Here is a 283,000-nt window from a genome sequence, read left to right as displayed (position 1 = left end):
AAGTCCACTGAACTTTTTAAATACTGTCAGTAGGCTGTTCTGGGCAGAGGGAAAAAGGCATGTCCACAGTTCCCCCTGTACCAGGGAATGTTGTGGTAATCTCTTCATTAAGTCATCTGGTTGGCAGTTTATTTTGGTGAGTGTCCTCACATGTTGAGGATGCTTTGGTTGATTTTTAGATATGGTCAGTAACAGCTATTCTCCTTGGCTTGACTGCAAATGTGTAAAGATATGATGTAGGAAAGATTAAGTCATGTAATCAGGCTTTGGGAAATGAGATGGTAAAGAGAATTTGCCACAAAAGACAACTGGAATTGGCCAAAGCGAAAGGAGAGACGATGATTTATTTCTAAAGGAACCTTACCGCTGTGTGCTCATCAGGATTCAAGTGTAGCATCGATGGTAGGAAGTGCTCAAGAAAACTGTGGGTTAAATCATGTACATCTATTTCTTTCTTATTCCATCTTCAAAGGATGAGGCAAACCTATTCCTTTTACTCTTTCATGGTAGATTATACCATTATGAAGCCTTTGGGCTACTTTTAACCTCCTTTTTATTTAAAACAGGCTACTTCCTTGGGGTATCATTTTCTTTTTGGCTTTACCTTCTCCTTCTGATTAGCGTAGCAGAGTATTCTCAGATACGTTCCTGATGCTAGTAATTCCGTCTGTATCATCTGTACCTGTGATTTTTAATTCTTAATGTTATATTTAGTATTTAGACTTAGGTCTAAAACAATAAGTATGTCACAAGAGTATAAGTATGCCTCTCCAGTTACACTGAACTGGCTTCTGAAACTCCAGAAAAAACAACTGGTTTCTGCAAATGTGATTAAAGAAAGTAAATCAGAAAAGGCACCTCTGTCATTTACAGATAACAGGCTAAATCTTGCACTCCTTCCTTAAGACTTACTCATATGATATTCCTGCTATAATTTGACTTTGCAGCTAGTTTTGCCTGGGGCAAGACTGGATGAATGCTGAGTAATGACATCAAGATTATTTCTTGAGAAGCTAATGATATGCCATGTTATGGGTATTCAATTTGAGGGCCAAGTACAGTTCCATTATCTAATACTTCCCAGTGCTGAAGTTCCTGTGTTCCCATATTCTTTGTGTACAACTAAGCATAATGAAAATGAAACATTAAAGATGTTACTGTGGGTACCTACTGGCCTCAGCTAAGTCCATCCTGTAACTGCCTGGGGCACTGTTGCTCCCATTGCTATGGCACTGCGTGGCACAGGCACTGGTGATCTCCCGTGTTTCCTAAGGCTGAGTAAGCTGTTGTGGAGAGTGCTTCCTGCTGCCATAGCTTGGTTTGGAGAGAAGGAGCCCACACTGCATGTTGCCTGGACACCTTGGGCCAAGAGTAGGTGGATACATCGATAAAACCAGTCATGCCTACAGCACAGCCAGGTGTCATATCTATGATTCTCCTCCGCTGTGGCAGCTAAGGGGTAGCTAGAGATGACTAATGTTACCATCAGAGTGAGACTGGCATTAACTGGATGACATGAGAACCATGCAGGGAAGGGAAGTCACTGCCTTAGAGAGCTTGACAGTGCAGACAGACAAGGCAGAGAAGGCAGGAGGTTTTTTCTGTATTTTTGTAGCTGATGAAATGATGCTGAATCTGGTCAGATCAATCTGACCTAGGTAACAAAGGCTTGTTAAAAGGTTGTCCAGATCCCATTACGGCATCTCGATCCAGTTTGATGTACACACAGGGAGTTTGTGCACTTGGGACAGGACCTGCAATGGACTTGTGGTGCAGCTGTGTCCCTTCTCTTCACTGGGAAACATGCTGGGCCGAAAAGCAGGAGCACTGCAAGCCACCAGCTGTCCTTGGGAACCTTCCTGCCTGTTACATAGTGCCTGTGGGAGTACTGCTGCTGTGGTATTCCCAGGTAGATGGCTGCCACATGTAAAAACACTTTTAATAGCACTGAAACCACAGCAGCCTTATGGAGGAGGGCTGTGTCTGAAGAGCTGTTATTCCTAATGCACTCAGGCCCTGGGCACAGAGAGGGTGTTGTGTAGCTATGGAGCCTAGGAGGGAGAGAATTAAAGCTGTATTCAGGACCAGAAAGACTGACAACAAAATAAAGCCATGTTACATCTATGGCATTAGAGACAAAAATGAGCTTCGGGGCAAGACTTGAAGCACTGGATTTTGAGGAGTTCGTGGTCCTCAGACACTACCCCATCTCATGGGTCAGAGGGGGATGGTGACAGTACTTCCTACCATAGTACAGTAATGGGTCTGGTTGTGCCTACCTGGAAAAGAAAACTTAAATTCGTCACTTTTGAGCTAGTTAATTTTCACTCTACTTCTGGTTTCGTTTTTAAACTTGGAAATTCAAAATATGTAAATGCTTGAAGGCACACTGATTTCAAATCAGGCGTGCATATATACAAAATGTGTTGTCTTTGTGTGGACTAAGTGTGGACTAAGCTAGTTTATTCCAGGCAATGGAATGACTTAGGATGTATATTCCTGTAGTTCATAGTGAGATTAATCCAGCACAACATGAAAATAGCCTAAGGAAATGATTGCAGGTATAACTCAGGGCACATTTTGGAACTGTTCACTTGATCTTTTGACAGAGCACAGAAATAAAAATGTAGGTTATTTTCTTAAATCGTGAAATATATTGTCCACTGCTACTGCTATTTTTTTTTTTTTTTGAATAACATTTAGCATAGTGAATTTCAGTAGGTTTTTTTTTTCCTACATTAGTACCAGCAGAAATTGTCATGAATAAAAATGAAATCTGAAAGAGTATTTTTCTTAATTTTGCATGTGTTATCTTCAAGGGCAATATTTGCCCTCTATGAGCATAAGTCTGGAGATTTCTGAGGCTTTTCTCATCTTGAACTCAGCAGACAGGGACACTCATGAGCATTCTATATAGAGACCAAGGACAAACATTTCACCTAGGTCTTTTCTGCATAGCATTTCATGTGTTATATCTTGATAACTTGTTGAGATTGAATGGAATAAAATCTCTTAGATTATGACTTTTTGTACAGTTGAGCAGATGTGGCCTCAGGGCTGTATTGGTTGACTCATTTTCATTTAAAATACACAATTTTGCCAGCTGGAAACTGCCAGCTGTTTTACACATATATGAGTTCAGGGATTTTGTGCTATGCATTGTTGAGTTTGGTGCAGCAGCATTTCTTTTTGAAATGTTTTCATAGTCACAGGACTTAACAGCCTTATATAGCCCTATTCACCTCAGAGATTTTATTGTTAAAAGTTTAAAAAGTGCTCCCCAGCCAATGTTTCTTTGAGTTTAGAAATGTTCAAGTTTGGACTGTGCACTTTAGATTGCTTCATACTGCCTTCATTTAAAATTTTGATGACCTGTAGAATCATTGGAACAACTCCTAAGGATATTGTAGATGCTCTCATCACCTGGGGGTCTGTTTTAATCACTTCCAGATTTTTCAAAAATATATGCTGTAATCCAAAGAGAACTCATGGGTCTCATAAAATTGGTAGATCAGGTTCTACAACCTGTGTTATGAAAGGGTTCAAGCCAGCTGGTTGTCACAGCATGTGTCTCACTGTCTTAAAAAAGACACAAATCTGAGAGTTGACCCAGTTTTTCTTTCCGTGAATCTCCTGTGCAATAGAAAGCTTGTAGTGTTTACTGTTGCCAGAGTACCAGAAATCTGAATTGTGTTAGGCAGTGAGAAGCATAAAAGTAGTTCTGCTGCAGTAGGTACTTTTAAAAGTATTACCAGACTCCCCTAAACAGATGACAGGGGAATAACTTTTGCTATTCCAATATGCAGCAGAATAGCTGAACTTGGCTGTTGCAAAACAGAGATTCATTGGCATGAGTAAATATTAAAACTGATGGACTGCCTCTGATGCTTCCAGACTTTATTCTCATGATAAAATCAAGTGACTTTTGCCTGTGTGACTGTAGAGAGCAGTGTTTCCAACATTACTGAATGGCTTGTAGCCTGAATGATTAAGGTGAGAAACGGGAAGAGAGCTGGTCTGGGACTAGACTAGCTGTTCAGCTACTGCAGTGTAGTCTGCACTAGATTTCTGGGCTAGAATTTCCCTACTGGATCCCTCTTTATTAATCCCTAAGCCTTTTAATTAGGTCTTGTATGGAAAGGAGGAAAAACTGGATAGAGAAGTCATTTAACTTTCTCTTGATCCATGCCACTCTTAGCAGAATATTTTCATTTTCAGCAGGAAGCTCTTTGAACCAGGCTATTATTCCATCATAACCTGTCTATAGTGCTTCCACATGTACAATGCTTTCTCCACACATTTCAATGCAATTGTCTCTAGGAAGTCTGTTGTCCTTTTTCACCCCAAACCACTGAAGTCAGTAGCCACCTTTGCAGTGGGCTTTGAATGTTAACCTTAGATAGACAAATAGGAAAGTATTTGCATTACCAGAAGTAATGACACCTTACCTTATTACATTTTTGTGTTATTAAATTTAATGCCTTACTCCTGTTATATAAATGTTAATGTTATTGTGCTAGCAAGTTTATTAGCTTGTAACAGACATGCAGTATCCTCTGAAGTTTTTCCGTAGAGCTTAATGGGACCATTAGATCTCAGAAGGACTGAGGGAAACTACTTTTCAGTGGGTTACCTATCATCTGGGTAAGGGTAACTGGGAAAGTAAGAAGGAAAAATTCTATTATCAAGTCCTAGAACTTTCTTTTGTAAAATATATAATCGAATCTCATGATTTACAGCCTTTTTATACTTTTCCTATCATGGGCTAATATAATATTCTTTACTCCATGTTTTGTGATGCAGGTCTTTCAGTCCTGGGTCAGTGGTCATATTAGCTGAATCAGCTGCTGGCTATGGGAATAGCTGCTTCACTTTCATGGGCACTATGCACTACATTTTGCATTAGTTGGGGTTTTGGACCATTATTTTTAAATTTTAAAACCGGGAGTCAAGATAGGTTTGCAGGTATAACTTCTGTAATTTACTGATCACACAGACAACATGCAGGGTGTGTTTCTCCAAGTAGTGCATAAGAATCCACACTGTGGGTTGGTTGCCTTTCACCTGGAGAAGCAGGAATTAACATGTTCACCCCTCGTCTTAGCTGCATGCAGGGATAAGCAAAGGCCTTCATCCTTACCCTGAAAGTACACAAGAGGAGTAAATTCAGCTTGTGAAGTCACGCCCATTTCCAGTGAAATATTCAGCAAATATTAATTCTAGGCTTTTATTTTCCTTGAATGTGCGTAAATTCAGGCTGCCCAACTGCACTTAACAAGCCTGGGAAAATATGTGCCTTCACCCAGGTTAATCACACAGAGTTAACTACTTGGGTTACAGAAGAAAGTGACTCATCTACAGATGACAAAGGATTAAAAAAAAAAGGGGGGGGGGGGGAAATACCCTAAATTTCATTCCCCCTTCCTCTATACTGAGGAGAAACTTAAGGGAGTAATGCAAACACAGAGCTGGAAGAGAAGCTGTGTGTCAGAGTCCAGGTCTGCTATGGTGAGGAATGAAGGTCATGTAATCCCTTCCAGAATCTGCTGAATCTCGAGTTGAAACTAGATTGATGTCCGAGGGAGGGAGCTGCTTGGTCCCTTTATTTCTTTTGGGAAAAATACTTCTGCTAATTTACCTTATGTCAATGTGATCTCCTCTCTCTTTAGAGTTTCCACATTGACAAGAGCAATCCTATCCACATATGGATTTTATTTTGCTATTTGAAGGCAGATAATTCTAAAATTGCTCCTATGCTCAGTTTGGAATTTACTGGATAATTATGGATAATTATGCTGCCAATGATTCACCAGCAGGGTCTTCCACAAATCTGTAATCAAGCACAAGAAATTGTGGATATGTAGGGAAAATTACCTTAGTAATAGCACTCCTGTGGTAAAGTGCTTTCGACTGAACAATACTAGACAGTGACACTTAAAACATTTGAAAACATCACTAAATTGAAAAAAATACTGAGAAAAAATGACAAATGTGGGTGTGTTTGCATTTTTCCTGGGACAAACATAGGGCAGGTGATTTTGAATCATAGTTCCAGCCTGGCAAAGGAAGCTGATGCAGTAACAATGGGCACCAATGACAAAGGAAAAAGACTATTATCTTTGTCCCCATGAGATGGCACCCTGAACCAGCAGTGCACACAGGGATGGGTTCAATGTTGGGGGTTTTTTCATGTAAGGAATGTATCACAGGTGTTTTGGTGAGAAGTTATTAATCCAAAGCATTGCCTCTCTGCTTTTGTTTCACAGAAGGTGATCTTTGTACAGTTTCAGAGTAACATGTCAGAGTTTTTAGTATGGTTTACGTATATCAATTTCCCCTTGTATTTTAAATTCCTAGTTATACTGCGAGGCTATTCCAAGTAGTCAGCCAAATCTATGTCTTTATTAAGCTGATTTACACTAAGCATTATGCCTAGTGCTAAGTGTTGGGAGCAACACCTTTAGGGAAAATAGTCAAATCTTCAACAACCTGATCCCATCACATGGAAAGATTAAAGGCTTTGTTCTCACTGAAATCTGTCAGCTGTTTGGTTGCCTATTTCAATTTTTTTTTTCCCCGATAAAACATATACCTGAGTCCAGAAGAGCCTCACAAAAAAAACCTCAAACCAAAAAACCCAGCACAAAAGTGAGCACATTAAAGTATGAGAAATTAATTTCCTGTCTGTTATTAGAAGTAATAACTGGTGAGTAATAGTTCTACGTCAGCAGAGATGTCTGAAGAAAACTATTTTGCTGCCATACGTGTTGGTTCAGTGTGTTGCTATGTTACTATATGCACGTATTGGTGCAGATGCCTTGGGAGGGGGAAAAAAAGGCAGTTTGTTGCTGTTCAGTTTATGCCTCTCTCAGTGGAACCACAGAGTAATGCTTTGTTTTTGTAAGTGTTATTTTAATTTCAAATTAGCTTGTGGTCGATGTGATCTTTACTAGCATTTCTTATGAAATGAAAAATACTTTGACTATGGTTTATTCCTGTTATTAAATAGTAATATAGACCCATGCTATGTGAAAACTATGAAAAGCTCTGCTGTGTATACCTGTTTACAGACACTGCAGTCTTTCTTACCCTTTGAATATTTCTAATTGTGTTAAAGTTGTAGGCCACTAAAACAAAACAGAAGTGTACAAATAACCTATCACTGGTTTCCTTGCAAGATTCAAAGCTTATTGTGAAAGCTGTAACTCTGTGTGATGATCTTTCATGACTGACAGTGTAGAAAGAGTGCACCAGTTTTGTTCTATTCGTTGTTCAGTCCCACTTGTAGATGATTTCCTATGTGGCCATCTGAATATGCCAGCATTAATTGCAATCAGACATACACCAAGAGTTAGTGATTAGGGGGAAGGAAAAATAAGGACTAGAGTGGGTACTTTGAGCCTCTGAAATAACGGAAATAGTTCTTCATGCTCTGTTGAGCAGCAAGAGTATTCCCTCCCCACAAACAAGCTTGCTTGAAGAGTGGGGAAAAGGCAGCTGGTGATTTTTCCTTTCCAGCAGCATGTAGGAACAGCCTTCCTAGGAGGGAGTGGCAGGGAGAGCCAGGGGAATAAGGACTGAGAGCAGGCTGAGTAACAGGAGAGTCACCTGGTGTGTTGCATCCCTTCTGCAATGAAGTGTGTCTGGCATGCCAGTTCAGAGATGCAGACACACAAATGTAACTGCTGGATCCTATCATCCAGCAATGTCTTTGGATTTTCCCTTGAGACCTGGAAGAGTGAGGACAGTAGCTCATTTATTACTTTGCCAGTAGACTGTAACTTGTCTGTGTTAAAAGGCTGCACACTTTAAGATTCAAAGTGTCACATTCCATGTCACATCCCCATTGTTTCTACCTTATCCTTTTACCTTATTCTTTTACCTATTTTTTGATAATATCATGGTAGGAGGTGTCCAATTCACAGGGGGCTTAAAAATAGTTTGGTTTTTTCATAAGGAAAAATTGTTATTGGTTCTGGTTTTTTTTAATGTGGTGACAGAAAGCCAGGTCATAATAGGTGTGAGTTGAAAATAGTTTGAGATTAAACTGAACAGAACTAACTTAGTGAAAGGTAAATGAGGGACACGGAGATGCTGATGCAAGTAGTTGTTATTCAGTCAGACTGAGGAAGAGTGTTCCTGGACACAGGGACAACTGCATCACTTCTTGTCCTGTGCAAACTTCAACTATAAACATCTTCTTACTTTTCAAGTCAGCATCTTCTGCTTTTACACATCTTCCTTGTTGGGCTGTAAGCAAGATCCAGTTATATGCCAGCAATTCCCATAAATCTGAATAAGTTGCTAGCAGGAAGTCACAGTTATTTTAACACTGCCTCCAAGAGCAAGTGAGACCAAACTGTCCATTCTTAGGGGAAGCAAGACTGCCCCGTGAGTCGCTCAGTTACCAGAGCCAGTGTGGACTTCTTCACTTGAAGCATAACATTTACAGCAGTAATTACTAGTTTCGTGGCACCATGATCAGAATTAATTAATTTTTGAGCACTAACTAGGTCAGACTGAAGGATTCTGTACTGCTACATAGTGCCAGATCTCAGCCATTGCAGAGTGGTTACCCAGTGAAGTGTAAGTGATGTTTACACACCTCCATCCTTCCATCAAGGGAAAGGCAGAGCCCTTTCCCTTTCCCACTGTTCAGCCTTTTGAGGCATATACTTCTATCTGTATTTCCCACCTATGAGTGGGAAGGAAATGGATCTGGTGAGTAGTGCTGTCTCTATGAAGGCAGTCTGCCTGTTGTCCACCTCTCTGCAGCTTATCCAGAAGCTCCTGAGCCACTTCACAGTGACCATACTTGTTAGACCTGGGTCTGAAAAAAGGTTTGCTTCTGCAGAGTTGGCAACACTTGGCTTTAGATTACCTGCAGACATCTGAGAAGAGTCTGGCAGCCAACATTACTGTGTATTTTCATAAACATTTATCTTACAGAAGGCTTAATTAGATACATAACAATGATGTCCCAGATGGCACAGTTTAGCTAGGTGGCCTGTATCTTATTTTAATTGCCTAAACATATCCACACCCTGTCTTTGTTATGAATTCAGTTATGAAAAAGGATATGAATTTTAAATTTGCTGTCTGGCAGTGATGGAAGGTGAACTCCATCTGCCTCACAGAAAAAAAAAAAAAAATCATTTGGGTAATAAGAGCTTAGGAGCCTTTTGGAAGGAAACATAGGTAGGACCTGATCTGGATGCTGTGGTGTGGCCTGAGTTATGCTCAAAGCAACACAGAAACATGTCGTTCCAGAAGGAGATACCATCTCCCCAATTCCCACTGTCACCAAGGAAGTACTGTGTTGGTGAAAATGTGTCCTTTGGTGTTCTACCCCTTTCATTTGTGCAGCTGGGCACACCAGCACTTCAAAACTAAAAGCAAATTCAATTATCTTGCTTATGCCTTTGGTAGTCTAAAAATATGCAGGGCCACCTGGGGTTACTCAGGTGTGAACCTGAGCTGTTCCTGTGGTGTGGGGCAGTTCCCTCATGAGGACTGAGGGGCAGCCGTGGCCTCCCAGGGGGTGCTTGCTGGTGTTGTCTGCTGTGGGCAGTTCGGCTGCCCAGCCAGGGAATTGTGTGGAGCAGGGGTAGGGCACCTCTTTCTTGGTAAGGACTGCATACTTCTTTCAAATTATAGAAAATAGACCTGGTGGGCTGCACCGGAACCTCTCCCTCTCCCTTTCTTTTCCCACCCTGTTATGTTCATCGGTACTAACGTGGGCTGTATTACATGAACCCAGTGGTGCCCATTCTGGAAGTGAAGGGATGGGATTTTCTGTTCCCCTACCACTTCTGGGGACAGCTGGCAGCAGGGAAGGCTGCTCCCCTGCAGAGGACCTGGCTGTTTATGGGAGGGAGCTTTGCTTTACAGCAACAAGATGTTTTCCTTTGAGCATTAACTCCAGTTTGACCTTGGGCTTTTTAGGCAGCCAAACACATACATATGCCTCTTAGGCAGAGTTAAGATACTGTCTTAATGCATATACAGATGCAAAGTGCCCAGCCACACACTTCTACATGTTTTGGTTGTCTTCTGGGTCTCCTTTTCACTATTACAATTTTTCTGCAAATACCGGTAATACCAACTGCAGTTTCTTGAAGTGCTGATTTTGCTGAGAAGGTCTTTTAATTGCTCGTCAACTCCTGCATTCTCTCCTTCATAGCCTTCGTTCATTCTTGTCTGGTGCCTTTTGTACTGTGCTTGCTGAAGGCAACAAACAGGGCTGCTCTTTCCTGCCAGAGCTTGTTGTTGTCTTCAGTGGCTGGGCAGGCAAAGACAACTCTGGTGTGAATCATTTTGCTCCTCCAATGTAGGAGTTGCCGCGAAGAGTGATTAAGGGACGGGAAAAAAAAGCGAGAGTGAGAGGGAGTGTGTGTGTGTGCGCACAAATTGAAGTTGGGAAAGTGGGAGTGGTGTCAATGAGTAGTCAAGTAACAGAGTCTTCTGCTCAGCAAGGTTTCAGCACGGGCAGCTGGTTCTTCGTGCTGTGCTCAGGTCATTGATTCGTTTACCAGGATTATAGCCTTGCAAAGTAAGTACAGCTTTTCTTCATTCTCTGATAATTTATGCCGAGCTAATAGTTAACAAATCTTGGCTGTGAAACATAATTGCATGGAGGGAGTGGGATAAGGAAATTTGAACAGAAAATGTACATATGGAATTGAAGAAGCTTTTTTTGCCTTTCCAAATGACAGTGTTTTGGTTTCACTTCAAAACTGCTGCAATTGCTATGCTAGATTTCTTTCTCCCTGGAAAGATTCATTGGAAGCAGTGAATAAGATCTGGCAGGTGAGACATCATGGGCATTAGGAATTATTAAAATATTGTGGTTTATTGAAAATGGCTATTCCCATATCAGAAAAAGCAGTTGTGTATGATGCCATGAAAATCACCCATGTGCCAAAGTATGATTTAGGTTGGTTTTTAAGCCTCTGCTAGAGAGGAATATTCCTCTCCTTTTCTGCAAAGGTGTGTGCGCTCTGCTCTATTTGCTCCAAGTTATTAACCAAATGACTAATCTGCACTCATTTAAAGTGAAGGACAGGAACTTAGGCCTAGTAATTACAAATTTATTTTCAGTGCGACCATTTAGTTTGAACAGTTCATTGGCTACTGAAGTACAACAAAGCCTATTGCAGTGGCTTGTTTCTCTTTCCTTCCTGGAGTGACTTTCCCTGCTCTTTTGCTGACAGTGCTTTTTCCTCAACCATATGGGGTGCTCTGGTCCCGCATCAGTCTGATATCTTGCATTTCTCAATGTCTGTTCCGAGGAAATTATGTCCTTGTTTTTTTATCCAGGTAGTTTGCCAGGTGAAGAGTTGTCATTTCTGTAGAAGAAGAAAAGGCTCACAGAAATCTTTTATTTCCTTTGTTTCTTGTGTTTGCTGAGTAAGAGTTGAAGTGGGGTCATGTTAAACACTTGATCTAGTTTCATATTAATGCCTCACTTGTGAAATTTGCATGTGGGTTGTTTCATATAATTCGTCCTTTTGGAATTTTGTTTGGACTGGAGAGACTACAGTGCTGGCACTCACAGTTCCTGAGATATAGACCCAATATACCCCCCAGCACTGGATGGCCAGCATTGTTGGTGCTTTATCTGCCACAGGTATCTTCTCCTGGAAGGACTGTTAACTGAGACAAGAATAAAATAAATACTTGTTCTGCTTTATCGGATTTTTCCGGCCATACAGCTAGCTTGACTTGTCAGACATTTATACTCAGATGTTGCTATTCTTTTGATTATAATTTTAAATATAAGTTATATTTAGATTTACCCATAGTAAGCAGATAGTAAACAAAGCTTTCCTGTTTTTTTTTTTTGGGGGGGGGGGGGGGCGCGGTTGTTGTAGTTGTTTCATCCACGAGTGACTAAGCAAAAATGCTGTCTTATACCAATAAAAAAGTTTAAATCAGGTTTTTCTGAACTGGTTCAGTAGCCTTTCAGCTCCCTTCTGTATTTGAAAATGTTTCTTTCATGCTATGACAGTTTTAAATAAAGCTGGGCGGATTGCAAGCTCCAAGTGCTTAGAAGATGCCCCACTGCTGCGGGCCTTTCTGTAAATGCTGACATCCTGCTTTCCTGGGAAAGGAGGGACCCAACAAGAATCCATGCAGCAGGCCTTTTTAAAATTTCATTTTCAGTTTTTTGACTCCTCCCTGTTTGAGGGTTCCCTGTGATTACTGACTCAGGAGCTACATCTGATTTCTGAGACTGTTAATGGGCAGCTAATGGGCTTTCCTCTCACTGGGAGTCTCAACCCTTCTCAGTTGTCTGGAACTGGCTTTACTGGACTTGCAAGGCTTGGGGTGCTCAAGGCTTTAAAGAGATTTAAGATTTTTTACTGTAAGTTCTTTACAGTAACATGAATGTTGTGAGCTCTTAAATATAATAATAATAAAGATAAAAAAGAATATGGTTAGAATAGAATAGAATGGAATATAGTAGTCATTAATAAATGGAGAATAAAAAACTGACTGACCGGTTGAAAAAGATGGTGGAATAGACATTATTATTTACTATCCAGCCAATCATTCAAGGTTAAGGGTGCAACTGACCTTTTTTCCCCAACAAAATGCCCTGAATGGTCCTTATTTCAATAGTAGCATTAAAAGAAAGAAATTAGAATGGAGAACTTTGCCACTACCAGAAAGAGTTTCACTCTGCATGAAAGAAGCTTTGAGAGTATCAGCAGTTAGTGGATGAACAAAGGTAAATAAATGGTTCACCATGAAATACGTCCTGTTTTTCTCACTGAAAAGAAACATTGAAACTTTATAAAAAAGGATCGAACATTAATACTATCAGAGTTACTAATGAGGTCAGAGGAGTTTTTAAGCCATGGTACAGCTTTTAACTGGCATAAGAAGAAGAGTTTAATTAAATTATGTAAAATTTCCTATTTTATTTTCTTACTCTGAATGCCTTGCAACCCAAGGAAGTGAAACACAGCGCATCTACATCTCAAAGTCAACATTAGGCTGGAAAGGAACAAGGGGTATTTTTAATTGGTTATGATTTCATGTTGATTTTTAGCTTGTAAGGAAGATCCAGAGGCCTAAATAGAATAATATCATGCCAGCCAATACTGAATAAAATACTTTACTTCATTAACAAATTAAGTTTTTTTCAGGTGTACGGCATGACTCGTGAGATTCTTTGTATTATTTGTCTTTTTGAGGGTGGTAGATGTTTATTGAATGACGCATTCTTGGTTCACTGGGTAATTTTCCACCAGTTGCTCAGTAAGAAATACCTGTGAAGTTAGTACTTGCCCCAGATGTTCAATTTTGGGGGGTGTTGGTGGTGTGGGGTGGGGCAGAGAGAAAGGGACTGAGAAGCAGACACAGTATACGTGTGTTCATGAGAGAATGTTGAGTTAATGGCAAAGATAAGGTTGGTAGCCTATGTAGAGGAATTTATTTAAGACATGCACAGGCACAAAAGAGCACATTTGTGATGAGAAATTGCAGGGAGGCATTTTAAGGAATGATTTTATGTTTGCTTCTTTGCCCCTGTTGTTGCAAGTTACTCCCTCAACAGCAGTCTCAGTCCTTCAAACTTGTTCTGTCTTTTGCCACTGTCCTGCCTAAAGCTCTCCTCCTTTAAGGTGTGTGCTGAGCCCATGATTGCTGGCAAGCTCGACTTTTCTGGTAATTAGTTGCATTCATGCCTGAGAAATTGTGTCTACATAAATGAGGTGGATGGTTGCAGTGCTAGGCTGGCACTTGGTCCTCTCTTTGCACCCATAAGATCTCTGAGAGGTTTCCTGAACCTCATTATGACATCAGCTCGATGCCTGCTGATGCTGCAAAATGGAATCTCTCATGGAAAATTTCTCTTTACCAAGCAGCTGCCAGAGACTGCCAGAGTGGATTGTTGATTGGAAGGTGGACAAGTCCAGCCAGACCCATTCTGAATTCAGAGTCTGGCAAAACCTCTGGATGTTGCGAAGCATGCTCCTCTGTATTTTTATGTGGAGATAAATTTCTCCAGGGAAATATGTTTATTGTTTGCTGTCTTTAAGACAAATTCTTTTTCTTTTTTTTTTCCTTCCCCCAGTGGGAGGGGATTTGTTAGCAAACAGTTTGTTGCTAATACCAACAGTCAGAATATTTTTGCAGGAGTGCAGGGCTGGTTAGGTGTGCTTTTCAAATGCTGACTTAAAAAGCCTTGGTTTAATGCCAGTATATCTTTTTTTTTTTTTAACTTGATTAAATGCAGTGAATTTCACAAACCTTTTATACTGCATCTTTTAGCCTAAAACAAATTAGCTGTCACATAAAACAATTGCCTTACCTAATAGATCCAAGAACATGTATAAATTAATTAAAATAAAAATAAAGACATTTATTTTGTAAAAGGCCTTCTGTAGTCAAACAGGTCTTATGAGTAAATCAAAGTGTTTTCTCTACTGTGTTGCAGGCAAATTACATGCCTGTTCTGTTACTCCCACAAAAAAATAGTTATAAAAATTTATAACTACCACAAATTATTTGGAAGTCATTACTGCTGTCAAATACCACAGCTGCTCTAGAGTGTCTCTGTACAATGGTGTCAGATGTTCAGCTACATTTGGGAAGTAGAACACATGCAAAAATTTCCATTTCCTTTCTGTCTCTGTCAATAGCTTTGATGGAGATGTTTAGCACCAATTTTAACAGCTTCCTCTTTTTTAGGGATACATGGTATTGGGGGCATAGTAGTGTCAAATTCACTATGCCAAAGGGGTCATCTTCTGTGTGATTGCTGGTCTAAAGCCAGACTTGTGCTATTGACTGAAATTCTGTGGTTGACCCTTGTTGGCTTGAATCTACACAAATGTGCTTATACTGAAGTGCAGCTTCAGGTATGGGAAAGCAACTTGGAAGATGGGAATAGTCTCTGGCTTTCCCAGAGCATGGACAGCAGCAACTGTGCCTTGCCATTCCTGACTGCATGGGTCGTGTAACAGTCTTGTGGCAACTGCAGTTACTGAGAGTGGCTAGGAAAACCTTTGAATTAAAACAGTGTAAATGATGGGTGGGCACACAGCAGTATTTTTTAGAAGGCCTCCTTTAAGTTTCTAAAACAATCTCAACCTTCAGGACCAGACGGCTTTCTGGAGACTTGTAGCAAGGCCAGGGATAATGGGCAATCAACCCTAAGAGGAAGGACATGTACCAAAGCTAAAGATTTAATGAACACTTAGCCATGAAGCAAGAGATAGAGAAGTTATGAGAACGTTAAAGACCTGTCAGAGCCAGGAGAGCCCAGAGCATAGGTGAAGTACCTTCTGAGTTGGCACATTTTAAGAGTATCAATTAAAAACAGATTAAATTAATATATTATCCAATCTGACTCAGTGTGTGTGGGTCACCCTGACCTACACAGATTTTCTCAAGTGCTTCTGATAATACTGGCTCTACATAACGTGGCATTGCCCGCTGTCACTTGACAATGGTGGCTATTACTGAATCTCTCCTCTCCTCTCCTCTCCTCTCCTCTCCTCTCCTCTCCTCTCCTCTCCTCTCCTCTCCTCTCCTCTCCTCTCCTCTCCTCTCCTCTCCTCTCCTCTCCTCTCCTCTCCTCTCCTCTCCTCTCCTCTCCTCTCCTCTCCTCTCCTCTCCTCTCCTCTCCTCTCCTCTCCTCTCCTCTCCTCTCCTCTCCTCTCCTCGATACCCAGTCCAGATACTGGTGCCAGCCTCTTTCAGTGCTCTAACCCAGCCCCAGCACAGCAGGAACTAGAATTACAACCTGAGTCACCTCTCTTTTCCCTTTTTCATTTCAGGATGACAATGGACGCTCTGCAACTAGCGAACACTGCCTTTGCAGTTGATATGTTCAAAAAGCTATGTGAGAAGGACAAAACAGCCAATATTATTTTTTCCCCACTGTGTACCTCAACGTCTCTGGCCCTGGCATATAAAGCTACAAAAGGTGATACTGCAGACCAAATTAAACAGGTAAGCTGTCAGCAATCTGTTCTGTGGCTGCAAAATTATATGGCTGTTGTAGGTGTCTTTCTTACTGACTCTTGTTAACGTTCTCCTGGATGTCTGGTTCTCGTGTAAGACAAACTTCAAACCATCCCTCCAAATTTCCTCAATGGTTCCACACTCCATGGCCCTGCACAGCAAAAGGTTGAAACTCTGTCTTAAAGAAAAATCTTTTCAAGCATGTACAAGGTGGAAGTGGACATGGCAGAGTCCTTACAGATGTATTAAAGCCTTGTCTCCTTTTAGCGTAGTGTTTCTGGCTACAAGTCACGGTGCAGATCACTGCATTTTCTGGGTAACTGTTTTTTTATTATTCAAGAATGCTTAAGCTTTACAGAATTGAAAATGATTTTGCCATTGCTGTCAGCAGCAAGTATGTGTAGCAGCCCTGTCACTGACTTTTCCCCTTTCTCCAGCAGTACTGTGAAGAGGAGGTGGGTGCAGTGGAAGGGGCACAATTTCATCCATGTTTCTCCTTACAAGCAGCTCATGATGTTCGAAGGGTTTCCAGCTCCATGATCCAGCATGGCAGTCATGATTCAATCAGTTTATGGAGCTCACACTGTGGTGCAGGGAGTCAGCCCTGCAGCCTTGTCTGCTGCCTCTGTGCAAGCAGACATTGAGCTGGATCCTTTTTATTCCAGTGAGGGTCCCCATGGTTTCTGCAGTTACCTAAAGGTGCATGAAATGCAAATTAAGTATGCAGTTGTATGCTGATTATCACCTGGCTCAAAAAGACTCTCTACATATTTGAATGTATTTTTCCTCCCTTGGGAATTCCTCCATGTACTTTCTCATTCACTGAAAGCACCCATGAGCACAGCCTTCTGTGCCCTTACTTATGCCACGGATTACAGGGAGTCTTGTGCTGTTCACAGAATATGTCCATGAAAATCATAGAATCATAGAATGGTTTCTGTGGGAAGGGACCTTAAACCCCCTTGCCATAGGCAGGGACATCTTCCACTAGACCAGGTTGCTCTGGACCCTACCCAACCTGGCTTTGAAGACTTTCAGGGATGGATCTTGTAAGCACTGCAAATTTTTCCAAACAGCATTTTAAAAAAATAATTAAAATTAAAATGGTACCCTGAAGCTCCCTCACCATTTCAAAATTCAAGCATTGTCGTTCTGATGGGAAAGTTAAAAATATTACCCTGCCCTTATTTTGTTTTCACTTGTGTCTGCAATTTGCTTTGAGCCATTCCATAATAACAAGTTAACCTGCACATCCACAAATGGAGCTCTGTTACACAAGCGCACTTACGTTTCATATTTCTCTAGTGGTATTTAAAAAGTGCTGACTACAGATGCTAAGGAGAGCTTGGTATGCTTTTAAGTGTAATATCTTCTATTTTCCATGTCTATTCTAGCTTCTGCCTGCCCCTGAGTTTGTACTTGGGTTTTAAATACTAGATTCAAAAGGCGCCGGATTGGCAGCTGTACTCTGGAACATCAGTCAACAAACTTATGCCAAAAATTCTCCAAGGCAGAGAAGCTGCAGTAGTTTTCTCCTCCAGCCTAGTTCCCAGGCACAGAAGCCTTCTGCATTTAATATGCAAAGAGATAAAACTGTTGGAGAAAAAGGAAATAAGTTGAGAACATTGTTTCTAAGGAAATGAACTTGGAGTTTGGCTATGAGAGCTCTACTGCTGCTGTGTTGGGAGTTTATTTCTTTCTTCTCCCACTGAGCAAGGAGAGGGGAGGACATGGAGGGGTGACTAAGGCAGAGCAGCAATTTTGTATGTGAAGGTGTGTTGTGTTCTGGGCGAAAGAGCAGGAGTGATGTACAAAGGGAAAAGAAGGTTACAAGTGCCTGCTGTGCCTCATGAGGGAATTTGAGGCAGGTGAGGAGGGTTGGACAGGCTTCCTGTAATGAAACAGCCACCATCAAAGATCCTGTAATAAGTAGGCATTAAAACTGTAATTCATATTTATAGGGTTATTTTCGAACAAAGGCATAATTACCCCAGTATTTCCTAGAACTGGACTTGTCATTCCCAGGAGTTGGGAGGTGGCCATGTGTGGGTCAGCAGCCCTACCCACAGTTGTACCGTGTCTACAAAACCAGACACAGTTATCTTTATCTGATCAGTTTTTGCTGAGATATCATGTGATGTCATGTATTAGTCACAGCAGTCAGAAAACTTGATGGTCTGTCAAGCAGTTTTAAAGGTGTAGCCCACTTCTAGAAAGGAGATTATCTGGGACTCTCACGTATCTGGCATTAAAACTTCAGGATTTTGGGTGGGAATGTGAGTTTGGCAAAAACATTATGACTCTGTACTATGGATTTTTAGTTGACTAAGTCACATCACCATCATGAACAGCTCTACTGGCTTCCTTGGATTGCTCATAGGAAAGAAATGCATTTGGAAAAAGTTCTAGTAGGATCAGGTTTTTTAGATTTATGTAAGCATGCCAAATACATAAATGATTTTTGAGTAACAACAGTGAGAAGCTCTGTCATTAGCTTAAATACAAAAAGCCACATCTCTGGTCACAAACTAGCATTATTTTTTGCTAAGCTAGGAATGTTTAGACAATAATAATAATAATAAAAGATGCTTAGTGTTTTATCATGTTCATTTAACAGGTGCTCCATTTACAAGATGTCAAAGATGTTTCTTTCGGGTTTCAAACAATAACTTCAGATGTTTCCAAACTCAGCTCTTTCTTTGCACTGAAAATGGTCAAACGGCTCTTTGTAGACAAGTCTCTCAATCCTACCACAGTAAGTACTGCAGGAAAACCCTGGTGCTATGAATTGCTTGGCCATCATGTTGATGGATTATGGTGTCAGACTGCAATGTTTTTTAAAATAAATTCTCTTACTTTTGGCTGTTGGTTCACTGGACTCAAATGATAAACAGCATAATATTGTCTGCTGCCATAAAGGTTTGTAGGAGGATGGATGAGTCTGCTGCTTGACCCCAAGCTGTGCAACTCTTACAACACTTTTAGTTCTTTCATTAATATGGTTTAGGTCACTAGTGAGTTTGGTTTTGAGTGCAGCATAACTTCTATGCCACATCAAAGTCTTTGCATTGCAAGTATGAGTGAAAATGAGTATAAAAAAATTGGTGGTGCAAGTGTGTGTCCAGTTCACACACCCAAGTAATTACTGCTTTAGTTTTAAGCTTTAGTTTTCTTAATGTGCCTGAGAAGGCAGAAGCCTGACTATTGAAGCAACACAAGTGAAGAAGGTGGTGTTTCGCCTTTTAACTTATGAACCTTGCAAAAAACTGAGAAAAATGCTGTGTGTGTTGGGGTTTTTTTTGCCAAAGTTGTCTTTGAGTAGAGTTCCAAGCAAGGATAACATTAGCCTAAAAGTGATATTTCAGAAAGCTCAATATGCTGCAGTGATGCTGTGATTGGATCACCTGCTGTTCAGCCTCTGCTACAGCAAAGGCTGGCACCCATCCAGAGCAATAAATGTCTCCCCTGGTGAGGACAGACACGATGGGAGCAGACTGTGGCCTCTAGCTCAGTCTTGCTCAGGCCTGGACTGAGGGTTGTTTTATCCTGTCAAACTCTGGCAACATGGTCACTCCTGCAATGTCCAAGTCACTTCAGCTGCTGATGTAACACCATCGGACTGAAGATGACCTTGGGAGTGATGTGCTGGATGCAGGCGTGCGTCCTTGTTGTCTCCTGTAGTTACGTAACAGCTTTCCTCGACTAATAATTGACTCCTCAGCTACCCAATGGCATTTAACCACGCATGACTTTGGTTACTTGTGTCTTTCAGGACTTCGTCAACTCCACAAAGAGGCCTTTTCCATCTGAACTGGAATTAGTGGAGTTCAAAGAAAAAACTGAGGAAACCCGACAAAAGATCAACAAATCCCTTTCAGAGCTAACTGACGGTGGGTACAGCTTAACCTTGGGGATGCTGTTTGCCTCTTCAGAGAAAGATCTTTTTAGCCTGGTGACACGTCTTTAGGAGTAAATACATAGTGAAAGCAGACTAGGCCTACTATTTGCATTAATGAGGATTAGCAGCATCAGCCTGTTTTGAAATCACTGACTTCACTGCTGCAGCACTTCTGAAGGCAGAAATGTGAGATTGACCTTGTATTAGCCTTGGGGAAAGCTGCTCACATTTGACTGCAGCAGGATGGTTTGGGAGAATGACAGGTCCTGGCTGTGGAGCATCACAACATGTAAAACCAAAACATGGAACCCTCTAATTCCTTTAAAAGCTTCATTGTACTGGGAAGTTCTTGTTGGACTCTGAATTCCAGGCTGTTAATTAATATCTCAGCTGCTCTTGCCAGCAAGGGTGCCACAAGCAGATGTGGGTCTCTCATTTGCTGTCCTGTGGAAGCCCCAGCAGAGGTGGCCCTGGGGTTGGTTGCCACCTGTTGCCCTCGTGTGGTGCAAATATGGAAACACCGTGCACGAATCCGGTCCTTCCCAGGCTGGCACAGGTGCCCGTGGGGGGAGGCACCTCGCCCTGCCTGTGCCGCTCGAAGAGAGGACTTGCCTCCCCAGTGCTCTGAATTCAGGGTCATTTATGGCAGTGCTCGAGCAGATCTAAAACAGAGAGAGTGGGACATGACGTTCACCTACTCTTTTGAGGTCTGTAGCGGTATTTGGTTATTGACTGTAATCCGAGCAGCACTTTTTGTTATCCCGGTTATTTTATTCTCATGTGTCAGTCTAGAAAAGAGTAGCTGCTAATTTGAAACTTCCCTTCAAGTCTCGCTCTCCAAATGACAAATGTTTTTTCACTTAAACCTGTTGAATTGTGCTGAAAACTCAGCACCTTCTTTAAGGTACTGAACAAAAGCAGGAGATGTAGTTTTGATTGCATGCAATATAAACCAATGAAACATGTCATTTGGAAGATCTGCCTCTATCCCAAACCCCATATCAAGAATTAAGCTGCGCTTCTAAGTAAGTGCTCCTTTTTGAAATTTTCTGTTAGAAATAAAATCTTTTATCTGTGAGATGCAGGACACAAATGTGTTTAGTTCAGTGAAATGTTACCATATTTGCTTAAAGCATTTGATATACTGTTAATGTATTGTTGTATTAACAACCATCTTAAACCTGTTCACAGGAAAAATGGAGAATGTTTTGAATGAGGATAGTGTAAGTGACCAGACTCAGATCCTTCTACTTAATGCAGCTTATTTTGTCACAAACTGGATGAAGAAGTTCCCAGAGGCAGAGATCAAAGAATGTCCTTTTAAAGTCAACAAGGTATGTTCTGGGAAAAAAAAAAAAAAAAAAAAAAGAAAGGTGCTGTTTCCTCTCATGAAAATGCAAACTTTGAGCTAACAAGAGAAAATGAGAAATGTTTATTACCATGGCATTCTTAGACTCTATCTACACAGTGTTGCAAGGGTTCCAGACTGTCCTGGGAGTATGTTTAGACAACATGAGCTGAGTATAACTGGTCAGAAGCATCCATTGTATACAAGGAGATGAGCATTCATGTGCATGGGTGGCTTTTTCCAAGAGATTGGAAGGTTGCAGGTACAAGAGGCTGCATCCCAAACCCTGCAGAGGTGAAGCACATTGCATTTCTTGAGCTAGTGAAATGTGTGCAGTTGTGTCACCTCTTTGAGTACATCCCTTAGGTGCCTGGCCCTGTGTTTTCCTCTTCAGAGATGTTATCCCATCAATCTTCCTCATTCTAGTCAAGCTCAGGATTGCAGCTCTCTGCATATTGGTCCTGCTTAGCCATGAGGCTCAAGTGGGAACAGCACCTGTGGCTGGTGCATTCAGGAATCTGTGACTAGCGATGAACATTGTAATCAGACAACTTTAAGCCAAGATACAAAGCTGCACAACATTTGTGAGATAAAGAGATTATATTCCAAATACACACACACATACATCTAGAGAGAGATGCAGAAACAAAGTCAGAGTTTCATGTTCACTGAAAATATTCATAAATTATTTCATAAGCCAATAGTTCCAGCTAAAAAAGTTTTAAAATCATACAATCAACACTAAGATTTTTAAGTGAAACATCTCAAGGTTGTTTTTTCCCCTAAAGTAACATTTTTCTACTGAATTTGAATTTTCAACGTTTTCATGTGGACAGAACAGTTTTTAAATCTTCCCTATGAACTAAAGTGTTTTGTTTTGTTCAAAAGCAAAGACTTAGGGCTTTAGGTAAGCCTGAAATTTCTTCTGATTCTGTTTCAACTCCTGAACCAAAATATCAATTATTGGTCTGAACAGCGTGACCTTCACTGTTGAACTGTGCTCAGTGCTTGACACTTGCTAGCATTACAATGCCACATAGACAGTGTAGTTGGTAGCACTCTGTGAAAAGGCGTGAAGGGCCACCAATACTAGCTAAATTGCTCTTTAAGGCACATCCCCAATATGTTGCTATTGTATTAATTAGAATTCTCTTCCACTTTTCTTTGCAAAGCTGCCTACTGTAAAAAGCCAACAGAGTCTCTCACTGCTGCTTTCATTACCTATGAAAGCCAACAAATTCTCTGGTGGTAACTCAATCTACCACTTCCATGCAAGCTTGCAGACTTTCTTCTGCCACCATTGTATCTGTGAATTAAAAGGAATGATAGATTTTTTCCTCTGTGTTTTGCAGACTGAAACTAAACCAGTGCAGATGATGAATCTGGAAGCTACTTTTTGCCTGGGCTATGTAAAAGATTTAAATGTTGCCATTCTTGAGCTCCCATGCCTTAACAAACATATAAGCATGCTCATTCTCCTTCCCAAAGAGATTGAAGATGAGACCACTGGCTTGGAGAAGGTGAGAGAAAAAAACAGAATTGCTATGATACTTCCTTTGGAAACAGCCCATATAATGCCATATGTTTATGGAAGATTTTTGTTGTTTAGAAGCAATGCATAAGGAAACAAAAAATAACTTTCCTGTGAATTTACCTTCTCATTCTGCTTCTCTTTTCCTAGTCTTTGTGGCATCATCATTTTCACCATGTCCACGTGTGAGGCTGTAAATGAGGCTTTGTTCTAGATAAGGAGTGCACAGAAAGCAGTATAAAGTGTAGAAGGTGCCCTTATTTCTGGTGTCCTTATTTTTTTTTCAATTGACATGTATCCATGATTTATTTTACTAAGGTCTTACACTTCTCCAAGTTTTAATTTTAAGCAGAGGTGCCTGAAAACGAGACATTTTTAATTACAATTGCACATAAATGTGAAAATTAATATGGCATTTCCTACAGAACAACAATTTCTTATGTAATTTCTCTGTGAAAATTTTAGAACATATTTTCACCCCTCTTCAAAGTTTATTAATGACTAATTAATAATATTAATTAATATTAAAATTATTTAAGGATTAAAATACTGATGATCACGCAAGTCTCCTTTTTAATTTGCTGCAACTAGCCACAAATTTTAAAGGCAGGCAGAATCTGTCTTTGCAGCTGTAAGATACTTTTATATGTTGGAGTAAATTATGGAACACACCTATCATAAAATGCAAGCGAGGCCTTTCCTCATACCAGCTTGTTGTGGACCCACATTCTGCTTCCTCCCTTTCCAGTTTTAAAAAAAATTGCGTGGACGGCTGCATGTTTGTTTAAGATCAGGCTCTGTATTTGGATTTTCTGTCCCAAATACCAGCAATTTCACTACTCTGTAGGGTCAGGAATAAAGACTTTTGGATCTCTGCCAGTTGGCCAGGTGTAACTTGGGTAGGGACTGTCTTCCTCAGGTTCCTTCATTTGGCTGTTGAGGTGATTGGTTATCTAAAGCTTGCCACAAGACCGCATGCAGAAATGCTGCTCCAGAGGTGTGTCCCATGGATTCAATCATACTTTCATCAATGTAACTGAGAGTGTGTTAAGCCTGAATGCTACGGTTGTGAATTAATTAATTAATTAATTTTTTTTTTTGGAGTCTTGATAGGAGTGACAAGTTCAGGAATGGTCTTTTTTCCCCCCTCTCTCTCTCTTTCCTTGGACTGCTCATTAATTTCCTTTGTTCCCTTATTCTTCCAGCTGGAAAAGGCACTGACCCCTGAGACATTATTACAGTGGACCAATCCCAGCATGATGGCCAACACCAAAGTGAATGTATTTCTTCCAAAGTTTAGCGTGGAAGGTGACTATGACCTGAAGCCACTTCTGGAAAGCCTGGGAATGACAAATATCTTCAATGAAAGTGCATCAGATTTCTCTGAGATGTGTGAGACGAAAGGTGTGGTTGTGTCAAAGATCATCCATAAAGTCTCCTTGGAAGTAAATGAACAAGGTGGTGACTCCCGAGAGGTACCAGGATATCGGATTCTGCAACACAAAGATGAATTTAAAGCTGACCATCCATTTATCTTTTTGTTTAGACACAACAAAACCCGCAATGTGATTCTTTCGGGCCGATTCTGTTCTCCTTAGGTGGGGCATGTTCATTATGAAAAAGCACAATTACATTTGTGATGGTGCACACTCCTGTAAAGCTTTTCTTCCTCACTATCACCTTTGAAAGGAAATCTAAGAGGTTCATATATTGGCTGAGTAATACAATGTACTCTACATATGCAGCAGAACTAGTTTCTCTCCTTTTGTTTTCTCCCCTGTAGCAGAATAATTTCCACTGTGAAGAACGCACCATATTTTATTGAGAAGTATCCCAGTTTCAGCAACAAGAACATTTGGTTCGTCTGTGACACTTTTTTCCTGAAATGAAGTGAACTGAGAGCCTCATTTAAGATAGACCAGGTGCTGGAAAGGGCTCTAGGAGGAAGAGCTGCATTCCTGCTGCCTAGTTAAACCTCTCTCCCTCGTGACTCACACTCTCTGGATTCCTAATGCCTAAAAGGGGAAATGTGGACATGTGGTATGATAGCTCTCCCCCTGTACCTGGCCACACTCTGGTGGTCCAAGGTGTCCTACCAGACTCTGCCAACACCCAGTGAAGCAGTGCACAAGTTCTGCAGCATAGTTACAACAGTTCAGGCTGGCATCAGAATTTGCACCTGTGAAACAGCAGCCACACTGAGGCCTGTGGACACCAGAGGCAAAAATAATGGGGACAATATGTGTCTCCAGAAGACTCTTCACCATGAGCTACATCAGTTCCCAGACTGGGGAGGTTGGACTCTGCTGTGTGGCCTTTTTTGACTCATTCCCTTCAGACATGGAAGATGGGACAAGTTCACTGCAGCCACGAGGAACCCTGTTTTATATATCCTAAGGAAAAGAACATTATGCAATTCAAGGCTAGAACACAGTTGGATTAATACTGGAAGTGCCACACTTTTCATGCACAGATTATCTGCCATTTCTAGCTCTGGATTCAGCATTAAGGAAACTCCTTACAGTTACTTAATGACTGAAGCATGAGAAAAATAAGGACTTCAACTTGAGTGAAATTAACATTGTAATTGCTAGTCTTCAAATTCCACGTGAGATTATGGTAATCAGATTTCATTTCTATCTAAAGACTTCCTGCTGCATATGTTCAGTACTCGTTTACCTAATTACTGTTCAGAATAAAGCACTGTAAAACCTGTGTCAAATGTACAATACCTCTAGTCTCAGTCTGTGTGTTCACTGACAGTGTCAGTGTTCACACCTGACTTCCAATAAATTATAGGAATAGAAATAAAAATATTCACTTAGGCCACAAAGTCAAATTAAAATAAAACCCCAACTAAGTGAATGTCTGGGTTGCCCTTCTGAGCCACATGATGATAGTTCCCAGTAAGGACTGTGTTACTAGGTGGTCAGGATACATGCAGAATTCAGTTACGTATCCTCAAAAGAGGAGCATTTTACTTGGGAAATCCTCTTGGTACCTCAGGTCTGAAAGAAACTGGAAAGGGATCTCTAAATGAGAACATGCAACAACCCCTAATATGCATCATTTCAACCTCACAGCACTGGTTATTGTGAGGAGTTCTGTTTCGATTCTTGAACTTAACAACCCCTGAGAAGCCTTTAGTCACAATGATTCAGTAGCTCCCTCGGTGGAACTACTTTAATAGTCTCTAATGGCTTTTAATGCCAGAGGGTTAACTGGGGTCTTTGGCCCATATATTTGAGGGTACTGAGGAGAATAACTTGCACCAAAAGCAATGGGAGGTGAGACCCTGCAGACCTCTGGGGGTCTTTGCTGATATGCATCCGATGTTCTGTACAGGGGTAGTGGTCAGAAGAATGAAAAATACAACAATTACTGTGAGCCCATCCTGTCTGAGAAGGGCTTAGCTGCAAAGATCTTTACTGGCTCAAATTCAGTGATACCGGAATGCCTGGACATGATTGACACACCCCATCATTGTCTGATCTGCTCTGAAGGCTGGGGTCAGATGTATCCAGGGCTGTTATCACTGTGGCTTCTACTGGCTCTCCTGCAGGACTGACTGTGGGTCAGGACATCGTGCTTGGAGTTGGTGACTAAGCAGCTGCACAGGCAGTCCATGCATAGAGAAGGTGGACTTGCTGCCTCTGCTCTGTACAGTTTGTGTTTGGACACTGACTCTTTGTCAGGTAGTTCCAGTTGTCCATCGGGCCATTTCATGCTTACTGCTACATCTCTGCTGGTCTGCTAGGCTGATGAAAACCTCTGGCAGATTATCCCATCCCTTTTTTCCTTCCTGGATGAGATTTCCTAAAGGAGAAAAGCTCAGACATTGCTTTCTCAACTTTTTCAGGTTCTGAAAACATTCCAGCTCAGGAGCCAGTCTTCATTTAATGGAGGCTGTAGTCTGTTTAAATGTTGATCAGAGCATTTGGCATATCCCCACAAATTTATGGAAGCATTCTCCTTGTGATAGCTTGGCCAGGAAGGGTTATCCCATGAAAGAAGAGAGAAACACTGCTTCAGGGTGGGGCCCGTCTTTCTCCACCTCCTGACTAATTCCAAGACATCCCAGCCTGTGCAAGGCAAGCAGATGTTAGAGATAGCTGTCTTGGCCCACATGTGGCAAACCCACTTTATTGGTCATTTACGAACAGGGTGGCTTGCCCATGAAAATCTCAGGTTCATTTTTCACTTCTGCCCCTTTTCTCTGCCAGTCCCAGTGTGTAGCCTTTCCACCTTGCAGCACGTGAGGGAGAAGGATCCACGGGGCTCTTGCTGGTGTGAGAAACCATGTTACAGTCTACTGGTTTTGTTCTACTCATTGGTGGCTTCTGAGCCTTGGGCAAGAAATTGCATGGGAGGACATGGGAAAACTTGTGTGGGAGTTCACGTGTAGGAACTCTTACATGCTAGAAGGTGTTGGTTACAGTGGAGAGAGGGAGCATAGCTGAGGACTTGCTCAGATTGACAGGGTGCTCCACCTCACCTTTCAACAGGGCATTACTATCCAGTGATGAAAAACAGCAAGCTGTGGCTGGCTTTGGCAGGCAGCTGCAAACTGCAGGGCTGTGTGCCTGCTCACCTCGTCACTTGCTCATCTGCACAGTCACTGCCTGCTCCTTGCTCCCAGCATTTGGTTGAGGAGAAGGGACACATCCCAATGTCTTGTGGGAGCAAAAGTTGTTTGTGGGGAAGTTCTGAAAGTTGAAAAATGCACCTCAGGGCAAATTGGCCCCACTGGAAAAGCAGTACATTTCTGTGACTATACTGTCCTAAGGGCCTAGAAAAGACAGAATTTGCACCTACATTGAAATTTCCTGAGGCAAAGCAGTTAAGTTGATGTCAGGGAAGTTCTGAGGGAATATATGCCAGAGCAAGCAAAATAAATCAGTGGAGGAATTATGTCAATATAGGAGGGAGGGAGAAAGCACGGAAACTGGAAGAAGGAAAGTCTTGCTAGATACTCAAAAATACTTAGGCTGTCACTGAAAAGAAGCTTGGACTAGAAAAGCATCAGAAGATACATGGTAAGGCAATGTTCATAAATAAATAAATTTTAAAAATAGAGGAAGAAAAAATTGAGGAGGAAGACTAAGGAACACTACAGGAACATGCAGGAAGAAAAAACAGAAACAAGAAAGTGAATGGAAAATGGAAGCAAAAAAGCAAGGAAAAGAACAGAGGTAATGAGAATGGTCATTTTATCCTTTTATCTTGCATTGCTTATGAATTCCCTTTTGCAGATGGGTACTGGAGCACTGGTGCTTGGCCAGCTAGGCTGAGACCTTGGCAGAGGAGCAGGGAACAGCAAAGCTGGACAGTGCTGTGCCTGAAGAGGGTGATCCAGCTTCCGCACTAGAAGGAAAGAGTGGGAAGGGAAGGACGGTGCTGGGGGGCCTTCTTTCTCTTCCCTGCTTACCATGTTTGATCCCATAAGTATCCTATGAATCCAAAGCCAGTTTTACGCTTTGTAGGAAGAAAGAAGAGGTGAGAAAGGAAAGACATAAAATTTTCAGTGTTGCAAAGCCACATAGAGCCCTTGTTTAGCTTTGATCTCTGAGTTCAGCTGCCATAACCCAGTGTTGCACCTGAGCTCAGTGGTACTGATTAGGAGAGATCAAGCACTGTGCTAGCACAGCTCTGTGCTTCCCATCTCTTTACTTCCTTCTCACTTTATGCTGGAGACTTAACCTCTGTAATCAACCACTCCTGGCCTTCTTTTATTCTTAACTCCAGCGATTTAAAAGAATACCCCCTGTCTGGGGATTCCTCTTACAGTTCAAGGAAATACTTCTTCCCTTCTCTAATTAAGCTCCTTCCATGCACATAAAGCCAACTCCTTACCTGAGAGGGAGAGATGGCTGTAGGCAACATAAAGCTCATGCATTTCCCATTCATTTGCTCTATCTCTTCAAGCAAGCTCAGCTCCAAACAATCTTGGCATGAACCCTGCACACACCTGTGTCCAGGCCAGACCCCATCAAAATCTGAAAGGGACTAAGCACAGCAGTGTAGCCATGGGTCTCCAGGGTTAATGACCAGTTTTCCAGCTGAGAGTGACTTGGCATTGCAATCAGGAGATGTTGCCAGCAGATATTGCCTGCCAGACTCGTTGGGCAGCTTGAGAGAAATGCTAATAGCATATTGCTAGATACAGGTTTCCCAGTCTTCTGCGGGGAAACTCATGTTGATGGCATTTGCATTAAACAGCAAGATGCTGCTATCAGCAATTATTGGTTAGAGGCTGAACTTTCCCACAAGAGAGGGGGAGATTATTTTTTTTAATACAGTATTGACAGGAACGTGCTCCAGAACTCAGCTGTCGTCTTCATTTAACCTCTTCGGGCAGGAAGGTAAAGATTCTATGTTGTTTTCTTTTTTTTTTTTTTTCCAAAATAACTGTGCTTTTTTTTTTTTTTTTCTCCTGATCCAAAGTACTCTACAGGCTGGTAAAGTAAACATCCCTTTTATATATTGGGCAGAGAGAGAGATACCTTTACAGGCTGCAAGCAGCAAAACACACTGCTAAAATTCAGGTGGCTCAAGAGCTCACACAAAGGGAGCTGGTCTTCAGTGGGACATGAATGAGTATTTTAGGGACACATTTAAAGATTCTTGCCTAAATTTCACAGGCTGTTGAATTTGATGTTTCCCCAGAACCTCTCTGTCCACCCAGCAAAGTCTAATTGCCACACGACTGATGAGCTCAGTGGCTTGTATGAGAAAGTAGATGCTTTTCTGTCTATGTCTCCAGAAGGGCTGAAGGAGAGGCTCTTTCAGAGCACCTCTACTCACTCTGGTAGAAATGGGCTTCCTATAAAGTGATGGTGCTGGTGACCTGGACAACCTGACCCACAGGATGAGAGATACAGGTTAATTTTCCTTCTTTACTCATGTTTGCATGGCACAAGAAAAAGCCTTGAAATGTTCACTAGACAAGAGAGAGGGCATGCAATTCTTTGACTGGGTTCTTAGGCATTTCCCCTTTACACTGATTCTCGCTGCCAGGGAAGTTGTTTATGTTCTTAAACAATGATGCTGTAAAAGAGAAAGGGTGGAGTGGTATTCAGATTTTGTTTTGCTAGTGGGGGTGCCAGTCTTTGATATTAAAATAAGAGCTCCTGGGTATGGCAATGATGTTTAGAGGCTTGCAGAGATGCCTGTGCAGCTGCACACAGGCACAGCAAATAACTTGTCACTGTACAGCCTGTAAGAGGCCAATGCACCTCCATGCCTGTTTATGCAGAAATAACTGGCCTAGAAAGAGGTATGTAAGGTACCAGAGGGACTGATGCAAACTAACAAAAGCTTTCAGGCATAAAAGTAGCATCCTGAGAGGCCAGGTTGTTTGGAAAATCAACTTGGCACCATTTCACTTGAAAAGCTGCTTTGTACTGAAATGTATTGGTTCTTAATTTAAAGCATGTGTCATGTCACTTAGGGATGATCAGAATTGCTGTGTTGTAGGAAATTTAATTTTTCTTATGTGATGTTTGTTCCTTTCACTCCAAATCAGCACAGAAACACTTGGAATCACATTTTTGTATGAATGGTCATGAAAAATAAGAAAGTCACTTCTACCAATTTTCATGTGAGGAGACAGCACTGTCTGTCATGTTGTCTTTTTCTAGGATAGACCATGTAATTTCTGCCAATTCTATTTTCCTCTGTGTATGAGAAATGAATATATTGGGACACAGATTGAATAAGTAAAACATGCAATGGGAATTATCATGTGGCATCAGGCAAAACAGGTTCCTTCTTACTTAACTTGTATGAAATACAGAATTACCTTAACAGCAAGGCTACAGCTTCCTTACCTTCTCCACCCTATTTACTGCCTCCTCCTGTTGACTGAATAATATAGTCTAATACAACCACTAATTATGACAGTTTTCAGCACAGAATTTTTTTATCCCTTGACAGTTTTTATTTTGATTTCATCTACCCTTCGCCAAAAACAAACTATAAAGAGCGAACAGATCATGAATAGTTGTAGAAAAGGAGTGTTCATCATTTCACATAGCCGTGGAGGAAGTTTGTAATTTTTACGAGGTCTGTGGTATGCAGTGGTTTCTTCTGAAGGAAGCTACTTTCCTGGGTAGCTTCTTGCTCACATACTGCAGGGCCAGTAATTTCATTTGCCAGACTATGTTACAAGCTGCTGAACCATCATGAAAAGGATCTCCTGTCATCAGGGGCTCTGCACTATTAATAATACTCAGTGCAATTGCTGTGGCTAGTGCGGAACAGTTGCTAGGAACTTCCTGGAACACTTTTTTTGATCCTGGATCATCCCTCCTTACCACTCCAAGATTATTTGAAAGTGACATTACCATTTGCTGTCCACCCTGTGGATGTTCTACAAACGCTGTGGTCCTTGCAGTAGCTCCAGGAGTCTGATTATTACACAGATTACACAGAAGTCTTTGTGGTGTGGAATCATTAATATGCTTCTTCCCCCCCGTTCCCTCCCCCTCCCCCCCATTTTAGATTAGGAAAGTTCACTAAATCCTTTCACTGTACAGTAAGAAAGTTTCTCCACAAGCCCATACCTACCCTCCCTTCCTCTGGATTTCTAGGGCAGCTCTCTAAGTAGTTCCCACTCACAAAGCTATGGAGTTGGCTGTAGTGTTTGCACCTGGATGTCTCTCTGGTGACAGCCTGCTGGTTTTGCTAAAGGAGTGGCCACATCAGTGTGTCAGACACTCACTTTAAAACCTGTTCACAGATCCTGGGCTCTCCCTCCTTTCTTGGCACTCAGCCCTTTCCCTGCAGGGTGGGGTGGAGGTGCCTTCTTCCCACTGAGTAAGTTCATTAACTCTTTTTTTCCTCCTTGACTCGTTCTGAAGTTGGGACACACCTACAAAATGCCTCATGCCCTACATTTACCGTGACTGAATTCACAGCTCCATTTCAGATCTTTCAAGACATGTGGGAGTATAGCACTACAAACTTCAGCACTGAAGATGCACGGAGTTTTGTTTTCAGAAGGTTGTGGATAGTAGGATACGAAGGTGGAAGAAAAGAGAAATTATTTAGTGCAATGTCTTGTGCTCAGATGACTGCATTACTAAAAGGAAAATGAAAACCATGTTACATGAAACTAACACATTACATATTACTATCACCAGAGCTGAAACAGCTGTGTTCAGAATTAATGAGATAAAACTCATCTTTAATTTGTCTGTGCAGAGAACCCTTTGGATATTTCTCATCTGTTTTGTCCATTTGTATTAGGTCCTTATGTGAAGTACTTCTGGACTCCAGGGTAAAACAGAAGTCTCAGTATGAAACATCTATGAACTTTTCTTTCAGCATCACAGGTTCTTTCCACAGAGCATCACTCAGAAACAGGATGAAGCATTGATTGTTGCTGTACTTTTTGAGTTAGTCAAATGGCAAGAATGTCTGCATTTGCCACATGTTGTACCTTCATATATTCAGAAACTTTACTTTTCCACCTCTTCCAAGACTCTGCAGCAATCTGTTTTAGGCTCACTCTGTTTTCCTGTGGTCTGAGTTCATTCCTGTTGTCTGGCACTTGCTGCAGGCTAAGATGGTTTCACAGACAAATGCTGCATCTTGGCTCAGCCATATCAACTCTAAATGCCCTGGTAACTTCTGGCACCCGAGTCCCAGCTTTCCACGCAAAGTCATGCCTGGCTCATGGCTGAGCTGGAGGTAGCATGCATGCTGCATCTTGAGAACAGTGCAAGGCATTTTGAATAGCTCTTTGAATAAAGAAAACTCTGTGAAGGTCAGGCTCTCTGTGAAGGGAGGGAGCGATGGCTGTGGTAGAAGAACTGGGGCCACAGTGGGAGAGCAGGGTGACAGGAGAGTTTTGGCTGGAATAGGTTGCAGGTCCCCAGCACCAGGAAACCCCTTCCCCAGAGGGCTCAAAACAACTCTCAAAGGGGCACCAACAGCCCAGGACAGGCTGCACAACTGCCCTGCCGATAAAAGGTCCTGAAGTTCAGCTTTGCACCAGCCTCTTTCCACCTTTAACCTCTGGTGACACAGACTGGAGCTCCTCGTGTAACTTCAACTTGCAGGCTGCAGCTTCACAGCAGACAGGGCTGAGGAAGAGTAGTGCCTGCTGTGCTGTGGCCATCTGTGGGCACTGGGGAGAGCCACTTGGCTGTGCACTCACTCCTTTTTTCAACAGAGGAGCTCTGGCAGCTTTCTCTGGACCTGACCCATGCAGGCCCCAGTGTGGGCTGAAAGGTAGAGACAGCCAGATCTGTGCCACGGGACACATGAAGGACTTGTCTCCATACTGTGGCTGTGTATTTTCCCCTAAGTAAATAATCTTTCTGGAACACAGACCAGTGCTATTTGTTCAAAATATTTGTTTGATACTGAAAGTGATGTGGTTTTGGTTTTTTTTTTGTTTGTTTGTTTTTTTGGTTTTTTTTTTTTGGTATAATAATTCCAGAAAATTTTGTGTGATCCCACTGGTATCTACACAACACCTTTACAATTCTCCTAAGATTTGGGAAAGGAGATTCTATCCCCCTTTTTTCAAATGGCCTCCTCCTTGCAAGGACCAAGCTGAACTTGGTTCTAACTTGTCCTTAGTGGAGTGGGTTGAACATAAATGACCCATGGGAGAGGTATCAGACTGTAATGTTTCTAGTACAAAGGTACAGAGTGACAGATATCATATCACTGAGCAGGAACTTACAGGCTTCTTTTCAGGTCTCTTGAGCTATTACTTTGTTCGGAATTTTTAATTGTGCATCCTTCCTCAGGCTGTGGCTCCTGGAAAACTCTTAAGAAGCTAAAAGTGTATTTCAAACTGTTAGTGTTTCCATATGTAGTTCAGTCTCCATAGCTGTTAATGACCCTTTTTCATGTATGAAGACATTTAATGGACAGTGATTTTATTTTTAGAAGCCTGCTGTTTGAAACCCCCTCACCACAGCTCTGGTTACCACACATGGTTATATGCAGGCTTAGTTTCTGTCACCAGGTTTGTCACTAATGTATGTTGTTAAAAGAGGAGAGTTCATGCACCTCTATGCATCAAACCATTTTGGAGAAGGAAAGTGTTAATCCATACCTGTCTAATTTCAATACCATGAGTTGAAATAAGACACAGCATGGGATAAGGCAGAAAAAGGGTCCTTTCTGAGGAATTTACGTATGTTCTGAGCATGGGTCCATTTTGCAGACCCTCTGTGTCTTTGCTCCTGCTGTGCCTCATAGACTGATCTGTGCAAGGCTGATTAAAACTCTCAGGATTTCGAAGGTGTTTATTATGGTCAGCAACCAGCTATGGGACAATTTCAGGGCAGACAGATGCTTCACAGTGTGGTCTAGCTAAGCCAGATACATTAAATTTCTTCGTTCTTTTGTGCTCCCACTCAGCAGCCACTTCATGATGGACTCTGTATCTAGACCAGTTACTGAATTTTGCCTTGATCTCTACAAAAAGCTCAACAGAAGTGCAGAGGACACAAATATTGTCTTCTCTCCAATGAGCATCTCTGTTGCCCTGGCCCTGATCCATCTTGGTGCAAAAAACAACACTGCTGCTCAGATAGAAAAAGTGAGTATGAATGAACCATGGTGAGGTGCTTCCACACTGCTTGCTGTTCCTTTAATAGAAATGTGGCCATCCCAGCACGACAGATGTGTGAGTGTCTCACAGGAAGCCTGCACAAGGGCAGGCACAGACGCTGCCAAAGTCGTGCTTGGAGCACTATGATCCCTGCCATCTGCTGGTGTGAGTCTCATCGTGCCCCCCTGCAAGAGCACGGAGCAAGGGCTGACTGAGGGGAGGTCATACAGCACAGTGGGGCACTCTGGCTTTCCCCCAGCCTGCTGGCAGAATATCAGGCTTTGTTTCAGAATTATGGGCAGGCGTTTCCTTTTGTGGTTGCTATAAGAATCCCGAAAGTGGGAGTCTGGGTGGGCAGTGGGGAGAGCTGCAGACACCTGAAGAGGTTGCGCCTGGGGGGCTGGAAGCATTAGCTCACTTGTCCCTTATGACATTCAAGAGTCAAAATGTCTCACCCCACAGAGACCCAGGTGGGCAAGGAGGAGGTGAAGAAGACCAGACACTTTGTCTTTATTCCCTGCAGTGCAAGTTCTGCTTTCTACAACCTTTCTTCTCCTTTCTTACATGAGCCCATGAATGGTAAAAGACCAGCAATCCTAAGGGAGAGGTTCTCGCCAGGGTGTGGTGGGTTGACCTTTGTTGTGCCCACCCAGACACTCTCTCAGAGTCTGTTCTCTTTGCACAGAAAATATCCCTGCAGCCCCCTGGCTACCATAACCATGCCACATCAATCCTTTAGACAGGGACTCCTGCTTATTTTAGGAAAGTAATGGGAATTGCCCAATATCAGTATCCTCTATAAAAAGAGAGTAAATCCATATATGATGCAACATTATTATAATGGAGACGCTGCTGAAAATTTTTCATTGAGATATTTGTGCATTAGAAACAAGGACTGGCTTCCATTAAGAGCACTGCGGTTTTGATCTGTTTCCTAAGTTGATGCAAATGTTAAGAATGGTTGCAAGAAGCCAGTTTTGAAGTTTTCAAAGAAAATTTATTTTTATCTCTTTGCTTGGGGAAACTTTTTGTTTTGAAATTTAAGGTAACTGTAGCAATGAAAAGACAAATCAAATAAAAAATATCAAATATTTTGAGGTAGTGAAGGGTAACATTTTGAGGGATTAAGTGCAAGTTCTTCTTGGTCTGTTAATACAGAAATGTGAGTCTGAACATGAATGTATGAACAAGTTCAAGTCTGTCATTTCAGCTGATGGGTGCAACTGAGAAAATGTCTTTTGTGAATCTACACATGTATCCAATACAGCGCAGCAAAGCTTTTAAACAAGGAATACGGTTTTATCCCAGTTACAATTGCTGTAACTCGGTATCTTCAACTGCAGGTGCTCCATGTCAGGAAAGCTGCAGGAAGAATGAGCCTTGGGTATGATCACGAGAGTGCAGCCCCAGAAACGGAGCCAGAAGGAAGCCTGGAGGATCAGCCTTCCTTCTCAGAGGTGTGTTCTTGCGTGGGGAGCCCTGCCTTCACTGCGTGGTGGGTTAGTGCAGGTGAAGCACTAGGGTTTGCCACTGGAGGGAGTCAGGATCACATGCTCGGAGTCTGCCTAATCTTCTAGGAAATGCCGTATACAAGGTGTTATTTTCTTAAGGGCCAGTAAGTCTGTATCAAAGCCTTCAGTGATCTCATCTGAAGGAGGATCAGGCTAGAAATTTTGGACTAGTTGGATTTAAAAATCAGTACAGTAGGAGTTAGCCTTATAGTGTTATCTAATTAAGATGCAAATTAGCAACCAAAGCTATACAGAGGAATAATTTTAATTGTTGTTCTTGTGCTACTCCCAGTGTAACAAGGAGGGAGACCTTAACCATAAAGCGTTCCAGGTGCTGCTTTTACAACTACGAAACCTTGGTGAAAAATACGTTTTAACCTTGGCCAACAATCTCTTTATACAACAAGGATTTGAACTCCAGCAGGTAAGCCACCTGCGTTCTACTAACTGCTGTGGCCATGACCTCAAGCTTCCCCGTACCTGTGAGCCTCACTGTTGCCCCCTTGTGTGTATTTTGGAGCACCCGATGTACTTCTTGGATCCGTAGCTCTTGAGCTGGTGGGAAAGAGACAAAACTGTCAACTTTCAGTTATTTTATTTAAAAAAACCCAACAAGCCACCCTATGTTTATCAATGGCTGTAGAGCAAAAATAAGGCAGGGATCTGTTCACTTTTGGCATGTGCGTACACTCAGCCAGAGGAGAACCTACAGCCAAAAATGGCCTATTCAAGCTGTCTGAAAACTGCCTACTTCAGGCCTTGCAAGTGGGACAGCTGGGGCAGCAGTAAGCTTGGAGAGGGTTTATCTCCTGGGGTGTTTTACAGGTTCATACACAGGGCTGCTGTTCTGAACTTCTCGCTCCTTTCCTACTGAATGACTGAGTGGTCTTGAGACTACTTGGTATGGCTAACTTGCTAGTCACGTCTTTGCTTTTCTGTCAATTATTTCTGTCAATTATTTGGATACTTAAGCATCAAAGAACTCATCTTGCATATTTTTCTGTTTCTTTAATTTTTTATCTGGACCTCAGTTATGCAGTTCTCCATGAGAAGACACTTTCTTCTGGTTTTCTTTTTACTTATTTACTTTTTTAACCTATGCAATAGAATAATTATCTCTTCTTCAAAGAACCTCTGAATAAACTTCAGACACTTGACAGTTCCAAAATGAAATTTTGCCTTATGGATTCAACAGGTCCCTCCCCATTTCTAAAATACTACTGAACTATTGATTTCCTTCAAAAGGCAATAAATGCTTAATAGATTTGACTAATTCATAATCTTTATTTTGCTTTACAGCAATTTCTAACGTGTACCAAGGAACTGTATGGAGCAGTGCTGCAAACAGTGGACTTCCATGGTGCTGTTGAAGCTGCCAGAAGGAAAATGAATGCTTGGGTTGAAAGTGAGACACAAGGTAAAACAAAGCAAAACCATAGCCATTCTATCACTGCCTTCCTACATGGGTTCAACAAATGAAATTCCAGAATAGGAAAAGCAGAGACCTGTTCACATTTCTGTGTGTTCACTTGTTCACTCTTACGCTGTTTAAAGGTTGTTTGTCTTCCCATCCTCTCTTGAAATATTAGGGTAAATTACCAGCTAAATTATTTCTGAGTTAAAGATGTGTTTGCTGCCAAATACTTTTGTATTCTCACCCTTATGCCTGGCCTGAAAATTGCAGTAGTATCTATAAGGCTTGACCAGACAAACTGCTCCTGCAAACAGCCATAAATGCAGATTCAGAACACCAGGGTGTTCGGTGACCCCCAGTTCCCCCGTCCTCCCTGGCTGGTAACAGGGCAGAGGAATCTGCCATTTGTTTACCTATATTGTTTTTGTCCTTTGAATAAACCAAGAACTGTGTTTTTAAGCTAAATATCTGTTTTTAAGTTTTTCCAAAACTAAGTTCACAGACCAGTAATTAAATCTCAGTCCAGAGTCTTATTGACAACTGACAATTACTTCTGTGCTTCAAAATTGCCTTTAGGTAAAATCAAGGAACTCTTTGCCCCTGGTGTGATTGATGGACATGCATTGCTGGTGCTCGTGAATGTACTCTACTTCAAAGCATCCTGGGAACACAAGTTTGAGGAAGAAAAAACAGTTCAGAGAGATTTTAAACTGAATCAGGTACATCTGCATTCTGTAAATCTTAACATTATTCACCTTAGATTCTGCGAGAACTGCAGAAAGCTTAACAATGTCCAGGGCTGAGCTGCCCTGTGAGTCTGTTGGGTCTGTTGGGAACTGAACTTGCCTCCCCTGCTGGGTAGCGGTGTTGGTAAGAGCTGTATTGCCTAACAGACTGTGTAATTTTCTTTTCAATAGAACAGAAAGAAACCTGTGCAGATGATGTATCAGAAAGCCAAATTTAAACTGGGCTACATTGAGGAGGTGGGTGCTCAGATCCTTGAACTCCCTTATGCTCAGCAGTCACTGAGCATGATCATCCTGCTGCCAGGTGATGTGGCTGATGGATCTGTCAGTGGACTGGAGCAGGTAAGGCAGTACATGTCACAGACGAGGCCTGGAAGTCAGTTGTCTGAATTAACACTGGGTAAAGATCTAAATTTTTCAAAGCTTCCCGCCTATTTTAATCTCCTTTCCCCCCCCCCCCCCATCTTATAGATTGAAAGCACAATTTCCTATGAAAATTTAATACTGTGGGCCTCTTCAGAGAAGATGTTTGAGACAACAGTGGAGGTTTACCTCCCCCGATTCAAACTGGAAGGCACCTTTAACCTCAACGAGGCTTTACAAGAGATGGGGATGACCGACATCTTCACTGAACCAAAAGTTGACCTTTCTGCAATGACATTTGCAAAATCTCTGGTGCTGTCAAACGTTGTCCATAAGGCATATGTGGAAGTCAATGAGGAAGGCACGGTGGCGGCAGCTGGCACGGGAGCTTCCATTGTGAGCAGGTCTCTGCCTCTCACAGAGGTGTTCATGGCTGATCACCCTTTCTTATTCTTTATTAGACACAATCCTACCAATACTATTGTTTTCTTTGGCAAACTCTGCTCACCTTAAAATCAGGGCCATTTTCTAACACTGTGTGGAACACCTGGATGAAAAGCAGAAATTGTATTTTTCTCCCAAATGCTTTCTTAATCCTTTGACAGCTAGTTTGTGCTTAAAAATAAACTGCAGCCAGTTTTGTTTAGGACCTATGAATCAGATGCTCTGCCCCTAGGCTCCTTGAATGGTAAATATTGATCTCAATCCAGAAAAGGAGTAAATTTTACCTTAAGCTCACTGGATATGAATAACATTTTGTTTTCTTGATGTGCACATATGCTCCTGTACTCCTGCATCCATATGCATTCCCATGTAATAATGATGCTGACAAGAGGGTTGAGGTGGGATGGAACCTCTGGAGATCAGCTGGTCCACCTCCCCTGCATGAGCAGGGCCGTCTACAGCTGGTTGCCCAAGACAAGTCTAAATGCCTTTTGTGTAATTCCAAAGATGGAGACTCCATCACCCCTCTGGATGACCTCTCCTAAGTCCGTCCTAAGTTCTCAAATAACTCCAAAGAGAATTTTGTTTTCATGGTGTCTGCAGGAACCGTGTATTCCTAAAGATGGTTAATTATTTATATAGTAAAGTAGGCTGCCTTTTATATGGGGAAAAATCAAACTATTTGTCTCAAGGTTTCAAAGAACAGGAAGAAAATGGTCTAAAGCATCCCACTGAAGTTACCGATGTGGAACACTGTAGCAACGGACTTTGAAGGAATGTGTTTTCCTTTTCCCATGCTGCTGTGTGGTGAATTTGAAAGTTCTGAGATGCAAATCTGAGAGACAGAGCTCTCTCTATGCTTTGAAAAATGAGGAAAGGTTTTGTAAAGTGCAGAATAATTTGTGGAAATCACAGCTAAACATTACCTGAGAATGTTTGTGGGAAAAAAAATAAAACTTCTTGCTGGCTGATAGGGAGACATTACTGATAATTTGCTGGTTTAACATGATGTCTTCCTCAGAGGGATGAGGTTTAGCACATTAACATTTGAAATGTGCTTTTAAAAAATATACATATAATGGAGAATCAGTGAATAACATGTTTACTGCACAGAATTATACATGGCTTCAGAAAGGAAAAGACACACTGAAATAATGAGGTGTCTCTCCTAACTAGAGCATAGGCTGGCTTTAAACTTGTACATCCAGAAGCCAATATTTCTTTTCTGAAAGAAAAATTCCCACATCCAAAATTTCTAGGTGTTTTATTTTCCTCTTGTCTAAATTTTCTAGCAGCTAGCATTTCCCTTTGCTTGCTCTTAACTGTCTTGATGTGAGCAATCAGATGCTTTGCCCAGCTGAAATTCCAGAGCAAGGTAGGATGAGGTGTAAATTCCTGGAGAACATCTAGTGAATGGATTCAAAGCAGGCCTTGTGCAAGCTGTTCAAATAGGGCTCCTGAAAAATGCCATTACAATGACTTTTTTTTTTTAAATTGAAAATAGTACTTAACTTCTGTAGTGGAGAAATTCACGTGGCTCAGGAGGTGAAGGGCCTGTATCCCATATCCTTGCTGGAATTCAAGCCTGCAGCTCTCAAGACAATGAACCAAGTGCTCTCAGGCACTAGGCTTTAGCATAGGCTGCAAGGCAGAACTGCCCACCTTCCATCTGAAGCCCTTACATGAAGGAGTGCAGCTTAAAGGCACAGGAAGAGAACTCCGGGACTGATAACTCTGCTATTCAATACCTTCATTATAGATGAGTTCTGGTTTCCAGGGTCTGGTGCCATTCCTGTTTTAGTCCAGTAACACAGAAAAAAGGATCTGTATGTGGGTGCCTATCCTAACAAAAATGCTGTGGAAGAATTTAAAAAACATTTTTCTGATAGCATGATTTTTCCCTCACTTTCTTAATATCTGCCAAGAAAAGAACATAGTGAATGAAATAGGTAATTTGTGAGCTTCCTCTCAGCTCTTCAGAGAGTGCTGCTGTGCAGCTTTTTCATCTGAATCCTTGGGCATGAAATTAGATGTTCTTAGTTGTGGGATGGCGAGTCACAGCTTTTGTGTAAGAGCACTGCCACCTACACATCTCCAAGATTATTTTGCATTCCTCCCTCACTTGAGTGCCACAGTTTGGAAACAGACTCCATCTTTTCCATACACTTACTGACAGTTTTAAACATGCTGGAAAAGCACTCCCAAAGGACCTCTGTCACAAATCCTGACAGATACCTTATTTTCTGATGCAATGCCTCATGAACCAGGTAGCTTTTGGCACAGCCTTAGTTGCAGCCTGCAACCTCACAGCACCAGCTGCTGCTCTGCCTCCACTCACACCCTGACAGCTCTTTTCCCAGGAGATCCCCACTGCAGCCCACTCTGCTGCCTGTCCCTTCTCTCCCCTGCAGTCTGCCAGCATGAAGCAGTCCCAAGCATGGGCCAGCAACGACCAGTCCTGCCTTTCCCACAGCCCTCAGCTTGCCAAGTGAGGAATCATCTTGCTAAAATGTAGTGGGATGACCACTGTGGGGAAAGGCTTTCTCAAACTAGAGTTTCATGACAGGAAATTTCCCTCAGTCGGATTTTCAGATTATTCATGCAATCATTGCATGTTATCTAGTGGGGACTTAGGTGCATTTTGCTCGATGGGTTCAGCTGCTGGTCTTCTGTGAGAAATGTGTTATTCTGCTCAGAGCAGTGCTGAGCACAGCAGCTGTTGGCCAAAAATATGGGCATTGCTCAGCCCACAGCCACCCTCTAGACACCAGGAGGAAACACTGTGAGAAAACTGACTGCTGCAGAGCAGCCTCCATGGTCAAAGGATGAGTGCTTTGTCAGCATGGAGCCCATTTCATTGCTCATGAGTGGTGATAAATATGAAGGATCCCGGAAGACATGCCCAGGGGCCTTTGGTGTATCTCTTGTACCCCAGACTGGAGCAACTCCACCTTGCTGCCTTATTTGCTTGTTGCTTTGTGCAAACCTTCCAGAGGTGCAGACAGACAGTGACTGTGGAGCTCAACAAAAGCCTCAGGAGCCCCACATACATTTCAAGCCATAACCATTGATGCCTCAAGCTCCCCACACTATTCTGCTGAAACATGTGGGCTAGGCCTAAGGCATAGGAAATCAGATCCCTAGCTGGAGTACAGCAGCAAATACCCAGCACTGAGGACCTCAGCTATGCTCCCATACCAGTGTCTAACTTCCTGCGGTGTTGTGAGAAAAATCCACCTCCGGTACTAGGTACTTCAGTGAACCACAGTGTCTGAAGGTTGGTCAGTGCTTCTAAACCATGTAGCAGTTCTTGCAAAAAACCCAGGATGTTGACTACATGACCGTGTTTACACAGAGTACAGCACTTAGAAAAAAAATTGAGGAGATGAAAGTGAGTGTGGAGCTAGCTGGAGCAGACAGGGGAAGAATCTTCTTTGTAAAAGTTAATGAAGAAGGAACTGATGCAGCTGCTGCTACAGGGTTGACCAAAAGAGTGTTTTACCTCCACATTCCTTACAAGTTCAGAGCTGACCACCTGTTCCTCTTGTTGATCAAACACAATCAAAGCAAGAACATTCTCTTCTTTGGCCGATATTTCCCCTAAGGGTAGAGCGGGTTCTGCTTCTTTCTGCCCAAAGAGAGCACAATACTGTGGTAGAAAGGAGTAAGGCATAAATAAAATGTTGCTATCCAGTGCCATGGACATTTCCTGATATCCGTATTCTTGACCCCAAGAGAAAACACCAAGTTGCTTTGGCAAGACAACTGGAAAAATTATAATGGGCCTTTCCTGTCTAGAGCTCTTCTCAAACAAGTGAACACCCTTAATGGAGCTTATTTCATTCTTATTTCATTCTTAGCCATGAAAACTCCCATTGCAGTGGGGTTGTTTAAACAGTTGGATGATGCACTGCATAAATCAGAAGTCCAGCATGACGCCTCCCCTCTTCAGCCACATGACAAGGCTGATGGGTGGGGCCACTCTCCAGGTGTTGCAGGCCTCTGTCCCCAGCCACCAGGTCCCAAGCCAGAGACAGCTCAGTGCTGAACCCCGCTGCTTTCCCCCCACATGTCTCCAGTAACCCCATCTCCAGTGCCTAAACACCACCATGGGGGAAGGATCTTGGCTGCCATGAACACAGATCATGTCCTGAGTGAGTCTTCATACAGATGTTGGGCATGGAGATATGTAGAGGCTTGTCCCACACTCTTCTCCTCAGGTACTCTTTCCAGGCCCTCTCTTTGTAAGTAGAAAAGTATGGCAGCAATAAAAGTATTCAAAGCATTTAATTGGTATGGCTTTTTTGAACCTTGATTTGAAAGTTGCCTCAGGCACTCAGTGCTTTTGAGCATCTGCCACGTCTTGTCTCTTGCCTGTTGTATTTAATCTGTGAACTAAAAGCACAGCGAGGTGTAATTTGCCACCACCAGGAACCTGAATGTCTTTTGCCTTCATTTCTCTGACCTGTCATTCTGAAAATAATAATGAGTGCAAAAGGTAGAGGTTTTTTAGTATCACTGTGAAACTTTCTAAGAAAATTCTTCTCCAGTGCTCTGATGTTTGACATGTGCCTGAAAAACCATGCTCCTTGGAGACCACAAGGTGTTTGGCCTTGGAGGAAGATTGTTCTAAGTCTATAATTTCTCACCCTGCCAGTTCTATGACCCTCTGCCTGATGAGTGGGAAATTATTTTACTAAAGAATACAGGGGAGACCACTGAGAGGAAAGTATTTCCTGATCCAGAATTCCATAATGGTTGAAAATCCCTCTGAAGTACCATATTATTTTCAGAATATATTAATGCAATTGTCTTGTGTCTGCACTGAGGTGCACTGAGTGTGACTGGGATGGAGCTGACTGTGTTCACAGCAGCTTGCACGATGGTCTTTTGGGATTTCTGGCTAAAACAGTGTTGATATATTTTGGCCGTTGCTGAACTGTACTGCAAAAGCAAATATGGTCTAATTCTGGTCTCTTCTGCCTATACAATTTTCTGCAATTACACGACATTTGTTTATAAGCTATTAAATTGTCAGTGAACAGGTATTGGTGGAGTTATGATAGATTTACACTCATGTTTGAGAACAGAATTCAGTCCCAGTTCTCCAGCTGAGCAGGAAGAAAAAAGGGCTGTCTTGAGGTCTCAATTTAGAAATGAACACACAGAGTTTTGTTTCTCTGTGTAGCACAAAAGCAGACAAAGGGAGAATATATTTATGGGTACATCCTGTTTCTGGTTTACAAATACAGGAGGAAAAAATTAACCACATCTTAAATATACAGTAAACTGCAGCTCTGCGAATGAAGACGTAGTGGAACACTTTCCTCACTCTCAAATGAGAGGGCTTGCTGGCAGGGTCAGTGCTTTGAAGTCACCCCACAGGCATTTGATGGTGTTCCAGATCCTGTTTACCTCCCATGGCTTACTGGTAGTGTTTACTTTGTACAAGAAGGAGGTTTAGGGAAATGGCCAAATGGGACTTTCCCCCTGCATCAGCACTGTGTGTGCTTCTGTACCATGGGGACTCTGTTCCACTGGCACGCAGAGAGCTACAAGGGAAGTGTTGTGTCATGATTTCCCACACACCCTTAAATGTCCCTTCATCAGCATGTTGCAGTCAGATACCTGCCTTCATCTGGAGCAACGCGAGGCACTTCTGTGTATGGATTTCACTCGGGTGTCCCAGGCCAAATACTGAAGCTATTGGACATCATGTTCTGTCAAGACATTCTTGTTTGCATCCAGTGATTACTCAAGAACACAATTGCAGGGACTACTTTACATGTTCTGCATGAAATAGTGGTTCTTGGAAGCAGAATGTGTTAAAGTCAAGTTTTCTTTTCTTATTCTGTGTAGTAAAAGTATCTTGTTTTAGGAAGGTTGTTGGTAAGTGACGCTGGTCACAGGTTCCCTGTTAGATTATACACAAAGGTTTACAACCAGCTGGGATACAAGTATCTGGGATTCACAAGGTGATGTGTCTGGGTTACAGCCAGGCCAGAAAAGAAAGGGTTGTCAAATTTTATCCAGGATAATATGAGAGCAAAATCTTTATCAATGGTAAAAATCAGTGGAACTGATGGAAAGCAGAAATGTGAAGAGATGTAGAGAACTTATTTTCAGGACAGTTCAGTAGTCCTTGGTTACCCCAGGAAAGTAGGAATTTGAATTGCAGAATGATGAAATGATTTATTGTACAAATTCCATGGCAGTATGTGGAAACATACCATTTACACACCAATATTATTCTGTGGCCTGAAGAAGAACCTTTTTCCATGGGAACAAATTCTGTTTTCTCACCTCATCTGGAGCTGAATCAGTTTACATTGGCTGAAAATTTGACCCTGCGTTTTCAAGTTATCCACCTGCCAGTTCCTCACAGTGCTTGGCTGCTTAGGAAGGATATTTTCAAATCTCACTTTGTTTTCAAAACTTGGTCACTAACAATATGTGCACAATATTGGCAAATACTCATGCTCCATTTCTGGACCTATGATACATCTGATTTCACTAGCTGTAAGGACTGGCAAGAATATCCACACTAACATTTATACAAATAACGTATAGGACTACTAAGCCACTGCACAATTTGACTAGCTATGGAAATCATACCACAAGGGCTGTTGCAGGAACAAGGAAGAGCAATTATTTTTAACATCCAGACTGATGGCCAAAAGCAGTACCTTTCTCCTCAGAGTGGTGAAAATTACACAATGTGCTACAGGGCTGAGCAGCCCTGAAGGGTATTTCAAGTTTCCAAGTCCATAATTTGTTAAAGTAGCTCAGTAGCTACCAATACCCACAGGTTTTGGGTAGTGTGATTAGCGCAGTGTTAATGTCCTGGCTAAGAGTACATCTACAATAATTACATTTTATGACCAGGGATACACTCCCAAATGCTACGTCTTGTACAAAGGATAAACTGACTAATAAGTACTTGAACAACTTGGCCATCAGCACATACCAAGTTTAAAGATAACTGGATGTAACAGTTTTAATTTACAGTCAGGACAACTTAGGACAAAGTTGAGTTAAAACTTCAGGAATAAGGAAGAACAGAAATGGAACAGAGGTTTGGAAACTCTTTGTCTAGAAGCTTCAAAAACAGGTTCAACAAACACCTATCAGCTGTAATCTAGATTTCTCATCCTACCTTAGGGCAGCAGATGCACCAGGAATCTCAAGGCTCCTTCCAGCCACAGTTCTGTCATTTCTAACCAAAGTTAACAACAACAGCTCCATTGCATGAAAATATTTATTATCTTTTTCACTGGCTAAGCAATATAGAGAAACAGACTCATTCTTAAAATGCAAAGGAAATTTCCTATTTTCTACTGCATCCCACAGTGATGACTGACAAGAAAAGTCATGCACTGAGGCAGAACCAGGAGAGGAATACATATGGACATTCTGTATCACACAGCTTTAAAAAATGCACTTGCTCTTAAGGTAAAGAAATATGGCTTATAAAATGTTTTAAATTGCCACAAAGAAATGATATCCAGACATACTATAAATGAGATCACTCACAAAGCCTGAATCAGCATTATAAAACAGGGTCATCATGCAGAAATATTTATCTGTGTAGTCATAACACCTTACACTATGGAAGTCCGTTAAGAAGACACATGCAGACATCCCTGCCTACAAATGTAATTTCCTGTTAGTCAAAGCTCATGAACAAGCGAGAAAGGGTGTGAGCAGAGAAGGTACAACAGGCAGAATTGGCTGTATTGCTAGAGCTGGTTTTGGATGCTGATAAGTGAACCAAAGATGAAGAATATTTTCATGTTATTTTGTGTCGTGTCTAAATTTCCCTGGAATGTAAATGGGGTTTACTGTAATCATGGAAATGCTTCTGGTGCACAAAGAAGTTCAAGTGGAAAAACAACAGCTCTGGGCTCCCCTTTTCCCTGGTGAGTTGAATGGCCAGCATGAGGTACCCCAGGTCTCTGCAAAGTTCACACTCATCAATTCCCGCACCTTGTTGCCAGTAAATCCAGTATTGGAGAGTCAGCAGACAGAAGTGCTATTTATAAGCTGATACTTGGTTTTCAATAGGTTCCTGACTCATACAACCTGAAGATCACAGAAATGAATATCAGACTCTGTTCATGCGGTGCTTCCCAGATGAGCTGAGACCATCAGTAACATCTGAAATCTCTCCAACTTTCTCAAATTCAAGAGGTATTTTTCTGTCATGCTAAAGTTTCTGTGGATCACCACAGATACTTTATCACCCTAATTGCTCTGCTGTATAAGACTGTATAAGACTCATTATTTGTTGTAGCAGTTGTCTGACAAACAGGGAGGGGGCCCTCCTGGGCAGTGAAAATCAAAGGAGTCCTTGTTTTGTTCTTGTTATTCAGCAACTCCACTTTTCTAATGATACCTTTACTCACAGGCAACCTCAGACAAATCAGGTACTCTGTAATTACCACCTGAGCAGGGTGGTAGCAGAACGTTCATTTTGTAAGATGAAAGGGACAAGAAAAGCCTTTGGTGTTAAACTTGAGATCAGCCTCTGGTTCCTCGACAAGGATCTGCTTCCCTACTACGTCCTGCAGACACCGACAGCAAGGGAAGTGTATGGCTGCAAACAGCGAGAAAAAAGCCAAGGGAGAACTGTAGACATCCAAGTTTCCTGCATTCTCTTGAAGCAAAGAATAATCACAAGGGGTACGCTGGTGGTCTGTTCTGCTACAGAGTGAGCCATTGCTTCTCGATGTGAGGTTGTGTTCTGCTGATTGACATCAGCAGCTGGATCTTTGTTCCTTGCTTTGGCCTTCCTGTGCTTATCTCATCCATGTCATCAGAGCTCTTTGTGGTTTAAAGATCATATAGAGAAGTCTTCATTACCTTGGTCCTGGCTCCAAGACCATCAGAAACATTAAAAAAATGTTGCTGGGAAATGAAGGAAAGATTTGAGAATTTCAGCCCAAATAACTGCAAACAGGTAGAGTGCTGGACAAAACTTATCCCTAAGGACGTAGTGCTACTTACAGTCTTATCTAAATGTGTGGAATTTTAGGTGTAGAAAGCAGGTCAGTCTGCAATCTATTCCTCTGTGCCTGAAAGCAACTTTACTATGACAAGCATCTGACCACCAGCTAAAAGGGCTGTCTTTGAAATCTGCATTCTTGACAGAGTAGTCTAACTACCTGAAACAAAATCTGTCACTTCCTTTGTACTTGCAGTGCTTTTACATCTCCATCTTCCTTTCCACACAATGCATCTCAGCAACTACTACTCTGTAACCATTAGAAAAAGTCCTCCTGCTATTTATCCTTCCCTGTTAGGAGGCTTATCCATGGAAAGGAATAAAGAGAGTCTCCTGTTTCTGAGACTACTGCGACCATCTTCAATCCTCTTCATTTTTCTCTGACCTGCAATGAACCTCTGCATTATTTAAAGAGCAAGAAGGGAGTCAGAGATCTGGAAAATCCAGTGCAGGTCTTAGTCCAGCCCTCTGTTCAGCAGGATGATATGTAGCTTTGCCTTTCCCAGCAAGCACTTGCACAGTGAGTCTCCTAAAACCCTACAATTCAGAAGATCCTTCAATCTAGTTGAAAAAAAACTCCTGGGTTTCTCAGACATTCCCATTAAAAAACTATCTGTGACTAAGCCACGCTCTAACCTACACTAAACTAACCTAGAAGAGAATAGGAAAGCAGGGGACTAGAAGAACAGCAGAGAATGTTCCTTTCTGGGAATGAATGCCTGTCCAGCTCCATTATCTATAATTTGACCACTGACAGAAAATGATTCATGTGAAGCAAATCTCCACCAAATGGAACAATGGAGCCACAGTTAATCTTCAGATTAACTCAAAATGAATTAAGAACAGGAGTGCCTACAAAACCAGAGGAATAAAAAACAATGATGAACAAACCTGGAGAAACCTGTTCACTTGAGACAGTTAAGACAAGAGCTCAAAAGTGTCAGAAAACTAAGCAGTGGCTAAGAGTGTAGTGTTTCACTCTGAGAACATATTAGGTAACTTGAACTTTGCCTTAAAAGATTCCTACATAGAAGAATGTATTTTAAGGGTGCTTGTGGCATTAGCACATACCCCTGTACCCAAAGGGCATTATTTATCATGCTTCAGGATTGCAATTTTCCATTCACAATATTAATTTGGTTTAAAAATTGCCAGTATCCAACCAAATACTTGGTTGTGTCTTGCTGCTTGAAAATAATTTCCTTTCTGTTCTGGGAGACACCTGGATGCTACCCTGACTTAAAACTGTTACATCTTGCAGCTCCTACCTGTGTATTTTACCCCTCTTATATTTCACAACATTTTTTCTCCAAGTGTGCTATGCCTAGTGCCCAAAGTCAGAATGCAGAGAACAGCCCATCACCACAAGAAAAGGAACAGCATCTGCCCAGTTCTGCTCTGCAGTTCCCCTTTGGTGACAATGTGAGTTTTGGGGCATCCATTCAGTGCAGGTAGCTTGGGGTGCAGCTGCAGGCTGAGGTCTGGGCAGGAGCCCCAGGCAAAGGGCCATGAAGTGCCCACCCTCTGCAGATCAAAGGGCACAGGCACCTATGGCCTGGCTTCGAAGACACAGCAGGAGCCAAGGACCTTGGACTTCTCCACACAGATTGGGAGGGTGTAAAAGTGCAGAGTTTCCTTTGTTTGGGGTCCCTCCTTGGAGGCACCAGCTTGAGCTGGTATTTTGTTATTGCACCATGATTAAATTATTTCAAGGATTGAGATGTCTGAGGCTCTGTGATGGTAAGGAAATCTGGTGTGACTGTGTGAGTGTGGGGGATGCAGCTGCGAAGTGGCCTCCATCCAGCTTGGGTGGTGCAGCTGTGACTGCCAGAGTGGCTCCTGGATGGTCAGACAGGGAAATTTCCTTAGCACTGAGGAACAGGCTCAGCAGGTGGATTTTTAAGTGACTATGTGGAGTCCAGCCAGAAGCCAGGAAAGCAAGCCAGATGCTTCTTTGGGAAATTTTCTTGCCCCAGTGTTGAGCAAGTTAAACCAGACTTCATGGCTTTCATTCCTTCGGGCAAAATCTGTGCAGGTCTGACTCTTGTTTTCAGGGCTTGAATGAACACTGTGTTTTTAATTTCTATTTCCTCCCAAGAAAAAGCTCTGAGAAAATTCAAACCGAAAGAGAATTAAACCCATGAGTACTTTATGACTGATAGGAAACTGCCTTCAGAGCTTCCTAAATACCAGATAAGCCTAGTATCTGGTTGGGTTGATATGTAAATATATGTTAGCAGTGATAACTAAGTACTTGTAACAAACCAGCGTTGTAAGTGTTAGTGCTTGCATATACTCGTGCAGATACTTGCCCACCCACACACTATATCAACCTAAATGTGAAGAAAGATTGTTTTTCAGAAAATAACACCAGAATTATACTACTTCTTATAAGTAGGTTGCTCTGTCCCTGCTGCCTATGCCTTGCTGAAGCAACATAAGACAATGATCAGACTTTCTCAAAGACACAGACAAAAATGAGGAGTAATGAGAAGTCCTGGACTAAACTTAGGATACAGTTTAGCCCAGAACTAAATCAGTGGGCTGGTTATATCAGTATAATTGTTTCTACTACAAAAACTATATATTGCATTCATTGGTGCCACTTCTGATGTCAAAACACATCAAAATTTGAAAAATTTACTTTTTACAGGTAAAACCCCCTCTGAAATCACCTTTGTTTCTAGGAGTTTGCTTTTTTTTTTTGTAACTACTTAGAATTTTTTTACATCTTAGTATCCATTTAAAATTGTGACTACTTTCTGAACTCCTAGGGATATGGAAAAATTCAAGATTCCACAACAGGTCTCCTAATTATGCTAACTGGTTGCAACAGACAGGAATATGATTCATCATGAGTGAAATTTATGCTGCCACTGGGAGTGGCAATGGTTTTATATCCCATTGCTCCAGAGGCCCCATCAACAAGCTCGACTGTCAAGTTGACACCGTCAGTCCTGAGGAGAAGGTAAATATCTCCATGATCTTTAATTCTAAATGACAGAACTAGGAAATGTCTAAGGATTGATATGTCCATTAGTAATATACATGCATGCTTGGCACATCTATATGGCATGTGACATATTTTGAGAAAGTGAGAATATTTCCAAGTTGCATACATTAAAATTTATGGGCTGTGTGATGAATCTGTGCTTAATTCGCACAATGGAACTTCTAAACTTTCCAAGTGTGTGTCTAAAGATTAAAACCATTTGCCACTTCTTCTGTATGACCCAGACTAGTAATTTATAAGAGCATAATCTTTCTAAAATGCTCCATCTTTCAAATGTTTATATGGATAATTTAATTCTTCTTGTGTATTGGGGAAATATGTTTACTACATGTGTGGAGGAAATTATTCAGACGCAGTTAGAATCAAATCAAAGGTGACTTAGAATAGTGCAACTTCTAAAATACTGAACTGACTTTCTTATAATCAGATGCTTCTACAACACTTTACTGGATGAAGACACTGGGAAAAGTCTGTCACAAGGAAGGAACTCTGTTCTAGGTCTAAGATATGAAGAGTTTTGCAGAACACTCAAGATGATCTTGTAATTATTGTGATTGTAACTGAAGGGTGCTTGGAAAAAAGAGTTTCAGCTGCAGATGAAATAAAAAAATATGACTGAAATTTTCTACAACTGCACAATGTGTCTTAGTTGAAAATCTTACTAAATGAGCCTGTCTGTAGCTCCATTTTCTGTTGAATATTTGTTAAGCAACCAGTTTTAGAAGGATACAGTATGTGAGGCACAGCTGACTAATACAAAGTTTTTAGAGAGACAAAGAATAAGATATGATCAAGGGTGTAATTAATAAGTGCTATGCCTGGACGACTCAAGGCAAAACGATCAGGATATAAACTGAGCTGGCAGTGTGGTTAGGACAAAGTTAAGTCTGAGTGGCAAAGCCATAGCTTTTGAGTGAGCTGGAGAAGCAGCTCAACTCAGAATACTGTTTCTGCAAATGTGTTTCTTCTGCTATTCAGGGTGCTGGTTTCCAGATTCACTGTGAAATCCCAAATCTAATGAAAAGGGAATTTCCATGAAATACAGAATAATATAGCCAATATTGCAAAAAACTTACCAGGGCATCTAAACATAGCAGGTGTAAGGATGAGAAGCCTAAATTATTTTTTCCCATGTTTCAGGTGACCACAGTGCCACGATGTGCTCTCTCAGTGCTGCCAATGCCAGGTTCTGTCTTGACTTTTTCAGAGAGCTGAGAAAAAGAAAAAGAAATGAAAACATCTTCTTCTCCCCGCTAAGTCTGTCAGCTGCCTTTGGAATGGTTGTCCTTGGAGCCAGGGGCAGCACACTAGAACAGATTGAGGAGGTAGGTCTTCTCTGCTTTGAAAAGGGAACAATGGCAAGATATGAGCCAAGAGGCTGGTTTTACCATCTGATACAATTCCTAACATCCAAAGGATTGATGCACACAGAGAGCCCTTTAAAAATACATTATGCTGTTCCTAATACCAAACTTCTTCAGACTAAGCATTATTATTGAATTGACTGTTCAATGAATACACCAGTGCTAAAGAAAGTGTTTTGGAGGTATCCCTGCACTCTCCAGGGCTCGGAAGAGTTCCTTCCCTTTAATGTGGTTTTCTGCCTTCTCTGGACACCCAAAGCCTTTCTCATGTAGAAAGATTTGAAAGATTTCATGCACTCACCATCTGCTAAAGCTACTTGTTCACTTGCAAGGATCTTATGGTAAAGAACAAAGGGGCCTTTCCCCAGGGACTGTGTCTGGCTGTGTTTTGGGACAGGCTTGCAACACTGCTTTAGCTTTGGAGTACCGCCACTCAGCTGCATTCACCTAACATTTACATTGCAGGTCTTTCATTTCAGAGAAGTTTTGAGCAGTACAAGACAGGAAAACAGATACCCTTCTGAGGAGGTAAGACACAATTGCAGCTCTGAGCTGAAGCAACAGGAACCAGTTTGTCAACCTTTTTCCTTGAAGGCAATCACTTAATCAAAAAGCACAGCAGGGCTGATAAGTCTCTCCATCTAGATTTGCAGACCTACTTATTACTGGTCCTTTATTAGTTATTTAAGGGGCCTTGTGAGATCACACATTTCAACAGCTTAGCCTTCTCATTACAGGTTTCTAACCAAAACAGCAGTGCCAATCTAAAATGTGATAAGTTCTTCAATTGCCACCTGCAAAAGTTTGACTACAGAGCATGCTAAAGGCACCTGGGAGCTTGCTTCTCCCAGTCTCTAGACCAGCAGCCCTTTGCTTAGAGTGCACAGAGACATCACTGTAGGATACAATGTAGTTTGGAGGTGAATTGGTGTGGGCCTGAAGGGGAACTGTTTTGTCATTCTGTACATCTGGCACGGGGGGATAGGTGGTGGTGTCCTGGTGCATTTATTCCAATGCCTCTATCAGCTGGGTGGAGTAGGGTTTCTCAAGCAGAGAGAGGCTGCAATTCACCCTCAGGTCCAACTTTGCATAGGAGAGCTCAAGCCTACCACGAAACATCTGTTTTCCTGTTTGAAGTGTGAAGAAGATGAAGGAGTCCATTCCCAGTTCCAGGCTCTGTTGGCTGAAGTCAGTGAACCTGGACCAGGCTGTTGTCTCACCATTGCCAACAGGCTCTTTGGAGAAATTACTTATCCATTCTTCCAGGTAAGTGACTGTGGTGTCCCTTGTAACAGCTCCTAGGAGTGGGGAGCTCAGCAGAATGTCTTCTGTCATAAAGCACAAAGGGACATAGGCCTTTTTCACTCATTTCTTTCTTGCTGGTTTACTACATGGAATTATCCTGAAGCCATGAAATCATCTATCTTATAAACTCATTGCATTGCAATAAACTTCTGCAATTTGTACTTTCCAGCAATATTTGGATTCCACAAAGAAATTCTATCGAGCAGAACTGGAGCCAGTAAATTTTAAATACACTGAAGAAGAGGTCAGAGACAAAATTAACTTCTGGGTTGAAAATGAGACACAAGGTAAAGAAAAAATGTGCAGGTTGGCTTGCAGTTGAACCACTTAAGGATATCACTCTCCACTTTTTTTCCAAAGATAGCAAGATTTTTATGTATTAAACACCTGCACTGGTTTTTTTTCTCAATAGGAAATAAATGTAGTAAGAGGAACAAAAATACTTTGAGTTCCTTGTTTTCAAGGCTGTACCTAAATTTCTTGTCATTTGTCTGACAGAATTATACCACTTTTCAATTTTAAAGAAATTGCTATTAATAGCCAAAGTCTGCTGATTGCCAGAACAAAGTAATAATTCTTCTTAATTCATAATTTTTAAAGGTAAAATCAAAGACCTATTTGCTGCTGGTTTTATTGATCCCTCTACTGTACTTGTCCTGGTCAACGCTATCTATTTTAAAGGAAAGTGGGCTGTAGAATTTAAGAAAGAAGACACAAAGGAAACATATTTCCACCTGAACAAGGTACAGTATGGGCAGGAACTGAAGCAGCTGGGGGATGGAGGTGAGATGTCTGTCTCCTGTACCAACAGATGAGGGCTTTTCTCCTTTCTGTTATCCCAAGACAAAACAGTGGTCTTCTGTCAGAACAGAAGGCTGTATTTCTGTCCATTTTCCTAACCAAATATGTAAATGTTTTTACCAATTCATATCAGAAGTTGTTCTTTTGCAGCTGAGATCCTTGTTGGACCAAATCCACTGAGTACATGCACTAACTTTGTTGGGGATTTTGCAGCTAAGTGTGCTGTTTCAAAAACAGTCTGCTCTCGAGATTGAAACTGAGGATTCTGTTTCTCTGCTACTATTTACGAAGAGAACAGTACATGCTTTCGGGAAAAAATATACTAAAGGCAAATTATCTCAGGGGAATGTATGCATTATTCATGACGAATTTAATTTATGGTTGCATCAGATGTATCAGTTTCCTCATCTGACGCGCCAAAAAAAAGAAGGGTGTAATGATGAAGTTGTGAGTAAAGTAATTTGGCACCATTAGAAAGGGAAATGTAGTTTTTATGCTTCTAAAATGGATAACTTCATTGGGACTACAGCTGAGAGGAACACATCAATGTTACAAGTACATTAAACCCATGACCAGTTTAAATAATGCTTTTGAACTGAACTCTAACCTCAATACTGAAACCAGTTAAAACCAAGGTGATAAGTTTTGTATTTTCTGATTAATATGTTTCATGTGTTTCAGAATGAGAGAAAGACAGTGCAGATGATGTTTCAAGAAGGGTATTTTAACATGGCCATCATAAAGGAACTGAAAACAAAAGTCATAGAGCTCCAATACTTCAATAATGAACTAAGCATGTTCATTCTTCTTCCTGAAGATGACTGTGAGGACTTCACTGGCCTAGAACAGGTAACACTTTGTTTTCTATCTAGTAATGTACATAGAGAGCACTGCTGCAGTGTGGTCAGAAAACAAGTGGGAAAAACTGGACTTCCTTTCCTTGCATTCATTGTGGTGCCAATCATTACTATCAATACCCCCTTACAGCTTGAATGTGCCCTCACCTATGAAAAACTTGCAGAATGGACCAGCTCGGCTACGATGCAACCGCTGAGAGTGAAGGTGCACCTGCCCCAGTTCAAGATGGAGGAAAGTTATGTTCTCAACAACACTCTCAAGGAGATGGGAGTAATGAATGTTTTTGACTGGGGAAAAGCTGATTTGTCAGGAATCTCTATGAAAGATGGCTTGGTTGTGTCCAAGGCCATCCAGAAGACAATCGTGGAAGTCAATGAAGAGGGCACTGAAGCAGGTTGTGCCATGGGGCTTCTTGCAATGCCTCTGTGTTGCCCAGTGACTTACGAGTTCAAAGCTGACCATCCATTCCTCTTCTTCATCAGACACAACCAAACCAACACCATTCTCTTCTTTGGAAGATATTCCTCTCCTTAAGTGGAGGTTATATTGGAAATTAGATCTTTCTCCCCACTTACATCCTAACTGGCATGCAGTAAGGACAAAAGAGAAAACAAAAGACATTTCTCTAGATTTTATCCCGAAGTCTGGTTTGCTGTAAATAAAAAGACTTTCTGAGAAGACCCAAATTAAAACCCTAAACCCTGTGAACCTTAGGGATGTTTTACTTTTAGGAGCTTAGGGATGTTTTACTTTTAGGAGGCTTTACGAAAATGACACCTACCTTAAAATACACTATGTGGTATTTGCCAAAAAGCTGTAGTCCTCTAGAGACATCTGCAAAGAAAATTTTACTTTGAGTCTTTCCTAATGCAGTATGGATCCAATAAACCCATGACTTTAGTGCCCTAAAGATAAGTGACACATTCTCTCACATGAAGTAGACAGGAGGATAGAGATCTGCACTAAAAGCATAACCTCAGGTACTTGGTCTCTTTTAGCCTTACCTAGCTAAGGTCTCAAAGAAAATACCACTTTATAGGGGAGTAGCAAAGTATTCCTTCAGGCCTCCTATTAAATATTGATTGGAGGCATTATTTCAAGCTGGAGCTGTCAGGGTTTGTTCTCAGAGAGCAGAGAAGACAGAATATTTTTTGGTGTAATTTTGCTTGTTCTGAAGAAGGGAAGACCCATTGCTTATTTTTTTTCTGTGAAAAACCCTATATGTGTAAGAAAATTCTCCAACTTCTTTATAAACTTCCCCATAACAAAGACAGAGTTTCAGAGTAATGGGACAATTTTCTGACAAAGCCTGCTGTGTGATGACTGGGAATGATACACATAATTCCCACATCCGCCATTCTCACTCTAAAAGCCAGCTCTGTTTTTCCCTCAGGTAGTGTGAGTTTCTTGTCCCAGCTGTTTTATTCATTATTAACATAAAAAAATTTAAAAATCTATGGGGATGGTATTTATATGGGTAACCTGTGTTTGTTTTATTATTTATTATTATTATTTATCATGATAAACCCACTGCAAGCTAAATATTAAATGTAGTAGTCTGCAGAATTAAGTGGACAGAGGAATAGTCTAATATAGCAAGTACAAATAGTGATAATCCTTTTCAAAAATGTAGATGACACTGAAGTCTACCTTCCACTTTTAAATAGTCATCATGCTGAGTTTAGGCACTGGACAATTCATTAGGGTGCATAAACCCTGCGTCTGTTCCCTCTGTTACGTGACCACTATTAGTTGCCTGACTTGGGGATGAGCAGTTCTCTGGGATGCAAACCAAGAGGAAAATTTCTGGTAAAGCTAATTTGCTTGCTGATGATCTAGTTCCCTAAACCACCTCCTGGATGTTGTGCAGTAGGTGGTAGGAAGGAATAGCACAGGGTCACAAGAAGGGAGCAGCCTGCCCAGTTTGGCAGTAGGCAATGTCCAAAATCCACAGGTACGTGAAGAATACTTGCTTTTACAGGAAAAATATTCCACTCTTTGATGACTCACTTCTCCTTTTCCTGTTATTCACTGATGGGGAGAAGGTAAACACTGCAAGCATACTGGTGCCATTGTAGAACTTATGATTCAAAGGGCTCTTCCAAATGCTGAGATAGGCAGGAAAAATTACAGTAAATTACAGTACTCAACACAAATTGAATTGCTAAATAAAGCAGGCCCATTATAGTCTGTGGAGATACCTCATATGGCTGCAACTGCAGTATGAAATACAGCCTGAAATAGTAAAATTACCTGTAGAGACACAGTTTTCATATCAATTAGCTGGTAAGACAACACAAAACACAGGCTGTTAGCTCTGATAAATAAAGTATGCAAAAAACAGCTATACATGTTTTTCAACAACTGCCATTGGAATTTTATGTAGATCTGGTTTGTCTTCACTATAAATTACTTAGGTTAAAATTAAAAAAGAGTATGAACCGGATTAGAATTTATTAGCTTGCACAATCAGGCCTATGTATTTTCAGATAAAATGTAAAAGAAAAAATTAATGTGATAAAGGCAAGTGCTTTAAGATATTATCCCCAAAAGCATGAGTCTCACAACAGGAATTCTGTATTTTAATTGTAATTTTGTTTTACAATTTTTATTAAAAAAACTTGCTCTAGGGATATCTAGATAATTCAGAACCAGCAACAAAATATAGTGTAAATTATAATAAAAAAATCTATCTTCTCCTTGTGCCATCATTTTTTCTTATTGCCATTTTAATCTACAAGACATCTAAAAAATGTGGTGGCAAAACACCAGAAGCTGGAAAGTAGTCCCCTGCTGCTATTGTAGTGGTAGCAGTTCCTAGTGGGGAGGGCAGTGCTCCCACAAAATCAGGGATGTTTACTTAAAAATATAAGCTAAGCCCTCTACTCTAGCAGCAAATGCTTCTTCTGTGGGAAACTGTAGCTTGTGAAAGTGCAATGCCAAATGATAGAGCTTGCAGAGCAGAGAAAAGTTGGAAACTCCAAATGCTGTCTGGAGCAGATATATCCCTGAAGGGTCTTTCCCTGCCTCCTCCCCAGGGACAGGCTCGATGCCAAGTGTTGAACCACGCCAGCACACATAACAGCCTACAAATGTGTAGACTGGCAAAAAGCAAAGCAAAAGATATCAAATACTATTTGCATAATGAACCATGGAAAGGTACACATTTGTCCCACACTAGAAAGATCTGTGTCTTTCACAGTCTGATTACTGAGTGACTCTTGATTTACATATTCACATTTCCACTGAACTCTATTCTCTCCGATGGTTGCAGTTCTCCCGCGTTTTCTCTGAAATTGTGCTTTTCTTTAAACAGTTTCTTAGTACCTATGTATAACGTAATTTTTATTATATCTTCAAAAGCTTTGCAATGGATAGACAAGAAGAGTAAAGGGAGATTTTTGGATTGCCACTGAAAAAGCCAAAGAGGGCAGCTTTGAGTCACACTTCACCTCCACCCCCATATGAATAAGACTAGTGTTTATTTCCCTCAAAATCTAACTGGCAGAAGGTTTTATGGTAGGAAGTCCTGGTTCCTTATGACACCAGTAAGAAAGACACTCAGGTGCAGTAAAGTGCACAGTCTGTGTGATGCAGATGGACAGGCCACCCAAAGCACAAGCAAACATTACTCTCAAACACTGCCCAGCAGTGCCTGAGCCACCAGAAGAAATTAAATGTGAAAATGAGAACAGAGAAATGCTGGAAAGAGCTGTTTTCCCAGCTCCTTGGTGTCTCCTTTTTTATGCCAACATCAGGGAAGAGGGGCAAACACCACGTATTGGTTTAGGCACAAAGGGCAGCAGAGTCCTTGCTCAGCCCTTTTTTGGGACAAACATGGATATGAAACAGATTTTAACTCGTTTGTCTTGCTTTGTTTGCAGTACTACACTTGTAGCTTTTGAATTTCAGGAGAAGCATCTGTTTTTCCCAGGCAAAGTTACGAAAAAGCAGTTGTTTGTTGGTGACTGCATACAGATAGCCAGTGGTGATCAAAATTTGCATCTACTCCTGGGCTGATTCAACCACTTTTGCACTAGCAGTTGATGTATTAAAAACGCCCAAAATTAACCCAAGGTTTTGCAGTTACAGACTGTTTTCTGGAGAAGTTGTACTGCCCCAGCCATGATTACTGGCAGAACCAGACTTTCTTTCTTCCATGAGCTTCTCTACTTTGGATGTTTTAAACCATCTTGCCTGTCTTGGCAAAGTAGTTTTTCACATTAGGGTAGATTACATAATTCAGTAACTGGGCAGTTTTCTGATGTTCAACCACTGTACCTGTGCACAGAGATTGTTGTGGTGAGCGTGTTCCATAGGTAGACATATGAAATGTAGAGTGTACAAAGAAGGCAAATATATTACATGGGACAGCAAACCAGAAAGACCTACATGCCCCCTCCCAGAAGAGTTGGTGTAACAAAATGTTTTTTGAGAAAATCTTGGACATTATGCAAAGAGATGGCCATTTTAGCAGTGTTGGTTGGGTCCTTCCTGGACAATCTCCACAGAGGTCCACACAAACAAATTGAACCATAGCCTGCAAAGGAATGTGGGTACCCAGGAAAATTCTTCATGGAAGCCCCAAAGATGTGCTTGAGCTGCTGCTGAGCAATAGCTGGAACTCTAATGTGAATATGTGAAAATGGGATAATAAGAAAAGACACATGACAGCTCTTTGCACACAAAACCTGTGCCCTCAGGCAGTAATGGTTTGATAAGTATGGATAAAGTAAAAGCTACAGCAGCCCAGGTCACAGAATAAGGAGCATTGAACAAGGTGAGAGGAAAGCTCCTTCTTATCTTCAGCTTTTCCCATCCTTATTGCTGCTACAACATCCTCATTCTGAATTGGGAAACTAAAAGCCACCCCAATTATCAGGCTCTGCACACTCATCCCTGCATTTCAGCAAAACAAACAGCACTGTTAAGGATAAAGTAGCTCCCATTCCCTTTCACAGAGGGTGCACCTACTGTTGTATGCTCTGTGACTTAATATGTACAAATTTGTATTTCTCTTATCCCCATCGCCTTTACAGATGCCAGATTTGTTTTTTTACTGTTCATCAAGTCTATTATTCAATAAAGAGTAATAGCTTTTTACAATTGAATTATATTTTATATTGTGCATTATGATTGTCTAACAGACCATGAATGTTCCTGCAGACAGATTCTGTAGCTTATTCACCTGCCATAGTTACAAGGTATGGAAGATCTATGAGAATGGCCTGTGCAACTACCATGGGCCTTGTTGCCATGACCTGCACAGAATGAAAATTAAAAGCTGACTCTCAGTCATCCTTTAAATCCCACTGGCTGGTTTACACAAATTTCTGAATACCTGAATACTCTGGGGTCAGGCTTACAGCCCAGGAAATAAGTAATTCCTGACCGTTCCTCAAATCTCTTCCTCTTCCATGCCCATCTTAAGGCCTCTAAGTCATCTCAACACTGTTGTTCTAAATGTTTTCATCAAAATGAGGTTTTAGCAAAATGTGCTCTCTCCTCAGAGCCCTTCTCCCTTCCTCCTGCACACCTATGCTATAGACCCTCATAGTTAGACCTCAGGTAACATACTGTAGTCTCACCTAGGCAAAGAAATAGATGTGGCTGTACTTTTAACAAGTACAAGCTATACACCACACCAGTCTCTGGACTCCAGGAACATAATTCTGCATTTTGTCAGACCAAAGCACCTTTCAGTGCTACTTCAGTCTCGAAAAATAAACAGAAAGTTTTGGGTTCTAACATGGAAAAAAAATCCATTTCAAAGCCTTCTCAATAGAATGACCATCCTGCAGCTGGCTTTGCTCGGAATTACATTATTTTGGCAAGGTCAGATGGCCACTATTCCTGAGGAACTTCCCTCTGTCCCACTGCACAGATGCTGCAGTGGGTCATTGCATATCTACCAGACTTCCAGCAGTTAGCCCAGCATCCACCTTTCCCTTCATGATTTGTGGGAGTACTGTGTTAGACTGATTTCAGCACTGACAGTGCCTCACAGCTGAGGAGAAGAGATAGTTACAGCAAAAGCTTAAATAATTCTTTTTTAAATCCAGTTTTACTTCAGTAAATAAAGGTTGGCTTGCTGAAGACAGAGTACCAGCTTGAAACTGCTCTGCTCAATGTTTCAAAATGCAATGAATCAAGAGGTTGTGACAAAAGGCAGTGAGTGAAAAGATGACTTCTTGAAGGCAACAGTGGGAGTGTCTCAAATCGTGCAGTATATATCACCAACAGCTCAGGGAGCTGTTTAGGTTCAGCTGGATTATTACATGCCTCTTTGAAGTCTGTGGGGTAAGTATTTCTCCAAGAAAATGTCATTTCTAATTTGTATTCTTTAAGATGTAGAAAAAAGTGATATTATGTTTAAGAACTTTAAGGTAAATATAAGACAGGTATGTAAAAAGACAGCATATACAGTAATTTTGCCTTGCCTTATCAATATATCTTGCACTGTTTGACTGTCAAATACTTTTAAGTGTGCAAAATATGTGGCTTGTGCACCACAGCATTGAGTAGAAAGAGTTCTTTTTCACTGAAAATCTGTTGTCACATTAAAACTATCCTTCTATAATTTTTATCATTGGGAATAAAGGCATTTCTCTTTTCTCAATCTCGCTCCCTCCCAAAACCCATATATTCTATATATATTTATATATGTGTGTGTATACATATATATGTAAATATATGCATGCTTGTGCTAAAAACCATCAACAGAGATTAAATATCTGAAACAGGACTACAGGACAGAACCCCCCTTAATTTATATGTCAACATCTAAGCAACTGGCTGGGTTTACAGAGCAACTTACTCCTATTATTCCTATAAATTAGGGGAAAGTAACCTCCAAATTTGTGGCTGGTTGTACTAAGCAACAGTAAGAAGTGTATAAAGAGTATAGTGAGTTGACCACATTTGATTTAAAGTTCAAGAGCAGCCACAGAAGAAATGAAATATTAAGTTTGCATTGTCTCAAACACCATTCAGAACCCTCTGGATGGCCACAGGGAAACTCATCCGTTCAATGTTATATTTATCCTATCGAAGGGTGGATGAAACTTTCTATTTCCTAAAAGGCAGGTATAAGGTACTATCTTGCTAATGAGATAGTATCTCGCCAAAAGAAAGCAAACACATGCTCAGATATAAATGGGTCAGGAGTTGCAATATTTCTAATGATCACAGAATTTGTAGGCTTCACCTCATTCACTGGTTCAGCATCACAAAACCAGCAATGAACTGGCAGTTTCTGGGCTATTGGCAGTACTTTTCAAAACAAGCACCTCATATCATGACCATAAAGTCATATTTCTCTTTGCTCTAGGTAACACTGATTTCACAATGGGTTCCATCAATGCAGCAAATGCAGAATTTTGTTTTGATGTATTCAAAGAGGTGAAATTTCACCGTCCCAACGACAACATCTTTTATTGCCCCCTGAGCATGATTGCAGCCTTGGCCATGGTCTATCTGGGAGCAAGAAATAACACTGAGTATCAGATGGAGAAGGTAAGCTACATAAAGGGGTACAAACTCTCTTTGATCCCATTCAAAGAGGCAGCAGATTATCCATTTATATCTCCCAAACCTGCCTAGAAAAAGAATGGCTTTCCAAACTGTGAGGTTTGGTTCTGGAGCTACTTTTCACTTACTGCATTTCCCCATGAAGGGCAAGAACAGCCTTTGGTTTTCATTAAGAAAGAGCAGTTTTGGAGAATGGTTAAGGCAGGTCTCTTGCTTCAGCTTATATTATCTCACAGACCTGATTCCTTCCAGGTGGAAAGGACAACCTGAAACATACGAAAGATGAAATGTTCAGAAAACAAGAGTCAGAGTTATAAATACAATGCAGTAAGGCTGTAGCTGATTTATAGATCGAATGCCATTAACTGGTAAAGAAGGGATTTAAGCTGAAGATCACCGTCACAAATTTTCAGTGTGGCACCTGGTTTAAAGCTCACATGAAATTTCTCAGTTCATCTATGTGCTAATCAGACTTGGTTAGTGAAAACCTACAGTTTTAACACAAACATCAGTGACTGTCAGTGGACTTCACATACCCAATTTCTACTTTCAATTGCAGGTTCTTCACTTTGACAAAATTGCAGGACTTGGAAGTATGCAGACCAAGGTACAGAAATCTAAGGTAGATTGATTTCTCTTTCACATTTTTCCTGAGAATAGACTGTTTTGATTGTGCTTCTAGTAGGTTCAACACCTTCCCAAACCTTTGCTAATTCTCTTAATTTAAGAGATGTAAGTTAAAAAAAAATACAATAAACTACCAAATCCCAAAGAAAAACAGCAACAAAACAAACACCAAGCAAAAATCCAACAACAAAACCAAACAAACAAAAACCCCAAAACACCACCAGAAAAAGAAGGCTGCACATATTGTAAGTGACAGGATGCTTTGGGCACCAGGATACACTTTTATGTAAATGAACTCCACACCTGCAGATGCTGGTGGGGTACTTGAAAGGGTCTCAGTACCTGAAGCCAGGGTACAGTAGGCAGACTTGCAGCTGAGACCCCAAAGTGGGACAGGAAGATGCTTCAGTAGAAAAGAGCCCAGAATCCTCAAAGGATGGAAAGTAACCACACTCTTACAAAGCCACAGGGACTTTTCCAGACTCCAATTCCCACCTCTACCCCAAGAGAACCATGAGGGGTCCCAAGGTACTGGGATACCACCTGTATGCTTTTGCCCATCTGCTGCCTCTGTAAAGGTAACAAAAGCCCTGGAGCCTGGTCTGTCCCCATTCACTTGGGATCCAAAACACAAGGAGGGACTTAAAAAAAGATGAGACTTTTTTTTTTTATAAAGGTAGTATCTAAAGCTAAAGCATTTAGGGACTCATTAAGCATTTAGAAAGGAGCAGTTCAACACAATTATTCTCAAAAAATAAAGTCCCAGCTTATTTTTGTTTATCATTGTGCAATTTCCTTACATGCTTTTAGCCTGTGTCACCTGGAATACCGTTCTTGGGACTTGAGACAGGTGATTCATTTTTTCACTGTGTTTCAAGACACTTCCTGACTCCCTTGCCATCTAGCTCTCTTCTTCCATCTGCAGCTTCTGCAAAAAACTGTCATGGAAATGCAAGCAGCAGCTGGGAATTAGAGGCTGTGTATCTATGACAAGTCACCAGTTGCACTAATTAACACCTGCATTTTTCTTTTTTCCACCTCATTCCTGAGCTACGTGATTTCAGATTCATCAGTGAAGTTTTTTGCTTGTTGCCACTAGAATGAGTGGCATCATAGCCTGTGAATGAATTCTACATCATTAGTTGCTTATGCTGAACATCCCCCCCACGGAACTCTCAGACTGTATTACATGTTCATTTACAAATGTTCAAACACTGTGTGTTTTCCCATGTTATTTGTACCTGATTAAAAAATCCTCTTATAAAATAACCTAAGAGCTGTGCTTTTCTGTCTTCTTATCAACAACTCAGTGTGGCAAGTCTGTCAATATCCACCTACTGTTTAAAGAAATCCTCTCTGATATCACTGCACCCAAAGCCAATTATTCACTCCACATTGCCAACAGACTTTATGCTGAAAGGACGAGTCAAATCCTACCGGTAAGTGATCTTTTGCTAAACCCTGTATAATTCGGTAATCCAGGAGGACTGGCCAGAGCAGGTGATCAGTTAATCCAATGGTCCCTACTGGTGTGGATTTGCATAGCTTTTGCCTTTGCCATGGCCCTGGCAACAGTCTAAATGGAAAGCAATTTGAGGCAAAAATATGGCCCTATTAAAAAATGAATGGAGTAATAAACAGAATTATTAGTAATGTAATTCCGCATTCCCCACTTGCTCCCCCAATGCATTTCATTTTAATTGGTTGCTTGGTTTTTTTCCAGAAAATAATTTTACTTTGGCATTTTCTTTGCTTGAAAACTCACCTCAAAAACAAATTTTGAAAGTGTCAGAATCTTTCTTTCACATTTCCAAAACAAAAGATACAAATATTCTAATCGAAGGAACTTCTTACCTTTAAAAATAAGGAAAAATGCTTCAAAAAAAGGAAGTGGACTTAAAGATAATAAGACAGTCTGAAATGAACCTGAAAACAGTGGGTTTGGATTAGGCTTTCTTCCTGAAAATACTTAAACTTCTGTAATATATGCTCTTAGCTGGTCACGTAGTAAAGACGTCAGTTCTGAAATTGTCATAAAACACAATAATTTTTCTGGCTCAGTTTTTGCAAATTCATTCAGGAAATAAGCAATGAGAACACCTTAACCATGACATCACTATAAAAATCCTATTAGCCATATTTTATTTCACTTTCATACTGTTTTTAAAAAATTACTAGTTTGGTGGCTACAATTGGTGTCTTTACAGATCTACTTAAAATGTGTGAAGAAACTGTACAAATCTGGTCTAGAAATGGTCAACTTCAAAACAGCATCTAATCAAGCCAGACAGCGCATTAATTCCTGGGTGAAAAATCAGACAAATGGTAAGTCAGACAAGATTATGAAATATACTTCCCTCTGACAACTGTATTTTAGCAATCTCCGAGAAGACTAAACATTAGTGGAGAAATTTCCTCCTCCTGTCCTCATTAGTGGATATTTTCTGTGGAAAGGTATAACTCTATTGCACCTGTGTGGCAGTGACAGAGTGCTTTAAATCCATCTGGCAAGGAAGGGCAGAGGTGCCACAATATGCACACATAATATGCACACTTTATATGCACAATTTTTGTGTCTGGAGAGCTTAACTCATGCAAGGTTAGTCCCAGCTTCTCTAGAATATTGGCATAATTTACAAGGATGTGCTGGAAGATAAGAAGTGGACTTCCAGGGGAGAAAGTAATGCACACTAAGCTGATGGTGGGAAATAAATGTTTCAGAATCTGGTGTGTATTTATTGTGTTGGGGGGGGGGGGCTAGGGGGGGAAACGAGAGTGAACTGTGAGAAAGAAACACAGTGAGATAGAGAAAATCTGTGTTGGTCCTTCCCTCTCCCTTTCCTTCTTATCTGTATAAATCTTTTTTTTTTTCCAAGCACTGGTTAGAAATGTTCCTAGGGATCTATAAAACTCTTGAACCTCCCTGTCCTCTTGCAGAAATGTCTGGCCAGATGACAGTCTTTCCGTGTATTATTAAATCATCCTCATGAACCTTAATTCCATGTGCAGACTTTTGGAGAAGGAAAAACCAAGTGAAGGAGCAGTATATTGATTGACTTCTAAAACACAAGACTACTGCTATGAAACGTACCACTCTGTGCCCTGCTTCTCTCTTACAGGACAGATCCAGGATTTCCTTGAACCAAGCTCTGTTAATCTCCACACTGCGCTGGTCCTTGTGAATGCCATTTACTTCAAAGGGATATGGAAAACTGCATTTAAGGAAGAAGACACTCGAGAAGTGCACTTCAATGTGACGGAGGTAGGAGGGCACAGACACACTTCTGGCCAGCTGTGTATTTGTGGTATTTACAATTCTGTTGTCATCGGCTGGGTGATTTACCTGGGTCCCTCGCTGTCAGATTTACAAAAGCTGTGTCTGACAGAGCACACCAGCAGATGAGACAAAAATGGAGTCACAGGTCTTCTCCAAAGGCAGCGTGATTGAAGATTGAGTCCTGTCCTTTCACAGGCCTTGTACATTTGTCTGACCAAAGGAAAGAATTGCTCCCCCATGACATCATCTCACATTTCTGATTTTGCAGCAAGAGAGCAGACCCGTGCAAATGATGTGTCAGAACAGCACCTTCAAAGTGGCAAGAGTGGCTGAAGAGAAAATTAAGATCCTGGAGCTTCCATATGCCAGTGGAGAGCTGAGCCTGTTGGTGCTGCTGCCTGATGACATCTCTGGCCTGGAGCAGGTATGGCCCTGGCAGGGCAAGCAGAAGATGTATGACTTCAGTGGAGCTTGGCTGCTGTCAGACCTTTTGCTGACCATTGACATCCCAGCTGCCCACACCATGGCTGTGCTGGGCAGGCAGGGGAGCACAAAATCTGCCCAGGCGCTTCCAGGTGCTCAGGCAGAGCCTCTTAGGAGAGTCCTGAACTCAGTTTTATAAGATGAAGGTAAAGCAGTGTAGGGCTGCTGCAGCCCTGCAGAAGAGGATGGGTGTATGGGCAGTGTTACAAAACTATCTATCCGTACTCAAGTAAGGGAAAAGTTAATGCAGTCTACAATATATGAACAATTACTCTTATTTCAGCAATATTTTTAAATTATAAAGTAGAGTTATTAAATATGTAGAAGAGTTTGCATTTGTTAGGTACTATAAACTGTAGGTAAATTTTCATGTCCTTTTTTTTGCAATCTCTTAAACAAGCTGACTAATTTACTAGGCTGTGAAACTGTTGGGTTGTACCTCATGAGACACAAGATTAGTTGGACAAAAGGGGATGTATCAAGTTGGTAAAGAACTGAATAAAAGGACAGTGACAGGCAGTACTAGAGAGGCAATTAATAAACTGCAAGAAGGATGTCAATAGGAAGCGCTTCAGGAACCATTCTGGTTGGGGTTTTACTTTTATCATAGCCTTTATAGAAAGGAATGGTACGAAGAAGTTGGATTTGCATCCCAGGCATTTAATTCCCTGCCTCTCTTTGCAGCTTGAGAACAAAATCAGCTTTGAAAAACTTACAGAGTGGACCAGTTCCAAGGTGATGGAAAAGAAGAGAGTGGAAGTGTACCTCCCACGCATGAAGATTGGAGAAAAATATAACCTCACATCTGTCTTAACATCCTTGGGTATGACCGACCTGTTCAGCCCCTCGGCCAATCTCTCTGGCATCTCTTCAGCAGAGAGCCTGAGGATATCTGAGGCCATCCATGAGGCGTATCTGGAAGTCACTGAAGAGGGCACTGAGGAGGCTGCGTCAGCAGATGACACAGAAGACATCCAACACTCTTCTGAGTTTGAAGAGTTTAGGGCTGACCACCCATTCCTTTTCTTGATCAAACACAATCCAAGCAACATGATCCTCTTCTTCGGTAGATATTGTTCTCCGTAAAGAGAAAAGGGCTGGAAATAATGGTTGCCTACCCCCTTTAGTATTCTAGTATAATCTCATATCCTCACTATTTTCTCCAAGTGGAAATGCTACTCTAAGTCATGACCTTTCCTGAAGCTTCCATAGCAAAGACACACCTGGAGGTGAGGAAACAGCAGCGTGTTTGCTCCTTTCTCTTCTCAGGCTGGTTTCAGTGTTGATTGAGCCCAGCAAAGACGGAGCCCACAGAGAATAGAGGCACTCACAAGCCAGGCAGGGGTCAAATGAATGGGTTTCACTTGAAGAACTAGTTGCAGACATGCCTCCAAGTCTTTGGTATTCCATTACATGGAAAGCCATGGGCTATGCTCAACCCACTCCCTGGTTCTATCCTGCTAGCAAACCCATGTTGCTCCTGAAACACCAGCTTTTAGATCCCCAGTCTGGGGGAGATGCTTGTGGACAAGATTCTGCTACGCAGGGTATTAATTGGTGCCCACATAAATTTTTTTTTTACTTAACTATTGGGAAATGGTGCACATATCCACTATCACCACAGCTGTCCTCTCACCTGAATACTGAATTTCTTTCAGTGGTTCTCCAAAGTCATGGAGAGTTTCCCTTCCACTGTGGAATGTGCAAGGACATCTAACTTTGTCTGGGTACAGTTGTGCCTTGTCACAGAGCATAGATTCAAAACCTGAAACATGGATATCTGGGTGATCCAGATGATCCAAGACTCAGAACTGCCAGGCAAAAGAGTTGTCTGAATTCTTGTTTAGAACACTGTAAGTCACTTCAAATTTGAGAGCATTTTGGTTTTTGTGAAAAATCCTGTAAGTGGTGTTAAAGAATCTGATCTCCATGTGAGTTTTGTGAAAAAACACAGCTTTTGAAATAATTCCTGTCTCTGTTGATCTTGCTTAGCAAGTAAATTTCAGTTTGTTCCTGGAAAGCTCTCAGATGTTAAAAACTCAAATACATTATTATTCCATGAATGTAGCTGGGCTTCTCTATTCCCATGATAGTCAAGAATACATCTCCTGTTTTCAAGAAATACACGAGAATCCTAATATTCTCTTTTTTTCCTCTGTGTCCACTAGCATCTCCAAATATGGATCTTTGGCACAATATTATGACCTGTTTTCATTCTAATCACATATTACTTATTTTGATGTATATAATTGATTTTTTTCTTAAAATAATAAAGGAAAGTTACAAATGCTTGTCATGAAATTATGTGAATTTTCCCAATTTTCTGGATGACAAACACTTAAAAATATTGTTACATTGGTAACTGTTGTGAGCAAAATGGGATTTAGTACCAAATCCTCCTGTTTTTAGAATGAATGAAGTATGTAGATATGAAGTTTCCTACACATTTATGAAATAAATGAATGCACATATCTAGAGTTTGATTCCTTTCTGTAGTACAGATTACCAAGAAATAGCCCAATGGAATATTAACTTGTTCTTACATTTTTTTTCAATACAGTTCCAGTGGGCATTAAAGATGAACTGACGATTAGTCAGATAAATATTTTGAGCAAAAATTATTCCAGCAACTCTGCCATTTAAGATGATGAAGTCGTCTGAAAAATCGTATGGCTCCAAGGGCTTAAGAAAGAATAAGTAGATGGACGACTCTTAGGCCAAGCATTTCCCCACTGAGAGCTTTGAGAGTTCTGTTGTTAATATCAGCTATTCCAATTATAAGGGACAGGGAAACCCTGGATATATGTATAAACTGGGGAACAAGACACTACAGAGAAGCCCCACAGGAAAGGACCTGCATGTCCTGGTTGATGGCAAGCTGAACATGGGTCAGCAGTGCCCTGGCAGCCAGGAGGGCCAGCCCTGTCCTGGGGGTGCATCAGGCACAGCATCACCAGCCAGGCAAGGCAGGGGATTGTCCCACTCTGCTCTGCACTGGGGCGGCCTCACCTCGAGTGCTGGGGGCAGTTTTGGGTGCCACAATATAAAAAAGACAATAGGCTATTGGGGAACATCCAAAGGGGGGCTGTGAGGATGCTAAAGGGCCTTGAGGGGAAGAAATACAAGGAGCAGCTGAGATCTTGGTTTGTTCAGCCTGGAGAAGAAGAGATTGAGGGGAGATCTCATTGCAGTCTACAGCTTCCTCACATGGGGAAGCAAAGGACCAGGAACTCATCTCCTCTCTGGTGGCTAGTAACAGGACCTGAGGGAATATCAGGAATTTGTATCAGGGTAGGCTTAGGGTAGATGCTAGGCAAAGGTTCTTCACACAGAGCATGTTTGAGCACTGGAACAGGCTTCCCAGGGAAGTGGTCATAGCACCACCCTGACAGAGTTCAAGAAGTGTTTGGACAATGATTTCGGGTACATGGTGTGATTCTTGGGGCTGTTGTGTGCAGGACCAGAAGATGAACTCCAATGATCCTGTTGGATCCCTTCCAACTCAGGACATTCCATGATTCCATGATTCTATTTCCATATTAATATATATAGTGTGGCATGATAAAAGCAGATCTGTAGAGGAAAGAGGCTGGTGTTACCTGTCTGACATCCACATTATTTGAATATCATCAGGGTGTTTGTGATACAGACGCAGTTGTTTTTCAGTGGTAAAGACAGCTATTTCACCAAGTACTCTATAATTCTTTTTCTTTAGGAATTAAAGCAGTGGTCTAAACTGTTCCAAGAGATGCAAAATTTCAACATCTCAAGGCTTGCCATAAGCAGTTTAATCACTTTCTGCATCTCTTGTAGCCAGAAGCAGTTGATCCATTCTGTTAAATTTAAAAGCCTGTACACTTAAACAATAAGAAGACTTCAAAATGGTTATATTTGCAAACCTTCCTTTCTATAATTATTAAACTGCAAAGTGCTTAAAGTACAAAGATATGCCTCGGTGACCAGTGTCATTTCCTGAACAACAGCAATGGTCAAAATGAAGGAATGGGAAAAAGCAAAGGGGCCATGAGACTCAGAGGCAAGTACAAAGCTTCCCCTTTCCCAAAAGAAAAGACAGGAGGCAGGAAAAAATGCAAATTCAGAAATACTGTATGAAACCTGTAATTTGCTTTAATACTTGCTTTTAATAATATTGAAATGCTCCACAATTTTTGCATGAAAAGAGGAAAAAATAAATAAGCCTTGAAAACCTCCTTTTGCTACTGGCATTTTTGTCAGTCTTCCAATGTGTTTTCTGAAGAACTGAGACCCTTTTTCTCTTACAGACTGCTGAGCAGTACCAGAAATAAGGCTTAGCAGGTAACAAGACAAAATCTGAAATCTTCTGCATCTCGTGGTACAAATTGCACCCCTCCAGAAAGCACAAAGAGATAATCCAAGGGTCTGCCACTGTGCGGCAACATTTCTCTTCATACAGCATGGAAACAGTAGCCGCCTGTGAAATGTGCCATACACTCCCATCCCAAGTGCCTCATCCACACCACAGTACTTTCTTTGCACATTAATGTGCAATAACCCTGCTCTCTCCATCTCCCTTGAGACCTTCCTCTGGATATAACATACAAGCACAGAACAGCTGAGATTGGAAGCGACCTCTGCTGATTTTCTATTCCAAGCTACCCCTTTCAATCAATGCACAGCAGCAACAGAAGATTGCTTGGGACCATATCCTCCTTGAATATTTTCAAGGATGGAGACTCCACAGCCTTTTTGGGCAACCTAGATTTACCTCCCTATCCATAAGAAAATGTATTTTCTTATGTTTAAATGTAATTTCTTCTATTTCAGGTTGTGTCCCTTCCCTCTCGCCTGTTCGCAGGAGAAAGTCTAGCTCCATCTTCTTTTTACCCTCCCATCAAGAAGGTTATGCACATGGATAAGATCCCCCTGCACTTTCTCCTCTCCATGGTAACAAGTGCCATTCTCTGAGCTTCTCCTCTCGTGACAGATACCTCAATCCCTTCATTATCTTTGTGGTTCTTCTCTGGCCCTGCTCCAGTACATCCGCATCTTTTTAGTACTGGAAAGCCCAGAGCTAGACAGAGCATTCCACCTGCGGTCCTACCAGTGTTCAGCAGACAGGCAGGAAAACCTCCCTTTACTGGCTGGCAATGCTTTTCTATGGCATCCCCTTGTGCTCTTGACTTTCTTTGCTACAAGGACACATTGCTGACTCACGGTCAACTTGGTGTCTGCCAGGACTCCCAGTTCTTTTTTGCAAAGCCAGCATGATGGCATGGACCCTTGTGCAGTGACATTTCTCCTTTTCTGCAGCAGTCTTTCCCTGCAGGAATAATGTCAAGAATCTCAGTAAGCTACTATTCAGAGGAGAGGAAGGCTTTGTGGAAGGATGTCTGTGTTGGAACAAACCAAGAGATTTATCCTATTTATCCTATTTTGTGCAAAAGAAAAATGCTATTTTTCCCAGGATCATGTGCTGAGATAAAGGACATGCTGGGCAGACTTCCAGGGAGTGACGGGAGGTAAAATAACAGGCATGGTGACATGGGCAATGTTAGTCACAGGCTGCCACAAGCAGGCTTCTCTGTGGGGAGGGATGCTGGTAACCAAGCTCCCACACAGCACAGCCAGTCAGCTGTTGTGCCAGTGCCAGTGGCCGCCCGTCCTGCCCTGTGTGTATGCTGGGTGGAAGGACCTGGTTACTCTGCTGCCCCCTTAGGAGCCAGTGAGTAAGGCCATCCACAGCCTCACCCTGGCTGCTGGCTGATTCCATAGACTTGAGGGATGAATAAGGGACTTCACGTGAGTTGTGGTGACTGATAAAGGGACAGCTCTGTGTGCTGGTCCAGAACCTGTATAGCTGCAGACCCTGGTTGTTGTGTGCACTGCTAAGCAGATGCAGTAAGGGTGATCCACTTGTGATCAAATCCCTCACAGGATCCTTCTGAAGATGCCTTCACTGGAGAAATTTACTCTGCCAACACTGAGGTATGCACAGCCCTGTCACAGCCTGTGAGTGACCAAGGCAGCACTGCAAGCAAAGATGCCCAACACTTCAGGATGGCATGGGGCTGCCAGTGAAAGACATCAGGTGGGCTAAGAGCTCCGGTCTGAAGGAGCTTGCACAAGACCACTAAATTTTCTTCAGACTGAGGGAAGAACACAGTCCTACAGGACAGCTGAGAGAGGAACCATCATTGATAGCTGCAGCACCAAGGTCTGCAATGGCAGCTACCTGAACAATCACTGGCACTCACTCTGAGCAAGACAAACATGAAACAATCAACATGCTCCTTCCCACTGACAAAAGAACAGCAGCATGGATGCGAACGGAATCTTGAGCTCCGCATGGGATGTTGTGATTGGATGAGAAGCTTTGGTCTGTGAGCTGACCTGGACTTCGTATCCTTTTGTAAATGTTCAAGTGTCCAAGAGTCTGTTGGTTTAGGGACAGCACCACAATGAAATGCCTGGCAGAGGAAAGGGCAGCAGAGCCTTAGCTGACCTCTTTCTTGGGACAAGCATTGTCAAACGAGGGTATGTGGATAAACACATCCTTTTGTGTTTGTGCTGCATTACACAGCTGTGCTGGACAGGGCATTCCATTATCTTTTATCCAAGGAAGCATTTCAACTGCAGGAAGGTTTGCTTAACCTCACTAGACTCCATGACAGGTCCACAGTGACCCAGTTGTCTAGGCACCACCTCTTATATTCTTACAATTCTGTGCTGATAGCTGATCATAATCAAGATTTTTACTTGTGGAATGATTTAGTTGCTTCTGCAACTTGCTTTACATTAATCATACATTTGACCAATAAATAATAAAAATGCTAACAAAACCGGTAACCTGGGTTGCGCATTGACATGCTACTCGAGCAGTGGACTGCCTCTTCTCTCCTGTAGAACCAAAATATTTCTTTCGTTAATGAATATATTCAACTCAGAAATATTTTACTAACAACATTAATGCTGTGAGTTGGCTGTGACAAAACAACTGTACCAACTCATGGGACATCTTTGTAGCTACCAATTTACAGGCTGTTTATGATGATAGAAATGTGATTCAGGTAGATGGTGCACTAGTGCTAAGGTGGCTCACATATGGTGAGTTGAAGCACACCACCAGACAGTTTGGTTGTCAAGGGAAAAGATTCAAGGCGTATTTGAATGTTACAAGTGGCAGGGTAAAACATACTGGCTTCTCCTTTGCCTTCTGAGCTGTCAAGTATACTGCAATGGACCATGGCCATGAGTGTAGGAGCCTGTTTCAACAGAAACAAGGCAGTCTTCAGATGGAAAGGCAGAAGGAGCAGCAGCTGCAGGAACAGATTGCAGTATAAGGAGCACTCCAGCTGTGTGGTTAAAGGTTCACCATACACCGGCACACACACCCATTTGACCTGTTGTCCTCCAGCAAGGTGGGACCTTTTTCAGCTAAATGGGATTCACAACAGTGGTGACCAGTTTACACACTGCTCCTGTGAGAGAATAGCTCATTCTCTTTGCAGTGATTCTCTCTGCAGTGATGAACCACCCAAGCAGGTCAAAGTCTAAAAGATCATTCCTCAAAAGCACAGTTCCAGCCTAATAAAAGTTGTGTCAGACTGGCCTGGACCACACACTGTGCCATGTGAAGTACCAGTGTGATTTAAGTGCACCAGTCCAGACCGAGCTCTTCACAGTTCCTATTGCATGAGCAACTTCAGCTGAATGGGACTGTGAAGGACTGTATTAGGGAGAAAAGTAGGGACGATTCAGAGGCTTTCCTCTTACACAGACAACTAAAAGGGTTAAAAAGCCCACCCCTACTCTCCTGAGGCATAGTTTGTTCTAGACAATTTCAGAGCCATTTTGTGTATTAACTTTGGATTTCTGTTTTTAAATTACATGGCATTTAAGAGGTCAAAGCAGTTTCTTTTATTGTCTGTCCATTCTTTTATTTCAAATGAATTATGCAACTGGTTTCTGCTTGCTATTGTATATTATGACTGTCTTGCAGACCATGAATGTTTCTTCAGCTGGTTTGTTCAGCTGATGTGCCATGAAGTTGCCTGTGGAAAAATGTAAGAATAGTAAGAATGGTCTTGTAAGAATGGTCTCTGTATGTACAAAAGGCACATTTTGAACTTAGCATGTGGTGCTGTGACCTGTAGAAAAGAACAGCACACCTTAAACTACCCTTCAAAATTAAAGTGGCGACTTCAAATCCTTTCCTGGTAGCATCTGACTGGGATCTAAATATCCTGATGCCTGAATTAAAAATTGTCTTTTTTATTTTCTCAACCTCTCTTCCCCCAACACATTTTTATTTAGCTCTGTAATTCTTCTCTATATAGATGCTCTGAAATTGCTTTTGAAATTAATTTGTATTCCCAAAATATGCTCACTGAGGGTTTTGTTCCACTGATGTGCTGCACAGATTGTGACTATGTCTGAAAGACACAGATTGCTCTGTAGATTACTCTGGAATGAAAAACTGCTTTGTGAAACACCGTGCCTGAGGTCTCTTACAAAACAGCAAAGGATACCAGGCAAATACATATAATTTCTTGCAGAAAAATCAACTTCGATTTTATTAAATTTGCCAACAAAGATTGAAAGGATATGCTTTTTCATACGTTCCTTGGTAGCAAATTTTCTCCATTTCTTAGGAAGAGCTAGGGATTCTGGTGGGAAGAAAGACAACGGGACTACTGGTAGTCTAGCCAACAATGGGAGAAAAGTTGCAATAAATACAGTCCAGCATATGCTGATCTTACCAAAATTTGCGAGTTCACAGAATGATGGCTTTGAGATGGACCTGGCCTGTCACTACTCAAGACAGAAGAGCATTAAGGAAAATAGCACAAAATTCCTTACAGATATTCTGCAATACTGAATTCCTCACCATTTTTTAAAATTTTGTTTTCACAAGTTATGTTACAATATTTGCTGCCATAACCAAATGGTACTTACTATTCAAGTTCCAATGAATAGATTTTATCATTATTTTTGCTTCAGTCATTTCAATGTGCTCTTGTCTTTTCTGCAAGGTGTCATGTGCTGTGATGAATAAATCTTCCTTGTAGGAAACTTTAGGCTAAAAACCTTCCATTCAGGCTTTTTTTTTTGTTTCAAAGAATGGACTCTTTCCAAGTAAAAGTGCATGTCTGACATTGGGCTCCATCCATCACTTTATTGGATAAACACAGAACAAGCAGCACGGGGCGTGTCACAAAATAACACAAGATATATTTCAAGGGGTTCGTCAAGTCTGCCCCAAGTACAGCTGAGAAGCTGTGCTATACCTTCCCAGGTGAATCTGATAAGGTAAGAATTTATTTCAATTAAGATTTAAGTTCTAATCTGAAAGGTAAAAAACAATTATCTTTTACGTTACTTGAAATTGTATTGATGTAACCTCATGTTTATGGCCTTCAATATCAGTTGAAGAAACCAATTATCAAAGGAATCCTTCTGCAGAAACCTTACCTCGACAAGGTAGAGGCCTTGTCAAGTCTCTAAGGGGGGGAATGATGCCTTAGGTTTTAACCTTTTATATTTTTCAAATCCTGTACTGCCTAGTGTGTAACTCTGAAGTTTCTTGTGGCCTGTTAGCTGCTGTTCTCTCATGCTAGTTAGACATAACAAGCCACTCTAGGTTTGCTCTCCAAGGACACCCAGATTGTCCTAGGCCCAAAATGTGTAAACTAAGAGGAGGGCAAACTTCGGGTAGCTACATCATTAACTGACGTTTTAATTGGAGAATTAACCCTGATATGCAAATGAACCAAACTTATAAAAGTGTGAAGAACTCGTGACTCGGGGTCCATCTTGGCAGTAGCCTCTGGACTCTCCAGGGTGTATGTTTGAAGGCCCTTCAAAGAAATACCTACCTTTATTCCCTTATTCTTGTCTAGTCTCTGTTTTTAGGTGGCTACTTCAGGCATCATACCTTTGCATGTGTCTTCTGTATTATTTTACTATTTCACAGTCTGCCATGCATAAAGTCAAAGTATTTGTCTTTATGAACTATAGTTTTGTTTACTAACTCCTCCACACTGAACAGCTGCTGATAAGTTACAACAGACTTTCTTCCTTCTTCCTCTATCGCTTTAATTTTTCATTTAGTATTAAAAGACAAAATTGAATTTGTTTAAATTCCAGGGGTTATGTAAGATATTCTCTGAATGAAATCAAGGAGTGCAGAATGTTCAGATAACCTCATCATTCTACAGCTCTGTGTTATCTTTAATAGTTACGTCTTCAAAAATAAACAACAACAACAAAACTCCCAAGCATTTGCTTCATGAATCTGTTTCTTCACCAAGAACATAAATGGAGCTTAAAGCCTAAAGTATAGTAGTAAGCAGAATAGGTTAATAAGAAAAAATCTACCTCATATTACCTATATAAGCAGTTCAATTTAGAGAGAGAATGAGCATCCATTCTATCAGGGGAACAGTTAGATGCATTGTTGTTCAAATTATCCCACATTAAGAGATGATTGTCACATTAATATGTCGATTCCATAGGTACTATGATACATATGACAGAGTACCCTGGATTTTGTTCCCTAACAGCTACAGAGGGAAACAAATTGCTTGAAAATCCTCAAGACCTTAAATTATAAGTGGTATAAACACTATACTGTTTCATTAGACTTTGAAGTACTGTATTTTATAGCATGTGTTTTCTTTCACCAGCCTAAGCACAGATGGCAGATGTCCAGCACTTTGATTGCTCATGAATCCAAAAGCATGTCCGCCTTTTAAATCCACACCACTGGATTCTGTTTGCTGAAAATACCCTGTGCACTAAGTTTAGGGTCTATGTGCACTGACTTTTTTGCATTACAATTGACCTATTTCATCACAGTAAGTCAGACTCTTTCTTTTTCCTTCAGACACCAGGGATTTCACGATGGGCTCCATCAGTGCAGCAAATGCAGAATTTTGTTTTGATGTATTTAAAGAGGTGAAATTTCACCGCAGCAATGACAATGTGCTCTTTTCCTCCCTGAGCATGCTTTCAACCCTGGCCCTGGTGTATATGGGAGCAAGGGGTAAGACTCAATCCCAGATGGAGAAGGTAAGTAATTTACGTGGGTGTAAAGTGACCTCTATTTGTGCTACTTGTTCCTTCTAAGTAAAATCCCTGAAAAATATTATCCATTGACGAGGTTCTTACCTGTTTTAATGCACAAGAACTAAGCCAAAGTCACAAAATGGAGAACTGAATCCAGAGTTATATATAGAAAATAATAATAAAAAATATGTATCTTTTCAATATAACAGGCAGTTGACTTAAACATAAAAAAAAAATCTCAGGGACCATAGCAAAATAGATTACCAGTCAGGCAATTTTATTTTATGATTTTTAAATTCTGACAGATTCCAAATAATGTAAGCAGATTTTCTTTTTTTAATATATAAAGAAGATAAATCCCAGAAACACAGGAAGACAGAGTATTTTTAGCAATACATAAAATGTAATTCAATTAATTTCTAGACATTCACTGGAAAAAAAGTCATCTAAGCAGAGTGGTATTTACAGTTTCCAAGCAGATCACAGAGGGCATAGACCAGTTGCAAGCTCACCTGTATCTATTTCCTCAGTTAGCATAATTTTTTTTTCCTGAGCCAGCAATTTTATCTCAAGCAATGTGTGTAAATCTTGAATTCACATTATTTTTGGTCATACTTCTCATTTCTACCACTGGTATTGTCTCTTGCAGGTTCTTCACTTTGATAATGTTACAGGAGATGGAGACATTACTGACTCCCAGGTAGAGAAATAACTTAATCTTCCTTTCTGTCTTATTTTCTCCTCAGAGCAAAAGTAGAACTGTTCTGCCTCTCCTTCTGGCAGTTTCAGACCCTGACAAAAGCTATGGTAATGACTTCAAACCGAGAGGATCTGTGGAGAGAGGGAAGGAGGGTGTAATTCACCTGTTTTTTAACAAACAGGAAGACAGCAGGTTGCTTTTTTTTTTTCAGCAGAATAAGTAATGGCATGGGGAGAATGCTTTGGGCACCAGGGTGCCTTCCCAGGCAAGTGCTGCTGGGGGATGGACTGTGAGCAGGGCTCAGCACCCTGAGCCAGGGTACAGCAGTTTGATTTTCAGCTGGGCAGGAAGATGCTGAGCAGAGAAGAGTCCAGAAGTCTCAGTGACAGGAACACAACTGCATCTTATAAAAAGCACATTTCAGGGGGCTTGTCTTGACAAGGATGAATGTGCCAGTTCAATGCACCACCACCACCACAGCACCAGGTGTCCCAAAGGTGACAGTGTGTGGAGGAAGACTGCCCTGTAGCATCGCTCTTAACTGAAAGGAACAATACTTTGGGATCTTATTTCCTTATGCAATCTGTCTTCTTTTTCCATGTCATCACCTCAGTGTGGCACTGCTGAGTACATCCACAAATCATTCAAGGATCTTCTCTCAGACATCAGGAGGCAAAATGCTACTTACTCACTCAGGATTGCTGACAGGCTCTATATTGACAAAACATACCCTATTCTTCAGGTGAGTTATATTGTGAACTGACTTCCATGAGATTTCCTGTCAATCCCCTATGACTCTGCCCTAGAGATGCACCACCAACAGTAGCCCACTCTGTTGGTGAAGAGGTGGTTGTGGGCCATGAGGAGAACTGGTACAGAATGAGTTTGGACCTTTCTGTGACTGTTAAGTGAAGGCAAAAGGTATAATGGCATAAAATATGCCTATGTTACAAATCACGGGGAGTAATCAAGATTGCTGTTGATTTACTAGAAAAATGGCTTTTAATGAAAAATATAACTTTTAAGGGAAATTTAATACATTTTATTACTTGAAATAATGAAGACCACAATTGTCAAATTTGGATTTTTTCAAAGCCAAATACAAAATCTTCCCAGTGAAAGGAAGCTTTGCTTTTGAAATCTAAGAATGTGAGAACACAGTATTCAAAATAAAGAGAGGAAGGGAAGGAGACAAACATTGTCTGTCCTTAGAAACGTGTTAAACTGAAACTGTTCTAGTAAAACAAAGAAAATATATCAAAATTTTAACTTAGAACCCTGTGTCATCAAAAAGTGCCAGACCTATATATGTGAAGCAGTCTTTCTTGTACAGCTTTAAGATTCAGTTACGGGAAGATAGCTGTGACTGACATCTTCAGTGTCTGACACGTTCAAACCCAGGACGTCGCTGTTCTTTAAACCATTCTGCTTTATTTCATAATCTTGTGTTACACATCCATATAATTCCAAGTTCTCATCAGTCTGACCACTGTAACCCTTCTTGTTATAGGAATACATAAAGTGTGCAAAGAAATTCTACAAAGCAGAGCTGGAAGAAGTTGACTTTAAAACAGCTGCAGAGGAAGCAAGACAGCTCATTAATTCCTGGGTGGAAAAAGAGACAAATGGTAAGGACTTAAAAATGGGTAGCAGGTATTTTCCCTCACCTACCATAAACTATATCCTTGTCTCCCTCTCCTCATAATCTCTAGAAAAGGTGGGTCAAGCAAGAGCAGGTTGCTTATTGCTATGAAAACAAAACTCCACAAAGCAGGAACCCCCACTCTCACTCCTACATCACAGATATTTGTGCACACCAGAGGAGCTGTATCTTACCCCTCTCTGCCCTGTCTCTTTCTCAAAGGACGGATCCAAGACTTCCTTGTGTCAGACTCTGTTGGTCTGGATACTGCACTGGTCTTTGTGAATGCCATTTACTTCAAAGGGATATGGAAAACTGCATTTAAAGAAGAACACACTCGGGAAGAGCCTTTCAATGTGACGGAGGTAGGAGGGCACAGACACACTTCTGGCCAGGGCAGCTGTTGGCCCACACAGGCAGCAGTCTGGGTGTTAAAATACATGTCACAGGTTGGGTGATTAGCTGAATCCCTCATTGTCAGTGCCTGGGCCTAAACCCAAGTAGTGTTCACAAGATCTGTGTCTGACCAGGCTTCCAGGACACACAAGTAGGCAAGAGAGGAAAATGGAGTCACAGGTCTTCTCCAAAGGCAGCGTGATTGAAGATTGAGTCCTGTCCTTTCACAGGCCTTGTACATTTGTCTGACCAAAGGAAAGAATTGCTCCCCCATGACATCATCTCACATTTCTGATTTTGCAGCAAGAGAGCAGACCCGTGCAAATGATGTGTCAGAACAGCACCTTCAAAGTGGCAAGAGTGGCTGAAGAGAAAATTAAGATCCTGGAGCTTCCATATGCCAGTGGAGAGCTGAGCCTGTTGGTGCTGCTGCCTGATGACATCTCTGGCCTGGAGCAGGTATGGCCCTGGCAGGGCAAGCAGAAGATGTATGACTTCAGTGGAGCTTGGCTGCTGTCAGACCTTTTGCTGACCATTGACATCCCAGCTGCCCACACCATGGCTGTGCTGGGCAGGCAGGGGAGCACAAAATCTGCCCAGGCGCTTCCAGGTGCTCAGGCAGAGCCTCTTAGGAGAGTCCTGAACTCAGTTTTATAAGATGAAGGTAAAGCAGTGTAGGGCTGCTGCAGCCCTGCAGAAGAGGATGTTGCTATATGCACCAGTATCCATCAGGTATTAGACGAGGTAGCAAGATTTTTACCACTCTGAGCAATTTCAAATGTTTACTAAAGAAAAAAAAAATTATCCTAGGGGAAATAAAAAAGGAAAGTGATGAAGAAAGCATTCCAAGAGCTGACTAAAAGGAAAATGAGAAAAGTAACATTAGAAAGGAATAAAGTTGAGGAAAGGGATCAATAAAATATCTTCCAAGGGAAACAGTTCTAGGGCTATATTTTTTGATGTTTTCAAAACTGTACCTTTACAAAAAAAAGGTTTGATCTGATGAAGAAATTTCCAGAAGAAAAAGGTTTCAGGAACTCCCTCAAGACAGTTGAGATACTCTCTGTAGTCAGGAGGAAGCATACAGGATAAACAAATGCATTTAAGAATATGTATCAGTTCTATTATGCACACAAAGTAAATGGAAAACAACTGTAACAGGTGGTAAACACAGCTTTTAAGGCCGTAGAACTTTTGTCTCAGACATTTCATTCCCTACCTCTCTTTGCAGCTTGAGAACAAAATCAGTTACGAAAGACTCATGGAGTGGACCAGTTCCAAGGTGATGGAAAAGAAGAGAGTGAAAGTGTACCTCCCACGCATGAAGATTGAAGAGAAATATAACCTCACATCTGTCTTAACATCCTTGGGTATGACCGACCTGTTCAGCCCCTCGGCCAATCTCTCTGGCATCTCTTCAGCAGAGAGCCTGAGGATATCTGAGGCCATCCATGAGGCGTATCTGGAAGTCACTGAAGAGGGCACTGAGGCAGGTGGCTCAGAGGTTGTGACTGGAGACATCCAACATTCCTCTGAGTTTGAAGAGTTTAGGGCTGACCACCCATTCCTTTTCTTGATCAGACACAATCCTAGCGACATGATCCTCTTCTTTGGTAGATATTGTAATCCCTAAAGAGAAAAGGGCTGGAAATAATGCTTATGTTCCCCTCAGAAACAGACCCCCTTTACTCTAGTATTGTAGTATAATCTTATCTCTTCACTCTCTCTAGGTAGAAAGCCTTCAATATCTAGGGAGATATTCCTGAAGAAGTATGTGACTTTTCAGATCTTTGGGTGCAGATATTTCTGCTTACACAAGTTGTACTCAGGACTTATATCCAGGAATAAATGAGAATTTCAAGAAGAAGCTTAGAAGTATCTTCCATTGTGATTGAATAACTTAAGATTCAGGACCAGTGTTTTGATTTTTGTGATAAATTCTGACACTGATATTGAGAGTCTGGTTTTTCTATAGGAACTCTGAAATAAACACAGCTTGCAGAATAATCCTGTTCATTTGTTGAACCTGTTATGCTACCATCCTTGAATTGATGCCTGGACAACTTGAAGATGAAATTCTTAATTTCAGCAAATCATTCCTCTTTGAGTAATGCATTTGTGCTTCTTTGTGCTGCGCATACTGTAAGGCTAAGGTCTCTTTTTCTGAGGGGGCATACAGAAAGTTTACCATTTCCTCTTAAATCATCATCTCCAAACACAACACCTTCCTGACTGATACAATTTCCCATCTTCATTCCCATGACATGTCATTGATTTTGTGAATGTCAATTGTTGGTCCTTCTATTTATTCTAATAAAAGCATTGCAAACTAAACATGTCTCTACCTGTTCTGGGTTACTGCACCACACAATCAAAATACATGATATAGTGGGTCATGATTATTGACAGAAGGGGTTTAGACTAGGATTTAGATCCTATTTTCAAAACCAGAATGTACCCATATATGAAGTCATTAAAGAACTTCTCTTTTTTTTTCTAAAATTCTGAGTTTAAGCAAAGTAAGCCCTACAGCTCCTATTTCTACCTTGAGCTTATCTCCATATGACATACCAAATAACTCAGTTTTTTAAAATCTGCTATTGTATTTCCAAATAGTTTTAAAAGATTTCCTCTTATTGCCGTCAGTAAATATATTGAGGTGATGCCTAAGAGATACAACTTCAAGAACTTGAGATAAGTCTTTTTCTTAAAAGGTGGACAGCTTCAGCTGTCTAATACCCACAAGAAACGTGTGAGGAAATCTTTGTTACTTCCTTTTGGTAACATAATCCCCTAGAGATATTATTTGTTATTTCACAGTCTTTAGGGGGAAGGCTCTTCAGGTTGCAGTTTATCCAATGGAAAGACCTATCAGTGTTAATCACTGACTTAAGCAGTCTTCCTTCTACTGGCATATGTGTGCAGAACTGCAAATCACAGTACTTAAAAAGTGTTTAAAAAAGGGAGACACTTGGCATTATTTGGAGCTGTCTCAAACATTTTCAAAGTAAGTATTAAATATTACTTGAAATGATGATGCTGACTACAGGGAAACACATCTTCTTGGCTGCTATGAGGCCTATGGGAGAACGGCAAATACTGGTCTTCCCAAGAGAGTTACAAGGGATCAGGTATGGTTAACACAAGTATTAAAGCAAAAAAGTATTTATATATATATATGCAATTTCAAGGTTTACTGTGCATATCATGTTCTGCTTCCCTTATAGTCTAAAACAGTAAACAGAGTTTTGCTACAACTAAAACAAAAAAGAAAAAGGCAGGATTGATTAAATACTGTTCTAAGGAGCAGAAGGTGAAAGTTTATAAACAATTATGAATCTGTTATTAAACTGAAACAAGCATATCTGTCACTTTGCACTTTCTAGGTACAATGAAAATAAAATTAATATTTTTTATATGATATAACATGAATATAAAAATAACTATTCTCTTGTTTAATTGTTCCTTTGTTTGATGATTATTTTAAAGAAAAGAAATTGAGAAAATCAATGGTAATGAAATAAAATGAATGAAATGGTATTTGGTTTCCTAAAACTACACATGAGAGAGGCCCATCGAGCATCCTCACTGTGAAACAGAGCTATTTGGCTCATTTTACATGGGGCCATTAGGTGTCACTAGGGATACAAAATTATGTCTCAAGACTTCTGACAGACAGACATCTGTTGAAAACTAAGTTTGGGAGCTTAATGTAAATTTCAATTTTGTTCTTAATTTTTGGGTAAGAAGATGATTATGATCAATATATTGAAAATGTAGACCAACGGCACCGTGCCTGGAACCCAGTAATTTTTGAAGAAAAGGACAGAAATACTATTTGGTGAAAGAGTAGAGGCATTTTAAGATGTCTCTGTCCTGGATGAAAAAATACCTCAGTCAAGCACTGGAGTAGGGATAGAGCTATTCGGTTTATGAAAGAGAAAACATCCTCCAAAGAGGCTAAAATGAGAGGTAAAAGTGCAGATTCAGCAAGGTTGAAAAAGATCCCTGTTATCAATGGCTGAGCCCAGTACTGTGCTTGTGCATTGCTGGTCTGGGCCAGCAGGACCTGCTGCAAAGGCACTGCCAGGGTTTGTGTGGCTGCTGCAGCTCCCATGGGAAGCAATTCTGGAAAGAGCAGCATGGAGGGTGTTACAAAAGGATGAAGGAAGAGCAGCTGTGTGGAGAGCAAACACTGCCTGCTGTTTCCCAGCTCTGAAGTCCAGCAAGAGTTTAATAATGTGAATCCCAGATCCCACAAAGCTCCCACAAAGTCTAGGTATTGTCCTGTAGTTCTTTTTATTCCCTGGCAGCATCACTGAAGTTGGTATGTCAATAAACTGCCATCTGTCCGTTTGCTACACTCCATTTTCACGATGTGCCATGTTGTTCTGGATTTAGTGTACTGCCAGGGGTCTGTGGAGCAAAAACAGATACACGCACAGGACAGCATTTGAAATGCTGTGTGAACTAAGTGTGCCTTTCCTTCTCATGTCATTTGGGAAAGGGTTGGGGAAGACTTATCTTCCCTGCCCTTTGGGGAATATAATTTTCTGAGACCATTCCACATCCCTCTGCATCTATGACTTGTGAGAGAGGCCTACCTTCTCGTAAGCAAACCAAACCCATGGTTGAAGGCACAAGATTTAGCAGGCATTATGCTGTAACCACAGTCACTAGAGGAAGTGCAGAGAACCTCCTGGACTCCATGGCAAAGCTGTCCTGGGTTCCCAAATGGTATTTGAGAAAGCACAGCATGCTGAATCAAACTGAAAGCTACATGTCTGCTAGAAAGGCTTTGACACAGGGCAGGGCTTTCTGTTTCTTGTGGCTAGTGAGCTAAGATTTATCAATATGGAAAAGGGACAGCAGAGAGGGGATTGTCAAAGAGCAGCAAGGGTGGGGCTGCTTGGCAAGGAAAGGGGATCCAGGGCAGGAGGTGATAAAAAATCAGAAAGGCAGGGGCTTTCCCCATAAGATATTGAATGCTGCAGTTCCCTACACTGCTGCTACAGTCCAGTGATTCCCAAACAAGCCTGTGGTGATGAGGTAGGTCAAATATCAAGCCTACAGGTTAAATCCATAAATCAGAGTCTGTAGTGTTCCTGACCAGAACGTTATTGTACATCGAGGAGTTAGTGACCACATAAAAATGGATCTGATCAGGCTGATCAGTGTGTGCAGTTTTGTGCTAAGTTATCTGCACATACTTCTCGGTATCCAGGCAGAAGTTCAGCACTATACAGTGCTGAACATATCATGTGGCTGTGGGCTAAGCTTCACCTGCTAATCATAATGGAGAACCTCACAGATGATGCTACCGGCGTATCCTTGTCTTTATCTTGAAGTGAAGCAGCATTTTTCTGTATAAGTGTACTTTCATTCATCAGTAGAAATGATAAACAGAACCTACCTATAAAAGTGTAAAGATCACACCACCAGTGAACCTCTGCATGCATGGGATATGCACAGTGTGCTGCTCCCTGAATAAAGATCCATCTAATGCTGCACTGCTTGGGGATCTGACCACTGGAAGGGACATGAATTTGTCTATGCTATCTCCTTTTCCCCTCTCATGTCATTTCCAATAAAATACAGTTTAATAATTTCCTTTCTAGTAAGTTTTTTCTAATAATTTCTAGTGTCCAAAATGAACACTTGGAATGGTGAGTTACAGTGTCCATCTCAGTGAGGTTCATGGCCAGGCACAGGCATGCAACACAGCAAGGACAAGAGACTCACAATCAAGAGACTCAGTTTAAACTCTTCTCTTGAATGAGGAGGATGTAGACCCCCATGCAGGACAGATTTGACACAAACAGTGCTCTAATTCAAGGCTTGGCAGCAGCTTCAGATGTGCCTGAGCCCATGTAGTCAAACTTGTAGGGTAGGGATGAACGTTCTCCAGAACAGAGGTTTCTGAAGTCCTGAGTGTTACAGAGGCAACGACAGAGGTTGGCTATTTGGTATATCTTCTAATACAGGAGCTTAATGGTATTAAAAGAGGTTAGTAGAAAGCAGTTAAAAGAACATCAACACATAGAGGTAGCTGACAAGAGGTAGCTGACAAGAGGTAGCTGACAACAAACAGCTGAATGATGGAACTCATGATCAAAGAATGGTGGAGATGATAAAATTTTACATGATTTTAAAGGGAGACTGAACAAAACCAGGGAAGAGAAATCCATTGAGAGGAAATAAATATACAGAAAATACTACCAGCTATTTGAGTTCCAGGACTGACAACAGCCAGTGTTAGGACCCTGAGAGCACAACCAGCTTCGGCAGAAGATTTCCCCAACACCCTCTGCAAATGGGTCTGGAGCCTGTATTGGGCACTGGCACCATTTGAGAAAGGAGGACATGAACTGTCCTTGGCCAGTTGCAGCAGACCCTGTAATGAATGACAAAAACTCACTGTATGCCAAATGTCCAGTTAGAGGAGAGCATACAGCACCTCTGCTCGAGTGTAATTAAGGAAGAGTGGACAGAGAAATGGGACAGATGTGTTTGGAGAAACAAAAGAGAGAAGACGTGGATATTATTAAGAAGGGGATGTTATTGAGAGCACAGCTGAAGGCACACTCTTGGGAGTCACCTCTGGGGCACTGCAGCCACAGGCAGCTCAGGCTGGGGCAGTGACACGCCAGAGGGACTGCAGCCTGCTGGTCACTTATGCTAAAGCAAGGACATCCCTGTGGAACTACAGCCCCTGAAGCAGACTAAAGAACAGGATAAAAGCGAGCAGCAACAGCTGCCAGAAATAGAGTCATACACCAACCCCGACCTCTTCCATTATCTCCTGCTTCATCAGAGGGACTGGGGAGCACTGAGTGTAACAAGGAAGCCGAAACTAGTAAGCATAGCTTGTTACATTGGTTTTGTCAATACTCAAATCAACAACAAAAATTTTATGTTAATCAGCAAGAAATTAGGTGAAACTCCCCAGGTCAAGGCTGCTGCCCATGACAGAAGCCTGTTTCAGCCTAGACATAGCACTGAAGTACACTGTAAGTTCCTGTCTCCCGTTCTGCCTCCTGACAGACCTCAGACCCAAGCCTCAACTCCAGGCCCATCTCTTTTGCTCATAAGTGTATGACAGAGCTCTGAGTGCACTAATGAATTTTTAATAGTCCTGCTCAGCCATACCTGGAGCTTCTCCCACACCTGTGACCACAGGAGCTCTAAGCTATGTGCTGGACTTTCAGTTCCCCTCTGTATTACATCAGAGGTGTGTGAGTCTGCAGTTCAAACACAGCTGTGCCCACTCCTGGCCAAGGACTCCTAGAGTGACCTTGGCCCTGCCCTGTGATCACTGGACCCAGACCTACCTCTCCTGTATGAATTGGCTTTGTAGTCAATGTTTTCTTTGCACCTGCCTCAAAGCCATGACATTGCCTTATGATCTGGAGTGCCCGTGATCTCTGGGCCTGCTCTGCTCAGCTGCTGAGCCCTGGCTGGTGAGGCTTCTGCACTGCCAGCTGTGGCATCCCCCTTGACTCCTGGTTCGTTCCTCCTTGGGAAAAGCTGGCCCTTGCCGCTCCCTGACAGTGAGCTCAGTCCTCCCTGAGCTCTTTGCCAAGCACTGAGGAGCCTGGGTCTCCAGTCACACAGGGCCTTGTCCTCACAAACCTTCCTGATCTCCACAAAGCACTCACTCATTACTCAGAGCCAGGCTCCTGAGTGAACCCTCTTCCACCCAGCCAGACCACGCTTCCTGGCTTTCTCCTGACAGCCTCTGGGGCCTGTTGGGGTGGCCTGACCACCTCACTCAGTTCCCTACCTCTTGTGCCGTGTCCGTTTCCTATGCACTGTCCCTGTCTCTACGTCCCCTGAAACAGCCCACTAACAGCCCTCAGCCAGTGTGTCCCTCTAAAGTGAGTCCCTGCCAAGTGCAGGTCTCCTTACGGAGCAAGAGCACACTGTCCTCAGAGGGGAGGCTGCTGGTCTGAGTCCTGAAGGCACTAGAAGCCCTCAGTGGCCCTGATCTTCCATGGGACCTGTCCCACCTGCCCAAAGCCCAGGACCTCATATGAACCCCCAAGGGGCCATCAGCCCCTGCCCTAGTGGCACCACATCAGGGGCTGTTCTCCTGTTCCTGCCTGGCCATGAGACTTCCTGAGACCAATTTGTGCACTAATTTCCTGGCTTGAACTTGAGCCTACTCTGTCACCATTGACCTGCCTGGTAGTCACTGGATCTGATTGCAGCCCTCACTTGTGGAGAGACTTCCCAGCTCGATTTTGGACATGCCCTGTCGCTATATTGGCTCATGTTCTGAAGGCTTGGTTGTACCTGTCACCCTTTCAGGGTCTGTCCTTTTCTCTTGCTCAGGTGCTTGCTGGGACCTGCTCAGTGAGCCTCCCATTCCACAGGGAGCAAACTCTCATTGCTCCCTAACCCTAGGCTCTGTAGATGCACCATGGCCCTGGTTCTTCTCACAGCTGTGTCCATGGCTGTTGATGGACACTGTGACATTTGGTTCCATTTCCCTGTGGTCAGATATTGTGCTGTGGCATCTAACAGTGAGGGCACTGCCCTCCCTGGGGGCTGACCCTTGGCTCAGCTCACCGTCCTCATGGAGCAGCCCTGCTCCTGCTGCTTCTGGCAGTACAGCCAACTTTCCACCCAAAATATTGCCTGCTTATTCAGACTATAGCTCTCCAATGTGACTACAAGGATATTCTAGGAGATCATCCTGAAGGCCCTACTGAAGTCAGGTGTACAATATCCTCTGCACTCCCTTTGTTTCTAGAACAAGCTGCCCATCTTAGAGGCCAATGATGTTGGTTAGGAGAGATTTGTCCTTGGTAAATCTGTGCTGGCTTTCCCCATCATTTTTTATTCCTTCACATGTCTCAAAATGTTCTCAGGAGGCTTTGCTTGGAAGCCTTCTGCAGGGATTTGAAGTCAAATACAATTGTACACCAGGGTGTTAGTGACCCACATAGCACCTGACAAGAGAAGGCACAGGCCTGAACTTGCCGAGTGTGTAGGTTGGCTCCCCATCCTGTGCTGTCCTGCACATTGCCTTGGGCTGCAGGATGACCTTTGTGTGCAATCAGAAGGGAGGAACCTGTAGGTAGCTCCCATTCAGCATGAGTGACTGCATCCCCTTTTCACGGCGATTCCAACAACAGGGAACAAGTCTGTTGGTTTAGGGACAGCTCCACAATGAAATGCCTGGAAGAGGAAAGGGCAGCAGAGCTGTAGCTGCCCTCTTTCTTGGGACAAGCATTGTCAAATAAGGATGTGTGACTGAACTGTTCATACTGCTTTGCACAGCTGTGCTGGACAGGACAATTCATTGCCAGCTGTCCCAAGTAGTCTTCCAAGTGCAGGAAGGTTTGCTTACTCTCTCTAGACCCCATGTCAAGCAGACTGTGCAAGACCTTTTAGTGTTGATGCTATGCTGACAGTCTGCTCTGATGCAGTTTTTCATTTGCTCTTGGGTATATTCTGTTGCTTAAAACTGGCTTTGCATTAACTCCTGGTCTGAGCACAGAAAACCACACCAGACCCCTCAGAAAGAGCATGGCTTCCCTTTAGCATACATTATCACAGCAGAGCTTATTATCCTCCACACATTTGCTTATTATGGGTGTGTTCTGAATCTGAAACTCCAATTCTTGGGAGAGAAAACATGATTTCTGTGTAACTTATGGAACAAAGCTCTGCATTAAATGCAAACAACGCTGTTCTGCAGGTCTGGAACCAGGACACTATACAGAAGTCAAATTCACCAGGTATAAAAAACCACTGGGGTAATTTTTATTCAATTCTTTCAGTGTGATGATGTGAAAAAAATGATTACTGATAAAAGTGCAGCTTCTTCCTGAATCTGTTTGTAGGTCCTAAAATACAGGCCATATGTCATGAGCTGGACTTGTGATACAGGTCTGGACACTTCTGTAATTCATGTATGGCAGCCCAGACTAAGGGAATGGGAATCATGGTTGTGTAGCACAGAGTCTTGAAGGACATTTGGAAAGCAGATTTCACTGAGTTAAAGACACTGACCAGCTCTTACATGCAGCAGTGGAAGACCAGTGTGGTAGAACTAAACCCTGATGAACACAAAGTGGTCCTGAACAAAAAAGGGATAAAGAGTGAAAATAGTGGCATAAATCTGAGATGCACTATAAACAATGTGAGAAAACAGCTTATTTGGTGAAGACACACAGGTTTGAAGAATCAGAGTTTGTCACATTGGAAGGAAACTATAAGGACATTGAGTTCAGCTCTCTGCTCCTTGCAGGACTTCCTATAAATAAACCATATGACTAAGAACATTGTCCAGACACTCACTGAACTCTGACATGCTGGGTGCTGTGACCACTTCCCTGAGGAGCCTGTTTCAGGGTGTGACTGACCACCCTCTGGATGAAGAACATTTTCCCAGTGTCCAATCTAAGCTTCCCTTGATGCAGCTTCATTCCATTTCCTCGGGTCCCATCACGGGTCATCAGAGAGAGGAGATCAACACCTCCCCCTCCACTGCCCCCATTGAGGAAGTTGTAGGCTGAGATGAGATCACCTCTCAGCCTTCTCTTCTCCAAGCTGAACAAGCCAAATCACCTCAGACAATCCTTGTAAGTTTTGTCCTTGAGGCCTTTCACCATCTTTGTCACCACACTCTTACAGTGTGATGTCCTTCTTACATTGAGGTGCCCAAAACTGCCCCCAGCACTCGAGGTGAGGCCACATCAGTGCAGAGCAGAGTGGGAAAATCATAGAATCATAGAATGGTTTTGGTTTCAAGGGACATTAAAGATCCCCTCCACCTTTGGCAGGGTCAATCACCTCCCTCAACTATCTGGTGATGCTGTGCCTGGTGCACCCCAGTATGTGGTTGGCCCTTTTGGCTACCAGGACACACTGTTGACTCATATTCAACTTGCCATCTACCCAAACCCACAGATCTCTCTGTGGAGGGCTGTTCTTAACCTCTCATCCTCCAATCTGCACTTGCAATGAGGATTAGCCCATCACAGATGGAGAATCTTGCAATTACTTTTGTTAAATTAAATACATATGGTGACTGCTGAGCTCTCCAGTCTATCCACATCTCTTTTTAAGACCCTTGAGGGAGTCCACAGCTCCTCCTAGTTCAGCATCACTGCCATATGCCCACTTTGGCACGTTCTCTTCATCTTTTTCATCATCAGCTTAGAAGGATGACTGGTAATCATTATTTTGTGGGCACAAAGCTTAAAAGGAAAGCAACGTGTGATACATACCCCGTGACTTGAAGTCGAGGCACACCTCCCACTATTTAATATGTCAGGTTTTCTTCTGGCTGCCTAGCACTAGAAAGCACTTCTGCCTGTCCTGATGTCTGTGTTACCACCTCATGTCCTGAGCTACACACTGACAGGGAACAATTCATCAAGGGGAATGTAGATTTATATGGCACATTTATTTTCACAAGAGAAAGCAGAATGAGGCAAAGAACACTGGACTGCCTAAACTTTTGGCAGCAGTACAGGAGCCTACTCTTCTTATCAGAGATCACAGTTATGTCCCATATATTCTGAAGAATTATGTTGTACAGGCTTTGGGATCTTCCTCCTCTCTTCCCCCATTTCCCCCCTCCCCCCCGTTTTAGAAATCACACAGTGCTTTGCAGAGGTCAGAATGGTTTCGTAACTGTTTGTCCATTCTATTGTTTCAATACAGAACAATAGCTTTTGTAAGGGAAATGCTTTTATAACCAAAATATATTTGCTATTGTATATTATGATTGTCCCACAGACCATGAACACTCCTCTAGCTGGATTTCACCGTTCCTCCATCATCTGTCAGGCCATTGAGTTACTCATGGAAGATCTGAGAGATACAATGCAAGTGCATACACAAATACATTTGGAACTGACTGTTTTTTACTTTGTCTAATTATGGTCTGCTGTTAACCCCTGAGAATAAAACACTTTGCTATAAAACCACACTCATACAAAGAAAATGTTTCTTTTTTGACTTTCATCTCAATTGTTTTTGTCACATGCACCCTTTTTTATTTCCCCAGTTTTGTTAGTAGAATAAAAGGCTAGGTCTTGTTCTCCCTTCTATTCTGTCTAGCATGGCCGCATTTTGTACATTCAAAAAGGATCATCTGAAAGAGAGTTCTGGTCTATTACTACAACCATAATAATAAACTGACTAATTACTGACATATTGACTAATAACTGCTAATTATGTGTGACATCACTAAGGTTTTCACATTTTTTGTTTTTACTACCATCCCCCTATCTACTTGCAAATGAAGCATTATTTCCTGGCCTTTTCTCCAGCCCAATGGCCCTGATGTACTGGTGAAAAGCACTGTAATACAGAATAAAAAACTAATATTTGTTGTCCCTTTCATCGAACACGAACCCATTGAAGCAAAAAAGTGACCTAATACCATTAATTTATTTTTATGGTGTCAAAAGTCAAACTTCTGAAGGGCAACAATGGGTGGGTCACAACTCGGACTGTATAAATTCCCCAGGGCTCAGCCAGTATACCCACATACAGCTGGAAAGCTGTATTGTCTTTGGTGCTGAGGCTTGAAGGTAAGCATTTCTCTACGAAAATTTACCTTTTCACTCTATTATTTCTTGTTTCTGACTAAACTTAAAAAAAGATAAATTATTGTTCTGTGTTTGATATTTTTCAGGACAGAATATTTACATGATATTCTCTACAAATATTACCTGTGTATACGCATTCTACACTATTTTATTATGTGGAAAATCTGAATATTTGTGGCTTTGGAGAGATTTTTAAGTTATTCTTTGTGGTTAAAATATTATTTTGTGCTCAAAACATGATTTTATTTCAGAACATCTTATCCTCCCATTCAGTATCTTTTAAGATTGATTTTGACAGACAAGTAGTAAGTTTTCTTGCTTGACCTCTGGTTCAAAAGAGTGCATCGAGAGCAGAACTGTAGCGTTAAGTGAATTTGCTAAGTTTATTATAGTGTGAAATTTCTCTAAGAGTTGCATTCCTGAAAAATACGGTTGGTGAACACAAGACAACATGGAAAGGTGCATGGGTGGACAGATGTACAGTTTTTAAACAACTTATAAAGTTGGGAAAGTGAGAGAAATAAGTGTATGTCTGTATGTGTATATCGAAGAGGACAGTCACAAAACACTTTGGTGGAGCTTAACACTACAAAGAGAAACTTGAGAGCCCAGCATTTAGCTCCTACCTAAGGGGCTGGATTTTGAAAAACAACAATTTGATTTATCAGACAGGTTATAATCTGAGAAAATAAAGCATAATTAAGCAAAGCAAACTATATCTGAAAGCACAATACAATGAAACATGAATTTTGTGCATCAGTCTTGCTCCTAGACTAGGTGACCTTAGATGAATTGTATTGCCTATACATGCTTCCATTACTAAAACAAGTGTAAAGCTATGGGCCTTTGAAGATCTACTGACAGTAAGTACTGTGCAACAAATAGATACTTTACTACATCTACTTACTTTTAAAAAATAAAAATGGCCAGCCTCTGCTTTTACCTATATCTGTCCAAACCTAGAGCAAGTGCAAGTATAATTTGCATTTAAATTTCCAGCTTTGCAAGTATATCAAAGAGATAATATTTACTTGTTTTCATCAAGCTGCTACGAAGTACTAAGGAATTCTAGCTCTCAGTGAGTGAAAACAAGTACAGACAATTGTTGTTTGACTGCTTTGAAAAGGTAAACAGAAATCACACACAGATTCCAGACCTCTGAGGAACAGTTACAAAAAAGGTAAATGTATAGAAATGCAGAAGGAAACAGATTTGTGAAAACAGAGTTTCTAACATGCAAGAGAGGTGACACAGCAATGGACATGTTAACATAGAATGATTTCCAAACTACTTGTTTATATTTTATTGCCTGAAAACTCCTATTAAAGTGTGTGTGCTGTGTGTGCTGTGTGTGCATGGTATTCCCACCATTACATTGTTATTGTATTTCTGCTCTTTGCTCCAGGCACTGCTGTTGCACAATGGGCTCCATCGGTCCAGTGAGCACGGAAGTTTGTTGTGACATATTCAGGGAGCTGAGAAGCCAGAGTGTCCAGGAGAATGTCTGCTACTCCCCTCTGCTCATCATTTCAACCCTGTCCATGGTCTACATAGGTGCCAAAGATAACACCAAAGCTCAGATAGAAAAGGTGAGACTACATTTAAGAATTTAAACCCTCCTGCTGCTCAGGATAATGTTGCTCGGAGGCTAAAAAATGTGTGGTGTCACACATGGTGACACAAAAGCTGTGGCCACCTCAAACTCCCATAGTGTTAAACAAATGCATCAGCCTGAAATCTTGAAACTGGATTTAAATTTTATCATTGTTAGCAGTAGAATTCTCAAAGATGAAAGCACATTTGAGTGATCCTTTGTTTATATAAGGAAAGGAGACAAAATCTCTAGGGAAAGAGCCAAAACATATTCCCAGACTGCAAAGTGTTTCATGTGTTTCCTACAGCTCTCACTATCTTGAAAGAGAGTGGCTGGCTTGTTACCTACAAGAAAGTTGGTATTATTGGTAGCACACAGTGGAGCTGATTCCTAGATGTTCAATAGAAAAAAGGATCATCTAAGCAGGCAACAGTAGGCATGGCTATTCAGAGATGGTACAGATAGATTGCACTTTTTGAGTCATCCAGCTTCTCTGTTAGTTAATAGGTTTGCTTCAAACATTGTGTGTTAATCTCAGTTGCATAACCTTTCTGTTGTCATACCAGTTATTTCAACTACTGTTATTCTTAATTACAGGCTATCCACTTTGATAAAATCCCAGGATTTGGAGAGAGTACTGAATCTCAGGTACAGAAATAATTTCATCTCCCTCTCTATGTCAGTTTCTCCTGGGAGCAAAAACTATCAGATAAAGTAATCTCTTAGCAGTTCCAGCCCTACTCCAATGTGCAGCTAGCGCTCCTCATCCAGCATTTGGGGAAACACTTCATTCATAAGAATGGACAGGGGAGGAAGGTAAAAGAGGATTCAGAGCAAGCATAAAATGAAACCCATCACCATAATATTGGGCCAACAGGGGGAAATTGTAGATATTTGTATGATTAGGCAAAGTAGCTGGGTGCTACTGGTTAAACAGGACTGGTTGGGAACAAAGGAAAGCCTATGTGATCTGCTGGAGCTATATTACCGTGGCAGGTAATTAAAAGCCCCCCCACCCCCAAAAGGTATGAGGAAATTACAGTAGAAAACCATCACCTAATTGTATATATTACAAAATTACTACATCAGCATAGGATGAACAGTTTTATAAGAAGAAGCATCTGAACTACTCTACTCTTTTCATATAGGATGTAATAGCTCCTCATTATTAAAACCAGGATAAATCATCTATCTTTTTATTTGTATTCATGTCAATCAGTGCGGCACATCGGTGAGCATCCACACTTCACTTAAGGACATCTTCACCCAAATCACCAAACCAAGTGACAATTATTCGATCAGCATCGCCCGTAGACTTTATGCTGAAGAGAAATATCCAATCCTGCCGGTAAGTTGCTCTAAGATGTGATCTGAATGTCAAAGCTGTAATTTTCTGTAATGCAAAAAGCACTGTAAAAAGTCTAGGTTCTGCTAAAGAAATTTTCTTCCACATGGAATGATTCTCTTTATCACAGCCCTAAACCTTGGGAGCCTTGAGAGAAAATGTGACTAGCCAAAAAGATGTTTGTGCAAAGTACAATAAAGATCCAATCAGGTTAAGGTATAATTAATAAAGGTAATTTTTGTTGGCAAGAGATTAACTCCAACTCTTTTCTCACCTTGCAAAACAAACCTGAAAAATAACTTCAGGTTCTCAAAAATATTGCAAGGTTTTCCATTGAAAGGAACATTTAATTTGAAATTAAAGGAAAATACCATTGTAAAAATTAAAATTTTAAATTGGGCAAAATGAAAAAAACCCCATACTTAACTGAAGTGAATGTTGGTTTTGGATCAAACTCAGTTCGGGAAAACATTGATTAAAATCTTAAAAATTGCTTGAAACTGTGCATGTGAAACCTTAAGATGCTTATAAACTAGCTTATGGTTTACTGATTAGCCTTAATAAGCATATTGCTCATATCTGTTAATTTCATTCTTGCCTTTTGCATTTGCAAAATGCTTTGACATTCTGATCTGAAAATGGCATGCTCTTTCTTTGCAGGAATACATACAATGTGTGAAGGAACTGTATAAAGGAGGTTTGGAATCTATCAGCTTTCAAACAGCTGCAGAAAAATCCAGAGAGCTCATAAATTCCTGGGTTGAAAGTCAGACAAATGGTAAGAGGAAGCCAACTATCAGCATAGGTATTTTCCCTTCTGCCACCATGTTTGAACAACATATGAGAACACTTAAGTCAGGTGCTGAAAAACCAAAGCCTTTCCCTCTGCTCCTTCTCCTGGATAATAGATAAGTTTCCAGATACAGAACTAGCATATAACAATTTTTTTTTCCTCAGACACACTCCTGTTAGAGGACTCTCTCTATCTGTAGAGGCTTTGTAGAAATGTAATACTTCCATTCCTGATAAAAGGGACAGTACTAAGATATGCTTTGTACACATTGATAAATTGTTTGACACCAATGTTTCAACTTTTCTTTGAAGCAAAAAGTATTAAATGTTTGGTTGGGAGACCATCCTGGGATAAAAGGTTCCAATGGTTCTTCCTGTTGTCACAAAATACACTCATTTTGTAACAAGTAAATCTCTGGCTCTTTTATCTCTCACTATAATTCTTTATAGGGAGAGAAACTACAGCCATTGTCAACGGCAGTAAGAAAATCAACCTTGGAACTACAAGATAACAGCTACAAAACCAGAATAATGTCCCTGCTACACCCTCCTTCCCACAAGTCCTGTACCCTCCATTTAATGTTGTAATTGCCAAGTAAGATGTGTTATACACAGATACATTATACATGTTCTTTCTTCCTATGCATTCTTGAAGGGACAATCAAAAATATCCTTCAACCAAGCTCTGTGAATTCACAAACTGACATGGTCCTGGTCAGTGCCATTTACTTCAAAGGATTGTGGGAGAAAGCATTTAAGGAAGAAGACACCCAGACAATTCCTTTCAGAATTACTGAGGTATGTGGGTGTACAACACTCTAAAGGTGTCACCTTCTAGAATTTATGAAGGGAGTAGACAAGTTGTTGTACAATCTTCCTGAAAAAGAGCAATTATCAGCTTTAACCGTAACTAGGCATTTCTACACTCTAGGAATAATCTTTGTGAAAACTGTATTGTTTTCTTCGGTTTTGCAGCAAGAAAGCAAACCTGTGCAGATGATGTCTCAGATTGGTACATTTAAAGTGGCAGAGATCCCTTCTGAGAAATGTAGGATCCTGGAGCTTCCATATGCCAGTGGGCGGCTGAGCCTGTGGGTGCTGTTGCCTGATGACATCTCTGGGCTGGAGCAGGTACGGCCCTGGCAGCTGGGTTTCAGAAAACTACAAACATGGTGAAATTTAGGTGCTGAAAAGCTCTTCACAACAAAGTTATCTTAAAGCACATCACCAGCACAGATCTGAATACTGGCAACATGGGATTGTTGCATAGAGGCACGCAGCTGTCTCAGTGGTCCTGCAAAAGTTTGTGCTGAGGATAGATTGCTAAGCAACTGCTTTAGTGGGTAAAATTTTTGTCACTGCAGAACAGATTCTTCTCAGATAAGAAGCTGCTACTCCAGCAGCTTGACCTCCACAGCTTTTATATCTCAATTCCTGCATCCTGAGGAGCTTCCTGAGAAGGTCATATTAGCTCGAGTATTTGTAATTATTGAATAGTTTGACAGCCTTCAGCATGCTTCCTTCATACCTTCAAAAATTAAACTATCTAAAAATTGAATATGAGGGGTACTGGAATGGTTAAAGCAATGTCAGAAAGTAAAACTTACATGACATATTGTTATTGATATGGACAGAATATGGGCATGGGATATTGTCATTGGCCGGAATGCAGTTTGAATAGGAACAGTTATGTTATAAATCAGCATTCATTGAAATGATTGCACGCTAACTCAAAGAACCTAAATTACAAAAACAAAGAGTCATTTGAACACAGCTAGATTTCTTCAGTAGTAACTGACAGCTCACTTATTAGTGATGAAATTTAGCTGGGTTCAAATGCCTCTAGATACTTCAGGTATTAGTAATTGGTTACCATTAACATTTCCTTACTTGGAGGTCTTAAATGTAGATAGAGCTTACAATTCATAAGCACAGAATGATTTTGGAATATATTTCTAAAGAAAAGAAGATAAATAGGCAAGATCTTTGGTGAAATTTGCTGAGTATCCATCTAACTAAGACTATTAATTTGCAGTAAGCCTATTAAAGAAATAGGAAGCAGGACAGAGAAGAGAGAGTCATGGTTTGCTTTCCTCTTCTAGACACATGAATCTGTATATATCCAGAAAATACACCATGGCAAGAGCAGTCAGTTTAATGGTACTGCATTGCTACAAAAGAGGTTGTGCTCTCATCCCAAAGATCTAATTTGTTTGCTTCTTTGCAGCTTGAGGCCGCAATCACCTTTGAAAATCTCAAGGAGTGGACCAGTTCTAGTAAGATGGAAGAGAGGAAGATTAGAGTTTATCTCCCCCGCATGAAGATTGAGGAAAAATATAACCTTACATCTGTCTTAAAATCCTTGGGTATCACTGACCTGTTCAGCTCATCAGCCAATCTCTCTGGCATCTCTTCAGCAGAGAGCCTGAAGGTGTCTGCAGCATTCCATGAAGCATCTGTGGAAATCTATGAAGCAGGCAGTAAGGGAGTAGGCTCATCAGAAGCTGGGGTGGATGGCACAAGTGTCTCTGAAGAGATTAGGGCTGACCACCCTTTCCTCTTCTTGATCAAGCACAACCCAAGTGACAGCATCTTGTTCTTTGGCAGATGCTTTTCCCCTTAAAGAGAGGAAAGCTGAAAGAGTTTCTGTCCCTCACAGCAAGACCTAAAGTGCTGCAGTATCAAGTGTAAAAAGAAACACAGACTTTATCTTTCATCCATATTTTCTAAAACCAGAAGGCTTTATTTAAAACAAAAAAAAAAAGGTTAAGGCAGAGAAATTATGCCATGAAAACAGCCTTTGCCTTTCCTTTCTGCAGAGTATTATTATTTACTCATGGATGTTCAGGGATTAAAATTCTGACTTAAAGTAAGCATGGGCATTAACAGAGATGCTCCTGGTGCAATTTAACAACAATAGTGCCAAATCATCACACTGAAAAAACACAACACCTTTTTTTTGAAAAAAAAATGCGGTCTTCTAACTAAGCCAGGTTTCCCTATGGACAAATTTTATGGTGACTCCTCTGGAATAAGTCACTCAAAATTTCCTAGATTAAACTCTAAACTACCACCAACCATACCTACTCTGACAAAGCAATTGAGTATTCTTTCTACTCCTGATACTGCAATGCTCTTCCTCACTTTCTAAAGATGCATTTTAGGAATTTTATAATTCATATTTCTTCTTAAGTCTTGTGGCACAATCATCATGACCAAACATGGCAGGTTGCTATTCAAATTTTCTCCATATATCCCTGCCTAAATGGGTCTTGTGGATGTACACTTTTGCTCCTTTAATCAAAATAAAAATTTATTTAAGCAAATGCATTTCATTTGGAGTATTTTAAGTACACCTAGGACAGGGTAATCCTGGTTATGTGTACAAATCTGGGGCTTTGGGCAGATGGCAAGCTGGACATGAGTCAGCAGTGCCCTGGCAGCCAGGGGGGCCAACTGTGTCTTGGGGGGCATCAGGCACAGCATCGCCAGCTGGGCAAGGGAGGGGATTGTCCCACTCTGCTCTGCACTGGGGCAGCCTCACCTTGAGGCCTGGGGGCAGTTTTGGGCTCTACAATATAAGAAGAACATCACACTGCTGGAGTGTATACAGAGGAGGGTGACCAAAATGGTGAAAACGCTCAAGGGCAAAACTTACAAGGAGTGTCTGAGGTCACTTGGCTTGCTCTTCTTGGAGAGGAGAAGGTTGAGGGGTGACCTCATCACAGCCTACAACTTCCTCAGTGGGGCAGTGGAGGGCGAGGTGCTGTTCTCCTCTGTCTAGTGACCAGCAAGAGCATGAGGAAATGGAAAGAAGCTGAATCAGCTGTGAGGAACGATCACATTAGGAAAAGTCTCTTCATCCAGAGGGTTGGTCACTGGAACAGGCTTTCCCAGGGATGTGGTCATTGTGCCATGTCTGTCAGAGTTCATGGAGTATCTGGACAATGCTCTTAGGCATATGGTTTATTTATAGATAGTTCTGTGAGGAGCAGGGAGTTGGACTCAGTGATCCTTATGAGTCCCTTCCAACTTGAAATACTCTATGTTTCTGTGATTCTTCTGAGTTGGTGCAATGATTTCAGGGAAGTGAGAAATGAGAGTCTGTCTTAATTCTGGGTTAAGATGCAATATTGAGACCAATTTTCTGCCAGGAAGGGACCAGCATGACCCTTACTCTCTTATGCATGCCATTCAAACTAGTCAGATATAACAATTCCTGCACAAACCATGATTCATCCAGTTTCTCTGAAAGAGGAGTTGATAAGCAGTGTGGAAGGCAGCTGGATATGTGCAGAATCTACATGTCACTGAGATACAGCACTGCCTCAGAGAACACAGGGGAAAGGGAAATGGGAAGGTGGTTTTTACTTATCCTTGTGGTGTGCTTACAAAGCTGTATGGGCTTTTATTCAGAAGCTAAAGAGAATAATCATGCTAGGAGATGGGATGTCTACGGCGAGTTACAGTTTTTCTCTGGATTTAGTTATTCATCTCTTTGTCACTGAAGAGAGAAAGGAAACAGAACTGTGAGGAACTGTCACAAAGAAGTACCAGGAAAGTGAAACAGAAAGATTTTGGGGAGTGCAGTTGCTGCAAGAAGGCTATGCTCTTTCCTGATTCCAGTAGGTACAGCATAGCACCAGTGCTGGGAGGACTGTGGTGGAATGCTTTTCAGTTCCACCACACAATATTTGCTTGTTCTACTTGTTCTGGCTTCTCCTGCTCCATCCTCCAAAATAACACATACTTTGGCGGGACCTAGGGGACACAACTTGCTGGTAGCAAACATGGTCTTGCAAAAGAACAAAGATAACATGACACCACCTTCACAGGTGTGTAAATAGTTCAAATATGTTCCTTCACTTTCCTTTATCTTAGTTGATTGCTGATCAAGAGATAACAAATGGGGAAATTTATTGCAAGAGAGCTAACAACGTGTTTAGTATTGTCCTAGAGTTTCTGTTGATCTGGTCATGGAAATAGGGCACCTAAATTCTTAAGGACACTTAAATTACAGCAGATTTGTTCTACTCTTCTGCATTATTTCTGCATTATTTCCAGGTTGTTTTAGTTTTTATCAATTAAAACATACTTCTTCACAAACAGAAGAAATGAAGAAGTACATCTGCTCCTGTACATAGACAGATATTTTCAGTGCTACCTCCCGATTTCTGTTGACTTCAGCTGCCAGCACAGCAATGAGCAGTCATATTCTTGTCCTCAGCAGTCACTTCCTTAAAAGAAAAAAACCCCATGTATTCCCAGTCCTGTTTTCAGAAACCATTTTGGAATTTGGCAAATCATACCCCCATTAAAGAATGGATGCTGAAGTCCTCAGATCCCTGGTAGAGAAACATTTGTTTGAATGCTAAAAATTTCAACAGCCTTCCACACCTGAGGTACTGTAGCTTCTGTAATAACAGGCACCCAAAGTACAGGCACCTAAAGGAAGAACCCTGGATCTAGCCCCAAGCTGTGTGCCAGATATCAGACCTCCACCACTCAGCATGGAACAAGTCCTCTCCTTTGTGCCAAGGAATGAGGCTACAGCTTCTTCTCTCCATCCTCAAAGAAGCAAAATAGCGCCATGTTGTATTGGGTTGACCCTGAGTTGATGGACAGTCTTTAAGACCAATTACGCTTCTCACAATTTACATATTTAAACCGCACAGACAGGCGGGACTTCCCCTTTTTGTCGGAGCTCGCTTGCTGGGAGGTGGGGGCAGCTCGGAGCCTCCCGGCCCCGCCGGGCCGGGCTGGGGCCACTGCCCCTTTCCCCCTTTCCCAACGCTGTGGCACGGACCCTGGGTGGCTGGGGGGGGACTGCCTCAGAGCCACAGGCAGCTAAACCCAGCCATGGACTGCTCACAGCTAAACCCATCCAGCGCGGCTTCTGGGGACCGGCGGGTCCCTCTCCTCTCCATGCGGAGTCGGCGGAGTCAACGGGAGCCGGCAGAGCCTCCTGTCTGCAGCCAGCACACTTCGTGCTGAACTGAAGAAGACACCACGCAGCCAGCAGCACAAAGGGAGCGAGGCTTTCCCCACCGTAAAGGCCGAACAAGAACACTCTTCAGCATGGCGGCGTCAGAGTCAGAGAGAAAGAGAAGTGAGTCCCGTGGGACGGAGCTGGAAATGGCGACGGGAGAAAAGAGGGCGGTGCCGCGATTCTGGCGGGCAGCTTAAAAGAAACCTTCTTGCATGCCGTGGTAAGAAACTGTAATACCACAAACTGTTTGTCTCTTTAATCCATTTGAAGAACATGGGGGGATGGAGTATCTTCGTGTGCCTGTGAAGATTGTGAAGAATGCCGATGCCAGGCTTTATAGTAGTAAGAGGCTGTTAGAGACTTGTGGCGAAGAAGAGCCTTTGTGTGCAGGCCAAAAGAACTTATCCTTAAAAAGATGAATAACCCCATGTGATGGCCCATGTTTTGCAGTGTGAAGGAACTGTGAGATTTTTCATGGGAGAGATGTTCTACACACAGCAGATTGTTTGTTTCCGGGCGGATCTGCTGTTGGTGGCAGTTTGGGAACCACGTGCAACTGAAGGAAAAACCCTTTTTTCCCTTAAGCATAAGAGAGAGACTTTTCAAGAACTGGAACGCTGACTAACATCCCATGTTCTGTTATCCCTTGTGTGAGCTAGGTAAAAGGAGAGAAGTGCTGGGGGGGGGGGGGGATTTGCTTTAATTTTGTTTTGTTATTGTCTCTTTACTTTTAATTCTATTAGTAATAAAACTCTTTCATTGTACTGCAACTGTTTAAGGTTTGTGCCTGCTTTGCTTTTCTCCTAATTCTTATCTCACAGAAAGAAAATGAGTAAGTAATGAATACTTTGAACCAAAACCACTACATTTAATTGGTGTTTCTGCCCGGTTTCGAACTCAACCCGCTACACATGTCTTAGAGACTTCAGCTTTCTGCTGCCTCATGAATTACAGGTGCATTATGCTCTTGGTTACCCACAGAATGTCCTTCAGCACAAGTATGGAAGAAGGCTCACACAGATTTAGGATCCGTCATTAGAGGCTTTTATTGCTCTACCACCACACCCCATATACATTTGTAATTTCAAGCATGCAAAGAGAAAATTAATGCAAAGGATTACTGAGTTGTGCCAATACAAGACCACACTTGCTTGCTTTCTTGTGGTCTTACAATAGGAAGGTAATTCCATAGAGATGACAGAATTACTGTTTATTCCAGGACTAATCGTTCTAATACATAAAAATGCAAGTAATATTGCTGGGTTGAACAAAGTCCGTTATTTGCAAAAGTTGGTCTCCTGAAGTTCACAGAGTTAGAGAGTAACTTGTGTTGGAACGGGCAGCTGACAGTCACCTGGTCTTAACTTCAAAAACACATCAGGGCCCTTCCCAGCCAAATGTTGCATATCTTTAAATTTGGAGAATCCACAATGTTAGGACTAATTTCATTTTAAATATCAATACAAATATTACTAATGTAGAAGCAGTGTAGACTATCTAGCCACCTCAGCTTTCTCTCACCAAATGAGAGTTGGTCACACGTGAGAATGAGCCCCACCAGTTCCTTCATTTTGATTCTCCCATGCCCAGTCCACAAAGCTCTCACTGTTTTCCCTTACTTTTAAACCTCTTGGAGCCAATACAGAATTCCTCTGAAAATCCCAAGGAGTGTTTGGTCACCACGTGAACAGCAAATTCCTAGGATGGTTAAAAATGCTAAGGAACAAAAGGGAGATAATAGCTTCATGCTACACATTTTTAGTCCAGAAGCATAATTTATACTTTATCTACATTTTATTATATGGGAATATTATTGGGATATTGTTTGCACCTGGCCTCTCTTTCCTCACTGTTACAGTATTAAACATCACAAGAGAAAGAGTTTAATACCATATAGTCCAACTGTCTTGTGAAAGGAACAAACACTCTCCAATTGCATGCTACTCTTAGGAAAAAAAAAATTCCAAACTAATTTTGTGCTCTTATTTCTTTAATTCATCTATCACTTACTTTTTCTAAATGCTAGCAATAGCATCCCACATCAGGGAAACAAAGAATTTCTATTAGTGGCACCTTCAGAGAACAGGAACAGGTTCCTGGAGGTGAGCATATCCTTACAAGGAAGGCTGACTTCTTAGTCACCGAGGCAAAATTCCAGTTTAATGGCTCTGATAAGAAGCTAATGTGGAGTGGGAGAATAGTGAGGTGCCAGATGTTTTTGTAAGGAAGGGAATTACAGATTAAAGGGGGCAGAGGAGAAGCCATTGAACTTCACAGGGCTGTGTGCAGGAGCAGTTCCTCTTTTCCCTCTTTTCTCTTTCATTCTGCCTCATCTCCCTTTGATATAGTTAATTAACTATCTTTCCCCAAGGTGCTGACTATCCCCACCCTCACCATGCCCTCCTTGTTCCTCCTTGCCCTTTAGCAATCTCTAGTCCTGTGGGCAGTGAGGAAAAAGGGCAGGGCTGGAGTCAAGACATGATTCTAAGAGGAGAAATGTCAGGGCAAGGAAGAAAGTGGGAGGACAGTTTACCCCTCCTACTGCCTGGAGGGACCATCTGCTATGAAATTTTGCTGTGTCAGCTAGAGAGGCCAAGATGCATCTTAGCTGCATCTGCAGGAGGTGGGGGGAGAGCCCATTCCTCCAGCCACAAACAGAGAGCAGTTGCTCTGCCTTTCCTTAGATGTCCTCTGGTAACTTTCCCTAGCCTGATGTTGCCTCTGTTCCACTGAATTCAAATCAGCCTTGACCTGTGTGTCAGTCTGTCTATGTTCCCAGTAAAGAAATTAGCAACCACAGGAGCAAGGCGTAATAAAAAGGGTAAAGGTTATTAAGGAAGATAAAGCTGAAGGTCTAGAAAAGGAAGGAAGATAGACCAAGAAGAAAGAAAAGTCTGAAGCAGCTGAAAGGGACTACTGCACTAGGTTTAAACTACACAGAGATAGTTCTGCTTTTGGCTTTCAAAGAGCTAAAAGCCACGAATATTGGTCAAAAAGATAATGGACCTATTAAGATCTCCTTACAGCTGAATCAAAAGAGTTTGGAAATGGTTTCGTAAAGAGCAGATGATCATCAGGCTAGTTTAAAAGAAGGTCCTCAGTGCAATACCCTGCAAGTTCATACTTTTGCAGCTCTCACAAAAGTTTGAAGAACAAAATGAAAACTTTCCATCTTATTTTACCTGAGAGCAGAAATGAATATGAGATGATCTTGTCTTGTCATGTACCAAGTCATTAATTTCTACTTGGCTATGAAAAACTTATTAACTTGAACCATGCAAGAGGATGTCGGGTCTCAAGAGACTGAGATCCTTTGTGCTACAGGCAGGGAATGTGAGAGATGGAAAGATGCAATGGCAAAGTCATTGATAAGTCATGTTCAAGTGATGCTCATGACACGCCAGCTCAGCCAAGGTCCTGGTCAGTCTAAAGGGGAAATTCCATTCCAAGCCCTCATTTTTGGGGTTACCCTCTTCCAGGACAAAGCATTACTGTTGCTGTATGTTCACTTAATCAGGTAGTTCAGATCAGTTCCAAGGTTAGCCTAAAAAGCATGCAACTATGAAGGGGCAGCAAGTGCCAAGCAGATCAGTGAATAGCTAAGATTTCCTGTACACCTCCTTAAGTGAGTATTGGGGAAATTCTCCTGCTGAAACTCCTGAAATCACCAACTGCCTTGGTTTCTTGGGAAACTCCTGGTCATTCCACAAAGCAAGAATATTTGCAATCAAGCTGAATGAAAAATAAAGCAAATGTTTAAATGACTTTCTTAAAAGACAGTCTTTCTGGTCTACCCAGCTCTGGCACATCAGCACAAGGCTCTGTTTTCGGATGGGCTCTTGTTTAGAAATGTGTTTTGAAGATACGTTGACTTGATATTCATATTCTTCATCCCGTAATGTGGCACATCCTTCACTATAGCACTGGAAGAGGAAGAAGGGATCAGCTTTGTGATTCAGTAGCTGTGCAGCTGACATACAGTTCCACCCTTTGAGAGATTTCTTTGGAAAAATGACAAGTTTCAGCCGAAGTGCATACAAGCCACATATACGTCATTACTCATAATGCAGCACTGTGTATCATGACTGAGAAATTCAGGCCACTCTTCATATTTTTAATGTCATCTGTGACCTACGATACTTTTAAAATGCTCCCCATCTGAGTCATTCAAAGGAAAACTGCACCCTTGGACATGTGGAAACAGTATGCATATTCATTCACAGATAAACTGTCCCTTTTCAGATATGGAGATCAATCCTTTCTCAGAAGTGTTGAGCTTCTTACCAGAGCAGAATTTCTCAGGACAAATACTACCTTTATTAATTACAGTGTCTAAGCTAAAGCATATAGAAGTAATACTAAAGTATGAGGAATTCTGCTGGGACTGTCAAATTTTACCACACCTTTGCTTCTGCAGGTGTGGAAAAAAATGCCTCAATAATATTTATATAGGAACCTCACCACACCCTTTGGAAACTCATAAGGTTTTACATAGTGTTAGAGTATGTCAGCAAGGATTGCTTGGCAAGGGAAGGCTTGCAAATTTACTTGTAGGAGGTGCACAACAGATCTCTATCTACTCAGTTTCAAAATAAAGACACGTGTATTATCAACCAAAACTTTAAAGGCAAGAAGGATACTCAAATAATTAATATCTCTTAAACTTAAAACCTGTTTGAGATTTCCGGTTGATTCAAACTTATCATCATACATAAAATTCCTTTACAGCACAACCCAAAATCTGTTATACTCAGTCTAGGTGATGCATATAGGTTTTTCAGTTGACAGTGTTAGGAAAAATTCATGCCATACTCTCAATTACACTATGACAGAGGCATCACCCAGAAAAGAGCCCTCCTTAGCACAGAAAATGTTATGTTTCTAGTCATAGAATATGCTGAGGTAGAAGAGACCCATCAGGATCATTGAGTCCAACTCCTGTCCCTGAACAGGACACTCCAAGGGTCACATCATGTGCCCTGAGAGTGTTGCTCAAATGCTCTTTGAACTCAGACAGGCTTGGTGCTGTGACCACTTCCCTGGGGATCCTGTTCCAGTGCCCAACCACCCTCTGGGTGAAAAACCTTTTCCTGATATCCAGCCTAAATCTTCCTTGAGTCAGCTTCATGCTGTTTCTTCAAGTCCTGTCAGTGGTCACGAGAGTGAAGAGATCAGTACTTGCACCTCCACTTCCCCTTGTGAGGATGTTGAAGATCACAATGAGGTCTCCCCTCAGTCTCCTCTTCAGGCTGAACAGACCAAGTGACCTCAGTCGCTCCTCATACAGCTTTGCCTCCAGTCCCCTCACCACCCTCATGGCCCTCCTTTGGACACTCTCCAATAGCTCAATGTCTTTTTTATATTGTGGTTCCCAAACCTCACACAGTATTCAAGGTGAGGCCATGCCAATGCAGAATAGAGCGCTTATCACTCTTACTATTTTCTCATTTTCTATGCCCCCATCCTCCTTACAGTTTTTTAAATTTAAATCACAGAGAGATTAAAAAAAAAAATCACACCTACAAAGGGATTAAAATATTCTCAGATTTCAAAACCCTTCTCCTCCTCCTGCTCCTTCTATATCCTAAAATTCTCTTAAAACTTTGAGGACATTTAAATTCCTTTTATGTTTAAAATCTACTGGCTTGCTCTGGCTGAGTCAAAAACTTGAATAGAGTGCTCTGCTGGCTGAATCAGAAATTCTTCCCTGCCAAGTAAATAAACAGTGCTTTTACTTGTAAAAAACACTTGAGAATGTCAGGGAAACTGAAGAGCTTTCCTTCAAACACCACATTTTCTTCTGATCTACCTGAAATATAGAACACGTTAGTTCTGAATTAAATAAGATTTCCAAGAGCTATACAGAGTGGATAGCTAAAATAATCTACCAATGAGCACTAAAACCAGCCATGGAAAGTTGTACCCTAAAAATACTGTGTTGGAGCAGAAGCTACCATTTTTCTGTGACAGCAAGTCTTTTTCTCAAGACCCTTAAGAACTTTCATAGGGCACTTTATAATGTTCTGTTCAGACATCAAACATATCACCTACTCCTGAACCCAGGCACTAATGAACAGAGCAACACACTGTGTAGGAAAGTCAAAATGACGTGTGCAAAGTTACACTGAAACTGGAGGAACACAAAATGCCTTTATATAGCTGAGATTTGGCCAGGGCACCGGTATCCTGCCAATATTTGTCCTAACCAAATGGAAACACGAATGACTGCAGTGAAAGGGACCACAGGTTTACTTCCCACAGGAAGAACACTATTAACACAAATATAAGTCTTCTAGTGTGCTACTGTGTTGACTTGGTAAGGAGTGTGAGTGAGACTACCACTGCTCCTGAGTCAGCAGTAGCACCATCCAGTGAGCTGTGTCCTCCAGTGGTGCTAATTTAAAGGGATATTAGAAAATATTATCAATCCATCACATTGATAAAGCATATTTTGTCTTCTGAGATGAGTATAATTTTAGTTACTCAGTGTTCTAAAAAGGTAGCTGTGAAACCTTGTGCAAAAGCACAAACCTCTCATTCAGCCTAACCCAGAATTTCTGTGTAAACAGAACACCCCAGTCACCTCTCGTAAGGCAGCAAGCAGTTGCACTAGTTAGCAAATTAAGTTCACCCCCGCTTTATAACCAGAAAATCCACAGCAATTGCTCTAAGGGATGAAGTCTTTTCAGGGTATCTATCACTCTTCAACAACAGGGCTAAACTTACAAGGATTACTCAAATAATTTATGCTTTGGAAACCATTTAAGGCCAATGTAAACAGATTACAGCTTTCCCAGGTGCAATGGGAGCAATTAGTTCTGCAGTGAATATCTCTCCTACACTATGCTGCTCTCTGGAAAACATAATATATACATCTAATTACAACTCACACTGAAACATGCCCCTTTTGCATAGCTACCATTTCAAAATACCTGAGGGGCAAGAAAACACCATCCAATTAAAGTAATGTGGCTCCTCACAGGTAGGAAAACAACTTCAGCAAAGCTTTCAATTCCCAAGTTACATTGATATAGAAGTTTCACTATTGTCAAGGGATCCTTTGCAGCTGTACCCTCCTACCCCCTGCACCAAATTTTGCAGGCATTTCCATAGTTCATTCCTCATTATGAGATCCTTCATGAAAACCTCTGCCCTGCAACATAAGTCCATGTTAAATGTATGCTCACAGACAGCAGGTGAGAAGAAAGCTCTCCAAATGGAGCTTATGCTGAGGAAACAGACCTTGTGAGTGAGTTCTGCTCAGTGTTGGGGAGGTATCAAATTCCTATTCAGGTTTTCAGGGCAGAGGTATCAACAGCGTAGAGAGAAAAAATTAAATAAAGGGCAAGGCAGGATTTTACAGGGTGTTTCAGTTAGGGGTCAGAGTGGGAATGGACAGATACAGGAAGGGCTACAGAAGCAGGGACAGCATGATTGCAAGGAAAACCAGGGAAAGATGTATTTTAGTAGTCCAGGAAAGAAGAAAAAGAGGATTTGACAGAATATTCATTTCTGGAATGGAAAATAAAGAATAGATCTCTGATGTGCTACATGGGTCAAACAGCTTCCAGACTGGGTGGGGAAACAGAAATGAAATCTAATCTAAGACCTACACGAAGTTCAAGTGATGTTGCCCACTGTTAATACAAGCAAGGGTCTGGTGCCTGTCTCTGAACCTCCCCATCTCACAGTTACAGAGTTTCCTGGGCTGTACAGTCTTAGAATCCTTCAAGATTAACAAAACCCATTTTTCTAAAACAGAAACCCACCAGGAATGACAAATTCTTTCTCAGAAGGAAGCGGGCAATAGAAAAACTCACACACAAGAAGTCACTTTCCTTTTTTTCTGTCTGTTTCTAAGAGATAAATTCTGTTAGAAAAACCATAAAAGAAGTAGGTCAGCGACTGCCTTTTTTTAAACTCTCCAAACCACAAAAGAAAGATTGTTCAAAGTAGTGTGGATTCAAGTTGTTACTAGCCTGTTGCCACAAAAGTGTTTACAGAAATACTTAAGCAGTCAGTTTTGTAAAGCTCTTGTATGGTATCATTCTTACCATCATTTCACATCCTACTCTGAGGTGATTCAGTTCTTCCACAGGGATGTGGCCTACAGGGCATATTACATTGCAGAGTCATGAGTCATAAGAACCTTTGCAGAACAGGCCAGGCACACTATAAATTCATCCTACCCTTCATGTGAGCTGCAGAAACCTTGGAGACACCCAGAGCAGCAGTGTTTCTCCCTGCACAAAATAAGGTACTGTAATGATTTCTAGACACTATTTATTTGACTTGTTCTTGACTGTTGTTGCTTTGTTGACAAATGCATAGGAAAAAAGGAAGCAGGTATTTGAACTGGAAACAACTAATGCTTGGAAAAGTAATTAACTAAGATTGCACAGGCATAGTCTAGAAGATGAAGGTCTTAAAAACATACAGGAAGAGCAACTTATTGTTCAGAGTTCTGTAATTTCTAGAGCTCACTGACTAACATATATATCATAGCAGACTAAGAACCACTGTGTTTCTTAAGTCAGCTAATTTGTTCTTGTACTCTTTAGTCCTTAGAATTATCAGTTTCGCTCCTGGCTTGCAAGTTACTAGGGTCAAAAACTATCTTTTATTCTAAGGCCATCCTATACCAACCGAAATACTCAGCCCCTGACTAGAACCCTCAGCTAAACCTGCAAGGCAAATGACAAATAGCAGCCCTTGTGGTCTGCTGAATATGGAAAGCTTGTATTGCAGAAGAACTGGGAAGCTAGGATCTGGGCTGGTGCTGTAAGACAGGGTTTCAGAACATTTTTAAAAGTCAGAAAGATAATTCAGGATGCTTAGCATGCAATAGTTGGGGCAGTGCTTGCTCAAGTATAGGAAGGAGTGTTTTGTCTTGACCTAAAGGAATACTTTGACTGCTATTGTTACCAGAGTATTGGTTCACTACAGAGATGAGCATCAAAAGGCTCTTGAACAAATTGTAGTATAACATTTTTCATAAGAGACAGTTTCTCATTAGTCTCTAGAGCCGGCTTTGCTGAATAATGCTATCAACTGTCACTTCAAGATGCTGTAAAGGACAGTGCAATAAATTTCCTGGTGAACAATTATGAAACACAGCTAGAGGCTGGTTCATCCCTAAAAATGATAGCTAGTGCCATGAGTGAAACAGGACATGCTAAACTTTATGTGACTTTATAATAGTTAACGCTCCTCATTCTTCATATAGGCAATTTTAGAAAGTCTTTAAATCACAAAAAAGTTCCAACTGGGAAGAGGAACTTCTAAACAAATAGTAATCATAGTTTCATTAATAGCATATTTTCTCCCTTTCTGTGCCACTTCAGGACAATGGATGCATTGAATAAAGCAAACACAAGCTTTGCTCTCGACTTTTTCAAACAGCAATGTCAGGAAGATGGTGACAAGAATATATTGTTCTCTCCTTGGAGTATTTCATCTGCCCTGGCTACTGTTTATTTGGGAGCCAAAGGTAACACTGCAGATCAGATGGCAAAGGTGAGTGTAAGCTTCAAAAAGTAGCTGTCTGAAAGAGTTGATCTCTTGGACTAATGTCCTCCATGCCAGAAATTTGCTGTGATGGAACAGAGGAAAGCCATATTATGTATAGAGTTTTGAGGACTATCCCCTAAAGTTATTTTAAATTTTATGCTTTGCTAAACATAAATCCACATCTACAAGATTAGAGAAAAACCACATTGAGACTACAACCCTTTCTTTGGGGTATGTATTTTACAGGCAAAATTACTGACTGAAATTGTCATGTCACACTTGTTCAAAGCTCGTGGAGTTGTCAGGGAACAGTGAGAACAGCCCCAATGCATGGTTACCAAACACCTAATGAAGGTACCTAGCTCCTGTTGTAGGAGGGGAGGTTTGTGAGTTTCCATCTGCTAAGGCAGAAGTTGTCCCACATGCTAAGGCAGTGACCTAACTCCTGATTTACAGGACAAAAGAGACCCAGTAGGGTAGAAAAGGAGTGATCTTCTGTTAGGATGAAGGGAAAACAAAACAAAACAAAGGGCACAGCTCTTCTGAAAACTGTTCCAAGGTTGGTTGCACCCCTCTGTTGCCTGGGTAGTGAACAAGCCCAGAGAAAGGGATTTAAGGCATGGAACTGCCTGCACAATTTTTCAGGCTTTCTGACACATAGCAGAGCTCCATTTAGACTTCTGCTTTGGTAGACTCCATCCGGAGGTGATTGGCTCTTTCCAGGTATTAACTGGTCATCCCAGAGCATAACTTAAAGCAGGCAGATTCCTCAGTGAAGGCCACGTACATAAGAGTTTTTCCCTGCAGCCCTCAGCTTAGTTTGCACAAGCCATTTTGTACACATGGGCATCAGGACCTAACCAAAGATTTCATATTCAGTAAGGACTGGACACAAGAACAAAATCTGAGCCAGACTCTCCTCATTACCAGTCCCCATGACATCACTGAAAAATGTCACTGAAAAAGCAAATTTTTTATTGTTACATTTATTATTTCTTTTCCTACTACAGGTACTTCACTTTAACAAAGCTGAAGAAGCCAAAAATGTCACCACAACCATAAGAATGCATGTCTACTCCAGAACAGAAGAGAGTCTATCAAATCGACGTGCATGTTTCCAGAAGGTATGTCACCCAAGCTGGTGATCAAGCTATGGGCATGGTCACATCTTCTCCTGCTTGTGTTTTCCTTCCACATTTACATTTGCTTATGTTTGTCTTTCTCAGATTTCGTGTACACAATTAATTGGTGCAGCATCCTGTGATACCTTCACCTAATGCAACACTTATTATGTGCTTCTCCCTTTCACACAGAATTGCACAATCTAACCTCAGATTTGCAAAATTTAACATTTGATGCTCAATTGATCTCTTGATCTATTTCTTTTAGCTCTGAGGACAGATTTCTTTCTCAGACTATTACTATACAAAAGCTAGCACAATTCTTACCTCAGAAACCTAATCCCAAGAAAAGAGTTGCTCTTCCATATATTTGATTACAGCATCACGACAACAAAAACCAGAACATTAACTTTTCCAGGTGACCTATGCATGATATGTTTCAGAAATTAGTCTCCATTTCAATCGAGAAGTTAACAATATAAATCTGTGTCTTGGAATTTCCCAGAGTAGACCAGTTGCCCACAATAAATCTTAGAGAAATGGGAATCATTACATTCCTGAGCTAAATCTTTGCCATACTGGCAGGCGTCTTGTCCCAACGTATACATAATCTAACATAGCAGAAAAATACAGAAAAGCAAATGGAATTCCTCTGAGTTGATAGTTTTCCTCACTGACAATTCAAACATGGTGATGTCAAACTCTTCTTCCTGCTCTTTTCAATCATCCTTATTCTTTAGGGGGGTGAGCTGCTTCCCTGCAGTCTGCTCACAAAACCCCAACTGCTGCTAATTTTGATGAATGAATCTGCATCCCACAGCCAAATCCCATGTTGGGAAGATTTATTTTAGGTTTTATGTCAACATCTCATTTGCACTGCATGAACAGGAGAGGGATTGCTCCTCGTGAGTAACACTTGCCCGAACTGTAAGAATTACAGAGTGCTATGGGTTCTAACACTCTGAAGATTTAAGGGTCTGTTCGTGCCTCTGATTCTGATATAACGGTGAGGTGAATACAGCACAGGCACAGACTTTTAGTTTACTAATTCAGAGCTTCTTCCTTGAGCTCATTGGAGAGTCTGAGCCCACATCCATTTAATCCTGTCACTTCAATATAAAGAATTTACTGCAATTACTGAAACATCAAAAAAAAATGAACCACAAAATACTAAGAGAGAGATTAAGAAATTCAGAGGCAAACCTTCCATGTAACACTTCAGACTTTCATAAATTAAGGGAGTGATAGAGCCAAATTTTTGTGCATTGTGTAAGAATTACTCTCTGACTCTCATTTTCTGAATATCCAAAGTTTCACAATCTCCACTTACAAACCCTTAAATATTTTACATAGTTCAGGCTCTTAACACTAGCATTCCAAGATGCCCACAGTGTCTATGCCGCATCTGCAAATTCTAATACTTTAAAATGATTCTTTTAATAGCTGTCCAGTTTAGAGCACTTCTTCTGTTGTAATAAAGGTAACAGATCACTTGAAGAGAAATAATTTATTTGGATTTGTGTGAAGGAAAAAACTGGGATTTTTACACAACAGATGAAAAAATCCTCTTTTTTTTTTTTCCCTCTTTCTTCAAGACAGAAGTTGGCAAATCCGACAATATCCATACTGGATTTAAAGCACTCAGCTTTGAAATCAACCAACCCACTAAAAATTACCTGCTTAAAAGTGTCAACCAGTTATATGGAGAAAAATCATTGCCTTTCAGTAAGGTAAGACTTTTATTCAGATTATGCAGTGTCATTTAATCTTCATGATCTACCTATGGCAACATAAGCCATATACTTTTAAATATTTTCACTACATTTGCAAATTATGCTATTATCCTTAATGTGAATACTTTCTAGGATACTTTTCCTTGGGCTTTGGGCATAAAATTTTAGTTTTTTTGGATGTGTACCTAATCTCACAGTGATTTTTATATGTAGTTAGATGAGAATGTTTAAATTGAATGTTTCCATTAAAAAATACTTTGTTCCTTTGAGAAAACACTGTGCTTGTGTCCACATAATTTTTATCTCTTGCTGTAGTAGTACTCATATTGGCAGGCAACAAACCTAAGTCAGGTGTCTCTCTTGCACTGCAGGAATACTTACTGTTAGTCAAGAGATATTACAGTGCAGAGCCACAGTCAGTCGACTTTGTGGGAGCAGCAGATGAAATCAGGAGAGACATCAATTCCAGTGTGGAACAACAGACTGAAGGTAAGTTCCAGCCTCTCCTCTCCAAATCAAAAAGAAGCCATTTTAGCTTCTCTGTACCCATGGGACCCATGGCAGGTAAACAATTCACCTCAGAAAGGTAAATCAGACTTTTCTAAATTACTCATCTACTGAGAAGCTCTTACTGAAATTAGTGTCCTCCATCTCAGTGTATGAGGAATATGGCTTATTCTTCTTTGTGTAAATCAAGATTACCCCAGTAACTACATATTTGTGAGGAATCTCAAGACAGATGGGTGCTATGGCAGCACTTAAAATTTCCCTGGTTTATATCCCCAAAAACTGTGCCAGCACTTAGACTGAAACAATGAAACTGCACAGATGTGTGAATGTTCCTCTGTTTTCTCTAGGTAAAATCCAAAATCTGCTGCCTCCTGGATCTGTAGATTCACTCACGAGGCTAGTCCTGATAAACGCACTCTATTTCAAAGGAAACTGGGCAACAAAGTTTGAAGCTGAAGCTACCAGGCAGAGACCTTTCAGAATAAACATGGTATGGCAATATACTGCCCTACTTCCTACACTGCAGGTGGAAAAACCTGAAAAAGATGGGGGGGGGGGGGGGAGAGTCAGATGGTAGAAATCCTGTCACCCTTTAAATCCATGTGGCATGACAGTTACTTCATTTAAAGCATACACTGTACTTTCTTCACCACACCTTCAGCACTAAGACTGAACACACATACCTGGCCCTGAGCCACAAGTAAGTTGTCAGAAGCTGACTTCAAACAAGCTTCCATTCTCTGAAGGCAGGAAAAACAAAGAGGTGAACAAAACTGAATGGGTTAGTTTTTTACATTTTCACTTTTAACCATTCAACAAATCAGAGTGGCATAGAGTTTCCTATAATTGGTGCCATCTGAGACAGCTCAGACAGCATGCCATGCCTCCCAGTTCCTTTCCAGAAGACCAGGGGTCCTCTGAAGATCCTGTGTTCTGTGTCCTGCCCATAAGGATTTCTCAGACACATTGGGCAGTTTGTAGAGGACTTATTGTATTTACAATAAATATGCACTGTGCTACTTTAACTCAGTCCTTTTACTGTTCAGAGTACAAATGTAAAACATTTGATTTGATTTGTTGCAGCATACAACTAAACCAGTGCCTATGATGTACCTGAGAGATAAGTTTAACTTAAACTACATAGAATCAGTTCAGGCTGATGTTCTTGAGCTTCCATACATCAACAATGACCTCAGCATGTTTATCCTGCTACCGAGTGACATCGCTGGCTTACAAAAGGTAAAAAACCTGAGAATCATGCAAGAAAGTAAGAGTGACATTATTTACTTACTTTATGCACGTGTGAGGTAAAATACCAAGCTGCAGTCATGTGTCCAGGAAGGAGGGTAATGATCAGGCTCAAGGTAACACAAATCCCAAATCTGGTTTACTACTGTGAGCTTGAAGCTCTTGGAGCTCAGAATATATTTCTTAGTCTTGGAAGCTAGCATGTCTGTGGTTTCTAATGTTGATCAGTCCCGGAAACAGGTAACCCAAACCCCATAAGATTGCTCCTTTTCCAGCCAAACAAAAATGAGGACAGAAAACCAGCACTGCTGAGATCCACTGTCTGCACCAATTTGGACAGATGTGATTTCATTCCAAAAAAACCCCACCAAAAATTGGGCAGCCTCTGTTATGTCCAGACCTAGGTGGACACTGCCACCTTCTGTAAAAAGCACCTGATTCTGCCTTTGGATAACAAACCCTTAAGAAATTGTCATTTATAAGGTGTGTGTGTTTGGGGGAGGAAGCTCTTTTCAGTAAATTCTAAAATGTGGGGAAAACAGCCCTGGGACCAGAGAACCAACTAGACTATTGTAGCTCTGCTATATTCCCTGACAGTTACTGAGAACAGTTCAAATACTGCATTGATATACAATAGAAAAACATTCTCCTTTAGTCAAAAAGATCTCCAAACTGTTTCATTACTGTTTTTCTTGTACTCTTACAAGCTCTTGAAAAGTTCTGCATTTAAGAAAAGAGAAGAAATAGCCCTTGGGGTGCAGGTTTTTGAACATTTTTTAATTTTCTAATTTTCTTTTTACTAACTGCAGCTAGAAAGAGAATTGACCTTTGAAAACTTGTCTGCATGGACCAATCCAGAACTAATGGAGAAAATGAACATGGAAGTTTATCTGCCCAGGTTCACGTTAGAAGAGAAATATGACCTCAAATCTACTTTGAGCAGGATGGGCATACAAGATGCCTTCACAGAAGGTCAAGCTGATTTCACAGCAATGTCCAAGACTGGTGATCTGTTTTTGTCACAAGTTTTTCACAAGTGTTACCTGGAAGTCAATGAAGAAGGCACAGAGGCAGCAGCTGCCAGTTCAGCAACACTGGCATCACGAAGTCTTGGTGCTACTGTTATCTTTGTGGCAGATCACCCTTTCCTCTTCTTTATCAGGCACAACAAGACCAAGACTATCTTCTTCTTGGGAAGGTTTTCTTCCCCATAGAGACTCGATTACTAAACAGGTTATTGCAACAACAACAATGAACTAAATACACACCACAAGGAGCATCTCAATAGTTTGTTCACTTCTTAATTTTCCTGTACTGTTGACAAATCTCTCAATGTTAGAAGAGAGTATTTATTAAAAATAACCTCAAATTCATGCCTCTGGGTCATTTTCCTAGCCAAAGAACCCCAAAATGCTAGCACTACACTGCAAGTACCCAACTGTGTAAAGAACAACATTACTGTGTCTTTTCAGCACTTTCTGAACCAGAGCATCCACAATTCAGAACAGACTGCACTGATCATTTTAAATATACTTGTTTTGGTACCTAAGAAGCAAAGAAACAGGAAAACCTCCCTGCTCTTGTTGCCGCCTCTCGATTGTTTCAGCTCATGGTGATGCCCCCTGGGAAGGCTACCTCACCCACATTCTTGTCAGCTTTTACCAACTTTGCAGCCTGGCAGAGCTGGTAATGAAATAAACCTGCAAAATCCTCTGTGTTCCTGATATTGGTGCTTCTTTTTCTCTCTAAAAGGGGCCAACACATGTACTTTCTAATCTCTGTCCCACAGAAACTGAAAAATATGTAACAACACTATAGAACTGGAGGGAACTTTCTCCTTTGTAACCTTTCACCCATACTACACTGTTTCCAGCCTAGCACTGCACTGCTTTGCCCTCATTTTACTTTGCCACTTACTTTACTGGTTTGAGGCAAGATCAAATGGGAGAATCAAGTCTAATACTAATATAAGTAATACTAAAGCCCTAAGTGCTTTCTGGAAGACAAATGTGAATGTCCCAGGTCATACTTACTCCTGCCACAGCTCCTTCTCCTAAGAGAGTGTCCTGATCACTCATGCATGTTTGCAGGGAATGATCCTAACTATCTGAATTCACAACAGAGAGCAAAGGACCAAGTTTCTTAATGGACTTGCATGCAACAACAGCATCTTACTAGAAAAACATCTTCTTGAAACAGCAAGACTCCCTTTTCCTGGCAGAGAAGAGACTGCTGACTGTCACTCAGTCCTTTCTCTTTTCTTTCAAGTGGTCAGCTGCTTCCAGGGTCCCTTCTGGCTCTGACTTTCCAAACGGGAAGGAACATAGGAAAAGTGTCATGAAGCGAGTGCTATCCCTATAGAGTCCCAAGAGGATTGCCTTCTGCCTGTCTCAGTCTTGAAACATAACACTGGATCCCTGTGCATTCATGTCCAGTTCCATGCTCTCCTTCACCTCAGGGAAGAGCTGCATGTCCCCATGGACAAGCCTCTTAAGCACTTCCTGATATGCCTTGGGAATAAAGAAAGAAAGGCCACACCTGAAAGGCCAAGGAGGCACAAAACCATGACAACAAGCACACAAACTCACTCAGGCCTTTAAAGTTCATGGAAATGTGAGTCACCTTTTCTCTCTCCTTCACTATTTTAAGCATGATTGCAAAGATGACCCACTTGAAGTCCTTTTGGCAGTGCCAGATCATTACTGAGTGGCAATGGCCACAACAGTGAAAGGTGAGTGGTACATTAGAGAACAACTCTTTCCCATGTTGAGCAGCAGTACACTGCAGAAGGCTGCTCAGAGAGATTGTGGAATTTACATCATTGGAAGGGCTATGGCTAACCTCATCTACTCATGGCCCTGCTCCAAGCGCAAGGTTGATCTCTGGATGCCCCTTTCAACTAATAAGTGTGATTTTTTTTTTCTCTCTTGTCAAAAGCCATTCTGCTTTGCCATCTCCCTTTGTAATCCTGCATGGCATACTTGCATCTTAACTAGCAAAGGCAGCTAGCTTGCTCACAGCATATATCTTTGGGACTTGGGAGTCTCCTGGCTTGGGCTTTCCCACCACCTAACCATTCAGTTGACTTATCTCCTATCCAGATTTCTTGAGGAATTATTCACCATACTGAAACTAGCACTTGTTTAATTTCTGTAATTTCTTCACTGCCTTGCACAACATTGATTTCTGCCATTTTTTAGAATTCTTAACCCACTCTGTTTCTGTAATCAGGCTTGCAGCAAAATGTTTAGCACATAGTAGAGTTTCCTTCCCTTCCTTCACCTTTCCCTGCCCTCCAGGGTCTTACAGTTGTTGCCACCACTTTCTTCTTTCATCACTGCCTCTCTTATGGGATTGTAGAGTGACAACTCCTGTGCCATGTTTGCCTCCACTGTACTTTTTCTCTCTGTCCTTGTTCGGGCCCTTCGAATAGGGTTGTTTCAGCTCTTGCCCTCCTCCTTACTGTGCAGTAACTCAGGGTTTTGCAGTATTTGTCTCAAATGATTCCCAGGCATAGCTGCAATGAGATTTCTTCACCAACACAACCAGTGGGGTGTCCATCCTTTACCCTCCCTCATCACTTTGCCTCTGTCTGTGCTCCTAATGATCTTCAATCTGAAGCTGGACTCCCATGTCCAATTCAATCACTAGGTTTGGTGTTTTATGCTGAGGTACTGCATTTGAAACCCAGGAGTCACAGAGAGGAGAATCAGACCCTCAATATCTGCTTAAATCCAGAAGCCAAAACCAACTATTGTATAAACTTTTTAGTAGTCACTTATTTTAAACAACAGAGCAGTTATCTCCACAACACCAGAAAACCTTTGGAATGGGCAACTTGCTTTGCTATCCTGTCAGTAGGCTATTGTGGTGCAAAAACAGACCTGATTTTAATTCCATTGTCCTTTTGGAATGTCTAAACATGAAAAGTGACCAGGACAACAAAGAGGCCAAAATTATGTAAGACCTTTTGGGAATGTTGTAGAAAGGAACTTTGGGTAGGTGGAAGCAACCTGCACGTGGATAAAAAGGAAAGGGAGGGGCAAGCAGTACTATATTTCTTAATTTAAAAATTGCTTAATGCACAAACACAGAACCTGACTGAGGACAAGACCTAAGTCTTCTCTCTCACAGGATTAAAGGTAAATATTTAAATTAATTTAAGTAAAATTTATGATGTTTTTAGAAAGCAATCTGTGCCATGCATGACTGTGTGGGTAAATGACTTTACCATATCAATGTTATAATGCAGTAATCTTGCCTTGTGTTTTTCTAAATGTCAACCATTAGAGAATATAAATCTGTGAGCCTAAGGAAAACTGCTAATTTGGGGCAGAATTATTCACAGGCAGGAAAGTTTTCTTAGGACAGTGACTGCATTACAATTAAAATCTTCATTTTGATAAAGGAATTCTGTACTTGAGGTGAAGGCACAGCACTGCTCATCATCAGGCCAGAGACTCAGAGGAGTATTCATTAGCTGAAAACAGAAATTCCCATCCTGATGGTCTCTTGGTTGTGTTCTCCAATGAAAGAAAATCACTCTGTGGTACAGATTTGGTCCTGAGGGTGCAGTGACTGCCAGAAAGAACGTAGTTGTTTGAAAACCAAACACTTGATAAATACCTGCAGTCTACAGAGATTGCCCCACAGTTTCTGTTGCTCCATTCCACAGATACAAAAATTAACAACAACAACAGCAGCAGCAACAATAATATAAGCATTTCTGGTCTCTTGAGTAGTAAATTACATGAGACAGGTATTACTGGGTATCTTAAAGTCCGGAGTACTCATAACCCCAAGGCATCTGGCAGTTTCTGGGGAAAACAAAACTCCTGGAACATACAGAAGAGGTGTAAATGAATAAATAATGCATCAGTCTAAATGGAAACAACAGATTTGTTGATTATGAAACTACTCAGAATAGGTGGCTGGCCAGAAAAAGCAAATGAGCCTAAAAATTATGCCTAAATCCTTTCACAGTATCAGCTGTCAATTCTATACAGATCCAAAATGTAGTAGTGGGAAACTCGAGCATGTTGTGAACCAATGTACTAAAAATGCATATGAATTCCCATAGCTTTGATAAATCATTAGTTAAGGACAAAAAAATAAAAGAAATACAGAGGTTACAAGTCTGCACATCTTTGAAAATCAAAGGCAGAAAGAAATACAAAGAAAACTGCAGCTGTATAAAAGAGGACGAAAAACCTAGAAGACATTGCTATTTCTAACAGGTGGCAAACAGTATCTGTGTGGAAGAGAAACATAAAACTATGCTATTAGTTTTAGTGGTTGTAAATGGATTGTGTCGCATATGGAACATTTCTCACTAATGTGTACTGTGTACAAAATTATAAATATTCAAATAGTACAATTCTGCCTTTTACCTCCTTCCAGGTTGCAAAAATGGAAGTGGTCTCAACATCAGTTGGCAAGTTTACAGTTGATCTTTTCAACAAGCTGAATGAGACCAACAAGGGAAAAAACATTTTCTTTTCCCCTTGGAGCATATCAGCTGCTCTGGCTCTGACATACCTGGGAGCAAAAGGGACTACAGCAACTGAGATGGCAGAGGTAGGTTGCTTTTGTACTATTATAGTGGGGAGAACCATTTGGATTTGCACAAACACTTTCCTGTTGTTGGGAGAAACAGGGAGGGAGTTCTACCTTGCAGCATGCAGACAGGAGCACTATGTTGGTGGTCTTGGAGGGGGATGGTGCTACTCATTGTTATTCCATGGGATTTATCATCACTATACCTTCAGCATCCCTTTTATTAGTCACCTAAGCAGCAGGGAGCATAGTGAGTTATCACAAAGAGTGAAACATGACAACCATTTGATCCCCATTCAGCTTTAAGTCTCACAAGGTCCTTCATGCCTATTTCTTACCTTTGGAAACTCTGCTTGCAGGTTCTTCATTTCACCCAGGGAGCAGGAGCTGAAGCCTCCTCTTCTGTGGCCAGGCCTTCTCGGGGGAGACCAAAGAGAAGAAAATTGGTATCCATTAGTACTGAAACTCCATGATAAAGAACCTCCAGAATCAAAATGTCCAGATAGGTCTTTAGGAGTCCAGTATTTATTGTCTGCACCCCTCTTTAAAGTACCTTTAAAGTACCTACTTTAAAGTACAAACCCCAACCATACTTCAGAACAGGTTGAAGTCCAGTTCCTTTCACTCAGATTCAGAAGCGTGACAGGACGAGTCACTGGGATAGTCTGGAAGGTTTGTTATATGTCAAGTCAGTTAAACCAGTCATGAACAGAGCCCTGCAAGTTTCAGTGATGCTGAACTTGGAAAAATAAAAATTAAGAAAGACAAACCCAAATCCCTCTCCCACATACATTGCTTAGCACGTTTTGAAAGTTTCATGCGAAAATGAAATTGCTGAATGTTTGGTTCCTTTTTCCAAGGATCCTGAGAACAAGCAAGCTGCAGATATCCATTCTGGCTTCAAGAAGGTCCTCTCTGCCATCAACAAACCCAGAAGCACTTACTCACTGAGAAGTGCCAACCGCATTTATGTGGAAAAAACCCTCCTATTAGTGCCTGTAAGTTAAATGTCAGAGAGGAGTACAACAAGGTGCAAAAAATACTTAGCTTTTTAATTACTTGCCATCAATAGAACAGGTCTGAAGCTGACCTTGAATATTGCAAATCAGAGCTCTGGACTCCAGTGACAAGCTTAACTGGAAAATACCAGTTGGTCTGCTTACAGAATTTAAGGATACGTTGTCCATTGACTGTATTGTAGGGATTCCTTTTCATGCAGTGTACTTACAGTATTGGAACCCCCGATATATAAAATTGTAAATAGACACCCGTAGCAGGTGCAGAGCCTTCCTCGCTTTTCCAGATAAAATTTGGAACAAAAGATGGGAAAATCCTGTTCTTTGGTTATTTCTTAATTGTTAACCCACAGTCCAGCAGAGAGTAACAATCAGAATCCTGCAGTCCTCTAGGCCCAAGAATAAGAGTGAACAACTTCTCTTTGGAACAGAAAAATAGTATATTTCTCTAGGACGGAACTTTTTTGTTCACTTTTTTGTTATTTTTCAGACATACATACAGCTCAGTAAGAACTACTACAAAGCAGAGCCACACAAGGTGAACTTTAAGACAGCACCAGAACAGTCTGGAAAGGAAATCAATGCTTGGGTTGAAAAACAAACTGAGGGTAAGCTGGGCTTAGTCCCAACATCTTTGCTCTCCCACAAAGTCAGTCTGCCATTTCCTTTGGGCAGGTGCTCTGCTTCCCCAGGTGCTACTGCAGGAGCCAGGTCATGCCTTCTGATGTGGATGTGGGCAGTGAGCAGAGATGTGGTGGGAGGACAGAGAAAGAGCCGCACATTTAAGCAGCTTCAAATACCTGATCCGGACCTCAGTGAGCTCCTTGGGGAGATTCCCATTGACTCTGCTGTGCTCTGCAGCAGCCGCTCCTCAGGCACAACTGTGCCCTGGTGCTGTACCCATGCACTGCTGGCAGAGCAGAGGGCAGAGACACCTCTGCCCACCAGCACGCTCCAGGACAGGTGGGGATACCTGCCTTGTTGTACCACCCTGCACTGGGCAGAGGTATTCCTCCTTCTACCTGGTGTAACCAGCCAGTGAGGCTTTCTGCTTCTAGCTGCTTGCCATGAAGTTGAGGCATTTTTGGAGGAAGGAGTAAATGCCTGTCAGTTAGCCAGGAGGACAGGTCAGTAAACAGCTTTGGAGTCTGTAAAGAAATGCATTGATTTATGTCAGGGGAGCATTTTAGGGAGTAAGGCACTGAGGTGTGGACTTTTTACTAAGAAGCTGAACTGAGAGAAAAACTGATCAAAATTTCTTCACTGTGCTATGCTGGAATGAAACCTGACTCTTCTGGTTTCAAAAGGCAAAATCAAGAATTTGCTGGGTCCACGAGATGTGACAAACTCCACCAAGCTGATCCTGATAAATGCCATTTACTTCAAGGCAGAATGGGAAGTGAAATTTAAGGCAGAAGCTACAGAGGTGCAACCCTTCCGACTGAGCAAGGTAAGTTCCTCCTGTATTGGTCTTACTGTAAACAACCAGATCACAACAGCTATTGCTGAAACCTTTCCATTTCGTAAGTCTTTTAGGTATCCCTGTGGTAACTAGACTGAAAAGCTGGTTACAGCAAAATCTGTCAGTGGTCAGCTCACTGAAGCATTAGGATGTGCTCAGGTAAATGTTAGTGAGCTCCAGATAACAGCTATTGTTTCCAAAAGCACTACAGTCATTTAAGACCTTTTCATAAAACAGTGCTAAAAATGACTAAATTGTAAAAACATGATTTTGAGAGTCCAGGCTTCATCGATGGGAGCTACGTGGCGTGTCACAGGTGAGTACGGTATCAGGCCTCTGCACCGTGCAGCCAGGCTGGGCACAACCATTCCTGCTCAGATACAGCTGCAACAGGGTGCCCTGAACTGGTGCATGGCTGCATGAGACTAGAAGCAGTATTAATGGCATGTATGCAGAAGAGATGTTAATGAATTCACAGTTACAGACAAGAACTCTGTGCAACTTCCACAAAGTGTACCTTCTGCCTCCTGATTATTACGCACACATGGTCTGCTTCCTTGAATGGAGGGATGTAAATGTTAAGGGAGGTTACATACTCTTGACAAGGTGACTGCTTGCCAGGAACTCCTCTCATCAGAAGCCCTTTTGCTCTGACACTACTGTTACCTTTTGTCAAGCAATCAGCTGGTCACCTTTTATCACCAGACAGAGGAGACAACTGATAAACTGCACAACACTCATCCTCTTAAACCACAGCCGTTTTTCTGCCAGTGTTGTAAGGCCATACCCCATGCCTGCTCCATACCCCTAAGCCCTACAGACATTTCTCTCTTTCTCCTTCCTCCTTGGGCATGTTTTGGGGAGAAGAGAAAAATCTCTCAGTTCAGCCCCCACCAAAAGCTTTGGGACAGATGCCAAGATAAGCAATATTGTCCAGTCAGGAAAAGCTTTGGGAAATGGATGATAAATCACTGTTTTAAAAGCTGCTTATAAAGGTTTCCTCTCTCTGCACTGCACTGAGATATCATCATCCTTCCACTCAAGGAATGATTTCTTACTTATAAATGAATAATTTCCAGAACAAGACCAAGCCTGTAAAGATGATGTACATGAGAAAAACATTTTCAGTTCTCATCATGGAGACAATGAATTTCAAAATGATTGAATTGCCATATATGCAACGCGAACTCAGTATGTTCATCCTCCTTCCTGATGACATCAAAGACAACACTACGGGTCTCGAACAGGTAAGAAAGCATGCTACAACCATTTCGTATTACTGCTCAGTCATTAAAAAAAAAAGGGTAGGCTGACAATCATATCTCCCTTTCTGAGGACAAGCTGTCATGCTGTTTGGCCTCCTCCACTAGCTGAATTAATTTTCTTTAATACTTATCTAATCCCAAGAAAGTTCTTCCATGCTCAGCACCCTCAGTTTGGTAGGAACTGAAGAGAGTCAACACTGCATCATCAGATGGTCAGCTTTTCAGTAGCCCCTTGACTGACACCCAATCTTACATGATCTGTAAGGGTTAAATCTCCCTTCCTTGCACATTTAGGAAAGACACCATCCCACAAGAAGACACAGGTTCTTCCTGAGATGACACCTTTTTTCCATGGGCTGGAAGGTTATTTCCATATTGTTCCCACTCTTTCTCCCCCTCTCCCTCCCACCATTTGTCTGCTCTATGAAAAACTAAGATTTTGGTGAGACTGCATTTGCTACAATAATGAGATCTGCTACTGTAGTTACTACGATTCCAAGATTGTTAAATTCTCGGAGTCTATACCATTCATGCTTTCCTCCATTTGATCTGAGCTGAAATCTGGTGGTGTAGTGCCCAGGACACAGAGTAGCAGTGAAAGCACTTTGTTTCAAAGCTGTCAAGGAAATATGTTCAATAATATTAACACCTGTTTTTATAGAGCTGGACCAAACCACGTGCCACACAGCAATTTTATTCACATCAGGACTGAAGTAAAAGAGAGGAAAGAACTACCACGGGGGATGGCAGCTGTTGATTGCCCTTCCCATCTCTCTTTTGCCATGAATTTGGAAAGGGTGCTGTTCAAAACTTTGCAGCATTAAGACTCAAATATTTGTTGCACACCCTGTCTCTGATCATCAGTAAAACCAGTTTCTATTACATGCTTTCAGCTACACGTTAAATTTGCTATTTAAAATGTTTAATTCATTACATTGCCATAAAATTGATTAATTCATAGTTAATTAATTGTTTTTCCCCTGCAAACACCAAGTTCCTTTTCTTTCTTAAACGATAGCTGGAAAGAGAACTGACGTATGAGAAGCTGTCCGAATGGACTGATTCCAAGAAGATGACCGAGACTCTTGTGGATCTGTACCTACCTAAATTCAAAATGGAAGAGAGATATGACCTCAGTAGTAATCTGATCGGGATGGGAATGCGCAATGCCTTCAGCACCAATGCTGATTTCAGTGGAATGGTTGAGGATAAAGTGACGATCTCCAAAGTTCTTCACAAGTCTTTTGTTGCAGTTGATGAGAAGGGCACTGAGGCAGCTGCTGCTACTGCTGTCATTATAGAAGTAACAAGTGCACCTGTTAGCCATGTTCTGAAATTTAAGGTTGACCACCCTTTCTACTTCTTCATCAGACACAACAAGTCCAAGAGCATCCTGTTTTTTGGTAGATTCTGCTCTCCTCTAGAATGAATTATTACTTGCTCTCAGACAGCCACCAAGGTTCACTGTTCAATGGAACAATGTGAACTGCAGTGTTAAAATCGCAATCTTAAGCCATGTAGCCACTTTTATTGAAAGTGATTGCTCTTTTCCTTCCACCCCAACCTCCTCAAAGAAGGCAGCATCCAGAAACCATCCTGAGCCATCATAAGAACACCCCTCTACTGCTCTTTTCCATTGTCCTAATGAGACAGTCCTAAACAGAGAAGAAAGTGAAGAATTTTGCTCCCTTTTATCAAATCTGTTCTTCTGGCTTTGTTGTTTAAAAGCAAGGTGGAGTCACAAAGCTCTCTGCACACAGGCCATCATCTAGCTCTATGTCAAATGCTGACTTCAAGGGACATGCAGTTCATTCTCTTGACTCTCCCAGAGAGGAAAAAGAGCCCCCAAAAGAAAAAAACTTCTAGAGATCTGTATGCTCTTTTTGCTCTCTTTTCCCCACTGGGAAACCTGCATTTGTACTACAATGCTATTTCATAACCTTAATTTCAAATTTGTGACTGTTGGAAATTAACAAAATTTAATACAAATCCAGAATAATCTCAGAATGCCCCTTACCATCCCTTGTCTCACCACATGTATATAAACACATCACATTCATTTTCTCCTGCTCTTTCAGCTTCCAGAAAAAGTAAGGCTGTGTGGGAAAATTGTCCAACCCTTAATACTAAATTGCTGACCTCTAATCACGTTGCAATTTTTCCTCATTTTTCTAAACTCTGTAGTTTAAGGTTGCCGAGATTTCCAACCAGCAAAAATGCTAAGAAAATGATGAGCAACATGCCTTCTCACCACCTTTTACTGATATGTAATCTAAACCTGCTAGAATCTAAAACTGCTTCCTCTTTTTAATTTTACTTAATTATACCTGTTTCCTGGTTAATATCTGCAAAGCTTCCTTACCACCTGTGATATTGACCAATGTTTGATTGGTACCTTATGAGTGCATCTCAGCAAAGATATTAATGATGTTGACAGAAACACCAGGGAAATTTTGATTTTGATTAACGCTATCCTTATTATTTTATCATGAGCTGCATTTAATAAAATAAATTAACTTGAAGTTGTGTTTGTGTTATTCAAGACATTAAATTACTTGGTTCTCTTAGAACATCCTGCAATCTGCACCACTGGAGCAAGTGTCCATTCTTGTCATTCCAAATCAACCACCACAGTCTCCCAGCTGACAAAGCTGAGAAACTTTAATACACTGGTGGGTTATTTTCACTAGGTTTCAAATAGGCCTCCAAACACTGTTATTCTGCATGCCATCCTAGGCATTTACTAAACATACCTGTCACGACACACTAGAAATAAGCAGTCTGACTAGAGGCTATGGCCCAAAACAGCACCTTCTAAATACCCCTTTTGCCCATGTTCAACAGTGAACAAGCAACGTGAAAAAAGTGAACCTTCCACACATCCCTCTTGCCCATGTACAATAATGAACAAGCCATGCTGTACAGGCAGCATCAGTTCCCCCTGATGGCTTGGGAGGGCAGCACTTGTGTTATCCATGTGGCCATAAGGAATAGCATAAAGTTTTGCAGCCATTGTGGTAGTCCAACTACATGTCAGAGAACATTACGTAAGACAACAGGATTTGAATGCAGGAGGGAGGTACTTTAAAAGCGTTTACTCTCAACAAAATTCCACCTGTAATTACAACTCACTCCACCTCCCCAAAAGGTATTCTGTTTGGAACTACATCTCCCTTCAACAAAGTATATGCACATCTTCCTCCCTGTACAAAGTACTGCTTCTAAAATCAGTGCCCTCCCTTACCTGTAACCCACAGCTTAGTTGCCAGTGCCTCAGGACCTACCCCAGTGCAGCCCAGATGTGTGCTATTGACTCAGCTTTAATGACAAGTTTGTTCTTTAGATGTGGAAGAACATGTAAATGAAGGCTGTGAAAAATAAGAAAAGGGAAAACAGAACCTCTGAGGCTCTCTGAGGAACTGCAGCACAGTGACTGCCAGCTGGCGAGAGGTGCAAAGGGTCAAACACGCTGGGTTGGGTACCAAGCCACTCCCAGCCTCACCTTTCTTGAAGAGTATACAATCCAGTGTAAGACTTGGAATACAAGTGAGAAGTGTGAAAGAGAAGGAAAGGTAACTCTCTGCAGAGCTCATCTACTGCAAGCAACACTGGAGCTGCTTCATTTGTGCCTCCCTGCATTATTTTCATGGTAACCAGCATGTGGCTCTCAGGTCAGGCTACCCCTTATAGAACCAGAGAATTGTCAGGGTAGAAGTGACCACTTGAGATCATCTGGTCTCACCCACTATGCAAACAGACTAAGCCAGTGATGGTTGCCCAGGACCATATCCAGTTGGATTTTGAATACCTGCCTCCACCAACAGAGGCTACACAAACTCTCCAGGCAACCCATATCAGTGTTTGACCATCCTCATAAGTGTCCGTCTTCATCCTCTCTTATGTTCAGATTGAATTTCATGTTTTCAGTCTGTGCCCATTGCCTCTTGTCATCTCACAGGAACCTCTGAGAAGAGCCTGGTTCCTTCTTTGCTACATCCCATAAGGCATTAGCCAAGTAATAGGTGCTACACTACAGCATTTCCAAATAACTGTTTTCAAGAAGCCTTGGGTTTGTTCTGTACCATCAAAATTTGGAACTTCAGGTCCATGAACTCCTCTTTGAAAAGTCACAGTACTTTGAAAGCTAAAGAAATAAGTACTTACTGGAAACTGATAAAGCAAGCCTCAACACAAACACATTGTGAGCAGGGACTGCTTGTCACTTAGTGATTCCATGCCTGTCAAAACACAGCATATAAACATGCTTTCAGTTTATCCAACAATGAAAGATGGGGGTTTTGTGTTCCAGTACAAATCTTTGATTCATAAAAGAATTCCTGGAACCTCTGTGGTAGATGGACTTCATGAAAGCAGAAATGGTAGACACAGGTCACACTAATAAAGCCAAGAAAATTTGCAGTGTAGGTATACTGTTAGTATTCAAGAAAAAGACATATAAACCCCCATGGCTTTTTAACTGCAATGCAAATGCATACATATTTTTAAAGATTTTATTTTGCCATCAGAAATAGGCACAAGAAACACCCTTTCCACATATCGTTTATAGTCCTGTCCTTTAGAGTTCTATTGCAACAGATGTGATACTTGGTCTCATTTTCTTCCTAGGGAACATAGTTGGATAGGATTTTTTGCAGAGTAAAAATCCATAATTGGACTTAGTCTAACACTGATTTTAGTGATTCTGCTGCTTATTACTAGGAGTAACTGCAAGAGAACTGATCTTCAACAAATGCCCAAAAGGCCTACTCCAGTGGATAATTTAGAGAGCACAGGTACAGGAATATGGGAATCAAACAGGAAGAAAGATACAACCTCCCTGCTGAGCCAGATAGGGATGAAAGATGGCTTCAAAAAAGACCAAATTTCTTCATCAGTATGCCAGAGGAAAATTACTGGTTTTATCAAAAGACTTTTTTATGACCATTTGTCAGAGGTTAATCCACTTGAGGTCAATAGGTCAGGCATTTTGATGCAGTGAAACCTTGTTTCTACCATTTTGTCTGCATCAATTCACTATTTTCTCTCACTGTTTTCACCTGGCACAGCAAAACCAAGAGCACTTCTTTGGCTAATGTGCTCCCTTCTGTAACTCCAGTGTCTCTTACCAAACAGGATCTTGCAGCAGCTAGTACATACCACAGAGAATGTCTACACAGTTTGGGTACCCTTTCTTCATTTTCCTGTATTTTTGGCCAATCTTTGTAGCTTGCAGTCCCACTAACTGCTTGGGGTTTTTCTTCTATTAATTTATCTAAAAAACAAACAACAGCAGATTAAGATACAGAGCAGAAACATTTCTTAAGCTCATAAGTAAATATAACAGTGCCTAATACATTTCCGAAGCAAGAAAATAAGATGGACTTTCAAGGCCACAAAAGCTGCACACACTTAAACCCAAAAGGTATGAAAAAAAGAGAGGCACACAAATTGCTCTTGAAACCTTGTATGGTATATGCACCAGTCAGATTTTAAGTGTATAGGAGCCCTAAAACAAAATCCTTGTTCAAAATATGAACTTGTACACTTTATAGCGGCGCTTTTCCCATATAGGTTGACAGCACACAGGTAATTTGTTTACTCTGCATGTGTCATATTAGTGGGCAGAAGCCATTCCTTACTAAGCCTAAATGCAGCAGAGAAGACAGATAATGATCACAAATTTTTTATTACACCTTTGACATCCAGTTTTACTCATTCTCCTGTTTTTGCTCCCTAGTCATATACGATAGTTTCAGTAAAAGAAGCCATTACAAGCAGAGCTTCCAAGCAGTTTTGCAGCTTTTGGTGGATGATTCAAACTCTGTCAGTCATCAGAGAGGAATAATAAGCTCAGTATAATCTAGGGTCTGTAGGTATCTAAAGCACCTTCTCTGACTTTTCTAGGAGCAGTAGTCTTTCAAAACAGCATCCACCAGTTCAAATGAGCCCAGCATTCACTCTCATTTCATCACATGTCTTAGGTGACTGTGTAAATACCTTTTAAACTTCCTCTGTGATCTGTTTTCTGAAACAGAAGAGCAAAAATGCAAAAATATTCTTCTACAAAAGAAGGGCTTTATGTGAAGTGAGGTCTACAAGTATTCTGATGCTTCTCCTCTCACAGGAATTTAACCACAGGCTGAATGAGATTAACAGTCTATTTCAATATTCCCTTTTAGCCATAGCTTTGAGATCATTTTCTATTAATTTCCCCAGTTGGTGTAGAGAAAAAGAAGCTGTAAAATTATTTCAACATATCTGTTGGCAACACAGTGTGGTTGAATTATTTTCTTCAATTCCTAAATTTTTTGTGGGCCAAACTCCACAGTTGTGGAGGACACCTGTGGGGAACAGGAATACTGGCCTTCATGTTCCAGGACATACACCCACTAACAATGACCTTGAACTGAAGAAGTCTCTAAGTTCTGAAAGCAGGTGATAGAGAGGAGAACTAGGAATAAATGAGGGAACATGCACATTTAATACCAGAAGAGGATGTAGATAAGAAAAGGGAGGTGCAAACATTTCTGCATGTCCAAAAGTACTCACTGTCCTGCAGACTGCCACAGATCCTGGCTGAAGACAGATCTTAATTCTTTTCTCTCTCAGGATTTCAGGTAATGTAAATATTCCTATCAAAATAACTAGCTTTTATTTGGAAGTCTTAAAAATTAATTTAAAATTCTTTGGAACTGGGGGGTTAAATGATGGCACAAAAGTCATATGGAGGAAGGGAGTACTTATTTTTAGTACAAAGTGTAGCCCTTAGGAAAACACTCTGCCAATGCACTGTGACAGAATGCAAACCGAGAGTTGGGAAAAACCTACGGAGACTAGGAGGGCAGAAAGTTTCCTGATCTGTAGGAAGGATGCCTTAATCACCAGGCTACCAGTTGATCCAGGTCAGAGGACTAAGAATGAGCAGTAGGAGAGAATACCCTTCTACTGATCCTGGAATTGACAACATAACTCCCTAGCACAGTGTTTTGGATGCTCAGCATTGGGTGTACTAGTTCAAGCCTCTAATTTATTACTTTCAAATAATTACTGGATCAGGCATCCAGACTTTCCTTGCCAGATGACCAAAGTGGTTAGTAGACCAGTGAATCTCACAGAAACACATGTATGTTCTCTCTCTCAAGCCTGAGAGATACTTGATTGCTCCCCATATATTCCCTGGGAACAGGAGAAGGAGATGTCAGTTTGAAATCCTTCAGTTCAAAATATTCAGCTCAGCCCCGTTCCCTATATATGCTCTGGGAGTATCAGCATCCAGGAACAGCAGCAAGATATACGATTTGAAGGACCTAAAAATGCTCAGGTATGAGCTAGGCTGCATGACATTTATCTCTGAAGAACTTCTGGGAATGCTTCAAAGCATTGGAGTTGCAGAACTCCAAGAAGCTTTGAAAACAGAACTTGAGGACCCCAGGGGCTCCAGGCATCTCTGACACTTCATGGGAGCAGCTCACTTTGAGGACAGCAGTTTTTGATTTAACCACACAATTGTGGGTGAAGATGGATTTAAATGTCCAGTTGCTGTTGTTGATCTAATGTTTAAATTTTACTTGACGCCATCTTGCACTAACTTTACCAAATGTTTTATTAGTCTTTATGCTGATGAAGACAATGGAAATTTCTGAGTTTGCCCTAATATTTATCAAATTATTAGATGAACCAAAAAATGCTAATAGGATGCACAGCTTTGTTCTGGATCCATGTATGGAAAATCAGTTTAATCCTGGGGTTGTGGTTATTTGTTTGCTTTGGTTTTGTCCTGTAAAAACACACTTAGGAAAAGAAGCAGAACAAGGATGGAAAATGTGCAGGACAAACCAGCAGGAAACCAGAGAAAATTTGTTGTTGGTTAAAAGAGGAACTATTTGGGGTTGCATGTAAGATACAAGAATTCTCTTGAAAAACAGAAATTAGCAAATCCAGCTACAGCTTCCAAATATGGGTTTACCTACACCAAGAACATGTAAAAATCTGTATCTCTCGAGTAGACTTTGGGATATATGTAGTGAATCACATGAATTCAGCATGCTTTTTTTCAGCAGAAAACAATAGCACAGGAAGTTTAAACAAATAGAAAAAAGCCCAAAGCAGCACAGTGAGAAATTATTCTGTTTCACTTTCTCAGAATCAAAGAATAACTCTGTGAAAATTAAGCAAAGAGCAAATAAGTTTTTGAAACAAGTCTAAACTCTGAAAACATTTCTAGCTAAAATTGTAGTCAACTGATGAAGAACAAATAAAACTGGCAAGGACACCAAAAGTGATGAGCAAGGAAAAAATAATGCAGATCTTAGAAAGAAACCTACTAGCTGAATGTACTTGGTCTCTGTGCAGTATTTTACCCAGGGATACCATTAGACTGTATTTGAGAGGTGCAGGCAATTTCCCACTGGCAGCTTTGTATGTTTTAAAAGAAGTGAAGAGGCAGTCACCACCTCTGTCTGACACTCATTTGTCTCAGGTGCACCAATGGAATCTCTCTCAGTGTCAACCAACAGCTTCACTCTGGACCTTTACAAAAAGCTGAATGAAACTTCCAAAGGCCAAAACATTTTCTTTTCTCCTTGGAGTATTGCAACCGCTCTTGCCATGGTCCACTTAGGTGCAAGAGGTGACACCGCAACCCAGATGGCTGAGGTAAGCTCTGAAATTAGTGCACCACTTTACAGGTGGTTCCTACAGAAATTGAACTGTTATTCTACCTATGGGGAACAGCAAGGAGCAACATGGGAGGACAGTGATCTGCAATGCTGACAGCAGGAGCGGGGCTCTTCTCTGTACCAACATTATGGCAGGCCACTTCCACTTTATTTCCAAGATCTCTGCTCTTCACCAGTCTTTCTTTTAGCTTACAGTTTACAGAGCATTGCAAGTGGTCTGCCAACGAGAAGTTATTGACATTAGAGGCTACTGTTGGTCTTGCTTGGAACTCTGCATTTCATTTTAACTGCCCTCCGAACTGAATAATTAACCTAACATAGTGCTCAAACAGTAGGGGGGAGACACCCTTATTAAAAAAAATTAATAGGGACCTATAATATGCTAGAGAAAGGAAATCTGGAGATAATCTCTTGGGCAAGATATTACTGCTTCTACACCTCAGCTGGTTCTGGCAGCAGTATATCTGCTTTCTCATACTGCATACAGAAGTTAGCAAAGCTCTCCTGAACATGTGTTTGGTCACACAGGAGTGGCACAAATCTTTCTTTGTGACATAGTTAGTCCATAAAAATGGTAATTCTCCCATGAATAATGGAGATATGTGAGTATTGAAACTCCCCTCACCTCCCCAGGTGAGGACCATTGAGTCCAGCTCCTGGCCCTGTGCAGGACACCACAAGAGTCACACCACGTGCTTGAGAGTGTTGCCCAAACACCTCTTGAACTCTGTCAGGCTTGCTACTGGGGCCACCTCCCTGGGGAACCTGTTCCTGTCACAATATTGACCTATTATTAAGCAGTCAATGTGGCTAAAATCTATGTAGTAATGATACAGTTACAGAGAGTTAATCAAGAGTATGATCTTGTCCTCAATAACTTCAACAGACTATCATTAGGTGTGGCTGATGAATTACCGTAAAAAACTAACATGCTTACAACCCTTGGGCATATTAATCTCCAACAAACAAGCGGTCTTTATGAACATTTATCATCATCACAGGTTCTTCATTTTAACCAGACTGCAAGAGAAGAAGGCTCATCTGAGACAACAAGGCCTTCTCCAGCAAGACCAAAGAAAAGAAAGATGGTATTTATTACAACAAAAGACTGTGAGATAAAAATCTCTGAGAATGGGATAGGCCAATGCAACTACTGCTTTAGGCTTTTAACATCTGCTTGTTTTCAGACTATTATCTACTGTCTCGGTTCAGTAAGAACTATATCTAGAAAAAGTGAGCAAGTAGGTAATATTACTGTAAAACTTGTGAATTCAGTCTTTCAAAAGCAGAACTGAGACACTAAGAGCATTTTGATTGGCCCTAATACTGTCTTGCTTGGTTTTAGCTGGGTTGTGGAAATACCAAGCAATCACTGGTCCTAATATGCTTTGGACGATGCCATTTCTTATCCCCTTCAGGTTGGTTGGGTTGTTTTTTTTTTTTCCTGCAGTGAAAAACAGCTACTGCATTCACACCTGACTCCCAGTAAAGTCCCTTCCACCTTTCGTATGCATGGACACATCAGGCAGACAAAATTCCCCTTTAAGGTAATGCATATTGACTCATCCTTGCTCATCAGCTCCCCAGAGACTTGCCAGCAAGAGAGACTGCTCAGATCTTTTTCATCAAATGAACTTTCTAAGCACTGAAAAGCTTGTTAACTCAAGCAAGCCATGTTTTTTTTTCAGCATAGAACCCAAAAGATAGCTGAAAGAAATTAAATTAGATTAACTGCAAATAAAAAGGGGAAGAGGATTATACCATTCTCTCCCTTGATGATGTGAGATGATTCTTCAAGATGAATCACTGCAATCACATTCATTTTAGCCACTCACTGACTTCGTAAATTGTAGCAAAGTGAGTCTAATCTTGTCCTTCAGATATTTCCCCCTATCACCTCTCCATTCTGTTCCTATCCCATTAAAAAACTCAGCCTCTGCTATGCTGTGTCCTCTGGCTACCAAATTCTTTCCTAGGGGTCCTTCCTGGCAGCCCATGTCTCAGCATGAGTGTACAAGTATCTTAGCAAGGAATGACAGACAAGTCACGCTGAGTCAGTGGCAGAGACTCTCAGTGTCTCATGTGCAGGGCACAGTACATGACATGGGGGAGGACACTGCATCCAGGCAGCTGGTGGGGACCAGCTCATTCCTCCATTAGCAAAGCAACAGCTGGCAACAACAAGCTCATCCTCCCTAAACCCATCAACACTGACATCCAAAACAAGCTCTCTCCAAAATCCAAACAGCAACAGAAAAAAACCACATGTGAAACAGGGAAAATTTGAATAGTTGGTAAGTCTGTGCCTTGACACCGGTGTCCGTGAGAATAGAACACCTCCTTAAAAGCTGCCAGGCTGCATTGATGGATCCTTGGGAAACTGAAAGGTCTTGTGAAACTGAAAATCAGGCCTGACAATGACAAAAATGAGGAGACTCGGCTTCCTTGGAGCACTGTCAGATGATGCTCCCAAATGCCTACAAAGCACTGCAGAAATAAATCATTACCCTACAGGTAGAAACACATGCATCTAGTTATACACAGTGCTGCAAACATGCAACATACTCAAAAAATACTTTCATTCCCTGAAACTTTTTAATTAAAACAACATGAACAATTTAAATAAACATAACAGCCTGCAACAGAAAAAAATTGCCATATTAATTGGTGTCTCTTTCTAAGGATCCTGAGCATGAGGGAGCAGAAAACATCCACTCTGGCTTAAAAAAGCTCCTGTCTGCCATCAACAAACGCAGAAGCACTTACTTGCTGAAGAGTGCCAACCGACTGTATGAGGAAAAGACCTACCCATTACTGCCTGTGAGTTGAGCATCTTGGGAATATGTTGACATTAAGAGTGATTATCAACAGAGACAATAAAAAAATTCCAGATGATAGCACTGGGGATGGAGTGAGAACACGAGGACAGTCATACGGGGCTAGCCTTGGACAGACAAGAGGCCCGTCTGTTTTCAGCAGTGGGAAATAGTTTGGGAAGCGCATGAGAAAATGGTGTAGTGATTCTTCTCCAGAATCTGCTGTGGCCACCAAGTGATCTGCAGCTCAGGGACTTCTTGAACCAGAGAGCATGTCTACTTAACAGACCCTGATGAGCTGTTGTTTCAGGACTTTGCAGACTTGTATTTTGAATCTACTTCAACTCTCAGCACCAGGATTTCCACTGCTGAGCTACACACTGCAGGAAGTGCCTGTGCCTTTTGAGCTTGCTGCCTGCTGGCATCGCTGTGGGTTCATTTCTGTTCTAAAGGACACCTCTCCACATCTCTGGTCACCCTCACTCCCTGTGTCTGTATCTTTTATACTGTAGCATTTTTGAGACTGGGGAGGCCACAGCTGCATTGAGAATTCAGGCAGTGGGAACACCATACAGTGACATTACAGAAGTTTCTCTTCTGTTGCCTACTCTTTTCTTCATAGTTCTTAAATTTTTATTTGTGTTTTTGGCCATGAGCAGACAGATTTTTTTCATGCACCTGTCCATTACAGCTTCAATACCTCATTCCTAAACAGTAACAATGACTTCCTATATCTTATACTTTACTGTATCACCTATAAGGATGTTAACATATATATTTTAATGTAAACACTTAGACTTTGGTTTTATGGAAAAAACACTGTAGCACAGACCCCAGCACATACCCCTGTGGTACTCCAGTAGTAATAACCCTTCATCGTGAACATATTTCCTCCTACTCTTGGTTTCCAGTCTTTTAAACAAATGAGATCTGTCTCTGTAGTCCCATGGATGCTCAGCCTTTGGTGAGAAGTCCTATAAAATGCCTTTTGGTAATCCAAAACGACTGTAATGGCTCAGCCTTGTTACCCATATGCTTCCTAACACCTTCAGAAAACTCCAACAGATTTCAGAAGTGATTTCATATTTCCTATTACAAAATGTTGTTGACACTCCTCCAATAAGTCATGTTAACCCACACACTCACTACACCTATTCTATTAATTTGCCCCACACCAACTCAGGAGTTTGTAATTGTCTGTATCCTTGAAGTCTTTTAAAAACTGATGTTGCATTAATCATCTTCCAGGTCCTTGGAAGGTGCTTTTAAGTGAGGTTACTGTTCTTTGATTTTGGAGTTTGTTTGGTTTCCTGAGTAATTAGCAATTTGTCCTTCTGAATATGTGTTCTCATTTTCTCCATAATCTCATGCACCTTTACTTTACAGAGAATCGAGCGAATTTCCTGCTGGGAATCTCCATGAATTATTTCACAGCAGACAGCAATGCAAACGTTAATTTGGCTTTTCTGCCATTTCTTTGTTCTACCAGAACATTCCTTTTACTGTCCTCACAAATTTTTGGCAGGTTCCTCACCTCTGAAGCAAACTAAAAGCCTTTGTTCAACTTTATATGAGACTATTCCTCCATCTTGTACTGAACACTACTTCATAAAGCAGGAAAAAAAAAGTATTTAAATTATGTTAAAATGTCATTTTGAGAAATTAAAAAAAAAGTAAAGGTTTCATAAATATTTCAAAATTAAGAATTTCCACTTTTGATTTCAAAACCAAAAATGTGATGTATCAGTTTCCTTGATACTGAAGTTTGATCAGTCCTTACTTAATATTTAGAATAGAATGTATCAGACCTTATTATAAAGGTTACTGCATATAAAACAAATTTTCTTCAATTATGCATTATCAGATTGTATAATCTGTTAAAGTGATTATTACTAACGTTTTTATAACTCAAGTTTAACTAAATAAGCACACTTTTTAAAATCCTGTCTTTCAGAAGTTCTTACAGCTCATTACAAGCTATTACAATGCAAAACCACAAGCTGTCAACTTTAAGAGAGCTGCAGAACAAGTCAGAGCACAGATCAATTCATGGGTAGAAAATCAAACTGAGAGTAAGTATCACTCTGATGGCTTTTTTCTTGACTCACTTTCAAATATTTTTTATTTCCACATTTAATGCTCTTGCAGCCAAGGATCCATAAAAGGTGGAAACTCAGGGGAGGGAGATGATGAGCAAAGTACAGCTGAATAGTTTCAAGAATGCCTCTCTCCAACCTAACTGCTGCTCCTTACAAGGTCCTTCCCTGGATTCTTTATGCTGTAGCCTCCTCTGAATCATTGCTGTTTGGAGGGAGCATGGGTAAATACTATGTGGCTTCACAATGATTAGTGAGGGTTTTACTTCAGCATTCTTCAGCTGCTTGCAACCAAATTCACACAACATGCAAGCTATACCACTTTACCCACTTCCAACACAATTTACTACCAAAACTCCAATTAATATATATAAAAATCACTGAATTCATAGAATGGTTTAGGTTGGAAGGGACCTTAAAGATCATCTTGTTCCAGCTCCCCTGCCATGGACAGGGACACCTTCCACTAGACCAGGCTGCTCAAATCCAGTCTGGCCTTGAACACTTCCAGGGACAGGGCATCCACAACTTCTCTGGACAAAGGATACAGAGATACTTCAAAAACCACTTTTACCATATGCACATCATAAAAATGTAGAATAAAAAAAAAAAACCCCAAATGCAAACATTTTTGAGAGGTAGGCAAAGACAACAAACAGAATTGTCAAGTTATGCAGTCACACCGGAATAACAGTCTCTTTGTATGATTTTCCAGGGAAAATACAGAGTCTGCTGCCTGCAGGATCTCTCCATTCTCGCACTGTGTTGGTCTTAGTAAATGCCATTTATTTCAAAGGAAAATGGGAGAAGAAATTTCTGGAGAAAAATACTTCTGAGATGCCCTTCAGACTAAGCAAGGTAAATTCCTTGTTTATATGCCTGTTGTCCTATGGCAATATGTCTATTACTGAGGAGAAAATATTTCACCTGTATTTCATATGTCACTGCAACAGTAGTTAGAGCTGAGAAAGTGGTACAAACTCCATGAGCATAGCAACTGTGAGAATAAGTCAGCATTGTCTTATTCACGCATATTCATGAAAACTGGATTTTTAATTTATAACTCCACAGTATCAAAATACTTGAGAACAGTTAAAGTTAAGATAAAAAAAAAGTAAACTAAGCAGACTAAGTGAAGTAGCTTAAGGACAAGAAGAAATTCTCTAAGTACCATTTTCAAACGGGACCAGGTTGCTTTTGAGAGCGATGTTTACACACCCAGGGCTCTCTTCTGCTCTTGGGACCCTGAGTTCATGGGATCTGATTCAGCTGTTCTTCCCACACGCACCCTGGGTGTTGCATCAAACCTCACAGGGAGTTTTCACGGGGTTGGTCACTTTAGCTGACTGTGTGAGGATGGTCTATTCAGATGATCTATTCATTGAGCTAACAGTATTTAAACAATCATGCACTGACAGTTCCCAGTGGCTGACTGCATGCATATTTTTGGACTGTGTCAAAAGCAAGCAAAATTATTTGTCAATGGAAACAAACATTTTGTTTGACATAGATTAAGGGTGCAAATACCTTTTGTATGCCAGGCAATGTGACGTAATTGACGTGACTGCGTACCCGAAACCTACATGTGCGGTTTTAGGATCCATCACAGCAGTTGGTTGTGGTGGGTGCCCACCAAAACTCCCTATCACTTGCCCCTTCTCAACAGGACAGGATGAGAAGGTCATGGGTCAGGAAAAGAACAGGGATGTCATTTACCAATTGTCATCACGGGCAGAACAGGCTCAACGTCAAGAAAATAATTTAATTTATTGCTAATTAGTCAGAGTAGGTTAGTGAGAAATAAAACCAAATATAAAGTGCCTTACCCTCACCCCTTCCTTCCTCCCAGGCACAGCTTCACTTGTGGCTCACCCACTTGTGGCCCAAAGCTGTGTAGGGGGACTGGAAGGGGGGCTTGTAGTCAGCTCATCACACTGTCTCTCCCAATCCCTCCTCCTCACACTTTTCTCCTGCTCAACTGTGGGATCCTATCCATGGGATACAGTCCTTCAAATCTAATGTGGGTCCTTCCCATCATCTGCAGTTTTCCAAGAACTGCCCCAGTGTGGGTCCACTGCAGGGTCATAGGTGATGCCAGAAAACCTGTTCCTGAGAGCTGAGAGGGCTGCTCTCCACAGCATTACAGGCCCTGCCAGGAGCCTGCTCCAGCATGGGTTCTCCACAGGGTAGGAGCATGTAGGGTGGCTATTTGCACCACCATTGTCTTCACCGTGGGCTGCAGGGCAATCTCAACTCTAGGGCCTGGAGCACCTTCTCCCCCTCCTTCCTCACTGATGTAAGTGTCTTCAGGGCAGTTTCTCCCACATCATCTCACTTGGCTCTCCCAGCTGCTTTTGTGCAGCAGTTCTTACCCTTTCTTAAATATGTAATCACAGAGGCCCTACCAGTGTCACTGACTGGCTCAGATTTGGACAGCAGCGGGTCTGCCTTGGAGCCAGCTGAAATTGGCTCTGCCTGACACAGAGGCATCTTCTGATGTCTCCTCACAGAACTCATCCCTGCAGCTTCTCCACTACCATGCAAACCCAATGCATTGGTACCAGAGAGGGTTTAATTCACACGGTGAATAGCATGGCCTGCAAAGAGAGTTACTTGATTATCAAAGCTAACTCCTTTATTTTAAATTTAGAAATCCATTACATGGGATTCAGTTAGTAGGTATTTAGCTTGTGTGTTTATGCTAATTTTTTGTAAAGATCTCAAAGACTTTGAAAAGGGGGTGTACATGATACTGTCTAAAGGAAAGGGACCTGGGTATCCGAACGCTGCTGAGTCTTGTACTTGTTTTCAGTCCAATGAAGCAAGTAAATTTTATCATCCTTTTAATGCATAAGGTAATTTTTTAATGTCTGCATTTTTTCACAGACCAAGATTAAACCAGTACAGATGATGTTTCTGAAAGATAAATTTTTCATATTCCATGAAGCAACCATGAAATTCAGAATCATTGAGCTGCCATATGTGGAAAATGAACTCAGCATGTTCGTTCTCCTACCCGATGACATCAGTGATAACACTACTGGCCTGGAGCTGGTAAGGCTGACCTACTGTTGCATCACATACACTATGAAACAGTAACAGAAACAAATGAAAAGAGTGAGGAACAACAAGCTCCAAAATCACAGCAGAATAGCTCAGATATGCTCATACTTAATTTCAGAAACTGTTACACCATGATTTTCACCTTAGGATTCAGGGCACATGATAACATTGCAAACATAGTACATCTAAAACCTTTGTCCACACAACTGCCTTAGCCTATTTTGTGTCCTCTTTCCTTTTGCCAGTATAGCATAGGGAAAGCAAGGATCACATCTCAATCACCATGCCCTAGAATTATCTTCTCCTGAGGGCTGTATTAATTCATGTTCATGTCATTTACAGTCTGGATTTCCAGCTGATAGTTTGTGGTGAGGTTTCTCAAACTAGGTGCTGACTATCCTGACCCAGAAGGTGTCAACAGCCACTCATGACCATGTCAGGATCAGTTTCAGATTCTAAACAGAGCAGGGAAAATATTTTTATTTGTACCTCAGTTCCCATCCATCCCATTTATTTACCACTACTCAGAGAAAATTCATCCATATACACACACATCAAGCACCTATTATTATTGTTATAAGTCATACATTGCAAAAAAAAGCAATGTTCTTCATAGCAGAGAAAAAATAATAAACTACTCTGAGGGTTCAGGGCTACACCTCCCTACCTTTAAAAAAATAAATAGCAGTATAAATCACTCAGCACTTTGTAGGATTATGCCCTGTAAATATGATGCACATTCCAACTTTCGTCACTGCAGGTAGTTGGGCCTTTTTTACATGTTCCTGATGAGTACTGAGACACTGGTCTGTGCATGTCTTGTCTCTGTCCTTTGCATTCCAACTGTTTTCTTCCTCAACTCATTGCAGGTGGAAAGAGAGCTGACATATGAGAAACTGTCTGAATGGACCAAATCAGACAATATGATGAAAGCTGAAGTCAATCTGTACCTGCCCAAGTTGAAGCTGGAAGAGAATTATGACCTTAAATCCCCTCTGAGCAGCATGGGGATACGAAATGCTTTTGACCCAGGACAGGCTGATTTCACAGGGATGTCAGTGAAGAAGGATCTTTTCATCTCAGAAGTTATTCACAAAGCTTTTGTGGAGGTCAATGAAGAAGGTACTGAGGCAGCAGCTGCCACAGGTGTCTTGATAATGAGATCAAAAGTCCCAACAATGACTTTCAAAGCTGATCACCCTTTCATCTTCTTCATCAGACACAACAAATCACAAACCATCCTCTTCTTCGGCAGACTTTGCTCGCCCTAGTCAGTGAGTCCTTGCCCTGCAGAGCAGGAGATGCTTGCTTGCTAGCACAGAGGCAAACCCCAAACCTGGAGCTCTCTACAACTCAGGGAGTGGGACTTGAACTCTTTCTTCATCAGACCACACACCCTGGTGCCTGAGGCGTAGCTCCTCCAATGCCGCCTTCCTACCCTGATGGAACAACCATGGTGGTGCCATGAGGAGAGTGTGATGCCTCACATCCGTAGAGCAATCCTGGCTGTCATTCAGATCAGGCCATCATGGGTCTCACTATAAGCTATGGTGTTTCTGTCTCTCCCACTCACAGCACTGTGCACAAATATATTTTGCCTCAGTCTTTCTCCTCACCCTCATGATGAGGGCTGCTTATCCTGATGTGGCCCTAGCATGTACTCCCAGCCTTCAGCAATTAGACCCAGTTCCTGCTTTTTAGCCCTAGATTAAGCTCTTGAGTTACTACTGGAGGCAGATTCTCCCAACCTTCACCCTGTGGCTGTCCCCTTGCTTTCCTTCCACATCCCAGTTCCAAGTCTTCATCAGCTCCCAATTACCCTCATATTGCTCTACAGATACAATAAAAAACAATACAATACAATGCAATACAATACAATGCATCTCTCTAAGGGCTATTTGCTTCACCCAGACCCTCAGGAGTGCGAAGAAGGATTAAGCCTGTACGGTGTCTTGCTACAGCAACAACTCAATTTTGCTTAAAGCAATCCTACCTTCAGAAATAAGTAATAGTAATTAATAGCCCCTCACGGACCGGGGGTGTTTTCTGTCAGCTCTGCCACGAGAGGGAGGCAGAGGTGAAAAAACACGGGCCGAGGCCAGCGGAGCTGCAAGGGGAGGGGAGCAGCCCCAAGACTCACTGAGGCGGCGGGGCCGCCATTTTACGGGGAGGGGCGGCGGCACCTCCCCATTCCCGGCGGGCAAGGGTGAAGCGCCTCAGGCTCTGCCTAGGTCCCGGGGGGCTGGGTTCCCGTTCTTTCCCTGTGCTTGGCTGCGCTTCCGGGAACAGGGAGCGTGGCGGCCGGCGGGGTGAGTGCGGCGGCCGCGTTGCTGTTGCTGCGTTGTCCTGAAGGTTTTCTACGGGAAGCCTGTGCCTGTGGTTTTTTTGGGTTTTCTTGTTTTGCGTTTTTTTTTTTTTTTTTTTAAAGAAGTAGATCTGCATGGTGTTGCTTTTATTGTGTTTCGTGTTTTCTTTTTTTTTTCTTCCCTCTTTCGTGACATTCCCTAAATACCGCCGCTTCTAGCCAGCTGGAGCCGCGGCGGTGTGCCGGGAGCGCTTCTTAGGGAGCGCCGGGAGCACCGCGGGGATGCACGACTGAGACGTCTGCCATCGGGCAAAGCCCGCGGCGGGGGCGGAGAAGGAACTCTTCACTCCAGGGCGGGCCAAACCTTTGGCTTCTTGTGTCTCAGCTTCCTGGAACAGTGTCAGGCTGCTCTCCATCTCCCCGCCCCTGCGGAGGCACAGGGGTCAGGAGGCGGGCAGCAGCGGGGCCGTGTCCCACGGTCTGCTCCCCTGGAGAGCTGGGAGGCCAAGGGCCATCACCAGGGGCTGTCTGCGACCTCGCCCTGCGGGTGTTTTAATACCGCTCCCAACTCTCCAAATCCTAAATGAAGCATTTTCCTTCAACGAAGTCTGCTTTGGTTCAGCAGGTGGGGAAAGGGGTGTCCGTGCCACAGACAGAGCTTTCTTTGTGGAGATGGACACGGCCTGGTGGCCATTGCCCTGAGTTCCCTCTGGGGCTGTGTTTGAAAGAGTTGAGACTGCTCTGATGCAGCTGACACAACGTCGGGAAGTGTTCTTGATTGGATCAGTTTGACACTGATCCACACTGTAGTTTTGGTGGGAAGTGTCTCTTGGGCCGCAGGCTGGAGGAGAGCTGCTCCCTGCTCTGGTTTCCCCGTGGTGAGGCCCTGCAGTAGCTGTCTGCTGGTTGATCTACATACAGCATATGGCCTTTTGGTCCATAAAGACTGTCCTGAAGCGCAGGTGTTGACTGCTGAGAATATATGCATCAAATTCAGAGTGGTAGGAACACACAGTGTCTGGGCATGCCAAAACCTCTGTACGAGTGTCTCACCACTGACTTGCAGAGCATGGGGAGAGCAGAGTGAGGAAGGAGTTGCTGTCAGCAAACCCTCTGACCACTGAGGGCTTTGCAGCAGTATGCAATCGACCAATAAATATGTACTTGTATCATGAGGTTGTTGGTTCCTTAAAGTGTGGTCACTGTGGATTGTCTCCAAAACTGTGGATTCCAAACTATGTATTGTCTCTGATGAGAAAGGTGTCTGTACTTATGTTGCTCCTCCTGAGCTGCAGAGAAAGCATAGTTGACTGTGCAGATGTAACTCCTAGCCTTGTGTCCCAGCTGTTGAATATTATTTTTGATTTGGTTGGATGCCTCTGATTTTCAGGCAGTCAGATAGTGTCAGTTGCATCCTTTTGTCTGTAAATTCTTGCCTGTTGTGGAAACTGTACAGACACTTTCTAGGAAATAACTGCCTGCTCGTGTCACTAGTCCTGTGTGTTTTGACCCAGAGGCCAAAAAAACCTTACTGCTAGCAATCTGCAGGTATTGGGACAGTAGGAAAATTCTGGTCTTCACTGTAACCAATGTGAACACTATGTGTCTCCTCTTTATGTTGTGCATAAAGTACTCATTCAGACACAATTGGAGGATTGTTTCCATCAAAGCTTGCTTGTTTTTTGCTTGTATTTTTTTTAGCTATGGGAGAAGAGAAATAGGAGAAAATGCCTACTGCTTATAGTAAAGCTACTAGCAAGAAATTTTCTTGGGTGGAAGAGCATGCATGTGGAAACTTGCTCTTTTCAACTCTCTGGCTACGATAATGAATCAGTAGTATGAATTAGGTGTTGGTTTTGTATTTGGTAGCAACATGTCAACACTAGGCCCTGCCTAAAGGGAAGAACAAAAGACAGAGATAGTAAAAACTATCTATCAGTAGGTATCTTATGATGACATATGATACTTATCTGTGATTAACTCAGTGTTCTAGTAGTTATTGCTCATTTAATAGGTGTGGTGTTGATTCAAATTCACTACTTATAACAGATGTATGTAGAGTATGACAGGCACTGAGCTTATGATTATGTGCATTGCTGCTTTGCAGGCAATAAAACGGAGCTAAAATGAACTTTGATCTTTTTTCTTTGTAATAAAGCAGGAAATTGCAGTCCCATGTCATGCTGGCAACATAATTTATTTTTTTTTTTCTTTTATATTGTAGGCCATATAACTGCTGACTTCTCCCAGCCTGGCTGATAGGTTTAAAACCCAGTGTGCACACACAGAAGCAAGCTGCAGGTACCACTGAAGGTCTGTAGACTTACAGAAGGTAAGAGTTGGTAATTCTGTCATTCTGCTGTCTAACTTTGGCTCAGGTTGCCGTATAAAAGCAAATTATTTTCTGTGTGAAGTCAAGAGAGACTTCTCTCAGTAAATCCTGAACAAAATGCTGTTGTGCCTGACCACCTCAAAAGATATCACACTGTGTGGATATGGGATTGAAATCCAGAAGCAGACTCTAAACTGGTAAAATAACTCAAATATGTAGTATGGGACTTCAGGTGCTTGTGCCACCAAATCAGTCTCCAGTGAGCTGATAATTTTCCAAGCGAGTCATGACGTTTGTTGCCTAGTTTCTGCAGGGAAGTGTAAAAGAGAGAAACAAGTTTTTGTATTCCAAAAAGTTTGATCTGTTCTTGTTCTGTGTTTTATGTCCCAGGCTCAGGAGCATGGAAAGCCTCTGTGCAGCAAACACCACTTTTTCTCTGGAGCTCTTAAGAAAGCTGTGTGAGAAGAAAAGTGGGCAGAATGTGTTCTTTTCGCCACTGAGTATTTCTTCTGCTTTGTCCATGGTTTTGCTGGGTTCAAGAGGTAGCACTGAAGCCCAAATAACAAAGGTAGGTCCAAATAAAGTTGTTGGATGGCATTTGATGGGAGCGTATGAGGAACAGATGTGTCTTACAGTCTGTGCCATGCCCTTGTGCTAAACTGTGATTGTCATTGGAGTCTGAGAGAGCAGAGCCATTCCTCTGGTGGGTGTGTAAGCAGAACCTGTTTCCACTGTTTTTTAGTGTGAGCTTTGTTCATTATGAAATGAAGAGGTTCCTGGGTTTTGTTGTGTGGAGGTTTTTGTGGTTTTTGAGACAGATCTTCTTTAATGTGTATTTGGGAGGTACCTGGGATTTATTTATTGGTTTGATCAATTAGTGGCTGCATGAAGTATTTTCTTTCGCTTCCTTGCTTGGGCTTAGTATCACATGATACATGTTCTGAAAATGAAGCTGGCAACTCAAATAATACTAAAACAATCCCACTGTCTAAATTTCAAACTGGTAACTGCAACCTGATTACCTCCTTTTTAAGAAATTGCTCAGGTAGCAAACACGACTTGGCATGTGTTTTATGCAGGAACTGACAATATTAAGTGCAAAATCAGTTGTTTTGGTTCTGATGTTTGTTTCCTTTGCAAACTGGGAGAGGAGTATAAACCCATGTTTTGTTTCCATTTATATTTATGAAAGTTTCTCAAAAGCTTATACTATTTGCATAATTGGAGAGACTCAAAATCCATCTGGATGCAGTCCTGGACAGCTCTAGGTGTCCCTGCTTGGGCAGGGCTTTGGACCAGCTTGTCCCCACAGGTCCCTTCCCACCTCAGCCATTCTGTGATCCTCTAGTGCTTCCTTGAGGGAAGGAAGATGAGGACTGCTGACTCCGCTGCTCCCAAATTCATTACTTGTACAAGCGCTGTGGATGTTTGTCTTTGTGCAGGTGCTTTCTCTGAACAATGCTCAGGATGCTCACAATGGGTATCAATCCCTTCTCTCTGAAATTAATGATCCAAACACCAAATACATCCTGAGAACTGCAAACCGGCTCTATGGAGAAAAGACATTTGAGTTCCTTCCAGTAAGTAGCCATTAAATTTGTGGCCTTTCTTAGGATAATGTACTTGCTACCTCTTTCCTCTAGAGGAGAAAGGCAGCCTTTGGGGTTTGCCTTGCAAGTTTTCTGTGCTGAGAGCCAGGAGTGCAATAGATTCTGCCAGAGCCTGGTGTCAGAACTTGGTGGAGAATCTCCCTTTAGATAACCTGTGATCTGAATATGGCAAAGCAGGGTAAAATCCATGAATTTCTACACTTGAGGGTTCTGTGTTCCATTCATATAATTGGCTCAGAGACAAATGGCTGATGTATTTCTTAGCAAAACTCTTATAAAGAAACTTAAAAAATCCTATGTCATGTCCCTGAAGCCTAAAAGGAAAACAAGAAAAGAAATAGCCACATTATTTTCAATGAGGTTTAGTAGAAGATTGTAGTAGAGTGTTAAAGCCAATTGATTTAGTAACAATTCCCAGTTCAAAGATGAGTTATATATCCTAGAAAGAACTGGTCAGCCAGAACTTACAAGGCTCAATATGAAGGTGGGGAAAGAAAGGAGGCAGATTCCTTGGGGAAATGTAAGAATCATCTGTGTCTGAATGAGAGTAAATCTCTTGCTGAAAATGTGTTGTGAATGTCCCTGTTAGTCATTTATAGAGTCGAGTGAGAAATCCTACCATGCTGGCCTAGAGCAGACGGACTTCATGCATGCTTGGGAGGATTCCAGGAAACAAATCAATGGCTGGGTAGAGGAAAGGACTGAAGGTGAGTGCTTTGCCAAGTGCCCTGTTGTGTTTAATGGCAGCCACCTCTTGGGTGAGCACCCCTTTCAGGATATAGGATTGTGAATTCAAAGCACCCAAAGGCAGAGCTGTTGCTGTGTCTGGTACATAATTCTCTTCTCTATTGTGTATGTCTTGCAGAGTAGATACTGTCTTGGATAATAATTAGATCCATGTCAACCTATTAAAAGTGTGGGTTTTTCCTTTGTATCATAAAGGTAGAATCCAGAACCTGTTGGCAGAGGGGATTGTGAATTCCCTGACCAGGCTTGTGCTGGTGAATGCCATCTATTTCAAAGGCAGCTGGGAAAAGCAGTTTGGCAAAGAGAGAACCACAGAAAGGCCATTCCGAATTAATAAGGTACGATGTGCTGAAATGCTGACAAGCAAAGTCTGCTCCCCTCAAGTAGTCTGAAATGAACACCTTTAAGAAGAAACTGAATCTTCCAAGCAGGGTTAGCTTGGGTGGGCTGTAAGAGATCCCTTATGCCCCCTTCCTTTCCTATGAACACCCTCTTTGCTGAGTTTCTCTGAACTTTCACATCATTACTAGAACCTTTAACCTAGGACAAGGACAGGTGTGAAAGCTTGTGAATTGAAGTCTTCTTCAGTCAGAGCTTTCTTGCTGCATTTCTGCCCCTGAGCCAGTCCAAAATAGATGGGAAAAAACAAGTCCTTTTAAGATGTCTGTGCTCTGTAGTCTTGGTTTTAGAAATAGATCAGTGCTCTTAAGAAGACTTGGCCACTGGCATGGGCAGGCCATGGCGGCCCCTCAGGATCCCCTGCAGCCCTGGGTTGGCCTCCAGGTTTCATTAACAAGAACTGGGAATGTGCCTTCCTTAACTCGGCTGCTTGTAGCAACCACTGTGGAAAATGGAAGCCCTCATGCCTGTCTTGAAACTGTCCCTCCCCAGTGGTGAAATAAATCCAAGACTGCTTTAAAGTGCCACTAGCACTTTGTAAATAAGGGAGTGTTTCTGGTCACCCCAAACTCTCTTCAAGAGCAGTTCAGAGACTGCTGGACTGACTCAGTTCCTGATGCTCTGTCCTCAATGAACAATTGGAAATCCGAGGTGTAAGCTGAAGTCTTAAGCTAGTTATTTTACATCCTGTTCTGTAACAAGGAGTTACTTTGACATCCCAGGAACCTTTCCAATATCCTGTGAAATTATTTCTGTTACTCTTGCACTTCTTATGACTCTCTGGATGATTTTCTCTTTCTGTGCGGCTTTTCTTTTGCTTATTGATCCTTTTTATGTGTCAGTGCTGCTGCAAAATAATTTCTGCCATATTCTCTCTGGGCATTATTCCAATGAGCATTACTTCAATAACAGAAATCTACTTGTGTGATAATCTCATGAAGGTAAGGGAGAAAGCAGTGAAACTGAAAAGAAGGGAAATAATGGTGCAAACAATAGTAGCTGATGCTCCATGTGGAAATGGAGTGAGAGACCAGAGAATGCAAATGAGAATAAATTCTCTCCCCTTCCTAGTATCCTTATAACTTTTAAGAATTCCAAACAATACTCTCACTTTCTTGGTAGTTTTAGTAGATACATTTAAAAATATTTTAAGTCTTTGTTGTAGCGCTTGGAACTGCATGGGCTAAAAATGAAAACCCATGCATTGAAGTGACTTATTAATTTACAGCAAAGAACACAGCCCCTACTTACTACCAGCTCAGTTTAGTGTTTGTCACTAGTTGCTAAGTGAACAAAAGGGCAAGGACACATATTTGCCTTAAAGGAATTCTTCAAAGACATTTCTACATTAGTAATTAAAAATGAAATCTCAGGGATTTTTAGTTATTTACAAAAGACAGTGTGGTGTCTGCGCTCTGTGGTGTGTGATCAGTTGTCTTTGGTCAAATCCTAAAAAGCCTTGAGTAACAGGCTGCCTGCTTCGTAGTTTGAGACCAGCAGAGTAGCTCAGCACTAACTGTTGACCTCTGTGTATTTCTAGAATGAAACCAGACCTGTGCAGATGATGTTCAAGAAGGACACATTTAACATGACCTATATTGGGGACTTCCAGACCAAAATCCTTGAGCTCCCTTATGTGGGTAATGAATTGAGCATGATCATCCTGCTCCCTGATGCAATCCAGGATGGATCCACAGGCTTGGAGAGAGTAAGTTGTTGAGCTGAGTGCAAAGACAGCCTGAATCCTTCCAGGGAAGAAGGTCTGCTGTTGCACAGAGACCTGCAGTTCAGTTCCAGAGGGATTGTGTCCCTGGTGCCAGCAGAAATGTCCCTCTCCTCCCTGTCCCCAAAGTGACTGCCCCTCTGTGTGTCAGTGCTGCTCAGGCTGTGTGCTGCTGCCTTAGCCAGAGGCTCTGGAAGATGAGCTGGTGCTGCTCAGGAGCAGAGGTCAGCTGTGGTTGTGGTGAAGGCAGAGTCTGGTGATGATGGAGTGTGGGGAGGGGGCTTTTGGGTGGGCTCTTTGGAAGTCCGGTGGCTTGTCCTGTAGATCTTCTGTGCTGAGCAGCTGGCAGGTGGTGTGTGGCTCAGTGCCTGGAAGGATGCTCACAGGAAAGGTCAGGATCTCTTTTGTAGTGAGGATAGGATACAAGTGTGGGCTCTTTGGCACTCTGGACAAGGAGTGTATTAAAGTTTTCTAGCACTGACTGCAACGGGCCTGGCGAGCAGACTGTTTTCATGATGCTGTTGACTGACCTGAAGAATCAATCTTTGGTAAAGAGATAGAACAACTAGGTTTTGTTTCTTTGGGTCCTTGTTAGCTGTTCCTCTGTGCCTTTCTTTCCCATAAGTAAAAATTAAAAAAAACCCCAAACAATCTAACATGTTCTGTAGAAGTAAACCTGACATGGAGGTGATCGTACCTACCAAAAAAACGTTTGGTAATGATCTTGGTGGGGCCCGTATTCTCAAGTGACAAGTATAACTTGCAGTTTTGGCTTGAGACACACTAACCCTGCTAAAAAAGATGCATTTTATGGACTGTGTAAACAAACCCCTTAAGCACTTCTTTTGCTTGTGTAAGACTGACTCAATTCCCATTGTAATTAAGTAAATTTGGGATTTTTCTTCAGCTGGAAAGAGAACTTACATATGAGAAGCTAACAGATTGGATCAATCCTGAAATGATGGACTCTACAGAGGTGATGGTGTCTTTACCCAGATTTAAACTGGAAGAAAATTATGATCTGAAACCCCTTCTGAGCAGCATGGGAATGCCTGATGCATTTGCCTTGGGGAAGGCAGACTTCTCAGGAATCTCATCTGGCAACGAGCTGGTGCTCTCTGAAGTGGTTCACAAGTCCTTTGTGGAAGTCAACGAAGAAGGCACTGAAGCAGCTGCTGCCACAGCTGCAGTGATGATGATGCGCTGTGCGATGATCGTTCCAGAATTTACTGCTGATCATCCCTTCCTCTTCTTCATCCGGCACAACAAAACTTCCAGCATTCTGTTCTGTGGCAGATTTTGCTGTCCCTAAGGAGGAGATGTCTTGGCAGCATAGGTGCCATCACACAATAAATTTACATTTCCCTGGCACAGGGTGACTCCTTTTGCACTAATTGTCTCTTTCAGCCGTGCCTGAACCCTCTTCTGTGCTCTTGATCTTGGGCTTGGCAGGAATGACAGAGCTGCTTAGACAAGCACAGCACCTGCCATGTCCTACCCCTCCTGCCCCTGCACCTGGGTGCAGAGGTCTCCAGGTTCTTGCTGACACAAGAGCCATCCCCCTTGTTCTCTGAGTGCTTCCTCTGTGCTTGACTTCACTTTTGGTGTGCAGCAGGCAGAGTCAGGCGGTGAGAGCCCATGGGAGAGAAGAAGTTACTTTTGCTTGTGACAAGGCTGGAGCACATTTGCAGCTGCCCTCACCTTTTACCTTCCAGACTCATCCATTGAGTGCCTTGATACATTCCGTGGAGCTGAAAGGCGTGTTTGGCAGCCTGTTCCAGGTATTGCTGAGCATCCTGCCTAGCTGTGGTTTTTTTGTCTAGTAACTGGAGAAGCACTTAGGCAAGAACGGGAATGAAAGTATGCTTTTGTACCAGATGTCCTTGTGAGGTATTTGTGGTCTGAGTACCTTTGTTTCATCACCCCAGGACACCTGGGTTTATTCCCTGTCACCTGCTTCTAGTCCTTTATTAAAGAATGTAACAAAAGGGCACATGGTGCCTATGAAATATTTGAATGACAAAGCCTTGAGTTGGTTTTTCTTTTGCTACTGTTATATATTTATCCTGCTAATACTTTCTTGGGCACCATAGTTTACCTGTATAATTCCAAAGACGCAGCTGCAAGGGCTGTCCTTACACGGGGGATGTGTTTTGTGGGTCCTGTTCCTGGACTAATAAAAGAAGTGCAAGCGCTGCGTGGGTCTGTTTCTCCTTTTTCTACCCTAAGTTATCCACGTATTTTTCAGTGTGTCGCAGGAGGAGAAGGCTTCTCGGCAGAGCCCAGCGGGTTCGGTGCCGCCGCGGTTGTCGCGGGCCGGGCAGGGAAGCGGCCAAGCGGCCTCGGCTGCGCTGGGGCTGCGCGGGGCGGGAGGGGACCGGGGCAGCCTCCGGCCCTGGCCCCGCCCGCGGGGCATCCAGCGGGAAGGGGGCGGTATCGGGAAGCAATGCAGAAATACTTTCTCTCTCCGCCAAATCGGAGCGCCTCTCGGGCGGCGGAGGGTGCGGGCTGTGAGGGGTTTGGGCGCAAGGCTTGCGCGGGTGGTGTAAGGAAAGGAAAGTGAAGGCGCGCTCTGGGGTATTGGTTTAGATCTTGGGTCGGGGGGCTGTTGTTGTTGGGGTTTTTTTAGCACAGAGTTTGCTAAGAGAGCATTGCAAAGCTGCCGTGCGCTTGTGTGTCTGCAGGAGAGAGCTAACAGGGATATTTACAATTCCTGCGGGAGGACCGTGCGGGAAAGACGGAGATTCGGATGCAAACTCCTCCCCGTACTTGAATCTGAAAGGAAGCAGCGACTCTGACAGTTCTGCCTTAAGAAGCGGGGGAAAGCTGCTGTGTGAGTCAGATGTGTGGGTGTGCAGGGTCTGTGAGGCTGAAGAATTTTAACCTGCATTCTTGCCAGCACAAATGCTTCCAATTTCCAGTTAGATGGCAAGGATTTTTTTTTTTTTTTTAATAATGCCAATAACTTGGAGTGATAAGTAATGTTGGGATATATGAGTTATATGGGGAAGAAATATGGTATTACAAATGTGAGTGATATTTGTTTGGTTGGGGTTTTTAGTTTGAGGAATTGTTTTTTTTCTTTGCTAGGTTGCAGGGTATCAGGTTTGGGGGGTTTTGTTTGTTTGTGGGTTTTTTCTTGGGTTTTTTTGTTGTTGTTGTTGGTTTGGTTTGGTTTTATTTGTTTTTGGTTTTTTTTTTTCCCCCAGAGAATGTTGCAGTTACAATGAAATTCTTGCTTTTCTTTTCATAGCCAAAGTAACTCTGCTGACATCTCCCAGCCTGGCTGATAGGTTTAAAACCCAGTGTGCACACACAGAAGCAAGCTGCAGGTACCACTGAAGGTCTGTAGACTTACAGAAGGTAAGAGTTGGTAATTCTGTCATTCTGCTGTCTAACTTTGGCTCAGGTTGCCGTATAAAAGCAAATTATTTTCTGTGTGAAGTCAAGAGAGACTTCTCTCAGTAAATCCTGAACAAAATGCTGTTGTGCCTGACCACCTCAAAAGATATCACACTGTGTGGATATGGGATTGAAATCCAGAAGCAGACTCTAAACTGGTAAAATAACTCAAATATGTAGTATGGGACTTCAGGTGCTTGTGCCACCAAATCAGTCTCCAGTGAGCTGATAATTTTCCAAGCGAGTCATGACGTTTGTTGCCTAGTTTCTGCAGGGAAGTGTAAAAGAGAGAAACAAGTTTTTGTATTCCAAAAAAGTTTGATCTGTTCTTGTTCTGTGTTTTATGTCCCAGGCTCAGGAGCATGGAAAGCCTCTGTGCAGCAAACACCACTTTTTCTCTGGAGCTCTTAAGAAAGCTGTGTGAGAAGAAAAGTGGGCAGAATGTGTTCTTTTCGCCACTGAGTATTTCTTCTGCTTTGTCCATGGTTTTGCTGGGTTCAAGAGGTAGCACTGAAGCCCAAATAACAAAGGTAGGTCCAAATAAAGTTGTTGGATGGCATTTGATGGGAGCGTATGAGGAACAGATGTGTCTTACAGTCTGTGCCATGCCCTTGTGCTAAACTGTGATTGTCACTGGAGTCTGAGAGAGCAGAGCCATTCCTCTGGTGGGTGTGTAAGCAGAACCTGTTTCCACTGTTTTTTAGTGTGAGCTTTGTTCATTATGAAATGAAGAGGTTCCTGGGTTTTGTTGTGTGGAGGTTTTTGTGGTTTTTGAGACAGATCTTCTTTAATGTGTATTTGGGAGGTACCTGGGATTTATTTATTGGTTTGATCAATTAGTGGCTGCATGAAGTATTTTCTTTCGCTTCCTTGCTTGGGCTTAGTATCACATGATACATGTTCTGAAAATGAAGCTGGCAACTCAAATAATACTAAAACAATCCCACTGTCTAAATTTCAAACTGGTAACTGCAACCTGATTACCTCCTTTTTAAGAAATTGCTCAGGTAGCAAACACGACTTGGCATGTGTTTTATGCAGGAACTGACAATATTAAGTGCAAAATCAGTTGTTTTGGTTCTGATGTTTGTTTCCTTTGCAAACTGGGAGAGGAGTATAAACCCATGTTTTGTTTCCTTTATATTTATGAAAGTTTCTCAAAAGCTTATACTATTTGCATAATTGGAGAGACTCAAAATCCATCTGGATGCAGTCCTGGACAGCTCTAGGTGTCCCTGCTTGGGCAGGGCTTTGGACCAGCTTGTCCCCACAGGTCCCTTCCCACCTCAGCCATTCTGTGATCCTCTAGTGCTTCCTTGAGGGAAGGAAGATGAGGACTGCTGACTCCGCTGCTCCCAAATTCATTACTTGTACAAGCGCTGTGGATGTTTGTCTTTGTGCAGGTGCTTTCTCTGAACAATGCTCAGGATGCTCACAATGGGTATCAATCCCTTCTCTCTGAAATTAATGATCCAAACACCAAATACATCCTGAGAACTGCAAACCGGCTCTATGGAGAAAAGACATTTGAGTTCCTTCCAGTAAGTAGCCATTAAATTTGTGGCCTTTCTTAGGATAATGTACTTGCTACCTCTTTCCTCTAGAGGAGAAAGGCAGCCTTTGGGGTTTGCCTTGCAAGTTTTCTGTGCTGAGAGCCAGGAGTGCAATAGATTCTGCCAGAGCCTGGTGTCAGAACTTGGTGGAGAATCTCCCTTTAGATAACCTGTGATCTGAATATGGCAAAGCAGGGTAAAATCCATGAATTTCTACACTTGAGGGTTCTGTGTTCCATTCATATAATTGGCTCAGGGACAAATGGCTGATGTATTTCTTAGCAAAACTCTTATAAAGAAACTTAAAAAATCCTGTCATGTCCCTGAAGCCTAAAAGGAAAACAAGAAAAGAAATAACCACATTATTTTCAATGAGGTTTAGTAGAAGATTGTAGTAGAGTGTTAAAGCCAATTGATTTAGTAACAATTCCCAGTTCAAAGATGAGTTATATATCCTAGAAAGAACTGGTCAGCCAGAACTTACAAGGCTCAATATGAAGGTGGGGAAAGAAAGGAGGCAGATTCCTTGGGGAAATGTAAGAATCATCTGTGTCTGAATGAGAGTAAATCTCTTGCTGAAAATGTGTTGTGAATGTCCCTGTTAGTCATTTATAGAGTCGAGTGAGAAATCCTACCATGCTGGCCTAGAGCAGACGGACTTCATGCATGCTTGGGAGGATTCCAGGAAACAAATCAATGGCTGGGTAGAGGAAAGGACTGAAGGTGAGTGCTTTGCCAAGTGCCCTGTTGCGTTTAATGGCAGCCACCTCTTGGGTGAATGCCCCTTTCAGGATATAGGATTGTGAATTCAAAGCACCCAAAGGCAGAGCTGTTGCTGTGTCTGGTACATAATTCTCTTCTCTATTGTGTATGTCTTGCAGAGTAGATACTGTCTTGGATAATAATTAGATCCATGTCAACCTATTAAAAGTGTGGGTTTTTCCTTTGTATCATAAAGGTAGAATCCAGAACCTGTTGGCAGAGGGGATTGTGAATTCCCTGACCAGGCTTGTGCTGGTGAATGCCATCTATTTCAAAGGCAGCTGGGAAAAGCAGTTTGGCAAAGAGAGAACCACAGAAAGGCCATTCCGAATTAATAAGGTACGATGTGCTGAAATGCTGACAAGCAAAGTCTGCTCCCCTCAAGTAGTCTGAAATGAACACCTTTAAGAAGAAACTGAATCTTCCAAGCAGGGTTAGCTTGGGTAGGCTGTAAGAGATCCCTTATGCCCCCTTCCTTTCCTATGAACACCCTCTTTGCTGAGTTTCTCTGAACTTTCACATCATTACTAGAACCTTTAACCTAGGACAAGGACAGGTGTGAAAGCTTGTGAATTGAAGTCTTCTTCAGTCAGAGCTTTCTTGCTGCATTTCTGCCCGTGAGCCAGTCCAAAATAGATGGGGAAAAACAAGTCCTTTTAAGATGTCTGTGCTCTGTAGTCTTGGTTTTAGAAGTAGATCAGTGCTCTTAAGAAGACTTGGCCACTGGCATGGGCAGGCCATGGCGGCCCCTCAGGATCCCCTGCAGCCCTGGGTTGGCCTCCAGGTGTCATTAACAAGAACTGGGAATGTGCCTTCCTTAACTCAGCTGCTTGAAGCAACCACTGTGGAAAATGGAAGCCCTCATGCCTGTCTTGAAACTGTCCCTCCCCAGTGGTGAAATAAATCCAAGACTGCTTTAAAGTGCCACTAGCACTTTGTAAATAAGGGAGTGTTTCTGGTCACCCCAAACTCTCTTCAAGAGCAGTTCAGAGACTGCTGGACTGACTCAGTTCCTGATGCTCTGTCCTCAATGAACAATTGGAAATCCGAGGTGTAAGCTGAAGTCTTAAGCTAGTTATTTTACATCCTGTTCTGTAACAAGGAGTTACTTTGACATCCCAGGAACCTTTCCAATATCCTGTGAAATTATTTCTGTTACTCTTGCACTTCTTATGACTCTCTGGATGATTTTCTCTTTCTGTGCGGCTTTTCTTTTGCTTATTGATCCTTTTTATGTGTCAGTGCTGCTGCAAAATAATTTCTGCCATATTCTCTCTGGGCATTATTCCAATGAGCATTACTTCAATAACAGAAATCTACTTGTGTGATAATCTCATGAAGGTAAGGGAGAAAGCAGTGAAACTGAAAAGAAGGGAAATAATGATGCAAATGATAGTAGCTGATGCTCCATGTGGAAATGGAGTGAGAGACCAGAGAATGCAAATGAGAATAAATTCTCTCCCCTTCTTAGTATCCTTATAACTTTTAAGAATTCCAAACAATACTCTCACTTTCTTGGTAGTTTTAGTAGATACATTTAAAAATATTTTAAGTCTTTGTTGTAGCGGTTGGAACCGCATGGGCTAAAAATGAAAACCCATGCATTGAAGTGACTTATTAATTTACAGCAAAGAACACAGCCCCTACTTACTACCAGCAGGGCAAGGACACATATTTGCCTTAAAGGAATTCTTCAAAGACATTTCTACATTAGTAACTAAAAATGAAATCTCAGGGATTTTTAGTTATTTACAAAAGACAGTGTGGTGTCTGCGCTCTGTGGTGTGTGATCAGTTGTCTTTGGTCAAATCCTAAAAAGCCTTGAGTAACAGGCTGCCTGCTTCGTAGTTTGAGACCAGCAGAGTAGCTCAGCACTAACTGTTGACCTCTGTGTATTTCTAGAATGAAACCAGACCTGTGCAGATGATGTTCAAGGAGGACACATTTAACATGACCTATATTGAGGACTTCCAGACCAAAATCCTTGAGCTCCCTTATGTGGGTAATGAATTGAGCATGATCATCCTGCTCCCTGATGCAATCCAGGATGGATCCACAGGCTTGGAGAGAGTAAGTTGTTGAGCTGAGTGCAAAGACAGCCTGAATCCTTCCAGGGAAGAAGGTCTGCTGTTGCACAGAGACCTGCAGTTCAGTTCCAGAGGGATTGTGTCCCTGGTGCCAGCAGAAATGTCCCTCTCCTCCCTGTCCCCAAAGTGACTGCCCCTCTGTGTGTCAGTGCTGCTCAGGCTGTGTGCTGCTGCCTTAGCCAGAGGCTCTGGAAGAAGAGCTGGTGCTGCTCAGGAGCAGAGGTCAGCTGTGGTTGTGGTGAAGGCAGAGTCTGGTGATGATGGAGTGTGGGGAGGGGGCTTTTGGGTGGGCTCTTTGGAAGTCCGGTGGCTTGTCCTGTAGATCTTCTGTGCTGAGCAGCTGGCAGGTGGTGTGTGGCTCAGTGCCTGGAAGGATGCTCACAGGAAAGGTCAGGATCTCTTTTGTGGTGAGGATAGGATACAAGTGTGGGCTCTTTGGCACTCTGGACAAGGAGTGTATTACTAAGGTTTTCTGTGCCTTTTATTCCCATATTAAAAATGAAAAGAAAAAAAAACCCCAGTCCTCGTGCTAAATGCTGGGAAGAAAAAGATGCATGTCATGTTTTGTGTGCACAAACACACAGTAATCACTACTTTGGCTCTGTAATAATTGACTGAATTTTCTTTGTAATTAAGTAATTAATGAATTTGGCATTTTTCTTCAGCTGGAAAAAGAACTTACATATGAGAAGCTGATGGCTTGGATCAGTCCTGAAATGATGCAGACTACAGATGTGATGGTGTCTTTACCCAGATTTAAACTGGAAGAAAGTTATGATCTGAAACCCCTTCTGAGCAGCATGGGAATGCCTGATGCATTTGTCTTGGGGAAGGCAGACTTCTCAGGAATCTCATCTGGCAACGAGCTGGTGCTCTCTGAAGTGGTTCACAAGTCCTTTGTGGAAGTCAACGAAGAAGGCACTGAAGCAGCTGCTGCCACTCAGATGGTCATTATTATTGGCTGTGCGATGATCGTTCCAGAATTTACTGCTGATCATCCCTTCCTCTTCTTCATCCGGCACAACAAAACTTCCAGCATTCTGTTCTGTGGCAGATTTTGCTGTCCCTAAGGAGGAGATGTCTTGGCAGCATAGGTGCCATCACACAATAAATTTACATTTCCCTGGCACAGGGTGACTCCTTTTGCACTAATTGTCTCTTTCAGCCGTGCCTGAACCCTCTTCTGTGCTCTTGATCTTGGGCTTGGCAGGAATGACAGAGCTGCTTAGACAAGCACAGCACCTGCCATGTCCTACCCCTCCTGCCCCTGCACCTGGGTGCAGAGGTCTCCAGGTTCTTGCTGACACAAGAGCCATCCCCCTTGTTCTCTGAGTGCTTCCTCTGTGCTTGACTTCACTTTTGGTGTGCAGCAGGCAGAGTCAGGCGGTGAGAGCCCATGGGAGAGAAGAAGTTACTTTTGCTTGTGACAAGGCTGGAGCACATTTGCAGCTGCCCTCGCCTTTTACCTTCCAGACTCATCCGTTGAGTGCCTTGATACATTCCGTGGAGCTGAAAGGCGTGTTTAGCAGCCTGTTCCAGGTATTGCTGAGCATCCTGCCTAGCTGTGGTTTTTTTGTCTAGTAACTGGAGAAGCACTTAGGCAAGAACGGGAATGAAAGTATGCTTTTGTACCAGATGTCCTTGTGAGGTATTTGTGGTCTGAGTACCTTTGTTTCATCACCCCAGGACACCTGGGTTTATTCCCTGTCACCTGCTTCTAGTCCTTTATTAAAGAATGTAACAAAAGGGCACATGGTGCCTATGGAATATTTGAATGACAAAGCCTTGAGTTGGTTTTTCTTTTGCTACTGTTATATATTTATCCTGCTAATACTTTCTTGGGCACCATAGTTTACCTGTATAATTCCAAAGACGCAGCTGCAAGGGCTGTCCTTACACGGGGGATGTGTTTTGTGGGTCCTGTTCCTGGACTAATAAAAGAAGTGCAAGCGCTGCGTGGGTCTGTTTCTCCTTTTTCTACCCTAAGTTATCCACGTATTTTTCAGTGTGTCGCAGGAGGAGAAGGCTTCTCGGCAGAGCCCAGCGGGTTCGGTGCCGCCGCGGTTGTCGCGGGCCGGGCAGGGAAGCGGCCAAGCGGCCTCGGCTGCGCTGGGGCTGCGCGGGGCGGGAGGGGACCGGGGCAGCCTCCGGCCCTGGCCCCGCCCGCGGGGCATCCAGCGGGAAGGGGGCGGTATCGGGAAGCAATGCAGAAATACTTTCTCTCTCCGCCAAATCGGAGCGCCTCTCGGGCGGCGGAGGGTGCGGGCTGTGAGGGGTTTGGGCGCAAGGCTTGCGCGGGTGGTGTAAGGAAAGGAAAGTGAAGGCGCGCTCTGGGGTATTGGTTTAGATCTTGGGTCGGGGGGCTGTTGTTGTTGGGGTTTTTTAGCACAGAGTTTGCTAAGAGAGCATTGCAAAGCTGCCGTGCGCTTGTGTGTCTGCAGGAGAGAGCTAACAGGGATATTTACAATTCCTGCGGGAGGACCGTGCGGGAAAGACGGAGATTCGGATGCAAACTCCTCCCCGTACTTGAATCTGAAAGGAAGCAGCGAATCTGACAGTTCTGCCTTAAGAAGCGGGGGAAAGCTGCTGTGTGAGTCAGATGTGTGGGTGTGCAGGGTCTGTGAGGCTGAAGAATTTTAACCTGCATTCTTGCCAGCACAAATGCTTCCAATTTCCAGTTAGATGGCAAGGATTTTTTTTTTTTTTTTAATAATGCCAATAACTTGGAGTGATAAGTAATGTTGGGATATATGAGTTATATGGGGAAGAAATATGGTATTACAAATGTGAGTGATATTTGTTTGGTTGGGGTTTTTAGTTTGAGGAATTGTTTTTTTTCTTTGCCAGGTTGCAGGGTATCAGGTTTGGGGGTTTTTGTTTGTTTGTGGGTTTTTTCTTGGGTTTTTTTGTTGTTGTTGTTGGTTTGGTTTGGTTTTATTTGTTTTTGGGTTTTTTTTTCCCCCAGAGAATGTTGCAGTTACAATGAAATTCTTGCTTTTCTTTTCATAGCCAAAGTAACTCTGCTGACATCTCCCAGCCTGGCTGATAGGTTTAAAACCCAGTGTGCACACACAGAAGCAAGCTGCAGGTACCACTGAAGGTCTGTAGACTTACAGAAGGTAAGAGTTGGTAATTCTGTCATTCTGCTGTCTAACTTTGGCTCAGGTTGCCGTATAAAAGCAAATTATTTTCTGTGTGAAGTCAAGAGAGACTTCTTTCAGTAAATCCTGAACAAAATGCTGTTGTGCCTGACCACCTCAAAAGATATCACACTGTGTGGATATGGGATTGAAATCCAGAAGCAGACTCTAAATTGGTAAAATAACTCAAATATGTAGTATGGGATTTCAGGTGCTTGTGCCACCAAATCAGTCTCCAGTGAGCTGATAATTTTCCAAGCGAGTCATGACGTTTGTTGCCTAGTTTCTGCAGGGAAGTGTAAAAGAGAGAAACAAGTTTTTGTATTCCAAAAAAGTTTGATCTGTTCTTGTTCTGTGTTTTATGTCCCAGGCTCAGGAGCATGGAAAGCCTCTGTGCAGCAAACACCACTTTTTCTCTGGAGCTCTTAAGAAAGCTGTGTGAGAAGAAAAGTGGGCAGAATGTGTTCTTTTCGCCACTGAGTATTTCTTCTGCTTTGTCCATGGTTTTGCTGGGTTCAAGAGGTAGCACTGAAGCCCAAATAACAAAGGTAGGTCCAAATAAAGTTGTTGGATGGCATTTGATGGGAGCGTATGAGGAACAGATGTGTCTTACAGTCTGTGCCATGCCCTTGTGCTAAACTGTGATTGTCACTGGAGTCTGAGAGAGCAGAGCCATTCCTCTGGTGGGTGTGTAAGCAGAACCTGTTTCCACTGTTTTTTAGTGTGAGCTTTGTTCATTATGAAATGAAGAGGTTCCTGGGTTTTGTTGTGTGGAGGTTTTTGTGGTTTTTGAGACAGATCTTCTTTAATGTGTATTTGGGAGGTACCTGGGATTTATTTATTGGTTTGATCAATTAGTGGCTGCATGAAGTATTTTCTTTCGCTTCCTTGCTTGGGCTTAGTATCACATGATACATGTTCTGAAAATGAAGCTGGCAACTCAAATAATACTAAAACAATCCCACTGTCTAAATTTCAAACTGGTAACTGCAACCTGATTACCTCCTTTTTAAGAAATTGCTCAGGTAGCAAACACGACTTGGCATGTGTTTTATGCAGGAACTGACAATATTAAGTGCAAAATCAGTTGTTTTGGTTCTGATGTTTGTTTCCTTTGCAAACTGGGAGAGGAGTATAAACCCATGTTTTGTTTCCTTTATATTTATGAAAGTTTCTCAAAAGCTTATACTATTTGCATAATTGGAGAGACTCAAAATCCATCTGGATGCAGTCCTGGACAGCTCTAGGTGTCCCTGCTTGGGCAGGGCTTTGGACCAGCTTGTCCCCACAGGTCCCTTCCCACCTCAGCCATTCTGTGATCCTCTAGTGCTTCCTTGAGGGAAGGAAGATGAGGACTGCTGACTCCGCTGCTCCCAAATTCATTACTTGTACAAGCGCTGTGGATGTTTGTCTTTGTGCAGGTGCTTTCTCTGAACAATGCTCAGGATGCTCACAATGGGTATCAATCCCTTCTCTCTGAAATTAATGATCCAAACACCAAATACATCCTGAGAACTGCAAACCGGCTCTATGGAGAAAAGACATTTGAGTTCCTTCCAGTAAGTAGCCATTAAATTTGTGGCCTTTCTTAGGATAATGTACTTGCTACCTCTTTCCTCTAGAGGAGAAAGGCAGCCTTTGGGGTTTGCCTTGCAAGTTTTCTGTGCTGAGAGCCAGGAGTGCAATAGATTCTGCCAGAGCCTGGTGTCAGAACTTGGTGGAGAATCTCCCTTTAGATAACCTGTGATCTGAATATGGCAAAGCAGGGTAAAATCCATGAATTTCTACACTTGAGGGTTCTGTGTTCCATTCATATAATTGGCTCAGGGACAAATGGCTGATGTATTTCTTAGCAAAACTCTTATAAAGAAACTTAAAAAATCCTATGTCATGTCCCTGAAGCCTAAAAGGAAAACAAGAAAAGAAATAGCCACATTATTTTCAATGAGGTTTAGTAGAAGATTGTAGTAGAGTGTTAAAGCCAATTGATTTAGTAACAATTCCCAGTTCAAAGATGAGTTATATATCCTAGAAAGAACTGGTCAGCCAGAACTTACAAGGCTCAATATGAAGGTGGGGAAAGAAAGGAGGCAGATTTCCTTGGGGAAATGTAAGAATCATCTGTGTCTGAATGAGATTAAATCTCTTGCTGAAAATGTGTTGTGAATGTCCCTGTTAGTCATTTATAGAGTCGAGTGAGAAATCCTACCATGCTGGCCTAGAGCAGACGGACTTCATGCATGCTTGGGAGGATTCCAGGAAACAAATCAATGGCTGGGTAGAGGAAAGGACTGAAGGTGAGTGCTTTGCCAAGTGCCCTGTTGCGTTTAATGGCAGCCACCTCTTGGGTGAATGCCCCTTTCAGGATATAGGATTGTGAATTCAAAGCACCCAAAGGCAGAGCTGTTGCTGTGTCTGGTACATAATTCTCTTCTCTATTGTGTATGTCTTGCAGAGTAGATACTGTCTTGGATAATAATTAGATCCATGTCAACCTATTAAAAGTGTGGGTTTTTCCTTTGTATCATAAAGGTAGAATCCAGAACCTGTTGGCAGAGGGGATTGTGAATTCCCTGACCAGGCTTGTGCTGGTGAATGCCATCTATTTCAAAGGCAGCTGGGAAAAGCAGTTTGGCAAAGAGAGAACCACAGAAAGGCCATTCCGAATTAATAAGGTACGATGTGCTGAAATGCTGACAAGCAAAGTCTGCTCCCCTCAAGTAGTCTGAAATGAACACCTTTAAGAAGAAACTGAATCTTCCAAGCAGGGTTAGCTTGGGTGGGCTGTAAGAGATCCCTTATGCCCCCTTCCTTTCCTATGAACACCCTCTTTGCTGAGTTTCTCTGAACTTTCACATCATTACTAGAACCTTTAACCTAGGACAAGGACAGGTGTGAAAGCTTGTGAATTGAAGTCTTCTTCAGTCAGAGCTTTCTTGCTGCATTTCTGCCCGTGAGCCAGTCCAAAATAGATGGGGAAAAACAAGTCCTTTTAAGATGTCTGTGCTCTGCAGTCTTGGTTTTAGAAGTAGATCAGTGCTCTTAAGAAGACTTGGCCACTGGCATGGGCAGGCCATGGCGGCCCCTCAGGATCCCCTGCAGCCCTGGGTTGGCCTCCAGGTTTCATTAACAAGAACTGGGAATGTGCCTTCCTTAACTCAGCTGCTTGAAGCAACCACTGTGGAAAATGGAAGCCCTCATGCCTGTCTTGAAACTGTCCCTCCCCAGTGGTGAAATAAATCCAAGACTGCTTTAAAGTGCCACTAGCACTTTGTAAATAAGGGAGTGTTTCTGGTCACCCCAAACTCTCTTCAAGAGCAGTTCAGAGACTGCTGGACTGACTCAGTTCCTGATGCTCTGTCCTCAATGAACAATTGGAAATCCGAGGTGTAAGCTGAAGTCTTAAGCTAGTTATTTTACATCCTGTTCTGTAACAAGGAGTTACTTTGACATCCCAGGAACCTTTCCAATATCCTGTGAAATTATTTCTGTTACTCTTGCACTTCTTATGACTCACTGGATGATTTTCTCTTTCTGTGTGGCTTTTCTTTTGTTTATTGATCCTTTTTATGTGTCAGTCCTGCTGCAAAATAATTTCTGCCATATTCTCTCTGGGCATTATACCAATGAGCATTACTTCAATAACAAAAATCTACTTAATCTCATGTAGGTAAGGGAGAAAGCAGTGAAACTGAAAAGAAGGGAAATAATGATGCAAATGATAGTAGCTGATGCTCCATGTGGAAATGGAGTGAGAGACCAGAGAATGCAAATGAGAATAAATTCTCTCCCCTTCCTAGTATCCTTATAACTTTTAAGAATTCCAAACAATACTCTCACTTTCTTGGTAGTTTTAGTAGATACATTTAAAAATATTTTAAGTCTTTGTTGTAGCGGTTGGAACCGCATGGGCTAAAAATGAAAACCCATGCATTGAAGTGACTTATTAATTTACAGCAAAGAACACAGCCCCTACTTACTACCAGCTCAGTTTAGTGTTTGTCACTAGTTGTTAAGTGAACAAAAGGGCAAGGACACATATTTGCCTTAAAGGAATTCTTCAAAGACATTTCTACATTAGTAATTAAAAATGAAATCTCAGGGATTTTTAGTTATTTACAAAAGACAGTGTGGTGTCTGCGCTCTGTGGTGTGTGATCAGTTGTCTTTGGTCAAATCCTAAAAAGCCTTGAGTAACAGGCTGCCTGCTTCGTAGTTTGAGACCAGCAGAGTAGCTCAGCACTAACTGTTGACCTCTGTGTATTTCTAGAATGAAACCAGACCTGTGCAGATGATGTTCAAGAAGGACACATTTAACATGACCTATATTGGGGACTTCCAGACCAAAATCCTTGAGCTCCCTTATGTGGGTAATGAATTGAGCATGATCATCCTGCTCCCTGATGCAATCCAGGATGGATCCACAGGCTTGGAGAGAGTAAGTTGTTGAGCTGAGTGCAAAGACAGCCTGAATCCTTCCAGGGAAGAAGGTCTGCTGTTGCACAGAGACCTGCAGTTCAGTTCCAGAGGGATTGTGTCCCTGGTGCCAGCAGAAATGTCCCTCTCCTCCCTGTCCCCAAAGTGACTGCCCCTCTGTGTGTCAGTGCTGCTCAGGCTGTGTGCTGCTGCCTTAGCCAGAGGCTCTGGAAGAAGAGCTGGTGCTGCTCAGGAGCAGAGGTCAGCTGTGGTTGTGGTGAAGGCAGAGTCTGGTGATGATGGAGTGTGGGGAGGGGGCTTTTGGGTGGGCTCTTTGGAAGTCCGGTGGCTTGTCCTGTAGATCGTCTGTGCTGAGCAGCTGGCAGGTGGTGTGTGGCTCAGTGCCTGGAAGGATGCTCACAGGAAAGGTCAGGATCTCTTTTGTGGTGAGGATAGGATACAAGTGTGGGCTCTTTGGCACTCTGGACAAGGAGTGTATTAAAGTTTTCTAGCACTGACTGCAACGGGCCTGGCGAGCAGACTGTTTTCATGATGCTGTTGACTGACCTGAAGAATCAGTCTTTGGTAAAGAGATAGAACAACTAGGTTTTGTTTCTTTGGGTCCTTGTTAGCTGTTCCTCTGTGCCTTTCTTTCCCATAAGTAAAAATTAAAAAAAACCCCAAACAATCTAACATGTCCTGTAGAAGTAAACCTGACATGGAGGTGATCGTACCTACCAAAAAAACGTTTGGTAATGATCTTGGTGGGGCCCGTATTCTCAAGTGACAAGTATAACTTGCAGTTTTGGCTTGAGACACACTAACCCTGCTAAAAAAGATGCATTTTATGGACTGTGTAAACAAACCCCTTAAGCACTTCTTTTGCTTGTGTAAGACTGACTCACTTCCCATTATAATTAAGTAAATTTGGGATTTTTCTTCAGCTGGAAAAAGAACTTACATATGAGAAGCTAACAGATTGGATCAGTCCTGAAATGATGCAGACTACAGATGTGATGGTGTCTTTACCCAGATTTAAACTGGAAGAAAGTTATGATCTGAAACCCCTTCTGAGCAGCATGGGAATGCCTGATGCATTTGCCTTGGGGAAGGCAGACTTCTCAGGAATCTCATCTGGCAATGAGCTGGTGCTCTCTGAAGTGGTTCACAAGTCCTTTGTGGAAGTCAATGAAGAAGGCACTGAAGCAGCTGCTGCCACTGGGCTGGTCATTAATTTGCGCTGTGCGATGATCGTTCCAGAATTTACTGCTGATCATCCCTTCCTCTTCTTCATCCGGCACAACAAAACTTCCAGCATTCTGTTCTGTGGCAGATTTTGCTGTCCCTAAGGAGGAGATGTCTTGGCAGCATAGGTGCCATCACACAATAAATTTACATTTCCCTGGCACAGGGTGACTCCTTTTGCACTAATTGTCTCTTTCAGCTGTGCCTGAACCCTCTTCTGTGCTCTTGATCTTGGGCTTGGCAGGAATGACAGAGCTGCTTAGACAAGCACAGCACCTGCCATGTCCTACCCCTCCTGCCCCTGCACCTGGGTGCAGAGGTCTCCAGGTTCTTGCTGACACAAGAGCCATCCCCCTTGTTCTCTGAGTGCTTCCTCTGTGCTTGACTTCACTTTTGGTGTGCAGCAGGCAGAGTCAGGCGGTGAGAGCCCATGGGAGAGAAGAAGTTACTTTTGCTTGTGACAAGGCTGGAGCACATTTGCAGCTGCCCTCACCTTTTACCTTCCAGACTCATCCATTGAGTGCCTTGATACATTCCGTGGAGCTGAAAGGAGTGTTTGGCAGCCTGTTCCAGGTATTGCTGAGCATCCTGCCTAGCTGTGGTTTTTTTGTCTAGTAACTGGAGAAGCACTCAGGCAAAAATGTTTTTGCAGCCTATGTCCTTATAGGGTATTTATGGGATGAGAACCATCACCACAGAAGATCCTTAGTTCATTACTGTCACCTGGTTCTGGTCCTTTAACAAAGAATGCAGTTGAACTGTAGAATACCAAAGACAAAGCTGAAACAGCTTTCCTAATACAGGGATGTTTTTTGCCCCTTCTGTTTTTTGAATAATAGAAGAACTCTAATTGCTGTAGTGGTCTGTTTCTTTTTTCCACAATAGATAGTACATTTTTTAACCAGTTTCTGAAAACCCCAAATATTTCTTGTAATACCAGCTTCTATGTAGGTTGTTTGGAATTCATCACTAAACACAAGATTTTTCTGGGTAGTGAAACCCAAGGTGCTTACTTGGGTTGCCATACATTAATGGTTGGCCTTGAAAGGATTTATAGCAAGGGGCTCCCTAGATAATAGGTTTTTTTCTGGGCAGGACTGCAATGCTTCCTCTTGGATTCTTGCACGGCTTCAAATCAAGGCTTGATAGACATTACCCAAAAGGTCGTAGATGGGCATATCCTTTATTCAGCTCACAGTAACCCAGCTGTCTCAGGTGAAGCAAATAAAAGCAGTATTTGCAGGGGAGAGGAGTGAGACCCAACACGTCTGTCACCATGATGCATGCTGTACAGTCTCGTTAAAGGGCTGATGCTATACACCTGAAACCAATACGGGTAGTATGGGTGGGGACGTCCTGGGAGCCAGACCGAGGGCTGATGGAGAACAAAGATCGCGATACACCAAAGAAAACTCTCCATGCAGTTACTTTCTTTGGAATGAAAAAACCAAGCGAAATAAGTTTGTAAAAGATGAGTGTAAATAGAGACACAGGGTCGAAAGGCAGAGACGAGCCTCCCAAGGCAGCCGGCATGTCCTTGTCCCAGGGTCTAAAACACCTGGATCTCTTACCGCTGGCTCAAGGTGGGGGTTGTTGGTTAATTCCACTCCCTAAAATCCCTCGTCTCAGCCGGGAAACCGGGGACACCCGGACGGGAGTGGCCGCAGGTAACACTTGCCGTCCCGCCCCTGTCCCGCCCCTCCAGCCCGGCGGGGTCCCCGCGGGTGACAGCGCGGTGTCACTGCGCAGCTCGGCTCCTTCCGATCCATCTCATCCCGCTCCGCTCTCCGCTGCCTGGCAGGTAGGCGGCCAAGCGGCCCTTGGCTGCGCTGGGGCTCCGCGGGGCTGTCCCCGCCCCTGCCCCCGGGACATCCTGCGGGAAAGGGGCGGTAACGGGAACAGAAGGGGAAATTCTTCCTCGCCCCCTCAGCAGCGGGGTCTGCGCGGGGTGGGGGGCGCTTCTCGGGCACCGGCGGTGGGCACTGTCCAGCAGCTGGTTTGGGTGAAAGGCTTGCGCAGTGACGTGTAGGTAAGCGAAAGTGAAAGCACGCCTTGGGGCTTGGGTTTGGATATTTTTAGGGATGTTGGTGGGCTTTCTTTAGCCTATAGCTCGATAAGAACGTCTCAAAGCTGCCGGGTGTTTATCTGTCTGGCACGGAGGAAGCCCATAGTGGTATTTTGCAATTGCTGTAGAAAGACTGTGCAGGAAATACCCAAATTTTGGTGTAAACTCCTCCACTCAGCTGGCTCCGGAGAAGAAAAAAACAAGAGTCCGGCTGCAAGCAAGCACAGAGTAGCCGGAATCTGAGCTGGCCGAGCAGGAAGGTTGCACAGCATCCTGCGGTACCGCCACTGCCCTCGGGTGGGGTTTTGTGCCTGACCCGGCCCTTGCACCTTTCACCCTTCTCCAAGGGCCTGCTCTTGAGCATCTCCCCAAAATGCATCGCTGCTCAGTGTCAGCCCTGAGGCTTTGCCTGTTCTGCGCTTCGCTTGTGGCCTCGCCGGTCGGTGGGTCACCCGCAGCTCCCAGAGCCCCGGGCTCCCGCCCGTGTCCCGATGGTCCCGGGTGCGGCAGGCAGGCAGCTCCAGTGCTCTCGGCGGCGCAGGCGGGGGACAGCCGTACCCTCCGCTGCTGAAAGTCAGCGAGTACCCAAGTCTTTGGCGGGGTTGACACAGCTCAGGGACATGGGGTTTGTGCCATGAAGACGGGCAGGTTGTTGAGAGGCGTCTGAGTGTCCCTGAGCAGATATTTTGAATGTCCTCTGTGCAGGATGCAGGTAGAGGAGCAGAGGGAATGCTGCAGGAAGGAGAACCCTGATGTGTCCTGGGTCTGTGAGGCTGAGGGACTTTTGCAGTCTTACCAGCACATATAGTTCCAATTTCAGACCTGCAGGCAGGATTTTTTTTTTTAAATAATGTCTTTAAAGTTAGTATGATAAAGAAGGTTGGAATATACAATTACCATGGAGAAAATCCCCTGCTTTTTAATGTGACTGATTTTTTTTTTTTTTAAGAATAAGGTGCACTGATAATGATATTCTTGCTGTTTCTGTAAGCGGCTGCATCCAGTTTAATCCAGTCTTTACTGTGTGAGTCACACAAGGTTAGACAAGATGTTTGAAGATTGTTTCCCAGGTCCTTATCAAATGTTTTATTTTTCAGCTATAACCATGGAGAACCTGTCTGCTGCCAACAGCAGATTTGCACTTGATCTGCTCAGAAGGTTTAGTGAGGCCAACCCAACAGGAAATGTCTTCTTTTCTCCTATCAGTATCTCTGCTGCTCTGGCCATGGTCCTTTTAGGGGCCAAAGGTAACACAGAAGCCCAGGTGTTGAAGGTTAGTAAAATAAAAGGGTCATTAATTTAATATTTTATTTACATTTAAAATGGTTGTGTTTTAGAAGAGGAAAGATGAAATGAGGGTATTTTTATGTGATCAGGACAGGATTTCTGTCATGCACACTGAGTCTTCCTCACACTCTGCAGTTAATCACCCTCTGCCTACCCTGCTCCAGAGCCCTCTGCCTGTATTTTTTATGGCCCTTGTTGCTCATTTAATTTCCCTTGTTAATTCTTGAAGGAGGAAACTAATTGCATTAGTCAGTCTCCTTTCAAATTGATCATAATTTCCAGCAGCAAGGCTTTGTGAGTTTTCATGAGACATTTTGACAAACTATTACTTCATAACACAAGATCACCAATGGTCTGCTCCTTGTTAGTAATTCTGTGTGTTTTGTAAAAAATCGATGGTGTTATAGGTATTAAGTGTAACAATTATGATGATACATGGTGATGCTACCTAAGTATAAATCTCTTACTATCAGCCAGGCACTCAGGTATCTTGAAGGAGCTCAGCCTGCATGGTTATCCTTATCATAGCCTTAGGTTGAGCAGGATAGTTTAAAAAAAACTCCTTACAAATTGCAAAAATGGTGCATATAGGAGTGTGCCATTTTCCCCTGAAACCTCTGTCATGGAAGGGACTCAGTCATTGTTATTTTTGCACCCTCACCAGGCTAACGCCTGTAAAAGGGCGTATGAGTCTGCTCCTTGCAGTCATCATTGTGAGCTTGCCTATGAACAATTTCACCTTTGTATTCTGGACTTTAGGAGGAACTCTTTTCTACTGTTGAGTGTTGCTGTGCTTACTCAATAAAATTACTTTCCCGCTGCTTGTTCAAACAGACTTTGAACATATTTCATGTAATCAGACTGACAGCCCCACCTAGGATAAACCTACTGACAGCAGAAATCATGCAAAATCAACTTGGGGGGGGAAATAAATGTCTTTCAACACAGTCACCCTCAGCAGGACGTGTTCCTGTACCATAGTATTTCACTTATGAACACAGTGCTAATTAAAGAGGCAGCAATTAGTAACTGTCGAGAGCAATTTGCAAGCACAGAGAAATTTGTTTCCGGGATCATGATGTTATTGTAAGGTTGCCTCTGTGATGTTCCTGCTCAGCCATTCATCTGTGCAGCACAACTTGCACTGAGGTGGTCAGCAAGGCCTGAGCAAAAATCCAGTGAGAGAAAGGGAAGGCTTTCCTTTGAATCCAATGACTGCTTCACAGCAGTCTTCCCTACTGGGAAATGCATGGGTTAAGTTCGAATGTGAATGTTCCTTCTTTGGTGTAGCCTTCCCTGTCTATGAGGTCTGGCAGCTTCTGCTGTCATATCTATAAGCCTTGGCCAGCCAGCTTGCCTCTGGAAAAGGAGGTACTGGTAAAGAGAAATTGCAGAAATGCGTTTGATTTAAAGCTAATACTTTCTTAATACATATATATTTATATGTAAAAAAGTATCTATGGAGAATATATGTATTTATGGAATTATATTTTCATAAAATTATAAAAGATTCTTGCTCTAAGTTTTCTTAATACCTCACCTGTGTTAGTAGATTGTATATTCTGAAAATATACAACCCCAGGTTCCCTTGGGCCAAAGAGGGAACCAAGAAAGCAAAGGAGTCTCCATGGCATCATCTCTTTTTGATTCCTCACCTGGGAATGAGTTCTTGGGCCCAGTGGCCCACAGAGGAGAGGCCCACAGAAATGCGGACAGGACTGTTACTTTTGGTACCTTTTATGTCTCCAGAATGACAGAAAGACAGTGAAAATGATGTATCAGAAATTAACTTTTGGGTACATCCCCGAAGAGTTGTGATCAAGAAGGGTTGTGATCAGGAGCTTCATCTGTGACCGTGTACAAACCAGGAGCACAATACAGGTGGCTGACAGGGGCAGCATAGCACCCAGGGACAGTTTGATTCATTCTTTGAGATTTACAGAAGTCTCTAAGCAGCTTCCAGCCTTTTCCTTTCTCTTTCTTCAGCCTACCTACTGGATCCTGCCCTGTTGCATCAGACCTACCCTGCAGAGACACCCTATGTTCTTTTAAGGCAATATTAACAGCAGCTAGTTCATTTCTTTTATTTCAGACACTTCATCTTGACAAAGTTGAAGATGTTCATTCAAGATTCCAGGCTCTGGCTATGGATATAAACAGAAGCAATGCTCCCTATCTCTTGCGGCTGGCCAGCCGACTCTTTGGAGAGAAGTCCTACAGCTTTCTGCCGGTACAGTGGTGCACATCAGGATGGCACATGGTGGCACCTGGGGGGAAAATGCAGCTACTTGAGTATTTATGAAGTAGAACTATTGCCAGGTGTATTTCTAAACATTACTGGGCAGTTGACAAAAGTATTTCATACTTGCCCTGTGCATTTCCATGGCTGTGGGCATCTGTGCCTCTCAGCTAAAGGGTATAACACATCAAACCCTTTTCTTTTCTTGTTCACTTCTGCTGTGCTTGGCCTCAAGAGAAGAATTGTTCGTCTATGTTCTTAACTTACAGTGACTATCATAACATCCCACTCTGTTGCAACCAGCTTTTTAGGTTGCAGCCAGTTCTGTTCCTGTTGCAATCAGCTTTTTAGGATTTTCATTGGAGTAGTACCACATCACTTAAATATTTTGGAAAATGTTATGTATTTGGGAGGGGATATCCAATATGTTTTAACAACGTGCCTCTTCACCAGTGAATTATAACTTTGTGTGCACATAAGTTGATACTTTTGTCCCCCCTTCAGCTATTTTGGAGAGTTTTCTTTTATTCTAGCTGTGCTTGAGCACAGGAGCCTGTTTCAGGAGAATGATAGGTAAATATTGCGCATCCCATCAGCTCTAGACATGGCTGGTGTACTATGAGGCTTACTCTAAGAGCGGGGAAAAAACCTGTTAACTTCAGAAACCCCCAGGCAACACTGTTAGAGCCCCACCTCAGAGCAGGTGACAATCTGCATACACTTTATCCACCTCATAATTAGCTGTTTTCTTACCTGCATGCAGTGAAAGCTATTTTTATCATTCCAAAATCTAGGATTTCCTGACTAATACACAGAAATTATATGGAGCTGATTTGGCTACAGTTGATTTCCTTCAGGCTTGTGATAAAGCCAGGAAAGAAATTAACCAGTGGGTCGAGGAGAAAACTGAAGGTAAACTACCCTTTTGTTAATAACTAGCAGTGTTTCATATCTTGGGAGCAGGAATGGGCTTTATTCTCTTCTCTCTTTACAACAGCTTAATTCTGCCCTGGGATATTCATTTGATGCATGGACAGAACCAGAAATTACCTAGGCAAGACATTTAAACAGTTCCATGAGTCCTGAGAGTTTTCCATTTTGTTTTTGTGTTCAGGCCATGAGTGCAGGAGAGATGCCTAAACATGGAGTTGTACTCATGAGCTGGAGAATTTGTTTAAGTCGGTCCTGGTCCATATTGTATATATATTTCTAAATTCAGTATTCCTTATTGTGGGTGTTCTGTAGTTCTTGTATGACGAGTAGATGAGTTGCATGTGAAAGTTTAAACTAACAATATTACATTTCCAACAAATCACTGTATATCAACAGTTATAGTGGTGTGTACTATTAAAAAGCATGGTGAAGTAGAGGGGCAGGTATTGAAATACATGTTATTACAAGTATAGATTAGTTTTATATTTTAGTATTTCTGTGGCATCCATTTCTCTATGTATGTTTTATATGCCATCAACTTACTACGTGATTTTGTTATGACTTTTTTTCTGTTGCCTCTGAAGGCAAAATCCCTGATCTGCTGTCTGAAGGCTCAGTTGATAGCATGACCAAGCTGGTACTGGTGAATGCTATTTATTTCAAAGCAAACTGGGCAGAGAAATTTCAAGAAGCTGACACCACTGATGCACCATTTCGGTTAAATAAGGTAATACAGATATGTCTTGGTAGGATACATGTACTGGAGAGGTCAGATAATATGGGTAATAACGTGAAGCTTTGCTTACAGATAAAATAATTAAGAAATATAAAGTCATTTATGAATATTTTAATTATTTTTTATGGATTTTAGTGTTTTTCTGTATTCAGCAAGCTATTTGTTGTCTCACTTACTGGAATAGTATCAGGGACAATTCTCACCTATAGATTAGGACTTAGTGATATTTCTGTCTGCAGTAGATCATCAGCTAAGAACTGTGTCTGTGATGCTAGGTAAGCAGTATTAAAATGACAGGACATTTTGATTAAGCCCCATCTTGTTCTATATTATGTTTATGTTATTCGATTTACAAGTTACTGTATGCAATCTTCTGCTTTATGCTAAACAGAGTTGATGTTTGTTGGCTTAACATTTTCATTTTTGGGCACAGCAATTTGAAGAAACTGTTTCAGTTTCTGTGAGGACTGTTCTATAGAAGCCAAAGGAGGGCCAAATAATACAAAGACGTTATTTCTTCAGAAGAAACTCTTATTAAACAGGGAGTCAGAAGTCTGAAAAAAGCAGTTCTATAATGGAGGAAAAGTGTTTACAAAAATGCAGTTTTAACTTACTTGTTTCCTATCAGTTCTTCAAATGAGTATTTCCTGAACTGTTACTTTTGGTGCCTTTTATCCATCCAGAATGAAAGAAGGACAGTAAAAATGATGTATCAGAAAAAGAAATTTAATTTTGGGTACATCCCTGAGGAGAAGATCCGTGTTTTAGAGCTGCCTTACGATGGAAGAGAACTTAGTATGATCATCCTCTTACCTGATGATACTGAAGAGGACTCCACTGGACTGCAGAAGGTGACCCATCTAAGCTAATGCAGTTGTTCAATGTTCTTAAGTTCAGCCTTTCAAAATTAAAGCCTGGATGAACCCATGTTCTCAGAGCACCAGATCTATCAAGTGTATTTTTAGACAACTCTCTACTAGTACAGCAGTAAAGAAAAAATGGATGTACTGCATGAGGAAGAGAAGTTGTGTTCTGATTTTTTTAGCTTGTGTTCATGTGTCCTCTGGCCTGCTGAGCTGAACCATGATGGAGACTGAAAACAGAGTTAACTGTGAGAATTAACTTCCCTTGATTGTTTGTTTCTAATGAAAGAACTTGTCTTTCAGTAGCTTTGAAAGTCTTTATTTTCTTAACTGTGAAGTAGTGAGACTGTTTTCCATTAAAGGGCCAGCTACTTTGAGTTCTCTGATTATGATTTTTGTTACTTGTTTTTAATTAGGTAATTCCATTCAAGTAGATTAAACAGTAAGAAGACTGGGTTGCTGTCGGTGCAAGTTTTTCCCTTCTGTACACTGCAGCAAGAAGCAAATGTCTTTGTAAAGTATTACTTTGTAAAGTAAAAACTGCACTGACTCCACTTAATTTTAATAGTATTTTTTTGATCTCTATTTAGCTATCAAAGATACGGGTATGTTCACTTTTGTATAGCTGCTTTACCATTTTAAAATAGTGTTCTATAAATAAAACCTCATAAATATTACTGAAAATGAAATACTACACTGGTGATAAGTCATGATCTCTGTCCTTTGAATTCTAGATGGAAAAGCAGCTTACCTCAGAGAAGCTCCAGGAATGGACACGTCCAGAGCATCTGTATTCCGCTGATGTTCACGTGCGTTTGCCAAAGTTTAAGCTGGAAGAAAGCTATGACCTTAAATCAGATTTAGCTGCTATGGGCTTGCTGGATGTATTTGACAGTGGCAAGGCTGACTTGTCAGGAATGTCAGGGGCACGTGACCTCTTCCTCTCTGAAGCTGTCCACAAGGCTTTTGTGGAAGTGAACGAGGAAGGCACAGAAGCTGCAGCTGCCACTGCTGGCATTGCTATGCTCTGCATGGTCATAGAAGAGGATTTCAACGCTGACCATCCTTTCCTTTTCTTTATTCGCCACAACCCAACACAAAGCATACTTTTCTTGGGCAGATATGCTTCCCCATAAAATAAAACTTAGCATTTGCAGCATTGGTAATGAAAGCTTTGTTCCTGATTGAGTTAATCCTCCTGTCATGGGTTCCTAGTAACTTGACTGAGATTCTGCCTTTCCCATTAAAACAACCCCGGCGAAATGGAGGAGTAATTTTTTTTTTTTTTCTTGAGATTGACATAATTTTTAATTAAACAAGGAAAATATTGACTGTAGGCAGAAGAAATATTGGAGCAGAAATAAATTTTCTTGGAAGAAATGCATGTCTCTTAAAGCACAGGATCACCCTTTATGCATCCTCACATGGGTTATTCTGTGTCGACAGCTCCCCGTTGCGATACCAGTCACTCCTTAATAATCCAGGCACTCCTTATGCACATATACTAGGTTGGTCTTACAAAACTATTCCTCTCCTAAAATCTTGCTTTACAAAAATACTGTAATAAAATCATTCTAGGCACCAAAAGGCATGTCTTGAACAGCTGAGTTTACCTAGTTCTGTCGTGAAATAGAAGGTCAGATAACATTTGTTTAGAGACATCTATTAATAGAGAAAGGATTAAGCTATTTAAACAAAAGTAACCCCTTGAAGTTAGTAGCCAGAAAACTTGCAACACAGCTTTTGAATGAGAAGGGAAAAAATGAGTAAGAACTTCAGGTGAGATGTTTAAAGAGGATTTTTAAAATTTACAGACTGGTGCCATTCTAGTTACTGAAAACATGAACTTTCAGGGATTAGAGGTTTTGGGTGCCTTTTCAAAAGTTCAGAAACTGTCAATATGACATTAGATTCTGACCAGAACCTGTATCATTCCCAAAAGATATTTTAGCTTCCCAGAGGATGACTGGGCGTGATCTGCAGGAACTATCTGATGTGCTTCTTTATTTACAAGGATTCTACATTTACTGAGCTGACTTCTACTGCCTCTTTATGCTCAAATCTCTGGTCCTGTACCACAGCCTTATTCCTGGGCGCCAGTGTAATTACATACTGTTGTGTTCTGTGTTTATTTTTGGAGGTTATTTGCTTGTTATCTTGGGTATTGTAACATTTACGTGTACAACCTCAGCTCAGAGTGGGACACAATAGTTTATATAATTGCAAACTGTATTTTAGTCTTGTCTTTAAGCAAGAAATAAAAGTCTTCTACTTAAACTTTTGTTCCAAAAGGCGATTTTTTGCATGCAGTTTAGTATTTCAGAGTACCAAAATAAGTCTGAAGAGCAGATCCAAAGAAAACCACTGGTGCAGCAGGTGTGACCAGCTGTCTGAAGTTGTTCGGAGTAGGTGAAAATACTGAAAACCAAATTGCTCAACAGAAGAGATGATTGCATGAACCAGCAGCTTCCCCTGGAAGTGTGAGCCGAGCTGCTCGCCCCCACAGGGAACAGGGGCAGTCACAGATTTACGAAATGGCACAAGCATTTGGTCTGCAATGCCCAGTTGCAAAGGCTCTGGTAGGCTTGCAAAGGAGAGAGAGCGTATTGCAGCCTGCAGATGTGAATGCACCCCTTCAAAAACACGACACTGAAAACCCAGTACCTTGCAAACAAAAAGTACTAGCAAAAAACCCATGTAAAAATTTGGAACACTTTGATGTTGGGTTAGTTCTGGGTTTCTGGACCTTGTCTTCAGCATTTTAGCAAAAAAAGGTGCTGCTGCCACAGACGGGGTTTGCCAAAGCAAGGCTCAAAAACTCTATTTTAATTACATCCTTATCTTTATTGGCACAAACTCAGTCAATGCATGCAAGATACATGACTGAAGGCTGTTAGAGCAGCAATTGCCAAGAAATCAGAAGAAAGATAAAACCTTGCATAATTGTACAAATCAGCGTAGCTTTATGAGGAGACTGATGTCTCTCTGTATTTATTGTGTTGGTATCTGAACCATTACATTGAGACAAGTTTGGTTTTCTACAGGCAGGGTGCACAAAATAAAGTCTCGGCAATAAAAATCTCAATAAAATCAGCTTTACATCCAACAATTTAAAAAAACCCAGCAAGCTTACTGGCCAATATTCCCCTGCCATATTTTATGTCCACGATAACATGGTTGTGTTTTTCCCTAGTACTCCTTGTTTTTTTCCTGTGCTCTTGTCAGAACAAATGACTGATGAGGGCTGACTCCAGCAGAGAAAACTGGCACGCCATCTGTATTCACATTTCTAAATAATAATATGCTGCTTCAATGACCTTGTGAGAAGGATTTTGTTTGTAGAACTACTAAATGAACACAAGCCTCACTGAGTTCAAAGCAGGGTAATTTTGAGTACAAGATGCTCTAACTGAGGAAAAAGGTAGAAAATGTAATTTTAATGTGTTCGAGATATACAAGATGAGGGTATGTCACATCAGAAGTCTCAACACAAAATCAGGAGCTTACCCTTAGTCTTAGCTAGGTAGCAGTCATAAGTCCACACGCACCGCATTAAAAAATACTGCTTACAAAATTTTTGGTTTATGTTAATCCTGAGGAATGCAACATTAAAAAGTCCGCCTGACTGCAGTTAAACTTCCCAGGAGGGAAATGCTAACTTCTTGAGCACTTTGAGTACTTGAGTACCCTGTTCAAAACCAATTTGCAACAGGCTGCTGGTTTGAGTAGACAGCATGCAAGTTTCTTCCAGAGGAACAGGGGATAGCAGTAGCTGGATTTCCTTCTCAATTTTGGCCTCTCCTAAGCAGACCAGGCTTTACAACAAGACAAAACTCAGAGATATTTGCTCACTGTGCTGTGATGAGTAATCTAAACTTTGTACTGCTGCAAACACACTTCTCAGGAAAGCCCTTTGGTTTTGGTAATTTAAACAGAAAAACCACCACCCACCACCAATTGTCTGCTTTTCGTCTGATTCATGCAGTTGAAATTGCTCATCCTAACAAGTACATACCACAGAGGGGATAAGGAGGACAGTTATCTCTGGGTTTTACGTCACCTTATACTAGAGATAAACTTAGATGTTAACTCAGAGCATGTTATACTTTTGCTGTTAAATGTTGGTATGTGTCTACATATGACCAAAATCCTGGTAAAGTATATAAACCTGATCAAGTCTTGGAGATGGATGTTTGTCTTGATTTCCTATGGTTCATTATGGTTTATTACAGAAATAAGACCAGTCCAGTTGCCTTGCACCTATTGAGATAAAAAGGTACAATTGGAATCAGAACTGTGCTTTTGGTTTGGATTTTTTCATTTATTTGTTTGTTTGGTTGATTTTATTTTGGTTGTTTCAGGTTTGTTTTGTTTCTGTTTGGTGTTTTTTTTTTTTTTTTAACCACAGTGAACCACTACCTCTGTCATATTATCTCATGGACCATCTAAATGCATGTTGTTAGCCATATTCATTAAGAGGCCTATGCAATCCCAGACTACCTAGTAACAATAAAAGACAAAAACCACAGCCAAAATCCTGGAGAGCACAGCCTGTCTGGAAACATGCCGAACATGCAGAGTGGCTGCTGGCAATTCAGATAATGAACTTGCCACAGCAGCCAGAAAATGTATCTTCAGGATAGACAGGAATTCAAACAATCAGCTTGCATAAATACTTTCATTTTAAAGTCATTTAATGGAAAATGCTAGGCAATCATTTTGGCTAAGGGCTTTTCTCTCAACATGAGAGAAAATGCTTACAGAAAAGGGAAAAAAATGCAGTCCAGAGGTTAAACTGAAGGTTTAAACTCTTTGTGCATGGAAAACAAGACAAGAAAAACAAAATACAAGTAATGATTTCACATAAATATTTAGTATAAAAGCCCAGACAACTCCTTGCCAGCTCTATCATCCAGATTTTTATCTGTGAGAGTCAAACAAGCTAAATGATGGAAACAATATTCATTAGGTAATTTTCTAAAAGACCCCTGCAGTGGAACTCATTTGGGGCATTATTTAACTGGTATTTCTGTTGTGGCTATCCGTATCTTTGACATGGGCATGTTACTACTGGGAGAAGCAACATACATCAGTACAATTTGCTTCTCAAAGTATTGAGTACTCCAACATGGAATGTTTATGGCATGGCCTTTCTCATCATCTACACTGTTTCTTAGTGGGCCAACTTATGTAAGAGAAAAAGAGATTGAGGCATGGTGGATTTTGATGGTGTTTCTTACAGCAGAAGCAACTGTGACCTGATGGGATACAAATCTCATCCCAAATTTTCCAGTGACACTGCAATATCTGGCATTACCTTACAGCTCTACACTCCGAAGGTAAATAAATACACCACTGTATCAGCATGCAACTCATAACCATTTTTGCCCTTCAGTGAGCTTCTCAGGGTAAACCCCAGGTAGTCAAAAGCCAGAAAACAAAGAAATGTGCTTTGTGATTTTTAATTTCATTCTTTCAACTTGTGCTTTTGAAGCAGTTTCACTAAGAGATTGACTTCTGCTTGTTGAAAGCAGCATTGCCAATCCTGTGTGGAGACTGTATACATCTTCCTGAGAGGAAATGGATGTTTTTGCCTTAGGTCTGTTTTGGAGGGATGGGAGATGGTGCGGGGTGAAATGTCCATCTGTGAGCGCATCTGGTCCTGATGGATTTTTAATGGAGCATGGAGTTCTTCAGAGGAGATGACCCTCTTTAAGGGAATGTAAAAGAGATGCACATCAGCAGCAGGGAGAGAGCAGGAAGCAGCCACTCTCCAGTGCTGCTAATTACCACAAGGAGGAAGGGAAAAGGTAAATAACACTTTGCTTGGAGAGCAGGCATGAGGCACAGTGGCTTTGAAACATTAACTTGTTGTTACCAATATTTTGGTAGCACATTAGACAGCACTGTCTGATGGATCCGACCTGAGGGCCATGATCTTTTTGCCTCCATCAGAGGCTGAGGAATGAAAACACCACCTCTGAACCCTCTGCCAACCTGTGCTGCCCTCTGAAGGTGAGCACATGCTGCTCAGATTTACTCCAGCACTGGAAAAGACCACACCTTGCCTTATTCCTCCAAATGCACTTCAGAGGACCATCAGGATAAAAATACTAATCTAATTAATTACTCCCTTAATTCATGCAACAAGAAAGTTCCAACCAAATCACAACAAAAAAGTGAATTGTATTAAAAAGAAAAGCATGCAAATATACATAAATGAAGCTTGCTGAAATACTTGCTCATCTTTAGAAGAACACTTTGCTCAAAGCATTCAAAAACTATACTTGAGGTAGGAGAACATAGAAATGTTTAAAAGAACATGACTCAAACCCTCTAACAGTACACAATCATGCAAAAGGTTTGATTTCTGAAACATTTCAGTTACACCATGATTTTTGGTTGGAGTCCTACATCATGCAGAACTTCATATGAAGGGAGTCTCACAACAAAATTAATCTCCGATACAAATCACAAAGTTTTGGAGGCTGTATATCCAACACTTTTGATCAAGGCTAAGGGTCAGCAATCTGTCTTGAAAATTAAGAGCAATAAGCTGAATAAAGTTGGCTTCTGGACTTGGCACTGCATCCTCAGCCCAGAGACCTCCTGGCTTGTGAACATTGCTCTCAATGAGCTCCACATGTGCAGCTGTGGCAGCTCCTCTGATCTAAGCCCCACACAGCACCAAATACCTCTGCTGTCAAGGAATACCCACCTGCAACTGGGGTGTTCCAGACAGGGCTGGGTCCTATCATAGCTGGAGAGGGGTGAAAAGAGCTTGGTATCGTTCCAGTGGCCATTTTCATGACTATTCTACTTACAAAATGAATTAAACTTGCTCTGGAAAGTAGGGATAATAAAATTAAAGGGATATCAAACTTTCAAAACCACACTGCTGTCATAGGAGTATTTAAACAAATGCACAGACATTATTTTTAACAGCTTTATTGGTTTAATAACTGTTGTACAAAATTGGTCTCTAGAACATCATAAGAGCAGAAATTACTCTGTAATTATATTTTGTTTACAGTATTTTAGCAGAGCGGGTACAATTTACTGTTTTTCTGGAAAATAACATTCTCAAATTCTGAAATAGAAACTGATTTTAAAAAGCAGCACAATAATATTTCTTGTCTCACAGCAAGAGCCAGAAATACAAGTCTCTTGTTTTCTCTCTGTTTCACGTGAACCAGTGACAGCACTATATGGATGAAGCTTATTCTTGCATTTCTACACTGCCTAACTGCAATTCTTTACAAAATACCTTCAGAACAACAGCAATAAAACCAGGAGAAAAAAGTATCTGGAAGGCTCGGTGGCTTAATCCTTTCAACCACAGCAACAGGCAGCTGACACTGTAAGGGAAATTTTTACCCCAGTAGAAATGTACGAGTCATAAAATCAGATCCATTCCGAGCACAGTGGTCACGATTTTCGTTCCTTGAAGAAGTCTGTTCCTTTCAACTCTTCTGGTAGATAGTCCTGCTCCACAGGTTCCTTGTACATGGGGTTGTATTTGTAGCCTTTTCCATAGCCCAAGTTCTTCATGAGCCTTGTTGGGGCGTTTCTCAGGTGCAGAGGAACAGGGGGCAGTGGTCCTGTGTGCATCCTCAAGCATTCCTTGACATTGCCATATGCCCTGTACACCTCTATAGACTTTGGGGCTCTGGCAAAGTACACTACACACTGTGCTAGAATCACCTGCAAACAAACACAGGGAAAATGTTAAATGACTTCTTTTAAGCTCTTTGGGAAAAGGTCTGCTAATCAGGCTGTTTGTATTACATGGCAGGGACTATGTTTTCAAACTGATCTCTGCCTGCTACTATAATATGAATACTATTATTTAACAACAACACAACTTCATGGTTTTCACTACTAGAAAATAATAGCTACTTTATTTATAATAGAAAAAATGGATAGAGAAAAATGATACATGTTCACGTATCACATTTTAACAATGAATACGCAGCGACTTTTATTTTAAAGTACAGCATCTGTTTTAAGAGCTACAATGTTCTCTTGTCAAAGATGGGGCATGCAGAATGAACAAGTAACTAAGTCTGCCCTGTCCTTGCAATCTGCTTCTTTTTATAGTTACAGATAGGTTTTACAGATTGCAGAACTTTCAAATCAGTGAATTAATGAAGCCTTTACCTCACATTCTGGCATTCCAATGAAGTGACAGCCTTGATAAGCAGCAACAGCTTGCGTTAAAGCCAGAGGATCTGCCAGTCCTACAGAAAGGGACCAGATAAAAGCAGGCTCAAGTCAATTTGCTTCACTTAATGTCTCTCTTTTATTTTTTAAAAAAATTTATTTTTTCCTCTCCTGTAAGGTATCCATGCACATTTCAGAGTTGCTTCCTCAGATATTGGAATTTCTGGTACTGTACCACACCATACATATGATGCAACCCCTCCAAGATTTTCTTCTTCTGTACTCCTCCTCCCCAGAAAATAAAAAAAGGTCTAAGTCATGGATATGATTTACAGATTGAATCTGCTGCCACACAGTGGCAGCCTGAGCAGTAGCTGACCACATATGATTTTCCTACTTTTTGAAATTGATAAAGAAATGGGGAAATATTGCTATACAGACACAGCTTCCCCAGACCTCCTAACTCTTCACCCATCACATATGAGCTAAAGGTGTTGCTGGATCTGCTACTTTGGATAAGTCAATCAAGATGCCTTACAACTAGGGGGCCAGCTGTCAAACCTGAGGTTTGCAGGTCAGGGTAGGCATTCACGTGCCAGACACATAAGAAAATCAGACATCCCTGAAACACATACTCCCTGTGGCACAAGTTTACTGGTGACTTACAGCCAGCAGGGCTGAAAAGAATTGATATTAATACACACCAAACCTGACCTCAAAACCATTTGTCTCTCCTGAAACAGGCGATCATCACAATGATACCACATGTAGGTCTCTGCCTGCATACACAAAGTTTTTGTTGCATGTGGAGCATTTCAGTATTTTGTACCTATTTTGCACACAACTGTTTAGGGTTTGCTTCTTTTTTCAAAAGCCAAATTTTAGAAACCAGAGAAGCCTGGCAGATCTTCATTAAGTGTGATATTCCAATGTGAAATACTAATACTGACCTATATCTTCACTTGCAAACCTCACCAGCCTCCTTGCCACATAGAGAGGATCCTCACCACCCTCAAGCATTCGAGCAAGCCAGTAAAGGGAGGCATTTTCATCGGAGCCTCTCATAGACTTGTGCAGGGCAGAGATGCAGTTGTAATGTTCTTCTCCTGTTTAGGATGGGGGAGAAGCGACACGTAAAGTTGTTAGGAGGAAATTAAGTGAAATGCATGACAGGGAACAGAAGGTATTTCACTAGATGACGTCAGTAAACAGAAGCTGCTTTTCCAAGTTCTTATTATGTATATGTGGTTGCAGCACCCATTAATGTTTTCAGTGCTTTCATGGTTTCCCATGTGGATCATTCCCTAACTACATAAGCAAAACAGAGCAACTGCTGACGAAAAGGAAGTGGTTTTTTTTTTAAAACATTGCAAGGCAAGCACTTTGGGTTTTGTACCCTAACGACCTTCCCTTCAAAAGAAAAAACAAAGAAAAACCCAGATATTTTAAGCAGTTAGGAAGAAAATTCTACATAAGTAGCTCCTAATTGCCAAAGGGTAAAGTATGAGCACAAACAAACAACTGACCATTGGTTTTGGACACACACAGAGCTCTGAGAAGACAACACAAGAATCAGAGAAATTCAGTGCTATATAGTAGTGATATTTTAGAAAAAAGAAATTTCACATCATCTAAAACTTGAAAATAAAGTGTGCAGTAAAACACGAGTTTGATGTGCTATATAGAGGTGAGAAAAAAGGAAATGCTGTGGATATACAATGATGGAACATTATACAATTTGGAGAAAACAGAATTGCAGTGCACAACCCTGGCAAACCCCTAATAGTTCAACTGTGGACACCTGCACTACTACAACAATACTTGAAATGCCAGACTACTAAATAAAAAATGGGAAGACTGAAAGAATTACAAGGAATTTTTTTTTTAACATTAAAGTTTAAAATACGATTAGATATGGACTCCAAGGAGAAACAAAGCTATTCTACAGATCTTCTAGGGCTACACTTAAAACGTTGAATGAGACCCTTCCCTGCTTACAATTTTCCTCCATGCAGCTGGTTTTGATTGTTATGCATGTCTTTTAATCAAACTTGTAAGAGTACTTTGCTGCAATATTGTTGTTAAACCTTCCATGTTATCTGTCTTTTTTATTTTTTCAAGTGCCTGGCATTCCTTGGCTCACAGCTAAGTATGTATTTTAATGGCAACTGGCTGCATGCACAGCCATCTGTTAATATTCCTCTTCTTCCTAAGGATAAAAGGATTTACAGCCTGAGGGCCATATCAGAACACACCAGTCACTTGTAGGCCCTGAAAAATAAAAGGGCTGCATGCGTGAGCTTGAGAACCAAAATCGCCATGCTGCTGCAGTTGCTCCTTTTGTAACCAGCAAGACCTCCACCTCCCAGTCCATTCCCCCCATCTCTCTCCTGCTGGAGTGTGATTCTGTGGGGAATTGGACATGCTGCCGGCGAGCACAGGCAGTCAGACAGCTATTTTTGCTAGGACTCCACACAAAGAGCCCTGGTATGCAGCCCTCACTCGAGCCAACACAAACAGCATGTCCATGCTCCATCATTACACTTGAGTCAGTAGAAATAAACTGAAGCAGCTGAACTCGCGTCATCCTCTTGCAGGAGGCGTCTCTTGGTCTCTTAAAAGTAAGGAAGTTGGCCTTTACATATCTCTAGAGGTTGCACTCACCCAGATTTTTCTGCTGGAGGCTTTTATATGCTGTTTGGGCTACTGTAAAGTGTCATACGTAGGGATACCAGCTGGAGAGGCAGAAGGAATCCAGCAGATAGGTTAGGTCTAGATATATACATCTGCAGGGAATTTCAGACTTCAGGCTGAAGAGGGAATTAGCTTTCTCCTTTTACTTTCTTCCTTACAAAGCCGATGTTGGTGACAGAGCCACAGTGACAATACTTACACATCAGACTTGCAGCTTCAATTAAAAGCAAAATACAGTGATGTGCAGTGGAGACAGGTCTTACATTTCTGTCTAAAAAATACAGTTTATAGATAGCCTGAGATACCAGAAGCAGTTTAAAAAAAAAATTAGAACTTTTAGTAGATCTTTATTGATTAGCTCTCTCAGGCTAGTTAGCCAACATATAGATTTTGGCCTTATCAATTCAGTTGAGAGATGGAGACATACCAGCTTATCTATCTCCGCTGTTCTGTATCACCAATGCCTCTTGAAATCAAAACTATGAAGAGCTTTTGGAATCAAAATACATTTTCTCTATGCAGTTCCCACAAAGGCAAATACCTTTCTGAAACAAGATACTACACAAGAGGCTTTGTGGAAGAGAGGGCTTTCTAGAGCTGACATAAACAGATGCATAAATCTTGCTGATATATGTCCACAGATTGCTTTATGTGCTCATGAGGAGTTTTCAGGCTAGTTTAAGACGCCGATTTATCTAAAGTCATATTGGTAGAAGGTAGGGAAAAGGTCTTGTTCACAGACCATAATTAACATTTGGGCTTCTTAAACAATCCCTGTTCACAAGGTAGCAGACAAAAATAAAATCACAGTGCCCATCTCACATTATTTTTTCTCTTAGCCAAAAGTAAACATCAACTGCTCATTGATAAAGGACGGAAGACAGCCTTGGAAGTAAGACTAGAGCAACAGCATGGATAAAAAGACTTCTTGTTCTGATCCAGCAGAACAAAACTGAGCTGGAAAAAAACATTATGGTGTGGATGTGGTGGTTTAACACCAGCTGGGAAATCAGCTCCAAATAAGCCATTCCCCTACCCCAGCAATGATGTGCACGGTACGGAATAGCAACTTAGCCCTGCCCACGTGGCTCTAAGCTCTGCCCCAAGAGCAAGCCCTGGGCTGTGAAACACCTTCTCTTTTCTCCTCCAGAGTAGGGAAAGGAAAAACTGTGTTCCAGATTGTGGAATAAATTAAATTCAGCTCAACACATTCCCAGTCTTTATCATAGCTGATGTTACCAAACAGAGAGTGAAACTACTGACATTTATCTTTTTAAATCAGTGTTAGCAGAGTGATACAATATGTGAAAAGAAGGGGCAACAATACAACTCTATTTAAAAGATCTAGTCACTGCCCATCTGCAGGTAAACTTTAATGAATTTGGTTGCTACATCATTTTCTAAAAGGATCAAAATTTTAACAACAGCAATTAAAAGATAAAATATGACTAAATAATTTTTGTTTCCTCTCACGCTGCAAGGGCTGCAGGTGGCTGCTGGCAGTGAAATTTGATTAAACTTGTTTCTTTGTCCTTCCAGCCAAAATGCATAAACTATCTGCACAAAGACCTTTTCCTTGTATGTCTGCACATAAATCAGAACAACAGCCTAACAACTGGATGAAGAATGATTTCTTTCCTAGATTACTTGATGAAAGTAGAGAAGAGAATGCCCAACTACATCTATTTGGCAAATTTTGCAGAAGGGAACAAAAAAAATTATGTATAATAAAAATTTCATGTTTTCACAGCTCTGAACACGAATCAATTATTTGGTGCTTTCTACATGAACACGCTACACTCAAATGTATGTTGCTGCTATCATGATTAGACCCTCTGCTTTATGAGGCCGAAGCATTTTATTTTAGAGGATTGTAGATCTCATCACCACAGCTGTGATTCAAAATGTATTAGCCAGAACATGCTACCAAAAAACCAAATCTTTGTACATACAGTAGCTGCTATCTGGAAGTCCTTTGTCATTAAAAGGACAAACAGCTATCTCTACTATGGACAAAAGTGGTCAACCTGGAGTCAACAGTCAGTGGTCAACACAGACTATTCCACAGAAGAGAGAAATTCTGTAAAGGCATGTACTTGGGCAACTGTTGCTACTGTGACAATATCTGTATCAGGCTCTTTGGCATTTATACAATCCAGAAAAACACAGTTTTCACTGCTCTCACCACTCTGAAAATCTCTGACCAAAAAAACCCACAAGAAACCACAACAAGGATTTCTGCAACAGAGAAGGGCCTGACACATGCTACCCAGACTTGATGCAAGCCTCAGGAAGAGGCAGTCCATGCCATCTCTACCAGAGCAAGAAGGTGTAGGAGGGCTGGGAGCAATGGACACAGCCAAGAGTTCTGTGTGACAGCGGCCACAAGGCGACAGCAAACACACAAGGGAGCTACACGGTGCAGGAGACTCGCACTAGGGAACGGGTCAGATTTTCCGCTTCTTTCTAATCATGACCTCTTCCTGCCACAGACCCCATACAAGTTTTCTTTTCCTTTCCCCTGCCTACCCTTGACTTCTCAGCTGCCATTAGATCAGTATCTGCCCAGCTGCCTTTTTCCTGACAGTGAGTCATCATTACTTCTTTGTAGCAAGAAGGCTCCAATCGGGCATATGTTACAACCAACCTCAAGAAACATCTCATCACAGGTTTTGAACAGTGGCAGTTAATGGTGCATATCAGAAACAGTGGCCAAAAAAGAGAGAAAATAAATCAGTTCTTCACATACTGCTTGGCATAATCATTTCACACTGTTGTGCACAGTCATTCAAGTACTGCTGAAGAACTAGCATATGCATTCAAGGGGATTCACCTAATCTCTGACACTACTGATTTTTAAACCTCTAACATAAAATGGTTTAGTGGCCAACTACTGTGATGCCTAAGATTGCAAAGTCACAAATTTAGCAAGAGTAGTTATAACACTAGGAAGCCTTAAATGAAATTAGATTTATGTGGCCTGCCCTAGGCAAGCTACAGCATTCATTACCTTAAAAAGCAACTCTAAAAATAAAGCAAACTGCTCAGGTTTTGACATAACATACTGCTGTGAATGTGAGCACTTCCAAGACTTTCAAAGGAGTAGAAGTGTAATGGAAGATATCCAACCCTCCAAGAAATATGTCCTCATCAAATTCTTCTGCCTCTTTACACTGAAACCCTCATAGAAGACTATATAACCTTAAATAACAAATAATTTCACCATGCAACTGTTTTCAGGACAGCAAACAGGTCTTTCAGCTAATCTACACTTCACAGTTGCTACGAGGAAACACTGCTTAGAAGGAATTTCTGGCTGAACTACATTGTAGAGGAAAAGTAACTTCTAAGACAAACGTTAGTACAATCACTGTTTCAGTAGAGCAGCTGGTAGGAAAAGGGGAGAAGAAAGAGAAATTAGAAAGGCTATCACATCTTGAGAACACTGCATTTCAGAAACTGCATCAGTTACTCACCTGCTCGGTCATACAGGATGTGAGACCGCTGCAGCCCCTCCTTTATATGCTCTTCTGTTACCAGAATGCCATCTGCAGCACCACCTTCGGTAGCGCTCAAAGGAGTGGTCCTTCCCGCTGCTACTCTGGCCTGAACTGCCAGCTGGAGCCCGTTCAGCCCAGTCCTGGCATCCCCGTCACAAAGATAGGCAAGTGTGTTCAGAGCTTTCTCCTCTATGTACACTGGAAATCTGCAACAGAATAACCACACACCCTTAGCCCCTATCACACCCCTCTCCTTGCTTATCCTGCTGGAGATGACGTTTCTTTACAAAGTTTCTTGAGACACACCTGGGTTTAAATTTGTCTTAACTCATCCTGCAGAGCCAGGGGCTGACCCTCTTCCTGCTGCTCCAAGCCTGCTCAATACAACTGCACGTGAAAAATACAGGGCAGGAGCTCTCACCTATTTAACCCCCTTATTTTTCCTCACCTCATTAAATTCAACAAAAACTAGGGTTAGGTTTTTGCCAGAGCCCAATTCTGACACAGACAGCTGAACTTTACAAGGTTTTACTCTATTAGCATTTCACTGCTAGCACTTCATATTCCTCGGTGGAAGAACAGTGGAAAGGTAGGAAGCTATCCAAATGCAGGTGAGAGAATATAGTGAGTTATAAAGTAATTAGGGTAAGGTTTTGAACTAACTACTAACTCCAGCAGGAGGTGCTATCAGTTCTTTAAAGAGCATCAACAGAAAGGATTGTTTACAATGTAAAACAGAAGAGTCCTACTTTTTTTAGTATTACAACTTAGTCACTGGGGTACAAAAAAAAAAATTTACTAGAAAGTAACTGTATCCCAATACATGCCCATCACTCTTTTTGCCATCTACTGCTCTATGTGTGCCAGAACTATACAAACACATTGTCCTGGTTTGAGACAAATTAAGGGAAACACTCTGGGAGGAACATCCCCTCCAAAGACAGAAAGAAAATTCCTCGGAGGAAAGTGAAAAAGGAAAAAAAAAAAATTTATTTAACAAGCACAGTGCACGCAGGCATGGGAAAAGAATAATGCTAAATAATTAAAACCTCTCACAGTGGAGAGAACCTGGGTAGATTTCAGAGTCCTTTGTGAATGTGGCTTTCTCCTCTCCGGAGCTGGAGTTCAGCATGGGCCACTCCGGGCCCTGGTATTCCCAAGCAGTCTCTCATCCAAGTACTAACCAGGCCTGATACTGCTTAGCTTCTGATATCAGACGAGATCTGGCGTTCAGGGTGGTATGGCTGTAGACAATAGTGAAACTAAGCAGGAAAGGCCTCCCAGTGAGGTTCTGATGGTCTGGCATTCTGAACAGTCCAGAAGAGAAGAAGAAGAAACCAAAGTCCCAGGAAAACCTCTTTCCTCAGCTAATGAATGAGAAGCTAGCTAAAAGCAAAAGGAATGTAACTCTCTTCCCTGCTGCAGAAGCAGAGCAGCTGGGCAGAAGAAACCAGTGAGCTTACCTGTGTTTTGAACACAGTGCCAAAGGAATTCCACCAGCTCTCCCCCCTCTCCCTTAGCTAGCTTTAAAGGCACAGAGAGGCACAGGATTCATGTCTGGGCACAGAGCAGGCAACAGGGGGATATGCATCATAAAGTCACCCCAAGACACACATGAAAAAGGCCAAATTCCAGTGAACTCACAGTCTAAAGGAACAAGTGACTGAGATTAGCTCACTTGCTTGGTGTATGGTGCTGATAACATCAAGGTTCTGGGTTCAATCCCTGTATGGGACACTCACTTAAGAGTTGGACTTGATGATCCTTGTGGGTCCCTTCCAGCTCAGAATATCCAGTGATTCTATGAAGATGGGAAGACCTGAGAAATGCAGCAGCAGGATCCCCTGAGATCTTCTAGTGGGTCCATGAAAAATCTGTGAGAACAACAAAGTCCTCAAGTTTTGTCTCGAGGTTTTCACCTGCGGGGCTGTAGTCCCCACTGTTAGGGCACATCCAAACCAGTTAACCTCTGCAGGTTTCACAGGCACCCTGTTGAGGATTTAACCCTCAAACCTTAGTTATGTAGACAAGGTACTAAGATGTTGTCAGGCAGAGGGTGTAACTGATCTGATTCGGAGACAGCAGCTAATGGAGTTAAAACATGGCACTAAGTAATGGCCCTAACTGAGCCACTTCTAGTAGCTGGACTGTAAATCAAGAGTGAGAGGTATCAGTAGGGATTAGCACATAGAGCTTGGTGTGAGAGGTCATCTCTTATGAAGCTCTTGTGCAACAAATAATTAATGCTTCGCAACAGCCCTGCACTTAGTCTACCAAAAGATATGTTACTATTACTACCAGTGGTGTACAAAAAGGCAATGTCAGGATTCCCTGTGCTTGAGACCTCCTCACACTGATACCACAACTGCAGGCAGTGACTGCAAGTGGAGGGGAAGCATCGAGAGCACTAAAAGGCAGGTACTGCCTCAGAAGAAACTAAGTACAATCTGTCCCAAAGAAAGTTGAGGCCTCAGAGCACTTTTGCCATTTATCTGCTAATTTAAAGCTCAGTTGTATTCCTGTCTCTTCAGTTTCACTACAGAACTCTAAATGCCCTGTTGGCTCAACATAACCAATTTATATTACAGAAATTGAAACAAATATTCACAAGAATGTATGAAAAATCTGGTTACAAGCAAATGGCCTTGTCCCTTTCCATGGTATAATTTCAGTTGCAACATAACCATAACGGCAATTCCAATCCAAATAATGCATTATGTATTGGGCTTATCCACTCCATGCATACAGTAGCATGACATGCAGGATGTGATAAAGAACAAGAATAAATGGAGAAAACTTCCACATACAAGCAGTTTGCACAGCACATTGATGAGAATCACTGATTGGAAGTAACGTAATGCTTCCCTGTTGCATAATCTCAGCTCCATGCACACTCAGTATTTCAAAATAATAAAATGTTCTACTCAGAATAACTGAATTCAGATTTTTTTTCTGAGCAATTAAAACCTTAAACTCCATTTTCTGATGATTTAACTTTACCAGGCAGGAATGTAATTTCAAAATCAGGATGGCAATTATTTCAACATCTTGTCTTCCAAAAACCACTTGCTGTATTTTACATTTTTAAGCCCATTCTGTCTTCAGAAGCTCAAGTGCCCTACTCCCTCCCACTTTACCCAACTTCTGCACCCATCAGAACTGCAAGGCAGAATAACTTCCATGCTTTCTAACTTATTTCCAAGCTCCTGATACTCTTGCAGATGGGCAATCCCATATTTTATTCAACTTCCAAAATTAACACCAAATACCCACTGGATGCCAACGGCCAATGTTGGTACCTTGTAACTGATGATACTTGGAGACAAAAACATAAACAAGCCAAAAGGGACATACTGGGATCCATCACTCACTGGGCTGAAGGTGATACACTAGCTCAAGGAATGGAAAACTACCACTACAGGATAATAAATCCTTCTTCCAGCTCCTCTGTATCTCCATAGCCTTCAGACAGTTTGTGCCAAGAACCAACACGAAATGTATGATGAACTACCTGTTAAACCCATACAGCACTGCAGCAATTGAGCCAATGACAAGAGAGCATAAATAGTATCAGGGAATAAATACAAGGAAGCTCAAGCAAGGAGAACCTGTATGATCAAAGATTAAAAAATAAGCGAGCAAAACATGAGATAAAGTACCCACTGCTTCTTTCCCATATAAAGCAGTACCTTCTTACTTTCTCAATGCAATTACTCTCACTACATTCACTCCTTGGCAGATTGCAACACTTTCACAGGCAAACACAGTTCTCCAACTGAGCTACTGCAGTGTGATATGCACTGCTCACTGCCTTACAGCATTGTCTTCCAGTGTTGCCTCTCACCTCAGCAACCCATTTCCGGCAAGGAAATTGAATGGATGTTTCAATTAAGGAGTAATTTTCAAAAAAGTATTGAACACTGAAGATCCAAAGGAATTCCATCTTCAGTGTTGTGATTTATGAACCAGAGAATTCAAAACGCGCCAGAACTTGTAATACAGCCAGTAACAAGCTGAACTGCATGATGTCTGGGCTTGCCAACAGGAAACTGGGGTTCCTTCCATTTCCCTCAGCTGTGTGCCTTCTGTGCTATCTAACTTCAAACACATTAATCAACCATACAGTTTACTGTCTGACTTCAATTAGAGATACCACTCTGAGGGCAGCACTTGAATGACAAAAATAAAAAGCCAAGAGAAGAATTTGGTTTCTTCCACCACTGACACAGTACAAGTGTAATAGTGCACACCTGGAACAGCTTGTGCTATTACTGACCCAGCAAAAACTGCAGAAAGCACAAGCAATTGCAGCAATAAAAAAATCTTTAACATTGACTTCTTACTTTTCTTCATCATGACTATGTTTCTTCCCTTCCTGTTTCTCCATCTTTCAGCTTGATTTACTGCAGACTTTAGAGGAACAGTTTGATAGCAGTAATGCTGATGAAAATATAACAACAAGCACATCTTATCCTAAATAAATCCAGTAATTAACATAAAAAACTTCTGTCAAAGAACCTTTATGAGCCATGATGACATAACAGAAAGATACCAAAGTAGGTAACACCCCCTGCTACTTGTTTCAGCTTTAGAGCAAGGAAAGGCCACAGTGGAGTGAAAGAGACTGCAGGTGATCTAACCTTATCAGAAACCTGCAGCAATGGTGGAAGCAAGATAAGAAAAAGCCACCAAGAAAATTTAAGGAAACAGATTTGGGTAGAGCACACTTTCCTTGTGGGGCGCAGGTGATGAAATCCACTGAATCACTCAGGGATGCCTGCAAAGACCAAGGAAGATTCACCCTCACCTTATTCCTCAAGGTAATAGGAGAGATCACAAAGAATCGTCCTCTCCTTCAAAACCTCTTTTAGGTAAGTCATCCTGTCAGACAAGTGATGTGATACTAAAGCCATCTGATTAACTGAGGCCAAGCAGCACATGCAGTACTTCATACTACACTGCTGTGGCTTGGAAAGGGAGACTCACATGGGAAATGAAACCCAAAATTCAATGTACACGTCTCTTATGCCTTCTTGCTAGATCTCTGCAGCATTTTTAAAGTGCGTATACCCCACAATTTGGGGACGTGCTGCCTTACAGCTCCTTTTCTCACTCTGGAATAAAGATGAGCACCATTAACAACCAAATCAATTGTAATTGGTGATTTCCATTTATTCCTCAGGACAGTATAAACAGTTACCTGCCTGCATCTAATGACAGTCCTATTTCATAGATACAAGGGGGTAAAAAGATGAGACAGCTGCTCCTACAGAGTAGGGGAGAGGAAATGAAGACGCAGAAATGGTATGAACACCGAAGCAAAAAGCAGGAATTAATGAGGAAGCCAAAACAGAACCACAGTAAGGGACAGGATGGCTTATAAATATCCAAACTTATCAGCAACAGAATGCAGGAACTGTGGCCCAGAACCAGATTGCATCATGAAAGACAAGAAAGATCTGACACACAACTGCAACAAACCTTCCTCAATTCAAAACCCCATTTATATTTTTAAATGCTTGGCTCCCATGACTGCCTTTGAAGTGTGGCCCTCTCTCCTCCTGGAGAGATTTCTGAAACTGTTTAAGTCTGACAGTCTGCCTGCCAGACTTCTTTCAGTTTGATGAAGCACCATGCTCTTTAAATCATCCATAGCTATCGGACGGTTACAGACATGGAGAGTCTAGTGAAACCCAAACCCAAACAACTGCAGCTGAAACTATGCCTTGTACTTTAATCCTGTACAGAAAGAAAAGTGTCTGAACCAGTCAGGGTGTAGTCACAACCACAGCTGTGCCATTAAATTAATGCTGACAAGCAGTAGTGCCTTCTCTTCTAAAATTCACATTACTACAACACATAAAAGCTACAAATGAGTAAACCATAAGGCAGGGTAACCTAAAAATAAAAAAGGAATACCTTTCCTTACCTGCCATGACCTCAGCATTCATGCTGGCAATTCTTTGTGCTTACATTCTGTGATAAAGTTCAAGTGGATTCCCTCTCATTTATTTCATACAGTCTGTCAATCACCACCATGTCAATGCACTGTACATTACTAGGAGTGCAGCCAAGAACCAACATGAAGGAAGTGTAATAGCTTGCATTTGAGTACCACAGTATCACACATTACTCTTATTTGCCAACCTCCTGTTTCAGAAGGCAGATAACACCTCTTGTAGACAAATCTGGATGCTGTTTTTTCCAAAACTTTCTCAAGTGTTTAATGTGAATTTATCTGTCTGGACATCAAAGAGCAGAGAAAAACAAAGTCTCTCTTAAAACAATCTATTAATGTCTCACAGCAACAGCCTCCTCTCCTCACAGGATATCCTAAAACCTAGCACAGGACTTACCCCGCAACTAAAGAACAGAAGCAGCAGCATCCTCCCTGGTATTACTAAAAAAAAATTCTCAGAAAACAACAAACTTCTGGCAGGCACTTCCAAACTAAGAGGGGATATCCCATGCAGCACTTAACGGTAACATGATACTTTCACAACCGGTAGCAAGAAGTAACACACATTAGGACATGACAAAGACCCGGCTACAGGCTTCCACAGCAAATCCTCAGCAGCAGAACAGATTTAAATATCCTGACAGGGTGAGTCAGGAGTTACGGATACAAGTATAATATTCTCTCCTAATGCAGACGGTGAGATTATGTTTTGGATGGAGAGAGCCAATGCTTTGAATTCTCTCTCTCCTGTCACCCCCGCCCCTGCCATATGCTGCCACATCTTTTCTTTACTATCAGAAGTGGCTAGGGTTTCTCTTCCCACCCCCCAACTACTTCATTCTCTCCCTGGCAGGCAGTCAGCTCCTCGGGCTGTGCATGTTAACACCCTGCAGCCCAAAAAGTACTCACTCCGAGCTCTTGCTGCTGCTGCCAGTCGCAGGGGTGCAGTGCTGGTCGCCCTGGCCCAAAACCTGAAGCCCTAAGGACCTGACGGCCCTCATCAGAATTGCCTCCATCGCTTCAACCGAGAGCTTCTCCAGGACGATCACCCGGCATCGGCTCAGGAGAGCGGCGTTGACTTGGAAGGAAGGGTTTTCTGTGGTTGCTCCTATCAGGGTCACCGTCCCACACTCGACGTGAGGAAGGAAAGTGTCCTGAGCATGGGAGGGAAGCAGAAAAAGCTGATCTCGATCAATGACAACCTGAAACTTCCCATGTGAGTAGGCTACATTTTTTTTGTGTCTTGTTGAGAATTTGGGTTCCCTCTTGGTATGACAAATAACCACACTGACAAAGCAGTTCATCTGCACAAATATGGAAATGATTGAATTTCATGCACCCAACACCTTAATAACAAATGATTGCACTGAGAATGACCCTACCAGCTGAAAAGAAATAGGGTAAAGAAATCTGCAAATTTTTAGTTTGTGTGACTTTGGTTTATTGCATGGCAACATAAGAAATCATGAAATTGCCTTACCAAGTATAACGAATTGTGAGGCTACTCCTAAATATGCTTTGAATCAACCTTTAGGGCTACAATTCCCTACCTAATTCTATAGGATGGTTCAGAAAACTACAGGAAGATTACAGTACAGTTCAATTTAAAAACTGCAACCTCTAGTAGAGAATTCAAGATTTCCATGACACAACTGAAAAAAACTTAAACCTAGGAAAGGAAAAAGAAAAAAAGCCCCAAGTGATGGCTGCAGTTCTATCCTGAAGTACCATGCCACAATTTATTTTTTCTCACACAGAAGAGTGGACAACATTAAAATACCCGCCTTTGGCACATTCACATTCCAGACCTTTGTAAAGGTAATACAGAATGCTATCCCCCATTTGGAGGCTGAAATGAAGATGTGCGCAGCAAACATTACTAACATGACTTTGCAGAAATAAAATTTCATAAAAATATCATATATAGACTGGCACACAAGTGAACTGTAAGTATAGCTCAATGTTTTATTTAAATCATTGAATTACAGTAATTAAATGTTGATTGGAAGTTAGCTAAGGAATTTAATTTCTATGTTTCTCCCAAATTCATCTACTAAAAGTATTAACACTGAAATCAAAAGCCCAAAGGAAGGTATCACCTTAAGGCAAAGTGGGAAATTTTACAGTAGGGCTGACAAAGGCTTTTTTAGAAAGCAGTGTAGTACAGTACCTGCTGAGATTTATTGAAACGATGGATCTCATCAATAAAGAGGATAGTTTTTCTTTTGAAGAGTCTTTTTTCATTCTGGGCTTGGCTGATGACATCTCGAACATCATTTGTCTTGGCACTTGTGGCCGACAGTGTCACAAACCTTGTGCCATTCTTTTTGCTGCTGTTGGCTATGATGTGTGCCAGTGTAGTCTGAAATGGCAACAGGAGAAAGCTTTGTAAAAATTGTTTCGGACACAGAAAGTACCAATTTTAAGGAAATATGTAAAGAATAAAGCTATATATTTTGCACATAGGGACAGTGTTGACAGTTCACAGAGTAAGGCATTTTAGCTCGTGTTATTCTAGTGCACAGAAGACTCAAAAACTTCCTGCTAGAGGTAGCTGCCAATTCCTCTGCTGCATTTCTAATGCCCGCACTTTTACGTACCAGACCCAGTGAGCCTCAATACTGAAAAGGACAGCACTGACAGCTGTCTCCTTTGTCATGGAATAACTCTCTGCCGAATACATTTCTGTCACAGAAGAGGGGCTGACTGCAATTCCCTGTGCAGTTATTTTGTGGAGTATGTTAATGGATAAAGAGCTGGACTACCCCAAAGACACCTGCAGAAGAGTTTACAGTACAACTCCATATGAGAAATAAAAAGCTAAAATGTTATTAACTAAATCCTTTTATATATCCAATATACATAACAATGAAATTAATCAGACAGCAGTTTCTACAAAAGCATGAGAACATTAGTACTAAAAAAGTACATGTGTACTTAAGAAAACGTAACTCTTAAATCTAAGTAGTCAACAGTAATCAAATGCTGGCCCAGGGAAGTAAAAGGCAGCTGACTGAACAAACTGGCTGGTTTTAGTGAGCAGCTATGTTGTTTTTTCTGTCCTTATGAACAACCTCTTCAAATCCAAATTTATTTATAGATAATTTCACTTAGCCTACCAAAGCACAGAAGCAACCTCCACCAACCTCCTGGGTAGATTTATTACACCTGAACATATCACAGACATGATTTTCAGACTTCCCTTCAAAACCCTTACTAAACACAGGTGTATGCCCCAAAGAAAGTGTATCTCTATTTGAAAGTACTGCTAGAGAAAACAGGTGATTCTTCTGTCAAGCTCACTCTTCTATTAGAGAGGGATCCAAAGGAGACTGAAGACAAGAGAGCCTCAGCAGATGAGGAGTGGGACAGGTGTCAACAAAATCACCTCAGAAGATATTCCAAGTGCTGAGGTTAAAGCAGCAGGTGGTGTCAACCTGATCCTCCTGCAGGGAGGCTGCAGAAGCAAGCACCTGCCACTTGGCTACCAGCGGTGTTGCAGTACCCTGCTCTGTCCCTTTAATGGATCTCCTTGTCCCTGAAATGGCAACCAGCCCAAGTTAGAAAATGGGAGGTTAAGGAGAAGGATGTATTGTTATTTATTCTTGCTTTAGTTTTAGTAAGGGCTTCCTGATTGCCTTCAGAAGTGGTGTCATTTCAGGTCCTGATACTAGACTCGCATCCCATGTCAGATCCTTCCTTGCTTCCTGGAGCTCAAACCACTAGTTGTTTCAATCCCCAAGCTGTATCATTGCAGAGGACAAGACTAGAAAGACACTTGGAAAGCATTTGCAGCAAAGCCTAGAGATATCTGAAAGATCTGAGAAAATAAACAAATAAGCAACTTCCCCCAAAAAACTAAAGAAAACTATCGTTTAAACTAAGCTACCAAATTAAAATCAAAACTTGTGTTTCCTTATAAAAGGCCCATGATTCAGAATGTACCTTCAGAGGATGTACCCATGCCTTAAAAATCTCTGAAAGCATAGAAACACCCAATACATCAAATTTGAGGATGAAAAAGGAAGAATGTACCTTTTCCTTCTCTAAAAGTAGCAGTGGTGAGAGAAGGAAGAAAAAAAACCAACAAACCAGCTATTCTTCTTGTAGTTCCACTTGGACTGGTAGCTCACATTGTACCCTCTCATTCAGACAGTTTCTTTATTTACAAAAAAAGCACTTTGCTTATTTTGCTTTAAACACATGCACAGGCGTTCATATTTCTAACTCTAATTCAGGAAAAAAAAACCCCAACAGATTTGTTTAAAAGTTCCTATTAGACCAAGAATCTACTTGAAATCTGCTGCACAGATCTCAGCCAGCAGATACCTCTCCTGCTCTGCCAACTTGTGGGTCACCAAAGGTTGCAATAACATACATTGCCTTTCAAATGCAATGCTTGACAAGGACCGGCATGTTCACAGCCTCTTCCTTCTGCACAATCAATCATTCAGCAAGTCAAACTGCCTATCACATATATGTCAAACTTTCCCTGGTCCTCTGAAAGACTTACTTCCCACGAGTTCAGGTTGTTTATGCTGCTTTTTGTCCTACCATCTCAAGCAAAAGTCAGTAACAAGCTACAGTTTTCTCTCTCTTTGTTACTTCAGGTTACAACCCAAAGGAACACATAACCTAGTGGAGAATTCATGTAAGCAAAGTAGCTTAAGTATGAAGGCATTAGCACAGAACAACTATAACTCATATGCTAGACTCCTAGTTTCCCTCAGGGGCAATGTATTTAAGGGCCAAGAAGAAAATTAAAAATCTGATATGAAATAAGGCAAAAAACCCACACTGATTATCCTTCATCATCTAAAATAAAATTTGAAGTTTAATTCTTACATTGGAAACAAATCTTTTAAAACAGTCACACTGATGTTGCAATTTAATATGAATGAGAACATCTGTATCAGAACCTGCACAACAAGCACAAAAAGGAAATCTAAACAAGTTAATAATGTGTCCCTTTTGTTATACAGGTGTTTCTTATTTGGCTCATGGCTTTTTCCTTATGGGGAGGAGCAGGAATACTGTTTCCCATAAATTAAGGAGTGATCCAGTGATCCTACAAACTTTTTGCTAATGTCACTAAAAATTTCACTGTACAGAGCTCACTGTGTAATTGTCCCTTCCAGAAACCATTTTTAGTTCTCTTCTACTATCACACCAAACTATTCAAACTCATACCTATTATCTCAAGTTTTATGCTGACTATTGTGAGATCTTACTGACTTAACTGTTTAGACAAGCTAAAGCAGTGACACCATAAAGCTGTTCTGAAACACAGAAACATATTCACCAACAAACTTCCGAAACATTATTCACCAATGGATAACACTTAACTTCAGCCTGTGGTCATTTATTTCCAGACCCGTTACACACAGAACAAACACTTAACTACTGAAAGCCTCCTTCAACATCCTGTGCTTTGTGTCAGACCAAATGAGAATATCCTTTCCCAAAGGCTGAAACTGTCTGAGATATACAAAACCCCAGCAACAAAACAAAAAAAATAACCAAACAAGCTCACTCGCAGAGACTATGTTATCTGTTCTTCCAGGCTTTGATACAAGTTATGGATGAAACAAAAGCAACCCTCAAAGCATGCTTGGCTCTACACACCTCCCACTGTCAGAGCAGAGAAGTCAATCAGATTTGCTATTTGGTTAGCTGGGTTTTTGTACTAGGAGAAAAGAATTTTCTGTATACCCACAAGTTTCCTTGACTGGGCAACACTCGAAGAATAAACGAATTCCCTCCTCTCTGCACTGCCACTAGTCAAGGCTACCTCACACCCAAGACTGGAAGAAAACAGTAAAAAGCACATACAAGTTAAGCCAGTCTTTTTGATGCTGATGTTCAATGACTACAGTATCCTCTTAGAAGTAAGGTGGTCTTTTTGATTTTTGCAGACCTGTACCAGGCCATTAACCTATGCCCATCACTTTAGCTAACCAAAGCTCCTTACAGGAATGAAGAATGGTACTGCCTAGCTCACTTCAGAAAGTGGAATTGAAAAAAAAACTGGGAAAGGATTAGCACATATGGTTAGATCATATCAAGAATACTGCAAAAGTGAGGTCCTTCCAACATACATGCTTCTCCCAGAAAGTCTGGAAGGTTGTAGCCTCTGCCAGGCCATGTTTAGGTGACCAAAGCAGATGTGGCACAGATTGGCACAAGTGCAGCGCAGCATGGATTATTCCTGAGCACGGATAATCTAGCTGGCATGTAGGTTTCCCCAACAAGTGACTTTGCTGGTTTGTTCCAGAGCAAACCACAGTGTGAATTATGTTTGTGGCAGGGATGACAAGAGACTGATAACCCTAGTGCAAAACACAACAGGCTAGTTACACCTACAGACTTGTAGCATCGAAGCTACATTATCAGAGTGCTGAACTAGCAACCTGATTTTCTTTGCTGCTGTTTGACCATGACTTTCTGGCTATTTTTTACTCCTCCTTTATTCTGGCCAGGATTTCCACACCTTTGTTTACATGGTGCTGCCATCAATGGCCTCTCCTCACCCTCAACCCTCTCTTTGCTGGCAGGAGGGTGATACTGTGGTTGCCAAGCAATCAGGAAAGGCCATGCCTTGAGGGAGACACCAACAACATCCTTGGATGCCACATAGGGCAGCAGTTCTCTGGGATGTAGCTCTGTGGATGTTCTCTGTACCACACTGCCTCACAGGAGATAAGACAGGCCGTGTCTAAAGGAAATTGGCAGCATAGCAGATGAACGTGGCCTGGGGACACTGTCTATACAGATAAACACAATCAAAGTAGCAGCAGTTGGCATTTATATAAGGGCAGATGCTATTCTTACCCATCTTGTTTGGTTCCTCACACCCCAAATAGCCCACTGAGATACTACTGGAGGAGTAAGTGTCACTGAACAAGAGCCACAGCATGTGCTTTACAGCACTTCCAGAATCCAAGCCCAACCAAGCACAAACAGATGCAAGGTCATTGCATAATGTTTGTTGAAATGGAGCTGTACCTCCATTTGCTGTTTTCTGATTTGCGTACTTCTATTCCAACTGTTTTATGAATACAATTGTAATTTCTCTTCCAGCTTTCTCTTCCTAGAGAGCTATCCCAAGTAATTCCTGATTTAGATTGGCATAAGCAAAACCAAGCACACTGTATTAGAATACTGCTCCCAGGCAACTGCAAAGACAAACCCATGTTTCAGAGTTGTCCCGGACTTTCGGTTTTACACTACAGTGAAAGACATGATGCATTTTCAGTTAAAAATTTCATGCTAATCAATTGAAAGAACTCATTACTTCAAATCAGACCCAAGCTGTATGAGTAAGAGAAGATGAAATACACTCAAGCAATCAAACAGCCTGTTAGGTAACCACTTAGCAAAGTAGGAAGCACTGGAGGGAAGGGATGATAAATACGTGGGCAGCAAAATAGGTAAGTTGGACTTGCTGTCTGTGTTTCAATGTGTCATTTACTGAATACAAACAAAGAAAAGAAATACAAGGGAGTCCTAGAAATAAAATATAATGTCAGAGAAGATTTGATAGAAACTTCAAAGATCACTTACTGGGGGTTTTAATGTTTTGCACTCATATCAGCATAGCATATTTTATCTTATTACTAAAGTGCACACATGAACCTCAGAAAATCATGCATGAATGCTCTTTGTCTTATCTTCTGTAAGAAGCAGGTTTGTGCCACTTGCTACCTATTTGGGGTTTTTTTTTGTTAAATATTAAACAGCAGACGTAAGAGGGAATGTTTGCTGTATTTAAATACAGAATGTTCATGTTTATAAGGCTTAAACTTCATCTGTGGCAGCAAAATTATTTGGTGCTCAAGTTACGCTGTGTCCCCCTGCTAACTCTTTACTAAAATTGGTGCCTCAATGGCAGACATGCAAAAATCTAAATCCCTGTATTAAGGTGCCATAAATCAGAGTACAGCTTACTCACATTACACTCAGATTCATACAGGCCTTTAAAAATTTGCATAGTCAGGATGAACAAGCTAACTGTTCCTAAGCTAATAACCACAGCATCTCTTTGAGGCAGCGTTTCTTCTGGCCTGAGTGTGGTCAGCTTCTTAAAAGCAGAAAACAGGCTCGTGTTCAACTTAAAAGCAACAAAAGTGCCAAGAAAACGTGAAAGACCTTTCACCCAGAGCACCTTGGCTTCCTAAGATATTAGGATGACAAATTCAAAGTACAAAGATCATGTTCCATTAAAGTAAGAGGACTCAGTACAGATGGAAACTCAAAAGAAAAGAGGATCGCAACAGAAATACATCAATTCTGTCTTTTTAATTTTGAGGGTGCTTCCTTGAATATTCAGGTACAGCTGAGGCCAAAATTGACTTGGGCAGAGCAGTTACATAGCATACATATTTTTACTCCAGTACATAGCTTTATTGTTCTCATGATAAAAATCCTCCAAAAATATTCTTGACCTGCAATATGAAATATTGCATTTAGAGCGCTTTAACAGGAAAGATTATTTTCTTCTTGATTAGAAAAAGTCTGTTGAACTACTATCTCATAAAGGTCCAGATTGAAAAATAATACATAAATTGATTTGAAATTTGGCCCTGATGATTTATTCCATGTTCAGTTGGTTTTTTTTAACAGTCCTGCTCTACCCTTTTCCAAAGTATCAGGTAGCATGGCATGTGGCTGTAGAAAGGGAAGAAGGCATAGATGGGCTGCAATAACCAGATTCCATGGGCAGCAAGAGCATGAAGAGGTTTAAAAAGTGTATCACCATCTTACACAGCACTTCTGAATTTAGACCAACATATCTAATTATGCTCCTGTTTTAGCTCTTTGGTGAACAGAGCTTAGCATGTGGCCTTGTTACATACAAAGCTACATAACATGCAGTTATTTCTTAGTACTTTTCCTGCTGAAAAGGACTGTACTTAACAGAAGTTTTTGCTGATCAGTCCAACCAGGTCCTGAGGCAGTGAGAACACTTACTTCACTTTCACAGGATCTTCCAAGTTTTCAAGCACTAAGTTGCTTTCTCATGAAATGCTTTCTTAGGCACACTGTATACATACAACCCAAATAATACGTGAATGGGACAGGCAGGCAAGCACAGATCTCCTTTTCCATCTTTAGGCAGACTACGTTGCTTGCATGTTAAATCTGTCAGGAGAGGAATTTTATAAAAAAAATCCAAGAAAAGGACAGAACTTGCAGATATTTAACTGGGACAGACAATATGATTCATCGGGAAGAAGGCCTGAGAAAAAACTATAGCACCATCCTAGAAATATTGATAAACATGGTTGAAGGGGCAAAGTTCAACTTTTTGTGGGAGTTTCTGGTTCAGCCAATAATGGATGTTTCATCAGGAGCCAGGTGAAAGCACATAGACTCAAAACTCCTTGCTGAGAAGGAATAATCTAGAAAGTAGATGAGTTACCCAATAGCTTAAGTACTTAGTGAGTAAAAATATAACAGGTAAGTTGTGGAACTGTTCTTTGATGGGTCAAAAGGCACAGAAATTAAGCAAGTCAGACAAGTGAGGAGCAACAGAATTTAAACTCTGTGAAAAGCAAGCTTACTAAATACAATTCTGCGTAAAGCATATGGGTGAGGAGGATGGGTCATACGAACAGAGAGTGAAAGCTGTGATATTACAGGCATAAAACAGATCACCCATTACTCAAAGACACTTTTAGTACCACCGAAGGTTCCTAAAGAAGACCTGAAACACAACTGTTAAGCTGTCACAAGCTCATGAAAAAGCACTTTCATGGTCAAAGCCAGGTGCAGTCATCAGATCACAACCCAAAGGCCACTGAAATCAGTGCCAGTCTGCAGAGACTGTACTGCAGCCTTTGCTTTGCTACCACTGCACTTGTAACAGCTTTTTTCCTGTCCAAAGAGGGCTTCAAGAAAGAGCAAGCACGCGCTGTTGACAGAGACAAGAAACAAAAGGCAAAAGAGCACAAATAAATACAGAAGCAAGCCCCTGAATGTGTTACTCATTCAGCAAGGAGAATTCCTATTTGCTAAAGAGCTGAATTCCACTTCTCTCTCTGGCCATCTTCAGTCAATCCACCTCTCCTTTAACCAGTTTTCATTACTTTCATCATTACTTTCAGAAACAGCCCTTCTTTACACCATCTATTCTGAGCTCTTGCTTTCTGCTATTACTTTGTTATTTTAAAGGAAGTGGCAATTATTTAAGTTCACTAGTTGGTTATTTTCAGGCGTATGTTATCTAGCCTAAACAACCTGCTGCATCATTGCTAATGGTATTCATGTAATTCTACTGCCTGCTCCTTATTTACTGTGTTTTACTGGCATTATTATTCAAACACCACACATAGTATTTTTTTATTTTTAATTAAGTATGCTGAGAAGAGCAAGCTGCTGCTCTGTCCTTAACTCCTCTGCTAAGCATTAATTACTTCCCCTATCCCAGATTTCTCAAACATACTCTCATGCAGCCAACACAATGAATTACATATATATGTGAAACTTAATGCCGTGAACACATTAGACTGACAGAGAAAACTGTATTTTGTTTGCCCTGCCACACCACAAATCTGAAGTATGTGGAATAACAGGACAAAATTAAGGCAAGATCTTAAAGAGTGCTCGACCACACCTGAGGAATTCCTTTGGTCCTTCCCTCACGACAACTGTGAATCCCTTCACAGCTGTGCTAAAGGGCCTTTTGGGATTCACAATGGCCCCATGCATCTTAAAGGAGGCAGAACAAGAAGATGCAGCGGTCAGATCCTGCAGAGACCCAACAGGCTAAAAGTGTATGAAAGTGGATGAGTGTCTGGCTATGTCTCTTCCACACCAGTGTTGCCTTCTCTCAGGGGCAAGAATTCGTAGGCTAAAGCAAATGCAGCATTCGCAAACTGTGCTGTATTAATCTGCTGGTATCTCACCTTCTTTCAGAGTTTACAGACTGTGTTGTTCCTGTTTCTCAGCTTCTCAGCCACTAACTAAACCACGGCTTATGTTTTAGGTACGGACTTTGGAGTTACGAAATCTGAATTATCTGAAAGCGAGAGAGGCCTTGTGTAATCAAAGTGCAAATTGTATGGAGTGGAGATGATGGGGGTGGACCAACTCTATTTTATTCACGAGGCAGGCTGTGTTTTTTGTACTCTTAAGTGAAAACTACTGGACATCAGCCAACACAAGGACACTACAAAAGAAACCAAGAAGACAGAGGGGCGAAAAAAAGAGCGATTCCGGAAATTAACAGGTTTTAAGCTCGCCGGCCTCAAGAGCCACGTGAAGCAGCGCCGGCCGAACCCGCAGGCTGTGAGCCGGGGCTGGGCGCTCGCCGCCCGCACTCACCTTCCCGCAGCCCGGCGGCCCCCAGAGGATGAGGGAGGGGATTTCGTGGGACTCCAACAGGGACCGCAGCAGGGTCTGCGCCCCCAGCACCCGCTCCTGCCCCACGTAGTCCCCCAGCGTGTCCGGCCGCAGCCGCTCGGCCAGGGGCTTCCCCTCCAGCTTCTGCGCCAGGCTCTCCCCGCACAGCGCGGCCGAGCATCCATGGCCCGGCTGCACGGCGGCCTCGTCCCGCCCCGCGCCGCTCCTCCCGCCGGCGGCTGCCGGGCTTTGCCCGCCGCCGCGGCCCTTGTGGAAGAGGGAGAAGACCGGGGGCGCGGCGGCCGGGCGGGCCTCCTCCGGCTGCCCCTCGGCCTGGCTGCCCGGCGGGGCAGCGGCGAGGCGCGGCCGCTTGCTCGGGGGCTCGGCCTCGGCCCCGCCGGCCTGCAGGCAGCGGTCCAGGTGCGGGTTGATGTCGGCGCCCGGCAGCTCCCGCAGGCACACGGGGCACCGCACCAGCCGCTCCTCCTCGGCGCCCTCCGTTGGCTCCATGGGCTCCCGCGGCCGGGGCAGGAAGCGGCGCCGCCCGCAGCCCTTCGGGAGCTGTAGTCCGCCCGGGCCCACTCCCCGCCCCGGCAGCCGGACTTCCCTGCCTCTCGGGGCCGTGCTAAACAAAATCGCCGCGGTCTCTGGGCTTGCGGGTCTACCGGGTCTTTCATTGAGATACGTGAAAACGTCATTCTCTGTGGGGAAAACCACCAATAAATTACTATTTAAAAAAAAAAAAATTAGATTCAAAACCCAACTCTTGTATTATGCAGAATGCGGGGCAGGTTGTATTTCAAAGATGTGCCCAGTAAGCGGTACCATTCGCATCCTAATTTATGACCCGAACTTGACCCACTGGTAATTCTTTCCTTATTACATCTTGTTTTCTTTCTTAAAGTATATGTTTAGGTTTAATTATACACTGTGACATAATAGTTCCCAGCTTGTAAAATTCAGGTCAGTCTAATGTCAGCTGTATTAAGAGGTAAACAAGTCTAGCTACTGCCTAACAGTACCCCCAGGCTTAAAATTTGAAAATGGCTGGTTAGAAAGTGGCCAACAGGTTAGAAATAAAATTTTTATTTGAACTGATGATGGAGGCCAAAGGACTGAGTTTGAAGCAAAGTGCTTTACAGCCCATCATGTAAACCTAGTTCTGACTGAAGGGATTGCAATCTAAACCCAGATGTTGAAAGTGAAATGGGTTGTTTGTAGGTTTTACTTTTTGGCTAATACCTCTTTGCCTACCCATTTCTATTCCTGATCAGTTTTATAAACACATACTATATTGTTTATATTTTTATAATGCAAATATATTGATTTGCTACTATGGGGCAGAAGAAGCAGCAGGACCACAGGTATGCACTGCCTGTGCTTACAACTAGGCAGTGGTTTTATGACATGTGTGGTCTCTGAGCTTGTAAGTAAAAATGTGGTTCATGAAGCAAGATATTTTGCTTGAAGTAAGAGATTGACTTGCTGAAGATGACCCAGAGAAAAGTATCTCCCAGGCCAAAGCTGAGGAATATAGATGACTGGGGGAAGGTTTTCACCCTCCTTTGGGGGAAATGGAGCTTCACACCATGTGAAGGTCAGAATTTCCCATTGCTCAGTGACACGTGACCAGGGTGAGATTTCTTCTCTGGGGCTTTGGAGGAGGCACTTGCAAACAAATTTCACTTTCCATTGTTCAGCTTTTTGTTTCAGGGATGCGTTAAGGTAATTATGGTGGAAAGGACAATCACGTTTGGACTCAGTCCTAGTCTCTGCTTGGTAATAGAGCCCAATAAGACATTTGAGCTTGCCACCCCACTAATATTTTCCCAGGTAACTGACTCACTGGTCAGCTTGAAGAAACATGTCCTTTAATCAGGACATGTCATTCTCATTAGATAGATGGCCACATTTGGTGATCAGAGCGCAGAGGATGATGTGCTCTGTGAAGAGCTATGGAGAGCCTGAATCAGCTCTCCTTGGCTGCAGTCCTGTCAGGCCACAAGCAGTCTTCACAGCCAGGTCTCTCTAAATCACTGTGGGATTTGAGTAGCTGCAGACATGGAGGTAGCAGGAGGGCATCTGGAAACATTTCCCGTTTTTTCTGACAGCGTTTGATTATATTGTATCCTCCCTTGTCGTGGAGGAGATCAAACGAGCTGTAGAATAATGGCTCGAAGGTCAGACTGAGCCATTGGGTATTTCACCTGGAATTGTCAGAGCCTTTAAGAAAACCCACGAGCCTGCTTTTGAGAAATGGGAGAAGAAAATCTCATAAAGTGTTCTTTCAGCTGATGGCAATGGAAAGGGAGGGATGCCAGAACTGTGAAAGCTGGTGAGAGATGCTAGAAGCAGCAGCCTGGACATTTTTACCTACTGGGTGCACAACTACTTCAGATGATGAATGCCTTACAGTCCCATGATGGTGTCCCTGCATCTCCCACATTAACAGCACAATCTAGGACTACAACAACATGGTAGCAGGGATCTCTCTGGAAGGCTTATTTGAAAACTTCAAGCTTGCATGGTTCCTTGCTGTCCATCATCTGTAAATGTCACCACTATCCAACCATCTCCTGTGTCACATGGGATAGCATGTGGCATCTTTCACATCTGGGAAGTTTGCAGGGATAACTGTGGGTATAGCAGTTAGTTGGTGTAGGTACACATTTAATCTGCTGCACGTGCACAGATGTGGGGTCAAACAGGTCTGTTAGAAGGTGTTTGGGTAAAAAATAACTGATTTAATTGGGTCTTTGTTGTACACTCAAAGCTGTTCCTCTGTGCTGCCAATGACTGTAAGGTTGTATAGAAATTCTTAATTACACCATATAATTTATGGTATTTATGCAAGTTAAATTGAAAACTATGAGTTGTGTAATGAGATTTAACAGATTCAGCTTTCTAGAGCTAAGGCATTAGCACTGTGCTTTTGTAGCTGCATTTCCAGTACAGCAAAGGAAGGGTTGCAATAATAGCAATGGAAATGTTTTGGTCCTCTATTTCCTGGGTGTAGAAAGAGATGCTGAAATTTTAGAGTAGTTTCTTTTACTCTTTTACAAAAGTTAGTTGTTCAGAAGGACATATATTCCAAGTGTAGCCAAATGATTACTCAAGGTGGGAACCCACGACCTTGCTGAGGAATAAAAGCCTTCTACAGAGAGTCAATGCTAACAGCTTGACTTGCAAGTGCCTTCCAACCAATCCTACCATTAGACAAGCCTCAATGATCCTACATCCTGTACGTATCAGGCACATTGCAAGGGCCTGCAGTGGGGAAGAATCTAGCTGAGGACTGTGCTCTTCTACAGCCTTCAACAGAGGGCCAGAAATTGCCACCATTTTGGTAACTACCTATTTTTGTGGTACAGGATAGTGGGAAGAGAGAGGGAAGGACTGTGTTCATGCCTGTACTACTTTGTTTAGTATCAAAAATCTTTCTGGACTTGATAGCAGGGTCCTTGCATATCAGCTTGCTGTAACTGCAACAGAAAAGAAAATACGTTGAGCAACAGGGAACCACTAAGGTGGCTAAAAAGTGAGGAATGCTCCATAAGCAAGTTCTGCAGCAACAGCAGTAGGTATTGATTTCATTGAGCTAAATAGTTTCTATGAACAAATTATATTGGTCTTGTAGCCTGCTTGAATTATCTGGTGTTCAATGTAGAATGGTCTCTGTGAACAGCTAGTGCTGTATACTTTGTGTATTTGTCCAGCAAGTATAAGGAGAGAGAGTTGAAATATAGAGTGTTGCAACACTTTTTTTGGAAAGCCAAAATGCATGAATAACACTGAGATCTCTTATTTGTCTTTCTTTTGTACAGCCAAGAAAGAGGAGAAATCAGAAGTTACGAGTGTTCACTGGTTTATGAGTCTAAGGTGGAGAGGAGAACAGACAGTAAATTAACTGGACATAGTATGAAGCTACTTAAGATTAACAGGCTGGAAGAGATAAATACACGATTCAGCGCAAGCAGACTAGAAAAAGCAGCCTTTTTTCAGAGTGTGGAGAAAATGAAGATGACTAGAAGCTTTCAGGAAGAAAAATTCAGTGAATCAGATCCTGGAACAGAAGATAAAAAGGTAACTAACTGCATAATTAATTTTGTTTTCCCAAAGTACTGCCTCTTTTTTCAGCTAGTTAAGGAGTTTACTATGTGTATTTCCCAGTAGACTTGAATTTTTCATCGTTATCTATCAAAATGTATTGTAGGTGTGAAAGACTGTGTTAAGACCTGATTATTGAGAGATGCCTCTGCCCAAATTAAAGTGCAAATGAGACTATGCCAAAGTCAATAGTATGGATTTTATTTAATAATGAATTTGAGGTAGAGAGATAAAAATGGAAAAGAGGGGAAGAGAGATCAAGTAGAAGCTAGTCACCACCTCTGAATCATATGGTGTCCCACTGGTCCTTTTTCACCCGTGGTTTCTCAGTGGTGGAGGTCCTGAGGTCATTCAATACTTTTCACTATTTATATATCTTAGCAAAGAAAGGAATTAAGGTCTTTCAATGAAGTTCATTGGCTACACAGTTCTCTTACTCTATTGGTTAAATGATTTCCTCACTTCTAATACTAAGTAATGCACATGCTCAGTCTTTCTCTTATTTTGGGTCAGTGGGTTTCTTGAGTTGTGGGCAGTTGCAATCTCCCCCTGCTGCAATTAATTTTTACCCAGTCAGAGCTGATTTCAGCACAGTTGCTGAGTTGGCTTTCTTTGTGGCCCATAAGTTCTGCAGTCTTTGTGTCCATTTTCAGTGATACATTCTTCTCCCCCAGCTTTGTTAACCCCCTCCTTGGTCTGAGATAACACTCAGACATAGTAACGTATTTATCTTATTTCAAGTTCTTGAAAGTTACAGTGGCTTAACTGTTTGGGGGAGGGCTTTGGTGGTAGAAGATGCCATCTCTCCCATAACTTGGGATATAAACAGTTGCTTCTTTACACAGTTTGCCACACTGGGAATTTTTATGTGGGTGAATTCCCGAATATGTGCTAGCCAGATCTCACCTCTGCCAGGTCTGGAGTTAGCCCCACACTGCTGCTCTGTTCTGTGCTTATCTTGTGGCCAAGTCCTTTTACGGCCCTAACAGTGTTTGGGACAGGCAACTGTGATCTTTAGGTTCTTACAGACTGGTCAGCATCTTTTAATCTTTTGTGTTCATAGAAGCAAACACATGTGTTGTTATTCTGGGGTTTAATTACTACTGGACTTAATATTCAGAAATTGTAAAAGGGTTGTGTGTTCTCTTCAAAATCAGAAGGTAAACATGGATTTTGTTGGATTCATGTTTTGAAAGTACATGTCTAACAGCTCTGGAGTTGTGGAGATTGAATGAAGTCGATGGAAAAAGCAGATTCCCCAAAGGAACTGAGGCAGCTTTGTCCTTTGCTTCCCACTGCCTGGCGAGCAGAGTACGGTTACATGCTGAATGTCACATTGCAGGGCCGAGTGTTGTCAGTGCAACTCTGTTCTCCACCTGTCTCCACTAAGAATGGTGCTGGGCATCATGGTATGGGGTCTCTGGTAGGAAAATGACTCTGTGATCAGCCAAAATGTGTTTAGAAATAATAGCACATTTCCTTGTATTCTGGGTTTTTCTATGCAAGAATCTAGAGGAAAAAATATTTTTATTGACATATCATTTAGATAAGAACTGAGAAAATCCACTTGCAGTAGGAGACTGAGAGATTAATTCTACATACCAGTTTTTGAAAAGACTTGAAAAATTTGTGCTGTGGCTGTTTATTTGCTGCTTGTGCTGATATGGTAGAGCAGTTTTTCAAGTATTCTGAATATTTTTGTGTTCAGATGATACCCTGGAGCATTGGTGTAAAGGAAATTTCATGATGTTTCCATTTGTATTATCAACTCAAGAAACTGAATTTTTAATACTCCTTCATCTGTTGAGTCACTTCTGTTCAAAATTATTCCAGTCTTCAGTAAGGTACTACAATTTTTACTTTGTAGACATAGAAAGAGAACTTTATATTGAAACAGATCATATTTCATGTAAGTAGGACGTGTTTATTTTGGAGAGTTTCATTTAGTGTTACAGTGAAAGTGAAAATTAAAAAAACACCCCCACAATTGGGTGGTTGGAGTTTGGGAGATGTTATTGGCTCTTTTAAGAGAGTGTACTTCCAGTGTGAAAATAACAAGTTGCACAAGTGATACAGCAAAAACTGCTGTTTCTTCCATGTAGCTCTTCCTGTGGGCCTAATGGTCAGCAAAAGGACTGAGAGCTGCTTTGCCTGTGTTAATGTATCTGAGCTTGATGCTGAATTGCAGATAGTCACTAAAGGTGCTGGGATTTTTCACCACTTTGCGCTTCAGAGTCTCTTGACTCACGGTCTTGATGTTTGCTTCTTTAGTCTGATGGTTGGAACTGGCCCTTTCTTAAGAGTGCTGTAAGAAAGAGTAGGGAGTTTTTGGTGGTGCAGTAGAGGAGAAAGGAATACATTTAGAAAATGAACAGCTGGTGGCTAATTGCAAGCTGGAGAAATAGCTCTGTATTCCCATTTTAGCTCATCAGTCTCCTGGGAGCAAGACTTCAAAAGGTGAAAGACAATCTAACTGAACTCTGGTAATATACCTCACTAGAGTGAGGTTTCCAGATACATAAACATTGGTTATATTTCTCCTAAGCTTTTAAAACTTGACTTTCACACAGCATTTTGGTTTGGTTTTTTATTTTTTTTTCAGGAATTTCTCAGTGGGATAAAAAATTGGGCCCTAACTGTCTGTTAATATTGATAAAAGGAAAACTAAGACCTCCCCTTAAAAGTTCTTAGCTTGGTCTGCTGGCCTGATGAGCAGTTTTATTTTATTGATCAGGAAAGGAAGGAAAGAAGAGGGTGTTGGCAGGAAATATAGTAAACCTTGCCCAGGTGTATGCACTTATATGTGTACTTTCTGTTGATGAAGGTGAAAGCAATGACAAAACATCCACTCACTTAAATGGAAATGTGTTGGAGCTCAAGAGACCATCTAGGGGAGAGCGGTCAAAGTCTGTATTTGCTGGAGGAAATAGTTCTGCCTGAAACTACCTGATTATAATTAAAGAAGAAAATGATCCACTTCCTCAAAACAACTATTTTTCTAGACTTTGTTTTTTGATATATATAAAAGCAAACATATTTTTCATCTTTTGGTACCGTATATTTTTATAAAAAACACCCAATCCCAAACACAATGTTGTAGCAGTAGTAGTAATAACAGTAATAATCATCATCATCGTCACCATAATTTCATAGCTATTAGAAGGCTACTATGGAAAGCAAACCCCTCAATCGTTGACCATCAATTTTGAGTGATTGGTGCTGTCGAGAAGTTGTGCCGTCGGTGCCCTCTAGATGGCACCCTTTGCCACTCCAGCTCTCAATCGACCGTTTCCCTCTTGGACAGGATGGCAAAACAACTCATGACTAAACTTCTCCTTACACGTTTTGCGTGTGCTTTGTTCAGATTGCTCTCTCGTCCCCCACTTGTACTGTTGGCAGCGCGTGTCTTTGTATCTTGGCTGAGTTCTGTCTTTAATGAACATGAAGTTTTGCTTCAGGTTATACATTAGCAAGTAAGAGACTTTTTGTTTTGATGTGTGAGAACCAAATTAAAGGAAGATTAAAAATCCAGACCTGTCCTTGACCCATTGCACTTAATAGACACACGAAGGTGTCTGAACGTGCTGGTCCAAGGGAGGGGGTGGCACAGGTTAGGAACAAGCAGGTATGAGAAGGTGAAATAATTGCTTTTGACAAGAGCACCAGCTTGTGCAAATGTAAATTGATTGTGAAACTGCCACACAATTGGCCCAGCTGCATCAGGTCCCAATGAGCTCCACGTTTAACACCTGGACTGCTTTTGATGGCCCAGTGAATGCTGCTCACTGTTGGTCATCACATCTTCTGGCTCTTACCTCAGGCTCTTTCCTGGTTAGTATTTGGTGTCAGAATGCAATTCAAATTGTTTGATCTTGAATTGCTATCTGCAAAAAGTGGTCATGAAATTATTACCCAGTGTGGGTGGGTTAACTGGGTAAAGAGGAGCCTGGGAGCTTCTATAGTTCTGAACATCGCTACTGTAAAACAATCAAGTTGCACATGTGAATTGTGGAGCCGAGGTTTAAACACAAGTCACTAACCCCAAAGAAGATAATTTTACAGCATTGTCTATGAAAAGCTATCCTTTTTCTGCTATTCTGAAAACAGTTTAAGGACTAATTTATAAATATTTAGTTCATCTAGAACTATTGGATACCCTCAGTATTTGGTGTTCAGTTAAGCTAGGCCTGGGGATGGCTAATTGTCCTCTAATTCCCTGTTTCCAGTCAGAAGATGAGTATTGTCTCCTTTGAGCCTTTTTTCACCTCCTTCACCGCCACCACCCTTTCTCTAGCAGTTACTTTCCTTGCAGGTTCTGTGCTGGAAATGACCGTGGTGGTAACAATACTTTTACAAGTTCCTTTTTCCGGGGGAGGCCAGAGTCATGGCAATATTTTGTACAGAGAAAATATGATCACTGATTAACTCCAAATAAATTTCCTCTGCTCCCTAAAACAGTTCAAGATCTCGAGCTATATATTTTGACAGAAACCTGTTTCTGGTTTTACAGTTTTAGTCAAGAATGGCTTTTTAACAAAACCCTGGAAGGGACTCAGTACATTTATAGTAAAACTTCTTAACTAATGAAGAAGAGATCAAAACCATCATAGCTTTCTTCAGCCTTGAAATTGAAGCACCATGTCTAAAGCTTGCCTTGGTATGGTCAGGAAATTGGAAGTGGACTTCAGCCAAGTTTGGGCCCATTTTGTTTTACCAAGCGCCTTTTCAGCTTGCTTGGAATGCTGTCATGGGATACTGCGCTGCCAACTTCAGCCTGGCACAGCTTACAGAATATCCTTTTTGTGGTGCCCTCTTCACGTCCCAAGTTCATGGCACTCTCTTGTCATGTGCCAATGTGTGTGATTCCGTGATTCCAGGTAGCTTCGTTTTACCTAATGCTCCTGGCTCCCATGCTTGTGAGAATATTTGTCTGTCGTTCTTAGTAAGAAAGAAGGGAATATCAATGTTTCCCGGCTGAAAAAAACCTATCACTAAACTGACCCTTCCCAACATAACAGCTACATACAAACTCAAAGGTGGCTTGAGAGTGCTCTGGAGTCACAGAAGCCAGAAGCAGACTGAGGAAAGGACAACAGTCATTAAAATTTTTAATCTCATGACTTTCTTTTCCAAGCGATATCATGATTTTTGTAGGCTGAGTTGCGAATTTTAAGCACTTGAGGTTTCTGGTACTCATGTTCTTTGCTTATTCACCTCTGATCAGGTAAATACCCAAGCAGAGAAGAAATGGTGCTGTTTCTTCTTCCTGCTTCATCTTCGACAATGACTCTTAGTGCGCTGTAATTAATGGCACCTGTTGCATTGAAGATGTATAATCCTTACATATAGAAATTCCTTCCATAAGTATAGACCTGAGACCTTATGTAATGGTTCTTCACAATCCTTACATATATCCTTATGTATTAGACAATAAACCCCACCAAGCTTTGTTCCTCAGATTTTTATTTTGTGATCTCTAGAAACAAATCTCCCTGGGCTTACAATGGAGCTGGCAGCAGGATTTTTTTTTTTTTTTTTTTGTTGAAGTTACTTACCATTTCCGGTTTTAATACCTTGTTTTTAGTTGCTTAGAAATTTCCCAGGTTTTGTCTGCTCAAGCAAATATTTTCCATGCAGAATTTGCATCACATTGAATTGCTTGGGAAAATTCAACTAAAGCATTCTATCTGCTTCTGGGAATTTTAGGGGAAAGAAGACACTTTTATGATAATATTGAGTGTTTCATATCCATTTGGTTGAAATAATCTGGCACCTTCTATCCTTTGAATCAAGGAATTGATGGCTGGCAGGTGAGCAGATGCTGGATATGACAAGGGGAGGCAGCTAGGACTTCCTTTCTGCATGGTGTGGGTTTGGATATAGGAGCAATGTAGATAGACTGCAAACACAGGAACAGAAGGGACTGAAGACAGTAAAACTACGGCATTTCAAACTGACCTTTCTATGCATATGCACCATGACACACTTTAGGTTATTGCCTTGAATTTTTTTTTCCATTTCTTGCCTAATAAAAGGGAAAACAAAGATTATCAGTGGCCTGAAATGCTAACTGCAAAGGGATTGTGCTAACAGTTTGCTTTCATTGGAGAAGTTCTGGAATGTCAGAGTAATTGCCTTCAAGTGCATGCCATACACATCCCGTGTAGATCCCTCCACCTGTTTCATGCTTGTCAGTGATCCATCACTTCTTTTCCTTATAGGTTCAGGGAATGCATTGAAGTGTGAGATGGGATCCTGCTGTGTGTCCAAGCCTTGTCTAGCTAGGTGGTACTTGCAGAGCTGGGGAGGGTTTTGAGGGTGCCTGCCAAATTGCATCTGGTACAGCAGGAGAACTAAGTTAATCAGATGATTAAAATTAAAGGGATGGATCTAATCCTGCAAAGAAATGCTTCCTGGATTGTAGATAATTTCTGCCTTTTGGCTTCATATCTCTGGCAAACCTTGTGGACTGTATTAAGCTGTGGAAGAAAGAAAGGGATCCCTGCATCTGGAAATGCACAGGTAGTAGATATACTTTTAATAAATGAGATATATTTCACTGCTCAGTATCAGTATTGTTTAACTGGATGAATGCTGCTTGTGTTTGGATGTAGCCAGTTAAACTTATTTGTTTTTTCCTGGAGCAGCATTTATTTCTCTCTTTCACACTGGCAGTATCTAGGTCTACCCGGCAGTAAATCCTAGGCAGATGATGTGCTTTTCCGGAAGGTGCATCACTTCAGTTGGAAGGCTTTGTCTTGCCATTAAAACATGCTCTAGTGACCTCTGCTGGGTGCAGTACAAGGGAGTGCTCAAGGTTACCGTCCGTGGGCATGGTGGTAACAATGTTGTCAGCCCTTGCTGTGGGACTCAGAGATCCCTAGTAAGCCCCTGATTTTCCTGCTGTTGTCAAGTGAATGTAGAGTTATCTCCCCAAAGAATTAGCATCACTAGTCATTACATCATGTTGCAAAGATAATATACCTGTTTGCTGTGATTTCCTAGAAAGTAATGCAGGGATCACCCATCGTGTAGTAGCTCAAGAGCTTTTAGAAGAATTCCTAACAGGAAACATTATTCAAACAAAAGAAATAGATGAGTTTAGAAAGGCAAAAAGGAAGACACTTTTTTTTTGAAGTATCTCCAAGGATGTAGCTTGCCAAAATGCTTAGGATTTTATTTAGTTTGCTACAAATGACATTTTTCTTTCTTTCTGGGAAGAGATCCGCCTACAGAATCTCAAAAGTGTTTTCATGTCAAAGGTTTAAGGTCTGAAAAGTCTGCAACCTCACACTTGTATATTCTTCCAGTGTTATCAGCCAAAAAGAGTCATGACCTATTGTGTGAATTTATAGAAGAATTTTTTGTGCATAGTGTAAGGACCTCACAGTATAGTGATAAGGAGAGTAATTGAAATATTGCTACACATATCAGCACTCAAGATGAATAAGATTCACGAAGAAATCACCTGGCAAATAAAAAAAAGGTCAAATCTGTTGTTGGTAGTTGGCATTTTGTCTGAAACTGTTCCTGCACTTGCACATGAACTTGAAAAAAGATCCACTCTTTTCTTTATGCCTAGCTCATTAAGATTTTGCATTTTCTCTGGAGTGAATTGTAATTTGAAATGAAAAAGAAACTAATTTCATTCCACTGCCCTTCCTGTTAATTTCCTTCCATTTGTATTGCACTTCTACTGTTCTGCCATGGTCAATTTATTTTTCAGTTTTTTAAGACTTAAGGCCAACATAATACGTGATATTTGGTAGCAAGAGAATTATATCCATTGTACTGTGAAGAAAACACATTTTAAAATACCCTGTACTAAGACTACCAGAGACTGTTTTCTAGTTCTTATCAGCACTAAAGTATTTTTTCCTGAATTTAGCATGTCAGTGACTGTCAGAGCTCTTTGCCAGTTTTGTTGCACATCATCATGAGCCCATTTTTGAAATTCAGAGTGGTAATATCTGTCAGACCTTTTTTTTCCTTTTTGTTTTTTTTTATTCCTCTGCATATGCTACACTTGTTCTTTTGAGTTAAAAGGTCCTTCATGAAGTGCAAGTTTCCCAGGCTCTCTCGTAAGTCCTCACAGATAGAAAGGTGGCACGGACTCACAAGTATTCCAAGGGCAGGGCAAGTGTCCTTTCCAGGAACTGTCAGTAGGGCTGTGCTCATGCAGTAGTACTCCTGGGTAATTGGAATCCTTAGCTTTGGGAGGAAATGAGTCAACAGCTGCCTGAAACCAAGATTATTGTGTCATCTCAGGACCCCATGGCATGTCCATTCCAGACTCATCCTTCCCTCTCCCTTTCTAGAGACGCATTGTTGTCACCCGTAAGAAAACAGTTCCTAGAGCTCCCTTGTCCCTCTGCATGCTGATATGTGTCCCATGGCTCTCAGACTTGTGGAGGTTTGGACTGCTGTGATGAGAAAGGCTGGTGATCTTCACCAGCATTCATATTTGAGAATGGTTCTTCCTTGAACTCCCAAAGTGAGCAAAACTGGGGATCGCATCAAAAGAGCTCTGTGGATCTTGCTCATTTTTCTGTGGTTCTGGTGAAAATATGAGTTCGGCTTCCTAAGAGAGTTTAAGGGAACAGTGCTACCCTTTGATCATGATGCTCCTTCCCCAAAGAAGTGCTAATCGAGGAAGAAGATTTAGAGCTATAAAACGTAACTAGCAGTAAATCCATTTTGTTTCTGTGTGTGATACTACAGCAGAACACTACTGCCAGCAGGAGGTAACTGTACTGTTGGTAAACCTGTGTTTGTTCAGCGGGTTGTAAAGGGCCTTTGGTAATAATTATATGTGTTATTATGAGCAAACAGTGTCCCTAACACTGGGATTGTGTAAGGCTTAGTACAGGTCGGATCCACTCCACAGAATTCGTTGTCTAAACAGCTGGGTGAGGGAGAAGTGAAATGAAAAACAGGTACGGAGATGGATGAAGACTATGCTAAGGTTATGCTCTCGGTCATCTGTGACATCTGTGCAGAGACATCTGCAATATGCAAATGAAATTGCTGACTCTCTGTCTAGTGTCCTCTTTACATGGCTGTACACTGAGATCTGAGGAGAGGCATGCCTCTGAACCCTCAGCCTGCTGGATCCCAGTCATTTCACGAGTGCTGATTACTTCGCAAAGCTCTTGCACACCATTTGGTCCAGGATCTAAAATTTCAAAAATCTGTAACATCTTCCAGATATCTTCTTTATTTTTCTGGTGTTCATTTACATACAATTCACTTTTTCCTCACCCTGTTAATTCTCCTTGGTTTTTATTTAGATCCTATGAATACCATGGTTAGAGGCTTATTGTAACCTTTGGAATATATGACTGTTAAAACATCAGAAAATTAGATTAGTTTCAATACAGCAAAGGCATATATATTTATTTCTCTGTAAAAGATGTTGCATTTTGTCTATCTTCCCTTAAAAACATCTTTTTGACCTTAGGTGCATGGCTTAGCAAAGAATTCTTTTGGCCATGATCATTCAGAGGTGTCTTGTTACAGACTACCTACCCAACCAATTTGTAATATACACGGAGGTCCAGGGAGAGACATTCAGACTGTCCCTGTGACCTTTCTCTTCTGGCACCCTTGTGCGATATCTTGTGGACACATTTAGCAGAAGTCACGGTGCAGTAAAAGTGACTTTCCAGCACTGAGTGTGGCATGAGAATTCCAAACAAGGGCGCTTGCATGGGAGAGTTCACATTTCTGTTACCTTGAACAGAAACCTCACATGTAAGAAGCATTTTGAGAGGTTCAGTATCTTCATTTTTCCCCTTATGCGGACAACCTGATGTAATTCCTGGTGTTTGGTCCAGCTGTGTTTGCTGAAAATGTTTTTTTTTTTAACTCTCCCGAGTGAAAGAAATTGCTTGATTGCTTATATTGAAAACATAAGTTTGGCATGGATTGTATCATATGTAAGGGAGGATTTTTTTAAGTACTGAGTAGGCAGGTGCATTAAAGTGCTTATTTGACATTTACAAATGAAATTCTTGAGAGAAATTAAAATGGGGCTTTATAAATGACCTTGTGCTAAAGAAAATGCACATGATGTGGTTATAGTACACAGAAATTAATTTGTTATTGACAATAAAAAAGAAGAGAGTATTTTTCCATAGTTCCCTGTCTTCAAGGCTAACTAAGCAGACACACTGGTACACAAGATCTCCCTAACACCATGCCTGGACTAAGTGATAGAGCAGATATGTGGGCAGATAGGTTTAATTTCAGTTATGACCCTACCTAGTTACGAGTCTGTCTAGTTTACCTCATATCTTAAATAGTGAGTGTAGTTGAAGATGATAGAGAAAATCTCAGTCTTCAAACAACTATTTTGCAGGGAGACAACAAGGTGTGGGATGATTTTCTCTTGACCTTTGATGGTGCCGTAGCCCTTATTATCATCACTAAGGGAATTACTGCTTTTATCAAATCAAACATGTTCTGCTGTCTTTCTGAAACTTGTAGTAGACCCATGTTTGGTAATTCTAAATCTGGAGCAATTACCTAAAGCCTCTTGGTCTTGCATGTTTTAGACCATAATAGGGGCATCCTACATTCTCCTATTTATACCTACCCTATGTATTTCTTCCAACTCATATCTTCGCAGGGTTTTATAATGGTTTCATAAGAAACCTATTCTATAAGAATAGAAATGTACAGTATGGAAATGTAACTTGATGATGAGAGCGTCTAAAGAGTTTTGGGCATCTAAACATAACTTCATATAGTATTACTAAAGTGGAAGAATGAACAAAATTCAGAAGATTAGGACAAATGAATAGGACAAATTTACTAAAATGATAAATTTATGTTTCTGTTTTAGTCACTTTTAATCCTTTAAGCTGTCCTTTTTTCAAGACAATATTCTAGCCCCTAAAATGCATCTTTCCAGCACTACATCCAAGACCTGTAACTTTAATTTCCCTTGTGTGTGCACTTCATTTTTAATTATAGAACAGTTCAGTGTCTGTTAAAATAGAGAAACATGGAAAGGCAGGAATTTTTCCAAAACCTTAAATTGGTCAGGTTTTTGAAAGCATTTTCTTTTCCGTGGGCTGATTCCACATGCAACTACTGCCTCTCCTGTCATTGTTAGTTACTTGGCTTGTTAAACACAGTATTTATACCACTTTTCTTACTTAAGGAGAATGCCTTGTGCACTTAATGCTGCATAAAAATTGCACTACAATTTTTTGGTCAGCTACTCCAGAGAATAGGCATGAAAATCTTTAGCTTGGTGTTCTAGCTGCCACTGACTGCCAACAGATTGATTCAAAATGTTTGAGGGCCAGCATGGGACTTGTAAAGAAAGCTTGTGCGATGCACTCTTCCTGGCTCACACTGTGCTTTACAAGGTCCCCCTGCTTCATTAGCAGTAATTTCATGGATGGTTAGATATTTCAGGAGCCAGCTCAGAGCGACAATTTGCTCCTTATATCCCCAGACAATTCAAAGTTTTGAAGTATCAGAGATTATATATGGACACTGTGAATGACAGTTGTCACATCAGAGACACAACAGTCTAAGTAGACAGGCTGTTATGAAACTGAATGGAGAAGCAGGGGCTTAGAAGGATGGAAATAAGCATCCAAGGTGACCCAACAGATCTGTTACAGAAGCAGGGCTGGGAGTCAGACTTTCTAACTTACAGACTGGGGCCTGAGTCATGCTGCTACTGCAGCAGGACCCCCTTGCAATGAAAGAAATGTCTTGGTTATCACACCTGTTTCTTATATCTGGGACTGTATTCTCTGAGGCACATTGTATGAAAGCCTTCATGTTATCAGCTGGCATTTGCCAAGTATGTGGGATATACTTTCCCCCCCCAGGAATTCTTCAGTCATCTCCATTTCAGCATCATGTGACTGCAGTAGAGAATACTGGCTGCTTAGCTATCTTTGGGTTCCAAAAATCATTGGAATGCATAATTGAAAGAATATGGGATGGCAATAATGATTTAAGCTCCATTTCCATGTCTGCGAATCCTCCTATAGTTTCCAGGATCATCCTGCATGTGGGATCATACTCTTAATGTATGCAGTGTCTGGAACTATGAATTTTCCAAAATGTTCAGCAGACACCATAGAAAAAATTAGACTCTTAAAAATAACCTCCCCCTGGCATAATCTTTCAATAACATTTGACTTTAGAAACTGCATTTTGTCTTTGAGATTATCATAATTTATAAAGACCCATCAATGCAAGGGAAGTCAAGAAGAAGAGTAGTGCAAGTCTGTAGTGTTACAAACAACTTTTATCAGCATGAATTTTGAGTGAGAATTAATTTGTCAAGGGAAACACTGAAGTTTATGCCAAATAAATGTTTTCTGGAATAAAAACCCAAATGAAAAACTACTGCTTTGGAGCATCTGTTTATCCATTGTTCAATATCTGTCCTGGTTAATTTTTTCTCTCAGCTTGTAAAAGCATGCTTTGTTTGGTCTTTGTGGTACTCCATGTAGCTCAAAAGGTTCATTCAGTATTAGAAAGAACTAACTGAAACTAAAGCATAGCTTTCTGAGCTGTGTAAGACATTTAATGTCCTGCTTTCTGTTTGTTAACTGTGATTGCAAACAAGCAAGTATGGTTTGTTCCAGGGGAAAGATGGGATTTTCTACCTTCCAGTAAGTCCAAATGACATGCTAAAGGATATGGCCAGAGATATCTCACCATGTGGGTGGTCTCAGGTTACACATTATTTACAGTGAGTCTCTTCACATACTTCAAGTTAAGCATGTGCTGAAATGCTTTGTTAAATCAGGGTTGTTGGGTGACATGCGTTCATTTACATTGAGGTTGTCTGAGCATACATCCAGTGGAAAGACAATAGCATTTTCAAGGAGCTCATATTCTATGTGTAAATGTAAACGAGAGGAGAATGACACAACAAAGCAATAACATTATTGTTCAGTGAACTTGTTTTTGTAGTTAGCCTTTGCTTGACAGGGGCAATGCTTTAATCATATCAGAGGATTTTTTTCAAGCTTCATTCTGCAGGGTTTGGTCTTTGTTAGGATTTTGCTGTACCATGGATTGTGTGATAAGCCTTCAGGTACTGACTCCTTGGAATAGGTTAAAGTGCATAAGAATAAAAAGAAAACGAAAAGATAAATCAGAGGATTGAAGAAAAGCTGGTCCCTTTTTAATTTATTCCAATTTTTCAGACACTTAGATTATTTGTCTTTTACAGAAGTTCTCAATTTAGATCAAACCAGGCCAAACTCCTTTGGTGTTATTGTGGTTGACACAAGCCTAGAATTGGTGTGCTGTGTTTCATTGAGCTGAAAATACAGAAACCTGCATTGGGATGGTTCCCCTTCCATCTCAAAAATCATAACGTAGTGTATAAAATGGTGTATTTCAGATAAAACTTGCCCAGCTGTCACTGATGCGTTGTCAGAATTGAGGTCAAATGGGAGTTTCAGATATGTACGCGAAATGTAAATTCTTTGTTTATGAAGCTGCTTGTTTTTTTAAATTCTTTGGGAATTAGCCGAGATAATTTATCTTTATTCTGTTCCAGTGCTTTCATACTTGTTTCCCCTGAAAGTGGCCCACCACCTCTGTTTTGTGAGCATTGGCTCTTCCTTCTGATATTCATATCAGTAGGACTCCTACAGTACAGGAGACAGAAACTCCGACTAACCTCCCTCCACTGTCTGAGCATCAGTTTGAAATCAGCAGTGTATACAGTATGTATGCACTGCTATCTGATTGAATGTGGTGGGCTAGAAAATGTTTGGAAGATTTTTCCCAGTAATGGTTATCTGAATGCAATGAAATGAGGGAAGAAAATTGCATTCAGATGAACTGTGATCTATGGATTCTATAGGCTATAAACCTTCAAACCCAGAGGCTTTTGTTTTTATTAGGAACTGTTGCCAAACATTTGTCTTTTTTAGAGATCCTAATCCTAATGCAGGTAATCCTACTCTTGCTTTCTAAAAAAAAAACCCCAGGATTTTCATGAGTTGCAATGATAGGTCCCCATCACCACTGTGTCCCCATCACCATAGCTGTTGTTAGCTTGCCGGTGTTCAGGGAGTGTCTGCAAGACCAGTACGAGAGGCAAGCTGACATGCAAAATGAGGCTCTTGTGTATAGGCAGGCAAATGTCTCAACTCTCAGCAGTCTGCCAGTTGCTCTGCTTGGAATGAGTTGGAACAAGATTAAGTTTGTCTCCAGCAGAGACAAGTCCTCACCAATTAGCTACGGGTGTTTTTCAAATTACCTACAATTTGAATTTTAGTTCTGGCTCATCTCAGATCCTGCATCCTGGAAAACTTGCCTGCAGTGTTTTTTTTCTTTTCTTTTGGGAGGCTGATAAAGAGTAACTACAGTTTACAGTGACCTCCAGTGGTGAAAACCCTCTTTCGGAAGAAGGACAGAGCTAATAACCAATTTTATCTGAAATTTATCAGAGGGCTTAGGTGATGCAGCTTCACTTCTATAAAGAATAACACATAACACATTCCAATTTATTATGTTTTGTTCTGTGTTTCTGTTGCTGCTTTTTAAAAAATAACTTTGGATTTTTCTTCTTTCTCCTCTTTCTCCTCTCAGAATCTTCTTACTTTTTGGACTGACAATAGTTGACAATAGTCCTACTGGAGCCATATTGTATATGAGCTGTATGAAGCTTTGCTTGGTTAGGTGTCTCCTGGTATAATGGCATGAGATCAATTCTGCTCTTCTTTCCCTCAGAAATCTTGATTTTTTAATAGTCTGCTCAATGCTCATAATTTCTTTTAAGCTTCTTCTACATCTTTCTTTCTGTTTTTCCCATATATTTACATATGTTGTTTGTTGAGGACTTTTTGCATTTTGCTTAAGCTGGTTTCTTTTGTGGTCTGTGTTGAGAGTTGATTCTGCAAGGGTTTAGCCATTTAGCTAGCCTAGACCCCACAAATAATATGAAAGAGTAGATTTTTGGAATTGATGCTGGAATGTGCCATTGGGGGTGAAGGGAAAATATTTCCATATTCTTCCAGGCAGACTATACCTTTATGCTTTAGAGTCCCTCACAGCAATTTTAATAGAGGAATATTTGTCCTTGCCTACACTGACTTGTGTGCTATGGGCAGCACAGAGTAACTCTTTACTTCCATTTCTCAGCATTACTGACCTTTCCCGGTAGAAAATAGACAGCTCTCTTCAGGAATGAAAATGGAGCCGGATTCTACAAAGAGAAGTCAAGATGTCAGGTCATTTGTGGTTTTATAGGGGTGGGGAGGAAATTTTTGTGGGTTAATATGACACAGGAATCACTTGCCTTTCCCAGATGATTTCTATTCTTTTGTACTTCATATACCAAGTAAATGTGCTCTGTGGTAGACATGCAAGGGATCAGAAATCAGCAGACTTAAGACAGCTGCTGTGAATGTGAATTCACATGTGCATTACTTGAGTGGACATATTCCGAGTTGCCAATGTGGTTATACTGGGAGTTGCCTTTTCCTGGGAATATCTAGATAAACAGAATAAAATCCAAACAGGAATGAAGATCAGATTTCAGAATTTGCACAAAATCTTGTTTGCTGATTTTCTGAACTAAGTTTGGCTGATTATAATGGATCTTTAATTCTCATTGACTTTCTTTGGACCTCTGAGATGGTATTTGAGAGGTTGTTGGAGTGCCTTGTCTTCCTTGGGATAGGCTAGAATTTGGAAAACAAACTAAACAATTAAATAACACATCACTGAAAGATAAAACACAAAATATTCTACTACAGATTGTGCTTGGGCTGTCTCTTCTCTAAGTCCTTCTCCAAAAAATCAGTTGGGTGCTGTTGTATTTCCTTTACAGAGGTTTTCTGTACCTTTGCCACAACCCCAGTGACTGACAATGAAAGATCCTGCTGTCATTATAAAAGAGTGTGTTGACCATATTCCTGCATTCCTTAATCTGGGATGCAAGGGGGTAACAATCCTTGTAAATGGGAATATTCAAATCCTATAGGAAGGGAGGTTGGGTGCCATGCTGGCAAGGTGCCAGCTAGCTTCCTGGGAATCTCCTTGTGAACCCTGTAAATGCCTAGAATTTGAATGCATGTTTCTCATGGCTGTGGAGTAAACGTGTATAAAAATAGTCCATTCATCTGATTATCCAGGCCGGCAAAAAAGCAAGGCTCACATTGGAGTTGAGATGAAGAACTGGTGATAGACATAACCATGGATGGTTCTGCTGTGGCAGGCATGTGCTGGTTTCACTGGTAATCTCTGGGCAGTGGAACACAGACATCAGGTTTCATGCCTTTCTGAGACACCATGGACCTCTGAAGAGATGCTCATGGTGTCAGAGCAGCTTGAACAGTTAGAAGACTGTAGTTGTCAGCAGAACAGCAGGTGTTGTAGTGACAAAGGTTCAGACCTATGACATGAAATGTAGGGGTGCAATGGCTGTAGCTGTCTCTGCTCTTCTGGCTTATAAATAATTTACATCAAAGCTAACTGGGAACTGAAGTACCTGCAGATGATGATGAATCCTGTGGGCTTATGAGACTTTCTAATTGTGCTGTTCAGTGATATGAATGTTAACTCTAATGAGTCCACCTCTCCCCAATTGTTTCTGCTCCTTAAATGGCTCCAGTCATATTTCTTTATCCCTGCTAATAATAGATAGGATTTACAGGCAGCTCATATGCCAAGGACTTAATACCGAGCACTATCAAAATGTGTCATAGCTTCAAACTATAGTTTTGGATATTCTCCATGAACCTACTTGTGCCAGTACTTTCCACAAGTGCTTCCTGAGGACAGTGGTGTTTCTTTTTTGATTCAGCAGTGGTACACATCTTGACAATTAATTGCTTTCTGAGTGATTCTTGAGAATTGCAAGATAATCTTCAGGAAGTAATGCAAGCTAATTGGAATACATGATTATAAGGTGCCTGTCCTATCCTAAAATCTACAGATCTGTGGCTTTGTGCATTAGATTAAGAAAAAAGGTAAAGCTGCTTGCATCCACCAACCTTATTTCCCAGCTCAAGATGAAGCAGGGCAAAAACAAGATTCGTGCTTCCAGATGATCATTGTCTAGATAAGGAGTGAATGATATCACTGTAAACAGAGCTTCTGATGCCTTCCTTGGAAACCTGTATGTATCCCACCTTGGATGAAGGAAAGCTGGGATGCAGGCCACTGGAGCTCTTTGCAATTTAAAGGCATTTGTAGGGTTTCATGTTCCAAATGACAATTATATTTACCTATAGTTTGGAGAGGCAAGGTGGGGAGAGAGGAATGAGGGAATAGATGGATTTCTTTTTTGATTTTTTTTTCATTCTGTCTTTCTTCTTTGTATGTTGTTGCCTCAGATTCTTCTGTTAAGTATTTGAAAAGACAAACTAAATTTTAAAACAATTGTATTCAAATAATCTGTCCTGAGCTTCAGCAGACTAACTTACAGTGCCATGAGAGGGAATGCAGCACTAATGAAGCATCTGAAACTTTTACTTTGCTATAAGGTTTAACTCTGTCTCTGCAATTTCTAATGAGTCCTGAAACCCCGAGAACAAATTGCATTGTTTATTCATATTAAAGCCTATTCATATTAATATCTCAATCTCTATTTGGGACATATAAATTATTGTACCTCACAGTGGAGTAGGGTATTCAAAGTTCATGTAAATTGTTTGTTGTGTGTAATGCTCCCTCAGTGCCCTTGCCTGGTGAAATTTTTCCTTGATTTGGATTAGTCCGTTCAAGTGGGTGAACATGTGTTAGAGCACTGAAATGGTGTGGATTTAGAGCCTACCAGGTTCTCCCTACTTAACCTTCACTTATTCAGTATTACCACGTGGATTAAGTCAATGATTCTTTGAATGTTTCTTCATTCTTTGAGAGCCTAAGTGTTGCTCTGCATGGAGTTAGTGTGAGGCAGGGAGCATGCTGCCGCTGGGTGTTCTGTCAGGTCCAAACACCCAGGTTACAAGATTCAACAGATTTGCCCAACATGCTTCTCAACAGGGATATGAGCACAGTGATAATGTGTTTGAGAGGTGCAGATGGCTGACTGGTCCTTGATATTCAAGTTAAAATCATGTTTTGAGATTTCAAAGAATCACGTCTCTTTGGCTGTTACTCATGACTTTGTGTCCATAGCAATAAGCACTTCTTCAGAAAGTGGAAAGGTTAAAATAGATTGCTTACTTTAACTATCATTACTCAAGAGAGGCATAATTGTTCTTTCTCTTAGTGTGATGCATATCCACTCCACTCCAGCTCTGATTATGTCCATGACAGTTAAAGTTGCTCCTGTGGAGAGCTTTCAGAAGAACAGTCTTTGCATTTTCATGGCCTGATGCTTCCTTCCAATCACAAAGCTTCTCTGAATGATAGTTCTGTATTATTATCCCTGTTTGAAAAAAAGGAGAAACTGAATCAGAAAGGTATTACACAACTTCCTCAGGGGACGCACAGCTGACTGACTTTAGCTCCCTGTTATTTTCCCTTGATGTCAAAAATCTGAACCTGAAACAAGATACAAATGAGAGAAAATATTTAAATATATTTTTTTTTACTATTAAAAAAATATCCTAGGATTTTTTCTTCCTATTTTGCTTCTTTATGTTCTACTACAGTTTCAACTAAGTTTTAAAGCACTGGGCATTCTGATAATATGTTCAAGAGGAGTAGAGGGCACTGGCAGGTCCTTGAGATACAAATTGAACATTTTCAAGAAATTATGTCACTTTAGCTCCATTCAGGAGCCATTTAAGTTTGGGATGTTCCCTTGCCATTACATGCATTCAGGATGTATTCCTCAAGAAAACATACAAGTACTTACATATTGAGCAGCAAGCCAAAGGCATGACTAGCAGTGTCTGGAAAGATTAACTGCATGCACAGAATTGCAGCTGCTGCCTGCCCAGAGACACACCTGCATGAACAAATCAGTGTTTGGCAAAGAAGCACTGGGTTCCCCCAGGAAGACAAACATTTAGCCTCCTTTGCCTTTGCTGTGTTAGTCCTCGACGCCCAGTGGTGAATCTGTGGAGACACAGCCTCCTCACTGAGCTCTGGGGTGGGATCCGCTCCCTGCTCTGCCATACGTGACCCTTCATTCCTGGCAGTTACAGTCCCGATCCCTGACACTTGATTCTGGACGGTGGCAATGCAGACATCTGAGCCTTCATGCTTGATCTCTGACACTGGATCTCTATTGGGAAAATTACTGCTACCTGATCTGCCTGATTACAGCTACTTGATATATGGTGATGTTCCCCATTGTGGCATGTTTACCACTGAAAGTAAACTTGAAACAGCTAGTACAGCAGAACCAAAGAATTGAAGAATTTTGCTGCGCTCTGCAGATACTGTGAATGAAACTTGATGTTAAGAAACGCCATCTTTTAAGGAAAATAGCAGGAAGTAGAGATGCAGGGTTAAAAGGAGAAAAGAAAGAGGAAATGTTGAAAAAATCAGTGCAGATCCCAGCACTTCTACCTGTTGTCAGAGCTTCCTGCTCTGACATTCCTGCTCTTAACTCTGTATGCTGTGTTCAATACAGACTGGCATCTAAAACCAAAATTAGCTTCCTTCAGCTTCATGTAAAATTGTCTTTTTATGTCAAGTTTGGTTGATTCTATTTCACAGTAAATACATTCCAGTTCAGTCAGTGGGTTTACAGAAGATAGAAAATGCCTTTGACTAAGCAAGCTGGTTGAAATTAGTTTGCAAAGAAATTTATAATCTGGTTCATTTCAGAAAGTTCTGAATTTCATTGTAATAATTCCACGCCCTTGAAGAGAGGGCTCCAATAGAAAAAGTGCACTGCAATGAAAAATAGACATGCTTCGTTCAGGGTTGCAAGTATTGCTCTGCCTTCTTCCCTAGTTAATATTACTTGGAAGAGCACATAATGTGTTGATCAGTCTTCTGTTTTCATGAGCCATCATTTTCCAACACATTCCAGTGTTTTGTTTCAAAAGTCTTTGGTTAGCTCCAGTGACAATTATTTTTAATTCTCATGTTGGATCATATGAATTGGTCAGGGAATAGAGGCTTGCACTCTGGGTAATCACAGTTCATTTTCCATAGTGTCAGATGAAAAATTTAGGTAAAAAAAAAATTGTAGCAGTCATGAAATTGAATCCCAGAGGCAGTAAGGTGAGTGAGGTCATGGCAAGGCTTCCAAATGTTTCCAGGTGCAAGCACTATGTTCTAGTGGCAGAAAGAAAGGCTTACAAGCAATAAAGCAGGGGTTTTCATGTGAATATTTTTGAATTAGAGGTTGGCCAGCATCCCAGCTGCAGGTGACTAGTAGCAGTATCTAAAACTGGGGAACAAAAGATGAGATTCTTACCCAGGGAGACCTTCTGAGCTTCAATCAGACAGAAGCCCATGGCCAGAAGATCTTTGCTATTGCCTCTAATGCAACTGTCCTTCATAATTTTGTCCAATGCCTTTTTATCTGCCCTTACTCCACCACCTCATCAATATCCTGTGGCAGTAAGCTCCTCCTAAGTAATTAGGGTGAGAATCTGATTTGAAACTGATGTGCAGTACTTGTTTTGAGTGTCTGTATCCTCTTGCACTGGGAGAGATGGCAGTCAGTCATTCCCTATTAATCTTGTCACAATGATCATGATTTTCTAGAGCCAAGACACTATTCACAGGTGTATGTGTGACCCTTCAGTGAGTATTAAGGCATAAGGATTAGTTAGAAACCAGGTATTTCTTTAAAAAGGGGGGGGGGGGGGGGGGGAAAGAGAGCAAGTGAGAGAGGAATGAACTGTTTTATGAAACCATTAAACCAGCTAAGCAGACTAATAAGAAACTGAGCAACAAAGCCTAATTGCAAAGTGAGATTGCTCTGTGAAATTGCCCCGCCTTTCCAAAGACTGTGGATTTTTTTCCAGCTTGTGGAAATTGCCTTTCCAAAGAGTGAAAATCAGATATTTTGAGAAAAACAGTCCCTTTTGCAGTGCTCATCTGCGTTGTGTAAGCAGAGTGATGAAATACTTTGTGATTTCTGATCAGTTCTCCTATATTTCATACCCTTAGGACAAAATTTAATCCATGATTCCTGCCGATGCCATTTTTCCAAGCAACATTCATGAGAGTTACTTGATAGAAGTCATGATGAAAATACCATCTGCCACATCTCACAAAATCAAAGCCCACTGTTTGATGTTCTGAGATGAGAATACGCTGTTTCATTGTGCTCTCTCATTAGAGCCTAACATGACAGGGCAGTAGAAGGAAGGTTACAAGGCTGGCTCTTGCCCAGGATAGGGACAGACATAACTTAAACAATGCTGAAAGCTATGATTCAAGTTTCTGTGATGACAGACTGTTTTCTAAGCTTTGTTGTAGTGAGGGCAAAAGGTGAGATTAGTCATCTCTGCCCCTAGTCCTTGAAACAGTAACAGGTTTCCTCCTTTAGTCAGGTAGGAGAGCAATACCACCTCAGATATTTCTTTCCATTTGTGCTCCATCATAACCTGGGGATGAACTGTCCTGTAGACATTGCTCACTTTTTCTCTCCCTTGACTATAGAGAATGCCTACCTTAGGCTAAACATCTTTTAGATGACTAGAGTTATCTCATGGGGTCTAGAGGTTCTGTAACTTCATTTCCTTGTGTTTATATTCAGCTTTAACAGGTGTAATAGCTGGCTGTCCTGCTAAGAAGAAGAGGAAAGCCAGACAGGGGTATCATTAGGGCTTTATCTATCTTTGCTTTCCCTTCAAACAGGAGAGAGAAAGAGGGTGTTACTTGCATCTGTGATCCCAAAAATATTACAGGGTTTAAAAGGTAAAAAGGCCTATAACATAGGCTTTCATCAGTTGCATGAAGTGAGAAGGGACCATTTTTATCTTTCAGCCTGCCCTTCCATGGTGTAGAGGCCATGGAAATCGGCCAGGAGTTTCTGTTTTTGGGTTTCTGTATGGAACCCAAAAACTTGTGATCAAATTAGAGTGTGTAACGTTAATGGAGTTCTGCAAATAGAAGCAGGGAACAGATGAGGATAGGTCAGGGGAAGAGAGAAAAGTGACTTTGAGGTAAGAGGAGAGTTTGTTTCATAACATGACTGCTCTTCTCGTGTTTCCCTGTCCCAGAAACAGTCACTAGACACTCAGGAATCCAGATCTGATCTTTCATTAATATAAATACAACAAACCTATTCTAAGCAATGCTATGGTTCCTTTTTTCAATACAAAAATTACGTAACAATTTAGCCTGAAAACACTTCAGTAAATGCAAAAGGTCTGGCTCCTAGGAAATGTTAGTTTTCTTCTATTGCATAGGTATAGTGTTTCTTACTCCTGCTGTATTTTCAAGTCAGAGTTTCCTATTTATGAGGTTTATAAAATAATTTGCTCCTGCATAACACAGGATGTTCACTGTGATCAGCTGTGCAATGCAGCAAGACCCCTAACATTTCTGGTTGCTGTTTCTTTGCATTTTAACCATTTAAAGTTAGAGAGCCTATAGCCCCTCTTATGCAGAAGTTGTGAAGTTACAGGTGCAAGTTGTGGGGAAGTTACAGGTGCAAGAAAGCCATGCTGTCTAGACATCATCATCCCCCTTTCTGTTCTCAGATAGGATAAGAAATCCAGATAGTGATTGGGCCAACTACATGGAGCAAGTGGGAAAAGTAAGGGTACAAACTCTTCACCTGTCTTTCTTTTTGCTGGACAAGTTTCCAGGAGAGCACTGTTCCAACCATCTGCTTCACTAAGGAGCTAGGCCTGCTTACCAGTGCACGTGGCTTGTGTCCTGCATAAATTGTTCAGAATGCTCTTTTCTTCAGCTTCTGAAGGGTCCCCACTCCTATCACACAGCAGCACAGTTGTTTTCACCTGAACACCCCAGAAGGCTTTAGAGTTCTGAAGTTCATACAACTAAGTATGAGCAGCAGGCAAAGCTTCTCCCCAAAGGCTTTTCAAAAAGCAGTCAGAAATGCTTCTGGATGCAGCTAATGACGTCAGATGGTGAAACACTCTGAAACATGACTACTGTCAGCAGAGGTTGCCTTGCACCTGTTCTGGCCACCTGTGTGGATGGGCCCTCCTATATGGTTCATACTTCAGTTCTTGTGTCTGTAGCTTAAAGTTATCCTCATAAAATGAATACTGAATCCCACAGCAAGAACCAAGCAAAGGCTTAGAGCCTCCACTTTGGTGGCCTGCAGGTGTGCACTGTAACAGAGTTTTAATTTGGAGCAGGTGACAACAGGAAAGCACAATGTCTGCATTTTGGCAAAGAAGTGATACAACTGCTGAGCTTCAGTAGACAGACTGAGTCCATTGGTTTGGTTCTTCTGTACTCACTGAGAGAAAAAATCTGGCCTTTGGCACTTGTGATCTAACTTAAGCCGTTCTGTTGACACAAGGCTTTCATTTTGGACTCTAGTTTAATAATCGTGACTACTGAGTTCTTTAAAGTCCTTAAAGACTCCATTGGACTTTCTAGAAGAAAAAAGAAAGAGAAAACTCTGTTAGTTACATGAAATCAGAGATTTAAGAGGTAGGACTGCAAGTGTGTAAGTGATACAATATGGTAGGAAGGTGAGGCTTCTCAGCAGGCAACATGGAACTACTGAAATACTTTTTTCCTAAAAAGAAAAACAGTATTTCCTCTGTATTTACAGGCTGAAACACATTAATATTCAGGAATATTAATGAATCAGTAATACCAGCCTCTGTTTTATTTAGCCAACTTCTGTAACACTGGTGTACTTTATTATTTACTCAAACTGCAGACTTACCCAGTGTTACATGTTGATAAAATTTCTGTGAAAAGAAACTTCTGTCTGGGAAAAGCTACAGCTGGCCAAAGGAAGTGCTCTTTTTGCTTAGCTAGTTGGCCCAAAGCACTTTAAATCTTACATGATTTTACTTAGCCTGCTCATTAAGATAGAGAAATAGTGTTTCAGTTGTGGTCACTGTGATCCAACTCTGTGTCCTTTGTGTCATTGTGCTCACCAGATGCCCAAACTGACCTTTGAAAGCAGTTTTCCTGTAGCATCACCACAAAATAAAACCTTAGCTCTTCTTTCCTGGATGACACAGCTGTTATTTTATTCCTGGCCTGCCTTAAGGAGCAGTGCTTCCCAAGAAAAGCACTTGAAGTCAAAAAATGGCAAATGTGCAGCCTCAGGGTTTCTCCCCCAGTTCTTCTGGACTGTCTTAACATCTGGATGCATACTACCTTTTTTGGGACCTTCCTGGATGGTAAGCAGAAGCCTGTTTACAACAGCTTCACTTTCAGAACTTTTGTTTCTTCTTATTTAGTGTATCCTTCCCCATGATACTCACTGTGCTACATTTAAAAAGGTTCTTTACATACTCTACAATGCCTGAAGGGTGTCGTAGAGAGAAGTGAAAGCATGGGAGGAAAAGATATCAGTGTTCAGGGATGCATTTGCCAGGGCCACTGTGGGTTCTTGAAAGTGAAAGAAGCCTCTGCAAAGTAAATCCTGCTCAAACTCCCTGTGTCTGCCAGGAAAGTCCTCCTCTGTTAGCAAAGGCAAATACTTGACAGCAACAGTCCTCTCCCCAGATTTTGTGTAAATGGTCATAAGAATATATTTAGTACACACAAAACATCTTTTAAATTTTGTTTTATCTTGGAAATAATTTAATTTGGAGGTTCTCACGACAATGAGACCAAGACTGGTGCTCATCTTTGGAAGTTTTCAAGCTGAACAAAACCTGGCAAATTAAAACAAAAAAGCTTTATTCTAGAAGATATTTGGTCAATCTCAGCTAATTTTGTGTATCAGTGTCCTACCAGCTACAATAGAACCTTTTAGAAGTCACCAGGTAATTCAAAATTGAAGAAGTGACACGCTGAGTCTCTGTAACAGATGTTGATATTCTTAATTTGCTGAATGTCTTTGGTTGGGCACTGAATGTGGCTAATCTTTGCAGCCAGGTGGCTGGGCATCTGGAATGATCATTTAATTGAAATATATGGGGTTTAGAAGAGACAAAAATAGGTGATGATTGTGATGGCTTTCAAAGTTCAGCTATAAGGCTGGGAACTTGCCATGTTTCATTTTGGAATGAACACTTTAGGGGTGAAAATAGCCAAAAAAAAAGACATGTAGCTAAAAGACATTTCTGTTGCTGAAAATATACACTAGTGCAAAATGCTATTAATGTGCACCCTGGGCAGAGCAGGAAGACAAGGAAAAAGATTTCTGTGACCTTTATTTACCTCATGTCTATTCATTCTGTCATGAAATTGAGCAGAATGGGCAATTTGTATTGGTATAAAACAAATAGATCAAAGGGGAGAAATACTTTAATACTTAGCTTCCTGGATTTTAGGGCTTTTTAATACAGCCCAGAAGTTAAATTTTAGGTAACACCCTTCCTTTGAATTCTTCATCCCTAAAGCATAAAGTAAGGCTATGGAAAGTTGCCAAGCTCAGGTTACAATCTGTAAAATATCGACATTCACCAGAATTAGCTAACCCTACAGATCAAATGAGCTCAAATTGCCCCTTTCCTGAAAACACTGGTTGCCACTCTGTGCGTCTCATGGTGCTTCTTCTTTTTTCTTTTACACCATCCTGGATTCTGGCATCCATGCTTAATATGAATGTGCCATTCATTTCACTTCTTCTGGTGCTAGGTTTTCAAGAGATGAGTCAAGGCATTTTCTGCATGCAGCTTTTTGTGCTGATTTACTTAGTTAAAGTCTGTTTAATTCCAACTCTGGTTGCAGTCATAGTAGTAAAAAAATGTTTGCTTCAGCAGAGTCTGCCTGAATAAATAACTGGTGCCCTGGCTGGCTTACAGAATGAGTGAATTCCTGTTTTTTGGTGCAGTAAGTGTATGATACAGAATTGGGCTAATAGTACTTGTGGGTAGTGTTTACTGTTATTCTAAAGGAGCAAACAAGCAAAAATCCACAAAATTTCCTTCCCACTTCTGCACTGCCACAGCTGGTCTCACAGTAGAAGGCAGCAGGGAACAAACCACCACAAGTGAAAATGAATCAGTAGTCATTCATCAGAAGAGCACTCTTTGTCACACTGGGATCTTCACTAGCCTGGTGTTACCTTTGGCGTGTTCTTATAGCAGAGAATATGAGTTAAGTCTGAGGGAATCAGAAGATAATTGCATTGTAAGGTTTAGTTTGTAAAGCCAGCTGATCACAGAGTGACAGCCCAAGGCACACAGGGGTCTTGACTGCTCTGCCTGTTGAGTGGGCAGTCACCACAGAGGATGTCCACTGTTTCTGACCAGGGCTCAGATACTGTAGATAGCAGGTAAGTTTTGCAGCTTGAAGAAAGCTGAGCTATCAGTGTGTTTCTTCTGAAGAGGATAATATATGCTTTGTAGAACTTCTACCTCCCAACAGGACAGGCGGCTCTGGGGTTCTTCTCTGCAGCTCTTTTAAAGATCTTTTAATCAGCACAGTTTCCCTTTCTCACTGAAATTGCATTTACTGTATTTTTAGTATGTTCTGATGGAGGGAAAGGTGTTACTTACATCCAATTTTCCATATAACCACTTCTGATGACTGTCCCTTTCAAGTCTTTTCAGCCTATCCATCCTGAATTAACTTTTTTGTAAGAAAAGGCCTTTTGTGGTTTATAAATTTTAATACAGGATGCTAGCTGCCAGAAAGTTTTGGATTGCAACCAAAGATTTTAACCAGTCTACCCAGCAGATGAAATGAGGTACAGCTCCTGCTGCACCTGGAGACAGTACTTCTTTCATTGCTCTGCTTCAGAGTTATGACACCTCTGCTTTAGCCTCAGAAAGTCAGGAATTTTCCTTTAAACAGGCTTCCTGGAAATAGAGTTTTAGGCTATTAATGGGTAATTTATCACACAGTATTTTTCAGGCTTAAGAAATTCTGGGTTTTGAGATTTGTTTTGTTTTTAGTATAGTTAATTGTGGACAGCTAAGCAAAGGTGAGACTCTTGATGTGATATCTTGACAGCAGGAGATGATAGTGGAGACCAACCCTCAGTGAAAGAACGCTCTGCACTTTGAATGTGAAATGCTTTGAACTTCGGCTTTTAAGCATACAGATGCTGATTTTGGTGGCTTTTTAAATGTACTGTGCGGTTCTTATTCATCCAAAGAAACCTGTTAACAATGGGATGTAATGTGTGAGTTAGTTGTTGGATAAATGTTGCATGCTGCACCATGCAACCTGCAGTTGCACTACTTTTCCTGTGCAAATGCTTTTCCACATGAAAGAGATCTGCAGAGTTCCAGAGTACAACAGATTTCACCCCAAAATATGGATTTTGCCTTGTTATCATTTTCATCTTCAAAGATATTTTCCACAGAAGGATATACAGATCAGTTAACATTTATTTTCCTGCAAAAGGTGGTCACATAAACCCTTACAGAGAGGCTCAAAATTTGAGGGTGCTAGTATACCTAAAAGACCAGTACCAGACATCTGCAGATTGATCACTGAACTATAATAGGATCTCTCTGTAGTTTGTTTCAGGGACTTGCTCTCATCATTTATCACTAGGATATTCCAGGGTACTTAGTTACCAGAGTCATTACAGTAAAGGAAGTCAGAATTCATAATTAATTAACAGGTCGTAGAGTAGTTGTGTGCAGAGAGCCCTGTGGAGCAGTAAATTCCCTAGTCCTACCTCATGAAGTTTGGTGCCAGACTTTTCTTGCTGTATGCTCCTGCACTGTATGAAACTGTTTCCTTTTCTGACCCTATGCAGAGTTCTAGACAAGTGTTTTGGGCAGACCCCAGAGCAGCCATAAAGGTATATCACTTATGATACAGTATGTCACTTAATCTTAGGCACACAGTTATTTCAGCCCCCACAGTGAAGGAGTCCAACATGACTGCTGATTGTAGAAATACATCATTTTGGATAAATTTCCTCATCTATCTTGATGGATCTTTTTTGATTGGGAAGGGTGGGAGGAAGGAGGGCAGGGGGAAGAGAATGGTTTTTCTGTTCTACCATCACAGACATCTGTGAACTTTCAGTAAACAGCATGACTTTCTGAGTCTGGTTCATAGCTTTCATGCTTGCTTTCTAATCTGTTTCAGAGCTGAGCAGCTGTAAGCTTAAACTGTTTCTCAGGGAGCTGTTTTTGCCTACTAGAGAAAGAGCAGATGTGCTTTAGCTCTCACGTGCACTACTGTGTATGTTCTCTGCTTTGTGACTAGCACATAGAAATCTTTGAGTACTTTGGATAGTGACCTTCCTGTTCCCCAAAATCTCAAGTTGTTCCTTCTTTGAGACTTATTGAGATATGGATCTTACTGAGACTTCTACAGAAATATTCTGTGCATGATATAAGGGTCTTCTTCAAAACACCTTATTTGCAACTGATTAAAGGAGACAGACTTGTTTTCTAGGGATGTCTACAGTTTATGACCACTATCACAATAGGGAAAAATACAAAGATGTGATTTTTCTCTAAAACACAGTTGGTGATTCAAATATAAAAGATACTATTGGAACTCCTCTGTGATGTGCTCTGACCAGTTCTGCCACAAAATATGCATTTCTGTGGAAAATCTGAGAATAAAATTAATATATCTCTTGATCAGAGTTTCAGAAAAAGGAGTGGTTTGTTTGTTGGGTTTGTTGTCTTGTCGGTTTTTTTGGGTTTTTTTTTGTTTTAGTTTGTAGAACATAGAGCATTAAAATAGTTAATTTGAACTAGAACTTCATAAGAATAGGTTAACAAATATTCCCTGATCTTTCTTAATTTATGAATGAGTTTTCATTAAGTGAATGCAGATCAACCATAAGATAAAGACTGAAGACAAAACAGTCGTCAGAATGGCAGGAGATAATTAATTTTAAGGAAGGAAGAAGAATATGGAAGTTCCAGATATATAGGGCAGGGATATATAAGGCATGAACTAGACATTGAGAAGAATAAAAATAAATGAGAAGTCAGCAGAAAAGTAAGATAATTGTAGAAAATCTTACAAAGGTCTTATTTTAACTCATTGAAATAAAAAACAATGGGTAGTAATTTTGTTATGTGGGCTCCTGAAAAGCTGACTCATGCTATATGTTTATGCAGTTTTTATTTTCACTGTCCTGAGGTTTTATTTTAAAGATTTAAACAAATTTTTAATTGAAAAGAAGGTCCATTGTTCTAAGGAAAGACAAATCTAACATTGTTTTCTAGGAGATACAGCGTAACATGTTAGCTTGTGCAATTTTCACAAATGAATTTATTAAAAATCCACAAACACAGACTATCTGCAATTTCTTTTCATCTAGGAAGGTAACTTCTCCAGAAAAATATTCAAGAAAAAAAATCCCCTCATTTTTCTTAATACTGATCACTTCTAGGAAATGGTAATATGTTTTTGTGTGCAAAGTAACTACATATTTTAGAGAATACTGAGAGGGAGACATAATAATAAACTTCAAATACATTAAATGTATTTTCAGAAGAGAAGAGAACAAGTTATTCTAGTCATCCATGGATGGCACAGGAAGAAATCAGCTTTAGTTGCATGCACCAAGGAAAATTTAGATAGTGGCTTAGGAAAACTCAGGAAGTCAGAGCTAATTGTTCACACACCTGCAGCCTGCTCTCCTTAATATATTCCCTATTTAAACCCAATTCTTGCCAGGACCTAGGTACAGAAATGTCAGGAGAACATATGCTGCTTACACATATGAGTGAGGAATGGCTGGAATGTGGAGCGTGCATCACACACATGCTGCAAACTCATGCATGGCAGGTGTCCCCATGTTATTTCTGAGGGGAAAACACCTCCTCCATAGCAGTAAAATAATAAACTGGACATGGGAGTTTTGGAGATACCTTATCTAGCACAACTCAAGATTGATGAATGTGTACCATGTTCTCCAGATCAAGTTCAGTGGTTGCAAACTTCCACAAAATATGGCATATCCTGATACATGGCTTACAGCCCAAAAACGTTGGAATAAGGCTCTACAACTCAAACATTTCCACTTGTGTTCTTGTTTATAATGTTTGGTGCCAGCAGACATAAATTTATGAGGTGCACTGTCTGGACCTTTAATTGTTAGGAAAAATGAAGAACTGAACAGAACTAAATTGAAAAGAGTAAGTCTAAAAAAGCAGGGAGGGAGAGGGTAACTCCTGGTAGCATGGGTCCAGTAGAACAAGATAAGGTAAGGCAGGGTAGTTAACAGCTCAGCTGTATGATCAGAGGACCAAGAATTGGTGAAAACTTAGTGAACAACTTTTTTAAGCAGAAGGCAGGCTTTCTTTGGACTGATAAGTTGTCACGTGAAATTAAAAGAACCACAAATATTACATATTCTTACTGATTAGAAACTGTTTGGATGTTTTGGGCTATGACATTTTTTTTCCAGTTTTTTTCTCTAATGCCTATGAAACTGAGATACAAACACTGTGGAACTGAGGTCCACCTGCCTTTTACTGGCTTTGGGGCAGAATGTGCTAAAAGCTTGGTCTGGGCATCTCTGAACTGGAGGATCACTTTCAGAAGCAGACAGCTTATAGAGCCAGGGAGCAAATAGATATGCTGGGATAATTTCCTAATGCTAGCCAGCTTTCCATATTTGTGTGTGCAGAGAAAATAACACTGGCTGCAATTTGAGTTCAAGAGAGAAATCAGAAAGAAAAATTTACTTCTCCTGTCTGTCCAATCTTCACCTATAGCCCATTTAACTATGTCTATGTAAGGTACAGAGTTTTGTAACATTTCTTACAGGCTCACTGTACCATGTCTGCAGATACGTTAAAAATGTGAAAGCCACAGTAGGAGCAACTGTATATCCGCTGGTACTTAATTGCTATTTCTTTCAAATTTTCAATGCCACTATACTTGGAAAATAATATACACTGCTTTAAGGCCTTTTCCAACTGACCTTGAAATAATTGAGAACTGCAGGTTAATTTTCTATTATGTAAAAACCACTCAAAAGAATTCATCGTCAACATGGCAGCAACTGTATATAAGAAATTAGGCTGTATGGCAGATTATCAAATACCATAGATTTTCTCAGTTGATTAGCAGGTGTTGGTTACACCTGTGTGCAAAAGTTCCCAAGGTTCAATGTCAGCCTTTGAGCTCACATGGTCTCTGCCATGGTGCAGCGGCCTAGTGTTAATATTCTGAATTGTAGTATTATGCAATGTTGGGAACATGGGGAATCATGTAATCTTTAAAACTAGTGGAATTGCTTTCTTTCCAAAGTATTTCAGTCAGCTGTGTTTCTCTTTTTTCAATTCATGGAAAGTAACCATTGCTGCAGCTCACACCCTTAGTTTCCAACAGACTTTTAAGTAATTTTGGTGCTGTACAAATCCAATGATCAGTCATCATTAAAGTTTGTGAGATGAAAATAAGAATGCTGTTATATGGGCTTATTTTGTGCATTTATGATAGGTACAGGTGCAAAGAGATTATTTTCGTTTCTAGGAAAGCTGCATTCAGCTATTTGGTTATTATAAATGGCTCAAATTATTTACATATAGTATTATTGAATTTCATAGCGTAGCAGTAATAATTCACAGCACTAAGAAGGAGATGTTCAAATACTTTAAATTACACTGTTTTTTACAGATCACTTTCCCTTAAGTAATTAATTCTCACTGAACTGAAAAGTATCTGGATATGTAAGGTTGGTTCAATTTTACAGTCCAAGAGACAGGGATCACAGATACCCTGCTGTGAAGAAGTTACTGGCAAGAGCTTTCTGAGCCTAGAAAGCAAGCTGATGTTCATTTGCTTTCATTTATTCCTATTTTCAAGCCCCTACACAGCAGTTCTCTCAGTTCAGCTTCAGACAGAACCACAAACATACTGATGAACTTTTAATGAAGCATTTCTATAGTTTGCTTTCTACCCTTTCGGTGTCTGGCATTTTTGTATGTCATGGTAAAATATTAAATCAGTAGGACTTTACAGATGATACTTGATAATAGGATCTTACCTCAGAGAGCTTAAAATTTTTATTAGTGTTTATAGTACTGGTTTGAGGTACTTCACATAGCATTTCCCTGGGCAACTCTTAGGAGAGATTTAAATGTTTAACATATGTGGCTGTGCACAGTAATATAACACATGTTTTTACCACTGCTGTCTGTATGTCCTTTTTTTTTTTTCCTTTTAATAATTTCTTGCTTCAACAAAATGTTCCTTTTGGAGAGGATCCTTGTGCCTAACAGTCTTTGCCTCTGAAATTCCCCAGATCAGGAGTCCTAGCTGGATGGGTGGCAAGATCTAATAAATCTTTAACCTATTTTTTTTGTGTGCAGGGAGGACAGGGGACAGGGGAAAGCTGACTGTGAACTCCTGCAGGGATGTTTCATCCAAGATAAATGGCTTTTCAAACCTGGCCAGTTTACAGACATGCAAATGCCTCTTCTGGAAGTTTGTGTCCAACAGGGGCTTCTGCAGAGATGAAACTGTCAGGAGAGTTTAGTTCATGTTTCTAGCAGAGATGAACAGAAGAAGAAAAAGGTCTTCAAATATACCTACTCTGCTGGAACTGATGTGATGTTCTTTGCTTTGTTATTACTTCCTCTTTTTTAACTGCTGTCCTGTATATTATTCTTTTCATGAAATAGAGATCTTTAGACTGTTTGGGGTTCTTTTTAATCTTGTTTCCTATTTTAAAAAATATTTAACCTTCTCAGTCTGCTCAGTGAATGTGCTGTGCACAGTAACACATGATGGCCAGCTCTTGGTAATGTCTGTTATTTAAAACATTCAATCCATGTTTTAGGGTCATGCATGAACACAGTTCACTTTCACTTGCAGTAACATACTGATCCCAGGTGGTGACAAATGTACTTATGAACCTGCAGTAACTGGAGAATAAACTCCTGAATTGGCTTATCCTTATCAACACTGACTACATGTTGAGTCACAAATGATTGCAGAAGAATGCCTTCGGAAGCTTTTGAAAACTTCAGCTGTGATTGACTCTAAAAGACACATTTGGCACCTAAAATTGAAGAGAAGACCATGCAATTTTGAAAGACTATTTAGTGTGTTAGGTATTCAGAACTCACTATGTCCCTTACCTAATTATCCCTCATGCTCCCTGTTTAAAGGATGGAGAAACTGGGGTTGTCAAAAGAAATAGTTCACGGGGATCACAAAAGAAGCTCTTGATCCTTTGAGCAGAGCAACAGTCTGGCTGTTTTTCAACCATCTGGCCAACTTTATGTGTTTATTTCTATAAAAGATGTGGCAGCAGTGCAGACTGGCCTATATGTGGTCAATCTATGGCAGACATTTGTCCAAGGTAGCTGTTTCTTTGTGTTTCAGAGGCAGTCTGTCTCTATCAAGCTGATCCATACTGATTTGCTTCTTGCTCCTGTGGAGTATAGCTAACTTGAGATGAGAAATGCTGGTTTTATTCTTTCTTTCAAATTCTGTTTTTATTTTTCTAACCAACATGAAAGGTGTTCAACAATTCAGACCTACCCTTAGGGGAATCCTCTTCCTAGTAATGGAATTTCTTTTTTGTCCAGTGCTGTCTTTCTGAAAGAAACGGAAGTCTTTTGCAAAAGCAAAACTTAAATAAACTGTTTGAGTTAGGAATACTAATTACTGGTCACGAGACATTTACTGTCAGGGAAACAAAGAAGAGCTGAGTCTCTATCAAATGTTCTATTTTGGTATTTGTATGGCCAGATCACAGTAAAACACAAGTCTCTTAATTTGTAGCAAATTAGAACAGTCTTGATAAATACAGAACTAAATTAAGATGTTAGCTATGGAGTTAACTACTTGTGCATAAACAGCTAACTATGTGATAGCTGAGACATAAGATAGATAAAAAGGCTCTGATTTTTTTTTTCCCAAATATTTGCATTCCAGCATCTCCTTCTTGTTTTACTTTCTTTAATGTATTTGTTTTTTACCACTCTATTGACTTCCTGCCTGGCATAACAGGCTTTTCAAGGAATAGAAGTTTTCATCTGAAAAATTTACCTTAAAACATAGCAATTTCAAGCAGCCACACTTAAATTCCCTGTAAGGACCCTTATTCTCTTCAGAGCAGGGGTCACATTACATGCTAGGCTTTTGAAAAGCAGCAACACCACTGCCAAATTCTCTCTACCCTTAATGACTTCTCATGTATCACGTAGCCTTTTTGCTATCAAATGCCATTGGAGTGCAAATAGTTCGGACCTTGCTAGGCTGATATCACTGAACCGAGTGCATTTAGGATATGCATCTCTATATTCACTTAATTTAGAAACAGATAGATAAATATTTGTAAAGAAAAGAATGGATAAAAGGCATTTTTCTCCTAAATAATTTGAGTGTCTCTTTTCTCTGTTTTAGTCAAATATATGAGAGTAGTTTTTAAATTAGTTGAGCTGGAGTTGCCAAACTTGGCTGTATATCTGAGCAGCCTGGATGGAAAGCCTTTGCAACTGATATTGTCCTCAAGCAGCTGATCATCAGAGCATTTCCTTCCCATACCCAAACCAGCAAAATGACCACATCCAGCAGGCAGAGCTCTTCTACGTCTATGGTCAACAATTTGGCCAAAATATTCGATCCAAACACTTTGCAAAACCAAGGGCCAGGTAATGGAATGGAACCTCCTCAAATTCTTCGTGTTGCGAGAAGTAATGTCAGCACATCTGAAAGTTTCAACATCATGGATGTGAAGTTTGCCTCCCTTGAAGAGAAAATTGATAAACTGTTGACTCTGCAAGACAATGTCCTTAAGAAGCTTAACAGTGTTTCCCAAGAAATCTGTTGCATTGAAAAAGACATTGAGATGGTAAAGGCGGAAACATCTGAACCTGGATTAAGGATGGAAAGAAACAAAAAATTGAAAAATAACGAAATGAAGGGACTTTGCCTTAAAATGAGAAAATCTCTTTCTGATATAAACAGGAAAGCAGAGCAGCAGGTTAAAAGGCTAGATGGACTTGAACAAAGTGTTTCTGGACTACAGAAACTTGTAGGACCTCTGGTAGAGAAGGTGAAAACATTAATAATTCATAATTCAAGTGTAAAACATCATGTTAAAAAACGTAAAGTTTGCAAGGCAGGAGCTGGACATCCCTTTAGGATGCACATTTTCTCGGAGACAACAGCTGGTGACCTGCTCAAGAAGAAAAATGAAAAGGTGAGCCCAGGTTTGTGTTTCATCTTGGCAGGAATCATTGCAAGCTACGGATGTGTTCTGCTGTATGCTCAGCTTTTTCGTTTTGTTGACATTTAAGAAAGAACAACCAATGTGCTCTAGAAGTGAAAAGTATAAGGACAAGCTGAGCAAGTTTCAGTGGAAAAGATATAGAAAAATCTACTTGTTATACAGACCTTCATTTTTTCCTAATTATTCCTTTGCAGCTGTAAAACACAACAACAAAGAACATAACAAAGATTGACAGGCTTCAGGAGTCTTGGGTCCTGGCCATGAATTTTACAGTGATCTTTTCTGGATTTATAATTATCTGGGGGAATCAAGTTGCAGCAGTCGTATTATGAGCACCAGGGTCTAGAGATTAGTGGAACTGGTAAAAAGCCTCCTTGGGTCAGGGCATGTACATATGTTTGTCCTTTATTTCAAAGAACATCTTAAGTGTGCTGTTCTGATCTGCTATTTCTCTGCATTGGTGAGGACTAGGGGACTTCTAAACTGGGATCTGAGGTAGGGTTACCGTAACTGGAGCTGTGGCTTGTGTAAACTTCCCTGGGTAAAAAAATGCCTGTGTTACCATAATGAGAGTTCCATCATGTTCTTTAAGTTCAGATTAAAAGCCACCAAAAATCTCTTGAAAGACTCTATTGACTCTAATATGTTCTTGTAAGGTAGCTTGAGTATTTATTTTTTGGTAAAGAAAATTAAGGCATTTCTTCTGACAAAGTATGCTGGTATTTAATTAACCCACAGTGAACCAAAAAGGTTGCCTTTCATATTTTGTTTTGTTTTGCTTAATTTTTTTTCTCCCAAAAAGTCACATGCAGGCTTTACTCTTTGGTTCATTTAAAGAATAGTTCTTGAGTTTGTTTTTCTAAAGTTTTTGAGCAGGAAAAACATCATGTGAAGGTATTAATGGAAACAGCGTTCCTTGGAAAAAATGAAGCGCTGCACCCAATATTATTCAGAATAGCCTGGTCAGCAAACCGTGTGCTTTTCAGCTTGGTTACCCTAAGGCAACCCCACTTCTTTGATAGACAAGAAGCATTTGAGCCTGCAAAGGAAACTATAAAAATATCAATCAGTGCTGAGTAGCAACGGAGGAACATCTTGTAAAGCTCTGTCAGCTGAACTGACTGATCTTTCACTATGTAAGGATATAAATTGTGCATCCTTGTTTCCAGAACATCATTAATTGAAGAGAAAAATAGCTTCCTTGCCAAAGAAGACTGACAACAAAAATCGTCATCACTGGCCCTTCTTGAACATCAGGCTGGGCTGGTTTAAAAAAAAGGAGTTTCAACAAGAGAGTAGTTTTCTTGTTTTATACAATTACTTGGATAAGAAAAGATTATTTATTTTGAGTATCTGAGTTTAGGCCTTCTTTTACTTTTCAAAACATCAATGAAAACTTCTGTTGTAAAAGCCCCATTGGAATGAGACAGGTCATCTCTGTAATGCTGCCATCTCTGCAGTTTTTGGTAGAGATCTACTTATCTTGGTGAAAGTATATATTCATCTAAACTATTTATAAATGTAAACTGAATCAGGCCTGCCACATTAATGAACTGGCAGCTCCTAGAGACCAGAGTAGGTGCAAGGCTCTCTGCAATAGAAACACAGGTTTGGAGAAAGGAGAGGACCTTGGAGGCTTTGCTGGTGAGTTTGTGATAACCAACGGGTGTAGCAGAACAGGAGGAGCTTGTGCTCCTGGCGGGTCAGAGGGGAGCCAGGATGGTAGAGATGCAGGTGCCCCATGGAGAGTTCAGTGCTATGAAAGACCTGGAAGTAGAGGCAAGGGGCCTTTAATGTGATGAAAACAGGTAGCCTACAGATAAGGACCCAGTAAAGGGGGGAGTAAGTGGAGTCTCTGTCTTTTTCCAACAGCAGCTACATTTGTAATCCCCTCACTGATTCATTTTTATTTAGGCAGACTCTTGGAGATGTTGAGTGGACTTGGTAGGAACTTGTCTAGCATGTGGGCTTAGGAAAGGCAGCATGAGCATGTCTGGAATCATGCTGATGATATTATTATGTTTATATTTTGTTTGTTTTATGAGATAGCATACATATGTTAGCTTGTCGTTACCTCCTCTCTGTGTGTTTGATTTATTAGAAAAGGACCATCATAAAATTACCAGGCTATCCTGTGAACAACAGCTGGCTTTGGTAAACACTTAGTCATCTTAGGTTTAAGTAAAAACAGACCTGAAGTCAGCCCTGCATTAGGAGTAACAGAACATGGAATGATATCCTTCAGCAGAGACTGCTGAGCTTGGCTGTCAGCTTAGTAGGAGACAGTGTGGACCAGCATTTAGGGCAAGCAGACTCTCCTCTGGGTGAGATGGTAAGAATAGGATCTCTGAGCAAGTTAGTGAAAATACTGATCCAGGAGGCACTGTGAAGTTGGTTGCTCATGCCTCCATATTTGAACTGGATCTCCGTATTTTTCTATATGTTTTATATAGTTGTGATTAAAGTAAAAGGAAAAGCAAAGGAATAGAAAAATAGGGAATCTCACCCTTGAAGAGTTTTACACCTGAAATACAGCACTAATACCTGGTGATGTAGCAATGAACAAATTTACCCAAATGTGCAAATACCAATCCTTGCTTCTCTTAACAGAATCCTCGTTCCTGTCTCTAGTCCCACCTGATGACAATTTTGAACAGTGCTGACCCCATAGAAGTGCAAGCTGCCAGGCAGTAAGAACAACATCTCTTGTATCCTAGGTGGACTTTGTGTGGCAAAACTGAGCAGCCCTTCAATCCCTTTAGACATGCACAGTCCTATTCTGTTTCTGTACAGCCACGAACAAGGCAATCTATTCACTACAGTTAGTTCAGAAGGACAGTACCCACTTCTATGCACTGCTGGAGATGATCAGATGTTTTGGATGATGTTCCTATTTGTCATCCACCCTGCTCCAGCTATGAGTAAACGCCATCTCTTAGTTCTAACAGCTGAGCTGTCTGAAAAATGTTTGTCTGTCCCCAGCCTGGTTCTGCAAAATAATCCAATCATAACTTATGAATGAATTACTAGTAGGTGGTGCAGTGGGTGGCCATAGGTACAACAGGATAAGGCAGTGAATAGTGTTTACCTACTGCTTACTTGTCTTTCCATCCTTCCTTCTCTAGAGAGGTGCTGCTCTTTGCTTAATGTAGTACTGTTTTTAAATTTTTCCTAACTGTCTCTTTTTACAGAACCATATTACGTAGAGAGCTGTGAAAGAGGCAGAACAGAGAGGCAAGATGGGGAATGAGAGAGAAGTAAGCAGCTGGGGTGTGTAATCTCTCTCCTGGCATCAGCAGCAGCTGGAACAGTTTCCTAATCACAGACTCTGCAGGCATATTTTGTGCTCTTGCAAAATATAGGGATTGCTCTCTTCTGAAGCAAATTTCTGCTTTCCTGCCTTTTACTGCCATCCTGAAATACCTCCACTGCCTCGTACAGGAGTTTAGTTTCTTTCTGGTTTGGGTTGAAGCTGTTATATGGTATAGCTTGGAGACACTTCATGCTTTGTCGATGCTGCCAAATGCTTCCCAGTTGTTTTCCACTGAGTGCAGCATGACCTTATCACCACATGGCTGAGAGGAGTAGCGTGTACTACTTGTCGTTTAAGTTATTTTGTCGCTATTGCCACTCAGGGAAATCAGCAGTTCTACAGTAAGTGTCTTTAAAAGCCTTGAGGTTTTCCTCAAATTCACCTTTTTAAGTAGTCTGATAATCCTGTTGCAAAATGTTCCTGTCTATAACTCCGTTTTCCATCCTACTTCTTTCACTTATAAAGAAAGAGGGTAAAATAATACTTCACTTGTTTCCTCCAAATTAAAGAGTTTAGAGATTCTGTACTATTAACCTTCAAATACTCATCTGGAGAGCCAGAAAGTCCATTTTGTTGCCATCGTAAAGTAGTGTTGAACTTCCTGCAGTTGCCTGCAGGTGTCTGTAGCTTTGGTTTCCTGATATTTCTACAGGCTTTGCTTGAGGAATAACAACCATTAGCAGTTTGGGGCTGTTTCCCACACTAAAGACATGCCAGCGGTGGGAGCTGTGTTTTCTGCTTGAACCCTGTGTACCTCCTGTGCAGGTATCACACTGCAATTGCAGGTCACTGGCTGCTTTAGTAGGAGCCCACAATGAAACTGCTGTTTGCCACATGTGTTTTAAGATCCATTCAGCTTCAGTCTATAACTGTTCTGATTCCTTCATTTTGCCTACAAATGCTAACAGGTCCCTTATGTATTGTTTAAATTCTCTCCAAATTGGCCATGTTCCGTGTATTTTTATTCTTTCAGCCAAATATGTAGGAATTGTTTTTTTTTTTTTTTTTTTTTTTCTTTTTAAAATCTATTTGCAGGAGTTTCTGCTGTGGTCAGTGGTTTCAATAGTAGAGATTTCTGCAGAATTTCAGCAGATGGGTTGTGTGTTGCTTGGGCAATGCAGCTGGTCAGCACTCTCAGGTGCCATTATACTTGAGAATGCTCTTCTTTCCCTCAGGACTGATGCCTTTACTTAAATATCTTGGTAGAAGAATTTCAGCTTTTGAGTGAGCTGTAGTATATCAGAGTTAAAATTCTCTCTCTAAAACTGGTATGTTTTCTCAGGACAATGTTTCCATCTTGTTTTGCCCTGTTCTCTCCCTTAGTGACAGCCATAGGAGTTGTTTCATGCCTTTTCAATTCATAATGCTGTTTAACATTGTTTTCATTTACACTCAGAACTTGCTGTCTGCTGTATGATGTTCCCTGCGTAGGATCCCTTTCTGAACACTGTTGGGATTTTGCTGTCTCTGCAAGTCTGAAAATGTGTGACATCAAAGTAGACACAGCTAATTCCTAAATACCTACGTGCCACATTGGATGGCTTTCGGGCTTGACATGAATGCCTATGTGTTAGAGTGACCATTGTAGGAATCCATTACAATTCCTTTGCATAACTAGGGAGACATTATGATGAAGATAAAGAGATAACTGGTAAGTGCAGGAAAGCAAAGCAAGGCAGCTCATCAGAGAGCAGTCCTGTAAAAGCAGAAGGTTACTCAAAGAGGTGAGACAGCGGTAGGAGGGATTTGCTCAGGGAGGAAGTCTTTGTCCACTGCAGCCATCTAAAATTCACCTTTTGTCATCAGATATCCTTGACATTTAGGCAGTTTTCTGGTAATGGCTCCTCTCAGCCCCTATCAGAAAGTGTAGGGGTACCATGGTTGACCATATCTTCTGGTAGCAGAGTGCTATTGCAACTAAATGTGGCATCTCCACCACACTGAGTTTTAGTAACAAGGGTGGCTGCTTTGAAACACAACTAATTTGGTGCCATCCTGGCAGCACCCTGGCTTTTGCATACATATGCAGTAGTGAGAAGGAGCAGTGATGGGTGGCTGGGCAGCAGCCCCAAGAGAGCCTGGAATGAGCCCCACCACATTTCATTCGCTGGGTTCTGCATGGTGAGGTGCCACAGGACCACAGTCTTTCTATAAAGGGAAAATTTAAAAAAACCCAAACAGGTCTTTCCCCTCAAACCAAACTCCCTTCTTCTTAAATGAATTGTTAGGAAACCTGCATTTCTGGAGTCCAATTCAAAGTGAGTCATCAAAGCTGTAGGAGATGATTTCTTAAGTTTATAACCCTTTGGATGGAAATCTCACAACTGTGTGATCTTGGAGAAAAGTTTAGGAAGGGCAGTTCATAAAGTGTGAAGATATTTTCCATCCATACCATTGCCTGCTTAGCTCATCTGAGTTAGTTGAGAAATACTCTCTTAATAGTGAGGCTACTTAACTGATACTGTAGTAAAAAAATTGCCTGAGTAGTTTGACAAGTGGGTGGTTTGTCCCCACAGTTATAAAGATCTGCTGGTGATTTGGCTTTCAAGATGGAATTTTTTCCTCCTTTCTCACACTGTGACAGTACTGGAACCCACTTAGGAGGATGACCCATTTAATAGCAATGGCACAGGTGCATATGAGGCACATGTGCACCCTGTCAGTCATCACACATGTAAGGACATTGAGCAGTATAGAGAAGGGATAGATGTGAGGCTGTCCAATGTGTTGGTAAGAAAAGCAGCTGAAATCTTCAGTACTTGTGCTTGCCTGACATTGCTCCTGATTTGAGAAACTCAAAAATGATAGTAACTGGTTGATTTGATTTCCCAGATGCAGTGAAAGGATGTGTCAAAGCCAGATAATGATGAGTACTCTGGTCTTAGTGGGTGTCTCAGTAGCCTCAAATTTGTTGGTGATTATTACAGGCCTCTGTGTATTCCAGAGACATTAAAAGGGAACCAATCAATTGGAGTTAAAAGATCTACCTCCAGAGCTCTTCTTGTGCCTGAAAATGACTCTGTTAAACGACAGCAACTAGACCTCAAGACAAAAGTAAAGATGTTTAGAACCAACCTGTCACTGTTAGTGGAACCCGTTGCATCTTCACTAAGGCCATGGTCTCTGTCCTCAGCCTGGTTGCATGAAAGCCTTTTCTACTCTTCTGTGTAAGATTCCTGGTTTTGAGAAGAATGGCCTGGCAGGAGGAAGCATCCATTTGAAACAGGACAGCCACTTCTTCTCCAGCACAGGGGGTGGGAAGTCAGCAAACTTTCGTGGGGAATGGACAACACTTTGGCTTCACTGATTTTCTGCTTCTTCCCTAGGATGATATTGCTTTGAAGGATTTTTCACATGCAGAGGTTGTTACCTCATTACCTATGTATTTTCAAAGCAGCAGGTCACATAGAAATTCTCTTGTATTTTGTAGTGGGGGAATCACAATTCTCATGGTTCAGAGCTTATTTTTTGTGTGTGGTTAGAAAATATTTGTAGATTGAGTTTTTATTTTACAGAGGAATGATTTCTTTATCTAGTTCAAGGAGCTCTATCAAAATCATGTAAGAGTCAGAATCTTTGCCAGCAGTTATGATAGTGTACCAAAAAAATAATGACATGGAAGCAGATGCACCACCTACCAATAAAAGCAGAACTCCCATGTGTATGGTTTTTAGCACTTACAAGTTTGTATCAAAAATACTCTCACTGAATATTTTACACTGCTGTGGGGGGTGGGGGAAGGAAAGGGTATGTATTGAAGAGGAATATGAAAGGGCAGGAGGAGATGGATTCCAGCTTTGGTGGATGGCACAGGAGACATCATCATGCATGTGGTTGACCCGAGGGCTCTGTCATACGTTCTGCACTCTCCTGGGAACCAGTGAGGAGATACTGGGAGCATCCTCAGTACAGTGCTCAGGTGGCAAAGCCCATGGCTGGGTTCTGGCTGTTAGGGAAACTCATTAATTGCAAATCTCAAGTAACTTAATAATTTTGATAAATGAATGGTGGTCAGATCTTACACAAAACCAGGTTATCTTGACATAATAGAGCTCTGCAAACTATCAAGAACATGAGAAAGTGACACAGAGTTAAAATGTGGTTTAGGCATATGCAAAAGTTTGTGTCTTGGTACTGGCAAATGGAAGCTGAGGTTATTGTCTTGGTATCAAGTGAAATGTGATGGGGTGATAAAGGACCTCTAACTGAATGGTTGGGGCTGCTTCATGAGGCCATTCATTACAGAAATTTTTGCAGTAGGAAAAAAAGAATCAAAGAGTTTTATTAGGTGAATAAAAAAATCTGGAAGTTAACTAAAAAAACATTCCAAGGGTAGGACTGCTTCAGTATAAAGAAGGAATTTAACCATGTACAGATCATTAAAATGGAGTCAGATGTCTATAAAAGACATTAATTTCTTGCTCCATTTGAAATTTCTATTAGAATATATTATATTTATATATATTATTGCTTTTTGCTTAATTTCTGCAGGTTTCTAAAGTCAATTTAAATAATTTCCAATTTTTTCTTTTTCCATTGGTCTATACTGAAGTTTCAGCCTCTGGACTATCTCACATTATTTTGTGTCATCACCTGGGCTTTTAATCTGTCTCTCTTGCTTAGGGTCCGGCAGAATTCTGTGAAAGAATATATTTAAGTCTAGAAAATGTTTTTTTTGAAGACACAATTCAAAATTGTGTAGATACAGACACCTTTTTCCTGTGGTATACTTTACAGGGTTACAACACAAACTTTTATATTTGACCTTTGTGAAATGAAAATGTAAAATTCATTGAAAGCTTTTGGCTTGTATGACTAGGAAAAAGTACTATTTGCCATTTCCCTATTTTTTTTTAATATTCAAATCATTACAGAAAGGGGAAAAAATGTTTTCTACTAAGAAATATTGATTACAGTCATTTTAGAAAACACAGACTGTAGAAAGTCACGTAACCTGTTTGGGAGGAATAATACATAAATAAATAACACATTGTTAGGGATTAAGTTAAAAAGAGCCTTAAGAAAGCTCTAACAGACTGAGGGAAGAGGAGCGGTGTGAAGAGTAGTTAGGTGGGATAGATGTCTTTAACAAACCACCACACCTTTCAGATGAGATTTTCAAAGTGTCACAGCTTTTGGGAGTTGTGGGCTCTCAGAGCAGCTGCTCAGCTGCCTGGGGCTGGACGTCACGCATGCCCCTGACAAACTACAAGGAGGTCTTTGTACCGCCTGTGGCTGGGATGGGAAGGATAATTTGATTTCTGTCAGCTCTAGAGAACCTGGTGAACCCCCACCCTTTATAGGGGAGAAATAATGAGCAAAAGTTCTTGCTTTTATTGCCTGGTCAAGATTTGGCAAATTGAAGTCACATGTTGCTACAAACAGCAAAATGTGGAGAAAACTGGGTTATTCATGTATAAACTACTCATGTATTTACAAGTACTTCAATATCTAGTCCTTATATTTGTATTTCTTACTCTAGTGTACTCTGGACCCTATATTTATTGCAAATTGATTCTGAAGGATATGAGTAAATAATTCATTTGTATTCTTTTTTTTTTCATTTAAATTAGTATGAACTCCTCATCTGCTGGCATCTGCTGGTAAAATGTCAGAGATCAGAAATGGTGCTTGAATAAACATGGTAGTAATTTATGTAATGCCCTGGCAGTCTCAGGTATTCAGCACTGTGCAGTGTTCCTTCCACTAGACGGATTTTCAAAAGCTGGCTTCTGTATTTCACACCTGCAAAACTACAGCAATATTTAGTTGGAAGTGCCGTGTGTCTGCAATTAATTCTGAATGCAAAAGTGAAACCTGGCCTCATGCATCAAAGAGCTTGGAGGCCATTTCCCTGGTTATTTGCTCAGCTGACTGTGTTTGATCAGAGCTGATGTCCTCAGCGGTACAGAGAGGCTGACATACTTACAGGAATCCGAGTGCATTACTAATTGCCAGCACAGTGCAGAATAAATAAGTCTGTGGCTTTTCCCTATTTTATTTATTTTTTTTATTGCTTTTTAGAGCACTGGTTGATTCCCTGTGTTCCATCTGGCAACATTACATTTATATTTAAGTTCTGTGGGAACAAGGCTCCGATTTATATTTCAAGGGTATTTACCTGGTTGTATTGTGGCCTTTTTCATTTTGTGGCCTGCAGTTTCCTGGGACAAACTGCATCCCAAATAATTGTCAGTCTCAGGTCTTATGCTTACGTTACAGTTTCTTTGTCCCTTGCAGATCAAGATTTTGTGAACAAGTCCTGTTGAAATCGCTCCATGCAGTTACATTCAGTTTGTCTCCACTCTTTTGGCTTCTCATGGAATCTCCTTTCCCTTGAACTCTGTTTATAGTGGATACACATTGCTTTGATTTCATGCCTAATTTCTATATAGCCTGATGAAATTAAAATAAAAAAAATAAAGCATAAAAAAATGCAGAGGGCTTACCAGAACAAATGTTTAGTAATAGGACTGGTTGGTGCCCAGAGCTGTGGGACTGATCACATGGTTAAGACACTCAAAAGTAAGTTCCTGAACGTGTATATTTTGTTGGGATGTGTACAATACTGCTTTAGCTGGTAGTCCGTCTGGAAAGTACTTGGTGGTATCTGCACTTTTCACACTGTGTGGATCTAATAATAATAATAATGACAGTGCCAGTTCCATAGCAACTGTGATAGGAAGAAGGCAGGTGAAAAAAGGAGCACCAAGCAACAGCAGGTACCAGGTTGTGCTGTGGTCACCTACTAAACCAGTCTAGGAGTGGCCCGTGAAAAAACACACCGAGCACACAGCATAGAAACAGGAGTTAATATCCACAAAGGGAACAGTAATTGCAGAGGTGAGGACCTGGATTGGTATGAAGCACCTCTAGATGTCACTGCAACATTGTAAAATGTAGGTAAGAGAAGGGTACAAAGCTGAAGTTACGGGCTTATACGCTCCAAATCCTGGTTACTGTCTCAGTCAGCCCTTAATAAATTGTTGCATCATTTAAAAAGTCATTACCAACGGTTGATTAAACAGCAAGAAAATTTTTGATATGTGTCAGTAAGATCATTACTGAACATTTTACTAGAATATTAAATATTCCGAGATCTGGTTTAACCTAGTTTTTTAACAGCAAAAGCTAGTACAGGGCAGCAGCTGATTCCTGGATTCTTCTTTGGTTTGGTCTCTGCGGTTCAGTTCTGATCCTTTCTAGGCTGTTTTTATGCCAACACTGATGCTGATTACAACCAAGATAATTTCTCTTGCTTTGCACTGGTATCAATTCAATTGGCTTGTAGTGATTAAAATAAGGACCATCATTTATAGAAATGTGTGAGTTAGAACACAGAGAATTTGACCAAAAAAACCCAAAAAACAACAGGCTGTGACTTCATGAGGATGAACAGAACATGTGCACTATATAAATTGACTAATATGTCAATTGCCTTTCCCACAGGTCATCAAAGAAAGGCCACATTTGAATGAAACAGAAACAAAAGAAAAGAAACCACCAGATTCAACAGGTTAGACTATTTTTTTTCTCTCATCAACCTCTAGTTCCTAAGAAATAGAACAGAAATAGCCATGACTTTCCTGAGCAGCTCCAGTGAAGTTGCTTGGATTACATGTGTGTTCATCAGCATAAGTGAGCACAGGGTATCCAACTGTTTGGCAAGATGCTTTGCATGAGGAGTTTATTGACCTTGACTTGGCTGACATTAACTTTGCATGAGAAAAACATTTTCTAGTACTGTGTCTCAAAGAAAGCATTTGTGACCCATGAAATTCCAGTTTTAAATAAGTAGTCTGCTCTTGCTTAGGAGACACTTGTATGGACCTTGAAAGTGGGAGTGGAAAGCAAATGCCTAGTTCAAAATTCAACAGGAGTTATGCTAAGTGTGCAGCCCTACTCTAATACTGTTACTGACTATCAGGAAACCACTGACAGATTCCTTTGTATCCTCTTTACTTATAGATGGGCGCATCCAGCAGAGTGAGTCCTGTTCTCGGGAAGAGGAAGTTGATAAGCTCAACAAGGAAAATGCCAAGAGGGAAAGTTCCATTCTGCTTGAAGTGGATCCTCCCAAATTTGATACTGAAGAGTCAGAGCAGAAAGGAGAAAGTTTGTCTTTAGGAAGCCATTATGAATATAGGAGACACTCTTTTCAGGAATCCTTCACTCCAGAAAAGCAGCAGGAAGAAGATGCTGTTGATGATGCTTGTCAAAAACTAACTGTGCAGGAGACAGAGAGCGAGTCCCCAGCAGATGAGAAGAAGAAGGAAAAAGTGCCTGAAGATGCATTTGAGGAACAGCAAGAGGAGAAAGAGAATAAAGGGGAAGGAAATGCTGATAAGAGTAAAAAAGGTGCTGAGGAACCACCAGCTCCTTCCCAAAAGGAAAATGTGGCAGAACAAAGTCATGATGATGAGGTATCAGAGGGAAGGTAAGATCTGAAATTCAAACTACACATTCTGAAGCGACCCTTGCTTCAAAAAAATGTGTAATTCAAGTTTCAAGTCCAAGTGGCTGATTTGTATAAGTATTGGTGAAAATTTAGCCCAATACAAAAGTGAAAAATATGTTTATGCCTCTGATCTAAGTGAAATGATACTCTTAAAAAAGACCAGCAAACAATCCACCACAAACGGTATTAGCAGTGTGTTATGGTTGTTTGCTTGGGAAATATATCAGGAACACGGGAATTATGTTAGGCTATTCTTTATCTCTGAGGACAATTCTGCCATAGTTTTGTTTATATACTGCAACATCATATAACATCAGCAAAATAGATTAGGCCATCTGCCAACTGGGAATTAACTTACTGCAAAATGTAGTAACTAAAAGGACAACATAAAAATGTGATAATTTGCCCAGGCAATTGACCTGATAAATTTGTTTACTGCAATTCTTTCTTTCCTGGATTTAATAGATAGCCTTTCAGGGATAAACAGGTTTAAGCTCTCAGGAACCTGTATGTACAAAGTGGAATTCCAATGCTTTCCCCTTGCTTTAAAGGTGAGATTGATAGCCTAATGTCAAGTTTAGAAGAACTCAGGTGAGGTTTTCAGTAACTGAGAAACATTTTGCTGTCGTGATTAATGTAAGAGCCATTTTTATTTCTCAAGGTGAATATTAAACCAGTTAATTTTACACCGTGAAACAAAATAGCTTAATGTTATTTCAATGCAATAGCTGTGTAGGCATTTTTCACCTATGTTTCTAAAGTTGCTCTGCTTTAAGTGTACTCTGCACTAATACCATGTTTTGTCCTTGCAGGTGTAAAAGCTGCGAAAAAGGTACAGGAAATTCTAGTTCAATCCCTGGGCAGACCTGCCAATTTGAGCATAGTGATAGCAGTGAGCATCAAGTGCATGATGAAGGCCTAGTCAAAGATGACAACAAAAAGAGCAGAGTAGTTGCAGGAAGCACTGATGACATACGTAAAACTATAAAAAGCAAGGAACTAGCCTAAAGGCAAAGCATTTGATTTCATGGGTATTGCAGCAACGAGCAGAGAGCAGTATCTGTAGAAGTGAATGATTTTGTGATTGTAATTAGTAGCGGAAAAAGGTGTGCATGGTTCCTCTGATGGGAAACAGTTGTTCATGGACCACATCCTAAACTGATGAGAAGTAACATGATTCTGCTTGCTTCCATCTTAGAGGCTTCTGTTCTGTCAGAAATTATTCACAATTAATCTGCTTCTGCCACAATTACTCCACTAATACTACCCTCTCTCCCTTTTCTTTTAACAAAAGAGCTAAAACCCCTAAGTACAGAGTGGAGGGAGAAATTATATCAGGTGCAGCAAACTCGGTCGACCTGTGGAAGTGTTGAGAATGTGTGTTAACAGAGAATCTGCAATGCTGTGGACATAGCCTGAAAAACCAGCTTGCTCATATTTGTACCATTGTAATCTGAAGTGAGAACAACTGCAGTCTGCAAAGTAAAGAAGTACAGACTTTTGTGTGGAAGCCTGAGTGATGCTGTTGAACAGTCAGATAAATGGTGCTCAGGCACCGAACTCTGAAGCAGTGCTCACCACGGTGAGGCAGAGATTTCTAATATTAGACCTCCAGTTTGAGAATTTCGGTGCCTATTCCTGTATGTGAAATTATGGCATGTGAGGAGGTGAAAGACTTGAAGCTATATATGTGTGCATGTGCGTACACAGGTCTCAGGATGAACTTAGCTGCTTTGGGAATGGGGTGAGAGTGTGGGAGGGAAATGTTTATGGCAGGTTTGTGCTAGGTTTTTGTAGCAGAAAACAGGAGATAGCCCAAAAGCTTTAAAATCCGTAAACTGCTGTGAGCCCTGGTAGATAGTTAGGGATGACGTTAAGGTTAGAGTGTCTCTGTTGGAGCATCTTTGATCTGTAATAGAAAGTTGTTCTTGAATAGGGAGAAATCCCCTCTGGTTTGTAGGAAAAGAAAAGGGTCTGTCATGGGGAACATCTTGAAGGCAAAAACTTAAGCATAGTTTTGAAAGGCAGTCAGGCGTCTTTAAAAGAATATTTCCTTGCCCAAAGTTTGGTAATGTTTTGAGCTGAGCTTTCAAAAAGACCTTTTCTTCTGTCACTTACATGCTGGTGCTGATGGAATTTGTGTTGTTAGAGCCAAATTTTGCCTTAGGTTAGAGGTTTTCTTGGCATTTTGTGGGTCTCGGTAACGTGCAAAGACCCATACTTACAGACTTGCAATTCAAACTTTGCAGAATCCCAAGTAGGTGGCAAACTTCCAGAAGCCCCAGCTTTTCACAATTCCTTGACCATGAACTAACTTCCTGACCATGTAAGTTATTAACACTGTCAAAAAAAAATCTAGGTACACAGCTTGTGTCCTGGAAAAATGGACATTCACTGTGAATAAGGACAATCTACGGCTACATTAATGACCAAAGTGTTCCTGCCAGCTACATGCTGTCATGGGGTTTCTTGTTTGTGTTTTTGATCATTTTCACTGGAGTAATGAATGGTTTTAAAATTGCTCAACAAGCCTCACACAAAAAGGAGCTGGCATTCCAAACCAGAGAGCTCATGTTGAAACACTGGGGCTGTAGCCCTCCCAAACGGTTGAAGAAGTATTTGTCACCTTGGTCAGCCAAAGGTCACTCTCAGGAATATCAATCAAATGAAAAACAACGTGGGTATGAAATTGAAGTCACAACAGCCTGCAAAAAGTTCAAATTAGGCATGGAGGGCTGGTTTCTAGCAGGGATTTTGACATCAGGATGGCAGAAAGGTCCATCATGTGGAGGTCCAGAAACCTCCAGAAACCAGAGACCTGCCAAAGCTCCATAGCTGCTGCAGTGTGATGTTGGGAACCATCACTTTTCTGTGCCCCTCTTTACCTCTTATCTGCCATCATTTTTTAAGGACAGAAATTCTTCAGAGCAGCATATGAGTTACCGTGTGTCCTGAACCATATTGGAAACCCCAAGTGCTGTCCGCCAGGGTGAAACTCCCTCATGTGCACAAGCTCTAAATGTGATCTTTAAAGGTGATGACCACACTGTGGAGAAGGACAAGTTTTGTCAATCAGTTAAGAGGGGATTCCTCACTGTGAGCACCAAAAGCTGGGAAATAGCCTCTCTTAGCTGAGCCTGCAGGAGAGTTGTTTCTCTCCCTACCCCACTGGAGAGTTACAGTACATACTCGCCTATTAACTGTCCCCGAGGAGGAAAAAATAATAAAAAAATTCAGAGATTAGTCTGAATTGCAGAAGTCCCTTGTGAGTATGAAGCTACAGTGGTATAGTCTAGTGGTCTTCACTTTGCCTCTCCCTACTGTTGTACAGAAGATGATAGCTTAACAAAAGAGTCCTTGTCTTGGTAGTGTAGCTCCCTAACAATAACCTCTTTTTCTGAGCCAGAGCTTCTGAAATAAAACCCTTCTTCAATAACAGAGAAAGACCTAGCTATAAAGCTTACAGTAAGTGTATTCAGTTCTTAAATGAACTTATCTGGGAAAAAGAGGAACTAAAATATGAGATAAACAAGCACTGCATGTTACCACTCATATGCTCTCTGTGTATTTTGTCTTTTTTAGATGATATTCCTACTCCATCAGCACCATTTGATCACCGGATTGTCTCAGCCAAAAGGGTGGGGATCAGCAATTATTATAATGTCAACGAGGATGAAATTCTGGGAGGGTAAGTCAGGTGAAGTAAATCGACTTGGAAAGCAAGGAGCAAATTTACAGCCAAGCACCCTGGGAAGTCAATGGAGGCCACATGCCCCTCTAGAGCCGAAGTCATGAAAGTCAAAGCTGTTACAGTGCTTTATAGAGGGATGAAAAGAGGAGGCTGATTTTACAGTATGAGTGAATTTTGGCTTACTGTTTGGCACCAGCAGACTTGGCCTTTGTTTGGCATTGTTCTAGGTCAGCCAGATGCCCTCAGGCTTTATGACAGGGCTCCTAGGATGCTGTAATACTTTACCTCAAATTACAGCCAGCAGTATGTAGAGACATGTTGTAGTCTTCTTCCACTCAGTGAGGAAGAACATGCATGTTTTCAGATGGATTAGCAGGCTGATCTGACAGGCCATGCAGTTACTTATCTCATGCTGACATTATTTAGGAGAGTGGGATATTGTAATTTTTCATGGCAGCGTACTCTTGGGTAAGGCTTTGTTTCATCATGAAATCACAACCCTCCCATGGAGGAGAACGATGTGATGGAGAGGGGGAGATGGTGCACATAAGTGAGGCATTATCCTTACAGTACATCCTTGACTTCCCTGGGATTAGTCATTGCATATTATGAGGTGAGTATAGTGAATCACACAAGTGGGGTAGTACCCGATAGAACAGTGTGTGATGTTGGTGTGCCTAAGTGACTAGTAGCAAGTACAATCTACAAGATAAAATAGCAACAACAGAGCAATTGAAATGAAAGCCAGTAGGGAGAGGATAATTTATGGTTGTTTATAGTGTAGTTTACTTTCAGAGTTGACACCTGTACCACTGGATGATTTTTTTTCCTCCTTTTTTCTAGAGGGCGATTTGGGCAAGTGCACAAATGTGAAGAGAAAGCAACAGGTCTCAAGTTGGCAGCCAAAATTATAAAAGCACAAGGTCCAAAACAGAAGGTTGGTAGAGCATGATATTAGTCTTTTGTTCTCCAAGTGGTCACACAGTGTTCTTCAGCTACACAACAGATCATGACCAAGTGTCTCACACACTCATAGGACCTGCTGGATTACCATTAGTTCTAGTTCTATTTCCCTTCTCCTCCAAAACTTTTAGTAGCCCATCAAAGTACTATTTTTGGGGTGTTTTCTGTTTCTTTTAAATCTTATTTTTTTTTCTTTCTGCTTCTAGTTCTATTAGTGTTTTCTTTAATGGTAAAAACATTTGTCAGGCCTGTGACATAGTGTATTCCCTCCCAAGCACACTGTAGCCTTTGCTGCAATGACTTGATTTCAGTGTGGGGGATGCTGATAACAGACATGATCTGGGCTCCTGACATCAGCATAAATGCAGATGAGAAGAATTAGTCTGGGCTGTTCTGCAAACCTCTTGGCCATCTGGGACTGACTTTCACAGGAAAGACAAACATAACCTCTTTGTGTGACATCAGTGTCATTAAAGGCATTCAAGAGTAGGATTTGTCTCAGATAACTGGGGTTGCTAAGATATAGCTGTGGCCAAGCTGATCACCAAGAATCCCTTTAGAGTGAATGGAGAGAGACTGACACCTTCAGAGAATGATTCAGCATGTCTAAAATAGTTGGGCTGAATGGAGGTACTAGTCTCTCTCCTCTGACTGCAAAGTTAGGTTCTGAGGACTGTCCTGGGCTTAGCTTGATTTTGTACACCTACTGCTGTTTGAACAATCTTCCTCTGTTTCTCTTTTCCCTTTACATCCCTGGGAGCTTACCACTTCTTCATGTGGGCTCGTCTTTTCCTTTTCCAGCAAATACCTTATTACTGAAACACCTCACTCAAGCTCTGAGTTCAGTGTATCAGTTCCTATAGCCTTGACCTCTACCACTACAGGAGCCCTGAGTTTGGTTGCCACAAGTGAAAACACGAAATAATGTAGATTTGCTTCAAATGTAGCTTTCTTAGGAAAAAAGGCATCTCAAGCAATACTCATGGCTCTTTACAGGATGAAGTAAAAAATGAAATCAACGTCATGAACCAGCTGAATCATGTGAACCTCATCCAGTTATATGATGCCTTTGAATCTAAAAATGATATTGTACTCGTCATGGAATAGTAAGTGTGTTCTTTTCTTTTCCTTTCTGTGCTTACTACTTTTGCTAGAATTGTCAGCTTCCTTCTTGCTTTCTCCTGAAATTAGAAATGGAACTTCTTATGGGTAGAAAACACATATGAAATATGTTCTTATGAACAAGAGAAAAAAAGGGGAATTTAAGAGAAAAGTTTTCCCATGCAGGCATTTATGCATTTTTTCAATTAGTGTGCCACATTCCTCGTGCTGTAAAACAGCTGCTCCAGTTGAAGATGGAGCTGTGTTACATATCTTATCTTTTATTTGATACTTTAATTTATCTTAGTGTAAGCTAAGAAACAAACCTCTCAGAATATCTCCTGTGAAGCAAACAAGAAGACATCTTACACCAAAGAGAAGCCAGATGTGGGTGTTGTGCCTAATCCTTTTGCTGGGTGCCTGAAAGGATAAACCTGCTTTTATGCTGGATTATCAGGCTAGTTAGGCACAAAATACCTGCCTCAAGGTCAAGTTAAGCAGATGCTGTCTTAAGGAAGCCAACAAGGCCAAAACTGAAACACTGAAAGTCATGGCAGGAGGTTCAAAACTGGGTGAGTTTGACTGTTCTGGACCTTCTCAGATAATCCTCTGAATTTGGTCTACATGGTTAACATATCATAAGAGAAAAGTATCTGTGTATCTATGAACAGATAAACTGGAGGCATACTGAAATATGAAGAGAAATTAAGTAATTTTTGTTGACTTTAGGTAGTTTGAGATTGACATTTTGGATCCTGTCCCTCTTAAACTCAGAGGGAAGAGACCACAGATTTAAATTCAGATTCTCCCTCATGTTGTCTTGGTTTTCCATGGAACTTCATTAATTTCAGTGGTACAAAATGATGACTCAAGACAGCATAAAATTCAAATTTCAAGACTTTCTTGGTTTTCAGTGGCTGGAAGACTGGACTCTCAGGCCTTGAAGAGGTTCAGGACAGTATGCATCAGAACCCAGTTTTTAGAAAGTTCAAATCTGAGTACAAGCTCATCTTACTGAACTTGACTGTGAATGATAAAAATAGTCAATAGCATAATTTCAGCATTAGTCTTACTGTGTGGGACTGGATTTGAACTTGGTCACTGCTTTGTTGTCTTTTTCTCCTCAGTGTGGAAGGAGGAGAGTTATTTGACCGAATTATTGATGAAAACTACAATTTGACAGAGATGGATACTATCTCATTCATAAAACAGATCTGCAATGGAATTCAGTACATGCACCAAATGTACATTCTTCATTTGGATCTCAAGGTAGAGTTTTGAGATGTATGTTTTGTGCAATGACAGATGTGGAAATTCCTATTCTTAATGGTAGGCCATAAAGCTTAGCAGATTCCTGTGGCAGAAACAACAAAGAGCCTTATTCTGCTTTCCTTATTTCAATGCATATTTACTTTAACCACATTGAGATCAGTTAAATTACTACAGGACTAAGTAAATTAGATGAAAATTGTGGTCATATGTCATCAAGCTTCATAGTGCTTAAATTTTCCACAGACTGATTTTACAGAAAGCCAGCTGCTGAGTACAAATACATCGCTATTTTTAATTATAATATTTAGATCTCCAGATACTGTGCAAATATTATTTAATTCAGCTGCACGAGATACGTGTTTTACACATCAGCCATGGGGTGGCAATTATCCCTGTTTTTTACTATGCAGAAAGGCATGAGTGAGTGGAACTAAATTCAAGGGTCATTCAGGATCAGTATAAGGCCTACACAACTTTCTGAGAACTACACTAAACTGCTGCTGTCATGAAAAGGCATCAGTAGACAGCCAGATTAAGGGAAAGTACATTAAAAAGTACTTTCGAAAATGAAAGGAATAAAAATAGTCAGTGGCTAATGTAACCAATACAGTGTGTCTATGTTGGATTAGACAATAACTGCTAGTGTAGCTGAAAGCCCAGAGAAAGGTGACAGATTCTCTACCACGTACTTACACACGTACAAGTACTCTACCATGTACTTGCACATTCTTACTCTGGTCAACTGCAAATGGTCAACTGCCACCCCTTGGAAAACATTTGTTATTGTTTTTCATTAAACTGTACACTTGGGCTGGCTCTTTTTCCCTTAGCCCAAATTTCTATTAAATAATGGACTTGTTTCTTACCTCTATTTAGTGCAGGAATAAAATGGGATGATGTCTTTAGTTTTATGACTGGCTAGAAAGCTTCCTATTGATCCCTGAGCTTTACAATACAGTAAAAAGAAACAAGAAGTGCAGAAGATGGTTTTCTCTTTGGTGAGATTTTTACAACAGCTGCTGTTTTTGGCTTGTAATAACTGAGTTAATATAGTACATCTTTAATGTTGTTAGCATATATATTACTGCAGTGGTTAAGGAAATGAGCAGATGCTTGTTGGGACCTGCTTCAGTAGCCGATCAATGACCAGACTTACTTTTCTCTTTCTCTATAAACATCCAGTTACCTAGAAACTTGTCAAACAGAAGTTCACACAGTTCTTTGGGACACATTAATTATGATCTTGAGATGGCACAGTTTTAGTATGAGGTCAAACTGCTGACAAAAAGATACATATACAATCCAAGAAATTAATCCCAGAGATCTCTTTTCATGTGCATGCCAGCTATGGCTTCTCCCTTCTGTTTTGCTTGTTCATAGATTGCTGTCAGTAACAAATGAGTTTGGGAAAGAAAGCTTGAAATTGAAAGAAAATCATCTTGACCATAATCATCCAGGACCTCAGAAACTATGAACATATGGTGTTTAAAAGTCCTACATGTAAAATGAATTAGTAATGGTGACAAAGGTTAACTAATGTTTTAAGTGTTGAGGGCTGTTTTGTTTCAAAGAGGACTCACTGAGCAGTAAGACAGAGCAGCTAGAAAAGTGCTGGCAGTGAGTATGGGACTGTGTTTTAGGTATTTACATTTCAAAGACAATTGGCCAAATCCTTCTCTCAGTTCCTTCTATAAGAATTTGGAGTAATTCTTGGAAGTTAATGGATTCCTGCCAGGAAAGTGAAGAGTAGCATTTGGCCCTATGAAAATCCAGAGGGATTTAACCTGTGAATCCTATCTTTTGCTAAAATACCTGAGAAAAACATAAACATTTGAGAACTCAGAAATGTAAAGCTGTAAGATAAATTTCAAAGCCCAAAATATTTAATTTTTTTTTTTTTTAAATCAGTGTGAGCTTATCAAGGTCTGTAAAATCACAGACAGCATCCTGAAACCCCTCTTTGGAAGTCTACATTCCCTGTCCCCTTCCCCCTAACGAGTTCTTTATCTGAACTGCTGCCTTATGTCAAATTGAAAAGCTGTGGAGAAGAAAAAGCAGTTGGAAGGCACAAAATGCTCAGCTCCAATTGCTGTGTGACAGCAAGGGGGGGTACCCCTGCAGAGAGATCTGAACAAGGAGGAAAGCAGAAGGTGCTTATGAGATATTTTCACTGTTATTAGTGGTTTTCTCCCTACAGTTTACTAAAAGCCCAGTTCTTCGTACTTGTTTCTCATTCAAGTGTTTTTCTTCCTTTTGTTTCTCTTGGCAGCCTGAGAATATCCTGTGTGTGAACCGAGAGGCAAATCAAATAAAAATTATTGATTTTGGATTGGCAAGAAGGTATGTGCATGTGTTCTCACTAATCATAAATGAATTAGGAAACAATGAAAAAAGTATTGCATCCCTGCAATGATGTATTTGATACATAATGGTCTTCTACTGTTCTTAGGACAAATTTGTTTCTTTTAACCAGGGATATATTTCAATATGGAATGTTTGGAGCTGAGTGAAAAAGATTTGTCCTGAAACCTTCTTTTCAGGTAGAAGGTTGAAAGAGGGCTGATTCTCACTAAGCATACATAAAAGTATCTTGGAACAGCTAAAATGGACAAAACCAGTGGTACATCTTGTCTAGTCTCTTGTCTCCAGTATTAAGAGACTCTTCAAAAGAGAGTGTAATATACTATCGAGGGCTCTTACAATATATTCCATGCTATATCACTTTCTGGTTTAATTAGGTGCTATAACCTCAGTGAAGGATTTACTGGTTAAAAATTTCATGCCTAAGATATGGATGTCCCAAAAGGATTGTAAGAGCTGCTCTGAGAAGTCCTTGAAATATGAATTTCTTCCTTTTTATGGCAGCTGCATTTTGTCCTTGTATGATATACAGCTTGCAAACACTTTTAATTCTCTATATGGCCATATTTATTTTTAGTTTGTACCTCTATCTGTCCTTGTTTTCCTACTGAATTTTCTGTATGCTTCTGGAATTCCTCTAAGCGCTAGATAATTAACAATGCAACTTTAATAAGAATTGTAATTTATGTCCTTTGTTAATGTTTCCACTTCCTAGATATAAACCCAGGGAAAAACTTCGAGTTAACTTTGGGACTCCAGAATTTCTTGCTCCTGAAATTGTGAATTATGAGTTTGTCTCTTTTCCTACAGACATGTGGAGTTTAGGAGTCATTGCTTATATGCTGTAAGTAGGATTCAGTATCTGCTTTGTAAGCTGTTTCCAGGTTAAACTGTGTCAGTCATCCAAGTTTGCTGTTATATTGGAAAAGGGAAAAAATATGTACCCAAAATAGGAAATGTAGACTTCTTTCCAAGTTCCATATTGAGAAATCTCTCCTCTTTTCCAATTGCCATGAACTTTTCATCTTTGTTTTTTTTTGCATATCTCTCAGGAGTGTTTGAGCATCACACTTCCAGAATAATGTAAACTGCTTGGTAAATTCCCAGTGGGTAGAGCAAGAGTGGTCAGAGGTCTAGAAAATATGACCTACCATGAAAGACAGTAATGTTTGGTGTGTTAGAAAAGATGGGTGATTATTTAAAAATGTATGTGGTTGAAAAAATGGGAATGGTCTGGAGACCTTGTTAGACAGTAGTGTTTTGTAAGATAGGCCAGAGTAACAGAACAATCTTAGCTGGCACAAGGAGGGAAAGACAGGAGGACTGAACATATTCCTTTTTACTTCAGCCTCACTGGATTGTCTCCTTTTTTGGGTGATGATGACAATGAGACCCTCAACAATATCCTGGCCTGTAACTGGGATTTTGAAGATGAGGAATTTCGAGATGTTTCTGATGAGGCCAAAGATTTCATATCAAAGCTTCTCATCAAGGAAAAATGGTAAATAATCCTGTATCTTTGAAATGTGTGTGCCATGCCATCATGACACAGTTGTATCACTTGTGCTGCTCCATTGCAGAACTAATATGACTTATCTAAGTTTTTTATGTACACATACAGTATTATAATGACACTTCATTGATGATGTTCATTGTGTCCGTCAAATGCTCTGAAATGAACTGAATACGTTTTTGCTGTGAAACAAGATTTAATTCATCTGCCATCTGTCATACTGTTCTGAAATGACAACATTGCATGATGGCAGAACACATGACCTATAGCAGACAATTGCTGAATTGTAAGATTCTGGGAAAAACTCTTAATGGCATTCTGGTTTTCCTCTAGCTGGAGATTGAGTGCAACTGCTGCCTTAAAACACCCATGGTTAACAGACCACAAGCTCCACTACAGACTCCAGGTCCCTACATTTAAATATCCTTGTGCCTCTGCTGCTGCCCTCTTGTGTTGCCACGTCACTTTGCTTTGACATTTTTCTTAATTTGAGTCTTTGTTGCTGATTCATTTCTTGCCATTGTGAGCCTCATGTATCCCATTGCTTTTTTTAGCTGTTACAATTTGCATGCTCACACTTGCTCATCAGTTCTTGCATGTCTGAGAGGAAATATAAGATCCTGCAATGCTGTGTGTTGCTGAGTGGATCAATTTCTCAGCAAAATAAAAGTATTTGCAAAATGAGCACTGAATCACCATATGAAAAGGGTTTTCCAGCTGGGGATGATTCTTGCTCCTGCTTTGAAAACTCTTTCAGGCTTTGCTGAAGTCCCCCATGAGTGCTGTTAGATTTCATCCTACCTCTTCCGAAGAGATACCTTTCCCAACAGAGCTAGGAACTTCACCTAGTCCATACTTTTGCACTTAAGCACCTTCTTGACCTTCTATGGTAACCAGCTCAGTGGCCAACACAAAAGGAGAGGTTGTTTGCTCAAGCAAACAACTCAGTTGGGCTGAGCTAGAGGAGCAACAAGATTTTAAATCACTTTGGTTATTCCTGTGTCAGTAATTTTTGGAGATTCATGCTGTTAGTGACACCACTGTTGGCTGTTTCTGAGTCCACTCTGTGAGTCAGTGGTTCACAGGGGAATAATTTTAAGCAGGTTTCAGAACTTTTTACAGCATTTGAAGTGCAATATTCACTTCTTCCTTTGCAGGCAAAGCACTTCTGTGTTAAATAAAATGACTGCTGCATTGCCTAGGATGTATATGTCATGGTGCATCTTGATATACGGCCAGCATTAAGAATTAATAGACCATCTTATTAATTAAAAAAATAATGTTATTAAAATAAGAACAAAGATTATTATGATAATCAAGCAGAGGCAGCTCTGCTGATGAGGTGGTGGGATGGACTGAATAGTGTCATGACAGCTCTGTCCTTGCAAGATATTCCTGTTATAGAGTAAGGATAACCAGAATTACTATAAAATAGAATATAAAAATCAAATAAATTATTCTAATTTTCACTTAAATTTACTTTTAGTTGTAATCTCCCCGAACAGCAACTCCCATGAGATTATTAGAAGATTTGTAAGTGTGTGTGCACAGTAAAAATAGGAGAGTTTATCATGGTTAATGTATCTTCAGAGGTTTTCATAGGGTACCATTTGACTCCTTTAGTTGGGCTCCAGTTTCAGAAGCTCTGATTTCTTCAATCTGGGTAACAGACTGGCTTTTTTAAATGCTGCAAGAACACAAACTGCTGTCCTTCTTCCTATCACCAGTTTTTTCTCAGGAAAGCCTACCCTAATGCAAAGCTTATAGCTCATGTTTTCCTTTGCATCTTCTCCCCCAGTATTTGTTTTTCAAAGCTGTGCTTTGCAAAGTAGCTTCACTAAACATGCTGATGTTGCAGTGTTCTTCTGCCATTACCTTAAGTAGAGGTAAGGTATGATTGATCTTCAGTTACTGCTCCAATAATGGCATCTTGTTTGTTTGTTTGTTTCTTTCTTTCTTTTATTTTCTTTTCTTTTTTCCTTAGAAAAAGGCTAAAGGTGACTGTGTGTCTCAAGCACCCCTGGCTCAATAACCTCTCTGAAAGAGCTGCCAAACAGAAGGTTTGTTTCAGGTCCCAAATGTTCCTTCAGATGTAAAATCTGTAGGCCCTGTGGAAGGGATCAGTGGGCAGCTGAAAACCTTGTATAGTCCAAAGGGCACGGTCCAAATTGTATTTACCACCACCATCCCTGCTGCTGTCTGGAAAGCATTCAAAATGTAAACTGGCTCTATTACTTATACCAAGTAACAGCAATGTGCAAAATAATTAATGGGTATGGAGCCATATGTGCTGCAAACCCTTGCCATTTTAGAGGGAATGGTTATGCTCCCACTGGCTCTCATGGGGCAAGATTTCACCCAATAATTTTTCAGTGTTGAAAGCTTTCGGGTTTTCATGCTGTGGTTAGAAGTAAAGTTTAAAAAGGGTAGAAATATGAAAAGTAATAACTTTTTAGCAGAGGCACGGGCCAGACCCTCGGGGCAGCTTGACTAACTGCAGTGAAATCAAAGCAAGGTGTCCCCTAAAAGAAGCTGCTCCACGTGTCCGAGGGCCCAGTTCTGACAGGGCACTTACCTTCCCTTTTAGCAACCCAAACTATTTTGACAGAGCATCTCTCTGTCCTATTTCCCTGGCTCCTTGTCTTTGCCCTTTCATTAACAAACAGTTCATTAGTGGTTCTCATGCTGGCTTGCTTGCCTCCCCTGGGGATCAGGGAGCCTCAAGTCTGCTCTCTTTTTTCTGTCTCTGGTCCCTGACTCACTCAGCCACTTTGAAATTGCGCTACTTCAGGCAGTGAAATGTCTCCATAAACTAGTACTCCAATTCCCACAGCCACTTTCACCAACTACCACAGAAGTTGGTGGCTCTGTTCAAGGACCAGGGGAACTACTCAAAGGTTCTGGAGGCCATCTCTGGGCAAAACTCAGTGGAGGGTCAAGATGTGAATTAGGCTGAGAACACACACATGCACTGTAAAACCACTTCCTTTTAGTAGTGCGTCATGAGTAACAACAGGATGCCAAAATAAAAGTAGTCCACCTTTCACCACTACCAAGTTTTTAATGGTGCCATCATCCATCATCTGCTTGGTAGGGCAAGTGATGGAAGGACTAGCGTTTTTTTGCAATGAGTTTTTTCCAGGAACATGTGAAAAAGAGAGTATTGTGAAAGGTTGGAATTTTTGTTCTAAGTAAGATTAGAGCAGATTTTATACAGTGTAGTGCAGTAACACAGAAGGTAATGATCTTTATATGAGCTATTTTGGGGATGTGAAGACGCCTTTCCATGATACAGTGGAAGCCAGTAAGGACTAAAGCACCATTATTACATTCTACTTGCTCTCTGAAGCCGTGTAACTTCCTGATACGGTAATATCTGATCATCAACTTCTGGAGTGGAAATCCACTGGGAATTTATACCTCTTGGTGATCCTCAGTACTCACCCTCACTTCACTGGTGCTGAGACAGATTCCATGAAGCTTAGATCCACTCACCTGTGTGCTTCTACACAGTAGTTTTCTAAACAGCTTTTCCAGCCCTGACGCAAGACTGGTGTTTGTATTTCCCATTTCAAGCCACTAACTTGTGGCAACAAACAAGGCAACAAAATGGTGAAAATCCTCCCTCTCTAATGCAGGAAGCATGGTATTACACAATTTTCTATTACAACCAAAGTCAACTTTAAGATAAATTGAGTGTCCAACAGCAGTCAAAATTATTTTTAAATAAACTTTTAATAGCTTTGTAACATAGTAACCTACCCATGATCTAACTTGCAGGAAAATCTGGTTTTGGCTTTTGCAGTGTTATTTCCTCTGTGTGTGTTTTTCTTTTTGGAGTTTATTTGAATTTACTTAATGAGTGGATCTAAAGTCATGGCTGTGCTTTATTTTTAAAGAATCCCTTTAGCTGTTTTTTTCAGGCAAGTAGTATGGTTACCACATTTAACCCAAAATAATGCACTCAAGTACCAGTTGATTTAGACCTGGCATTATAAATGCTTTCAGTGGTAACACAAATAGAGAGGTTTGCAGCATGCCTTTGCATACTGTGATCTGTATGACAAGAGAGGCAAAAAAGGCAGAGTAGCTGCATTTCAAGAGAGACCTCCAGGATCAATTCTCCACTTAACAAAGAGGCATTTTTTTTTCATATTGTATAAAACATTTCACAGAAAAGGTGTCTGTGAGAATCCTTTGTAAGCAAGGAGCTTCAGTGCTGCTTTCTTTTCTTCATGCACAAAGAAACCACCATGTGGTCATCCTAGAACACTTAACCAAATGAAAAATATACTGCTGAATTAACTGGATTCTTTTTTTGTTTATTTTGCAGAAAAGCTGCTGTGTGGTTACTGCTGCTAAGAGATTTGAAAATATCAGCAGTCTCGGTGCTTTACCCCCCTGCCATGACTGAGACTTCTACTAAATGGACCAACAACACTTTAGTTGCAGGACAAGTCCCAGCACTGCGGAGCTGCTTCTTCTCTATTCAGCTGTTGAAAGAAGGAAAGTATTTCTCCAGGTTGTAGGAGCATATTTCTTCTGGAGCAGCATGTTCTCCATGCCTGCAAGTGCTACATTAGCTTGGTTTCATAATGAACTTTTCTCTACCTAGTCTTATATCCTCATTTACGTATCAAAGGCTCTTTAAATTATCTTGTAAAACTAACTGTTTCTCATCTCAGCCCAGAAGGCAATCTGTTACTATGTTGTATCTTTGGCCAAGGTTCATTTGACACTGGAGTCAAAGAACTTAAAAAGCAAAAAAAAAACCAAAAAAACAAAACAAAACAAAAAAAACCCAAAAAACCCGCAACAAATTTAAAGCTGCCTTATGTAGAAGATTTGAAGTTTGTTTTTCCTGTCACACTAAAATGAGTTAAGGATTAGCTCAACCAGAGTTAAAGCCATGTTAATGTAACACCAGTGAAAGGGAGAAATGAGGCTTTCGTTGCATGTAGGTGAATTTGCTGCAACTGTGATATGGTACATTTCAGGAATTTTTAGCCTGATGAATTACTGCTTGCTGTAAATACACTTGGGTTAATTAAACAAGAAAGAGAACAAGGCGCTATTCACTTGTACCCATGCAGACCCTGTTCTTCAAAACGCAAGTATAATTCAAAGTTATTTTAACCGAGGGTGATTTTATATCAGCTAATCTGTTTAATGCTAATTTAATTGATTAGGACCACTGCAAAGAGGTGACTCAGTGCTTTGCTCATTATAACCTCTGTCTACTGGCTCAAAAAAAAAATCCTCTGTATTTCTAAATTTTCTTATCTTGCTCCCAAGCCTCTCTGATTCTTAACTGGGTAGAAAAATGGAAGTCAGAACAGCTGAATTCTTTACTTGAGATTGTTTGAGTATGGCTTATCATTAAGTGAATCTGAGCCTAAATTGCCAAGGCTCTGAAGTTAAAATAAGAGACTTATTCCCTGCTGTATATGGCTTTCTTACTGCTTGGTTTCAGAACTACATAAATGCAAATTGTAATGAGTATTTTATTTAATCATGCTGTTGGGGTGTCTTTACACTGTCTTTGCTTTATCCAGTTATGATCAAACCACATATTAACATAGCTATCTCTATATATTTATCTATGCATTGCATAAGTTTATATATTTAAGTTCTGTCTTTTTAAAAAAGGGATCAACATAAAGACAAAACAGTATTATTCATCACCATGCAATGAATTGCTTCTCACACCTTTGTCCTTTCTGGATAGCATTCATTTTGAAATAAAAAGGGGCCCATTAATGGGACATCATGGCCATCACACTCTCTACAGCCAGTTTGATACGATGTTTTAAAATCATTGTAGTACCTCTCTTAAGACTGCTCCTGCAAATGAACCGGGCTTCTTACAGCTGTGACATCATGGTAGTACTGATGTGTTGCACCAGAGGTTGCAAATACTGCAATCACACACTGACACACCATGTAACTTTTATACAATATAGAGCACTGCCACCTTCAAGTCCTCATCTGTAGTCTTAAGTAAACTTTGACAAGCAGAAACAGAAGTTTCTTTGGGAAAAGACTGAGCAGTCTCAAAGCAAGAAAAGGAGCATATGACTTTTAGATAGAAGCTGGGCTGCTTGTTTTTAGTCACCATTTATTTTTGCCTGTACAAAAAAAAATAGAAAAGCTACCTTTCTGTTAGGGCTGGAGATGCCACTCCTCTTCTGACTGTCTTCAAGATATTGTAGCTTTCTGTACAGTAAACAACTCAGTGCTCAGACTCAAATGCAGCAAACCACTTTGGAATGACAGGATCTCATTATGTACTTTAGTGCCACTATTGTAGAATTGGATCAGAGTTTTGTTTTTCCTGTGGTAGATTTTACATGGATAGGAATAAATTATATGTAATTTTGACTCTTATTACCTATACTAGAATAATAGTGTGACTACAGTCTTTTCTGCTTTGTTGCTCACTTGAATTAAGAGGATTTATTATTTGTTGATATATACATCTGAGTAGTAATTAAGAGCTTAGTGCCATTAAGATCAGCCCAGTGTTAGACTGCATTGCACTGAGTCAGCCACAAATCCTCCAGGAGCTGTAGGAAAACATGGCCTCTGTTGAGCACATCCCCCAAGTTCATCTGTACAGTGCTCTGTCAGAAATAGAAGCACATAGGAGGATAGAAGAGCTGAATATATTTCCCCCACCTCGAGAATTTAGACATGAGTAGAGGAGGGGACCCCTCAGCAGCCTCTGGCTTGTGCAACGGGGCAGTGTGCTAACACAATCAAGGCATGTAACTTCCATTCTTAATAACGTGGATAATGATGGTCACACTCTAGAGTCTTGTCTGTAAATTGTCCCACTGTTTCATTCTTGGAACAGCTCCTGCAGTGGGGGTGAAGTTGAGGGAGGGACAGTCAGAGGAGGTTGGACTGAGCAAGTCTCTGCAGTGACTGAAGGTGCCATTTGGTGCCCAGGGTTAAACCCAAGTGTGGACCTGCAGGTGTGCAGTGGAGGAGGAAAGAATCCCAAGCACATTTCTGCTTTTTGCTCCACAGACGCTGGATTTACAGCACGGAGTCAAAAGGGAGGTACATTACCTAGGGCCTTATTGTTACCAAGGGTAAAAAATTATACTGCTGTGTAATCATTACTGCTGTGTATAGCAATGTGCCTGAGAAAAATGTCTCCAGAGATGTTCATTTTTGTCTTGTATCCACCTCAACATGAGGAAGAGCTTCTTTACATTAAGCTGATGGCAGAGCACTGGAACAGGCTGCCCGGGGAGATCATGGAGTCTCCCTCTCTGGAGACATTCCAAACCCACCTCAATGTGTTCCTGTGTCACCTGCTTTAGGTGACCATGCCTTGGCAGGGGGATTGGACTGGATGATCTAGAGAAATCCCTTTAAACCCTAATGATTCTGTAATTCTGTGATCTTTTATGGCTGTTGTAATTTTAGTTAAATAATAGCTTGAGACAGATTCTTTTTAGTGGCTTCCTAATTGTGTCTTGTTGCACTTTGAGCAGCATGCTGTTTTGTGTGTGTTCTCACATATGCAAGTTTGGTTTGGGTTCTGTTTTACTTTACCCTACCTCTGGAAACGTTCTAGGTTGAGTTGGACAGGGCTTTGAGCAACCTGATCTAGTGGTAGACATCATTTCTCACTAAGGGAAGGTTTGACTAGATGACCTTTAAAGGTCGCTTCCAGCTCAAACTATTCTATGATTCTATGATTTTATGATTTAAATGTGTTCTGTAATGACTAATAGCTAAAGCCTGCTGTGTTAAATTATTGTTCTGACACATCATCATTTATTTTCTACTAGGTCATAATAATACTAAGGCTACTAGGTTCTAGTAAGTCACCTACGTCTGTGTGAGCGTGCTTATAATTTTTGCTACCTATTGGTTTATGTGATTGCATTTGCAAGCTGTGAATTGCTGTGCAGGTTTGGGTGTGAAAGGCACTGTTCTAGCTGTTGTTATTCCATCTAACTGTATACTCATGGACAGACGGGGATGACTGGAGGTGCCTCAAGAATGGTATAGAAACACCAGTTGTGGTGGGAGGGATAAAGTGCCCAGACACAGCCTTTGTTTTGTGCACACCATTGCATTCTTCCTGACATGTAAAAATTAAAGGCCATATCCTGGGAACATGACAAGTGTCGGCACTCATAAGAATTAGGATGCTGTTATTACCACTCCTATAGATGCAGCAGGTATACTGGATGCCAGATATACTAGAGTAGTCTAAAATTGACATCAGGATTAGAGGCAAATATACTTGGCACAAGATGGGACACCAGTGGTTTTTCAACTGTCTTTGTATGTTGTACATCCTGAAAATTATGAAATGGGTAAAAACCTCTTCTGCAGAAAGATCTCCATACTATCATGTCCATGTTTGTGAACACCTGCAGTGAGTTGCTCCTCTGGGTACCCTCACGACATAAGCAATTGGCAACTTGGATAATCCACGCTGGAGATTACAAGAGCAGCTTCTTTTTAATTTAGTTTTCATATTCCCTTCAATATTAGAAGCTGAATAAAGTTAAAGCCAAGCTAAATTATTGATTCCAACCAGGAATAACAGGATAGCTCACAGAAATAAATAAGGGAAGTGCTAGGTCCACCTTCTGTGATGTGATTAGTACAAGAGCCCAGTTTAACCACCCCACCTTCCCGCCAAAAATATCTACTTTGCACCAGTGATGATCAGTAGAAATAAAAAGAATCTTAATATTCTTAACAGTGAAGGAATCTCAATCAAGAAATAGTTTTTCTTCAGTGGTTAAATTGCTGCAGTAAGAGTCAAGTTATTTTAGCATTTTCAGTTTAATGCTGGCACTATAAATCACTGGCAACCTCTTTCAGCAAAATGGCCCCCACCAGGAGCTCTGTGAAAAGAAGGTGTTTGTCAGCTCTTCTCCACTGATGGAGACCTGGAATCATTGGATTCTGTTCCCCTGGATCCAGTGAGCAGGGCAATTCTTAACTCGTGGACTTTCAAAAACATGGTAACGGATGCAGTTTTGCACCCAGAGTAGTGATGAATGAATGAATGAGCACCGATGCTCCAAACTCCTTCCAGGAGGATGATGCATCATCATGTACTACTTTTGTCATCACTGATACATACTTGTTGTTGTATCTCCTGTGAATAAAACTAAACACTGCGTGAATCTGTTTAGGAATGCTGGACTGTTTCACCTTCCATGAAGGCTTGGTAGCTGAACAACTAGCTACCTGTTTCAAACTTAGATGAGGACTGGTAGAGATAGTGCTTTGTAAATATGTTGCTTAGCTGTGTCCGTAGAGTTAGCAATCATATTTTGGTGTGGCAGAACTAATGTTTGTGTACCCCACGGCAACTTCCCTTGAAATTAGATGACAGGATGTGGCAACTAAGCCATGAAGCATGTGGATTTTCATGTACCTTATCACTTTGGTTTGCATATCTGGTTTTGTAGATTAACTCATGTATCTCTGGTATGTGTTCTTTTGTGAAAATCATGAAGAAATCTTGTAAAAAGATGAATGAGGAATAAATGCTGATTTTGTTTACTCCAGGGTTTTTGTTTGCTGTATTTAATGTGCCTTTTTTCTTTATATTAGTGACAGAAAGAAGCATGGCCTTTTTCCCAACTACTGTCTCTAGATAAATGAAGAGAAAAGTAATTTCAATTTAAACAAATGTACCTACATCAAAGGTTGACTCAGGCTCACAGTTTGTATTCAATCCTTGTAATAAAACATTGGCTGTCTCTGCAAGTAACTGGGACTTAAGGTGCTCTTGACTGCAGTCTTGCTGGAAGTCCTTAAGACCAGGTTACTAAGGAGGAAATTAGAAATTACTGAAATTTCTGGTGTTTGGTCACTCAAGGGACCTGGTGTACTTTTCTCCCTAAATTGTCACACTTACACCACTGGCCTATTCAGTATTGCTGTCTGGGGAATGCACTTTAACCTTACGCCATCTAGGAGTTCATCGACTACCAAAACAGTCTGGAATCAGAAATATTGTTTCCCACAGAGTTAAATCAAATTTCAAGTGGGTAGCTAGTGAAAAAATAAAGAACAAGAGTAAAAATTGAGAAAAAGGTTACAGGGTAAGAAATCAGGAAACAACCTCTGACTGGCACTGGCCTATATTCAGTCAGTAGCACTTCTTCTGGCTGGTTTACCCACAGGTCTGGTTGCAGAACTTGAGACATGCACTGTACTTGTGAAACAACTTCGGCTTCTTACACTGGAAGGCTCCCATTTAATACCAGCCTATATCTGACAAGCCTGAGGCCTGCAGGTGTAAGATCTAAGTGTACAAGATGACACCCTCCTGATGAAGCCATAAGTTAAATCAACCAAAGGGTTGGATTCATTCTCCAGAGAGCTCAGTGCTCCTGGCTGACATGGAACAAAGACATCGCAATCTGCCTGGCAGAGCTTGGGGGCTGAAGGAACCAACAAGAGAACAACTTTACAGTAGCCAAGCACAGGACATGAAACTGCTGCCCCTTTACACCTGCCCAGGGCAGCCCCAAGACCACCAGCCATTTCAACAGGAGCCCAGGTTAGCAGGTTAGCCCAGGCAAAACCTGTGCTCCAGCGTCTGTCCACTCGGGGCCCTGGGGAGTTCAGCCCAGAGCGAGTTCCTATGCATGACCAGGCCTTACACAGTTGTTCTTCATTTGCCTTTCTTGAAACCAGTTGCTGTGTTTTAGTTTTCAGTGGCTTTGACCCTGGTGTAGGAGTTTTTGTGCAGAAAATATTAACATCTGTGCTTTAAAACTGATGAGGAATACTTTGCTGTAGTACCTTGGTCCTCTCAACAGCTCCTGCTAAATGCATGCCACTGGCAAAATAAAATAAATGGGGCTAAAATGACGCTCAGCTCCCTCTATGTGTCTGTAAAGCAACTCCACACTTTTAAAATGTGTTCCCTAAGTTCATGTGGTTAAAAATATGTTGACTACAGGAAAAAAATCCAACAAGGGACATTCATAATTCTTCATTAATTAATAGTCAACCCTTTTTCTCCCCCAATTATTTCAAACACCTGCTCACAGTAAATTTCCTTTGCAGTTTTTTAGTGCTACTTTAATATTACCCAGAACTTGGAAACATACACTAGGCTTCTCTTATTTTTAATTATTTTCAAATTAATTTTAATTTTCTGAATATTTTCAGTGCTGCCCATTCATTCAATAAAACTGAATTTTAATTTAAATTTTTTTTTTCCTTAAAGGCCTCCTAAACTTTCCAGAGAAACTTTATGGGCTCTTTTAATGAAAACTTTTGGAAAAGGGACTGGATATTTCAAAATTCCTCTCTTGAAGCCTCCTCATCCAAAAAAAGGGGGTGGGGGAAAATCACTTTGTTGGGTGACTCACATCTCTTGCATGCAGTAAGAATTGATCCAGGAGCTGAGCCATCTTGTATTTGGAGTGCAGGCTCTTCCGGGTGCCACAGCAGGGCCACCACCCCCAGCAGTGCCTCTCCTGTGCTGGGTGGGCTCTGTCCACCCTCAGGCTTCCAGCTTGTGCCCATCTTCAGTGGGTGCACAGTGAACATCTTCACTGCTACCTCAGATGTGAGGCTGTCTCCGGTGCTCAACATGCTGCTGCCTCTTGGGGACACAGAGCTGTGACTGTGGCAGAGATGAGGAAGGGAAGGTGAAAGACATTCTTTTCCAGAGCTGTCCACTCATCATCAGCTAATCTAAATGCACATTCTCCCTTTGCTTTAGGCACCCAGTCACTGTTTCATGAACTCTGATCTTTGTCTGTCTCCATAACTTATGTAGGTGTGACATCTGACCACTGTAAACAGATCAGGGCAAACAGCTTCCAGGATGACCTCTGTTCTCCAATAACATGAGTACTTTCACAGAGGGGGTACCAAGACACCCCTGCTCTGAGCCTTGAATGTGTTCACCCCATTTCACTCTGTGTGGTCTCAGGGGTCAGGGATAATTTAGAGACAGGTGGCAGGGTCTTGCCTTGTAAAAATATGGTGGCCTCGTGTCAACTGAGCAATCTTGCTGCATTACCATGTCACCTGCTACTTGAACCCCTCTGCTTTGTCAGGCAGTTCATAATGGGCTTCTAATCCCTCACTGACAAAGCTCATGTCATGGGTAACAGTGGGGAAGCCAAACCACTGTACTGCTGAAAGGAGATATTTAACTGGCACTGACATTTGCTAAGTTTCTTCATTTTGCGTTTAGCTTTATTTTTTGCTGTGGTTCACTTGTGCAGAAAGTATCCATTTCAAGGAGCTCTCATCTACTCTGCTCTTAATCCCTGCAGATGCCCATGTTCCATGGACTGGAAGAAGCTTTCTAATTGTAGGAGTTTGTTGATTTTTTTGATCTTTACCCTAGTGAAAGTGCTGTCTCAGAGCTATTCAGATGGCCT

The 283,000-nt window shown here is 41.3% G+C and overlaps 14 protein-coding genes across 18 annotated transcripts; 13 read left to right on the top strand and 1 right to left on the bottom strand.

Moving 5' to 3' along the window:
- Nucleotides 1-15,792: 15,792 nt before the first annotated feature.
- SERPINB5 (serpin family B member 5) lies at nt 15,793-24,353 on the top strand (the record flags this gene model as incomplete). The annotated part of the gene is made up of 6 exons (XM_082283787.1): nt 15,793-15,966; nt 18,596-18,733; nt 19,751-19,868; nt 21,068-21,210; nt 22,577-22,744; nt 23,961-24,353. The coding sequence occupies 6 exons, from the start codon at nt 15,793-15,795 to the stop codon at nt 24,351-24,353; spliced, it is 1,134 nt and encodes a 377-aa protein (XP_082139913.1).
- Nucleotides 24,354-34,147: 9,794 nt separating this feature from the next.
- On the top strand, nt 34,148-38,877 carry LOC309574216 (leukocyte elastase inhibitor A-like; the record flags this gene model as incomplete). Its single annotated transcript, XM_082283657.1, has 7 exons — nt 34,148-34,318; nt 35,674-35,787; nt 36,134-36,265; nt 37,141-37,258; nt 37,832-37,974; nt 38,173-38,343; nt 38,473-38,877. 7 exons carry the CDS (start codon nt 34,148-34,150, stop codon nt 38,875-38,877), a joined length of 1,254 nt encoding a protein of 417 aa, XP_082139783.1.
- Nucleotides 38,878-51,982: 13,105 nt separating this feature from the next.
- Nucleotides 51,983-55,687, top strand: LOC309572176 (leukocyte elastase inhibitor A-like; the record flags this gene model as incomplete). The annotated part of the gene is made up of 6 exons (XM_082280274.1): nt 51,983-52,150; nt 53,327-53,455; nt 53,664-53,781; nt 54,095-54,237; nt 54,977-55,144; nt 55,283-55,687. The coding sequence occupies 6 exons, from the start codon at nt 51,983-51,985 to the stop codon at nt 55,685-55,687; spliced, it is 1,131 nt and encodes a 376-aa protein (XP_082136400.1).
- Nucleotides 55,688-62,500: 6,813 nt separating this feature from the next.
- Nucleotides 62,501-68,156, top strand: LOC309579231 (ovalbumin-related protein X-like; the record flags this gene model as incomplete). The annotated part of the gene is made up of 7 exons (XM_082292424.1): nt 62,501-62,668; nt 63,243-63,290; nt 64,621-64,749; nt 65,518-65,635; nt 66,430-66,572; nt 66,856-67,011; nt 67,755-68,156. 7 exons carry the CDS (start codon nt 62,501-62,503, stop codon nt 68,154-68,156), a joined length of 1,164 nt encoding a protein of 387 aa, XP_082148550.1.
- A 9,798-nt stretch (nt 68,157-77,954) lies between these two features.
- LOC309579221 (ovalbumin-related protein Y-like) lies at nt 77,955-82,490 on the top strand (the record flags this gene model as incomplete). Its single annotated transcript, XM_082292411.1, has 7 exons — nt 77,955-78,122; nt 78,769-78,819; nt 79,433-79,561; nt 80,330-80,447; nt 80,684-80,826; nt 81,161-81,316; nt 82,089-82,490. 7 exons carry the CDS (start codon nt 77,955-77,957, stop codon nt 82,488-82,490), a joined length of 1,167 nt encoding a protein of 388 aa, XP_082148537.1.
- Nucleotides 82,491-94,850: 12,360 nt separating this feature from the next.
- On the top strand, nt 94,851-99,783 carry LOC309579236 (ovalbumin-like; the record flags this gene model as incomplete). The annotated part of the gene is made up of 7 exons (XM_082292434.1): nt 94,851-95,018; nt 95,621-95,671; nt 96,243-96,371; nt 97,029-97,146; nt 97,816-97,958; nt 98,136-98,291; nt 99,388-99,783. 7 exons carry the CDS (start codon nt 94,851-94,853, stop codon nt 99,781-99,783), a joined length of 1,161 nt encoding a protein of 386 aa, XP_082148560.1.
- Nucleotides 99,784-112,497: 12,714 nt separating this feature from the next.
- LOC309579211 (serpin B10-like) lies at nt 112,498-118,485 on the top strand (the record flags this gene model as incomplete). Its single annotated transcript, XM_082292377.1, has 7 exons — nt 112,498-112,665; nt 113,670-113,783; nt 115,376-115,510; nt 115,885-116,002; nt 116,371-116,513; nt 117,107-117,262; nt 118,081-118,485. 7 exons carry the CDS (start codon nt 112,498-112,500, stop codon nt 118,483-118,485), a joined length of 1,239 nt encoding a protein of 412 aa, XP_082148503.1.
- Nucleotides 118,486-121,340: 2,855 nt separating this feature from the next.
- Nucleotides 121,341-129,037, top strand: LOC309579191 (heterochromatin-associated protein MENT-like). The gene is made up of 8 exons (XM_082292317.1): nt 121,341-121,413; nt 122,672-122,848; nt 123,187-123,273; nt 123,688-123,825; nt 124,334-124,451; nt 125,151-125,293; nt 126,385-126,552; nt 127,589-129,037. Exons 2-8 carry the CDS (start codon nt 122,681-122,683, stop codon nt 127,997-127,999), a joined length of 1,233 nt encoding a protein of 410 aa, XP_082148443.1. The 5' UTR covers nt 121,341-121,413; nt 122,672-122,680; the 3' UTR covers nt 128,000-129,037.
- A 4,049-nt stretch (nt 129,038-133,086) lies between these two features.
- On the top strand, nt 133,087-144,494 carry LOC309579195 (heterochromatin-associated protein MENT-like; the record flags this gene model as incomplete). The annotated part of the gene is made up of 8 exons (XM_082292327.1): nt 133,087-133,187; nt 135,050-135,225; nt 136,250-136,336; nt 137,931-138,068; nt 140,019-140,136; nt 140,876-141,018; nt 143,047-143,214; nt 144,093-144,494. Exons 2-8 carry the CDS (start codon nt 135,058-135,060, stop codon nt 144,492-144,494), a joined length of 1,224 nt encoding a protein of 407 aa, XP_082148453.1. The 5' UTR covers nt 133,087-133,187; nt 135,050-135,057.
- Nucleotides 144,495-145,397: 903 nt separating this feature from the next.
- Nucleotides 145,398-169,104, top strand: LOC309572118 (uncharacterized protein). The gene is made up of 17 exons (XM_082280135.1): nt 145,398-145,532; nt 147,753-147,860; nt 148,251-148,428; nt 149,303-149,440; nt 150,060-150,177; nt 150,413-150,555; nt 152,157-152,324; nt 153,247-153,643; nt 154,588-154,840; nt 155,024-155,172; nt 162,150-162,402; nt 163,654-163,831; nt 164,705-164,842; nt 165,463-165,580; nt 165,816-165,958; nt 167,553-167,720; nt 168,643-169,104. Exons 3-17 carry the CDS (start codon nt 148,261-148,263, stop codon nt 169,045-169,047), a joined length of 2,937 nt encoding a protein of 978 aa, XP_082136261.1. The 5' UTR covers nt 145,398-145,532; nt 147,753-147,860; nt 148,251-148,260; the 3' UTR covers nt 169,048-169,104.
- LOC309579204 (serpin B6-like) lies at nt 154,797-162,064 on the top strand. Of its 3 annotated transcripts, XM_082292340.1 has the most exons (9): nt 154,797-154,840; nt 155,024-155,172; nt 155,593-155,702; nt 156,094-156,271; nt 157,145-157,282; nt 157,900-158,017; nt 158,253-158,395; nt 159,959-160,126; nt 160,809-162,064. In XM_082292340.1, the coding sequence occupies exons 4-9, from the start codon at nt 156,104-156,106 to the stop codon at nt 161,211-161,213; spliced, it is 1,140 nt and encodes a 379-aa protein (XP_082148466.1). In that variant the 5' UTR covers nt 154,797-154,840; nt 155,024-155,172; nt 155,593-155,702; nt 156,094-156,103; the 3' UTR covers nt 161,214-162,064. The 3 variants fall into 3 exon arrangements, with proteins under 3 accessions (XP_082148466.1, XP_082148467.1, XP_082148465.1); XM_082292341.1 differs by lacking the exon at nt 154,797-154,840 and having other exon boundaries at nt 154,863-155,172; nt 155,593-155,683; XM_082292339.1 differs by lacking the exon at nt 154,797-154,840 and having other exon boundaries at nt 154,863-155,172.
- A 1,558-nt stretch (nt 169,105-170,662) lies between the features above and the next one.
- On the top strand, nt 170,663-179,284 carry LOC309570180 (leukocyte elastase inhibitor-like). 2 transcript variants are annotated; one of them, XM_082276808.1, is made up of 7 exons: nt 170,663-170,744; nt 172,106-172,281; nt 174,388-174,525; nt 175,329-175,446; nt 176,052-176,194; nt 176,887-177,054; nt 177,801-179,284. In XM_082276808.1, exons 2-7 carry the CDS (start codon nt 172,114-172,116, stop codon nt 178,200-178,202), a joined length of 1,137 nt encoding a protein of 378 aa, XP_082132934.1. In that variant the 5' UTR covers nt 170,663-170,744; nt 172,106-172,113; the 3' UTR covers nt 178,203-179,284. The 2 variants fall into 2 exon arrangements, with proteins under 2 accessions (XP_082132934.1, XP_082132933.1); XM_082276807.1 differs by lacking the exon at nt 170,663-170,744 and adding an exon at nt 170,839-170,972.
- A 4,714-nt stretch (nt 179,285-183,998) lies between these two features.
- Nucleotides 183,999-209,488, bottom strand: WRNIP1 (WRN helicase interacting protein 1). The gene is made up of 7 exons (XM_082297798.1): nt 208,708-209,488; nt 199,553-199,744; nt 198,292-198,536; nt 191,400-191,629; nt 186,180-186,335; nt 185,227-185,306; nt 183,999-184,770 (listed from the first exon to the last, which is right to left on the bottom strand). Exons 1-7 carry the CDS (start codon nt 209,233-209,235, stop codon nt 184,495-184,497), a joined length of 1,707 nt encoding a protein of 568 aa, XP_082153924.1. The 5' UTR covers nt 209,236-209,488; the 3' UTR covers nt 183,999-184,494.
- MYLK4 (myosin light chain kinase family member 4) lies at nt 198,494-280,153 on the top strand. Of its 2 annotated transcripts, XM_082297775.1 has the most exons (15): nt 198,494-198,598; nt 212,550-212,808; nt 258,693-258,759; nt 259,212-259,680; nt 260,514-260,533; nt 263,284-263,389; nt 264,236-264,329; nt 265,352-265,461; nt 266,584-266,725; nt 268,998-269,068; nt 269,805-269,933; nt 270,438-270,590; nt 270,936-271,008; nt 272,587-272,662; nt 274,936-280,153. In XM_082297775.1, the coding sequence occupies exons 1-14, from the start codon at nt 198,543-198,545 to the stop codon at nt 272,632-272,634; spliced, it is 1,797 nt and encodes a 598-aa protein (XP_082153901.1). In that variant the 5' UTR covers nt 198,494-198,542; the 3' UTR covers nt 272,635-272,662; nt 274,936-280,153. The 2 variants fall into 2 exon arrangements, with proteins under 2 accessions (XP_082153901.1, XP_082153900.1); XM_082297774.1 differs by lacking the exons at nt 198,494-198,598; nt 212,550-212,808 and adding an exon at nt 246,936-247,900.
- The last annotated feature ends 2,847 nt before the right edge of the window (nt 280,154-283,000 follow it).

Source organism: Coloeus monedula (genome assembly GCF_965178545.1).
Source record: "Coloeus monedula genome assembly, chromosome: 1".
Taxonomy (NCBI): domain Eukaryota; kingdom Metazoa; phylum Chordata; class Aves; order Passeriformes; family Corvidae; genus Coloeus; species Coloeus monedula.
This window is presented reverse-complemented; position numbering and strand designations above follow the sequence as displayed.

What these genes read in the sequence shown, in the direction of transcription:
- LOC309579191 (XM_082292317.1), top strand. Translation starts at nt 122,681, where the DNA reads ATGGAAGTGGTCTCAACATCAGTTGGCAAGTTTACAGTTGATCTTTTC. An exon ending in CAGCAACTGAGATGGCAGAG is followed by an intron (nt 122,849 to 123,186) that starts GTAGGTTGCTTT and finishes CTCTGCTTGCAG; the next exon opens with GTTCTTCATTTCACCCAGGG. An exon ending in AAACCCTCCTATTAGTGCCT is followed by an intron (nt 123,826 to 124,333) that starts GTAAGTTAAATG and finishes GTTATTTTTCAG; the next exon opens with ACATACATACAGCTCAGTAA.
- LOC309572118 (XM_082280135.1), top strand. Translation starts at nt 148,261, where the DNA reads ATGGAAAGCCTCTGTGCAGCAAACACCACTTTTTCTCTGGAGCTCTTA. An exon ending in CTGAAGCCCAAATAACAAAG is followed by an intron (nt 148,429 to 149,302) that starts GTAGGTCCAAAT and finishes GTCTTTGTGCAG; the next exon opens with GTGCTTTCTCTGAACAATGC. An exon ending in GGCCATTCCGAATTAATAAG is followed by an intron (nt 150,556 to 152,156) that starts GTACGATGTGCT and finishes GTGTATTTCTAG; the next exon opens with AATGAAACCAGACCTGTGCA.
- LOC309579204 (XM_082292340.1), top strand. Translation starts at nt 156,104, where the DNA reads ATGGAAAGCCTCTGTGCAGCAAACACCACTTTTTCTCTGGAGCTCTTA. An exon ending in AGACATTTGAGTTCCTTCCA is followed by an intron (nt 157,283 to 157,899) that starts GTAAGTAGCCAT and finishes TGTCCCTGTTAG; the next exon opens with TCATTTATAGAGTCGAGTGA. An exon ending in GGCCATTCCGAATTAATAAG is followed by an intron (nt 158,396 to 159,958) that starts GTACGATGTGCT and finishes GTGTATTTCTAG; the next exon opens with AATGAAACCAGACCTGTGCA.
- LOC309570180 (XM_082276808.1), top strand. Translation starts at nt 172,114, where the DNA reads ATGGAGAACCTGTCTGCTGCCAACAGCAGATTTGCACTTGATCTGCTC. An exon ending in CAGAAGCCCAGGTGTTGAAG is followed by an intron (nt 172,282 to 174,387) that starts GTTAGTAAAATA and finishes CTTTTATTTCAG; the next exon opens with ACACTTCATCTTGACAAAGT. An exon ending in CACCATTTCGGTTAAATAAG is followed by an intron (nt 176,195 to 176,886) that starts GTAATACAGATA and finishes TTATCCATCCAG; the next exon opens with AATGAAAGAAGGACAGTAAA.
- WRNIP1 (XM_082297798.1), bottom strand. Translation starts at nt 209,235, where the DNA reads ATGGAGCCAACGGAGGGCGCCGAGGAGGAGCGGCTGGTGCGGTGCCCC. An exon ending in GTTTCAATAAATCTCAGCAG is followed by an intron (nt 198,537 to 199,552) that starts GTACTGTACTAC and finishes TCCCATGCTCAG; the next exon opens with GACACTTTCCTTCCTCACGT. An exon ending in GTTTGCAAGTGAAGATATAG is followed by an intron (nt 185,307 to 186,179) that starts GTCAGTATTAGT and finishes CCCTTTCTGTAG; the next exon opens with GACTGGCAGATCCTCTGGCT.
- MYLK4 (XM_082297774.1), top strand. Translation starts at nt 247,256, where the DNA reads ATGACCACATCCAGCAGGCAGAGCTCTTCTACGTCTATGGTCAACAAT. An exon ending in GAAACCACCAGATTCAACAG is followed by an intron (nt 258,760 to 259,211) that starts GTTAGACTATTT and finishes CTTTACTTATAG; the next exon opens with ATGGGCGCATCCAGCAGAGT. An exon ending in AGCTCCACTACAGACTCCAG is followed by an intron (nt 271,009 to 272,586) that starts GTCCCTACATTT and finishes TTTTTTCCTTAG; the next exon opens with AAAAAGGCTAAAGGTGACTG.